This window comes from Budorcas taxicolor, chromosome 1 (assembly GCF_023091745.1).
Source record: "Budorcas taxicolor isolate Tak-1 chromosome 1, Takin1.1, whole genome shotgun sequence".
NCBI classification, from domain to species: domain Eukaryota; kingdom Metazoa; phylum Chordata; class Mammalia; order Artiodactyla; family Bovidae; genus Budorcas; species Budorcas taxicolor.
This window is the reverse complement of record NC_068910.1, coordinates 194,363,965-194,575,721: the sequence shown is the minus strand read 5'-3', so window position 1 is coordinate 194,575,721 and position 211,757 is coordinate 194,363,965. Positions and strand designations below refer to the sequence as shown.

Genomic DNA, 211,757 nt, shown 5'->3' with positions numbered 1-211,757 from the left:
AACAACTGAAAGAGGGGGGGATAGAGCTGTAAAGAAGCAGAATTTTTATACATTATTTAAGTGAAGCTGTGATACATTCAAATTAGTGTTATAATTTTATAATGGTAAATGTAATCCTCATGGTCACCACAAAGAAAACAGTGATAGAATACATAGAAAAAGAAAACATTCTACTACCAAAAAAAAAAAAAATCAACTAAACACAAAAAGACAGTAATATAGGAAATGAGGGGGGGGGTCATAAGATGTTACAAAAAAATAGCAAAATTACAGATAGTAATCCCTTACCTGTCAGTAATCACTCTAAATGTAAAACGGTCAAACTCTTGACAGACTGGTAGAATGAATTTAAGAAAATATAATCCAACTATGTGCCTAAAACAAGACCCATTTTAGAGCCAGAGACACAAAGAGATTGAAAGTGAAAGAATGCTAAAAGGTATTTCATGAAAATAATTTTTTAAAAAAAGAAAGAAAGAAAGTCTAGCTATAGACAAAATAGACTTTATATCAAAAAAGGCTACTAGAGACAAAACAGGACATTACATATGAATAAAAGATTCAATACAGCTAGAATACATAACAAATACTTGTGCACTTAATAACAGACCACTAAAACATGTGAAGTAAAAATTCACAGAATTGAAGAAAGAAATAGTTCTACAATATAGTTGGAGATTTTAACACCTCATTTTCAAGAATACATAGTAATCAGACAAAAGAAAAGTAATGAAACAGACAATGTGACAGAGTAAAACACCCAGATCTAGGAGGTTTATAAAGAACACTCTGGGGAATTCCCTGGTAATTCAGTGGTTTAGGACTCCATGCTTCCACTGAAGGGAGCATGGGTTTGATCCTTGGTCATGGAACTAAGATCCCACAAGCTGATCAAAAAGAGAAAAAGAACAGAACAGAACACCGCTCAACAACAACAGAATACAGTCTTCCAAGTACACATGGGACATTATCAGGATAGACTAGATGTTAAACCACAAATTAAGTCTCCACAAAGAGATGACATTAGAAATCAAAAAATACAACAAAAATTCATAAGTTTATGGAAATTAGACAATACATTTGTAAATAACCAATGGATGAAAGAAGAAATCACAAGAGAAATTAGAAAACTCTTGGAAGATATTAACGAAAACAAACCAGAATATTTCAAAACTTATGGGACACAGTGAAAGCAATCCTAAGGAGGAAATTAAAGAGTTATAAAAATTAACATTAAAAACATGAAAGATCTCAAAATAACAACCTAAGTTTGCAACTTAAGGAACTAGAAAAAGAACAAAGTAAACCCCAAACTAGCAAAAGAAAAAAATAAAGATTACTTAGAGCAGAAACAAAGGAAATAGAGATTAGGAAAGCAATAAGGAAAGTCAATGAAAGACATCTGAAAAGATCAACAAAAATGACAAATTTTACCTGATGAACAGAAAAAAAGAGAAGACGCAAATTACTAAAATCAGAAATGAAAGTGGGAACATTACTACCAATTATACAGAAAAAAGTATTAAACAATATTATGAAGAATTGTATGCCAACAAATTAGATAACCAAAATGAAATGGACAAATTCCTATAAACACAAAACGTACCAAGACTGAATCACAAAGAAATAGAAAATTGCAATACACCTGTCACTATTAATGAGACTAAATCAGTAATCAAAAAACTCTCCCCAAAAGAAAACCCATGGACCGACTGGCTTCACTGAGGAATTCTACCAAAACATCTCAAGAACTACTAATAATTCTTCTCAAACTATTCCAAAAAATTAGACAAGGGAATACTTCCTAACTCATTCTTGGAGGATAGCATCACCTTAATATTAAAAGGTCAGACAATACAAGAAAAATAGTAATATCTCTTACAAGCACTGATGCAAAATACTAGTAAACCAAAGGCTTCCCAGGTGGCTAAATGGTAAAGAATCTGAGTGCCAACGCAAGAGACACAGGAGACGAGGATTTGAACCGTGGGTGGGGAAGATTCCCTGGAGGAGGAACTGGCAACCCACTGCAAGTGTTCTTACCGGGAAAAATCCCATGGACAGAGGAGCCTGGAGGGCTATAGTCCATGAGTTCACAAGGGTCGGACACGACTTAAGCGACTGAGCATGCACACATTAGTAAACCAAATCCAGCAGCATAGTAAAAGGATTATACACCATATTCAAGTGGGATTTATACTTGGAATGTACGAAATAGTTCAACAGATGAAAAGAAATCAGTGTATTACATATTACACTACATTAATGGAATGAACGAAAAAAACTTACGATCATCTCAATGGATGCAGAAAAAGCATTTTACAAAATCAAACACCTTCTGTGATAAACACTCAACAACTAGGAATAGAAGGAAACTAACTCAACAAAACAAAAGATCCCCTGGAGGAAGAAATGGCAACCCACTCCAGTATTCTTGCCTGGAGAATCCCATGGACAGAGGAGCCTGGGGTCTTAAAGTGTAGGATATGATCGAAGCAAACTAGCATGCACACAGCTCAACAAAAGCAATACACAAAAAAGCTACAGCGAACATCATATTCAATGGTAAAAGACTACCAGCTTTCCCTCTAAGATGAGGAACAAGGCAAAGATGTCACATTCACCACTTTTATTCCATATAGAAATGGAAGTTCTCACCAAGCATTTAAGCAAGAAAGAGAAATAAAAGGTATCCAAATTGGGAAAGAAGTCAAATTATCTCTATTTGCACATGATACGATTTTATATACCAAAAACCTTAAAGAATACACACACACACATGCATGCGCACATGTACACACGTTAGAATAAATGAATTCAGCAAAGCAACAGAATATGAAAATCAACATATAAAAACCATTTGCATTTCTATACACTAACAATGAATAACCTAAAATGGAAAATAAAAGAACTTCATTTACAACGACATCAAAGAATAAAAATAGGAGTAAACTTTACCAAGGAGGTGAAAGTCTTGTACAATGAAAACTACAAAACATTGCTCAAAGAAATTAAAAAGACATAAGTAAATGGGATCACATCCAATATTCATGGATCATAAGACTTAATATTAAGACATTGATACTAACCAAAGCAATCTACAGATTCAGTGTAATCCCCATCAAAATCCCAGCGACATTTTTTTCAGAAATAGAAAACCCATCCTAAAATACATATGGAATCTCAAGGGACCGTGAATAGCTTGAATGAAATCACCTGAATGTAACCTTGAAACAGACGAACGAAGCTGGAGGGGTAACAGCATGAAGCTGAAGGAGTAACAGCTTCCTGATTTAAAACTCCTTTGCAAAGCTACATAAATCAAAACAGAGTGGTGTTGGCATAGACCATTTGCATAGAATAAAGAGCCCAGATATAATCCCTCACATTTATGTCAAATGTGAGCACCGAAGATGCTTTTGAACTTTCGTGTTGGAGAAGACTCTTTAGAGTGCCCTGGACTGAGAGGAGATCCAACCAGTCAATCCTAAAGGAAATCAACCCTGAATATTCATTGGAATATGATGCTGAAGCTGAAACTCCAATACTTTGGCCACCTGATGGGAATAACTGACTCATTGGAAAAGATCCTGATGCTAGGAAAGATTGAAGGCAGGAGGAGAAGGGGACGACAGAGGACCAGATGGTTGGATGGCATCACTGACTTGATGGACATGAGTCTGAATAAACTCCGGGAGTCGGTGATGGACAGGGAAGCCTGGCATGCTACAGTCCATGGGGTCTCTAAGAGTTGGATACGACTGAGCGACTGAACTGTCAAATGGTTTTCAGTAGGAGCACCAAAAAGCCTTCAAAAGGATATAGTCAGTCTCTTCCTCTGCTGTGAAAACTGTAAAAAGAATGAAGTTGTACCCTTAAGACCACACAAAAATTAACTCAAAATGGATTAAAGACCTAAATTTAAGAGCTTAAACTGTAAAAATTTAAAAGAAAACACAGGGTAAAAGCTTCACAATCCTGAATTTGACAATGATTTCTTAGATATGACATCAAAGGCATAGGCAACAAAAAGTAAAAACAGACAAATTGGACTTCACAAAAATTTTAAATTTCTGTGCATCAAAAGATACTGTCAACAGAGTAAAAAGGCAATCCATGGAATGGGAGAAAATATTCACAAATCATCTATGTGATAAGGAATTAATATCCAGAATATATGGGGCTTCCAGGGTGGCTCAGTGGTAAAGAATTTCCCTGCCAATTCCGGAGACACAAGGGACACAGGTTTGACCCCTGAGTCGGGAAGATCCCCTGGAGAAAGAAATGGCAACCTACTATGGTATTCTTTCCTAGGAAATCCCACGGACAGAGGAGCCTGGTGGGCTATAGTCCATGGGGTTGCAAGAGTCAGACACAATTAGCAACTAAATAACAATAAACAATCCAGAATACACAGAGAATTCCGGAAACTTAACAACAAAAAAATCTGATTAAAAAATGGGCAAGGAACCTGAACAGACATTTCTCTAAAGAAAATATAAAAAAGGCTATAAACACATGAAAATATTTCAACATTACCCATTAGGGAAATGCAAATCAAACCTACAATGAGATACCACCTCATACCCATCAGGTTGGCTAAAAGAAACAGAAATAACAGATACTGGTGAGGATGTAGAGAAACTGAAACCCTTGTGCACTGTCAGGAATATAAAATGGTATAGCTATGAAAAATAGCATGGTGGTTCTTCAAAAAATTAAATGTAGAAATGCCATTATGATTCAGCAATTTGACAAACTGAAAGCACAGTCTTAAAAAGATATTTGAACATCCATGTTCACAGCAGCATTATTCACAAAATATACCTAAAAGGTGGAAGCAACCCAAGTTCCATCAACAGATGAATAGATAAGTAAAATACGCTATAAACCATACAGTGGAGTATTATTCAGCCTTAAGTAGTAGTGTAGTGTTAGCACATCAGTGGTGTTCAACTCTTTGTGACCCCATGGACTATAGCCCGCCAGGCTCCTCTGTCCATGGAATTCTCCAGACAAGAATACTGGAGTAAGTAGCCGTTTCCTTCCCTAGGGTGTCTCCCTGACCCAGGGATCAAACCTGGGTCTCCTGCATTGCAGGTGGATTCTTTACCATCTGAGTCATGAGGGAAACCCACTCAGCCTTAAACAGGAAGGAAATGTTTACCTAAGTTACAACATGGATGAACCTTAAGTATATTAGCTAGTCACAAACAAATGCTGTATGATTCCACTTATACTGAAAGTAGAATGGTGACTGCCAGGGCAATGGTGAGTTATTTAATGGGTATAGAATTTCACTTTTACAAATGAAAAGTTCTGTGTGTGTTTACAGAGACAGAGCTAGGATAGTTATATCTACCTGTCTACAGAAAAGCCTAAAACCATGATTGACTCAGGATCCCTAGAGTACAGATTATGATCTTGAAATGCTATTTCTTTTTGAAAAAAAAGTTTCTTGAAAAAATTATTTCAGATTTGGGACAGAATTCATTCAAGATATCAGACAACAAGGAAGTTATTAGAGATTAGCAGTGCTGGACTTCCCTGATGGTAAAGTGGTTAAGACTGTTTCCTATGCTGGGGCACAGGTTCAATCCCTGGTCAGGAAATAGCCAAAGGAAAAAAAAAAAAACTAGTAGGGTCATATCAAAAGGATAGGCTCAAGCAGGCTCCTCCCACTCAAAGATGAGAGCACATTAGCTTTGATAATTAAAATAACTGCAATGAACTGAAACCCATAAAATGTTTAAATTTATGACTTCATATTGATATTAGGCTTTTTAAAATAATTATCTTCAGAAGATAAGGAACCAATTCATTTTCTCAAAAATTGGTAAATAAATGGAACAAATTGTTTATGCTGCCTTTCCTAGAGAGATTTTACTGCTACATATTCAACTGAGGGGCTAATATTCTAACAAGTAAAAGAAATGATAAAATTAGAATATCACTATTTTGCAGCCTTCAATGAACAGATACAGGAATCAAGTATCAACAGATGCTGGAAACACAAAGAGAAATGAGACATTCTGCATCTCCTATGATCCTGCCAAACACCACCTTAGAGAATTACCAAAGGAATTGAATCCGAGTCTGATTCAGTCTTTGATCCAGGTACAAATGTGTAGGAATTACCCAGGGCAGAGGAACATAATCAACTGTACATGAGTACGCAAATTGCAAAATTCAGACTGTAGGATATATAGGTCAAATGAGCCAACTTCTTCAAATTATAAGGAAAAGAAAGGAATAGGGGGAAAACCTACAGATTAAGAGATTTTTTTAAATATAATCAGCAAGAGGTACACTATAATGCTGAAGAATACAGATTTAGGAAAAAACTTTTTTTTAACACAAGGAGTAAATTACTGTAAAAGTCAGAAGAATGCTACTAATGGGAACACAGAAGTAGCTGTAATTGGGATAGACCAGTCTTAGCATGGTTTTCTACCCTGACCTGGGTGGTATCATCACCTAACTTGTTAAGGTATACATTCAGTATGTGTGTTCATTTCTCTTTGATTTCATAATAAAAGTTCACTATTTAATTTAAAAAACTTTATTAAATAACAATAAAACCCAAAGTAAAGGAAATACTAACCAAAAGAAGGCTGGTATAGCCAGAATAGCAGGGTTTTAAATCATGGCTTCTGCCATGCAACCAAGAAACAAATAATCTCTGTGCCTCGATTTCCTTATCATAAAATGAGGATAATAAAAGTACTTAGCTCATAGGTTCTTGGGAAGATTAGGAAAGTTAAAATACAAAGGACTAACTGAACAGTGCCTGGCACACAGCAGGATAGAGGTGGTGATGAGAACTGGTGACCGGCTATCTGTGTTATCTTTTTACTTAGTCTCTCTGGGCCTCAGTTTCCTTTATGGAGCTTCAAATACCTGATAGGATTATGAGGAGATCAAAAGGAAATATATGTACAGTTTTCCATAATTAGTAGATCCTTTCTATGGTCTCTCAATTCCCAGAGAGAGTTATCCATCACATCAGACATACCTCAGTCATACCACATTCCTCTTGCACTTTTCACCTTGTCATTCACGTTGATCTCAATGAAATGATCACTCAGTGAGTCTCATGTCTGAAACTGGATCTTCATCTACGTTTCAAAAAGATAAGAGATCCAAATCTTAAAATGCTCATCTCCTAGTAAGAAAGGTCTTGTGTTATTCCCAGAGCAGGCATCTATAGTACTGGTGGTAACCACTAAACAGAAGCTGGAATCACTGAATTAATTGCTAATAGACATCAATGGTCACCACGAGGTGCCTTCACTGGGGTCTTCTTTCCACTTATCTTTCCTCTCCCAGCTGTGCTAAAACATTTAGCTGGGTGTCCAACTCTATCATTGTGTAGCATCAATTCTGATTCTGGCTTCAAAGGCACAATAATTCTCATTGTCAAGAGTACTCTCAGAAGACAAAAACCACCGAATACAGAAAGAAAAGGCAGGGAGAACAACTATCACAATTTCACCTGTGACCCCGCCCTCCTTTTCAGGGGCCCAAGCTGTGAAATTAATGTGCCAATGGTTTGCAGCAGTCTTCTCCCCACTACAAACTGTAACAAGACACAGGTCTGGAACTTTGCCTCAGAAGAAGAGACCCAATGCTTCCCCAAAGCCAAAGAAGAAGCTGCAGCTTGCTTTAATCAGTGTCATATCACACCTAAAGTTAAGACTAGGAATAGCAGTTGCAGGGTAGGAGTTCATTTATACACGGCTAAAGAGACACATGCAGAGAAGCAAAACAAAGTTCTATCTCCTTGCACTGTCCAGGTCCACCAAAAATCCCTTGGTAACTTGCCCTTTATAAGACTGAAGCCCCTATAACATGCACCATACATCAAAATGTATTTATTTCTCACTACTTGGGGGGGGGGGGGACTGGAAATAAAGCATAGGCGGTAGCTGTTCTTTCTCAAGTCAAGTCACATCAAAATCTGTAATTAGCTTTCTCAAAAGTACATATTTCACTTTACTGCAATAAATGGAACATGAAATGCTTTCAAAGTCTCTATTTAACGTTCCTAAGAAGAACTGAATTTACCGCAAATAAATAAACGAAATTAGGGCTGGATCTCCTCTAGACCAAATCATTCTGCCCCAGGAGAGGTTACCTAAAGGGTCAGAACACTCCTCCAAGCAGAAGCTGGGGCATTCCCTTGTCAGCCACCTCCTCCCCAAGGTGGGGTGGGCAAGCCTCAAGTCTGTTTGGCAATACCAAAAGCAAAAAAACAAAACAGAAACCTCATACAGAGGATTGAAACCAACATGGATAATGCGTGCACAGTGTTTAACCTTATGGTTAGAAAATAAAGTGGCACAAAAACACTTCTGTTTGGCCTGCGTGTTACAAGTCTTAGCCTTGTAACTATTTCCAACTCATTGGTCTTAAGAGCCCCGCACTCTGAAATGGGCCTAATAAAACGGAGAAAGAGATAATCATCTACCTACACTTTCACGTATCCCCCACCTTATATTCTTAGCCTTCACTAACCAGGCGACCTCCTCAGACACCTTGACCCTGAAAAGCGGAGCGGGTCGGTCCTGGTGGACTGACTCTTGGGGATGGAGTAACTACCTAGTTATCCAGAATCCAGGGCGCGCCGAAAATCACTCCAAGCTTCACGCTCATTGCCTCATTTAACCTTCTCAATCACCATGTAAGGCAAGAATTATCAGCTGTGTTCCACAAATAAAGAAACTGAGGCGCTGAGTTTTTACAAGCGGAGTCAAAGACACAAAAGGGCGAAGCCAGACTCCAACCAGGTTTATGAGGCTACCCTCCTCCCCTCCGCCTTTATACTGGGATTTTAATTGGCGCCAACCAGTCCCGAGGCGGCTCGTCTGACCACTCTCAAGGCGCAGGTGAGGTCAGTTATCGGGGTTCCTCAGGTAGGGGTTCCTCAGGCGGGGGCTCCGGCCGACCCCTCCGTAAACCTAGAACTCCGCTCACCTTCCTCAGCCGCCGCCTACCTCCCGCAGCGCGCTCAACCCGGCCGGCTCAGCCGCCTCCGGCCCCGCCTCTGCGACCGTTACCCTACCGTGGGAGGTCGGCCAATCGAGCAGGAGCTCATCGAGGAATCTGCCTCTGCACTGGCTGGAACACCGCAGCGATTTGCTCTGACCGCCCGGGGAGGCGGGTGCTGCCTCGCGCCCTCTGGTTGGCTCCGCGACTGGGGGCGGGGCTCACTTTTAGTGTTGACTGCAGTGTGCGGGGGCGGGGGACGGGCTCTGCGCCTGCGCACTTCCATCTCCATCCCTCCCTGGATCTCGGCTGAGTGCTGCAGTGCCTGGCACTTGGAGGACGCAGATAAGTGTGTTGATGACATTTTATCCTCCCGTTAAGCATTTTCCAAATCTCGACGAAGTATCAGGCCAGACATCGAGCTCCCGAAATGCAAAAGTGGCTGACTGGAGATGCTCAAAGTGTACTTAGTGAGATAGGTATACACCCTGCAATTAACGGTGCAGTATGGTGGGCTTGATTAGAGAAAGGTGTGCAGGGCACAGACGGGAAAGAAAGGGAGGGTTACCTGGGTCACTGAACTCTTCCTCCTCCAGTGGATCTCAACCCTGGCTGCCCACTAGAATCACCTGGGGAAATTTGAAACGGATGCTCAGACCCCTGGCCAAGTATATCAGAATCAGACCCATGGGTCAATAGTTTGCTAAAGCTCCCCCAGGTGATTCCAGTGTGTAGCCAAGCCAAGGTAGGGAACTATCACTACAAACCTAGAGAGATGCATAAGAAGAATGGTGAGTTCCCCAACAAAACAGATAGGAAAGACACTGAAACCACAGAAATGTGTTCAAGGGCAGAGGACGGTGGGGTGGGAGGGGGTGGTCAAAGGTTCTGTATGTCTTAATGCAGAAAGAAGTCAGCCAGAGGCAAAGTGATAGACAAGAAGCGATTTATTACAAGCAAGATGGGCAAGGGAGTGCTGCTCAGAGAGCTTAACAGGGCTACAGTTTTATAATCAAAGGAAAAATGGGGAGGGGGAAAATGTCACCTTTTTCCTCATTCTTGAGTAGACATCAGGCTTCCATCATCAGTTCCTCCTCCACATGACACTGGGAGTTATTTTGACCCTACATGGTCGAACTGGGACTGTCATGGCTCAATGGAAATGAGAAAAAAAAGCAGTAATATATTCTAAAATATGGTAAATCATCTCAGCTCTCAGTATAGTGCCATTTTCCCTTATATTTTTGTTTTTAGTGTGTGCAGAGGAGTGTGTCCTGGTAATCGTTAATTTACTGACCTCACTGGGCAGGATGCATCTCACGCCACCATCATTTTATTCTTTGGGGACATGTCTCATGCTTCTGTTACCTGGCTTTGTTGCTAAGCAAGCCAGCTTTCTTGAGTGGTCATTGACTTACAGGAGTCTCCCGTACTTTTCCTTTACCTTCAATCCCCTAGTGGGATTAACTATTTTATCACATACTTTGGCCCTTTACTCTGTTCCTATGGGGATTTAGGGAAAAATTCACATGCAAATTAAGCTAATAACTCCAACAAAACATGTTATTATAATGCCTAGCTCACAAGTGCTCAGTAAACCTTACTCTTTTTTTCTGTAATTAAATCTGGGCTCCTTTGGTACAGCTCATATCCACTCTCCCTAAAAATCTAACTTCCAAAGCATTGGCCAATATAATAGGCTTCCTGAGGAAGCTGAGGAGTGTGTTGTGTCATTGGAGAGTCAGAGGAAGAAGGCCTTAGCAGATGCACTAAGGAGCTTGGACTTTGTCCTGGAGGTGATGGGGAACCATAGATGAGTTTTCAAAAGAAGTATAAAGTGGAAAGGCTTTTGTTTGGGGATTTTCAAGCCTAACTTTCTTGCATCCTGATATAAAGATAAAAACTAAAACAAACAAACAAAAAAATCACTCCACAGGGTACAAATACTGCTTTTTTTTCCATTAAAGGAAATTATCTAAATCCTCTAATGATCACTTTAATAAATTCAGAATCTACAAATAGGGGCCTTGTCCACCCTTTTCAAAAACTCACGGCAGGTTAAGCGACCCCAAAATTCCCAAGGTAAAATTCAGCTGCCATACACCTGAAGGGGAGGTCTGGCAGCCACTGTCATTGCACCTTGTAGCCACACGATGTCACTGTTGACAACCTGTACCTTCCAATTGGTCAAAGGATGCAGGTCAGTAGCGTAACAGGTCCCACAATGGCCAACAGGGATCTCCCATGGAGGGCATCAGTCATAGTGTCTCTCACAAGGAGGTCTCAGGGTCACAGCTTTTAGGGGTCAACTTTCAGGTCCATACTCAGCCTTCTTCCAGGCAGCTGGACCCACTGTGAGTTTGATCTCTATGTCTATCTGCCCATGGAAACATGTCCTCACCTCACCACCACCCCCTGCCCATTCCATACTCAGCTACTTACACTAGCAATGGTTGGCATAGTTTCATCTTCAACACTTAGAACACAAAGAATCTCACTTCTTGACTTTTCCAGGGTAATATGGGAACTTACCCTCTTTTCTGAGCGTCCCTGCTTAATTATAGGTAGGAGGCCAAATATCATTGGTCAATTAGGATTATTTGAGCTATAAATAGAATAGAACACTGAATGAAACTGTCTTCTTAAGCAATAAGAAAATTGTTATCTCATATAACGGTCATCCAGAGGCAACATAGACTTTGGATTAGGTTGATTCAGTGGTTCAACAAGCTATCAAGGACAAGTTATTGGAAAGTAAAGGCTATCAAGTTTATCAAATTATCAAGGAAGAGTTTTCCCTCTGTTCTGCTATAAACATAGTAAGTTTCAAATTCAAATGAAAGTGCTGGTCCAGATGTCTACCAGGAGCACTCAGGACCACATGCTTCCTTTTCCATCTGAAATCTATACTTCTGATTTTTTGAGCCAATTAGGTCACTTAGGCACACACTCTGCCTCCAATCAGGAGCGGCCTGGCAAACGTAAGGATGATTTAAGCCTGAGTTCCAGAAGGGAGAAAGAGTTAGCACAATTGGAATTAGCAGTGGGGTGGGTGCTCCTTGAGTCACATGGGTTGTAAGGTGGAAGCATGGCTACTGGGTAAAACTGGAGTCCTATAAGGATTGAGAGGAAAATGGACACTAGATGGACAATCACCGGTATCCTTCACAATTTTCAAAGCACAAAAAGACTGATTATTTTCTAATTACTAACAATACAACCTCTCTCTGTTCGCTTCTGGATTTTGTATGTAGCAAGTAGAGGGAAGGAAGCTCTATAACATGTGCTCCAAAGGAATTCCTTCTTATGAGCCTGAAGGCCTTTCTAAAAGCTCTTCTGTTTGCTAGCAAAGGAAGGACTCTGCACACAAGTTCAGTCTTTAGCTCAGTGTCCTGCTGTGCTGGTCTCAAGAGTCTTCTATGGGCCTCATCTACCCACCAGGATTCAAATAGCTCGAACACTCATTTAGCATTTGTTCATTTACAGAAACTTATTATGCAACTGTTATGTATCCCAGATTCAGCGTGATACTGTTATGGATATGGTGGTGAGTAAACCAGGTGCAGTTCCTTCCCACGTGGAGCTTACAGTATAGTTGGGAAGAGAAACATGGAACAAATACAAATAAGCATGCTATTATAATATGTGCTATGCAGGAAGAGAATAGGGTTATGTGCAGGAGACCCCTCTGAAGAAGTGACATTTAAGCTGAGATCCAAAGCCTGTCTTCATTTCATCTTACTGCTTTCCTTTGTGCTTTGACCTCCCAGTAGAATTTATAGCCTTATATTAGCAATTAGATCTATTTTCTAAACTTCTAAACTGACTCTCAAATTCTGTCCTGGGTATAGAACTATCAGGTGACTCCCCACAACAAGCAGTATACCACATATGAGTGGCATTTGGTGATGAGTTCTTGAAGATTCTTTGACTTACAAGTCTTTCAGACTTAGAATCCTTTATTACACTAATACGTTTGGTCTGCACTTCCCCATGAGAATTTGAACTCCTGGGGACATGGATCATACCTTACTAAACTTTTTCCAGAACCTGGCTTCGTCCTTGGAACATAGTAGGTGCTCAGTACGGTGCTGAATTATCTTGTTAAATTTGAGTCAGATTTATTCAGCAGCATTCTCCTTCAGTAGCCATTTTCCAGTATGAAAGACAATCAGCAAACAGCTCAGGCAAATATATTAATAACAAATGCTCAAGAATCCATATAGAGCAACGAAGTTGCATGAATTGAGCCCTTAAAATGTTTCAGGCTCTGGGCTAAGCATACTCATTTTTCAACTTGTTGACTCTTCACAACTTTAATGTAAGTACTGTTATTGTGTTTACAAATGATGAAATTCAAAGGAGAATTTTAGGAAAATGACTTGCTACAGTCACACTGCTATTATATGGCAGATCCAGGATCTGAAACCAGCATTCAGGCTCCATTAACCATTTCATTAACCAGTTGACCATACCACTTCTCAGGACGGGCATCTACTCTACCACGAGATTGGTGAATGTGCTTATTCCAACTTGCAATTATTCCATCTGTCTGTTGATGAGTTACCTATTGATGCATAACAAATTACCCCTATTCATAGCAGCTTAAAGCAAACATTCATCTCAAAGTTTCTGTGGGTCAGGAATAAAGGAATAGCTTAACTGGAAGGTCTGGACAGAATCTCTCATGAGATGAAGGTGCTGGCAACACATTGGCCAGGAATACAGTTATCTCAAGATTCAGGTGGACTAAAGGATCCATTTCCAAGCTCACTTGTGTGGTTGTCAGCTGGCCTCAGTTCGATCCTTGTTAAGTGGGCCTCTCCACAGGCTGCCTGAGTGTCCACATACATGACAGCTTCCCACAGAGGAAGTGAGGGAGAGAATACGTGAGCACTTAAGACAGAAGTTGATGTCTTTTCCATAACCTGATCGTGGATGTGACATGCGTCACTCCTGCTGTATGCTACTGATTGCACAAGCCAAACTTGCTGAAACGTGGGTGAGCGCAATACCAGGATGTGGACACTAAGGAGTAGGGGTCTTTGGGAGACATCTTGGAGGAAATCCCTCAGTCCGTTTGCTCATATTTGTGACTGCCTTCTCCTCTAGAACATAAACTTCACGAGTGAGGAAAAGTCATCAGTGCTTCTCATTGCTATATCCCCTCAGATGGTGACCTGCCATATAACACACTGTCAATAAATACTGAATAAATGTAATGATGATGGTGATATTGTTATCAAATTAAGTTGTATGGACCCCACTCAGCCCTAGCCTGGCCTGCACTCTCTGCCTCACCAGAGGGTTCTTTTTCCCTTTGAGTCTGAATGAATAAGAAAACCAAAGCTGAGATGGACATAGCACAAGCTTTATTCAGTGGCCAAAGAACAGAGAAGTAGGAACTAAGTTCACAGGTGAACTTCTTGCCTATGTGGTAAGAGAGATTTAATTTTAAAGAATAAAGACAAAGGGAGGAGAAGTGAGGCTACTGATGGGAAGGCCTACGCGTTGGTCTACCAGGGAAGGGGCAGGGCTTTTTTCCAAGGGAGTGGAGTAACACCCCGTTTTTATCGTTTTAGGTCCTTATTGTCTGCTCATGGCAGCTGATAGGTGTGTCATTTAATACGCTAACTATATGTAGTTAAATCAATGTATACTGAGACTCTGGGTCTCTTGTAGGTCAGATTCGTCATCACCATCTTGGTCCCAGCTGGTTCCATCTGGCTTTTTTTAAGATTTTTCTTTTAATGTGGATCATTTTTAAAATCTTTATTGAATTTGTTACAATACTGCTTGTTTTATGCTTTGGTTTTTTGGTTACAGGCATGTGGGATCTTAGGTCCACAGCCAGGGATTGAACTGGTTCCCCCTGCATTGGAAAGCAAAGATTTAATCACTGGACACCAAGGAAGTCCCCATCTGGTTTTTTCATTTATAGATTCCTTTCTTATCTCTGAACATTTTAACTTGAAGATTTAGACTAACTCCTGCTAAAGGCAAGGGCTGGAGGGTTGAACAAAGACATAGAGCAGCTCTAGCAACAATATGAATGCCAAAGTATGAGCTTCCTATAATCCCGTCTTACTCTCACACAAATTCCCAGTTGGCACTTATGGTACCATGTATATAATTTTTAAAAGCAGGACTCTATCATGGCCAAGAGTATTTACTCATGTATACTTTGTGTTATATACACTGTGGACAGTGACTGAAATCATGAAATTAAAAGACGCTTGCTCCTTGGAAGGCAAGCTATGCCAAGACCAGACTGTGTATTAAAAAGCAAAGACATCAGTTCGCCGACAAGTGTCCCTATAGTCAGAGCTATGGTTTTTCCAGTAGTCATGTACAATGTGACAGTTGGGCCATAAAGAAAGCTGAGTGCTGAAGAATTGATGCTTTCGAATTGTGGTGCTGGAGGAGACTCTTGAGAGTTCTTTGGACTGCAAGGAGATCAAACCAGTCAATCCTAAAGGAAATCAACACTGAATATTGATTGGAAGGTCTGATGCTGAAGATTCAATACTTTGGTCACCTGATATGAAGAGCCAATTTCTTGGAAAAGACCCTGATGCTGGGAAAGACTGAAAGCAAAGGGAGAAGCGGGCAGGAGAGGATGAGATGGTTAGATAACATCACTGTTCATGAATTTGACCAAACTCTGGGAGATAGTGGAGGACAGAGTGATAGAAATAAAATAGGACAGTTATACAGTTAGTTGTAGAAGTTCCAGTAGGGGACTGCAGATACAGAAGGAAACCTGGTAAACTTTGGGAGGCCACTGTAAGTTAATGATCACTCAAGAAAGCAACTGGAACACTGTTCAACAAAGCAGCCTTGTTCGTTGTTGTTTAGTCACGACATTGTGTCTGCCTTTGCCACCCCATGGACTGCAGCAGGCAGTCCTTCCTGCTTCCCTGTGCTTCACTATCTCCCTGAGTTTGCTCAAACTCACGTCCATTGAATTGGTGTTGACATCCTACCATCTCATCCTCTGTCATCCCCTTCTCTTGCCCTCAATTCTTCCTAGCATCAGGGTCTTCTCCAATGAGTCAGCTCTGGAGCTTCAGCTTTAGCAATGGTCCCTCCAATGAATATGCATGATTCATTTCCTTTAAGATTGACAGGTTTGATCTCCTTGCAGTCTAAGGAACTCTCAAGAGTCTTCTCCAGCACCATAATTTGAAGCATCAATTCTTTGGTGCTCAGCCTTGTTTATGGTCCAATTCTCACATCCATCCATGACTACTGGAAAAACCATACCTTTGAATATATGGACCTTTGTAAGCAAAGTGATGGCTCTGCTTTTTAATACATTGTCTAAGGTTTGTCATAGCTTTCCATCCAAGGAGCAGGTGTCTTTTAATTTCATGGCTGCAACCACCTTCCCCAGTGATTTTGAAACACAAGTAAATAAAATTGGCTACTGTTTGCACTTTTCCCCCCATATATTTGCCATGAAGTGATTGGACTGGATGCCATGATCTCAGTTTTATGAATGTTGAGTTTCAAGCCAGCTTTTTCACTCTCCTCTTTCACACTTATCAAGAGGCTCTTTAGTTCCTCTTTGCTTTCTGCCATTAGAGTGGTAACATCTGCATATCTGAGGTTGTTATTTCTCCCGGCAATCTTGATTCCAGCTTGTGATTCATCCAGCCCTGCGTTTCACATGATGTACTCTGCGTGTAAGTTAAATAATCAGGGTGACAATACGCAGCCTTGAAATACTCCTTTACTGCTTTTGAACCAGTCCATTGTCCCATGTCCAGTTCTAACCATTGCTTCTTGACCTGCATACAGGTTTCATAGGAGGCAGGTAAGGTGGTCTGCTATTCCCATTGCTTCTAAGAATTTTCCAGTTTGCTGTGATCCACACAGTCAAAGGATTAGAGTAGTTAATGAAGCAGACGTTATTCTGAAATTCCCTTTCTTTTTCTATGATTCAATACATATTGGCAATTTGACTCACTTAACTATAAAACCACGTCAGTATTCTTGCTTTGAGAACTCCATGAACAGTATGAAAAGGCAAAAAGATAGTACATTGAAAGATGAACTCCCCAGTTTGGTAGGTGCCCAATATGCTACAGGAGATCAGTGGAGAGATAACTCCAGAAAGAATGAAGAGACACAGCCAAAGCGAAAACAACACCTAGTTGTGGATGGGATTGGTGATAGAAGCAAAGTCCAATGCTGTAAAGAGCAATATTGCATAGGAACCTGGAATGTCAGTTCCATGAATCAAGGCAAATAGGAAGTGGTCAAACAGGAAATGGCAAGAGTGAACATCGACATTTTAGGAATCAGTGAACTAAAATGGACTGGAATGGGTGAATTTAACTCAGATGACCATTATATTTACTACTGTGGGCAAGAATTTCTTAGAAGAAATGGAGTACACATCATGGTCAACAAAAGAGCCCGAAAAGCACTACTTGGATGCAATCTCAAAAATGACAGAATGATCTCTGTTCATGTCCAAGGTAAACCATTTAATATGACAGTAATCCAAGTCTATGCCCTGACCAGTAATGCTGAAGAAGCTGAAGTTGAACAGTTCTATGAAGACCTACAAGACCTTCTAGAACTAACACCCAAAAAAGATGCAATTTTAATTATAGGGGTCTGGAATGCAAAAGTAGGAAGTCAAGAAACACCTGGAGTAACAGGCAAATTTGGCCTTGGAGTACAGAATGAAGCAGGGCAAAAGCTAACAGAGTTTTGCTTTATTGACTATGCCAAAGCCTTTGACTGTGTGGATCACAATAAACTGGAAAATTCTGAAAGAGATGGGAATACCAGACCATCTGACCTGCCTCTTGAGAAACCTGTATGCAGGTCAGGAAGCAAAAGTTAGAACTGGACATGGAACAACAGACTGGTTCCAAATAGGAAAAGGAGTCCATTGAGGTTGTACATTGTCACCCTACTTGTTTAACTTATATGCAGAGCACATCATGAGAAACGCTGGACTGGATGAAGCACAAGCTGGAATCAAGATTGCCGGGAGAAATATCAATAACCTCAGATACGCAGATGACACCACCCTTATGGGAGAAACTGAAAAAGAACTAAAGAGCCTCGTGATGAAAGTGAAAGATGAGAGTGAAAAAATTGGCTTAAAGCTCACCATTCAGAAAACGAAGATCATGGCATCTGGTCCCATCACTTCATGGCAAATAGTTGGGGAAACAGTGAAAACAGTGACAGACTTTATTTTCTGCGGCTCCAAAATCAGTGCAGATGGTGACTGCAGCCATGAAATTAAAAGACGCTTGCTCCTTGGAAGAAAAGTTATGACCAACCTAGACAGCATATTAAAGACCAGAGACATTACTTTGCTGACAAAGGTCCAGCTAGTCAAAGGTATGGTTTTTCCAGCAGTCATGTACGGATTTGAGAGTTTGATTATAAAGAAAGCTGAGTGCTGAAGAATTGATGCTTTTGAACTGTGGTGTTGGAGAAGATTCTTGAGAGTCCCTTAGAGTGCAAGGAGATCCAACAAGTCCATCCTAAAGGAAATCAGTCCTGAATATTCATTGGAAGGACTGATGCTGAAGCTGAAACTCCAAAACTTTGGCCACCTCATGAGAAGAAGTGACTCATTTGAAAAGACCCTAAGGCTGGGAAACATCCAAGGCGGGAGGAGAAGGGGACGACAGAGGATGAGATGGTTGGAGGGCATCACCAACTCGAAGGACATGAGTTTGAGTGAACTCTGGGAGTTAGTGATGGACAAGGAGGCCTGGCATGCTACAGTCCATGGGGTCGCAGAGTCCGCAGGACTGCGCGACTGAACTGAACTATAAAACCATAAACAAAACCACAAGATATGCCCCAGGCCATTAGATGGAAGAAAAATGTCACCACCCTTCTAGTAATTTGATAATCCTAGTTTGACCTCATAGCATCAGACACGTCTCTAGCTATTAAGAAGGAGGAGCTAGTGAAGGAGGAGCTCACAATGTATGCCTTACATCTGCATCTATGTCTACTTGAAGAAGATGGTCTTTTCCCCTCCCCACTTTTTTTTCATTATAAAATTGTAGCTCACTCAATCCTCGGGGCAGAACTCCTTTGCCTGTCTGCTTGCATCTCTTATAAGCATCCTATATTAATAAATCTACTTCTTGCCTATCACTTTGCCTCTCGCTGAATTACTGCACTGAGACACAAAGAACTTGAGCCTTAGGAAGTCCAGGCACCAGGTGAATGATTCTAATTAAAAGATTATGGGTTCAAGTCCAAAGTTGGGTTTTGGTGCTGCTTGAGTCCCAGTCATGTGAGTTAGGGTCCTAAACTGGGTTTTGGCTGGGTTTGAGTCCTGGCATCACGGGCTAGAGTCCCAAACTGGGCTTTGGATGGTTTCAAGTCCTGGCTTCATGGGTTCAGTTTCCAAACTACATTTTGGCTGGGATAGAGTTCCAACACGTAGATTCAAGTCCTTATCTGGGATAAATAGATTCAAGAGGAGCCTGACATGCTACAGTCTATGGGGCTGCAAAGAGTTGAACATGATTCAGCAACTGAACAACAACAATAAATATGATTTCTATATATAACTATAGAAGGTGGAGTTGGAAGCAAACAGCAAATTCATGAAAATGTTGGCCTTTGGGGAGGAGAAGAAAGTAAAGGTATTAGGGTTGAAAGTCAAATACCAATTTATTTTCAGTATTTCCTCCTACTAGTGAAACAGGACGGAAGGGGGAAGGGTACAACATTTAAAAAATGACATAGCTATAGGACATGATAAAAACTGGCTAGGACCAACTAACTCCAAGATGGTGGAAGATTCGACTTCCAATAGACCTTAAGCCTCACTATACACTGATTCTATTCATTAGCTAAATGACACACTCAACAGCACCATGAGTTCCAAGCTAATCATAAAACGCCAAAAAGTAGGCAGTGCCCAATTCCTGGAAATCTTCACTCCTTCCCTGAAATAGCTGAAATAATCCTGCCACTCATTAGCCTATGAAATTACCCAGATAATAAAAATTAATCACACCATATTTCGGAGATTCTCATCTTCTGAGATGGCCCACACTCTGTGGAGTGTTTCTGTCCAAATAAATTCACTTATCTATCACTTTGCCTCTCACTCTATTCTTTCTGCATTGAGAATCTGAGCCTCATTACGTCCTGAGACGCAGTATGTGATCTAAATTAAAAATCCATGGGTTCAAGATCCAACCTGAGTTGCACAGTTTCATTGGGATTTTTTATTGAGCCAATATGTAAGAATGGTCAATTATTCTGGTGGGAATAAAAGCATTTTTCTCTGTACTTTCCTGTATTTTTAAAATTTCTCAAAGTAAACTCAGTTCATTTCAGTCGTTCAGTCGTGTCTGACTCTTTGCGACCCCATGAATCACAGCACACCAAGCCTCCCTATCCACCACCAACTCCCAGAGTTCACTCAGACTCACGTCCATTGAGTCAGTGATGCCATCCAGCCATCTCATCCTCTGTCATCCCCTTCTCCTTCTGCCCTCAATCCCTCCCAGCATCAGAGTCTTTTCCAATGAGTCAACTCTTCCCATGAGGTGGCCAAAGTACTGGAGTTACAACTTCAGCATCATTACGTCCAAAGAACACCCAGGACTGATCTCCTTGCAGTCCAAGGGACTCTCAAGAGTCTTCTCCAACACCACAGTTCAAAAGCATCAATTCTCTGGTGCTCAGCTTTCTTCACAGTCCAACTCTCACATCCATATATGACCACTGGAAAAACCATAGCCTTGACTAGACGGACCTTTCTTGGCAAAGTAATGTCTCTGCTTTTCAATATGCTATCTAGGTTGTCATAACCTTCCTTCAAAGGAGTAAGCGTCTTTTAATTTCATGGCTGCAATCACCATCTGCAGTGATTTTGGAGGCCCCCAAAATAAAGTCTGACACTGTTTCCACTGTTTCCCCATCTATTTCCCATGAAGTGATGGGACCAGGTGCCATGATCTTCGTTTTCTGAATGTTGAGCTTTAAGCCAACTTTTTCACTCTCCTCTTTCACTTTCATCAAGAGGCTTTTTAGTTCCTCTTCACTTTCTGCCATAAGGGTGGTGTCATCTGCATATCTGAGGTTATTGATATTTCTCCCGGCAATCTTGATTCCGGCTTCTGCTTCTTCTAGCCCCGCAGAATGCAGATTTTTGTCTTAACCAATTGAAACACAAGCCTCGGAATGCTCCTTAGACACTTTAAAGGTGCCTTCCCTTGGTTCTTTGGTCTAAGTAAGGGTGAACCTATAAACCCCACTCTCCAGATGACTCAGACCAAAATCTATTTTCTCCTGAAACTGTCAAATGTTTCTGGTGTGAAGTTTATAAATTCACCTTGGTCTGATCCTTCTCCACTTTCCATGTTTTGTGTCGGGAGAGCCAGGGGCTCTTTGTGCTGAAGGAGAGAGGCCCAAGCAGCGGCAGCCTGGCTGGAGCAGCAGCCTGGTTACTGGACTCATGCTGACACACAGTCCGCTGAGTCAGAATCCTGGGCTCTTGAACGTCTCTGTGCAGCTTCCATTCACACAGAGCCAACAGTCACGCTGGACCAATACTGGAAGGGCACGTGGGAAGGTTAAACCTGTAGGTATCAGGTGATGTAACTTTTCCCTTTAATTTTGATGTCCATTCTTGCTGTTTAAGAAGTAATTTCAGAAAATCCATTAATTCATTAACAATTCCCTTTTCCAAAGGAGGCCCAATGGAAGCATAGACTACTGTGAATGAAAGCGCTTTTAGGCGCTCTCTTAAATCACTGACGTCTGTGGGTGGGCTGGTGTGAAGTAGTGTGAGAGGCTAGAGCAACAAACATCCAGGCACTTCTCGGGAAACAAGAAAACAATCTGCAAGTGGAAATAAAGTCAAGAGCAGGATCACCAGATGAGTATGTTTCACACTCAGGTCAACACCTTTCACGGTGTTTTGTTCACACTTTCTTTTCCTAACAATCCTCTTTGATAACAAGTGGCCATGCCTACCTCCAGTGTGCTGGGCCCAGGGAATAAGTAGGTAGAAAAGACAGCCTAAACTGGTATGTTCCTTAATTCCAGATACCCCAGAAACTATACCCAAGAAGGAAACATTGGCGCAGAATAAGCCAGCGGCGAAATGAGACTGCCTCACCTATTCAGGGGACAGACTTGAATGCACTTGATGAGTGGGCTGAACCCCTCTGCACTCTGGGGCCCTTAAGCTAGGGGCTCCCCAGACCCCCAAGACAGGATCTATATTCATGCACAATACTTTTCTAACAGCAGACTCTGATAATATGACCTTTTAAAATTCTACAGGCTGGCTTCATGTGCTGGCCCTGCAACTTCTGTAGGGCTTTGAGTCTCTGTAAAATGGGAATAACTACTGGACTGTTGTGAGAACTGCAGGCAATAATATTCAAGGCACAAAGCAAGCATTCAATAAATTATACCTTATTGGTCTTGTAAAAGATATTCTGATTCCCAAAGTTTTACAAGAAAATATGATTCTTCACTAAACAATATTTTTCAGCTGCTGCCCAACCAGGGTTTCCTGGCCCTCACCCAACAATTCACAAGTGTTTCTCAGAAGATCTAAGGACAAGAAAAAGGAATTAGAGATGCATCTTCATCTATTTCTGGAAATTTCCACTCGGGGGCCTTTTGCCTTCTTCCCCATCTCTCTGGTTCATTTTTTCAATCATCATTTATTGAAAAGTCTCTATTCAAGACACTAGTGCAGAAGAAAATGCAAATATGAAAAGTCTTTGTCTCCAGGGAGCTTTCAATACAGGGTAGCAAACAAGAAATCAGTGCTCTCTAAGCAGAATCCCTGTAACATAATTTCCCTAGGAATTCAGTCCATTACTTCGAAGACTAGTTAACCTGATCAATAGATTCTTCTTTATTGTTACTCAACTGCTGTTCTCTCACATACTTGCTCAGCATCCTCACTACCAATCCCAGAGGTGAAACAATCCTTCTTTACCTTAACACCAGGCTGAGGGAAGAAACTATAACTGGGACCTGCATGTCCCTTTGCCCTCCAATCTTGAGAACCCTTTCGCATGTTCGTTTTGCTGCTGAACCCATTTTTCACAGGGACCACTCACTGCTCTTTTCAGATGGCCCACTCACCCATCCCCTCCTCTGCAGTGATTGCTGTCTCTTCCTTAACGAAAATCAAGGCCACCGGAAACATTACTCAGGTCTACTCTTCATTCATTCAACAACACTTATCAGAGCATAGTAGGAGCCTGCACTGTGCAGACGTGGGAGCTGCTACAGTGAGAACCAAGCGGCTGTGGTCCTTGACTTCACAGACCTCGGCCTACTATTAAGCTGCGAGGGAGCCATGCTCAGTTGCTTCAGCCGTGTCCGACTCTTTGCGACCCCATGGGCTGCAGCCCGCCAGGCTCCTCTGTCCATGGGATTCTCCAGGAAAGAATACTGGAGCGGGCTGTGGTGCTTCCTCCAGGGGATCTTCCCAACACAGGTCTCCCTCATTGCTGGCAGATTCTTTACGGCTGAACCACCGAGGAAACCCTATTATGCTGTACATTCAACAAAGATTACACGAATATTTGCACAACTTGAACAGAACTGAGAATTCCAGGTGTTGCAAGCCTTAGGATAGTTTTTCTTAGGAAATGACATTTGGCGAACAATCTCAATCTCAATGGAAGTTAACTAAGGGAAGAGGAAGGGAGGAGCGTCCAGGCAAAGGAAAGAGCATCTGCAGAGGCCTTGGGCTGAAGGACTTCACATCATTCGAGGATCTATCTAAACGAAGCCAGGGGAGACTGGGCCAACATCATACACGGGGCCTCATGCCCATCCTAACGAGTTTTGATCTTCCTAGGAGTAAGCAGAAGCCTTACAGAGTTTCAAGGAGACAATGCTATGATCGTTTTTACCTGCCCCGTGGCTTCAGAGCAGGCAAGGTCTGGTTTTGCCTACCCGGTTCACTCCAGCGTCCAGCCAGCGCCCGCTGTCAGCTGGTTCTTACGGAGGCGTCTCGGGAAGGAGTAAGAGTGCAAAGCCTGCCGCGCGGACCGCGGGCGGGGCTGCTCGCCGCGCGGGGGAGGGGCGGGCGGCGGTCGGCGCTGGGCACCTCGGGGACCTGAAGCGCGACAAACAGTCGGCGCGCCCGGAGCTCTCGCTTCCACGGAGGCTGCGTCTGGTTCTCGGCGAAGGGCCTAGGAGGTCCAGTCGGCGGAACCCACCGGTCTCTGGGCCCAGAGCCCCGAGAGGCCCACGGCGCCCAGGTGAGCCTCGCTGCCCAGGTGGGGCGGCGCGGCCGGCCCGGAAGGCCCTGTGCGCAGCGCCGGGCGCCCCCGCCGCGGTGCGAGCGGCCGCCATCTCCCGGCTGCGGCGACAGCGGCGGCGGCGGCGGCGGGCGTGCTGGGCAGTGGGCGGTGTCCTGGCGGCGGTGCGACCCCGCGGTGAGGCCTAGGCCCGCGCGGGGGGTGGGGAGGGGGCTCCGGGCGTCTCCCAGAGACCCGGCCGAGCGGCCGTTTGCTCCTGCCCGGCCAGGCCCTGGAACCCGCGGCTCCGGCCTCTGCCTGACTATAAATTCACTTTGTCGCAGTCGGAAAAGTGGAGTAGACGTCACCGGGAAGCTCCCGGGGAGCACCGGGTTCGCATTAAGGTGTCTTTCCATCCAGTGCCCTTTTCCCTGCAAAAATGAGCCGGCTGTATTTTTGCAGAACCCGGATCACAAAGTGCTGCAGCCTGGCTTCTTTGTCTTACCAATACATCCCACGCGTCTGCGCGCGGCCGATGTTTGTCTCCATCGTTTTTATTGGCCGCGAACGGGTGCTTTGGTGCCAGGTTTTCCGCGCCTGACCAGGGCTCCAAGCTTGCTGAGTAACAGGACTGTGATTCACTCCACGGATTATCTTCACGATGGTGAACAAACAGGTGGTTTTTGGTTCTTACCTATTATAAAAAACGATTCGTTGAACACTGTTTCGTCTGGTTTTTTGATTGTGTAGAGAGGCTTGCGGTACTCTTTGCAAAATGCTCCTTGGAAAAGTTATTCGCGTTTTTTGTGCCTCACATTTGGGAACACCTGGCTCAGAGAGCTAACTGATAAGACTTTGCCGGAGGTCCCGGTGCTGAGCCTGTGGACACCGTCAACACCTCTTTGTTAAGTTTGTTCGATAGCTGGCCTTACCTAGAGCTTTGCTGAAAAGAAACTGAATGCCTTAGTAATTTTTAAAACCGACTTAGGTTTAGCTTGGATAAACCATTACAGTCCCCAGTACGATTAAACCTAAGTTAAAGCAAAATTCAAGCTGGGATTAGATAAATAGTGGAAACGTTTTAAAGTCCTACTCTGAAACATGGATGTTGAGTTGCTAGGACAGGGATTTAAAATGATTATGCTGAGGGATATGTCACTAGAGCCTCAAGAAACTTGCCCTGAAGACCTGTAAACTTTCAAGTAAGTGACATTGTCCTTATCAGTGAAAATAATTGGAATTTGTTTTTCCATCGGTTTTACTTACATTTTAAAACCTGTGTGCTGAAATAGAGGGAATTTTTCTTTGTAATGATCATTTTCCAGTTTGATCTCATGGTCCTGATAATTAAATGTATGTATAAGTTTAAAATGACAATGGATGAACTCCTTTCTCTCAAGTTTTAAAGGGTGGGCTTCCCTGGTCTTCCCACCCATTTGGCAGGGCTAGGATCCTTTCTCTGGGGGCCTTTTCTGGTTCTTTGTGTTTGTTTAGTCCCTAAGTCGTGTCTGACTCAGTTTTGGGACTTAGCCCGCCAGGCTTCTCTGTCCAAGGATTTTCCAGGCAAGAATACTGGAGTGGGTTGCATTTCCTTCTCCGGGTGATCTTCCTGACCTGGGGATTTGTCGAACAGCACCCCCGCCCAACGCCCCCACCCACACCCCCACACACCTCCATCTCCTGCGTTGGCAGACAGACAGATTCTTTTTCTCTGAGCCACTTGGGTCGCCCTGTTCTGTTCTTTACTGCTTCCCTTTCCAAGGACAGTCCCATGGCTGTGCTGTGATCATCTCTGTCTCTCCAGAGTCTCTCACTCTGAGCTTAGTGCCTGGCACATGAGTGACTGATGACTGCTAGCGTGGTGGATGAATTTAGAATATGACAGTAGCTTAGAGATCTGTGTGACAGGTAAATTTATTATTCAAATGAGTAAGGTAGAAACCCAGGACATGGACAGCTGTGATCATCTCTTGGTCATAACCGAAATCATATTGCAAGAAACGCTACTGGCAGGACACCTGGATTGGTTTTTTTAAAATAGTTTTGCTGAGATATAATTCATATACCATATATTTCACCCATCTAAAGGATACAGTTCAATGGGTTTTTTTGTGTATTACGGTATTAATTTTTAAAAGTTGTGATCAATATATGACATAAAAATTGCCATTTAAAAATGTCCAATTCAGTGACTTAAATGAACCTAAAGTTCATTTATGATGTACAGCCATCACCACTATTTCCAAAACATTTTCAAAACCTTCAACTGATACTTCTTAAATAAATGTGGAATGTATGAATGAATGTTGATAGTAGAGAGAAGAATATTTTATGTGACCTTGATTTCTAACCTCTCTTCTAATTTGTGTTGTCTTTTATGCTTTATATGAAATATAATTAAGAGGGTACTAAGCCTTATCTTAGTGTGGTAATATTTGAAATTCCTTAAAGTGAAAAACTGGGCAGTTCTTTCAAGTTTGTTGAATTTCTGAACATTCTAGAGTGTCTAAAAGTTGTAGAGCAAAATCTGAGTGATATCCCAAACTTTACTCTGATTTACAAAATACACATACCCTAGGTTATATTATGCTATTTAGCTTACTCTATTGCTCTGTGTTCTTTTTACTTTGATAGTTGCAGATACCCTTCACTTTCATAGGAGATATCCTAAGAGGTATTTTTAAGACTAGAAAAATCCACAAATATAGAAGGTGCTAATTTTAAACAGGGATTTATTTTAGGTACAATGTATTTTGAATCTTTAGTTTTTATTCTAAAGCATTTAGCTTTTCTTTGCCTGTTGGGTTGCTTTTATGGGTGCTAAGGTCTTCTTTAATATCTTTTAAAAAGCAATTTGTCACGTTTGGTTATTCCAGACGAAAAAAGATTGGCAATCTCCCATTTTTACAAGGAGAGAGCACCCTTGGACATCTGTATGGAAAAGACTAGACTAGAGTAGGTCTTGGAAGTAAAACAATAGTTGAATTTATTATTCAGTAGGTTTGACAGGGGTACAATTGTTAATCCTAAATCTTCAAATGTGGATGGTTTCCTATGCATGTGAGTATTACATGTACTTCTGATTTTTAGCATTATAGCTCAGATAATTACACAGGTGTTCTGGACTCGATTTGGCTTGGACTCTTCTGGTGACCTGAGCAAACCATATAACTTTTGTGAATTCATTATTGGCACTATTAAATTAAGTGGGTTTGAGTAAGTGGGCAAATTTCTAAGAGCAATTAAGTTTGCTCTTAGAAAGCAAACTAGTACATCCCTAGCTCCTTCTTGCAACTTAACGTTTCTTTGAAGTTATCTTTAAAAATTTTTTTAAATTATGTTTTGTACCATAATACAGCTTTCTAAATTTTAATATGAAGATTGAATTTTAAATTTGTTACTACCATGTAACATGGATGCCTCCAGAGGGTCCATTCTGTTTATCCTGGGGTTTTCTGTATTCCCTGACCTACTGCCTCATACCCTTAGGACTTCTTCTCAGTTTGAGAAGGAAGGGACCCAGAGGACCTCTACATCTCTTGCAACTCTGACGTGGTATGATACTTGAAATAAACTAGAGTTTATTCTCTTAGTTTTAGGAAATTATAAATCCATAACAGGGAAAAATATGACTGACTGGTTTGCATGATTTAACTTATTTCCCTGACAATTAGAGATTGCAATTCTATTATATGTAAAAGCTGTTTCATCAGAAACTGCATGCATTTTAAGAAATGGATTGCAAAGTTAGAAAAACTCTTTGCACGTGTCATCTTTGTTGCTCTCAGTCTTTCTTTGCTGCACTTCTGCTTTTTTCTTTCCTGGCTCCTAATTGGATTAAAGACTGTTTTGCCAACCATGGCATCTGGAGATGACAGTCCTATCTTTGAAGATGACGAAAGGTAAATGTCTTGCATTGTGATAAAACTGGATTATGAAGCTTTAAAGATGGGCTTTATTCATTCAGGAGAGTATCCAGGCTACTTTTTTGGAGAACACATTTTGTAATACTGCAGAATCCATGGTTTTGCTTCTCTTTGATTTCCAGCAAGGGTGAATAACACCTGGCATGGAGGTGGTCACCACTAACGTGGCATCCTTTCCCGTAAAACCTGGACGTGAGGTCTGCAAATCCCTCTCAGCACAAAATTCTTGGCAGTCACTTCCAAAATGATATAAAACCTATTTACTGTTTCTGGTTTAGAGGCTACAAAGGAGATTAGAGTGAAGGAAGAGGAGGATGTGTGTGGTTAAGAGAATAGACTCTGGGACCAGACTCCTAAAATTGTACCCCATCTGCCACTTACTGTCGTGATCTTAGACAAGCCTTTAGCCTCTCTGAGCCTCAGTTTCCTCATCTGTAAATAGAGGAATAATAGTACCCACCTCATGGTGAGGATTCTTTGAGCTAATGTGTGTAAAGCTCTTAGAACAGTGATTGGCACACAGTAAGTACTGAATAACTGTTAGCTATGAACATTACTGCTGTAATGTTACTTACCTCAAAGCTAAAAATCTGTATCAGTATAAAAATATTACTTATATGTTATATATGCATTATATATAATATATATTTTATAGGAAGACATTAATATAAAATACATGTTTAAGTTGTGCCAGAAACGTCACAAAACAGAATCCTTTATATTTTTAATAAGATTTCCTGTAATAATGACAAGATTACTATCTTGCATAACATTTTTGTATCTATTAGAGAACATTTCTTCCATGACTTTTTTCCTCCATCTTAGTATTTTTAAATTAGAACCTTTTTTGTTAAAATGAATCCCTAGTTTTTGGTTCAAATATAAAAGGTTTTAAGAATTCTTGCTTTAGAGTGATAGGATCTGAAATGATAAAACCAAAATTAAATACTGTGCTTTTTAAATGACAGGAGGGAGGAGTAGAAACTTTTTACTGACCTTTCTGTGGCCAAGCTTAGAATACTGTCCTGGATAAACTGATTGATTCTTAATCCTATTACTAATAAGGTGACTTTGGAATTATCTGACTGTATACCCATAGATAGTAATTTCATCTTAAAAGAATGCGTAACAGGGTGAAAATAGTTACATGGATTGTAAGTAGGCTTTCTTAGCTTGTATCACTTTAATATTTTGTAATTTTAGGGCTTTTTACGATCTGATATTTTTATCTTGGAAGGATTAACTGGTTATTCTGTTACTGTTTTTGCCTATTATAATTGCTTAATTTTATTCCCTTAGCCCTCCTTACAGCCTGGAAAAAATGACAGATCTTGTAGCTGTTTGGGAAGTTGCTTTAAGTGATGGAGTCCATAAAATTGAATTTGAACATGGGACCACATCAGGCAAACGAGTGGTATATGTAGATGGGAAGGTAGGAAAAAATGTTACTTTGTGAAATATAGTGTACAGAGAAGCTTGATTTTGCTAATGTATATTCATCCTATGTGAATTTAATGCTTTTCCCTTACAGTGGTTATATATATATTGGCTTTTATCATTTTGCCATACAAAGCAGACTAATAATAGTTGTGGAATTCATAGACTATAACATCTAATATTTAACTTTAAAATGCCTTTATTTTCTAAACTCTTTGTATCATGAAGTAATAAAATCACATCTAAATAGCATTACCATGTATTCCCTTTAATTGTATTATTTCCAAAGTTGAACATTAAAATTTCTCCCATTTATATGTTTTTAACTTTTGTATTTTTTACTTAGGAAGTGATAAGAAAAGAATGGATGTTCAAATTGGTTGGCAAGGAAACCTTCTGCGTTGGAGCTGCAAAGACAAAAGCAACCATCAACATTGATGCTGTCAGTGGTTTTGCTTATGAATATACTCTGGAAATTAATGGGAAAAGTCTCAAGAAGTATATGGAGAACAGATCAAAAACCACCAATACTTGGGTATTACATTTGGATAGTGAGGACTTTAGAGTTGTGTTAGGTAAGTGAAAGCCATTTCTGCAGAATTTATTGGCTTTTTATGACAGCTGTTCACGTTAGTTCCTCTGGCTCTCCAGACCTTTTATGGGAGCTTTGACTAGGAGAGTGTTACGTGCAGGTGTGTTTCTCATGTGTCCTCTGGGAATGAAGAATTTGTTAATTTGACCGATTTATATGGAAAATGTGAGAGTCAGATTTATAGTGGTAGATTTGAAAATTATAAACTTGGGTTTAAAAAAAGAAATATTGATGTAAACATTTAATTTGTCATTATTTGATATTTCTCTTCAAAAGAGTGTCTAAAGGCAGTTGGAAATTTAAGGTTTATCAGAAAGAAGGGAATTTTTCTCTAGGTTTAGGACTATAGCAGATCAAAATAATCAAAGTCCAGGTAAAGTAGATTAAAAAATAAAAGGTAAGCCATTGATCCTTAAGCTAAGTTCTCCTGTTACAGATTGCCATCTGTGTTCTTGGTTTCTACTGGGCCTACAAAACTTGAAAGACAAGTATTTGCTACGTTTGTTCATTACTGCTTACTCCTAGTATTTTCTGCTTCTCATATCACTGAAGGTGAAAGTGTTAGTCACTCAGTGGTGTCCAGCTATTTTGCAAACCTACCAGGCTTCTCTGTCCATGGAATTCTCCAGGCAAGAATCCTGGAATGGGTTGCCATTCGCTTCTCCAGAGGATCGTCCCAGTCCAGGGATTGAACGCAGGTCTCCTGCATTTTAGGTGGATTCTTTACCATATGAACTAGCCTCCTATCACTAAGTTAAGAATTACCAGGGAATCCAAGATTATATAGATCATCTCATTGATTTATTGATTGATTTAGATAATACTGAGAACCTCATAAATGGCAGCTTATGTACCAGGCCTTGAGGATACATAAATGAAGAGACTTTGTCCGTGTCTTTTAAGAGAGTGTAGTTTAATTGAATGCTAGAAAAATTTTTAAGAATGAAAAATACTTATCAAGTAATAAATGCATATGGTTGGAAAAAAGAAACCAAAAAAAAAACCTCCTGTATGGTTTATTTATTAAAGAAATTGGGTCAGATTTTTCTTGAAGAGGATAGGATATGGTCTGAATTTTGTGGATTCCATTCCTGTGATATTTTTCTATTAGTATTTCCTGCAAGTTGGTATTTGAAGAATTGATCAAATTTAAGGTTTTTTTATTTTTCAGGCAAGACCACTTTATATTTATTCTGTCAAGAGGCACATGGTTTTGCTTTGTCTAATTTTTTGATATTGGCACCACTAATACCTAAGTGTCTATATCCATTAATTCATTGGCAGATGAATTCATTAATTCATTGGCAGAAGGATATATTCTGATTCTGTCATTTCTTGTTCATTAGCTGGAGTGCTCATACAGTGAGAAACTTCCTGTGTACAGTGAGAAACTTCCTGTTGTCTACTGTTTAGTTATACAGAGGTACATTTTGTGTAACAAATGTAGGATCACAGCTTGTTTTCCCTTAACTACCAGTTTTCAAGATATTAAATTGACTCCTTTTTCTTTCCTAAAGGTGATCATTTAAGTTTGTTTTTTTTTTTTTTTTTTTTTTTTTAATCATTGGGCTTCCCAGATAACTTGTGGATTTAAACAAATTGTGGTGTTTCAGTACACTGCAGTTATTATCCTTACTGATGCTCAAATTGTCCAATTTTTGGCCAATATGGTGCTCTTTAGATTGGCTCCTATGTCAAGGGAACTGTGTACATGCATAGGTAGATAGATATCAGGAGGAACGGGGAAGAGAGGGAGAGACTTTATAAAAAAAATAAAATAGCTTATGAGTTCATACTGATGCTTATAATTCAAATTCCGGGATACCAGTTCTTTTATTTAATCTCCTCTAATATCTTTATGTTTATTCTTCCACACTGAGAATCCTTCTTCTCAGGGATACAGAGGATGATGCAAATAGAAGATAATTACTCATTTCCTTTGTGCCATAATTATGCACATACTAATCTCAGTTAACAACAGAAATACTCTACCACCATTAATAGTGACTGCCCAAAATTTGTCTTCCTTGGTGGCTCAGTGGTAAAGAATCTGCCTGCAATGCAGAAGCCACTGGAGACACAGGTTTGATCCCTGGGTTGGTAAGATCTCCTGGAGGAGGGCATGACATCCCACTCCAGTATTCTTGCCTGGAGAATCCCATGGACAGAGGAGCCTGGCAGGCTACAGTCCACAGGGTCACTAAGAGTCAGACACGACTGAAGCGACTTAGCAAGTACACTTGCCCACAAATTAAAACAACTTTTTGCATATCATTTTCCAGCTGTACTGTATCTACATTGTCAGAACATACAGCTGTTATATACTATGCCAGGCTGCCATTGGGTGGCCACTCCCATATCTCCTGGGCCCTCTGCCTTTCACTCCGTGCCTCTAGCCCAGCTCAAAGTCCTTTCTCCATTCTCCAAGTGAGGCTTCTGTCTTGAGGTGCAGGGAGAAAAGACTCTGTTCCTGGAGTAGATGGCTTGTCAGATGGCACCTCATCCTTGACTCCCAGGCAGCCTTTGACCCCCAGACTCCATATAAACACACAGGTCCTGCTTCTCTCTAGTCTTTGTTATAACATCCAAAGCTTGTCTTCTGGCTGCTTGATGACTGTAGTCTTCTCTCCTGACACTCCTGGGGACCCTGACATTCACAAGTGGTTCTGGGAGTCCTCCCCAAAATGCACGTATGTCTGTCTGTGCACATGGCACACATATAGCTCAGTTGGTAAAGAACCCACCTGCAATGCAGGAGACCCCGGTTTGATTCCTGGGTCAGGAAGATCCTCTGGAGAAGGGATAGGCTACCCACTCCAGCATTCTTGGGCTTCCCCTGTGGCTCAGCTGGTAAAGAATCCACCTGCAATGCAGGAGACCTGGGTTCAATCCCTGGGTTGGGAAGATCCCCTGGAGAAGGGAAAGGCTACTCATGCCAGTATTCTGGCCTAGAGAATTCCATGGTATAGTCCATGGGATCACAAAGAGTTGGACATGACTGAGTGACTTTCACTTTCACTTTCCTTGGAGTGAACTGTGGCCACTTAGCTAACGCCCAAGTGTATCATGGCAACATTTTGCTCTATTGTGTTGGCACTGTACTCAGCACAGCCCATCAAATACTATATTTTTTATGATGATTCTATTGTACTCTTCAGTATGAAATTTATGGAGAGGGCAATGGCAACCCAACTCCAGTACTCTTGCCTGGAAAATCCCATAGACGGAGGAGCCTGGCAGGCTACAGTCCATGGGGTCACTAAGAGTCGGACACGACTGAGCGACTTCACTTTCACTTTTCACTTTGATGCACTGGGGAAGGAAATAGCAACCCACTCCAGTATTCTTGCCTGGAGAATCCCAGGGATGGTGGAGCCTGGTGGGCTGCCGTCTATGGAGTCGCACAGAGTCAGACACAACTAAAGCGACTTAGCAGCAGCAGCAGTATGAAATTTAAGGCTAAATTGCTGTCTGTCTGTATGAATACTATGCAGCCTGTTTTGTGGTCTCTTTGTGCCTTCGTCCAGGTGGGTCACTATGAGAGGCAGGGAGAATCAACCAGTCTCTTGATGTTAAAGAAAATATGGGGAAGGATAAATTAGGAGTTTGGGATTAACAGACGCACACTGCATATATAAAATACATAACCAACAAGAACCTATTATATAGATCAAGGGACTCTATTCAGTATTTTGTAATAATCTATAAGGGAAAACAACCTGAAAAAGGAAAGCAATATTGGCTACAACCCAAAAAATAAAAATGAAAAATTAAAGGGATAAGGTCAAATATTATATTATTTGAAATATGCAGGTTTTTAAAAAGCCCAAAGCACTCTTTAATTTGCTAAAATATATTGATATCCTAAATGGAAACATTTTGTAATCCTGGGAGTGGGTAAACCCTTCTTTGATTCAATACCAGACCTTAGAAATTTAATTAAGACACTTAAGATGATATTTTTTAAAAAGACATTCTCATATGGAAAGGTCTCTTGTTACATTCATTTGTCTGCATCCTCCTTTATAGATTTTCTGTAACAAATCTTCATCAGTATATATTATATCATGATTTTGTCTTAAAAGAGTGGTTTCATTTTGATTTTGTCTGTGAACAAGAACACAATTTCTTCAAATTTGGAAGAATTTCAAACCCATGTAAAGTTAATGGAGTTTTCAAAATCCAGTGTATCAAACTTTTCTTAAAATAATAAAGAGTTAACTTTATCTTTAGATTCCAGGTTATAATTTGTTGTAATCGGTTACCTTTACAGAGAAAGACACTCTGGATGTATGGTGCAATGGTAAAAAAATGGAGACAGCGGTAAGTTGATCCTTTGATTACTGTCACCATGGGCATGAGTGACCAGTGAAACGTTGCTGTGTTTCCTAACTGTGCAGATTTTTATAATTAATGAAGGTCCTTTTGGTTAAAAACAAAAAAGAGACGAAGTAATCCTGACTCCAGAATCTGAAGCCTGGGGTAGTGAGAGTTTGGAAACAATTCATCTTGTGATTTGGCACCAGCCTTGGACCCTGCTTGTTCTCTCCTGGACCATCGTCTATGCTAAAAAGATCTATCCCACTTTTTAAAAATTCCTCCCTAAAGGTTGCATCCTCCTGTGTTTATCCTCCTTTAAGTGGTGCTTTATACTACTGTTTCTCAAATTTGCATGCACAGAATCATCTCAGATCTTGTTAAAATGCATGTTCTAGCATGTCCTCAGGTGACGCCCAAGTTGCTGGCCCATGGTCACACTCTGAATAGGAAGGCTTTACATCATACACTCAAAACAGATGATACTTTCTAAAAGCAAAGGTTGTGAAAAAGAAACGAAGCACATGGTGTCAGAAGATACAAAGGCAAACAAAAAAGGGCACTGTCACAAACCCCAGAAGACAAGTGGAATTTGTAGACTAGCAGTGCTGAGAGGCTGCCCGGCTCGTTGTAGCCGAGAAGACCCTAGTGTGTTGGACCTTTGCTGCCTTGCAGTTATGGCTGTGGTGGGATGAGTATAGAAGTGAATTTCAAGTAGGGAGGATATAATCGTTGTGTGCACAGCACAAGGAGGAAGTGAAGCAGAGGAGACGGTCCTGGACACAGGGATTGTGGGCCTAGGAACTGGAATCACTGGGGGGAAATATCCACATGTTATGGGATCAGCTGGCAAGTAGGGCGTACCATCCTGGGTGTCCCCTTTCATGCTGACTTCAGTTGTGACACCAGAACTAGAGATGATAAAAAGCACGAGAAGCTCTCTTTGCCGGGCATACTGTAGCTAGCTACCCATTGTGGTTGCTGCTATTACCTTCTTTATCTGTTGTACGTCTGGGAGGGTGAGGAGATGTCCTTGGAGGGAAGGGAATGAATTTATTCAGTAGACAAGCTAGAATCTGCTGGGCCTTGCAACTGCTTCTAAGGAAGTGCACAAGCCAGAAATCAAAAGTTACAAAGTAATGTGTTTCTGTTTCTTAATCCTGATATTAATTCTTGAAGGGAAATGCAACCAGGGTTCACTCAAAATTGAACCTCAGCGTTTCAGCCACCCTCCGGGTTCCATCCACCCATTGAGACTTTTATGCAGAGAGGCTTAGTGAGCTCTTCAGTATTTTAGGGCCTGTTTTGGACCAGATTCAGTTACCGTTAACATGGATTGGGTACCTGCTGTGTGCCTGATGCCATATCTGGTGGTCCTTTCTGTTCTTTCTGTCCTACCATGGAAATTTCTAGATGGAGAGTCAGCAGTTTGGGGTCACATTCCCTCCAACCCTCTAGGAATTCTCCCTTGCAAAAGTAACATTGTTTCAAGAATGTGGTTGTAAATAAGCAAGAAGTTGAAATGATATCCATCCACAATGTCTTTCTTCCTAACTGACAAGAAGCCAGAAGTGTTTGGACAATACCTCTCTCTCACCCAGTTGTCTCCTTGTAACTGCAGCCTAGTTGGCGAAGTAGTTTTGGCAGCTCTGTGTCAGGCAGCCTTCCCCAGCACTATGCACACCTGCTCTCACTGCCTGGGAGCTGCAGCTTTTTTCCTCCATTTCCTTTTCATCTCAAAGCATCATGACCAGATTATGTATCTGTCAAATTGCAAGAAGCAACTTACAAGTATTGTGTCACTCAACCCTTGCTCTCCTCTCTGAATTGATTTTGACAGAAGTATGCCTTAAAGGCTTTTTTCAAAGCTCAATGTGAAAAGGGCTAAAAGAATACATTTGACTCCAGGATCAGCACCCCACCACCAGTCCTTGTGGTGGTCAGTATACATCCGTGTTGGCCAGATTCTCCCCAGAGAAAAAGAAAAAGCTTCCCTCTCTGATGCCTCCTGTGCTTTCTTTGGTTAGATAATGTTAGCAACGGAGCCTTGCTCTGTCTGCTTTGGCTGCCAGGAAGCTCATAGCCAAGTTGTACATCTGATAGTGCTTCTTTTGCTTCTTGGCATAATTCATTTTTATCCTCTAAGCCTCATGCTCTTCCTTTTCTATGCTACTTGGCCCCTATCTTTTTACTCTAAATCAGTGCTGTTCAACAGAAATATAGTATGAGCCACAGATATGAGCTTCATATAACTTTTCGAATAACCACATTTCGAAAGTCTTATGGTGAAGTTCCATCTTAATAAAAATTTAGGTCACTGTATCGAAAATATTATTTAAAATGTAATAAATATATAAAGTTTCCAATGAGTTTTTTTAACCATTCTTTGTTTCATACGAAGTCTTCCAAATCCAGTGTATATTTTCCTCGTTAATAGAGTATCTCATTTCAGACACACTACATTCCATGCTCGATTGCCAACTATGGCCAGGGGCTATTGTACCATATACAGCAAGTCTAGACTCAGTTCAGTTCAGTTGCTCTGTTGTGTCCAACTTTTTGTGACCCCATGCACTGCAGCGCGCCAGGCTTCCCTGTCCATCACCAACTCCCGGAGCTTACTCAAACTCATGTCCATTGAATCGGTGATGCCATCCAACTATCTCATCCTCTGTCATTCCCTTCTCCTGCTTTCAATCTTTCTCAACATGAGGGTCTTTTCCAGTGACTCAGTTCTTTGCATCAGGTGGCCAAAGTATTGGAGTTTCAGCTTCAGCACCAGTTCTTCCAGTGAATATTCAGGACTGATTTCCTTTAGGATTGACTGCTTTGATCTCCTTGCAATCCAAGGGACTCTCAAGAGTCTTCTCCAACACCACAGTTCAAAAGCATCCATTCTTCAGCACTCAGCTTTGTTTCTAGTCCAACTCTCACATCCATACATGACTACTGGAAAAACGATAGCTTTGACTAGATGGACCTTTGTTGGCAAAGTAACGTTTCAGCTTTTTAATATGTTGTCTAGGTTGGTCATAGCTTTTCTTCCAAGGAGCAAGTGTCTTTTAATTTCATGGCTTCAGTCACCATCTGCAGTGATTATTTTGGAACCCAAGAAAATAAAGTCTGTCACTGTTTCCATTGTTTCCCCATCTATTTCCCATGAAGTGATGGAACCGGATGCCATGATCTTACTTTTCTGAATGTTGAGTTTTAAGCCAACTTTTTCATACTCCTCTTTCACTTTCATCAAGAGGCTCTTTAGTTCTTCACTTTCTGTCAAAAGTGTGGTATCATCTGCATATCTGAGGTTATAGATATTTCTCCCAGCAATCTTGATTCCAGCTTGTGCTTCATCTAGCCCAGCATTTCACATGACGTACCCTGCATATAAGTTAAATAAGCAGGGTGACAACATATAGCCTTGACGTACTGCTTTCCCTATTTGAAACCAGTCTGTTGTTCCTTGTCCAGTTCTAACTGTTGCTTCTTGACCTGCATACAGATTTCTCAGGAGGCAGGTCAGGTGGTCTGGTATTCCCATCTCTTTCAGAATTTTCCACAGTTTGTTGTGATCCACACAGTCAAAGGTTTTGGCGTAGTCAGTAAAGCAGATGTTTCTCTGGAACTTTTGCTTTTTCAATGATCCAGTGGATTTTGGCAATTTGATCTCTGGTTCCTCTGGTTTTTCTAAATCCAGCTTGAACATCTGGAAGTTCATGGTTCACCTACTGTTGAAGCCTGACTTGGAAAATTTTGAGCATTACTTTGCTAGCGTGCAAGATGAGAGAAATTTGTGTGGTAGTTTGAACATTCTTTGGCATTGCCTTTCTTTGGGATTGGAGTGAAAACTGATCTTTTCCAGTGCTGTGGCCACTGCTGTTTTCCAAATTTGCTGGCATATTGAGTGCAGCACTTTCACAGCATCATCTTGTAGCTCAACTGGAATTCCATCACCTCCACTAGCTTTGTTTGTACTGATTCTTCGTAAGGCCCACTAGATTTCGCGTTCCAGGATGTCTGGGTCTAGGTGAGTGATCACACCATCGTGGTTATCTGGGTCATGAAGATCTTTTTGTATAGTTCTTCTGTGTATTCTTGCCACCTCTTCTTACAGTAGTGTTAGGTTTTATGTTATTTACATTATGTATATTGTAAGCCACCTATAGCCTGAGGAATCTGATTTTTAGAGCAGCGAAGAACACTCCATCCCTTACTGACTGGGGTCTTAAGCAAGTTATTTATTGACTGTGTGCCTGTTTCCTCATGTATAAAATGTGGATAATAATTATACTCCAATCAGGTTATTGTGAGGATGCCATAAAGCAATGCATGTAACCCATTCTTTGTATAGAAGGAATCACAAATTTCCTATCATTTTTACTTTTGAAAATAGTCTATATTTTCTGCATAGTATATGTTATAGACACATAGCCATGAGATATACTTTTTTTTCCTCTGAAACAAGATTCTTAAAGACTATAGTGGTACAAATAAAAGAGTTTCAGTTTATGACTGAGACCTTAAAACACCTAAAAATAAGCTTCTAATTTTAATTTTGCTAACAGGTACTTTGTCATGCCTCCCTTTCTCAGTGATGTTAATGCTCTGGACAAAGATAAATGTTTCTGGAACACTAATTCCTCCTTCTTTTGTTTGCCTAGGGTGAGTTTGTAGATGATGGGACTGAAACTCACTTCAATATTGGGAATCATGACTGTTACATAAAGGCTGTCAGTAGCGGCAAGCGGAAAGAAGGGATTATTCATAGTCTCATTGTGGATAACAGAGAAATCCCAGAGACTGTTGAATGACTTCATATTAATGAATTTTAATCTTAAGAAGTAAAGATCAGAACTTTTAAATTACTGTGGTAATTAAATATGTTCAGCATGTACTTTTCAGTACATCTAGTCATCCTGTTTTTTAGTTACTTGAAACTAGTGTTTTAAGCATCAGGAAAAAAATATGTATCATGAAAATTGCAATTTATTTTGTAAATAATGTAAAATGTTTTAGAGTCAAATGGAAAATAAGATATGGACCAAAAACTCACTAATGATTCATAGGAGCAACTTTTACTATAATAAACACTATAAAGTAACATCGGTGCTGCCTGATTGTCTTTCTTGAAATGGATGTCTTTGTATATATATATATTTTTTAATGTATTTCTGACCAATGCATTCACTTTAAACTTTTTTTTTTGTTTTTATTTTCTGGCTGCACTGTGTCTTCATTGCTGTGTGTGGGCTTTCTCTAGTTGTGATGAGGAGGGGCTACTCTTCATTGCATCGCACAGGCTTCTCATTGCAGTGGCTTCTCTCGTGGAGCACAGACTCTAGAGCAAGGGTTTGAGGCAGGAGACAGTGGATCTCTGGGCCAGACACATGGTGTTTGTCAAGTGCAGTAAAACTGAGCCTTTGTTCTCACCCAGATACTCCAAGGACAAAGCGAGTGGTAGAAGCTGAGTTCTGCTAAAGCAAAGAGATAAGGTGCCCACTCCCAAGGTCAAGGAAGACTTCTCTGTCTCTACATGCGCAGGAAGTCTTCTTGGGAGTCGAAAAGTGAGGGGACCCCACTCCATAATCAGTGTAGATATGCAGCCATAGGCCTTTACAGTGGGATCCATCTTAGCAAAAAGTTGTGCATACATCTTGGGGAAGGATCTACGGACCACTCAGGTGTGAAAAGAGAAACAATTGGCTAAGAGTAAGCAAAGACCCAGAAGGACTGTCCTAATAAGTGAATGACATCGCCTCAGTACTGTGCTGCTCCTCCTCACTCAGGACACCCGCATTTCTCTCCAGGTGTGTCTCTGCCTAGTGTCTGACGTACTGCACTCCTCCTCACTCAGGATGCCCACACTCCCCTCTGGGTGTGTCTCTGCCTAGTGTCAGATGCACTGCACTCCCCATTAGAGAGGCTGCCCACATCCTTTCTCTTGGGTGTGTATCTCTGCCCTGCTTCTGAGGTGGCTAAACAAACTGGTTTCCTGTGTGCTCTCCTATACATTGTGCTGTGCCTCTAATAATAAACTTTGTACCTGTTTTTACAGTTTTTGCCTCCTTGAAACATTCTTGCTTTCAAATAGGGGCAAAAACCAGGGTCACTTTGCTTCTAGCCCCAAGTCCCTGGTGGTCTAATGGGTAGACTCTTGGTCTTCTTTCAGGCTGCTGCTGCTGCTGCTGCTAAGTCGCTTCAGTCGTGTCCGACTCTGTGCGACCCCATAGACTTGGGTTTAATACTTGGGCAGGGAAATAAGATCTCTCCTCAGGACCATTCACTGCTCTTCCTCCGAGATCAGGCTCAGTAGTTGCGGTGCTTGGGCTTTGTTGCTCGATGGCATGTGGGATCTTCCCGGACCAGGGATCAAAACCATGTCCCCTGCCTTGGCAAGTAGATTCATAACCATTGGACCACCAGGGAAATCCTTTTTGTGTATTTTTAACCTGTGCAGGTAGACTGTCTAGTTTAAAGCAGTTGTTGTTCAATGATATTAATTGGAGAAAATGAGAAATTTCCAGAAACTTAAGGAAATGTCAAATAGAGTCACATAAAAATTTAAGAATCCGTTCACTTTAGTTCAGTTGCTCAGCCGTGTCTGAGTCTTTGTGACCCCATAAACCACAGCACGTCAGGCCTCCCTGTCCATCACCAACTCCCGGAGTCCACCCAAACCCATGTCCATCGAGTCGGTGATGCCATCCAATCATCTCATCCTCTGTTGTCCCCTTCTTCTCCTGCCCTCAATCCTTCCCAGCTTCAGGGTCTTTTAGGTTTCTGAAAATGCAATTATTTTTGTTTCAACACCAGGAGGTCACAAAAAAAAAAAAGGAAGAAGCAAAGCTTCTTTACAGCAGACAGCGTCAGTTGCATCGTCAGGAAGTGTTTAAAAAAGTCAGACTTGAAAGCCTGTGTGGAGGTAGCACCAGTGTTAGCATTTTGTGAAAGAAGCAGGCCCACCCAGGCAGACTCACACAGTCTACTCATCTCTGAAGTACTTTCAAGGCAGGACAGTTTAACAGTAGAGCCTTTTATTAGGGTATTTCATGTCTATTATCACACGGGGATCCTCCATGAGAGGGAGAATACTCCATTTTCTAGACTTGTTCTGTCCACTACAGTAGCCATTAGTCATGTAACTATTCAAGTTAAATAATTGAAATACAATCAAAAACTCAATTCCTCTATCACACTGACCACATTTCAGGTCCTCAGCAGTCACACAAAGCTAGCAGCTACCATGCTGGACAAACAGAACATTTCAATCATCACACCAAGTTCAACTGAACAGCACTGGCCTAGAGACGTTTTCTCAAGTTTAGTGAGCTGTTTTGTACTAGCACAGTCAGGGTTTAAGCCCAGGTGTTTTGAATGCTAAACCCCATTAGCTTTACTACTCTCACTCACTTATTTCTAAGAGATGTGTGGTGGAACAGAGGTACAACCATTTATGCTCTAACATAAAGCAGAGAAACTGAGAACAGTGAGGGAAGGTGGCCTGCCTGGTTCACGCGTTCCCTACTCTGACATTGTTTTATTTGAAGCCTTATGACTGGCAGATCAGCACACCAGCTTTACAAAAACCATCCTCCTGCTTTGCCCATGCCACCCCACACTTTCTTTCACTGCCACTGAAAGACCAGGAGATGAACCAAGAGGGACGATTCTGAGGCTTATTAAACTCATTTTGCATTTGCTTTCAAGTGTTCGGGTGTGGTGGTTTTCAGGTCCCTTGAATAAAGGGAGTCTTTTAATGGCCATATTTTATCTGGTACAAAAAATGTTTTGTGCCACGTCCATAAGTAAACCAGTTATTTTTAGTCACTTTGTTTTAAACTCTGATTGAGTGTTTTGAAGATCAAACCTTGTGAATGTAGTTTGCCTTTGACTTGGTGAACTCGTGTTTTTTGGTTAGTTTTGTAAATTTAAAGCAGTATGTTAATGAGGAAGGGGTACAGCCTGTGTTTGAACTTCAGCACAAAAGGTTAAGTTCTCCTTTTGTTTTAATACTATATTTTATTTAACAGGTATACAAAATTTAATTTCAACATGCAATCAGAATACAAATTATTTGTGAGTTTATATCTCCTATTTTTAAATTCTTGAGCCTCAATTTCCCCATCCCAACAAATAAAGTTTGTTTCGTTTAATGAGATAGTTTAGATGTACAAAAAACAGAAATATGACAAACCCTGGTGTTATTTTGCGGGTGCATCTATCATCTAGTTTAGTAATTAAAGCATTAAAATACAACTGAAGAGCCACATGCCCTTGTTATCCCTATACTTCTCCCTTGCCCAAGTAATCACTATCATGAACTTGATTATTCTTCCCATGCAAGTCTGTATTCTTTATCTGTATAGGTGTACAGCCCTAAAAATATTCAGTATTACTTAAAATTTTAAATGTTAGATTCTATAGATTCTTCCTGCAACTTGCTCTTTTCCCATTCAGTACTGATTTTAAGACAGATCTGGGGTGGTACATGTAACTTCAGTTCCTTTTAACCCTTGCATTCAGCCATATGAATTTGCCATCCACTTGCCTCAGTAGTTTTCAAACGATCACTATACCATCAGAGCTCTAACAAACATCTCTGTGTCTCTGTGTATGTCCCTTGAGGATATGCTTGACTTTCTCTTGGGCTTAGCTATTTAAACTGTGTCCTGGACCAGCGGCAATGACATCACCTAGGAGCTTGCCAGAAATAAGAATCTCAGGAACTGGGAGATTGGGACTGACATATATACACTACTATTTATAAAATAGATAACTAATGAAACCCTACTGTATAGTGGATGGAACTCTACTCAATGCCCTATGGTAACCTAAATGGGAAAGAAATCCAAAAACAGTGGGGATATATGTATGGCTGATTCACTTGGCTGGCTGTACAGCAGAAACTGACCCAGCAATGTAAAGCAACTATACTCCAATTAAAAAGGAAAAGAAAAAAATGAAAAAACAAAAACAAAAAAAACCCAGAATCTCAGATCATCAAAATCTGATACAATCAGGATCTCAGAATTATGCCAATCTTTTTTAAAAATGGTATGTCATTTTAATTTTCTCTGATCAATAATTGTGTCTTACATGTTTATTGACCATTCAGGTATCCTTTCTCAAGAATTACCTTTTTCATTTCTTTTGCCTATTTTTCTGTTGATGCGTAATCCCACGACTGTAGTCTTTCCCTGATAGCAGTACAAAATGTGCAATAGATCAACAAGTCTCCCGGTCATGCTTTCCACTTCACCTACTATTTATATCCTCTAACGAGCTCTGAAGGCAGGGATCATGTACTGCTGTATCCCCTAGGATCTAGCACACCCTTCAAAGATGAAGGGCAGTGAGATTTGTATTACTGTAGCCAGCTCAGAGGAGAGATCTGGAATGGAGATATATAATGAGCATTGTTAGCATATAGAAGAGATTTAATGCAATGGAAATGAGTAACATCAACTAGCAAGGTTGTAGAAAAGTGAAAAAGGAAGATTAAATTCTGAAGGGCTATAGCGTTTAGGCAAGGGAGATCTTCAATGAGGAAGGAAATTTTAAAGCTATCAAGCAAAAGACAAACTTTGATTATCTAGAAATCTAAACGTTGTATAGTAAAGGATACCATAAGCAAAGCCAATATACAAACAATAGACTAGGGGAAGAAACTTGTAATGGAGATGACAAGAGTCAAGATATATATAAAAAGCTCTTAAAAACCGATAAGAAAAGTCGGGCTAACTGTAAAATGGATAAAGGATATTAATAGCCTATTTAAATCCAAATAGCAAATAAATATATTTTTTAATGCTGAAATTAATTTATGATTAGGAGTATTATTTTAAAAATGAAAACAGGAAAAGATTTGAAAGAGCAATGACTGAAATGTGGAAGAAAGTGTACCCCCTCACACTTTGGTGACAAAATTAATAAAATAAGCCTCAATGAAATGAGGCAGAAGCCATATGAAAATGGACAATAATTAGTAGAGGATGGAATAAAAGTGGAAAAGGTAATGGTGACAAATCTCTTGCTAACAACTGAAAAACTGGTCAAAATATATGAATGAGCAGCAACAGAAATAACCAACAATAGAAATAGACCCATATGATTTGTAGATTAAGAATTCATTAGATATAAAGCTCAAAATGATTATGTTTAAAATGTTCAAGGTAATAAAAAGACAACTCTGAAAATTTCACAGAGAACAAAAAAATATTAAAAGGCAAAGGAAAATTTGAAAAGAACCATAGAAACTGTAGAACTGAAAAGTATAATTATGAAATTAATAACTCAAAATCAGAAAAATAATAAATTGGGAAATAGGTGAGAAGAAAATATCTAGGAGAAAAATAAAAAAGGAGATTACAGAGAAGAGTAATTAAAATACAGACTATACAGTTAAAGGTCAAATACATGTAAACAGAGTTCTAAAAAGACAGAGAATTATGAAAAAGTAGATTTGAAGAGAATTTTCCAAATGGAAAAAGGTAGCAAGCAATAGACTGAGGAAGATCTGCAGATACCAAGTAGGAAGAAAACCAGCCCTCGGTATATTATAGGAAAACTGCTAAAAACCAAAGAAAAACATAAAAAATTTTAAAAGTGTCTAGTGGAAAAAAATGCATATTAAAATATAGTTAACTTCTTAACAGAAATGATAGAAATAAGAGAACATTGGAAAAATTCCTCCAAACTGCTGAAATAAATAACTACCAAGCTAAATTTCTGTATCCAGCAAAAGCACCATTTACTAATCAGGCAAATAAAAGCTGAACAAATTAATCAAGTGGAGAACAACTTAGGATTTCCCTGGTAGTGCAGTGAATAAGAATCCTCCTGCCAATGCAGGGCACACAGGTTTGATCTCCAGTCCAGGAAGATCTCACATGTCACAGAGCAACTAGGCCCGTGTGCCACAGCTACTGAGCCCACACTCTAAAGCCTGCTAGTGACAACTACTGAACCCACTTGCTGCAACTACTGAAGCCCAAGTGCCTAGAGCCTGTGCTCCTCAAAAAAGAGAAGCCACCACAATGAGAAGCCCGCACACCACAAGGAAGAGTAGTGCCTACTCACAACTAGAGAAAGCCCATGCAAAGCAATGAAGACCCAGTGCAGCAGGAAAACAAAAGAAGGGTAGAAAAACTTTAAGAACTATGAAAGGGTGTTCTTTGGTCTAAGAGAAAAATCATCCCAGATGAAAACTTGAAAATGCAGAGGAAAAAAAGATAAAAACCAAAGATAATAGTAAAAATATACAGTTGACCCTTGAACAAAATGGGTTGGACTTACAGAGGTCCACTTACAACAAACTTTTTGTTCCCCAATAAATACATCAGTTGACTGAATCCACAGTTGACTGAATCTGTGGATATAGAACCATATATACGGAAAGTGAAAGTGTTAGTCACTCAATCATGTCCAATTCTTGGCGAGCCTGTGGACTATAGCCTGCCAGGCTCCTCTGTCCATGGAATTCTCCAGGCAAGAATACTGGAGTGGGTTGCCATTCCCTTCTCCAGGGGATCTTCCTGACCCACAGACTGAACCCAGGTCTCTTGCATTGCAGGCAGATTCTTTACCAGTTGAGCCATTCTGCCCTCGGACTAAAGTCTACTAAATGATCCAGTTAATTGACTCTGTGGATACAGAACTCTATACAGGGAGGGGTGACTAAAGCTACATTCAGATTTCTGATTGTGTGGGATATTCAGCCTCCATGTGGAGCCCCACAGCCTCCATGTTGTTCAAGGGTTAACTGCATATTTAATGAACAATGGCTGTATAAAATAATATTTTCTTGTGGGATTTAAGACTAATATACGATTAAAATTCAATAACAACAGCATATAGGTTGGTAGAAACTTAAACAGATTTAAAGAGTTCTAAGTTCTTGTGTTGTCTGGAAAGATGATACAAGTACCAGTAAACATTAGACCTGGATAAGTCTATATACTTTCTCATATCCATTGAGCTATGCAAGTTCTTTTTTTCCCTTTCATCCATTAATGTGATCACCTTAACTGATGTTTCTTTCTAAACCAGAACCATCTCTCTTTCCTGGGATAAATCCTACTTAAAATATTTAGCTAGCCTGATATCTCACTTAGGTTTTATACACTAATGATTCAAAGTGATACCTACAACTTATGTCCCCTTGGACTACAAAGAGATCCTACCAGTCCATCCTAAAGGAAATCAGTCCTGAATATTCATTGGCAGGACTGATGTTGAAGCTGATGCTCCAAAACTTTGGCCATCTGATGCGAAGAGTTGACTCACTGGAAAAGACCCTGATGCTTGGAAAGATAGAAGGTAGAAGAAGAACGGGGCAACAGAGGATCAGATGGTTGATAGCATCACTGACTTGACAGACATGAGTTTGAGCAAGTTCCAGAAGATGGTGAAGGACAGGGAAGCCTGGCATACTGTAGTCCACGGGGTAACAAAGAGTAACATATGACCAAGCGACTGAACAACAACAATAAATCATCTCTAAATTTGGATGCATTTAATAATATTGTTTCAAACTATAAAATAAAAATTGACATAACCAGTATAGGCAAATTCAAAATTATAGTAGGATATTTTAACTTACCACTTTTATAAATGCTTGGCAAAAATTCAGTAAACATAAATAAATCTAAACAATAAACTTAATAGCAGAATAGTTCTAATGAACATATATAAAGCAGTTGATCTAATAACTTAAATAGGGATTTTTTTCACGTGCACACTGAACATTTATGAAATTTGACATGTCATAATGACAATATTGTGTCATAAAAAAACTTTCACAATTTTGAAAGAATTTAAACTCATGTTGTATGAATGCCATCCAATCTAGATATCAGTAACAAAATGATAATAATAAAATCCATGTGCATTTGGAAATAAATATACTTCAAAGTAACCTGCAGGTCACAAAGACACCAAAATGATAATTTTGGAAATATTTTCCATTGAATTGTGATGAAAAGTCTTTGTATCAAAATTTATTGGATGCAGATAAAGATTGTTATCATAAAAGCTAAAACTGATCAGCTAAGCAACCTTCTTATAAAGATGTAGAAGAGGAATAATAGCAAAATAAACCTAAACAAACTACAAAGAAGGAAATAATAAGGATAAAAGGAGAGTAGAAAACAAATGTACAACAGAGGCTCAAAAAAAGCCAAAAACTGATTTTTGTAAGAATTGAAAAACTTCTAATGAAAGTAACTGAGAAAACAGAGAAGGCACTAACCAAGACCAAGAATGAAAAGAGGATATCACTATCAATCCTGCAACATTAATAAACTCTTAACATATGGATTATTTTATAAAAATGTTTTAAACGGTAGGTGAAACGGACACATGCCTAGAAAATCACAACTCTTCAAAACATACTTTTATAATCTAAATACTCTTCTAGCTATTAAACTAAATCCGTATCTCAGAGAAACATCAGACATAAGGTCATTACCAAGGTTCTATTAACCATTTAAGAAATAATGCAAACCTTACTTGTGTTGTAAGGTCATCAAAAAGTTAATGACAAAAGCTGAAACAGACCTTAAAAAAAATTTATAGGCCAATACAACTGATAAAAATAGATACAGAAATCTCAAATGAATTATTAGCAAATAAAATCCAGGAATATATATTTTTTTAAATTATACATCACAATCAATTCGGGCTCATTCCAGAAATGTAAGTATTTGGTTAAATATATGAACATCAATCAATATAACTCAGTGTTTCTCAAGTGGCTCAGTCGTAAAAAGTAGGAGATGTGGGTTTGATTTCTGTTGGGAAAATCCTCTGGAGGAGGAAATGGCAACTCACTCCATTATTTGGGTCCGGGGAAATCTCATAGACGGAAGAACATGGCAGGCTACAGTTCTTGGGGTTTCAAAGAATTGGATACAACTGAGCAACTAGCTGGCACACAGTGATATAACTCACCAAATGAGAACAATTATTTAATCATTTTTGTAAAATGTAGAAAAATAACTTCCTAATATTCAGCATTCTTCATGATTTTTGAAACAAGTCCTGTGGGAACTGAAGCATGCTTCCTTAACCTGATAAAAGATCCAGATTCCAAAGTAAACACCATACCTATTGAAGATTTTCCGTTTGAGATCAGCAAAAGGTTAAATACTGCTTCTATTCATCTTTTGTTGGAACTCCTAACCAGTGCAGAAGGGCAAGAAAAAGAAATAAAATGCTGAAGGGAATGGAAAAGAAGAAATAAAGCTACTAATCATCTGCACGATATATACAAAATCAAAATGACTTCTATAAATGGTTAATAAGAATGTTAATGTCTGCTAAATAGAAACATCAGTATCTATTGATTGCTCTGAAACTTTAGTTAAAACTACTAAAACACAGGTTGCTGGATTCCAACTCTCAAATTTCTGATCAAGTTTTGGGGTGGGGGTCAAGAATTTGCATTCTGCTCAGTTCCAAGGTGATGATATTACCTCTAGTCAAATCACTGTGGATAGATACTCCATTGTCATGGACTGTAAGAGTCAATATTCTGAAGATGTCAATTTACCTCAACCTAAGTTAGTGCAACTCCATTTAAAATTTTCATATTTGGGGCATCTCAACAAGTATATTCTGAAATGTATACTGAGGCATCACAGATAACTGTGAGTAAAGGGCACTTAAGACAGACTCCCTGAATTTGAATACTGCTTCCTACTTAGTGACTGTGCATTCTGTCACTTGTAAAATAGGAAAGAATTATCACGTGACTGTTAAAAAGATTAAATATATAACTATATATATAAATATTATATATATATAAATATATATAGTTTAGATGTATGCCCAGCACATATTAAATACCATGCATGAGTTTAATGATAAAGTAAAATAAAATTAGGAAAATGAAATCTACTGGATATCTTCTAGAGTTCAGATGCAGACTCATGCATATGTAGACGGATAGTTTATGACCAACAGGGATATAGAACAGTGGGGAAAGAGGATTATATTTCCAACTGAAAGGTATTAGGAAAAACACCACATTATATGTAAAAAGAAGTTCCAAGTAGATTACAGATCAAAACAGATTAGGAAAAAAATTAAGCTTTCAGAGGATAATCCAGATGAATATCTTCGTGACCTTGAGATGGGGAAAGATTTCTTAAATACTATACAAAGGATATTAACCAGAAGGAAAATAATGATAAATTGGACATTACAATTAAGATTTTGTTATTAGAAGAAACATAACGCTTGTATACAAAATATATACAGAATTTCACATAACAAAAGTTGAAAAAGCAATATTAAAAATATTCTTCCCCCAAACAAAAATCCAAAACGACAAGTAACTAAGTAAATAGATAAAGGACTTATTCCCTTGTGGCTGAGATGGTAAAGAATCCGCCAGCAATGTAGAAGACCTGGGTTCGATCCCTGGGTTGGTAAGATTCCCTGGAGAAGAGAAAGGCTACCCACTCCTGTATTCTGGCCTGGAGAATCCCATGAACTGTAGTCGCAGAGTCAGACATGACTGAGTGACTTTCACAAGCAGGCATTTCACAAAGGAGAAAATCCAAATGGCTAAAAACAGGTATAAAAGAGCAATTTAATTTCATTACTAGTCAGGGAAATGCAAATTAGCTTATGATAAACACAAATGGCTAAAACTCTTTAAACGCTGGTTAAGTGGGTGTTGCAGAGAACAGGGAGCAATAAGAATTACGTACAAGGGGAAAATAAATTGTTACAGACACTCATTTTAGCATTACTTGGTAAAAATAAAGATGTATATAATTCGGTGACCCATCAATTTTAACCTTAAGTATATACATCCAAAGAATACACATGTGAAATAAGAGATGAATTCTAATAATCAGAGCAGCATCATTTGTAATAGCCTCAAACTAGAAACAACCTGTATGTGCCCTAGACAGGGTATATAAATTATAGGGTATCCATAACATGGAATACTATACAGTGATGATAAAGGATGGAGATGCATGCAACTAATGGCTGAATCTTAAAATCACAATGCTGACAGAAAGAATCCTGATTGCCATAAAAGAAGATATGGCGATTACCTTGGCAGAGCCTTTACCAGGAAGGGGAACTTGAATGCTTTCTGAGATTTTTGTCAATGTTGTTTCTTGATCTGTGTGGTGGTGACCTGGATGTTTGCTTGATATGCTAATATTATTTATATGTATTATTGTTTTATGTTCTTTATAGTATGTGCCTTTTCCACAATAAAAATGGTAGAAGAGCAGGTGGAGAAGATCTGAAAGGCCAGACTTGTAAGTATTACACCTGGGTTTTGTAAAAAGTGAAGGGGAATCAGGAGTTCCAAAAATCCATTAGTTATATATTTTCATGTAGTAATAACCCAGAAAGTGATGTCAGTTTTTTCTTCATTGGAAAAGGGAATAAAACCACTACCAATACTGAAAGAGGAGGAGGCTCCAGGATGACATGATCCTACCTGGAAAGAGATGTAGCATTCTGGTGTGCAGGAAGGGGAAGAGGCAGGTAGAAATAAGCAATTGTTGATCCGGTTAATGCCCATGAATCATGCTTTATATACGCTGTACCTCCCTGCCGACTATGCTCTTCCCACTACCCCTTCACCTAGCTCCTGTCTGTCCCTGAAGAACTCAGCTCAGTGGCCCACTTCTCCAGGAAACTGCAGCCCCTGCTCCCTCCCTCCTAAGAGCTGCTTGCCCCCAACAGTCAGGGTAACATGGCACAGCACCTCTCTGCTCTTCACCTTGTGGACCAATCTTTCACCTCTACAGACAAGTGATCCCTGCATTTCAGGCTAAGATCTGGCGCTGACGGTCAGGGCTATAGGCTGGACGGGGCATAACTGAGAAGACACTGGAAGACTGGAGACATGCACAGAGCTCTGGAGCTTTCCATGAGATTCCTCCCTTCAGTGGCCTTCAGGAGGGGGAAGCAGAGAAATAAATGAGATTGCCTCTGAGTTGGGACTCAGCACATGTTTCCATTCAGTCTTAAACTAGCCTGTTCCACAGAGTTGAGTACAGCAGTTATTACCAATCCCACACTACAAACAGGAAGCTCAGACCCTGAGAAAGAAAATAAACACCTTATTACAAGGTCAGAGAGGCAGAGCTGGACTGCAAATACTAGCCTCTGTAGCTCAGGGTCTGACTATAGACATGAGGAGAATACTCAGAAATAACAGTCATCCTTTGTCATCCCAGATGTGGGTAGACACAGACGCTGTCCTCACGTATGGAAATGTATAGGGTTTCCAAGACCTTGTTTTGGGAAAGAACCAAAGGCAGGGAGCCAAGGCGATGACTAATCAGCCGCCAGGCAGGAAACTATTCCTCCAACCCAGACCCCTAGCCCACGACGGACGTTGGCTATCGTTCATCTATCTGACTCAGGAGAAGCCCGAGAATCAGACATGCAAGTCAGCAAGTGTGTATGGAGTACCTGCTCGGAGTGCTCAGCAGCTACAGAGTGCTACCATTGCTATCTATGGGGGCCTATGACAGCGGGCAGGACAGTCAAGAGCCATGCCAGCCTCAGGCCCAGCACTGTCTGGGCAGGTTCATTTCTCTTTCTTACTCATGAAGACATTCACTGATTAAGCATATGTTTACCAAGGAACCCATGGGCTGAGATGTCTTTGGAAACAGTGGTACCCAATTCTACATGGCAATGCTCACCACTTTCTAAACCCCTGACCCATATCCTAGTGTGTGTAACGGTGGATTGCTATAGAACAGAGACTCCCCAAACAAACCTGTCCTTCTTCGGTCCTATTCTTGGCACTCTCATCAAGTCTAGAACAGTCCCTGTTCATCGAGAACTGAACTGAATGGTCAGACAGTTCAGAGCTCCACCCCCACCATCAGCTGAGTTATTTCTGAGAAACTGTGCTCTGAGCTTCTGCCTAATGGAAGAGAGCTATAGAGTGACTAGCCTGGTCTTGGGTACCAAGTTTAACTGAAAGGACATTTTTCCAGACCTCAGGAACCTTCCCAAAGGCATGGGAACTTGGTGAAGACACCTTCATGTCTCAGGCTCCCAAAGTCCAAGAGGCCTCCCCATACTGCGGGAAACAAGGAGAGAAGTCACCAAAGAGATCATGATCCTCAGCTTACTCCTGAGGCTGCTTTGTCTGCTGACTTGACCATTTCTGACGGTTCCAGCACCAAAGTTCAAAGGCCTGTGCTGCCCATAAAGAAGAGGTCCACACATCCCAAGAGCAACCAAAACCAGCTCACCCATTTATTTGACTGAGAACATTAAGGAAGACAACAAAATTAAACAATTTTTAATAAAATTCCTATAGAAAACTCAGTCCCAGGGCAAACATTCAGTTCTCTTTTCCATGTCATTGAGGAATGAGAGCTCCCAATAGTCTTTGGAGAATAAGCAGTAGTTTTGCTGGATGTTGCCAGTACTCAGAAAGAGCCTCCATTTACACATTCAAACCAGTAGTTCCTATTGCACATATTAACATCATCTGCAATCTAGCACCCTAAATATATGGTACCTCAACAAATAAATTAAAGAGTTCCATGTGGCATGAAACATTTCAATTTGAACTAATATTCTTGAAAAATCACATTATTACAAGTTTTAATAAATACAGTAAGAACAGCTGGCATTTTACTAAAACACTGAATTTTAGGTCTGGAGTTTATTCCATAAATAGTTTCCTGTTCATTTTCTTTCTGTCTTGGATACATTTGCTCAAGTATTATGCTCTATGAAGTGAACTCTTTCATAGATACCATGTAAAACCTGTATTAATATGTGCCTCATTATAGAAGCAGCTGGAAGAACTGGATCACACATTAACTAAAAAGTAACTTAGGAAAAAGCTCTGCTTTTGTAAAACTTTAAAACACAGGCTGAAGAAAATCAAAATAATATCTTTTTATATAGAACCCCCACTAGAAATTTTATAAATATATATGCAGCATAAATTATATTTGCCTCACCAAGCAGATTTTCAGCAATTCTGGCTGGGATGATGCTATCATGGTAGATAAATATAAACAAAAGAATTAATGTTTCCACAGGTTTAAAAGATTTCTCTTGAAAAACAATCAATTTCAAATTATATTATAATTTGTAGTTTACACAATTTAAAAAGGGAGGAAAGCAAGCTTTCTTTTAAGCCTCATTTGGAAAGTAAGAACAGCTACTAGTCCCCAGGTATGGATAAGTTGGCTGAGTGATAACACTTGGTCACAATATGAAAAAGAAGTATTTACATCTTTCCAGAAAAGTACCAAATACTTAAAAAAAAAAAAAAGACAAAAAATAACCTCTAGTAGCATTCCTTGGCGTGCAAAGTCAGCAGGAAACGATTATCCATAATGTTGAGTTTTCATGATGAAACTTGGAAGCACTCAAAAAGCAGCAGGTGTTGTCAGGGATTATTTAGATTAGGTTACTGTGGGATGCCCCATTCTTAATTTAACTCTTGGGTTCCAGGATTTCATTCCCTTTGTAACATCTCTGGCAGGGTCATGTTCAATTTAGTGCAAGTGCAAAATGAAAACGAAACGAAACCAACAAACACATTAGGAGCAAAGGCTGATTGTTAAGATCTGTAGTCTTTCCGAACTGTGTGGGCCATCCAATTGACTTTAGTAGTCCAGCTTTCCCTGAGTGCCTCATCAAATTTTTGCTTGAACTGCTTGAGTGCTTCTTCTTCACTCTTCCCTAAGGCAAGAGAGTCCTGGCAATGAAAGAGAAAAATGTGATTGTATATATTCTCCGTAGTGAGGTGCAAACCTCAAAGTCTGTAGAAGGCCAGCTCGGCCATACAGTGTACTCCATGTTCTTATTCAAATACCATTTACAGGAGAGAAAATGAACACCAAGGTATGGTGATAATATGACCTCTGCCAAAGGGTTTTTGTAGATGAAATGAATTTACAATTACTGCAAGACAACTATTTAGCTTCTTGCTGCCACCACTCAAGGGTAAATGATTTATTCCATTTCCTTTGAACGTCTGGATAAAAGAGGTAGATACAGCTGAGCTCTTTGTTTACAAGACCCAAATTACAAAGGAAAGAGGTTTATACCTTAAGATACTGTATATCCTTGACTGAGGTGAGCTCAGGAAGCCCTGCAGTCAACATCAGTGCAAACAGCGTGATGAAGAGATTCCCATGCCGGCGTAAAATCAGATATGCATCCTCACAACACTGGCGGAACCTTAGGTTGATGCAAGCAAATCACAGAAGTATGATATCAGAACGAAAACAGCATATTTCATAAATGAAAATGAGACATATAGCGAAACTTTCCATACAAGCCAGAATTTTTACTTCTTTGAAAATTGTCCCAGGACTAAAATTTACATAAAATAAATCAAGCTCTTTGAAACCATATATATCTTTTCCAGAAACAAAACTAAACAGAAATATATAAAATACAATGTCACACTTAATCTACACTTTTTTTTCTGTGAGACATAAAAAATTAATTGTAAAAAAGTGGCAATTATACTCCATAAGGAACTCTAGCCACATTTCTAGATTCTAGATTTGTGGGCTGATTCCAGAGACTTAATTTCTTTAATGTCCCCCAAATATATTCTGCAGAAGCCCACACAGATCTGGAAATAATACTAGGAATCATTTGTTAAGCCTATTGTATGAGTTGATCACATCATATAACATATCTCTCATTATCAAAATACCCCTGAAGCTTAATTATTTTTGTCACCATTGAAAATAAAGAAACAAAGATGAGATGCTAAGTAATGTGTTTGGAAACATCAAACAGCAAAGAATAGATCCAAGATTACAAAGTCTTTCTGTGAACCCTGACTCTCTTACATACTTCACACTGAATGACAGCAAAATGCCAGTCTCTTTCAGCATTTCAATATCAAAGGTCTTAACAGTTTCAGAGAAGCTTCCAATGCAGGTAAAAGGCAGCATTCGATTGGAATAAAACAGTAATTTATCTCAAATTCCTAGCATTATTTTTCATTCTCTGAATCAGAACATGGATCTCACAGGCAAATTCCCCGAAACCTCCTGTTAGCAGACTATCTCCCCAATTAAATATCTCTCAGCTAAGAAATGCTAGCCTAACTGGTCATTCGAGAAAACAGTAGATGTGTTTACTCTGACACGAGGACAATACTCACCGGCCAAATTTTTCTGTGTTTCCTGTTTTTCCTTGTTGAATCACATGAATGAAATCATAAGTAAGAATAAAAGGCACTCGCTCCCTTTTAATGCCAAATTTAGACTTGAAATTTCCAAGAATATGTCCAAAGTCAATGTGGAAGAGCTGGAAAACAAATGGGATTTAATTTCCACCCCCTCTTTTTTTTCTGGTGGGTTCTGAATAAAAAGGCAAGGTCTCAGCAGTCTTAGACCCTGAAGTACTACATCCAAAGTCATGAGCCCCTTCTCACTTTTCACTGACTCTTGGATCATTTGGGAACAGTGCCTCTGATATTCATAGGTCTTTTATATTTAACAATAACCCTGATATTAAACTGCATATACCCAGTGGGAAAGATGAATCTTTAAAAAGAAAAATATATGCAAATCACAAACATGTCTGATTTTAAAAAGTCAAATAGTTTTATATACAGAGCCAAACCAGAACAGAATGCATCCCTGCCCCACCAGTTCCCTCACCACCTTAAGTGCTACTTAGAGGTAACTTCCTCCCACACTTTCACATGTTTTCCCTGATATTTGCCTCCATTTTCCTAAATAGTATTAATATGTTTATACTTATTTTTTACTTTCTAATTTTGGATTACTGTGAAAGGTAAAGATTTAGTTGTCTTGTGATGATGTAATGCCTCAAATGCAGCACAACTATATCATAATTTATGGTTAAATCACTGTTGTTGTTCCATTGCTAAGTCGTGTCTGACTCTTTCCGACCCCATGGACTGTTGCACACCAGGCTCCTCTGTGCTCCATTATCTGTCTAGTGTTTATATTGTTCAAACCGTGTAAATATATTTCAAAGTTCAGTCATGTGGTAATGGTATATACTATTATTACATTTCCTTTTTTTTTTTTTTTTTACAATTTTATTTATTTATTTTTGGCTGTGCTGGGTCTTTGACGTACAGGCTTTTCTCCAGTTGCAGTGGTGGGCTTCTTTCTCACTGCAGTGGATTCTCTTGTTGCGGAGAACGAGCTCTGGGGCATGCCGGCTTCAGTGGTTATAGCATGTGGGCTCAGTAGTTGCAGCTTCTGAGCTCTAGAGTACTGGCTCAATAGTTGTGGCTCATGGGCTTCACTGCTCCACAGCATGTGTGATCTTCCCGGATCAGGTCAAGCCCATGTCTCCTCCACTGGCAGGCAGATTCTTTACCACTGAGCCACCAGGGAAGCTATACATTTCCTTTTCTGCTCATCTTTTTCCTTGACAAAACTTTTGTTGTTTTCTTAGTGTTTTACGATCCGGTCATTAATTTTTCACAAAATCTTAAAATTCTAAAGATCATTTCAAAACAGCTGTCCACATGGCCAGGTAATCTGTCAGTTCCTGTCTGTGCTTGGCTGTTCTCCCGGCCTGCCCCAGAACCGTCACCCTGTGCTCACCCTTCACTCTCCTCCTATTTGGAGTCCCTGATTCTCAAGTCCCACATCACTGTCTCTTTTGGTATACACCAGATTTTCTCAAGATTGGCACCACATCTGGGCCCTGTAATTCTTGGTTGTGAGGTTCTATCATATACACTATAAGATATCTGGCGGCATCTCTAGCCTCTACCCAGAGATGCCTGAAGAACACCCCTATTTACAGTCAAGACAACCAGAACCATCTTCAGGCACTGACAAATGTTTCCTGAGGCAAAAGCACCCCCTGTTGAGAATTACTAGTTTAGACCTTTGTTCTGACATCTTCCTGAAAAAAAGGCACAGAGGTGACACAGCTTTGGAACCATTTTTCTACTTTTATACTGAAAGTCTGGTATAGAATTCTAGGTTAGAAATCATTTTCACTCAAAATTATGAAGGCTAATTTCCACTGTCCTATAGTTTCCAATGTTGCTATTCAGAAGTCAAATCTTTCTGACTCATGAACCCTAGTATGCAGCCTGCTGTGTCTCTGGGAAGGTTTTAAGATCTTCCCTTTATGCCTGATGCACTGCAGTATCATGGTGGATGGCCTTAGTAAGGGTCTTTTCATCCACTATAAAGGAACTTTTGTGGCCTTTTGGCTGAATATTCATGAACATCAGCTTTGGGAACTGTCTTTATTTTCTGGGTAAGTTCTTTCCCTTCCTCTTATGAGCTACTTCCTTCTGTAACTTTAGGATAAGATGGTAAACCTCCCTGGACTGACTCCCTGTCATTTCTGAATCTTTATTCTACATATTAGGCATTTTGTTCCTTTTGGGGACATTAAAGGGCAATATATACCATGGTGCCTCAAAAACAGAATCGGGGCCAAACTGCCAGGATTTAAATCCTGGTAGTCATTCTCTGTTTTATCAATGTTCTCGCCTGTAAATGAGGATACTACTACTTAATCTGTAAAGTTGTCATCATGATGATTGAAGGAGTTAACATATAAAGAATTTAAAGAACTATGCTTTCTACAAGTAAAAGAGTTCAAGAAATCTTAGTTGATCTTTAATCTATATTATTCTAATTTTATTTGTTCTTCTTAACATCTAAAAATTCTACTTTCTGATTTTTAAAAATAGAATCTTATTACTTCATAGATACAGTGTCTTTTGTTTTTTCACTTTTTAAATCATCCTCTGTTTACTGTAGTTACTCTGTTTTCCCAGAGTTCTTTTCCCCTCATTTCGCTTCTTTTTGGTCTCTATCTCCATCTGTTTCATGGTGGAGGCTTTCTATAAACGTCTAATAATCTTTGGCTGACCATTCATATTTAAGAATGAGTCACTAGAAAGATAAATGAAAAATCTAAGGATGTGGTAGGATTCTTGATCAGTGGGCTTCCCTGTAAAATGACTGGGGAGAGACCTCAACAGTCAGGATCTGTGAGCTTCACTGGAACAGACCAGATTCTCTTGAGATGAACCACCTTGGGACAGTGGGAATATACACCTGGTTGCTATGTTCCTGGAGCAAAGCAAGCAGAAGTGGCTGGGAGTCATACTGTTTATCATGACAACATAATCACTTCATCTCCATTTTTAATATGGCAACTTACTCTTAAGCTTCTGTAGAATCTGTGTGTCCTCGAGTCAGAAGAATTGGTTTCTTTGGAGAACCGTCTAGCCCTTCTTAGAGTCAGGAAGGAGACATGAGTACCTAACTGCTCCATATATACACCACCAGTCAATCCTGTTTTTAGCTTCTTCTCCTCTCCCCTTCTTCAGCAGCACTCACTGCCTCTAATTCCTTAGGGTGACACACCCACCTACAAGTAGCCATTTCCTCAGCTATGCTAAGTCACTGCTATTTCTCCATTTTGCTTTTGCTCATCCCCAAATCTGCTGATGTCTTTCACCCACTGTGGCCTCTTTCCGTATTATCTTTGACATCTTGGATTTACATATTGTTTATTTTTTATTGAAGGATAATTGTTTTATAAAATTGTGCTGTTTTCTGTCAATCCTCAACATGAATCAGCCGTAGGTATACATATATCCCCTCCGTATTGAAACTCCTTCCCCATCTCATCCCTCTAGGTTTATACAGAGCCCTTTCCTGAGCCAAACAGCAAATTCCCATTGGCTATCTATTTTACATATGGTAATGTAAGATTCCATGTTACTCTTTCCATACATCTCACCCTCTCTTCCCCTCTCCCCATGTTCAGAAGTCTATTCTCTGTGTCTGTTACTGCACCGCTGCCCGGTAAATAAATTCTTCAGTACCATTTTTCTAAATTCTGTATATATGTGTTAGAATACGGTATTTATCTTTCTCTTTCTGACTCACTTCACCCTCCATAATAGGTTCTAGGTTCATCCACCTCATTAGAACTGACTCAAATGCGTTCCTTTTTATGGCTGAGTAACGTACCATTGTGTATGTAAACCACAACTTTATCCATTCATCTGTCGATGGACATCTAGGTTGTTTCCATGTTCTAGCTATTGTAAATACTGCTGCAGTGAACAATGGCATACATGTGTCTCTTTCAATTTTGGTTTCCTCAGTGTATATGCCTAGGGGTGGGATTGCTAGGTCATTTGGTGGTTTTATTCCTAGTACTTTTAAGGAATCTCCATACCAACTTCCATAGGAGCTGTATCAATTTACATTCCCACCAACAGTGCAAGAGTGTTCCCTTTTCTCCACAGCCTTTCCAGCATTTATTGTTTGTAGACTTCTGGATGAGGGCCATTCTGACTGGTGTTAGGAGATATCTCATTGTAGTTTTCATTTGCATTTCTCTAATAATGAGCGATGTTGAGCATCTTTTCATGTGTTTGTTAGCCATCTGTATGTCTTATTTGGGGAAATGTCTGTTTAGGTCTTTTCCTCACTTTTTGATGGGGTTGTTTGTTTTTCTGGTATTGAGTTGTTTCAACTGCTTGTATATTTCGGAAATTGTCATTTCTGTATACAGTTAGTTCTTTTGTCTCTTTAGAGCTAAGTTTATACCTAGATATTTCTTTTTGTTGTAATGGTGAATGGGATTGAAACCTTAATTTCTCTTTCAGATTTTTCATTGTTAATATACAGAAATGCAAGTGACTGCTCTGTTTTGATTTCATATCCTCCAATTTTGCTAAATTCACTGATTAGCTCCAGTAATTTTCTTATACTATCTTTAGGGTTCTTTGTACAGTATCATGTCATCTGTAAAAAGTGAGAGCTTTACATCTTCTTTTCCAATCTGGATTCCTTTTATTTCTTTCTCTTCTCTGATTGCTATAGCTAGGACTTCCAGAACTATGTTGAATAATAGTGGTGAAAGTGGACACCCTTGTCTTATTCCTGATCATAGGGGGAATGCTTTCAGTTTTTCACCACTACAAATAACGTTTGCTGTAGGCTTATCATATATGGCCTTTACTATGTTGAGGTAGGTTCCTTCTATGACCATTTCTTGAAGAGTTTTAATAATAAATGGGAGTTGAATTTTGTCAAAGGCTTTTTCTGCATCTACTGAGATGATCATATGGTTTTTATCTTTCAATTTGTTAACATGGTGTATCATACTGATTGATTTGCATACGTTGAAGAATCCTTACATCCCTGCAATAAACCCAACTTGATCACGGTGTATAAGCTTTTTGATGTGTTCCTGAATTCTGTTTTCTAAAAGTTTGTTGAGGATTTTTGCATCTGTGTTCATTAGTGATATTGGTCTGTAGCTTTCTTTTTTTTTTTTGGTCTTTGTCTGCTTTTGGTATCAGAGTGATGGTGTCCTCCTAGAATGAGTTTGAAAGTGTTCCTTCCTGTGCAATTTTTTGAAAGTTTTAGAAGGACAGGCATTAGCGCTTCTCTAAATGTTCGACTGAATTCTGCTATGAAGCCATCGTGTCCTGGGCTTTTGCATTTTGGGAGATTTTTGATCACAGCTTCAATTTCAGTGCTTGTAACTGGGTTCTTCATAATTTCTATTTCTTCCTGGTTCATTCACGGAAAATTGAACTTTTAAGAACCTGTCCATTTCTTCCAGGTTATGTATTTTATTGCCATATGGTTGTTTATAATAGCTTCCTATAATCCTTTGTATTTCTGCATTGTCTGTTGTAACCTCTCCTTTTTCATTTCTAATTTTGTTGATTTGATTCTTCTCTGTTTATTCATGAGTCTGGCTTAGGGTTTGTCAATATTGTTTATCTTCTCAAAGAACCAGCTTTTAGTTTTATTAATCTTAACTATTATTTCTTTCAATTCTATTTCATTTATTTCTGCTCAGATCTTTAAGATTTCTTTCCTTCTACTAATTTGGGGATTTTTCTTCTTCTTTACCCAGTTGTTTTAGGTGTAAAGTTAGGTTTCTCTCTTCGATGTTTTCCTTCTTTCTTGAGGTAGGATAGTATTGCTATAAACTTCCCTCTTATAACTGCTTTTGCTGCTTTGAGTTGTTGTGGTTTCCTTGTCATTTGTTTCTAGAAATTTTCTTATTTCCCTTTTGATTTCTTCAGTAACCTGTTGTTAATTTAGAATTAATAACACTAACCTGTTGTTTAATCTCCATGTCTTTGTGTTTCATCCAGTTTTTTACTTGTAATTGCTATCTAGTCTCATAGCGTTGTAGTTGGGAGAAGATGCTTGATACAATTTCAATTTTCTGAAATTTACTGAGGTTTGATTTGTGACCCTATGTATTTCTTATTCTTCAATATCTTATTAGAAGGGAGTGAAGAAAAAAATGGAGAAAAACTTGTTTTTCAATCTGATTAACGAGTAGTCTAAGGGGATTCTTTTAAGTGTGGACACAAGGTTCATCTCTTTATAATAAATAACCTGGTATAGTTCCTAAGCTACCCCAAAATGATATTACTCACACTCCATTTCTCCTTACTCCCACAGATGATTATATTTGATATTCTAAAAGAAAAAAATAAAGTGGGATTTGTCTCAACTTTTCCGTTTCTTAATCTTTTCTTTCTTTACATCCTACATAATACTGCTTCTTCTATTCACAGGTACATGTGTCCCCCAAATACAATTTTTTATATTGAAGCAATAGGTCACTTATAAATAACCTCAATAACTTTAAGCATTTAAATAAATGTTTATCACCTAACTTTAAGCAAGCAAACCAATAAATGAAGCAGATGGTATATGAAACAAGGGGTGGGAAATAAAAGAAAAGCCAAAGACATGACTCAGAGAATCATAAAGAATCTGAGTTTCATTAAGAGATTGTGCTGCATATAACAGCATCACTGAGGTCCTTCGCAGACTCTGGCAAGCTGCTTACCTGGCCAGTTTTTTTGACCATGATGTTATCACTATGTCTGTCACCAATCCCAAGGACATAAGAAGCTACACAGTAGCCGGCACAGGATAGGGTAAACTCCTCAATGGCTCGGTCCAGGTCATCCCTGAATGAGAGAAAAAAACAGAAGAAAAGATTTTCGTCTCCAAATATCAGATGGAGCCAATCCACATTTCTGTTTCCTTTCAGAGGAGCAGGGCAGGGAGGAGTCAGCAGGCTGGCTCAGATACCAGATAACTAGAAATCAGCTATTCAAACTGCTGTGTCCTGGGGCTCATGTTTCAGTGGGGATGGGGGGCAGTTTCATATGAATAGTAATGAGAGGAGACCACAGCTTTGCTGGGTGATACTGGGCTTTGGAACCATTTGTAGTTTTGAACAAAGACTAAAATCCATATTTAAGAGTTAAGTATTGAGGTTCCAATCATTTAAGTCACTGATTTAAATCAGAAGCAACTAATACAGACCCCTTAGGGACAAGGCCCTAAATCAGAATCTGAAAACTGATTCTCATATACAAGGTTTTGGATTTTGCCAATGATAAACATTTAAGTGTGACTTCAGAGTCTTAAGCCAGTAATACTTTTAGTGTTTTCTTCTCATTGGAAATTCTTTAATTTCCTATGTATTAGGGCTTGTCCAACACAATAACAGAATTGCTGGGCTTCCCTGGTGGCTCGGGTGGTAAAAGCATCTGCCTGCAATGCGGGAAACCTGTGTTTGATCCCAGGGCTGGGAAGATCCCCTGGAATAGGGAATGTCAATTCACTCCAGTATTCTTGCCTGGAGAATCTCATGAACAGAGGACTCTGGCAGTTCTCTGGGGTTAAAAGAGTTGGATATGACTGAACGAATAAGCACACACAGCACAACACAATTCCTAGCACTATATTGTTTAGACTGGAGAGACCACTTGACAAACTCATTTACTGCAACTGTGAAAATCTACTGAAAATTTACTTAGGTTCATACATTCCCATAATTACGGAAGTTCATGCACTTAAAAAGTTACGTTACTTGTTAAATACTTAAACTCTTAGTTTTGTTAAACAACTGCTAGGCTCTGAAATTTGATCTAGATGAAGTAGAATTCAATGCCAATCTGCTGTTAGACTCTAGGAAGGCCTGTTTGTCATTTTGATCTAACCAGGAATAAAGCAATAGATAATATTAATATTTCCTCTAGGACACTGATGAGTCTACCTGAGACAATAGTAATTTGTTTGACAGTTTGTTCAGAAGAATGATAAAGAAAAATACACGAACCCAGAATTGTATTCTTTAAGCCAGTTCAGAAGGGCATCTTTGTTGAAGGCTGCTGCTGCAGCAACATTGCTACTGTTCAGCTGAATGTCAGCAATTGTTTCAGAGGTGCTCACAACTTCAATGAGGCCAGAACGGTCTCCTGTTGCTAAGCAGCCATAAGGTAGCATCCTGAAAAGAAGAAAAGGGATATAGAGAGTCACAGGTCTATGTATCCATAAATTGAGAGATTGACAGTTATTTTTTCTTTGAATTTTAAAAAAAGTTTTATTACTATTGATACCCTTGTCACTATTGTATCAGTCATATAAAAAATATTAGTTCCACTTTCAGTTAGAGTATAAATATCTTGGCCAACAAATAGAGTACTTTATAGAACTCCAAAGTGCCAGCTAAATGTATCATTTATAACCTGATTATTCTGGTGCAATATTCTACTCATTTATGCAGGTAGACAGAAGCATATCAGAGAAAAGAAAAGTCTTTCATCTTTACCCTAAATTTTGGAGAAGAGCGTCTAGGTGTCACACTGCAGGCTAAGCACTTTACACATTACCTTGGTTAACAGCAACCCATCCTTCCACTGTTCAAGCCACAAACGTAACATAATCTATGATTCTTCCTTCTATTCCCAATATTTACCTATCTTGAAATTGCATACAGTCTAAGAAGTTCTTTGTCTCCACCCTTCCTTAACCTACCACCCTAGTTCAGGTCACCACCACCCCTATTCAATTACTCACACTTCCTAACTAGTTTCCCTGCCTCCACAGTATAGTCTGTTCTAAACCCCACAGCAATATGTGCTGTATGCTCAGTCATGTCCAGCTCTTTGCAACCCCATGGACTGTAGCCCACCAGCCTCCTCTGTCAAGGCAAGAATACTGGAGTGGGTTGCTATTTCCTTCCACAGGGGATCTTCCTGACCCAGGGACTGAACCCATGTCTCTTGCATCTCCCTGCATTGGCAGGAGAAATTCTTTACCACTGCGCCTCCATTTAAAATACATCCATAGGACTTCTCTGGCACTCCAGTGGTTAAGACTCCATGCTACCAATGCAGGGGGTGTTGGGTTGATCCCTGGTCAGGGAACCAAGATCCCACATGCTGCACTTTGTGGCCAAAAGATTTTAAACAACAAACAGCCATTCATGTCATTCCCCTGATGCAATTTTCGGCAATCACTACCCACCTGACCTGAGTGTAAGCCAACGTGCTTGTTGGAACTCCCAAGACCTTCAATCTAGTCCTGCTTCCCCTCTCTTAGTATCTTTCCCTTGCTCACTTGTTTTTACTACACGGACTCCCTTGCTACTCCTCATACACATCAGGTACAACACTCTTTCCTTCCTTTATCTGTGTTATTTTCTCTGCCTGGAACATTCTTCCCCAAGACATCTACATGGCTTATTCCCTTGCCACTTTTAAATCTTTCCTGAAATGGCACCGTCTCAGTAAAGAATTCCTAAATCATCTTATATGACAAAAAACTACCTGCTGTCTCTTCCCTGCTTTATTTTCCTCGATAGCCCTCAACACTCCAAAATCCTGTACATTTGTTTATGTGTTTGTTTATTGTCTATCTCTACCATTAGGATGTAAATTTCTCAGACAGGGATAATGTATGCACTGTGTATATTCAGCACCTGACAGTGTGTACAAAGCAGTCACTCAGTAAGTATTTCTGAATGAATTAAACAAAGTTAACAACAAAATTCCTATAACTAAGGTGAGTTGCTTACTTATCAGTTTTACAAGCAAAATGTAAACTTAATTTGCAAAAAAGTCATCCATTAAAGTAGAAGATCCAAGACTTAAAACTAGGTCTAGGTGGCTCTAAAGCTATCTTTTTAATCTAATACAGTCTACAGAGTCACTGACTATATAAGAGATCTCTCAGGCTGCTTCCTGTACAAAATAATTTTAGCTAAATTGGTATGTAGCATTTTGCTTAAATTTGCATTTATATGATCCCTAATAAAAATAAACATTTTCTCAGGTCTCTTTTAGACATTTCAAGTAGAGTTTCTTTTGTGAATTAGTTAATCAGATATTTGGTCTATTTATTATAGTTTTAAACTTTTTTTTAGAGATTTATGTGAATTCTTTATATATTAGTATTATCCTCTCATTTTGGCTGTCAACATTTTCTTTGGTTTTCTAAAAACTGTATTATCACTAGGACAAATACAAAATGGAATAAGATACCTTGTAAATTTCAAATATAAGGCTGGTGTCTACAGAAAATGCAAAGTACATAGAATTCACTGATTCAATACATACAAGCGCACCTATATGTCAATCATTGTATTAGCTGCTGGTGATACAAAAAAGTGAGCAAAAAAAGAGAGTCCCTTTTCTCACTGATCAGATAAACCAGATATGTGTAAAGTGCATGTGACTGTTGGATGAATGAGAAGTGCCACTAGAACATGTCAAGGACTAAGAAAGAGCTCTGTGAGGAGGAAGGACACGAGGGACAGAGGCAAGTACAAGGTAGAGAACAAATGGCATATGAGGAGAGGAAGTGGTCAGTGTTGGAAAGACCAGGTGGAGCTTTATCTGTCATGTAAGAACTTTACCAAAGAGAAACAAATATGTGTGTGTGTTGGGGGAATGAATCAGTGTGTTAGTGTGAGTAATAATCAGATAAAAGAGAGTTTCATTTAAAAGTTTTTGAATTTCCTTCTAACCAGCAATTCAATTTTATGGCTCTTTAAGCTATTTCCTAGTTCTAACAAAATATGGTTGGGAGCAAAATTGTGAAACTACATGCTGACAGCCTGATGATATACAAATAGCCTGCCTTTACATCTGCATTATTGATTGATTTCTCTATTTTAAAGTTTACCCTTCACTAGAAAAGGCAGCTATGGAGCATGACAGTTTTTACCAATCCCCCCATCCTTATCATGACACAGCACATGTGAGGTAAACACGGTCCGGTAAAGTGCACTTTGGCTCACTTTCCGACATCTCTTCCTACCCTACTTGTAGCCAAACTGGGCAAAAGTCCAACAACTTCCTCTTCAAAAGCAGACACTGATGAAAGCATTTAGTGTCTTGAGGATAAAATGCTCACAATGGGTAGGAAAAAACATCCTTGTCATAAAGACAGTTTGACAGAAGTCAAGCTGGGGACAAACTTGGAGCCCTGACCACCTTACAGGGGCCCCCTTTGCACTCAACTTCTCATTAAGGCCATGACAACACTTAGTAAAGTTTATCTTCCTTTCTCAGACTCTCTGACTCAAGGTGCAATTTGTTATCTTTCCATAAAGCAAGAATTGTAAAACGAGACAAATTCTAAAGCAGCAGGGATGGCAGTCCCATCACCCTACTCTGAATGGGTATGTAGAAAGTTTTCTCTGGCCTTGACTCTGACACACTGACCCAAGTCTTGGTGGTACTTTAGCCCACTGCCTCAACTGGCTTGCATTGCTTCCATCTTCTTCCTTCATCCTTCTAACTACCGATACCAGTGTCATTAGAACTGCTGTGTAGCTCTCTGAAAGGGAAGTAAACCCCCATTAGTACGACACAGATATAAAGTCACAATGAAGACAACTCTCCAAAATTCAGTACCTATTTGATGACCAGTGGTCAGAGTTCTAATACTGATGGCTTATTAAAGTTCTAATTCGGCAGGGAAGCTATCAAGAGTATTTTGAGACATCAGAGAAAAATGAAAAATATGTACTTTAATTCATGCTAATGTAGCACTTTTGCAGGAGCTAAAATATTCTGATCAAAATAGTAACGTGTAGAAGGTATCTGAAGATTTGACACTGAACTTAAATGTAACTTCGCCAGAGGCTCAGTGGTAAAGAATCTGCCCGCCAATGCAGGAAACATGGATTCTATCCCTCACTGGGAATGATCCCACATACCACAGAGGAACTAAGCCCATGGGCCACAACTATTGAGCCCTTGCTCTAGAGCCTGCGAGCTGAAACTACTGAACCCATGTGCTGTAACTACTGAAGTCCATGCACCCTAGAGACCATGCTTCACAACAAGAGAAGCCACTGGAATGAGAAGCCCTTTCTGCCACAGCGAGAGAGTAGCCACCTTTTATCGCAACTAAAGAAAAGCCGGAAGAAAAATAGAAAAGAAAAGCTAGCACAGCATGAAGACCCAGCAGAGCCAAAATTAATTAATAAATAAAATTATTTTTAAAAAATAGTGTGTGCTACATGAACCAGTTTAACCTGAACAGCTGGCCAAAAGAAAAAAACACAACACCAACACTGGGGCATGTATATTTATAGAAACTAAAAAAAGAAAAAAAAAAAGTTTGGTGGAAAAAACAGCTATTGGTTTGAAAATGAACTCAAAAGAATTAAAATCCTGCATATTTTTAAAAACATGGGGTCAGAGTACAAAAAGTCAGCAAAGATCTCACTGAACAGACAAGTTCCTTTTTCTTGTCAGACACACACTGTTTCCCCTGAGACAGATACCAGGTTTATTTCTAGCACTCCCACATGTGGCTGCCTCCCTTTGCCTGAGGTCACAATGAACTTCATTTGATGCTAACTGCTTTACAGCTAAATAGAATGGCCAAAACAAAAAAACTAGGAGAAAAGAACTTAGTTTGGATTTCAATTAGTCTGATTAAACTAAGGATAGTCTTTAGGTCAGTCTTTCGTAACTAAAAAGACTCATCAGATGGCTAGAAGCTGCTCAACTTTAGTATAGTAGCCCACTGTGGAGCTTTATGTGCTGACCAAGGAAACAAGTGACAAGTTACCAGCCAAAGCTTGAAAAGTTTTCCCCATTTTTTATGGACAAATCAAGTAAAATCAGTTTCATTGGGGTTTACTTTATAAGAACAATTAATAAACTTTGACTGAACTGAACCAGATAGTAAATATTTTAAGTACTGTAGGTAATTAAATCATTTTGTACCTACAGCATAAATGCGGCCATAAAAAAAAGAAGGAAAAACAAAAAAGGTAGGTCAGACCCCCTGAGTTTGTGTTCCTCAGGAATAATTTCTTACATTCACCCATGCCCCTCTTATCTACATAATATTTCTTATGACTGTTATTGACCAAAAGTTTGCTACCTATTCAAAACTACCTGTTCTATTTTGACACATATGTATTAGAAATTTCTGCTAATTGAAAAGCAAGAATCTTTTAAAATGACAGTAGTCAAAGGTCCTTTTTAGATGTACTATAATCTTACTTCTGTATTCCAATCACACCTACAAGTCCTATTTATGGAAGAAAACCTATGGGAAATTGTTCAATCTACCTCAACAGTATTGGAAAAGTTTACAACGGAAAAATTCAAAGACCGGAGAACTCTTAAAAACAAACAAAACAGTGGACAATTACATACTTGGGTCACCAGAATACTTTTATATACAAAGAGTTATTAGGTAAGTCTTACCATATTTTTTTCTAACTGCCAAATAATAAAACAACTGAAATCAAATTTAGAGTCTGACAGACCGCAATTTGGATCTAGCTCCACCACTAACTATTTCTATAATTTTTGACAAACTGTTTAAAATCCCTTAAACTTTAACTTTCTCATCTGCTGAAAAGGAATTTTCTCATTTTCTTGTAAATTACATGACATTACATATGTGAAGAAACTAATACAATACATTGTTCAATAAATAAATATTTTAGGTTTTAATACATTGAACTTAAACAGAAATAAATAAATACTCCTAACCTTGCAGGGATAAAGTCAAGCGCAAGTGTAACTGTTGCTAGCAACCTTGTGGACAAAGTTGCTGTAGATACTAAAACACATAAAAATAATAAAGTAAAAAAGCTTTTAAAAGTTACAATTAATAAGAAAGAAAAGGAGACTTCTATATTCCAGATATATAGATTATTTACAGTAGTGGCTCAGGAAGTTACTGACCTGGCTGACATTTTAATGTGCATGAGAAAAGAGACATGGCATTGAGCCCCCGAGAGGCAGGATCTGGACTTGAAATCCTACACAAAGCTGGGGCTAGAAAAAGGCTATCAAATGTATGAAGAGAACTAGAAAACGTCTGTCTGCTCATTTATGACAGGATATACAATAAGAGTTTGCCTTAGATCTAACCTGGGCCTGGGGTGGGCAATAAAAAAGGAGAGATTCATGAAACTGCAAAAAACTCAAGCCTTCCCATATCCTTATGAGACTCAAATATAGTCTGAAATATGAGAGCCTGAAGGCAGAGTTAACATAAAAACTGGTTGCTCATGCATGAAGATCTTGGGCAAAAGAACAAACGAAACCAAAACTCATTTTGGGAGGAACTTTCACACCCCAGGTGGCAAAGGACCATCACAGAAAACACTATATTCACCAATAATGATTTCAAAACTAAATATTAGTAACTACACAAGGAAAGGAATAAGATTAAGCATGTAAATCAAAAGGTGATACCCTAAGAGAGAAAAGCGTGAAAGAGATGCTAAGATGATAAAGACATAAAAAAGGAATAGAAAGTCTAAAAAGAGAAAAGTACAGTATTAACGGGAAAAGAGGTATACAAAAATCAAATCAAATACAACAGCTAAAAAACAATTACCAAAACAAACACACTACACTGATACACAAGAGATTAGACAATACTGAACAGATAATTAATGAACTGGAAGATAGAATAAAAGAAACTACAAAAAAGATAAAAAGGAGAGAAATAGCAAAGATATTAAGAAGACATGTAGGAAAAAACAGGAAAAATCAAAATACATCTACTTAACTTTCAAGAGAAAATGAAGGAAACTGCAATGCTGAAAAATGTGGATGCATTCTGCAGAAACTAAAAAATGTGATTTTCTATTAAAAAAAAGATACAAAGAAAACAGGCAAGTAAAAATAAATCAAAAGAAATCCAAACAGACAAATTATAGAAAAACTATAGAAACAAGGACAAAGAAAACTTTTCCTGCAATGGGAATTAAAAAAAAAAAAAAAAGATTGTTTAGATTGACAGAAGACTTTAGAAAATGACAACAGAGGTCAGGATACTATGGAATAACATCTTCTAGATTTCTAAGGAAAGTAGCTATCAATCTGTATTTTCAAATTCTATAACCAGGTAATATAAGCAAAAGGAGTACATCAAGGCTGTATATTGTCACCCTGCTTATTTAACTTATATGCAGAGGACATCATGAGAAACGCTGGACTGGAAGAAGCACAAGCTGGAATCAAGATTGCCTGGAGAAATATCAATAACCTCAGATATGCAGATGACACCACCCTTATGGCAGAAAGTGAAGAGGAACTAAAAAGCCTCTTGATGAAAGTGAAAGAGGAGAGTGAAAAAGTTGGCTTAAAGCTCAACATTCAGAAAACAAAGATCATGGCATCCGGTTCCATCACTTCATGGGAAATAGATGGGAAACAGTGGAAACAGTGTCAGACTTTATTTTTCTGGGCTCCAAAATCACTGCAGATAGGGATTGCAGCCATGAAATTAAAAGACACTTACTCCCTGGAAGAAAAGTTATGACCAACCTAGACAGTATATTCAAAAGCAGAGACATTACTTTGCCCACTAAGGTCCGTCTAGTCAAGGCTATGGTTCTTCCAGTAGTCATGTATGGATATGAGAGTTGGACTGTGAAGAAGGCTGAGTGCCGAAGAATTGATGCTTTTGAACTGTGGTGCTGGAGAAGACTCTTGAGAGTCCCTTGGACTGCAAGGAGATCCAACCAGTCCATTCTGAAGGAGATCAGCCCTGGGATTTCTTTGGAAGGAATGATGCTAAAGCTGAAACTCCAGTACTTTGGCCACCTCATGCGAGGAGTTGACTCATTGGAAAAGACTCTGATGCTGGGAGGGATTGGGGGCAGGAGGAGAAGGGGACGACCCAGGATGAGATTGCTGAATGGCATCACTGACTCGATGGACATGAGTCTGAGTGAACTCCGGGAGTTGGTGATGGACAGGGAGGCCTGGCGAGCTGTGATTCATGGGGTCGCAAAGAGTCAGACATGACTGAGCGACTGAACTGAACTGAACTGAACTGAACTGATAAGCAAAACCAGGAAGTTAAGGACCTTTGAAAACCCCCTCTGCTATAATAACAACACTGGCAAAATATTGTAACAATCAACTATTTCAGTAATACGGAAATATAAAAATGGTTTGCACTGATCTGGGGAGTATTTTTTGGCTGAATCTCAGTTGTGTTTTACTGTTACTTATCCCATCTACTTTCTAGTTCTTCAGTAGACATGGCAACAAATGTCTCATAATCACTGTGGTTACAGCAATCTGGAGCCTCTAGAGGGGACAAAAAAGAGGTTGGAGCACCTTCAAAGCCTCAGTTCTACCTAACTGTCATTCTTTGAACTCTTTTGCAATTTCTAAGAAGATCGCACTAACAATTCTGTGTTTCTTTGACCTGACTGAGACCTTGCCTACTGTGAACTGCCTTTTAGTTAAGGGTGTTTCTCAAAAATAACCAGGAATAAGGTGTTCAACACTGAGGCTGTCTTAAGGGTAAATAATAGTTGGGTCAAACAATAAAGAAAAACTTTAACAAAAGACTTAAAGGAAAAACTGTGGAATGAGATGTTCATAAAGGATATGAAAGACTACAACACATCCAAAGGAATCTAGAAGCTGCATGGTTGTATGCCTTTCTGGGGTTGTGCAAAGGGAGAGAAAAGAATCGAGAAGGCCCTAGCACTCACTTCTTACAAACTGAGGCTTGCACAAATTAGGGGTCACAGCTCTAAATTACCTGGCTGCCTCAAGATATGTCCCAACATGCACAAGAAACCTCAGTAAAGATTGGAAGACTTAAGAAATCCAGGCATTTAAGGAAATCTGTGGTTAACCATTAGCTGACCAATAAACTAACCAAGCAGAGAAATCAGTGACCATGCATGATAAAGAACACAAACTTTACAAAATTAATTGAGAAGTCATGAAATAAACAGCAATAACAAAAAAGTCCTAAACAAGGGAAAGAACCTGATTTTCAAGGTTCACAAGATTAAAACCCTCTATTAAGTATGTTCAAAGAAATAAAAGGAGCCGTATCTAAAGAACAAAAGAGAAGTATAAGAATGATGAATCAGATTTTATTAGTGGTCCAGTGGTTAAGAATCCACCTGCCAATGGAAAGGACATGGGTTCAATCCCTGGTCTGGGAAGATTCCACATGCCGCTCGCCAACTAAGCCTATGTACCTTGGCTTTAGGGCCCTACTGAAGGCCGTGTACCCTGGAGCCCATGCTCCACAGCGAGAAACCACTACAATGAGAAGCCCATGCATCACAACTGGAGAGTGGCTCACACTCACCACAACTGGAGAAAGCCCACATGCAGCAACTGAGACAGCACAGCCAAAAATAAATTTTAAAAGTTAGAGGGAAAAAATGATGAATCACCAGAGACTATATTTAAATAAACAGAAATTATTTAAATGAACCAAATACCATGACATTTTTCAAAGAACCTGAATAATCCTAAATCTTATCACATACCTAGATTTCAGAATGCGCTACAATAATCAAAACATCATGTAACCAGCACAAAAACAGACACATAAATCAATGGTACAGAACAGAGTCCAAAAGTATACTCATTCAATGGATCAATGAGTCTATGACAAGGGAAGCAAAACTATACAACTGAGAAAGGACAGTCCCGTCAATAAGCATCACTGGAAAAACTGGATGGCTACAAATAAAGAATGTAAACAATATCTTCTAACATCATATACAAAAATAAACTCAAAATGGATTAAAGATCTAAATGTAAGACCTGAAACCACAGAACTCCTACAAGGGAATAGAGGCAGACAATTCCCAATTTCAAAACTTACTACAAATTAATCAAGACTATGCATAGAAATAAGATATATAGGTCAATGAAATAGAATTTAGACTCTAGGAAAATTCCCTCACATTTATAGTCAATTCATGTTTCACATAAGCGCCAAGACAATTCAATGAAGAAAGAACAATCTTTTCAACAATGGTGCTGCGACAACTGGATACCAACACACTAAAAAAACGAAACTGGACTCCTACCACGTACCATACAAAAATATTAACTAAAAGTGGATTAATGACCTCCTAGATAAGGGCTAAACTAAAATTTTCAGAAGAAAGCATAGGTGTAAATCTTCCTGACAGTGGACTAGATAATGGTTTTCCAGATCTGACACCAAAACCACAAGAAGCTAAAGGAAAAAACAGATAAACTGAACTTCATCAAAGTAAGTATTTTATGCATCTAAGGACAGTATGATGAAAGTGAACAAACCCACAGAATGGGAGAAAATATTTGCCCATAATGTATTCACTAGGAGTCTAGTATCCAAAATATAAAAGGAACTCATAACTCAATAGATAAATATAATAACCCAATTCTAAAATGAGCAAAAAACTTGAATAGGTATTTCTCCAAATAAGATATATAAATGACTAACAAGCACATGAAAATCTGGCCGACATTATTAGTCATTCAGTTCAGTTCAGTCGCTCAGTGGTGTCCGACTCTTTGCGACCCCATGAAGCTCAGCACGCCAGGACTCCCTGTCCATCACCAACTCCCGGAGTTCACTCAGACTCACGTGGAAAATGCAAATTAAAATCACAATTAGAAGATTAACAAAATTGCAAGCTAGAAACTGACAAATATCTATTATATTGGGAGGTTTTAACATAACTCTGAAGTGACAAGTAAAACTTTAATGAGAAGAGAGATCTGGACATAATCAACAAATTTGATATAACAAACCAGTTTATGACTTTATAGTTATTAACTACAGCATCTGAAATATTTTCAATCAATGAACATCACAATCCATCTGATAGAAAAACTGGGCATATGGTAATGCATAAAAAATCTTAATAAACATGATATTGATCTTACACAGACCACAAAATCTGACAGTAGTCAGGTACAATAAAATTAAGACATCTTAGACTCATCACCAACAAAAAGTTCAATGTAATTTGGGAGTCAAAATAATTTAAACTAGTTCAGGACTTGAAGAAATAAAAATGGAAATAATAAAACATTTAAAAGTAAATTCTATATAGTGTGATGTACTATAAAAAAGGACAAACAAGTACATTTTAAAACTTAAGGGAAAAAAATTTATGGGAAGCAGTTAAGGCAGTTAGAAGAAATATATGTATGGTTTTAAAAACCGGAAATTAATGTCTCTGTAGCACAAATGGTAAAGAATCTGCTTGTGATGCAGGAGACCAGGGTTCGATCCCTGGGTCGGGGACATCCCCTGGAGAAGGGAATGGCAATCCACTCCAGTATTCTTGCCTGGAGAATTCCATGGACAGAGAAGTCTGGCGGGATGCAGTCCATGAGGTCACAAAGAGTCGGACATGACTGAGCAACTATCACACATACACATGCAATGTTCTGTTTCAAAAAATCAGAAACAGAATTAACACAAGTAAAACGAAGGAAACTATAAAGATGAAATCAATGATAAAAAGAGAAAAATTAGAAGCCCGTTCTTTTAAAATACTTAAAGAATTTAAGATGCAATCCTCTGAGACTAATCTAGAGAAGACTAATATGGAAAAAATACTCCATACAAAATAATTTTACAAATGTAAAAGGAGGAAAAAATTAAACACAGCAGAAGTTGACAAGATAATATAAATAGTATGGTAATAAATTAAAAAACAATGAAGAAATAGACAATTTTTAGCCTCAAAAGGGACTCAAGAAGAGTAGTCAAAAAAACCTAAATCCCAAAAAAGTCAATACTAGGACTAAACTTTTGCAGAGATAGAAAAGAAGTCAAGTTTAAAATTCAGAAAAAAAAAAAAAAATACAGCATCTGTAAGGTAACTGTACAGCAAAGGGATTTTTAAAAAAATAATACAAAAAGCATAAACCTTAAAGGAATCTAAGTAATTCACAGCAGAGAGAAAACACATTAATTATAAACACTGAAAAATTATTCAACCAAAGAAATGCCAATTAAAACTCTATGAGATACCATATTACATCCACTAGATTTGCAAAAAACTAGCAAGTCTGATTGGCAAGGAGATATTTCTGGGGAGAAACATAACACTGGTATAAACATTCTGGAAGCCACTTGGGCAACAGTGGTAAGGGTGAAAGTATACAAGCTTTATGACCCAGCAATTCCACTTCTGGCTATATAAACTAAAGAACTCTTCCAAATGTAAGTTAAGAGAAGTGTACAAACAAATAAACACAAACAGCTGCTAATAGGGGAATGGATAAATTTGTGTATTTACTCAAAACATTAATACAGAAGTAAAAATAACAAATTAGAAACTTCACATATTAATCTTGATAAACCTCGAAACATGTAATTAAAGTAAACTGCAAAAAATTACATGTGATATGATAGTTATTTATTAGAAGTTCAAAACATTCAATAGATATATAATATATAGTTTAAGCACAAACATACATGTATTACAGTTTAGAATAATGGTAAATCCTGAGTTGTGAGAAAGGAGAAGATCATAAGAATGCATCAATTTGATCTGCACATTTCTCTTTTAAAAAAGTAAATATGAAAACATGTTAACATCTGTCATTAAACTATTAAATATCTACACAAATCTGGGTTTAACAGCACAAAAATATTGTCAATTATCATCTATATTTCATGTTTAAAATATTTCACAGTTTAGAAAAACAAAGAAGTAAAAGATGAAGTTGGAAAAAATTTTTTTAACTGTATGGTTCTATATTATATCATGAAATATGTTTAATGTTTTTCTCTCCTTAAAAGGAATATACTGTAGAAATCTAGAGAACCAGGTGTACCAAGAGCAGAGGGGATTGTATCATCTTTAATCCTACCACCCATAAGTAATGTCTATTATACCATTTTAGTTTCTGTAAACATTTTAAAATGTGTGTCATTTTTCAGGAAGCTTTTCAAATGGTTGAAATCATTCTATTAAAATATTTTTTGCATCTTACTTGTTTGCACCTCCAAACTGATCGAAATTCTCTATAAACAATACTTTTAAATACCTGAGATGTTTCGTCATACGTGAAAGCACATCATTTTTTAAACCATTATACTACTGAACAAACGTTGAAAAGGGTGGCCCAGTTTTTTTTTAACTGTAAATAAAGCAAGAATGAGTACCTTTGTATATAAATCTCTTTTTACCTTTTTAATTTTAAATTAAATTATGGAAATATTGGATATAGAGTATAAATAAATGATACAGAGCTTTATATTAATTTATAATGGTATACGACAATATTTGTGTTTCTGTTACTGCAACAGTGCTCCAGACTGCATTTCATTTAACAAAATTTTTGGTAAGAAATCAACGGTATCTAATTGTTCTTTTAATTTGAACTGCTGCTGCTGCTGCTAAGTCACTTCAGTCGTGTCCAACTCTGTGCGACCCTATACATGGCAGCCCACCAGGCTCCCCCGTCCCTGGGATTCTCCAGGAAAGAACACTGGAGTGGGTTGCCATTTCCTTCTCCAATGCATGAGAGTGAAAAGTCAAAGTGAAGTCACTCAGTCATGTCTGACTCCTAGCGACCCCATGGACTGCAGCCTACCAGACTCCTCTGTCCATGGGATTTTCCAGGCAAGAGTCCTGGAGTGGGGTGCCATTGCCTTTTCTGATTTGAACTTCTACCTTAGAACAAACGGTATTTGCATAATTATTAGCTTATTTATTTTATAACCTGAATGGCCTTTTCACATCTCCCTATATATTTATTTCTATGAACTTTTTAATATTTAGAATTTTTATCCCTTTGTCCTGTTCATTATGAATCAAATAATGGGGTGAGTCTTGAATTTGCTTTGCTGACATTTGAACCTTATATTTTTATGTAATTAAATATATCAACAGTGTTTCCAATTAAGATTTATAATAATTAATCTTTAAAAATCCATTATGTTTCCTTTTTCTTTGTCACCATAAACCTGTTCTGCTCACTGTCTACTCCTCACAATGGTGGCAAGCAAAAAACCCTTAAAGTCCTAAAGACTTCACTTTCAGGAAGGTTAAAAGAATCCGGGTTACAAGGCTGAAAAAGAAGAGGCACAGGCCCTTCTCTGGCTTATCACTCTTGCAACCACCAGTGCATCTTTCCTGAGACCACCTCCAAAACCGCAGATTGGGATGTGACTCTTGCTGTCATAAGTATAGTTTTACACTTGATGAGATTTCAGTAAGATAATGTATTGAGAGATTGTTGTAAATATAAAGTATTATATGGATATGATTATGAACAACCACCAATAATAATATCAGGAAGAAATCAACAAGAAGTTTTTAAAACTCTTTCGTGGAAGGAATACAACATGAGATAAAAAGAAATTCACTAGAAATCTTACCGGAGGTCCAGACCAGCTTCTTTCCAGAGTAAATCCATCAAGCGCAGCATCTGGAGTGTCAACATATCCTGCCGTAAATCTAAGTGAGAAAAGCCCTTATATAAGTGCTTCCTACTTTATGCTTAATAACATTAATTTAAGATTAACTAATTCAGCCAGAATTAACTGGCTGGAAAATAAACACTGAATTTTTTCCCAGAATTTTAAATTTCTTTTAAAATAGTTGTAAGCACATACACTTAGGTTCACTTAATTCCATTTAACAGACCCAACACAGAGATGATATAATCTTCATGGACAGGGAGAACCTGAAGCTCAATGAATTTCACGTGATTTGCCTGCAATCACAAAACTAATGAATGGTAGCAATCATGACTACCTTCTCCTTGGTGTGATTACTTCAGAGGCATTTCTTTTATAAAATATGGGTAAAATGTTTAATTAAAACATAAAACTATGGCAGCAATATCAAAATTGTTATCATTGAAACAATGTTATGAATGTATTGAAAATATTCTCTTATACTTTATAAGCTTTTAACCAAGGAATACACAGCATCGTATTTTGTAGGAAAAAGGGAAAGTTTATTAGAACAATGCATGTAAGTGAGCTATACAAATCACTTTCCCAAAGGAGAAAAAAAGGGGGTTTATGATAGGTCAAATTCAACTTAATGACCATTAATAGCTACCTATTGGCTGCCATGTGTTTGTTCTACATTTTCACATCATCTTTCAGAGAAAGCAAACAGATGACAAACGAAAAATACTAAGAAATTTGGCACTGTAAATAATTCAATACATACCATCACCATTTTTAAAAATCACTCCAACTGAATCCTCACCAAACACCTTGTTGTTGTATACAAGCCACAAAGGCTTCATTTTGGAATCCATGTATTTACACTTCTCAACACTGAAAGGAAGAAAGGGAAAAATTAGCCCACTTCAGTTAAAACATATGGCAAGATTGTAATGTTGCTATGAAATACTAGGCCTGGGAAAACCCCTCACCTGTTCCATTCAGGTCTACGGAAGTCAAAACTATAACATTTCTTCTTGGCAGAAAAGCAACTGTGACCCTAGCCTTGGTAGGCATGCAGTGATTACAAAGAAGCTGAACTGAAAATCCAGATTTGTCCTTCTCACCCTTCTCACTGCTATATTTAAAACTTCTCCTTTTCTTTCCTTATTCTTCTTTAACTTTTGTTATCATACATGGACAATAACAATAAGAATATAACACTGGATTGTGAGTTTATTCGTGATTTCCTAAGAGGGATCAACTTTGAATCCTGATATACTGAACATAATAATTACTTTCCCATTGTTACTTTTACAGGAAAAGTAAAAATAAGAAATCATTTTCTAAGTTCATTGAAAAATTTCATTTTGATGGAACGTTTAACTAGTAAATAATCTATGATGGCTGCCAACATTTTGCTTACTAAGACTTTCAACTAAGAAACCAGTAATACAGAAAACAAATTTAATTACATACAACTGAATGGAAATTAACTTTCACTAACCCCACTGGTAAATTCAGCTAGAAGGCAAACACCCTACTAACATTAAGAATAACTTTTGAGAACTTTAAGACTTTCCTTCTTTAATTTTATTCCAATTACCAAGAGCTGTCTTCACTGCTCCCCTAAGGCAGTCACCCGGAAATCCCTCTTACAATATTATTTAAAGGGAAGTTCACCAAGCACAGTATAGAAGGTCACTTACTAGAGTTCTGAGAGGATAACACATGGGTTCAGAGGTGACTGCAGGTCACAGAGGGCTTCACGGTAAGCATTCTGTTTTAGACAAGTATGCATTGCTTCTTTCCCTTTGGCTCTATTTAGCTTCACTGCATTCAGTTTGATTAAACTATTTAAAGTTTTTAGTTTATTGAGTGCTTCAACCTGAAAAATAAGTTTCCACACCACCAAAATTCATTTTTGTTAAAAACAGTATCACATGGTACTATTAATCAATAACTTTTCCCTATTAACTCTCCTCGCCACAACATACAGGCAGGATAATCAGCTAAAGTAAAAATAGTACTCGCTTTATGACAAATATATTACATACAAGGAAATAAATTAATTGTGAACACTTGTTACTTAAAGTATGATTTTTCAAATGTTCACAAATCCTTTTCTTAAATAAAATCTTATAAACTAGAGAAAAGTAAAGAGACCTAGATTGCAGGTAAGAAGATAAGTATGAAACTTTACTCAGAACTCTGTAACTAATTGAGTTCAAACAGAATTTGAAACACAATAAATCTGAACCACACTAACTGGGCAACTCTATAGTACGAAAGGAAAATCTGCATTTTCAAGTAACCCAGGATTGACATTACTATCTTTGTTTAACATTTTGTTTAACACTCCTGTTTTACATTTTCTCAGTATATTCTCTTTCCACTAAGGGTGTATCGTAAATGGCTGTTCAATAAAATAAATATGAATACAGACAACAATAGCTATTGTTCAAGGCTAAATTACTGATTTTTATAATGAGTTAAACTCTAGTTATCAAAACTTGAAAGTGAAAGTTACTCAGACGAGTCCAACTCTGTTTGCGACACGATGGACTATACAGTCCTGGAATTCTCCAGGCCAGAATACTGGAGTGGGTAGCCTTTTCCTTCTCCAGGGAATCTTCACAACCCAGGGACTGAACCCAGGTCTCCCGCATTGCAGGCTGATTCTTTACCAGCTGAGCCACAAGGGAAGCCCAACAATACTGGAGTAAGTAGCCTATCCAGTGGATCTTCCTGAGCCAGAAATTGAACTGGGTCAAATCTCTTGCATTGCAGGTGAATTCTTTGACAGCTGAGGTACCAGAGAAGCCTCTATCAAAACTTATGCAAATAAAAAAAAACTTATGCAAGTAGTACAAGGGGAATCAACAAGGGCCAACTGAATCAAAATCATGTGTTTAAAAGTCAATCTTATTTTTACTAACTTAAGGACTATCCAGGTCATATTAGCCAAATTCTTTAAGACCTAGCCTTGGCCAGCCATAAAACATAGAAAGGAATATTTCATTTTATTATTATGTCATTAAAACTGGAAATAATTGATAAATGTTAAATACATACATCAACATGTAAATTGCATATAACAAGCATATAGAATATATATGCAACAAACATGAACTCTATGGTCTGCATTTCCATGAACAGATTTATTTTACACCATGTTTTCATTTCTGAATTTTGCTACTATACAAAGAAACCTCTAAGACTCTATAGGGATGTGAATTCAGCATGCAGTTTCTACAGAAATTCTGAGGGCTTGCTCACAGGAAACTGGAAAGGTTCTATGTAGTTGGAAGATAAAATCAAGATTGCTGAAGCGTGCCAAGTCAGCCATCTGTCAAAACCACATACAGCCCATTTATCAACAATTTCAGGAGCTGTACAAACACTTGTGGGAAGGGAACTAGCTGAAAAGTGGACTATGCAAATAAGAACTTTTTGTAGTATTTCAAATATGAATTTCTTCCAAATTTGTACAGTTGCAAATGTTCAGGGCCTATCCATAATTATGTTGATATCCATTTCCTGGAACAATGTTCTGAATACCCACATGGCCATTAACCAAATACCTTTAAGAGTTTCAACACCTTGTCATACAGTAAGTTTACAGTGATAAGAATTGCCATGTAAAGGGTACAATCTTACCCTGACTGTCCATTAGTCAAGAAAGAGTAAGAATAATGTGATCCGACATATGCCATATTTTTGATGTTATAAAAGGAAAACTGGGGTTCTCAGAGAAACAAGAAAATGCCCAGTGTAGTCTGATCATATGAATGAGTCCAAAGAAGTAGGGACTTTATCAAGGTGCGGGGGATCGTGGTGTCTTAAAATTCAATTATTAGTCATGCAATGAAAATTACTGCAGGGATTTTGACAAGGGAATTATTGTTGTTTAGTTGCTAAGTCATGTTCAACACTTTAGTAACCCCACGGAGTGTAGCATGCCAGACTACTCTGTCCACAGGATATCCCAGGCAACAATACTGGAATCGGTTGCCATTTCCTTCTCCAGGGGATCTTCTGCACCCAGGGATTGAACCAATATCTCCTGTACTGACACGTGTATTCTAAACCTCTGAGCCAGCAGAGAAACCCTGAACAGAAGAGAAGGTTAGGAGTTGGGAAACAAATGGCGTTCAAGTGAGAGAATATAGAAAAGGTAAAAAGGGAGAGGAGTCTTTACCACAAAGAAAACACAATGTAGTATCAAAAAACACAGTCTGGGAGAGCATATTTAATACTACATAAAATGTCAGTTACATGAGTTTAATATACTACTTTCAGTTTACATCAGCTAGATGAAACTTGGACTGCAAGGAGATCCAACCTGTCCATCCTAAAGGAAATCAGTCTTGAGTGTTCACTGGAAGGACTGATGTTGAAGATGAAACTCCAATACTTTGGCCACCTGATGAGAAGAGCTGACTCATTTGAAAAGACCCTGATGCTGGGAAAGACTGAGGGCAGGAGGAGAAGGGGACAACAGAGGATGAAATGGTTGGATGGCATCACCAACTCAATGGACATGAGTTTGAGTAAACTCTGGGAGCTGGTGATGGAAAGGGAGGCCCGGCATACTGTGGTTCATGGGGTCGCAAAGAGTCGGACACGACTGAGCGACTGAAGTGAACTGAGATGAAACTACCCTGCTAATACTTACAGCTTACATACTGTAATGATTACAATCACATACAGCTTATGGTCTAAATTTATCAGCATTAATAAACACCTAAGTAGTAAACCTTCAGGACTCATTTTTCTAACACGTACTCATATATGTAGAAAAACTGAGTTGATAAAACCCCCGATACTTTCATCAACATCAAATGACACCTGCAAACTCTACAGTATCAACCAGACTGAAACTGACTTTACCCTGGCTTCCCAAAGAGTCTCTGGCCTTTTGCCACAGTAACTCCACACTGGGAGAAAGGAAATAATCAGGCTTTTCAGGGATTTTTGGACACCGTCTCTAAAATGGCACTAACGCAAAGTGACTCAAAAGGTCACTGACAAATCACCAAACCAAGGAGGGGCTTATGGAGGTCAAGTTAACAAGAGAGTTTTAGCATAGATCTTCCTTGCAGTGGGCACAGTTGGTTCCAAATACATCTTGTGGTTATTTCTGTAGTTCAGGAATGTATAACTGAAACAGATAATACTCAGAAGGTGGCAGAATTCCCGTGTTGGTTCCCTGATTTCTGGAGTGAGGGCTACTATGGTCAGAAAGGCTGGGTGGAAGTTATTACAACTGTTTCCACCTAGTGTTAGTCGCTCAGTCCTGCCCGACTCTTTGTGAATCCATGGACTGCAGTCCACCAGGCTCCTCTGTCCATGACATTTTCCAGGCAAGGGTACTGGAGTGGCTTGCCATTTCCTTCTCCAAGGGATCTTCCCAACCCAGAGATTGAACCCGGGTCTCCTGCACTGCAGGCAGATTCTTTACCAACTGAGCTACAAGGGAAGCCCGTTTCTACCTAAGAAAATAGTAAATACATTCCTGGAATAACTGTACAGATTAGTGTTATCATCAAGGACTTGAAAGATGCAAGGTGGTGATTCCCATCACATCCTCATTCATCCTGCCTACTTGGCTTATGCAAAAGATAGATGACTCTTAGAGAATTACAGGGAATTGTTATAGCCTTAACCAGGTGGTATATATCAGAGGCAGTTTCACTGCGTAAATAAAGTAATTTATCTCCTGGTATCTGGTATGCAACTACTGATTAGACAAATGCTTTATTTTCCATACGTGTCAATAAGGACCACCATAAGCAATCTGCTTAAGTTAGCAATGCCAGCAATACACTTCCATTGTCCTAACTTAGGAGTATATTAATTCTCCAGCTCTATGTCATAGTTCGTTTGAAGGAATCCTGATTGACTTTCCCTTTAATAAGATACCATGCTGTTCCATTACAGTGATAACATTATGCTGACTGAACCCAGTGAGTAACACACAGCAACTTCTCCGGACTTAAATTTGTATTTCAGAAAGTAGGAAATAAATCCAGCAAAAAATCTGAGGCCTTCAAACTCAGTGAATTTCTAGAGCTCAAGGAGTGTGGAACATGTCAAGATATCCCTTCTAAGGTAAAAATTAATTTGGTGCTCAGAACCCTCTTTACAAGCAAAGTAAGGCACAACCCAGTGAGCCTTTTTGGATTTTGGAAACAACATATTTCTCTTGTACCTTGGCCTATGTACTGGTTTTGAATGAAGTCCAGAACAAGAGAAGGCTCTGCAGCAGGCCCAAACTGCCACACACGTTGTGGCCGCATGATCCAACAGACCTAATGGAGCTTGAACTGCCTTTGGCAGGCTCCTAGAGCTGAATCATAGCACAAGTCCTTAGGATTTGGCAGAGAAACAAAAAATCTACCATCCCCTGCTGATAGCTACTCTCTTTTTGAGAAATAGCTGTTCGAGTTTGCTTCTAGGTTTTAGTAGAGAGTGAATGTAATCATGCAACCTGAGCTGCCTGTCAAAAACCAGATTTTATCTAACCCAGCACACATAAAGATGGGCGAGCACAGCGGCACTTCATGATCAAGTGAAAGTGGTTATATGTAAGACTGTGCCCAATCTGGCCCTGAAGGCTCAAGTTACATGAAGAAGCAGCCCACATATCCACGATTTCCCACTCCTGTTACACTATCTTCTTTCTCCTAACCTACACCATGGCCTCATGTGGAGTTCTTTATGATGAGTAGATACAGAAAGAGAAGACTTAATCATGGTTTACAGATGACTGGATTATAATACATAGGCAGCATATAGCATACAACTGTGGTACGACAGCCACTTTCAAGAATATATCTAAAGGACAGCAGTGAAGGGAAATACTCCCAGTGTGCAGGACTTCGAAAAGTGTACCTGAATGTTCATTTTACTCTGAAGGTGAAATGGCCATGTGTGTAATTATATACCAATTCAGGAGCTGTGACCAAATTTCCAAATTTGCTGGCATATTGAGTTGCAGCACTTTCACAGCATCATCTTTTATGATTTCAAATAGCTCAGCTGGAATTCCATCACATGCATTAGCTCTGTTCATAGTGATGCTTCCTACCTATTCTATGGAATATAAAATCCTTGATGGCAGCGACATAGCTAACGTGGCTTCACATCACCAATACCTAACAGAAATCCTGGCATATAGCAGGTTCTGAATAAGTATATATTAAGTCATTTTTTAAAAACCTTCTAGTGGTAGGTTAGATAACATTCAATTCAGGAAAAATTACTGCTAAAGAACAGGAGCATGTCACTGCTATTTGTTAATGAAGAATTTCAGCAGGAAGAAGCTAATACAGGGTTGCTTTCCTTGATGGCAGAAATGCTCTCATTTCATCCTTTAGGGCACCAAAAAAGCCACCAACAATCAAGCCTGGGCCATGGTTATGCATCTCATTTGGAAGAAAGCGCTTGAAAAACCATTGCTATTTGCAATGACTTAGCTGTATGAGTCAAGACTATCTCCAAAACAAAAATACGAAAATAACTGGATACTGAGACAACTGTCAACAATAACCCTTGATGGAATTCTGTGTTGAGTAAAACAGCATCTGTTTATTGGCTTATGTTTTACTTTAGCTTCAAAGATACATTTATAATGAAACAATGAAATTGTTGTCTATTTTATTTTGATTTAAAAAAGAGAAGTGTTGCTAAAAAGTGTGAAAACTCCCAGTATAATAATAAAAAAAAAGACTTAGTTTTATAGTTGGACAGAACTAAGTCTGATTATTCTTTTACTTAAAAACTGAGCTTTTAGCTAACTTACTTAATCTCTTAGAACCTTGTTTTTTACCTTGTCAAATCCAGGCAGTATCAGTAACTACTGTGGCACATTATTAGGAGAGTAAAATAGCATACTTAAAACACTTATTATGGTTCCTGGCATACAGTAAGCATTTAATATCTGATCTATAAAAATGACTAATACCTCATTATCTGCAATGATTAGAAAATGAAGACCTAGGAAGAAAATGACGGAATATGAGAGAGATATATCATACCTGAAATATCACAGTTTCAGGCACATATACAGTTGGAAAAAGCAGCTTGAGTATATTGAATTCTAGAAGTTATAACACCTACGAACTCAGGTGTCAAAATATCTCAATATAAAACAAATGACAAATGACAGAGCATATGAATCATATATACTATTCTTATAAGAAAGAGTTATCTCAGAGGTATGAAAAAAACAGGGTCTAAAGATTTCACAACAGTTGTTACCATCAAACCCATTGTTGCTGCTGCTACTGCTGCTGCGTCACTTCAGTCGTGTCCAACTCTCACCCTATAGACGGCAGGCCACCAGGCTCCCCCGTCCCTGGGATTCTCCAGGCAAGAACACTGAAGTGGGTTGCCATTTCCTTCTCCATTGCAGGAAAATGAAAAGTGAAAGTGAAGCCGCTTAGTCATTGCTGCTGCTGCTGTTGCGTCGCTTCAGTCGTGTCCGACTCCATGCGACCCCAAAGACAGCAGCCCACCAGGCTCCCCCGGCCCTGGGATTCTCCAGGCAAGAACACTGGAGTGGGTTACCATTTCCTTCTCCAATGCATGAGAGTGAAAAGTGAAAGTGAGGTCCCTCAGTCATTGTTCAGTCAGTTCAGTTCAGTTCAGTTGCTCAGTCGTGCCCGACTCTTTGCGACCGCATGAATCGCAGCACGCCAGGCCTCCCTGTCCATCACCAACTCCCAGAGTTCACTCAGACTCACATCCATCGAGTTCGTGATGCCATCCAGCCATCTCATCCTGGGTCGTCCCCTTCTCCTCCTGCCCCCAATCCCTCCCAGGATCAGAATCTTTTCCAATGAGTCAACTCTGCGCATGAGGTGGCCAAAGTACTGGAGTTTCAGCTTTAGCATCAGTCCTTCCAAAGAAATCCCAGGGCTGATCTCCTTCAGAATGGACTGGTTGGATCTCCTTGCAGTCCAAGGGACTCTCAAGAGTCTTCTCCAACACCACAGGTCAAAAGCATCAATTCTTCGGTGCTCAGTCTTCTTCACAGTCCAACTCTCACATCCATACATGACCACAGGAAAAACCATAGCCTTGACTAGACGGACCTTAGTCGGCAAAGTAATATCTCTGCTTTTGAATATGCTATCTAGGTTGGTTATAACTTTTCTTTCAAGGAGTAAGCGTCTTTCAATTTCATGGCTGCAGTCACCATCTGCAGTGATTTTGGAGCCCCCAAAATAAAGTCTGACACTGTTTCCACTGTTTCCTCATCTATTTCCCATGAAGTGATGGGACTGGATGCCATGATTTTCGTTTTCTGAATGTTGAGCTTTAGGCCAACTTTTTCACTCTCCGCTTTCACTTTCATCAAGAGGCTTTTTAGTTCCTCTTCACTTTCTGCATAAGGGTGGTGTCATCTGCATATCTGAGGTTATTGATATTTCTCCCGGCACTCTTGATTCCAGCTTGTGTTTCTTCCAGTCCAGCGTTTCTCATGATGTACTCTGCATAGAAGTTAAATAAGCAGGGTGACAATATACAGCCTTGACATACTCCTTTTCCTGTTTGAAACCAGTCTGTTGTTCCATGTCCAGTTAGTTATAACTGCTGCTTCCTGAACTGCATACAGATTTCTCAAGAGGCAGGTCAGGTGCTCTGGTATTCCCATCTCTTGAAGAATTTTCCACAGTTTATTGTGATCCACACAGTCAAAGGCTTTGGCAGAGTCAATAAGGCAGAAATAGATGTTTTTCTGGAACTTTCTTGCTTTTTCCATGATCCAACGGATGTTGGCAATTTGATCTCTGGTTCCTCTGCCTTTTCTAAAACCAGGTTGAACATCAGGAAGTTCACGGTTCATGTATTGTTGAAGCCTGGCTTGGAGAATTTTGAGCATTACTTTACTAGCGTGTGAGATGAGTGCAATTGTACGGCAGTTTGAGCATTCTTTGGCATTGCCTTTCTTTGGTATTGGAATGAAAACTGACCTTTTCCAGTCCATGTCTAAATAGGTATTTGGTACTAAAATTTAAGTCGTGGTACTAATACTATGAGGAATCCTAATTTTTCAAATCGCATTCAATAACATTCTGCTAAATTTGCCAAAACTTCATTTCTAAGCTTACATTTTTTTATTAAAAAATGTATTAACTGAATTTAGTTATGGAAATCTCTTATGAAACAATGTGTTGGGAGAAATAGCACAATTTATCAAATATCATGTGGCAAAGTGAACATGAAGATTAAAGCAAGCAAGCTGATACCTGCTTAGAAAGCGCTTTCATGTGACCTACGCTTCCCCGGCAGTACGCTTCAAGGATAACACCAAATTGTACTGAAACAGCAGGAATGTGTACTTCAGATCTGCAAAAAGGTAACAGTAAAGAAGATTTATCAAACACTTCAGATCCCCAGATGAAAATACTTTTTTTATGAAATTAACTAATCATGCTTATCAAAGAAAGGAAGATCATATCATGTATACAGTCACTGGTTGGATGCTAAACTTTTAATTCTTTAAACACTGTAGTTCAAAAAGAAATGTGATATTAACATTAGTTAATGGTTTATTCCATGAAATCTGAAGTTTTTACATTTTGTTTTTTGTAGTGAAATGATACTACCAATTTACAGACAATTAAGATGAAATAGATCTGATTCATATCACACAACTAACAAATCCCTCAATTGACTTCTATTTGATTTATTTCTCATTTGAAGAATGGTAAACACACTTGAAAAAGGAAGGAATATCTTATTCTGTTATTCCTTTGAGGATTTAAAAATAAGATTGAACTAGATGAGAAAGAAAATAAGTTAAAAAGTTAATAATAAAGAAATCAAGATTCAGAACTACAACCCCTAAAATTACATCAAAATACTATACAGCTTATTTTCTTTAAGGAGCTAAGCCAAAGAGGAGAAAAGTTATCTTTCTCTGTTACTGATTAGCTTCAAAAATATGAAGTCCAGGTCGAAAAAAAGTCACAAATGTCTGAGTAGAGTCAGAAACAAAGAATTGACAATTTTCCTAGGAAACAAAAGATCTTTAGTTCTCTTTCTCAATTTTACTCCCATATAAGCTTGGTTTACTAAGACAGATATATTTCTGAAAATGACCTTGTCAATAAAGAAGCTAAAAATAAAGTTGCTGTTATAGGAAAACCTAAAATCTTTTATGTGTGTATGTGTGTGTGTGTATACATAATTTTATTTATTTATTTTTTGGCTGCCTTGGGTCTCTGTTGCTGGGTGGGCTCTTCTCCAGTTGTGGTGACTTGGCTTCTCATTGTGGTGGCTTCTTTTGTTTCAGAGCCTGAGCGCTAAGGCGCATGCCCTTCAGTAGCTGCTACTCCCAGGCTCTACAGCGCAGGCTCAATAACTGCAGTGAACGGGTTTAGATGCTCCATGGTGTGTCGGATCTTCTTCTATCAGGGACTGAACCTGTGTCTCTTTCGTTGGCAGGTGGATTCTTTACCTGTGAGCCACCAGGGAATCCCTAAAATCTTTACTTACACAATAGTAGCAATGATGATACAACTATCTACGATCTTTGGGAGGCATAAGTAAGTCTATTTCTTAATCCAAATATGTTAACACAATAAGTATACTTTACTGGAAAACAGCAATACTTATAACCTATAACCATCAGTAGTAGTAATAAAAATTACTATGATGAAAAGTTATTAATTACAGTTAAAAATTAAGGAGGCATAGAGGGACATTTATCTGAGTTACATTGCCAAATCATGAAAATTGAGAATCTGGGTATTGAGAAATAGAAGACACCAGGAAAGCATAAATGTTATGGATGACTCAAACAAAGCAGCTGGACTGTTTTGCTAAATGTCCTATATTATGTTGATTAATACTCACAAAAGCATATCATGGACTCAATTTGAAATATAAAAGACTTACCTGAGGTGCCAAAATAAAAACTGCCCTATCCTCCGATTAGCAAGTGCTCTTTCTAGTAGGAATCTAGACAAGGCACAATCAAGAAAAGGCTCATATTTTAAAACTTGCACCAACTGTAAAAGATATTGAGAGAGTTCTTCATCACTGAAAGAAACAAAACACAGAGTAAGTCACTTAATAATCAGAGCTGGAAAAAGACCACTTCTTACTTACCAAACTTCAAATACTAACTTTGAAACAATGGTTCTTGTGGGTCAAGCTTGTTGCATGCCTATATTCAGCTTCATGACTATAATAACACAAAATAAGCTGAGGACTTCTGGTGGGCAAAAGAGTGTATGAAAAGGAGCAAAGAACAGCTAATACGGAGCACTTTCAGTAAGTTAACGAGGTTGATACAACTGATGACTGTATTTACAATGACCCCAGAGTTGTAATAAAAATAGTTTTCTGATCATGCTGAAGAAGTTTACATATTCATTCAACCAGTTTTTTAAAATACAAATTCCATCAGTATTTCAGCAACTTAGTTTTCCTTTCCTACCAAAAGGTTAAGTAATTTTTGCTCCCTGATAATGAATGAACAATTAAAATCTTCAAATACTTTGAAGAATAAAGAGTGCATTTATAAGCTGGAAAGACTCAAAGAATTAACAAAACACTATAATTAAGAGAGCTAAATTAATTAAGATTGTGGCTCTCTATTTTGTATCTATCTCCAAACCATTCACATGTAAACAGTCTCATTAGAGGCAATTCCTGTAGTCAGGTTAAGATTCGTTATCTCAAGTCCTCTACTTGGTGACTAATCTTGGACAATAAACGGTTAAGAAAGTAGTCTAAATCAGATGTGGAACCTAAATCTAGGACATTATTCATCTAAAAAAAAAAAACTGATACGCAGAAAATTTAACAGAGGAAGATGCATTAGAATTACCTATATGGAACATGAGATCACAGCAATCTCTGCCTACGGGTCAATATATTTGAAAAAAAAACAATTAGCTCATTCCAAGGAGGTGGCCAGGTAGCCCCTCCCCATCAGGTATCCAATGCAAACTTAGGGAAGCTGAGGAACAATGGGGAGCCTCATTTTTAAAAACTATCTATGTAACAATTTTAAGCTTACTGTAAAATCCATGCCCATTATAAAATCTATAAATAGTGTAAATGATAGTATAGAAGAGGCTTCCTCTTTCCTAATACTTAAAAAGACGTCTCATAGACATACCTGAAAAAATATTTTGTATAATTTGCTTTGAATATCACACAATTTAAAACATGATGATTTATTTAAAAAAGAAAAAAAAAATCACTGTATCCTTCATTTGCTGAGAAGTTTTGCTTTTTAAATAATCATACAGAGACTTCCCTGGTGGTCCAACGGTTAAGATTCTAGACTGCCAATGCAGGGGGTGCAGGTCTGACCCCTGGTCTGAGAACTAAGACCCCACATGCTGTGCGTCACAGCCAAAAGAAAAAAAAAAAAAAACCATACAGTATAACCGCTCCTTTTGAGGCTAGAAGGAAAATGGAAAAAAATTTAAATGCTCATTGTCTGAGATTGTCTCCATAACAATATTTTATCAAATAAATCCCACAGATTCTCACACATGTATTACCCTAAAGGGACTATACAAACATGTTCACTGCATTGTTAATAATGGGAAATTTTGAGAAAATCTAAAATGTTCTTCAATAGAGAAATGGAGAAATACAATAAATCTCTATGACAAAATATTACACACTAGTGGAAGGAATAAACTACATTTATACGTAACAGGAGAAGACTGTCCTCAAAAACATAATGTTTGATAAAGGAAAAAAAAATATGTAAAACAATATATATATGACAAGACACATTTATGTAATTTTTAAATGTACAATATTATTTCATACCTATACTGTATAGATATATAAAACTGATAAAAACAGTAAAATGATGTATAGTAGAATACACACCAAATTTGTGTTAACAGTTGTCTCTGGGAAGTGAAAGTAATCAGGACTGAATAAGCAAACTATGAAGACTAACTGTAATGTTAATTGCTTAAAAAATACAAACTTAAAAGTAAAAACTTTAAAAATACAAATTAAGAAATTAACATTTCTTAGTTCTGGGTAGTGGATGGAAAAGAGTTAATAGAATAGCAAGCCAGATTGCTATCCTTTGAAAAAGTAAGCGTAGAAGGTTAGCCCTTAGCTGACATCTGGGAATGTAGACGGGGAAGGCTTCTCACCACCCTAACAGATAAGACTGGGTCACTGCTTAAACTGTTTTTGCAAACAGTACAGCTTATGCCCAACACCCATTTTCATTCTGGGAGTCTAGGATTTGGGAATATGCTAAACAGAAGTACTTAAGTGACTAGGTCTTAATAAAAATCAAACTAACGAACAAACAAACTACAAGTCTCTAACAAGCTTTCTGGTAGACAGTATTCAGGCATGCTGTCACAAATTGTTGCTGGGGGAATTAAGTGTAGTCAGTGCGACATCTTTTGGAAAGAACTCTTTGAAGCATCTCTCTGGTTTCCTCTGGATTCTGCCCCATGAATTTTTCCTTTGCCAATTCTGCTCTGTACTCTTCTGCTATAATAAATCTTAGCCAAGAGTCATGGAACTGGAGAGTGATCTTGGGGACAACCAGAAGCAGTTTTTGTTTTTTTGTTATAGAGACGGGACTGCCCTGATGGTTCAGGGGTTAAGATACCGTGTTTCCACTGCAGGGGTGTAGGTTTAATCCTAGGTCAGGGATCTAAGATACAGCCATGTGGTGTGGCCAAGAAGAAAAACATCTGTATCGTGTGTGTGTGTGTCTGTGTGTGTGTGTGTCTCTGTGTGTTTGTGTGTGTGTGTGTGTGTGTGTGTTTTGGATAGGAGAGACTTGAGAGTATGAGAGAATAACAGAGACGAAGGGAACAAATGCTTTGAACTGAATCATTCCTAGCCTTTTCCTTTCTTACAGAACATCCAAGCAGATCTCAACTTTTCTTCTCACCCACAAGTTATTCCTTGACCCCAAAAAGCCTCCTGCAGGAGATACCTCATCTGTTGCAGGCAGCCCACAGCATATTCTCGCACATACTGATCTGGATAGTTGAAATCTAGAAGCTCAAGGGCCTCCCGGGGGGGCAGTTTAGGCCAAATCTGAAGCAGTGCTTGAAGCTGTTTAAAAATTGAAAGGAAAAAAGATTAGTTTTCTCTCCTATAACTTCTGAACCACTTATGTTTTTTCTCGGTACACAGGAACAGAGATGGGTCAAAAGAAAGGAAAAGTATACGTGCAATTACTAAGGCCTCAAAAATCCATTATTGCTAATATAGGTTAATAAAGATGGTCTCTGCTGACATATTCTACAGGTAAGCAGGCAAAAAAGCAATTATGTACTTAGCTGGAAGTAGAATGATACACTGAATATATGAACTCTACAATCATTAACCATTAAAAATTTTTTTTAAAGGAAATAAAGGAGGGACAAGAGGAGAGAAGAAGGTGAGAGGAAGGGGAGGAGAGAGAAATGACTAAGAAATACTTAAAGGCCTTTGAGGGAGGCTAAAGAGGGAAGGATATATGTATACTTATAGCTGATTCACCTTGTTGTACAACAGAAATCAACACAACACTGTAAAGCAAGTATCCTCCAATTAAAAATAAAATTTTTTAAAAAGAAATACTTAAAGGTAAAATTCAAAGTACAAATATAAGCTGAAAAAGTACATTAATAAATAAACATAAAACTATCTTGAGAGTTTAAGAGAATTTATATCTCTCACTTTATAAAACTTTATTGACTAGAATACATTTAAATCCTTTAAATCATAGTAAGTTACCCACAGGAAATAAAGAGTACCTAGTTTATTAAATACAGCCAGTTTCCCATTTACAGATGCCACTTAGAAATTTACGAGACATAGGATAAAAAAGCATCCCATGGGGGAATGACCTGGGATTACCAGTGAAGGCTGGGTTCAGATGGACATGGAAACCTAAGTTCCAGAAAACCCAAATTTCTAGAAAGGATTTCATCTGCCTCCCATAAGAATGAGTGAGACTCATCAGAGTTGATTTCCTTTTATGAAGGGTTGATATTGGAAAGAGTCCCTTCCTCTTCATGATTTTGATATCTTTATAGCTTGCATTCTTATTTCTGAAGGGAAGTGTGAGGAAAAGTGGTTATGAAGGAGAGTGAAACACTTTTTTGATAATTATGAGTTGTGGCTGTCCAAAGCGCAACCCTATCTGACAGAGTCTTATTCCTTAATTTCTGATTTATGTCGCTGGGTTTTTTTGGGTATTACTTAAACAGCACTGACATCAAGACCAAGGAAGAAGCACAAAATGTATGCAAGACCAGAGTTACAAGAATATGGCAAATAGATGGCAATGGCTGAAGGCTTCTCTCAATTGCATGTTCAACCTCAAAGTCATGTTGCAGGAGGTGGCCTGTGAAACCTGCTGCCTGCCTTGTCATTTGTCATTTCAGCATTTGTGAGAAACTTGGGCTTTGACAATTTCATAAAAATAACTTAAATTTGTTGTTTTAATTATGAAAATTATAAAACTTCTCATTAGTTTCTCAAGTGTCCAAAAAAAGCCAACATCTAAATGAGTAACTAGTTTCATAAATTTAAGTTCTCTAATGATAATTTATAAAAAAATCAACTTTAAATTGCTTTACATTAGCAGAAAAAATAACCCTCTTGAGTAATTTTTAGAGATTGATTACATTACTATTATTAGTATACATTTACATAAATTACTAACTTGGATATGAAATGTGATACTTTGCAATTTACATAATAGATATCAAAGTTATTCAACAAATACAGTGAAATGTTACTTTTTACATTTTAACTTTTACCTTAAATCTTGATTCAATTATTCTTAAACTACTAAAGGAAAAGATTACCTCTTATACTAGTTCTTTTAATGTATACAGTACTTGCATGCATACAGGACACAGGCAGACATACATACACTTACCTATGGTATCAAAATCCCACGGGGATAGGGCTGTTAGGGGAAAATTACGTAAAAATGCTCCTCAGGAGTGTAATAATGAAAAAAGACAGAGGAATACTGGTTTAAAGATATGAAACACCTACCTAATCCCAGGTTTTACCACACAATTCCTCTAAAACTCTAATGGACCAGTAGTCCTTATATAGATAAGGAAGACTGTTCCCTAAGGAACTGAAACAATAGTTTAAAAAACACTCCTAGCATCCCCAGTTAACACATGGAATACACTGCTCCACAAAAACAATACTGGGATAGATAATGTTATATAATACCAGAGGTTCAACTATGTTATGGGTTAAAAATAGCCCTACTACTGAGAAGTAATTCTTTCAGTATGTTATTTATAATTTTTAAATTGAAATACAAACATTAAATTACAAACACTCATCACTTCAGTTTGATGAAAACTATGGAAGCAAATAGGAAAGGCAAATCTGACTTAGCCAAATAAATAGTGAAATAAGTTTCACTATTTTAACTATTTTTCACTATAAATAGTGAAATTAACATGTAATTAATTGCTCATCTCCTACAGAGGACTGAATTAATTTCACTATCTATATGGCTATTGGAATCCCTTCTGCAGTAAGCTAAAAGAATACTTTCCTGTGGATTAATGGGAGGCTAATCTTTTTTATAGGATTTTCACCCATGGCTTATACCTTCAGAATCACAGTACAAATTTGCACCAGGTTCTGACTCGCCACTTCTCTTAGGCAGTCAATTTTTAAAAAATTTTTATTTATTCATTTATTTATTTTTGACTGCACTGGGTATTAGTTCCTGCACAAGTGCTTTCTCTAGTTTCAGCGAGCGGGGGCTACTCTCTAGTTGTAGGGCATGGACTCTAGGGCATGTGAGTTTCAGTACTTAATGGCTCACAGGCTCTAGAGAGCACAGGCTCAGGAGCTGTAATGGGCTCAGCTGACCCATGGCATGTAGAATCTTCCTGGCCCAGGGATCAAACCCATGTCCCCTACATCATCAGGTGGATTCTTAACCACCTGACCACTAGGGAAGTCTAGTAGTCAATTTATTGAAAATATGGTTTATATTCTCTTTTGCCAGTTCAGTGTAACTGGCAATGGTACAGGACTGGGGAGAAGCCAAAACACAATTTTTTATTCTGTTGCTCTTCCTTTCTAGACTACTAAAAGGGTGGCTTAGGATCATGAAATTCATGTCTTCCTGTACTTGCTTATACATGTTTAGGTTTTTCTATTAGAGTATTAAGTTATACTACTGACTTTTTCTACACAATGGAGGAAATTAACTTGTATCTGAAAACAGTAGATTTCAGATTCACTCATGGAAATGAGACAAGTATACTAAACTCCTCAGTATAAAAATCTGTGTCCCGGGGTTTCAAATAAAAAAATACTAAGCTTGAACTCTCTTACTCTATTTTCTGACAGATAAAATACAAAAGCTCTTTTTCAGATATCTTAAAGAGTATAGTAAGAATTTTTTTTCTATTCTAATTCTATACAAAATAATAAAATGGTGCATTTCTTGGATAGGCACTTAGAAACGAATGCTATTCATGAGAAGTAGGCAAATGTGCCAACTAAAAAATTCTTATATCTTACATTCAACCATTACGGGGGTTCACAGAAAACTAACCTTGAATTTAAAGAAATAACTGGTTAGATGACAACTATATCGGAACAATTAAAATCTAGCTTTAAAAAAAAGATATCCTGACAAAAATAGCTTCTTTTCAAAATAAGTAATGGTCATGTGGGCTAACTGTATAAACAGTTCAAATAAGGCACATCATATAATTTTGTAACATGATTCCAAAAAAAACTGTTAGACACTAGGAATAAACTCAAAAGAAATGCTTTCTAAACTTAATTTGAGAAATAAAACAATAAAGCAAAGATTTTAAAAATACAAGATTAAAAGAAATATGTATTTCTCAACTAAATTTAACTCATTATAGATTTAACAAAACAAGAAAAAAATTTAAAGACCAATTGAATTTAAGTAACTAAGGTGAATAAATGTGGTTCTCTTAATATACCAAATGTATTCATTCTGATTAAAAAATCATTTCAAGAATCTTTCTGGAGAACGTTGATAACCAAATGAATTTAATAACGCCACTGTTTTTTCATAGGTTCTTGAAAATAAAATCAAGGAGCTAAAATTTGGTGGCTTGTTCTGGATGCAAAATTTTTTTTCCTTTTCTCTATACTGCCTAAAGGTTCATCAACACTGCCCAACTTTAAATAAATAGTAAAAGTGATGTCTTAGATCATTTAATTTATGATCTAGAATGTTAACTTCTAAAAACAGAGGTTACTTTCAAACAATACATATGCATTTTAGACAATTCATTGCAAAGGGTCTTAAAATGAAAACCTAGGAGTTCATTGACAAAGCTGGTAAAAGTAACCCAGGATCTACCATATGCTGACAGAAATTATGGATGATTATTCCAAGACCTAAGTTTTAGTCACCTCTAGTAAAGGACATAGAAAACTTACTCAGAATTTGGGATTTTGAAATCTTAAAACTTTCTGGTCTACCATTTAGATCAGAAGGTCTGAGAGTTTAAAACCTGAAAACTTTTCCTGCAGAAAATTATCCTACCTATGGAAACATACCTTTGTAGGAAAAGACAATTTACATGAAATCAATAAAGTAATATAACGACCAAATGGAGTTACAAAAACAATCTCTTGTTACCTGAGCAACATCCTCAAGTTTATTCCACTTGATCGACAGCAGCAATTTCGGCAATGCGTGTGGGAAATTCTCTCTGCAGTCTTGTCGCAAAGTCCAAATAAGATCCATTTCATTCTCACACAGTTGAGACAATGGATCCCTGTCCAAGATTTCTTTCAGTACAGCAAGAAACTTCTTTCCACCTCGACTCTAAGAGAGCAAAATTACTCGTTACAAAACTAAATCGTGTAAACATAACTGGTAAACCTTGAACACAGGGGATAGGGGCACCAACTCCCAAGCAGTAGAAAATCCTTAAATTCGTGCATTTAACGAAACCACGAATCATGTGGTAGTGTAGAATATGTATATTTTTTAAAACTTCACTTGATCTGCACAGCTCAAACCTGTGATACTCAAGGGTTAATTATACCATGAATTTTTAAAATAATTAATGAACTTTAAAATGTGAGATACTAACAATCTAATTCATTAAAAACTTGGAGCTTCCTTTAAAAGTTTTATTAACCTGAGTATTAAATTTGTAAACTAATGATGAAGGAAAAATTATTCTTAGTTTTTTAAAAGAATAAAAAAGAATCCTCTTTTAAAGTCCACATACAAACACTAGGTGGCAGAATTGCAATTTGGATGAAAAAGAAGTCATATTTGAACTGAGTTTCTCATCTTTTGATATTTTTAATTGCTATAAAGAAAAAAATCAAAGATGTACCAAACATATGAAGTTTTTTTTAGAAAAAAGTAATAGGTGCCTTCTCAGCTCTGAGGCACTAAACCATTTAGATTCAGAACTGAATCTTGGCTAAAATCAAACATTAAAAAAAAAGTTATCCCATTTTCTTTCCTAATCCTTATAAGAATATATTAAAATAAAGAAAATGGACCATACTGTTTATTCAATCCAGACTCTGAATTAAGACTAACATGAAAGAAAGAGATACAAAATTTCCCAAATATAAAGAAAAACTATAGCATTTAGGCAAAAATGTATCTCCGTTACCCCACCCCCTCAAAAAATCTCCAGAACTATCTGATAAGATTGTGTAAGGAGTTATTAACATATTCTATTACTATGCTATTTGGTACTTGAAATTACTTTAGCTGGGATTTCATATCAACAATAAACTGAATAAATCAAACCACTAACTTTCTAAAGTAGTGAGATTCAAAACAGTATATGCATATGTTAAAAAGAATTAGGATAACATAGAGAAAATCTGAAACAGTCAATGAAAACACCATTGTAATCAATAAGCAATTACACAAGTGTAGAATACAAGGTTAATATATAAAAGTAAATCATATTCTTATGTATTAGCAATACACAAGTGGAATTTGAAATTAAACAACACAATACCATTTACATTACTACCACAAAATAAGGAAACAGGCATAAAGTTAACAAAATAAATATAAGATCTATATGCGGAAAACTATAGAACTCTGATGAAAGTAATCAAAGAATTAAATAAATGGAGCTATATTTCATGTTCATGGATAAGAAGACTCAAAAATACTGCCAGCTTTCCTCAACTTAATATCAACAGATTCAATTCAAACCCAATAAAAATCTCAGTAAGTTGTTATGTGGCTATCAAAAAACTGATTCTAAAGTTTATATGGAAAGGCAAAAGACTCAGAAGAGTCAACACATTATCAAAGAAGAAAGAACAAGGTTAAGGTCAACATGACCCTTTGGGTCAACATGACTTAGGTAAAAATAAATATGAAATACAAAACTATAAAACTCCTAGAAGAAAACAGGAGAAAATCTAAATGACCTTGGGTTTGGTGATAACTTTTAACATATAACACCAGATGCATGATCCACCACTGAAAGAACTAATAAGCTAAACTTCCATGAAATTTTAAATTATCTGCTCTGCAAAAGAAGCTGTCAATGGAATGAAAACAAAATCCACAGACTGGGGGAAAATATGTGCACATATTTTATAATAAAGGGCGGGTATCCAAAATATACACAGAACTCTTAAAACTCAACAGCAAGAAAACAAACAATAGACAAATATACAGATCAAAGACCTGAACAGATACCTCATCAAATAATAAATACAGATGGTAAAATACATACATATATAGAAGGAAATCAGTCCTGAATATTTATTGGAAGGACTGATGCTGAAGTTGAAACCCCAATACTTTGTCCACCTGATGCAAAGAACTGACTCATTGGAAAAGACTCTGATGCTGGGAAAGATTGAAGGCAGGAGGAGAAGGGGACGACAGAGAATGAGATGGTTGGATGGCATCACCAACTCGATAGATATGAGTTTCAGCAAGCTCTGGGAGTTGGTGATGGACCAGGAAGCCCAGTGTGCTGCAGTCCATGGGGTCACGAAGAGTCAAACACGACTGAGCAACTGAACTGAACTGATATATGAAAAGATGTTTAACATCACATGTCAGCAGGGAAATGAAAATTAAAGCAAAAATGAAATATGACTACATACCTATTAGAATGGCCCAAATCCAAAACATTGAACATACCAAAAGCTGCTAAGGATGTGGAGCTACTCTTATTCAATGCTGATGGGAAGGCAAAATACTACAGTCACGTAGGAAGACAGTTAGGTAACAAACAATATCATGCTCCTTGGTTATTTATATGTACCAAAAGGAGTCAAAAGCTTATGTCCACACAAAAACCTGCACATGGATGTTTACAGCAGCTTTATTTAAAGTTGGCAAAACTTGTAAACAACCAATATGTTTTTCAGTAGGTGAATGGGTAACTGAATGGATAAACTGGAATACACAGAAAGGAAAACTATTTAGCACTGAAACAATTGAGCTATCAAGTCACAAAAAGACAGAGAAACGTTAAATGTATATGACTAATAGAAAGAAGACAATCTGAAAAGGCTATATGTGAAATGGTTCCAACTACAACATTCTGGAAAAAGCAAAACTATGGAGACATTAAAAAGATCAGTGGTTGCCAGGGACAGATATGTCATTATGCATGTGTGCATGCATGCTCAGTGTGTCTGACTCTGCTACCACATAGATTGTAGCCACCAGGCTCTGTCCATGGAATTTTCTAGGCAAGAATACTGGAGTGGGTTGCCACTTCCTCCTCCAGAGAATCTTCCTGTCCCAGGGATGCAACCCACGTCTCCTGAGTCTCTTGCATTGACAGGTGTTTTCTTTATGACTATACTACCTTGGAAGTCCTATATGTCATTATACATTTGTCCAAACCCACAGAATACACAACAGCAGGAAGGAAATCTAAGGCAAACTATGGCTGTTGAGTGATTATGATATATTAACGTAGATTCTTCCCTAGTAATAATGTACCATTCTGGTGAGTGATGCTGATAAAGAGGAGGCATATATATGTGATATGTGCAGGGGCAGGGATATATGGAAAATCTCTGTACAGTCCTCCTAAATCTGTTTTGAGCCTAAAACTTCTCTTAGCAAAAATAAACTCTTTTTATACACATGTATCCAAACACACAAACTCTCTCTCTCCTCCCATGTATGAATTATAGTGGGTTTATATTCAGAGCTTCAATCTAAAAAAGGTATGCTTTATTTCACGAAAGTGACTAAGTTTCTTTGAAAAATGATCATGATACATAATCAGAATTTGAAAATGAAACTCCTACACTTACATATAAAAGTGAAAGCTTATACTGCAAACAATGAAGAATATAAATTGTTCGTGCGAGAGAAACGCAGACTGCTATTGAGTTAAATAGTGAAAAAAGCTAGCAGACCTACTATAATCTCATGGACCAAAATAAGACTTCACAGACTTGCTACAGGTAAATATTCTGAAGACACAGTAGTGAAGGAAGAGGGAAGAGCAATGAGTTAGCTGTGTAATTGCACTGTGATTGTTTACTGAGCTATGAAAAGCACAGTACTGAATAAGTCCAAGATAAAAACAAACAACTACCAGAAATGTTGCAGGAAGCAAAAAAACCTAAGAACCTTACGTTCTTTTACAAAACAATCAGCAATGAAAAATTATATTTCAGTGCAACTGAAGAACTTACACTCATGCTAAAATGCTGGAATTTAAGTAATGATGGAAAAAAATTAAAATTAACACCAATATTCTCTACTTTGTTTTTATGTTTATATTTTTCAACTTATATACATACTATGAATTATTGACCAAAATAAAACACATCATATGTATCCTGCCATGAGCATATGAAAAAAGACTATGGCTCTTTCCCCTTGCACACTGGAGGTAGGGGGTCAGGGGTCTGGAAAATTCATCTGTCATATTCAGAGAGGCTACAAACTCAAAATGTGTTAGCAATAAGCTATCAAAGGACAGAATTAACCATGCATTGGCCAGACTGGGGACCTGACAAACACACAGCTGAGGATGAGACAGCCCATGCAGTCATGCCTGGTGGGACAGAGAGTGAGAAGACAGTTAAATGATTGGGAGATTAATTACAAACAGAGGACTGAGCAAATAAATATGTTAAGGTTGACAGGAATCCAGATTACGCACTGTCAGAAAAGGTAAATCAAAATACATTAAGGCAGAGACTAAAAAGAAATACTTTGGTAGCGAATCCAAATAAGAGACAGAGATAAGAACTCGTGGTTTTCAGTAGATAGACAAAGCAAAGAAACTTCGTTGTCGTTTAGTCACTAAGTCATGTCTGATTCTTTTGCGACCCCATGCAGTGTAGCCCGTCAGGCTCCTTTCTCCACGGGATTTCCCAGGCAAGAATACTGGAGTGCACTGTCATTTAGTTCTCCAGGGGATCTTCCTGATGCAGGAATGAAACTTGCATCTTCTATATTGGCAGGTGAGTTTTTCACCACTGAGTCACCAGGGATGGTTAAATATGCAGCTAGGTGATAAAGATACCACCTAGCTCTGTTTCATGAAAAGACCTAACGCTATTGCATGCAAAGGACAATGAGAATACCGAGTGCCCAAAATTTGGAATCGAAATACTTTCGACAAACAAAAGGAATCAGGACTCCCAGGAGGAATGACTGAAACCAAAGTTCAGTTCAGATCAGTTCAGTTCAGTTCAGTCGCTCAGTCGTGTCCGACTCTTTCTGACCCCATAAATTGTAGCACGCCAGGCCTCCCTGTCCATCACCAACTCCCGGAGTTCACTCAAACTCAGGTCCATTGAGTTGGTGATGCCATCCAGCCATCTCATCCTCGGTCGTCCCCTTCTCCTCCTGCCCCCAATCCCTCCCAGCATCAGAGTCTTTTCCAATGAGTCAACTCTTTGCATGAGGTGGCCAAAGTACTGGAGTTTCAGCTTTAGCATCATTCCTTCCAAAGAACACCCACGACTGATCTCCTTTAGAATGGACTAGTTGGATCTCCTTGCAGTCCAAGGGACTCTCAAGAGTCTTCTCCAACACCACAGTTCAAAAGCATCAATTCTTCGGGGCTCAGCTTTCTTCACAGTCCAACTCTCACAACCGTACACGACCACTGGAAAAACCACAGCCTTGGCTAGATGGACCTTTGTTGGCAAAGTAATGTCTCTGCTTTTGAATATGCTGTCTAGGTTGGTCATAACTTTTATTCCAAGGAGTAAGCGTCTTTTAATTTCATGGCTGCAGTCACCATCTGCAGTGATTTTGGAGCCCAGAAAAATAAAGTCTGACACTGTTTCCACTGTTTCCCCATCTACTTGCATGAAGTGATGGGACTAGATGTCATGATCTTCGTTTTCTGAATGTTGAGCTTTAAGCCAACTTTTTCACTCTCCTCTTTCACTTTCATCAAGAGATTGCATCAAGTGACTGCATTTAGTTCCTCTTCACTTTTTGCCATAAGGGTGGTGTCATCTGCATATCTAAGGTTTTTGATATTTCTCCTGGCAATCTTGATTCCAGCTTGTGCTTCATTCAGCCCAGCATTTCTCATGATGTACTCTGCATAGAAGTTAAATAAGCAGGGTGACAATATACAGCCTTGACGTACTCCTTTTCCTATTTGGAACCAGTCTGTTGTTCCATGTCCAGTTCTAACTGTTGCTTCCCTGACCTGCATAGGTTTCCCAAGAGGCAGCTCAGGTGGTCTGGTATTCCCATCGCTTTCAGAATTTTCCACAGTTTATTGTGATCCACAGTCAAAGGCTTTGGCATAGTCAATAAAGCAAAAATAGATGTTATTCTGGAACTCTCTTGCTTATGCGATGATCCAGCCGATGTTGGCAATTTGATCTCTGTCTGCTCTGTCTTTTCTAAAACCAGCTTGAACACCTGGAAGTTCACAGTTCACGTACTGCTGAAGCCTGGCTTGGAGAATTTTGAGCATTACTTTACTAGCCCGTGAGATGAATGCAATTGTGCGGTAGTTTGACCATTCTTTGGCATTGCCTTTCTTTGGGATCGGAATGAGAACTGACCTTTTCCAGTCCTGAGGCCACTGCTGAGTTTTCCAAATTTGCTGGCATATTGAGAGCAGCACTTTCACAGCATCATCTTCCAGGATGTGAAACAGCACAACTGGAATTCCATCACCTCCACTAGTTTCGTTCGTAGTGATGCTTTCTAAGGCCCACTTGACTTTACATTCCAGGATGTATGGCTCTCGGTGAGTGATCACACCATCATGATTATCTGGGTCATGAAGATCTTTTTTGTACAGTTCTTCTGTGTATTCTTGCCATCTCTTCTTAATATCTTCTGCTTCTGTTAGGTCCATACCATTTCTGTCCTTTATCGAGCCCATCTTTGCATGAAATGTTCCCTTGGTATCTCTCATTTTCTTGAAGAGATCTCTAGTCTTTCCCATTCTGTTCTTTTCCTCTATTTCTTTGCATTGATCGCTGAGGAAGGCTTTCTTATCTCTTCTTGCTATTCTTTGGAACTCTGCATTCAGATGCTTATATCTTTCCTTTTCTCCTTTGCTTTTCGCTTCTCTTCTTTTCACAGCTATTTGTAAGGCCTCCCCAGACAGCCATTTGGCTTTTTTGCATTCCTTTTCCATGGGGATGGTCTTGATCCCTGTCTCCTGTACAACGTCACAAACCTCAGTCTATAGTTCATCAGGCACTCTATCTATCAGATCTAGGCCCTTAAATCTATTTCTCACTTCCACTATATAGTCATAAGGGATTTGATTCAGGTCATACCTGAATGGTCTAGCAGTTTTCCCTACTTTCTTCTTCAATTTAAGTCTGAATTTGGCAATAAGGAGCTCATGATCTGAGCCACAGTCAGCTCCTGGTCTTGTTTTTGTTGACTGTATAGAGCTTCTCCATCTTTGGCTGCAGAGAATATAATCAATCTGATTTCGATGTTGACCATCTGGTGATGTCCATGTGTAGAGTCTTCTCTTGTGTTGTTGGAAGAGGGTGTTTGCTATGACCAGTGCCTTCTCTTGGCAAAACTCTATTAGTCTTTGCCCTTCTTCATTCCACATTCCAAGGCCAAATTTGCCTGTTACTCCAGGTGTTTCTTGACTTCCTACTTTTGCATTCCAGTCCCCTATAATGAAAAGGACATCTTTTCTGGATGTTAGTTCTAAAAGATCTTGTTGGTCTTCATAGAACCGTTCAACTTCAGCTTCTTCAGCGTTACTGGTTGGGGCCTAGGCTTGGATTACCATGATATTGAACGGTTTGCCTTGGAAACGAACAGAGATCATTCTGTCATTTTTGAGACTGCATCCAAGTACGGCATTTTGGACTCTTTTGGTGACCATGATGGCTACTCCATTTCTTCTGAGGGATTCCTGCCCGCAGTAGTAGATATAATGGTCATCTGAGTTAAATTCACCCATTTCAGTCCATTTTAGTTCGCTGATTCCTAGAATGTCGACATGCACCCTTGCCATCTCTTGTTTGACCACTTCCAATTTGCCTTGATTCATGGACCTGACATTCCAGGTTCCTATGCAATATTGCTCTTTACAGCATCGGACCTTGCTTCTATCACCAGTCACATCCACAGCTGGGTACTGCTTTTGCTTTGGCTCCATCCCTTCATTCTTTCTGGACTTATTTCTCCACTGATCTCCAGCAGCATATTGGGCACCCAGCTGATTACAGAGTTCCTCTTTCAGTATCCTATCATTTTGCCTTTTGATACTGCTCATGGGGTTCTCAAGGCAAGAATACTGAAGTGGTTTGCCATTCCCTTCTTCAGTGGACAACATTCTGTCAGAGAAACCAAAGCGGGGGTAAAGAAATCACCAGGTTAGCCTGGAACACTTTCTTGTACCAGAGAGAAGCAGATGCTCAAAGAATTATGTCGACAGGTCAAACAGACACAAGATAGAACTTGAGTTGCCACAGCCAAAATCTGGGTCAAATCTGCACATCAAAATTAACTATGTCATTAAATAAAAAAGCAATCACAAATTCAAACTACTATAATTTTTTAAGTAAATAAATGGGGGGTGGGGATGTGAGAAAAACATCTACGCTACAGTATAAGTCAACTAACAAACCCAAAAGGAAAATAAATTTGAAAATCACACTTTGGAAACCACTGTAATTAATACTGGTTCAGACAATCTGTATTAATAAATACTAAAACAAGTGGGTGAAAGTTAGCTGTGAAACAGTATGTTTCCTAAGTCGCAAAATAAGTCCACAAACTTCTTAGTTATTAACTTCGTAGTAGAAGAACCTAGTGGACACTATCCTAACCAAGTCATAACAATTAATATCATCAGTAATGGAACAACAACAACCAAAAAACAAAACAAAACAGCCAAAATGACAAATTGACATTGTTTGCCTGTAAACAATGAGTAAAATGTAGTAAGGACACATCACCACTTAAATGTGCTCAGTTGTGTCCGACTCTTTGCAACCCCATGGACTGCAGCCCACCAGGCTCCTCTGTCCATGGGATTATCCCAACAAGAATACTGTATCAGGTTGCCATTTCCTCCTCCAGAGGATCCTCCCAACCCAGGGATCAAACTGACCTCTTGTGCGTCTCCTACACTGGCAGCAGATTCTTTACCACTGAGTCATCAGGGAAGCCCCCAACACTTCAATGTATTCATGCTAAAAATGCATAGCTAGAATCCAATCATGACAAAACATTAGGCAAATCCAAACTGAATGACATTCCACAAAGTAACTGATCTGTATCCTTAAAAAAAAAAATCAGTCATTAAAAGACAAGGAAAGACTGAGGAACTGTTCTAGAATGAAGGAAACTAAAGACACATGTCAAAGAAATACAACAAGTAATCCTGGGTTGAATCCTGCGCCTAAAGAACACTCCTGAGACAACTGGCTAAATACGAATGGAATGTGGGGAATAGACAATAGAAGTGTATCAACATTATTTTCCTGATTTTCATGGATTGATTCTGGTTAACTATGAGAATGTCCTCATTTTTAAGAAATATATACTGAAGAATTAAAGGATAAATGGCATAATGTATGCCACTTCATCTCAAATGATTCTGAAAGAAATGCATACACACACATGGAATGATAGAACAAATATGGCAAAGTGTTAACAGTTGGGGAAGTTGGAGAAAGCTGTATGGGAATTCTTCATACTCTTCTCTCTGGTTTTCAGAATGTCTGAGATTTTTTTTTTTAATGTTTGCTCTTTTCTTCCATCAAATGGAGGGCATTAAAGATTCCAAATCATTCTATTAAGAAAACATTCTAGATAGATCCCCAGAACCTCTGAACTAAAGGCTGAGTCACTATCTGCATTCACAAAAGCCAGTCGTTAAGATTTTGTGCCTGAGATTCAGCAATAAGAAAATAAAACTTTTTAACACACATGTTTTAGATGATTGCAGGGTTTCTAACCCCCATGCTATCTCATAGGAGGATGGTCCTGTGCATTGTAGGAAGTTGAGTAGCATCTGAACTTCATTCACTACCTATCAGAAACAACCTCCAGTGAGTTGAGACAAATAAGAAAACTTTTAGACATACTAAATGCCCCACTTGAGGCAAAAAAAGAAGCCACAGGTTGAGAACTACTGGCTAGGAAGATGAAAAGCTGCCAATTCAAGAATCATAATTCACAAAGATCCCATTTTTTTCTATTTTTCAGATATCCCACAATCTTTGGCAACTACATATTTTTTAAAATGCCAATAGCTATTAGGCTTAACACTTTTAAAAGAACAGAAGTGCTGTTGAGAAGGATATGAAAAAACTAGAATCCTTTCGCAGTTGGATTTTGCAGGTGGGAATGTGATATGGAACAGTTATTTTAGAAAACAATGGTAGTTCCTCAAAAGATAAAAAACAGAATTAACGTATGATCTAATAATTCTACTTATGGGTACACAGCCAAAAGAATTGACAGCAACATCTCAAAACTATATTTGCACACTCATGTTCATAGCAGTGTTATTCACAATAGCTAAAATGTGGAAGCAAACAAGTGGATAAACAAAATGTAGTACATAAACTGGGTATTAGTGGCGCTAGTGGTAAAGAATTTGCTTGCCAATGCAAGAGACGTAGGTTAGATCCCTGGATGGGAAGATCCTCTGGAGGAGGAAATGGCACCCTACTCCAGTGCTCTTGCCTGGAAAATTCCATGGGCAGAGGAGCCTGGCGGGCTACAATACATGGGGTCCCTAAGAGTCAGACATGATGGAATGACTGAACACACACACACAAATACACACACACACAGTTCAGCAAGCGAACTTACCATGATCTTATTAAAGAATGTAACATGCTCTTGATATATACACGAAGAGAGGATTAAAACAGTGAAACGAGAACATAGTTCTCTCTATTCCTTTCATTCAAAAAGATGAAGTATTTTAAGTATTTAAAAATACTCACCAGTAACAGTTCTGGGATACAAGAGAAAGTGCCTAACATAGGAATCCTTTACTGAGAGAAAGCAGATAGGATCAGGGATCAGATCTGCTAAGATTCAAGCAGTAGTGACACAGTTCCAGGATGCATTCCAGCTTAGAATCAGAGGATTCAGGGAATGAGAGGTGGCCAGGGGGAATCATCAGGGAAGTTAGTAGTAACGGATCTGCAGGTGGAGCAGCTGCTGTGGTCACACATGCCCCTTGCTCTGTTTGTGCTGAGCTGAAACAGCAATGGGATTAGCCCAAAACTGAGATGAGGAGCAGGGTACTAAGTACTTGGGAGACACTTGATCTCAGAAGGGAGGAAATCTTCACATATAGGTAACTCATTTTCAGCACAGCCTACCCCAAATCCTACAGACACTGAATGCAGGTTACAGTGAAAAAGCAAACAACCAGGGAGCCACAAGTACAAAAGAGCTAAACTAAGAATCACCAAACATTGAGAAACGCTGAAATAAGAAGAAAAGACAGATGCCAAAAGAAGAAGCAAGACCACTTCAAAGATAAGATTGTTTTATTCCTCAGAGAGAATTAATGTGACAGAATAGCCATGAAAAAGGAATAAACAGAAATCTTTTAAAAGATAATGAAACAAAGTCCAACCTGACTAATCACAAGAAACTGCAAGTTAAAATAATGTGACATCAGTTTATGTTCACTGAATCAATAAATTAAAAGGGTTAGCAGATGCAAAAGGACTGAAACTCTCCCACAGTGTGTTTTAACCCTTTTAGGGTATGCAACTTGAATTTAGAATTCTTACTAAAAGGGGACAAACCTTTCAATCTATAATTTTATTTATAGGAATTTATCCTACAAAACACAAACATGTATAAAGACATACAAAACATTCACTGCAACAAAGCTTTAGTAGAGAATAAGTGGAAATAAGCAAACATACACCAGTGGAGGTATGAATATTTAATAACTAATGGTATCAGTAATTAATCTCATGAAATATTAACAATGCTTTCATAAAGAGAGAAGTGGAACTCTTCCTACAAACATTACAAGATCCATAAAATTCATTGCATGAAAAAGGAACAAAGTAAAAAGATCTCAAACTTTTCAAAAAATGTACAGATATATACACACAGTTAAACTGTTTATACACTTATCTCTAGGAGAGAAAGGTAAGTAGCAGTTAGCAAAAAAACTTACATTTTTGGTTCCATATAGTTTATTCATTGTACTATGACAAACCTAGATAGTGTATTAAAAAGCAGAGACATTACCTTGCCTACAATGGTCTGTATAGTCAAAGCTCTGGTTTTTCCAGTAGTCATGTTATGGATGTGAGAGCTAGACAATAAAAAGGGCTAAGTGCTAAAGAATTGATGCCTTTGAATTGTGGTGCGGGAGAAGACTTCCGAATGTCTCTTGGACAGCAAGGAGGTCAAACCAGTCATTCCTAAAGGAAACTGACCCTGAATATTCATTGACAGACTGATGCTGAAGCTAAAGTTCCACTACTTTGGCCACCTAATGCAAAGAGCTGACTCACTGGAAAAGACCCTAATGCTGGGAACAACTGAAGGCAGGAGGAGAAGGGGAGGACAGAGGATGAGATGGTTGGATGGCATCACTGACTCGATGGACATGAATTTTGAGCAAACCCCAAGAGATGGTGAAGAATAGGGAAGCCTGACATGCTACAGTCCATGGGGTTGCAAAGCGTCAACATGACTGAGTGACTGAACAACTATGTGCCCACTAAAAACAAAACAATACAGCAAACCTGGACAAGAATATTGCATCCTCATTAAGGAAAGAACCTCTGATTTATGTAAGATAGCAGTAGATCATAGGAGAAATAACACAAATTAATTTAGCCTTCTGATATCCAAAGAGCAATATTAAGATTAATAAAGGGTAACTAAAAACAGGTGTGAGAATAAACACAGGAGTATATACATAAACGTATATACATGTCTTAGACTGCAATTGTATGCTTCCATAATTTCCAGACAAGCTGATAAGTGTATACTTGTGATAAAATTATTTTATTTCACTAAAGAGAACTACAGTTGACCCTTACACAACATGAGGATTAGGGATGCAGACTCTCGGAACAGTCAAAAACCATGTATAATTTTACAGTTGATACTCTGAGGTTCTGTATCCACAAATTCAATCAGCTTGCAGATTACGTGGTACTGTAGTATGCATTTAATGAGAAATCTGAGTGTAAAAGGACCTATGCAGTAACTGTGTTCTTCAAGGGTCAACTGTACTCTGAAGTATTTGTAGTAGGAGTTACTTGCACTGCAGGGCTATGGACATTTTTGAGAACTCTATAAAAAGCAGAAGACAGCCTGGGAAATATCTGAAACAATCTTAAGAAAGAAGAACAAGCAATCATACTCCCTGACTTCAGACTATACTACAAAGCTACAGTAATCACACAGTATGGTACCTGCACAAAAACAGACACACAGATCAATGGAAATGAACAGAAAGCCTGGGAATATATCCATACACTTATTGTCAACTAACCTACAAGAAAGGAGGCAAGAATATACAATAGAGAAAAGACAGTCTCTTCAATAAGTAGCCTTGAGAAAACATGGACAGCTACATGTAAAAGAATGAAATCAGAACATTCTCTAACACTACATACAAAAATAAACTCAAAATGGTACTATAAAACTCCTAGAGGAAAACATCAGCAAAACACTCTTTGACATAAATTGCAGCAATATTTTTTTATGTCTCCTACAGTAATGGAAACAAAAGCAAAATTAAACAAATGGGAGCCAGTTAAACTTAACAGCTTATGCACAGTAAAGGAAATCATAAACAAAATGAAAAGACAATTTACAGAATGGGAGAAAATATTTATAAACAATGCAACCAACAAGAGATTAATTTCCAAAATATACAAACAGCTTATACAGCTCAATAATAAAAAATACATACCAAAAAAATTTTAAATGTATAGAACATCTAAATATTAATAGCTGTTTCTCCAAAGAAGACATACAGATAGCCAATAGGCACAAGAAAAGATTCTCAACATTTCTAATTATTAGAGAAATACAAATCAAGACAAAAATGAGGTACCACTTCACACCAGTCAAAATGGCAATCATCAAAAAGCCTTCAATTCATAAATGCTGGAAAGGGTGTAAGGAAAAAAGAACCCTACTACACTGTTGGTGGGAATGTAAACTGCTGCAACCACTATAAAAGACAGTATGGGGCTTCCTTAAAAGACCTAAAAATAGAGTGGCTATATGATCCAACTATTCCACTCCTGGACATATATCCAGACAAGATGAAAACTCTAACTTAAAAAGATCCCTGCACACCAGTGTTCACAGCAGCACTATTTACAATAGCCAAGACATGAAAGCAATGTAAACGTTCACTGACTGACGAATGGATAAAGAAGACGTGGTATGTATACACACATATATACACATCTTACAATGGAATATTAGTCATAAAAGAATGAAGTATTTCCTACTGTATAGCACATGGAACAATATTCAATATCCTGTGATAAAACATAATGGAAAAGAATATGTACATATATGCATAACTGAATCACTTTGCTATACAGTAGAAATTACCACAAAATTATAAATCAACTAAACTTCAATAAAATAAAATTTAAAAACAGAATGAAACATTGCCACTTACAGCAAAAGGAATGAACCTAGAGATTATCACACTAACTGAAGTATAATTCACTTAGATTATCACACTAAGTGAAGTTTTATCTACAAAACAGAAATAGATAAAAACACCAAAAAAACTCTACAGTTATCAAAGAATAAAGTTAAGGGGAATAAATTGGGAGTTTGGAATTAACAGATACACACAACTATATATAAAACAGATAATAAAGATCTACTGTATAGCAAAGGAAACTATATTCAGCATCTTGTAATAATCGATAATGGAAAGAATCTGAAACAGATATATAAACTGAATCACTCTGCTGTACACCTGAAACACTGTAAAGCAATTGTACCTCAATCTAAAAAGGGCTCCCTTGGTAGTCCAGTGGTTAACAATATGCCTGCCCATACAGGCGACACGGGTTCCAATCCCTGGTCTAGGGAGATTCCACATGGCACGGAGCAACTAAGCCCATGCATCATCACTACTGAGCCCAGGCTCTAGAGCCCACAAGTAGAACTACTGAAACCCATACGCCCTGTAGCCCCTGTTCTGCAACAGTGAGAAACCCATGCGCTGCAACTACAGAGTAGCCCCTGCTCATTGCAACTAGAGAAAGGCAGTGCACAGAAAGGAAGACCCAGGGCAACCAAAATTTTAAAAGCAATTTAAAAAAATTTTTTAATTAAGAAAAAAAAAAAAAAAGAAGGAAAAGAAATGAAGAAGACAGCCTGGGCCAGACGTTTCTCTAACTACCACATTAAATATTGCATTCATTCTGTACAAATAATAAAACCATATACATTATCTCCATTTGTCTCCTGGCTTCTAACTAATGACCATTCTATATAGAGTGGCATCACTACAGTCACTTGAAAATTATAAACTGATGACGTGGAAAGAAAATATCAGATTAAAACTCAGAAAAGTCTTAAGGTAAAGCAGGAAAAATTATTATTTAAAAATACAGATGGTAGAAATATTACATATATTGTAAACAAAATAATTTATTTTGAAGTCCTTGGGCAGAAACAATGGGAATGGTGTGTGTAGCAGGGACTATCTGTCTGTCATTATGCACTGCCCCCTTCTAGCTTTATTAACTATAATCTGTTACTCTTAGCCAAGTACATGACTGCCGGCCAAGGACTATATTTCTCAGTCTCACTTATTGTTAGGTATGGCCTCTAGTCTAACTTTTCCTGTTCCTGCGGCCTGGAAGGTAGTAATGTAGAAAGTTGAAGCACCAATATTAAATGAAATAAAAACGACATACCACGGTGAAAGATTACCAAGATGCAAGAAACCTGGGTCCCCAGCAGTGCAAAACCTGCCTTAAATATATCTGCTCTATTCTGTCAGAGAAGTTAAGAAAATATAACCTCCTCATTCAACTGAATAACATTCAAAAGATGGTATCGTGAATTTATCAAGTGTCAGAGCATCCCTCACAGACCACCTTCTGAACCTGTGCTTGAACCAGAAAAGTGCTTACTAACTAAACACAGATCAACCTGACACAGCTTCCATTTAACAAAACATTAGCATGTACATACTCACGCACACTCAGACTATTCTTGCATATGAGGATGGTCTTCCATAAGTTCATTACCATAAATGACATGAAAGTGACTAATAATAAGCACAACTTTGTAACATAAGGCTATTTTAAAACCTTGATACTTACTGATACATTAGCACTATCACTGCTTGCAATCTCAGCTGCTTTTTCAATAATCTGTTTAAAAAAACAGAAAAAATTAAAATTTGGCTCTTGTATTTGTAAAATTGTAAGTGTAAATGTCTAGACTTGTACATAGACTTATACATCCACATGTACAGGAGCTACATATGATATGACATTTCTATGGTTTATAACGTTAAGTGAGAATTTTAAATGCAAAGTGGTATTATCTTCAAACACTTGACAAACTCTTTCCTATAAAGGACTACTGACTCCCAGACTATGCTAGGATTCTCTATAGATAAAATAAGCAGTGACTAGTATATATGAACAAATTTTTAATATAGGTAAATATTTTCTGGTTAAGAAAATGCAAAAGTATGTAATAGCTGGGAAATAGCAACCCACTCCAGTATTCTTGCCTGGAGATTTCGATGAATGCAGAACCTGGTGGGCTACCGTCCATGGTGTCTCAAAGAGTTGGGCACGATTTAGCAACTAAACGATGTAATATTTACCAAACACAGAATAAGTTTTTATTATTTCTCACATTTTATTCTGAATTAGCAGATAACAAAGCAGAAGTAATGTCAAGAGAAAACATAAAAATATTTTCTGAATTTAGTAAGTTCAAAAGAGGTTCTGATTCTTGAAAAGATGGGGAACCCACTACTCTACAGGAAAGGCTCAGCAGGTAAAAAAACCCTGACAATCCATATCCAGTTACTGAGTTAACTAATTCTCTGGAAATAACTTAATTGTATCCATATGCATGAAGTATACTGGTAATTTCCATCCTATTTCATAAGGTTATGTGATAAAATTATATCACAGTTATTAATATTAAGCAATAATCATAAAACTAATTTGAAAACTAAAATGTATACAAGTGGGTAAAGCAGAAAACATTAAATAAAAACATACAAAATTTTCCCTTTTTATATCTGCATTATGTTTTTTAAATGATCATATATGCAATTGGACAATTAAAAGAAACTAAAAAATATAAATATATTATACACATTTAAAGACTAAACTTTCCATCCTACGTAGACCTTCAAAGACAGACTCTCCAAGGGATCAAAAAGGCAAAAGTAAAGTTTAATGATCAGGTGTAGACGATTCTGTTGACAACAATGCTGAAATAGAACATTTCAAAAAACTGGACTGCTCTTAAAATATTAGATTAAAATTCTTAAAATTGCACAAGATGTTACATTTGTAAAACCACCTCAAAAAGCATTTCTTTTGATCCAAAAGAAATTACAAGTGACTGCTGAACACATACAATAACTGAAGACAAAAAAAGTCTGAGCTTGGACTATTAACTGTATCACAAGTAGTTATAGCTTATGTATAAATTCCTAATCTAAAGAATAAAGCCACAGGATAAATGTAATGGATGCATCAAAACGTACCTTTCACCCAGTGTGCACTAAAGTATACGGTTCTTGACATATTTGAGATTTCTACTTAATAATCACAAATTTTAATTTGGTTCTATATTACTGAACAGAAAAAGATTCTAGAAGAAAATGAAAAATTACATCTACGTGGATAAAATTCAATTAAAATGAAAGTAAAGGAAGAAATATTTGGTGGTACAGAATGTTAAAATACAATTAAGTGTACAATATATTAACTGAAATTGTACTATAGCATAAATGTTTAAAGGCAGCTTGGACTCAAATGACTTAATACTATAAACTTCTTATTTATTATCTGAGAATTTGCTCAAAGATTTCTTCACAAAAATCAGCATCAATCATACCTGAAACAAAGATGCCAAACCTGAAGATAAAACATATGACAGCTTAACTCTCTTAGCATGTAAATGATGATAGCCTAATTTTCAACCTCCACCACTCTCCATATCCCGAAGACATGCAGCTTATACACTAAAAAGTTATGTTTAGAAACAGAAGCCCTTGCTGTAGCTTTTACAAAAGTAAGTCTGACTAACACCATATTCAACACAAATAATCTGTTCTTTGCATACCAACTCTAATCACACTAGTGATTATCTTCAAACTGAAATGACACACTGGCACGTTTCACTGAATATTTCACATGTTTAGAGCTATAAATGAATGCATTTATAGCCCTTTTAAATTGGAAAGAACCTCAGAGAACAATTATGATTTCCTCATTTTACAAATAAGGAATCTGAACTCCAGAGATGCCATGTCTCACTTGCTCACTGATAAAGCCAGTACTAAACAGAGCTGGCTTCTGGCTCAGTGGTCTTTCCACTGAACCAAGTTGTAAATGTATATACCATCTTCAAAGAGAAACAGACATATCTAGCTTAAGTGATAAAGATACAGAGCTGAGAACTAATAACTGAATTATTTCATACATAGTGCCCCTTTAATTAGCTTACCTTATCGAAGGGAGGATAGTAATAAGGTTGTTTTTTATTCTCTGGGAATTTTATGTGCAAAGCTGTTGCATTTTCTGTATATGGATTTGTTTGAACAGTTCCCATTGGATTCAACATTTCTTCAAGTTCATCTAAAATATGCAAATAATTTTGATTCTTAAGAAAATGTTTTTAAAACTAAAACAAAACCTTAATGGATTTCTATCATGAAAATTACCTTAAAAGTGCGTCACCAGGACCACTCTGGTGGTCCAGTGGCTAAGACTCCCCGCTCCCAGTGCAGAGGGCCCCAGTCTGATCCCTGGTCAGGGAACTAGACCCCGCATGCTGCAACTAAAAATCCTTTATGCCACAACTAAGACCCAGCACAGTCAAATAAATAAACATCTGGAGGTGCGGGGGTGGGGAGGAAACGACTGCATCACCTATGGAAGTTTGATAGACAATATCACTAAGCCTCTAATCTTCTTCATACTTGGCACAAAATTTGACTGTAAGTTTATATAACATCTTTAAAATGAAAAAAAATTATAAAAATTAATAGCTACCTCACATCTTTCTTCAAATTTAAGTATATTCAATCTACAAATAAAAACAGTTGGAACTATTCTTAATTGCTCAAAATTAGGTGGTGCATAGGAATATTTATTATTTCAACAACATTAATCTCTGAGTCACATATGTTCTAGATTTTCACAGTCATTACAGTACCCAAACTGGTACTTTGAGTGTCATCGATGATATTCCTTTTGACAAACCTAATGTTGGTAATATTTCTCTGTGATCTCAAAGCTGCTGATATAAACACCTTCTCTGGTAGTTTCTGAAACATTCCATCTAAGTGGTTCTTCTTCAAGACACGCCTTCATTTTCTCTATCATTCTAAGTATAGTCCATTCACAGATAATGCATAGTAATCAGAAAGTCAACATTATCTTAAACTCTGGAGATCATATAACTTTCTCACTTCACAGAGAAGTAAACTGTTGAAGAGACATTAAACTCTGAGGAAACAGAGTTAGCAGTACAAACTAAAGTCTCCCCTCTTCAAACTATTTCTCTCATAAAAGATTTTTCGCACATTCTTTTGCACTTTAGTAAGGAAATAAAAGATTAAACTACATTCTGTCCAGACCTGATGTCTAGGTAGTATGCAAATTCAGAACTGTGTCTCAAAGCTAGAAAATCTTTACAAAATATTTAAGTTTCAGCTCTTTAATCAGTCCTTTGCTTATCATGCTTAATACTCTCAAATCTCACAGATTCCATTTTGACCTAGATTAAAGGAATTCTCATAATTTCCACACTTCTAAAGCTGACTTCTCAGCAAATTAATAATATCCTCTATTTGTGTTATCTACATAGTAGTGTTATTTTGTCCTATCAGTTGCATCCTATCTAAAGTCCAGTGTAGCATTTTAGTATTATCAGCCCCAAACATATGGAGAAGAGAACACTGCACAAAATATGCTATTTTGCTTTAAAATAGGGAGAAAACTAGAAACTGGTGCTTGTATTTCCTGCTATATATATAAATAATTAATGTGATTATAAACCTTCTAATGAGAAGCTATGAACTCATTAGAGTATTTATAGTTCCTGTGTTTCTAGCTTGTACCTACTAGGATAAATGTGAATTCTAGAAACAAAACAAGCAGAAAAAATATCTCTAACATTTTGTTAGAGATAAATTCAGGTCCATGGGATGACAAGTTAACTGCAAAAATTGTCAATTTTTCCAAAAATGTCAGTCAAGTAACTTACTGATTTTGGAGAACATGTGTGAGTCTAAATTAAAATTTTCAGAAAAGTATACTGCTGAACGGAATAATTTTTACTCTGAAACTACAGCTCCTCTTAAGAAACGTGTAAATGCACACCACTCGCCTATATTTAGGGAATAACGTGGTTAGTGAAAATTAATAGAGGTGTATGGAGGAAAGGGTGGAGAAGGCAATGGCACCCCACTCCAGTACTCTTGCCTGGAAAATCCCATGGACGGAGCAGCCTGGTAGGCTGCAGTCCATGGGGTCGCTAAGAGTCGGACACGACTGAGCGGCTTCCCTTTCACTTTCATGCACTGGAGAAGGAAACGGCAACCCACTCCAGTGTTCTTGCCTGGAGAATCCCAGGGACGGGGAAGCCTGGTGAGAGGCCGTCTATGGGGTCGCACAGAGTCGGACACGACTGAAGCGACTTAGGAGCAGCATGCAGGAAAGGGTAGGAATAAAAGAACATACACAAATAAAATACTAGGATGTGAGCAGTTTATAAATATGTCTGTGGGTAACTGATTATCCAAAAACAGTTTCTCAGGTAGGAACTACTAAGATAGAACATTTAAAAATGTTTGTCACCCACAAAATAAACTTTTTAAAGCAAGAAGGTTCACAATGTTATGAAACAGATTAACCAACAATGAAGACGGGGAAAAAAAGCCAGTATTTTAACACAAAATAAAATTTCCTACATTTGTGAAAGCTATGAGAACAATGGAAACAATCAAGTAATCTTTTGCACAAATCCTAGGTTTGAGCCAATTACTTAAGACTGACTGACTTATCAGTGACTTTCCCTTTTTCATCCATAAAAAGCCATCTCATCTCTTAACATGAGAATGTAAGCATTTCCTCTAGTTATTATCATATAGTTTTTAAAAATGAATATTATTGTTTAAAAGTCAGATAAGAATTATTTCCTAGGTATTTTTTCCCTCCACTGATACATAATTTTAGGAGTACTATTTAAGCCATCTCACAGGAGTACTATATATGAAATACAGGCATATGGAAGATGCTCCTCTCCTAACTCAAGTTTCAGGCTAAAGCCAACTAAGGAATAAGTGATTTTACTATCCTTCCAATGTTAGTTAATGTTTCTTCTAGGGTAGAAGTTTAAAACAACTAGCAATAACAGAGGTTGTTAAAAAAAGACATTCTTCTTGAGAATTTCTCAGAAACCTATAAAAAATAAAACAGTTAATGTGAGAAAATACTCATCAAAGTAAATATATTCAGATACAAACCACTTGTAAATATATTAATATAATCTTTCAGAAAATCTGTTTTAGAATAAACAATAAAAATATGAAAAGATGGTTTCTTAACTGGACTGAAAAAAGAGTGAGTCATAAAAACATGGTAACTAGTCCCCACATGCCAAAAATTACTCTTTAACACTAAGGATTAGAATGTAAATCTTACCAGGAAATGAAGACCAGCTGTGTAATATTATATCTCCAGATCTCAACTGTCCTTTAAAGTCAAAAACCATCGTATTTACCCAGGCTACAGGATAATGCTGTTGAAAAAGATACCATTGCATAAACATGCTAAGAATGAACTGTAAGGTATGAACAGGCACATGCCTTTTGCTTCAGTATTGGTTCTAGAGTTCTAGATGATTTCCCCCCAAATCAACCAATATAAAAACAAGATGTACATGCAAAGATGTTCAACATCTTTATAATGGTTTAAGAAAATTCTAAAAGCTAATTAATGTCTCTCACAATAGAGTATGCAAAAAACAGAACATTTATTGTGCATCCGTTGCAAGTGATGAGGAATTTTTAATAATTCAAGAAACTATGTCTGATATAATGTCAGATTATATGTCTTAAGAGCTTTCAGTCTACATAAATCTCAATTTGGCAAAAGGCAATGTCTCTAGGTATTGCAGAGTTTATTCACATTTCTAAAAAGGAAATACCAAGCTAACAGAACTTTTATGTACACAATTAGACTAATTAACCTAGTCCCAGGAAATGGCAACCCACTGCAGTACTCTTGCCTGGAGAATCCCGGGGCAGAGGAGCCTGGCGGGCCACAGTCTATGGGGTCGCAAGTGTCAGACACGACTAAGCACATACGGTGCAGCACAGTACAGTAGAGAAAAGGCTATAAAAGCTTGGACACTTTGACTGAAATTATGTATCCGTGGAGGAAAAAAACACTGAGGAAATAACGCTTATCTGACTTTTAAACAATAATATTCCTTTTTAAAAACTACATGATAATAACTAGAGGAAATGCTTACATTCTCAGGTTAAGAATAAAAAGATACTAATTCTTGTAGATAAATATAGTAACCACATTTTTTAATGTATAAAATTCATATACCCATCCTCAAAAAAAACCCTTTCCTTAAAGTAAGAAGAAAACAAAAAAGACTTGAAAATGTGAAATCGAAGATGAGCTATGAGAACAGGTTCACCATCCTTTATCCACAATTTCAAAGTCTAAGAAACTCTTGAAAAGCAAAAGTTCATTTACTACTCATTTGACAATAAAACATGACCAGAAATGACATGAAGCTAACTGACAGCCTTCATTTGTCTCATTTAGTGTGAATACTCATATATTTCACGTCTAGAAACAGATGTGTTTGATTACTGAGTTGTCCCAGACCCTACATGGGGTGTTCAGTGATGTACGATCTTTCTAAAATACATAAAACTTTACATTCTTAAATACATCTGACACCAGAAGTTTCAGTTAACCTGTAATATTTTAACTCCTTTCATTCTTAACTATATTTTCTAAAAAGCAAACATTTATAATAGAACACTTAATATTAATGATATTTACTAAATTTGCCAAAAGAAAAATGAAAAAAACATAAGGGAGACTTACTGTCTTTTTAAAAATCAATTCTTAGGGACCAAAGTTATATGATATAATTTCATTTATATTAATCCATTATTTTAAATTTTAAAATTATTCCATTATGTTATTATTATTCCATTATAAAACTTTTTCAGAAATTAGTATATAACTACCACTTTTCCAGATTTCCTGATGGTCTGATACTTAGAGGGATTCATGGTTTTAGTTGATTTCTTAGTTTTCACTTTATCCAAAACTGCATAAACAGCAAAACATAATCGAGTCATTCGTGGCAGGTCACAAGTATTGATATCAAATTCCAGTGGTTCATTCCAAATATGATCATTCTTCCCTGATATCTCTGAGCTTACAACAGTTTTACACAGGAGTTCGGTACCATGAAAAAGGCCGGCCCTGACATGAACCTGTAATGATGGAGACAAAAACAGAGAGTCATGAATACTGCACCAGTAGAACATCTTTGTAGTGAAGAATGGAGAAGCGCATACTGGCAGAAGAAGCAGACAAACTCTAGGACAGTCTATTAGTCCACAGAACCATTACATGATAATTAATCACCATGTAATTCACAAAACTGTTAGTTAAAACCTATTTTCACGTACTAAGCAGACTAGCTAAAAAGTGTCTCAATGGTGTAAATGGATCTAAAGAAACCAAGACCATAAGTATAAAAACTACTACTATATGCTTACTTCCAATCAATTCATTTACTAAGGGCCTTGTCTTAGTCTTTTGTACAGCTGGGAAGGAAAGGGTGGATAAAACGTCTCCAAAATCTCTACTTACAAATAATTTATGAATCAGTCATTATAAAGGTCAACTTGAAGATATTCTATCCATATTTACGGTTATCCTACACACCACTATCTTTCATTTGTGAAAGACTCAGGTTCAGAGTGATACAGGACATGTGCAACATGTCCCAGGAAATTTTATTTAGTCATTTACATTATTTATAAAACAACATGACATGATTATCTTCAATTTAAAAGTGAGTGGTAAAAGTAGCATGAGTACTAAAACATAGAGCCTGGGACTTTCCTGATGGTCTAGTGATTACCATTCTTTACCTCTACTGCAGGGAGCAAGGGTTCAATTTCTGGTTGGAGAACTAAGATTCAACATGTCACACTGCTCGGCCAAAAAAAGAATTTATACAAAACCCAGTTTTGAGTAAAAATACACATATGGAACTTCCAGAAAGTCTTTGACTTTGGAAAGTCCAAATATTACTATTCAATTAAATACTCACATGGCCAAATATACTACAGACTGAAATATACAGAATGACTTTTTCTGAATTGCACTGTCAACACTGTAAGTCTATCCAGTGAAAGACAGTATAAAGAATATATATATGTAACATTATTTTACCGACTACAATGATGCTGGCAGGGGTTTTGGTGTGCATCACCCACTGTGTCTCCTTCATAAGAAACTGCTAAACATCTCTCCATTAAAATAAAACGATGAACTACAACCACAAGACTAACAAGACTGTTTTTACCTTAAAGAGATTCTGGGCATTATAACTGAGCATGTTTGCCTTGCTATGGATGCAGTCTATATTGCAGGCAGAGAGCAAATCCTGCAGTATACATCAAGTAGTTATATAGGATCTTACTATATAAATATCTACTACAAATCTTGCTCCTGGCTTTTTAAACTATTAAACATCTGAATTATTTTTTAAGAAGTCATATTTTATATATTCTTTGTTTATATATGAGACTGTGTGTGAGTGCATGTGCATGTGTGGGGTGGGGGGAGGCGTGCTTACCTCAAACCATTTGTGAAATGAGATTAGGGAAATTATAAACAAAACAAAATATAAATAAACCATATTTTGCATCTTTTGTATGACAGAATGGAAGATAGGAATTTCAGGAAAAAAATGATATTCAGTTCTTACTCTCAGTGACATTAAAGGCTTATGAACCTATCACCTTTTGTATACAGAATATATAGTTTATTCAGAAAAATCACAAGTTTAAAAATAAATATTCTTTCATGTTTTTGTGATAAAGACAAGATACTAAAAATAAACTGCTAAGCTTAAAAACATTTGCATCTCTTAGTTTTTGACAATTTTTGAGAAATAAAAATAAATTAGCCCACTATACAAAAAGTACTCAAAAAATGTTAATACTTTAAAAACAAAAACAAAAAAAATGTTGGTTATCATTGAATCAACCAATTATTAGCAAAATGCAGATATATGGAAAAAGTGAAAGTGTCAGTCTCTCAGTCAAGCCCAACTCTTTGCAACCCTGTGGACTGTAACTCCATGGGCACCTCTGTCCATGGAATTCAGAGAGAATACAGGATAGAACACTGGAGAGGAATGCCTGGGTCAGTAGAATATAAAACTCAAAAAAGAACTCAAGTAGAATGAACTAGAAAAGTTCACTCAGTTACGCTAGCTGTAAACAGCAACAGCCAAGGCTGTTGTACGTAAAAGAATAACTATAAAGAATGACTCTAACTTGGGTGTGGTAACAATAAACAAAAAGAGACCCAGCACATTCTGAAGAAAACTGCTGAAATACCAATCATTATCTAAGAGTCAAACTGTGATCATTTAAGACCAAGTCACTAGAACTAAGTCTGATTGAGAAATCTCCTCGTAATCCACCAATATAACTCAATTTCATACATGGTTAAAAATAAACAAGAGGAGAAAAACTTGTCTACATTTAAAATGAAATGAAAAATTTGTGCTTTCTGAACTTAGAATCTCCTGTAGAAGACATTAACATGGTTTTTGTTTTCAGAAAAAGCAGTAAGAAAAATTATTCTCTACATTTACATCATGTGAAATTTTGTCAAAATCGCCATATTTCCTGATGCTTTGTCTGAATCACCATCAGGCTCTGAAAAGTTGAGAATTTTAAAACAGCATCTTGTTTAATTACAATCACACATTTTTTTGGCCAACTCAGTAAACTTCCAGACACATTTTCACAAATCCCAAATATCTGGAGATCAAGAGAAGGCAGGCTTTGTCATGGAAATGACTTTCCACTGTGCTACAGCCAGGATGTGTCAAGCCTACACATAGCCTACATTCCTGAACTCACAAATAAAGAATACTGCGCTGGGTAAGAAACGAAACTTTTTCCAAACATCAACACCTAACTTCGTTTTTGTTCCACTATATATTCCCTTTTAGACAACTAAATAACGATCAGTAGTCTGAACAGAGCCAAAGCCTTTGACGGTGTGGATTACAACAAACTGTGGAAAATTCTGAGAGATGGGAATACCAGACCACCTGACCTGCCTCTTGAGAAACCTGTATGCAGGTCAGGAAGCAACAGTTCGAACTGGACATGGAACAACAGACTGGTTCCAAACAGGAAAAGGTGTATGTCAGGGCAGTATATTGTCACCCTGCTTATTTAATTTATATGCACAGTACATCATGAGAAACACTGGGCTGGAGGAGGCACAAGCTAGAATCAAGACTGCCTGGAGAAATACCAATAACCTCAGATATGCAAATGACACCACCCTTATGGCAGAAAGTGAAGAAGAACTAAAGAGCCTCTTGAAGAAAGTGAAAGAGGAGACTAGAAAAAGTTGGCTTAATGCTCAACATTCAGAAAATGAAGATCACGGCATCTGGTCCCATCACTTCATGCAAATAGATGGGGAAACAGTGGAAACAGTGTCAGACTTTATTTTTCTGGGCTCCAAAATCACTGCAGATGGTGACTGCAGCCATGAAATTAAAAGACGCTTACTCCTTGGAAGGAAAGTTATAACCAACCTAGACAGCATATTAAAAAGCAGAGATATTACTTTGGCAACAATGGTCCATCTAGTCAAGGCTATGGTTTTTCCAGTGGTCATGTATGGATGTGAAAGTTGGACTATAAAGAAAGCTGAGCGCCAAAGAATTGATGCTTTTGAACTGTGGTGTTGGAGAAGACTCTTGAGAGTCTCTTGGATTGCAAGGAGATCCAACCAGTCCATCCTAAAGGAGACCAGTCCTGGGTGTTCACTGGAAGGACTGATGTTGAAGGTGAAACTCCAAAACTTTGGCCACCTGATGTGAAGAGCTGAGTCATTTGAAAAGCCCCTAATGCTGGGAAAGATTGAGGGCAGGAGGAAAAGGGGATGATGGAGGATGAGTTTGTTTGATGGCATCACTGACTCGATGGACATGGGTTTGGGTGGACTCCGGGAATTGGTGATGGACAAGGAGGCCTGGCGTTCTGCGTGCGGTCCATGGGATCGCAAAGAGTTGGACACGACTGAGCAACTGCAGTGAGCTGAACGGAACTGAGTCCGAACAGGCTGAAATTCCCATGGTTTCATGAAATACGAGTGTACGTACGAATGCGCAGTTGGGTCTGACTCTTTGCAACCCCATGGACCGCACACAGCACGCCAGGCCTCCCTGTCCACCAGGTTCCTGTGTCCATGGAATTTTATAGGCAAGAGTACTGGAACGGGTTGCCATCTTTCTGACCCAGGAATCGAACCCACGACTCCTGTGTCTCTTGCATTGTCAGGTGGATTTTTTACCACTAAGGCAGCTGGGAAATCTTCAAGAAGTATGGGTGTGTGTTCAGTCACTTTAGTTGTGTCCAACTCTTTGTGACCCCATGGACTTGTAGCCTGCCAGGCTCCTCTGTCCATGGAATTTTCCAGGCAAGAATTCTGGAGTGGGTTGCCATTTCCTCCTCCAAGGGATCATCCCAACTCAAGGATCAAACCCTCATCTCTTACAATGCAGAGGATTCTTTACCACTTAGCCACTGGAGAAACACTTAATAAAAAGGCATGGTTGCTCTGACTTAGTGGGAGAAGGCCTGTCTTACATTTAATTAAGGATTTACAGATGTCAGAGGCAGCTACATTAAAATGTATTAATTCATTGCACAAATATTTATCTAGTGTTACAGGTACTGAAATAAGAAGATAAAAAGATTAAGATAGTTTTTTCTTTCCTGAGGTAATACCTATTTTAACATGATAGGAATGCTGATAGCCACAAAATTAGGCTTATGAGGTGTTAAGATTTTTGACTAATAAGAATCAAATTATGATTTTGAAAGAGAAAGTATCTGGCCTTGGAACTGTCTGAGTTTATCATGTTTAGGGTTCACTGAGTTTCTTAAATGTTATATTTATGTCTTTTGCCAACTTTGGAAAGTTCCCAGTAATAATTACTTTAGTTTTTCTCAGCCACACTCTTTCTCTTTTCTTTCAGAGACTCAGATTAGACAAGTGTTAGACCTTCTGATATTGTTACTCAGGTATCTGAGGCTCTATAGAGTTTTTTCTCCTCCATTTTCTTTCAAATTGTTGTTCAAAATGGAAAATTTTATTGATTACTCTTCAAGTTCACTCTTTCTTTTCACACTATTTCCATTATGGAGTCCATTCAGAGTTTTTTAATTCATTATTTGTTTTTCACTTACTTCATCCTTTATTCCCCCTCCATATACTCAGACTAAACCAATCAAATATGAAAAGTATTTTGGAAAAAATTCCAAAAAGTTATAATAAGCACATTTGAATTTGCTGTGATCCAGTAACAATTTATATAGCATTTACATTTTATTAGTTATTTTAAGTAATTAAGACTTCCCTGGTGGCTCAGATGGTAAAGTGTCTGGCTACAATGTGGAAGACCCAGGTTCAATCCCTGGGTTGGGAAGATCTCCTGGAGAAGGAAATGGCAACCCACTCCAGTATTCTTGCCTGGAAAATCCCATGGACGGAGGAACCTATTAGGCTACAATCCATGGGGCTGCAACAAGTAATTAAAGGAGGATTTAAAGTATAGGTTATGCATAGGTTTTATAAAACTACCATGCCATTTTATATAGTAATTTGAACTTCCTCTGAGAATCCTGGAAGCAAACCCCTCCAGATACTGAAGTACAACTGTGTATTGTGGCTAAGACTTTCTCATTTTTTCCCATTATTTTCCATTGTGTTTGCTTTGCCGTTAGTTGCTGGAGCATTTTTATAACAATTTCTTTAACATGTTTGTGAAGACTTCCAACATTCATGTCATCTCAGCATTGCTGTCTGTTGATTCTCATAGTCCATAGGGCTTGAGATTTTCCTGGTTCTTTTTATGCCAATTAATTCTGAATAGTACCCTGCAAATTTTTTAAATTTATTTATTTTTGGCAGCACTGGGTCTTCGTTGCTGCTCAGGGACTTTTTCTAGTTGTGGCGCAGGAGCTTCTCATTATGGTGGCTTCTCTTGTTGTGGAGCACAGGCTATAGGGGGCTGGGCTCAGTAGTTGTGGTGTACTGGCTTAGCTGCCTGTGGAATTTTCCCAGACCAGGGACTGAACCCATATCCCTGCATTGGCAGGCAGATTCTTATCCACTGCACCACCTAGGAAGTCTAGGATAGGACTTCCTATACATTTTGACTATTATAAGTCTCTGGGTTTTATTTTTATTCTATAGAGACTGCTGATGATTTGTTTTAGGAGATAATAGTTTCAAGCTGCAAGTTTCAACAAACCTTCTGTGAGTTGTGGTTCCAATACCAGTTCAGTTTTCAAATTCTTTGTAGGGCTATTTGGAACTATCCAGTATGTGCACCAAAATACAGTGACTAGTTTGAGATGCTGGTTATGGTTTATGTCACAATTCTCAAAGTATATAGGCAGTTGTAACTCTGATCCATATACGTACAGCTCAGGAATAAACCTAGAAGTTTTGTGAGCTCATCCCACTCTGAAATCATCCAAGTATATTTTGTGGCTGCCTAGGGCCCCCCTTTTATTGTCACCCAGCAAGAAAACTGAGGCTTCATTCACTCATATTTCCTACAACAATGCCGAACAGAGAAGGCAGGGGCAGGGGAAGTGGGCGAGTGGGTATCAGGATATTCACCATTTCCCTTAGGACGAACGACAACTCCTCTAATCAAACAGGGATGTTCAACTCTGCATTTTTAGCAACCACTGCTGTTCTGCTACCACTAGCGCTCTGCTACTGCTGCCTCAGGACTTCTAGGGAGACTGGGGCAAATGAAAATAGAAAACAAAGAAGAAAGGCCAAAAATGGGGAGATCCCTACTGTCTTTTCTGAGTCAGAAGAAACGATTTCAAATAGTGGTATAACTAGAGGGCAATCTGAGCTCTCTCTCTACACAAATACCATCTTCTAGATTTTGAGCAGCATTGACTTCAAGATTCTGCTGAATATCAAGCTGGACATATGAAAAGGCAAATGCCACAAGGCAGGTAAAAGATCCACCAGAAAGCTCTATGCTACAATATTCTAAGCACTTTCACAGTGAAAGCCATTCAAGTGCCAACCAGGCAGAGTAATGAATCTTTATTGAACACCTAGGATTTCATTACAGACTCCATAGAATCATGTGATCTTACTCCAGTAAGATCTCCGGGACTGTGATTACAATGGATTTCACTCCCATGATTAGGTTTTACTATAAAACACAGGTGACTTTAAGGAAGGGACTTCTCTGGCAATCCTATGGTTAAAGCTCTATGCTTCCACTGCAGGGAGTGCAGATTCAATCCCTGGTTGGGGAACTAAGGCTGCACATGCCACATAGCATGCCCAAACAAAACAAAAAGGGAGGGAGATTATCCTTCATGGGCCTGACCTATTGATGAGCCCTTAAAGGGACCAGATTCTTCTGGCAGGAGATTCAAAGCCAGAAAAAGATTTAATGCTTGAGAAATACTCTGTTTCAAGAATTGAAAATACAGCCAAGAACAAGAACCTGAAAGATTCTGAGAGCAATTCTCCGGCAAAAGCCATCAAGGAAATAAGAACCTCAGTCCTATAACTGTAAGGAACTGAGTTTGGCCTATAATTTGAATCATCTTGGAAGCAGATTCTTCCCAAGAGCTTCAGTAAGTAATGTAGCCCAATTAACATCTGGATTTCAACCGTGTAAGATTATAAGCAGAAAACCCAGCCACACCATGCCTAGACTTCTGAATAACAGAAATATGAACTAACAAATATGTGTTGTTTTAAGCTGCTAGGTTTGTGTTAGTTTGTTATACAGCAAGAAAAAAACTAATTTAAGGGGCTGTAATGAACTTAATGCCAATAAATTTAAATAAATTTTAAATTCTTCAAAAGACGAAAATAATCAGAGTTGACACAAAAGAAATAGAAATTATGACTGTCTATCTATCCAGTAAAGAAATTAAATTTCTAATTAAAAACATTCCCACTTAAAAAACCCTACATTCAGGTGCTTGGAGTAAATTCTACCAAATATTTACGGAAGAAACAATACCAATCCTACTTAAACTTGTTCAGAAAACTGAGGAGGAAAAGGCTTCTTACCTCAATTTATAAGGTCAACATTATCCCAATTCTAAAATCAGAGAAAGATATTATATGGAAAGTACAGATGAATATTCCCCATGAGCACAGACATAAAAATGCATACCAAAATATTAGTCAATATCAGCAATAGATAAAAAGGCTACTGTATCTTCAACGTGTAGTACATAAAACTTATGAAAATCAATCAAACTGGGGCTTCCCTGGTGGCTCAGTGGTAAAGAATCTGCTTGCCAATGCAGGAGACACAGGTTTACTCCATGATCTGAAAAGATCCCACTTGCCAGGGAGCAACAAAGCCCTTGTGCCACAACTATTCAGCCTGTACTCTAGAGCCGGAGAGCCACAGCTACTGAGTCCACAGGCTGCTGCTACAGAAGCCTGTGTGCCCTAGAGCCAGTGCTCTGTAACAAGGGAAGTCAAGGCAATGAGAAGCCAGCACGCCGCAATTGGGAGCCCCCACGTACAATTAAAGAAAAGCCCATGCAGCAGGGAAGACTGCACACAGTCAAAAAAAAGTAATTACATTATAAAAATGAAAAGGAAATCCAATTAACAGACTAAAATATAAAAGCTACAAAATCATCTCAATAAATACAGAAACCTATATGCAGGTCAGGAAGCAACAGTTAGAACTGGACATGGAACAACAGACTGGTTCCAAATGGGAAAAGGAGTACGTCAAGGCTGTATATTGTCACCCTGTTTATTTAACTTCTATGCAGAGTACATCATGAGAAATGCTGGACTGGAAGAAACACAAGCTGGAATCCAGATTGCCAGGTGAAATATCAATAACCTCAGATATGCAGATGACACCACCCTTATGGCAGAAAGTGAAGAGGAGCTAAAAAGCCTGTTGATGAAAGTGAAAGAGGAGAGTGAAAAAGCTGGCTTAAAGCTCAACATTCAGAAAACAAAGATCATGGCATCTGGTCCCATCACTTCATGCAAATAGATGGGGAAACAGTGGAAACAGTGTCAGACTTTATTTTTCTGGGCTCCAAAATCACTGCAGATGGTGACTGCAGCCGTGAAATTGAAAGACGCTTGGAAGAAAAGTTGTGACCAACCTAGATAGCATATTCAAAAGCAGAGACATTACTTTGCCGACTAAGGTCTGTCTAGTCAAGGCTATGGTTTTTCCTGTGGTCATGTATGGATGTGAGAGTTGGACTGTGAAGAAGGCTGAGTGCCAAAGAATTGATGCTTTTGAACTGTGGTGTTGGAGAAGACTCTTGAGAGTCCCTCGGACTGCAAGGAGATCCAACCAGTCCATTCTAAAGGAGATCAGCCCTGGGATTTCTCTGGAAGGAATGATGCTAAAGCTGAAACTCCAGTACTTTGGCCACCTCATGCGAGGAGTTGACTCATTGGAAAAGAGTCTGATGCTGGGAGGGATTGGGGGCAGGAGGAGTAGGGGACGACAAAGGATGAGATAGATGGCTGGATAGCATCACTGACTCAATGGACGTGAGTCTGAGTGAACTCCAGGAGTTGGTGATGGACAGGGAGGCCCGGCGTGCTGCGATTCATGGGGTCGCAAAGAGTGGGACACGACTACGCAACTGAACTGAACTGAACTGAAATACAGAAAAAGCACTGGACAAAGTGAAACTTTTTCTATCCCTTTTAGTATAAAAACTCTCAGCTAAGTAAAAAGAGAAGAAAAATTCTTGAATAAAGGGCATGTGTGAAAAACCTACAGGTAATATTGTACTTAAAGCTAAAAGACTAAATGCTTTTCTTTACAATAAAGAACAAAACAGAAACATCTACTGTGATGGTTAATTTCATTTATCCATTGACTGGATCTTGTGGTGTCCAGATATTCTGGTTATTTCTGTGACAGTGTTTTCTTTTTGATAAGATTAACATTTAAATGGTAGGCTAATTAAAGCAGATTACCTTCCTTTGAGTAGGTGGCTCTAATCCACTCAGTGAAAGAAATCAACAGAACAAAAAGATTGGCCCTCCTGAGTGTAAGAGAATTCTTGCCTGACTAACATTAAGCTCTTCCTGGGCCTTGAGCATACAGAACTTCCAGAGGAACTACACCATAGGTGCCTCCTGTTTCTCAGGCATTCCAGGTGGCACTAGTGGTAAAGAACCAACCTGCCAATGGGGGGAGGCAAGATATGCCAGTTCAATGCCTTGGCCTGGAAGATCCACTAGAGTCGGAAATGGCAACGTGCTCCAGTACTGTGGCTTGGGAAATCCCATTGACAGAAGAGCCTGGCGGGCTATAGAGTCAGACACGACTGAGCGACTAAATACAAACAGACTCAGAGTGGAACTAAACCATCAGGTCTTCTGGTTTTCCAGCTTGCAAACAAACTTCACAGACTGTGGAACTTAAACACCTCCATAATTATATGAGCTGACTCCTTAAATAAATCTATGTGTGGTGGACTTTCTTGGTGGTTCAGTGGTTAAGAATCTGCCTGCAAATTCAGGGCACATGGGTTCTATCCCTGGCCCAGGAAGATTCCACATGTGCCACTATTACAGAAGCCCGCAGGCCCTAGAATCTGTGCACTGCAACAGAAGAAGCCTGCAAAGCATAACTAGAGAACAGTCCCTACTTGAAGCAACTAGAGAAAGCCCATGCAGCAACAAAGACCAAGCACAGACAAAAATTAAAAATCAATAAATCTGTGTGTATGCATATATATATACACACACACATACACATACACAAACACCCTATTATTATTTTTCTTGGGAGAAACCTGACTGATATGTTTGCTCTCATCATTTTTATTCAGTATCACACCAAGGTCCTAGTCAGTACATCAAGAAAAGAAAAGTTTAGAAAGAAAGAAGTAAAGTTCCCTGCTCCTCATCTACCCCTAATCTTTTTTTTCCCCTCCAGATTTCTCTTCAACATTATACTGGAACTCCTAATCTGAACAGCAATTAAAAAAAAGAAAGAGGGATGTACGTACAAGAAAGTGATGCCATAATTGCATTAACTTACTTCAATTCATCTATGTAACCTCTCTGAAAAGAGAAAAAGGGTAAAGGAGGGAGAACCAGAGAAGCAGATGGAGTGGGGAGGGAGAGGGTACTTTAAATACTATATTAAGCCTACTAGTCCTAAAAATATATGACCACAAACAATAAAATCAATCCAGCTTAGAATAGCTGATGGAAGTTGGTAAAACCTATAGAAATAAAATGTTACTCATAAGTAATCTGTCAAAGACAAAAATAAAGCATAATGCTCAAGAAAAATAAAGGCATATAGTAAATGCTTCTTTGGTCTTCTTTAGGAATAAACTGAGTAAGGATGAAAGGCTTCAGAGAAACAATAGCTAGAAAAGAATTAAATAGCTAATAAATAACAATAACCTAACAAATGGGAAGAATAGGTAGTAATTCCCATTTTTAGAGTGCAAATTACACATGGATTCATACAAACCACTAAGCAAAATGATACATATATGTTTAAAAAAAAACACCCCATATGTAAAGGTAGGTATATTGAGGGTATATTTGCCAATATATGACTTCTGCCCTTAGAAAAGTAATATCCAAGGAACTCTACTGAATATTTAAGAATCCAGAGAATCATCTAAGATATAAAATCAACAAATCAAATTATAGATTAATATATATATAACATCATCCCTTTTCTTTAACAAACCAACCAATCAATAAAATAAACACAACCATAAGTTTATATATATTTGTATAAACATGGAGGTCACTCAAGGCTTATTGACCTTGAATCCCATGTGATGGTAAAGAGATGAGGAGAGATCGACAACTTCTTTCTTAAATCATATTTGGACTTTTTTTAACTGCTGCAACAATCATGTTATACTTTTACAACTGGAAAAGATTAAGAAAGAAAATTTAAATTCAAGGGAAAAATTAAATTACCATTAAAATAGAAAAGAATGCTAGTTGGTCTTAAAAATTAAAATCTAGCTAAGAATATAAGAGAGAACACCCTTATTTTAATGACAGCTACCCAAAGAATCTTTAATGTCCACTTAGAAAAACAAGGCATTGGTAATCTTTGGCAAGGTACTCCTGAATATATCCTCATGCCAGCAAACATCTCAAACTAACTGAATCTCTTTCTTGGATCACAAAACTATTCACTTCATTTCCTGCCAAGCAAAATAGAGGAAAATGCATGCTTTACACTTTGAAGCAAAATGCCTTGTTAAGTCTTTACTTAATTGTAGGGGTGGTGCAATAAATCCCCATGTGTTAACAAGTTGTGGTCTACAATGTAGTCATCTATTTTATTTCAGGAATGGTATTACATTTTCTGTCTGTTCAGCAAGTTTAAAAGGAAAAGAAAAAGGCAGGGGGGTGGCGCCTAAAAGAGGCTGAGGGAAGCTCTGACCAAAGCTGAAAAAGAAGAATAAGCCTGCACAGAAACATGTGACCTACAGTTTTGGCTTAAATTTCACTTGCTGAATTCTTGATCTAAACCAATTTCTTTTCCATAACATACACTGGGGAAATGTCAATCTATCCAGTACATCTCCAACTATGCAAAGAATATTTTAAAACAAAGATTTATAATTTTTCTACAATAAACTGCCATATTCTATATCCTGTAACTGACCAAAATGGATAACATGTAGTCTCCCATCTGTCCTTAACTGAGCATATTAGTGAATTCAAATAACAGAGCAGAAGACAAATTCAAATCTAAACAAGTACTTACTTTTACAGTTTCTTCTGTGTTAAGTTTATTTCCTTTAACCAAGACAATTTGGAAAGGATTGTTATTTTCCCAAACATGCTGGTAAAAAATGAAAAAATACAGGGTATTAATGTTTAATTTTAATTAAGAATTCATTTAATTACTCATTTCTTAATATTTAATTAAGAAATGAATATTTGAGGCCAACAATGAAACTGCCTTGTCAGTTCGCATGTGCACCGGTAAAATAATGAAAATACAACTCTGAACTAACAACTGAAAACCACATATATTAACTTAAGCATCACAACCACTAGCCCTTAGTTCTCAAGGTAAAACAATACTGCTACAAAATTCACTAGACATGATAAACAAATGGTATTAAAAGCTTTGGATAAATAAAGAATTGACAATATAAATTAATATACAGGTAATATATTAATTATCAAGGAATGGTTTTTCTTAAGACGGAAGAACTATTTAAAAACTGTTAAGTACTCCAATGAACACAAATTTAAAGGTCTGCTTTATAAAAATATTATATGCTAGAAGAAATGTCTTTGTTACATTTAAAGTCTAAAAGTTCAATAAGAAGAAAACGGACAAATTACACCAAAACACTATTATAAGCTAATACAAATGAGATATACCAGAAAATCAACTATCTCAGCACACCTAACTTTTCTACTGGAATGCCTCAACTTGCTCTCTGAAGTCTCACATTTAGCTCTAATCTCAAAATATACTCAATTTGAGGGCATTTTTATTTAGCACCTAAAGATAATCAAAAACATAAATGACCTATTTAGAATCATATGTAGCTTGGGTATGGAAAAATAATAGTAGCATTAAAAATTACTATTAATAAATGGTGATGGATCTTTAGCAAAACATGAATTAGTTTCCATAGGAGAACTGAGCAAAGAATATGTGTGGGAGGATTAAGCATACAAGCTAACAACAGCAACAAGAAAAAAAATCACATGGCTTTTAAGGTCACCAAAAGTTCATATGTGAAACTTACAGAAATAATTCGAGTTTTCTTTGGTGGTAAAGGAAGAGGAAGGTTAGATGAATTTCGATTTATGGCAGCCTCTATGGCAACCATTTCCTGTTCATACAGCTTCTTGATCTTGCAACATTCCACAAGTATAAAATGGGGCAATGTTCTGTTCATCACACAGTTCCGGATATACTACAGTGGCAAGGGAGAGTAAGGCAAGGATTTTCAAACAAAACTTAAATCAAGAGAAAAATAAAATTAAGCTGAACAACATTAGAACAATGTTGAAAGTCTATATTAACAATTCAATGTCAAAGATATGAGAAATTAAAATCAAAACATAAAATAGCTATCATTAAGTGAACACCTAAGTATCTAAGAACTAGATACTTCTATGTCAGAGCTAATCTTCTTAACTCTGGAAGACAGATTTTCCCCCTTTAATAGATTATAGAACTAAAAACCCAAAGGCTAAGTTACACATCTAGTATCTCTAAGACCTGGATTTAAATCCACGTGATTGAATTTTTTTGTTTGCTAAACCTTACAGAAATATGTGTCACAGTATATATGTTGTTTTGTTTTTTTTCCTCTTTTCTGCACTCCATACTTGACAGGATGACCAACTGGCATACTTTTCCAGGGGCAGAACTTGATCATAGATTGTGATGCTACAGTGCAAGCTCTGGCCAGTAAGTGAAAAAAGGTGAATATGCAGTACATGAGTAGCCATTTTTTTAAAGTCCTGAGGTGGCCAGCTTTCCATGGATCCCTGACGTAGACATGGTACCTTATTAGCACAGACCTCAAGGCAACCATTAGTGTCTTTACATCAAAAACCTACTGGCTATCCAAGTGTGATGCTCCGTTTCATTTCCATGAAACCAAAATAACTCTCCAGAGGCATATAAAGAAAAGGGTGATTGTTTACGATACCAATGATTCTAACAAAATGAATAAAAAGACAATGTATTCCTCACCAGAATAAATTTCCTATACAGATATAAAGTGTGATTCACTTTAGATAGTATAAAGTATACAGTATACTGCATTCAATTTAGAACCTCTGAAAATACATTTCTGATATTAAAAAAAAAAATTTCAAGAATGGCCTATATGTGGGAGTTAACATGATACTATGATAAATATATTCATGCAAAAACTTTTCACTATGAAAGATGCATCATTCCATTTCTTTCAAAGTCCTTCGCCTACATTCTACATTTTCTTTCTCACAAAACCTTGCACACAAAAAAAAAACATAACAAAACGCACACATGCTTTTAGTTTTCTTTGTAATAACAAATTCCAGTTTGGGCAAAACAATATACTTTCCCCTTGCTAAGGTTTTTTTAAAAAAGTATTAAAGAAGCAGAAGGCTACTTAAAAGATGGCAGAACATGAATGGAAGAAGTCAATACTTTTATGTTACCACCAAGCACTTTTCATCTTCTTCCTCTCAGGGTTAGAGTTCAAACTGTCAGAATGCCACAGATCCCAAAGCTTTGCATGAAGGTTATAACTGCCAGAAGATTTTCTACCTACTAAACCAAGAACTAAAGGCTACACTAAATACCTGAAAAAAAGAGAAGGGAGATATAAAATTCCCTGTTACCTGGCTAATAAAGCAGAGCTCCTTGTCAAAAGAGACATCACTTCATAATTGGCAGGTCATTATCCCTCTTGCTTCATACAAACACCAAAAATCACAAATAAAAGTAATCAAATACGTTTCTAAAATTCAGTTATTATTTACCTCTAACGTGTCACTTAGTCTATTATTCTTTATGCAACAACTATTTTCAGTCTCCAAATGTAATTTCAACAAAAATATCTTCAAGTTCCTTGAAGGCAAAATCAGGATTCTCCTCTTTAAATAGCGTACCTTATGGTTGGGAAAGGCATCTCTCACTACATGTATCTTAAACTCCACTATACTCCAAAAATAATCTCAGGCACTTGAATGCTCTGCATAAGACATCTACTCAAAGAATTCATAAATGGTAAATTGACAGTTAAAACACATACCTGGAACTGAATTAGTGAGTGATCACCAAACACATATTCTACTCTCCCACTGACTTGCAACACACAGTCATAAGGGCTAACTTCATCTTCTTTCCCATGAATAGTTAGACGTTTTTGGATTGCCAATTCATTTATTTTGATAGGATTCATATTAGGAGATACCTGAAAACTAAACACATCCTAAAAAGGAGGGTAGAAAAAAGAAAGCAATTTTATATTTACAGTGAAAATATCACTCTTTACATTTGTACTTATTAGTAGTATTATTTATACAACATTGTATCCAACGAGACACAATGCTTACACATATACACCCTTTACATTTAATGTTTCAGTACATTTTCTTTACTCCTACCAATTTTGGAAAATCATTTTTTAACCTAAATGAATACTTTGTTACAATTCATCTCATGTTTACTATAGTGTCCCCACATGCTGGTTCCCAATGCTGGTCATCAGCAGTGATGCTGAAATGGCCAAATAAGGATTCTACAGAACCGGGCAGGGAGGGAATACATGCGTGATGGTTACCAAACGTACTTTACTCTGAAATTTTGCCATTCCTAACATGAATGTTTATTCAATTACAAAATAGTGTTGGTAATGAATCATGGTATAGGGTATTTTTAAAGGAATAACAGCCTTAAAAAAAGCTATAAGCTCTATGTGACCTGCCAAATTGATTTAATAACTTTAAATTTTACTATTCTACATGATCCAAAACTCTTTTGGTTTAGCCTCTGGGAAATAGGTAGCCAGAAGAAAAGGAGACTAAGGAGAGATATAGATATATTTCAATTAGCTGAATACATGGCATGTACAATAAAGGGAGACTGAACGGATACTTATTCAAATAAGAAAGTATAACCAGAATACCAGAAATCACAGAAAGCCACTATGAATTTCTTTTAATTTTTTAAATACAATATTTAAATGTGTTCTTGCTCCCAATGAAAATATGCTATCAATATTTTATAAGCAGAACACTCCCCATAGCTAATGGATATATCAGGTTAGGGACACAGGCTATAAAGAATGGTGAAAGAATTATTATATAAAGAGCCTGCCAAGATGATCTCTAAACTCCTTTTACTGTTAAGTTCTATGACTGCTTGGAATCCAGTAAGATTTCACAATGAAATCTTTTTTTCATTTTTTCTGACTTTAGAACACTTCTTTTCACATATAATCAATCTGTTACAATGATGATCACGGGGCTTCCCTGGTACCTCAGACAGTAAAGAATCTGCCTGCAATGTAGGAGATTCGATCCCTGGGCTGGGAAGATCCCCTGGAGAATGCAATGGCTACCCACTCCAGTAATCTTGCCTGGAGAATTCCACAGACAGACAGACAGGAGCCTGGAAGGCTACAGTTAGTTCACGGCCTTGCAGTCAGACACCACTGAGTGACTAACACATGTACACATAATAATGATCATATTAAAATTTATATATCTAGTAGAGATTTGACCCATATGTGATGAAATTCAGACTGACCTAGATTTCACAAATAGCCCACAGTCAGTATTTTCATGCTGGATTCTAATTACCTTCTAACAGTGAAATTCCTATTTCAGCTCTTTCAACAATGCACGATTCTTTACCACTGAGTCACCTGGAAAGCCCTCAATATAGAACAGTTACTGATAAAGGTTTTGTCATTTTTATCATAGTAACTGAAGGACAAAACAAAAGATCCCTGCTCTCATACCCTAATTCTAAGGCCAGAGCCTAAATGATAAAATGAGTATACTTGAAACAAAAGGAGAAACAGAATTTAGCTTGTGAAATGCTATGAACATTCAGATACAGATTAACTGTATATATTCTCTATTACAATGCCCAATTCCATATCAGCACTTAAATCACATATTCATAGAATGCAAAATTAAGAAAATAGAAAAAAGCGCTCTTTTGATCAAATCTTTCATTTTATAAACAAGAGAAAAACATGAGAAAATAAATTATATCTACATTAAATTATATCTACATTATTTACAACCAGGATTGGCAAACTTTTTCTCTAAAGAACTAGACTTTACTGACAAAAAATGAGTCTCTATTGCATATTCTTCCTTTCTTTCTTTTTAACATCCCTTCAAAATTGTTTGAGTTTTCTACATAACCTTGAAAAACATTCAGAAACACTGCAGTTTCTAGACCCTGATATAGACAAAAGTGCATCAAAAAACTGTATGTGTACAAAGGATATGTCACTTTAGATTGTCATACCTAATCCTAAAATATATTTCCATCTTAAGTCTAAAATGATCTTCAACAGTGTTTACTAGGTGAGCACCAGCCTCCTCTAAGATTGGTGCTGCATTCTGGGAAAATTCACAAGTTTATTATAAAGTATTTCTTAATATAATACTACCTGACAATTTTCAAAATGAACAGCCACAATGAGCTTTCCTCCATAAAGTTTATCTTCTAAATTTTCAGGGATGGATGGTTCAAGTTCAGGTGGATAGGTATGCTTTAGCCAATCCATCCAAGATAATCCCACAAGCGACTGAATCTTTTCCTCACTGAATCTGCGCATTTTTATTCGGAATTCATTCACTTCAGGATCCTTCAAGGCATCAAATTCATGCAGACCTAAACAAAAATTTTAAAGGTGTCATTTTGAGTACCTAACAATAAAGAGAATACAAAATATACTTAAGGAAAGCTAATTTGGATGCTCGATTTTTATGAAATTAAAAAAAAAAACTAGGCAGGAAAATATTATGAAACATAAGAATACTCAAGATAAAATAATGAATTTCATGTATAGAAGATGAACATACAATTAAGATTTCAAAAGAGTACAAACTTGAAACCGCTTAAAGAAATATAGTTGGTTACCAATTAAAAAAAGATAATCACTGAAACTCACACTACCATTTTAAAACTACACCTGAAAAGAGCTGCATGTTTTCTTTACAAATCAAAATACAGTAAAAATATCTAACAAAGGCTAAGAATCTGAAAATGTTACAAATAAGCCTAAAAGTCAAGCTATTACTGAAAACTCAGTAAACTTAAATTTTATAAACTTTTAGTTTACTGTGACTTTCCAACAATCGTTACAGTATATCAATTAGTAAAAAATCTCATAAATATAAAATTCTTTGTTGTATGTAATTATGAGTTACTTCTGCCATGAAGTGACATATAACAGCTTTTTCATAGCTTATACTTATTCTAATAAATAATTCTAGAAATTTAAAATAAACTGAACATGTACACATTTTTATATGTACATTAATTTTTACGTATCAGACTGGCAAACACTTTGATAAAACCTTGAGCTGTAAGGGGTAGAAGAGAAATGAGCATATTTAATAATTTATTAAAAATTACACATACAAACACACATTTTGACCTGGAATTCCAACAGGAGACTTAGGACAAACCAGTGAAAGTCAAATATGCTCCCAAAACCAATCACGGAAGATGCCTAGCTTCTTCTGGGCCTACCTCCAGCTTCCCACTGCCAACAACTTCTAATCAGGCAAACAGGAAAGTCAACCACTTTCTCCAGAATGAAACTAAACGACTCCCCTGCCTGACTCTGAGTGACTGCCAAACACAAAGTTTCTTTATTTTGGCAAGCTGTGATTAAATATTATGTTCTCAAATTTGAGTGGTTATTTTCCACACACCTATGGAAATAATTTTTCCATAGTAATGTATGGTTTTTCCAGTAGTCATGTATGGATATGAGAGTTGGACTTTAAAGAAAGCTAACGGTCAAAGAATTGATGTTTCTGAACTGTGGTGTTAGAGAAGACTCTTGAGAGTCACTTGGGCTGCAAGGAGATCCAACCAGTCCATCCTAAAGGAAATCAGTACTAAATATTCATTGGAAGGACTGACGCTGAAGCTGAAACTCCAATACTCTGGCCACCTAATGTGAAGAACTGACTCACCTGAAAAGACCCTGATGCTGGGAAAGATCGAAGGTGGGAGGAGAAGGGGATGACAGAGGATGAGATGGTTGGATGGCATCACCAACTTCATGGACATGAGTTTGAGCAAGCTCTGGGACTTGGTGATGGACAGGGAAGCCTGGCGTGCTGCAGCCAAGAGTCGGACACAACTGAGCGACTGAACTGAACTGAACTGAACTGATGGAAATAATTGTTCAAATAACATGATAGAAGTACAAAAATGTTCACTGTTGCTTTCTTTATTATAAATAAGAAGTTGGAAATAACCTAAAGATAATCATTAAGACATGGTTTAAAAAGTTAAGGTATACCCATACAGCAATGCCACAATGGTACAAGTGATAAAATGAATAAAATGTTCTGTTATTAGGGGGAAAGGTCACAGATATATTAAATTTACAAAGCAGGGACAGAATGGGTCTCACAAGATTCCTTTTATGCAAATTCAAAAGAAAGAATATAGAATATGTATACATTTTTGCCTTGGAAAGAAACTTGAGATAATATTAACAACATTTTATAGTGTTGAAGAGGGAAGCACAGTAAAGCAAGTTGTTACTGTTGATTCCACAAAACACAACCAATATCATATTAAAAAAAAATATTGTATCATTTGAATATATATATATATGTCAATGAGTATTACCTTGATAGCACACTTATCAGCATTGTCTACTGACATTAAAAGTTATCATTTTTAAAATATTAGCATTGATTTGTGATATTAAATATAAAAAATGTTTTAAGTTGCATAATACAACAAAGGTAAAATCCTGAGAGTAAAATGTAATTTCATGGATACTTTAACAAATTACTCTAAATCAGTTATGAAGGAACCATAATTTAAGTTAATGGCTACAGGATCTATAAGAAGTAGGTAGAGACATTTATAAAGTAGATTTGACATGACTTTTTTTTTTAGTAGATAAAGGGTAGATCATTTGATTTTCGTTAGATCTCCTCACAATCCATTTCCATTCCCCAATGTGAATAATTTTTCTAAACTGAAAATGTAATGCTGTAATGCCCCTATTTAAATCCTTTCAATAGCTTCGCAAGTGCTCATATGAGTTCTCTACTTTTTATATGACTTGGATAGGCCTGCATACTCTGAAACTGATTGCCTTTCTGAACTTCCTGCTTATCCTGGCGGTCCCCGTCAACAAATCATAGTCAATTTCTTTTATTCCTTAAATAGACTATCTTTCACATATGCCATTCTCATTTGCTTTTCCTTCTTCCAACCCCATTCACCTGGTCAACTCCTAATGAGCACTGAAATCCCAGTTTAAGAGCATCTTCCTGTCTTACCTAGCTGAGAGAGGTGACCCTCCTCGACTCAGAGCAGCAAAGTCCACATCACCTAAGTTCACTGCTATGGTTCTCAAGTAAAAACACGCAAAATAAACTGCTGAATTGCAATGCTATCATTTTGGTCATTTTTTTCAATATATTACAAATATAGAACTCTTTCCATAAAACTATGAGAGTCAACTGAAAAGTACACATTTCTTTCATTTATTTCAGACTCACTAAATCCCAATCTCTGAGAATGCGTATTTTAAGAAACTGATGAATGGGCACCTAATCTGTGACAAAGGAGATGAGAATATTCGATGGAGAAAAGACAGACTCTTTCATAAGTGGGAAAACTGGACAGCTATATGTAAAGGAATGAAATTACAGATGTAGAAACAAGCTTATGGTAATGGTCACTGGGGGATGGGCAGGGGGGAAGGAATTGAGAGGTTAAGATTGACATATACACACTGCTACATATAAAATGTATAAGCAACTAGAACCTGCTATATAACACAGGAAACACTACTCAGTAATGTGTAATGGTCTATATGGGAAAAAAATCTAAAATAAGAGTGGCTATATGTGTATGTATAATTGAGTCACTTTACTGTACACCTGAAACTAACACAACATTGTAAATCAACTATGCTCTAATAAACTTTTTTTTAAAAAGAAGAAACTGTAGAAGCCTGAATTTGGGAACTCCTACAAAGATTTCTTAAAAATAGAATCTTTTTCAAAAATAAAAAAGTTAGGCTGAGTAATTTTAAACCTAGTTAATTCCCTGTGTCTTGTGTACGAAAATTTGATAGCAAAGCTTAAATCTTAAGAGTACTGTATAGTTTACAATCAAATAGAATTTTTTATATTAAAAAGCATTGAATGAACAATTTCTACATACTACAGATACCTTTAAAATCCTTGGACTATATATTTCCGTCATTTTAAGGAATATTAAGGGGAAAAAGGAAGTGTTCAGATACCTTTATCAGAATGCTGACAAAATTCTCTGATCAAGATTTACTGCTGGGTGTTTGAAGAAATTAAGGAAAGAGTGACAAGTACCTTCACTACAGAGAATAATCAGAGCCCCAGCATCACTGCTGTAAATAATTATTTAGAATACAGAGAAAATACAATGATTAGTCATATCATTTTTCAGGAAAAGGTATTTATAGACCCATCAGGGCAGTTATGTCTGTAAAGGGTCTATTCTTTTCTTTGAGGAGGAAGAGGCAGCAAACTCTCGCTCCTCAAGTTAAACTGAAAGAATTGTTTATTGTTTTCCCAGGAGGCATGACCTCACCAAGTCCCGGTTGTAGTCATCACATACAAATCAGCAACTGCAAAACTTGACTTGTTGAGTATTTAGTGGAAATTCACTCTAAAACATCAAAACAGATTTATTCAACTTCGTAAATGAACGTTAGTGTTTGAATTTTTGTATACAATCATAATGCTAGCTATCCTAAAGTATTGAGGATCTGAAGTATTTATCATTCAAGTTGCAAAACATACTGAATAAAACTTTTGTACAATAAGCTTTATACCAGATAAAATATGATGCATTGTTTAAAGAAAGAAAAATTCAATTCTAATATATATTAGATCCCTGTGCTAAAGTTAGAATTGTCAAATTTTTTTAAAAAAGTATGTCCTTTCTATTTGAATTTTAGATAGTGAATCACTTTTTAGCAATAAGAGTATAACATGAATCTCCTGTATTTTTATATGATAAATCTGACAAGCACAGATCAACATAATGGTGGCTCATGAATCCATATGCTTTGGAGATCAAAATCCAAATAGAACACAATGATCTAAGTTTTCAAAAGATGGTCAGTCTCAAAATGGCACCTATATGTTAACTGATAAATGTTAACTCTATCTGTGACGTGAACCTCTTGAATTATCAAATATTTCAGCTTGTCTAAAAATCAGCAGAAAAATACAGACAAACAGTATTTCATAAACAACTATAAAACCCTTAAAAATCACTGTATCAAAATATTATCAGGGGATATTCTTATTCTGGATAAGACGATAAGTGATTTTTTATTCTTTCTACTTTTATATATACTCTTCAACTCAAAGGAAAAACTTCTAATGGAGACTACAGTTTTTAAAAAATCTTTGAAGCTCTAGAAAATAGGAATGCTTTCTACTGAAGCTATCAATATATTTTTAAAAGATCTGTAAGGTATACAATTACAAAGCTACTTAATGGGGAAAAAAGTTACTGCCAAAGCAAACTAGTTATAATCTGAAATAATCAAACGTTTTTAAAAAACAGAGTGTCACATATAAATCAATAAGCTTCTGTTCTAAGCACTCAGAGAATTTAGTCCCCCAATGTAATCATCAGAATTTTAACTACAGGGTGAGATCAAAGAAAAGTATCTTACAGAGAATTGTACTATAGTATCCTGAATTTGGACTAAGATCATGGCATCTGGTCCCATCACTTCATGGGAAATAGATGGGGAAACAGTGGAAACAGTGTCAGACTTTATTTTGGGGGGCTCCAAAATCACTGCAGATGGTGATTGCAGGCATAAAATTAAAAGACGCTTACTCCTTGGAAGGAAAGATATGACCAACCTAGATAGCATATTCAAAAGCAGAGACATTACTTTGCCAACAAAGGTCCGTCTAGTTACGGCTATGGTTTTTCCATTGGTCATGTATGGATGTGAGAGTTGGACTGTGAAGAAGGCTGAGCGCTGAAGAATTGATGCTTTTGAACTGTGGTGTTGGAGAAGACTCTTGAGAGTCCCTTGGACTGCAAGGAGATCCAACCAGTCCATCCTAAAGGAGACCAGTCTGGGTGTTCACTGGAAGGACTGATGCTGAATCTGAAACTCCAATACTTTGGCCACCTCATGCAAAGAGTTGACTCACTGAAAAAGACCCTGATGCTGGGAAAGATTGAAGGGAGGAGGAGAAGGGGACGACAGAGGATGAGATGGCTGGATGGCATCACTGATTCGATGCACACTGAGTTTGGGTGAACTCTGTGAGTTGGTGATGGACAGGGAGGCCTGGCGTGCTGCGGTCCATGGGGTCGCAAACAGTCGGACACGACTGAGCGACTGAACTGAAATGACCCTGAATTTGATCAATATAGGCAGCCAATCCAGATCCAACAAATTGGATTACCTCAGTTACAAATTGGATTATCCAACAAAATTACCTCAGTAATCCCTTGTAGTATGTAATTCAAGTTAATATCTTGTCTAAGGCAGAATACCACTGGTCCAGTAAACACCTAAGATTACTAGAGCAAGAGTGACTGCTCCACGTTGTGTTATTCACAATTTTCCCTGGATTTAATATGCAAAGAATATGGACTTGACTTGCTATAAAAATAACTTCTACTTAAAAGATAATTTTACTTATGAAGTAAAACTTATGGAAACTTATCACCTTAAAGTCTCAATTATCACAGAGAGCTGCGTATAAATTATGTTCATACTTCAGGGGGTAGTTCACAAGAAACTGAGGATGCATCTCTTAGAAAAGGGCTTCTCAAACTAACTGAGGCAAAGGAACAACTTTTTGATTTCCAATCTGACAAAAACCAATACTTTTATAAAATAAAAAGAAGTCAAAGATATATAGATGGCCAAAAGGCACATGACAAGATGTTCAACATCTCTAATTACTAGAGAAACACAAATGAAGAGTACAATGAGGTATCACCTCACATCAGTCAGAATGGCCTTCATTAAGAAGTCAACAAATAATAAATGCTGGAGAAGACGTGGAGAAAATGGACCCCTCCTACACTGTTGGTGGCTATGTAAATTGGTGTGGCCACTGTGAAAAAAATAGAATACAAGTTCCTCAGAACAATAAAAACAGAGTTGGCCCATGATGCAGCAATCCCACACCTGGGCATGAACCCAAAGCTGTAATTCAAAAATATAGATGGTTCCCTATGTATTCAGAGCAGCACGATTCACAAAGAAACAGCCTAAATGACCATCAACAATAAATGGATAAAGAAAATGAGGTATATATACACAGTGGAACACTCAGCCATGAAAAAGAATAATGCCACTTGCAACAACATGGATGGACCAAAAGGCTATCAACTAAATGAAGTAGAAAGAAAAAGACAATACCATATGTTATCATTTATATGCGGAATCCAAAATATGAGACAAATGAACTTATATACAAAAAAGAAATAGATTCATAGAGAAGACACTTATGGTTGCCAAGGAGGATGGGGGTGGAGGACAGATGAACTGGAAGGTTGGGGTTAGCAAATGCAAACTATTATATCTGGAATGAATACACAACAAAGCCTACTTACTGTGTAGCACAGGGAACTACATAAAATATCCTATGATAAATCATAATGGGAAAGAATATGCAAATGAATGTATGTATTATATGTATGTGTATATAAAACTGAATCATTCTTTGTACAGCAGAAATTAATGCAACATTGTAAATCAACTATACTTCAATAAAATAAATTAAAAAAATAAGTCACTGGAAAAGAAAAAGACAGAAACTTTAAAAGCCCTTTTTGTGGCAATATCACATTGTTAGAGAAGTTTCTAAAGATTTATTTTTGATTTCTGTTTTTACTCTATCTAACACTGGTAACAAATACCATAGACCACTCCTTGCAAAGCAATGTTATAGAGAGTACTTATTACATGTTTATAGATTTATCTGGCAACAAACATTAAATTCATACTAAGAATTGTTTAAATTACCTCTTCCTATAAGGACTCCAATTTTTGAGTCTAATTTTTCCCCTGGGTCACAACTTCTTGTCACTAATTTGAGAACTGGAAGAAAAGGTCTGACATCACAGAGTCTTCGTGTTTCATCTTCGAGTTCCTCATATACAGCAGTTTGATTCACACATGCAAACATATAGGAGTCGATTTCCATAAGGAGGTTAAACATTGGGTAATTGGTAACTTGTTTCCATAACATCTGCAGAAAAAAAAATCAGACATTTTATGAAATGGAAATACTTGTTCAAATGTACAAAGACATATCTACAAGGATGCTCACTGTAGAACTTGTTGGAAAACTCAAAAACTGAGGACAAGCCAAATGTTTAGCAATACTGGTTTGGTTAAATGAACTACAGAATATTATAGAACTATGAAAATAAGATAGACAAACAGGGTAATGCATAAAGTATACAAGGTATATCACAGTTGATTTCTATTAAAACAGCAAATTGGAAGAAAATAAGAATAGTACTAACCCCCTCTTTTAAAATAACATAATGATATAATTTTTAAAATACATTTTAAGAAACTAAAGTATTAAAAGTTAAGTATCTATGAAGAGCAAGAATCAATGAAGACTTTCACATTCAGCATTCTTGTAAACATAAATAACTTCTAATAAAAAAAGAACATTTAAAGTATGTATCATCTATCACTTTCACACAAAATTTACATTATTTCTGTCCTGAATTCGTTTCTGTTCACCAGAGTTATCTCCATTAACTAGGATTGCCCTGTCAGGACGACCACAATCAATCTCTCATCATCTCTGAATTCTCCTAACTGATCCTATAAAAGAAGGTCACTATACAAACACAAGGTGGATTACATATTTTAATTGCAACCAGGACAAAAGCGAACAGCTGAAAAATGAAAATCATGGCCAAACCTCAGATTCAGTTACATAAAACAGAAAAAATCAATGTTAGGCAAAAAAGAAGGAAAGAAAATATAGGTAAATTTGATTTCATCAAAATTTAAAACTTTTCTGTATAAAAGGACACTATTTTGAGAGTAAAAAGGCAACCCACAGAATAGAAGAAAATATTTTCAAAATATGTATTTCACAAGAGATTACCATCCAGAATACATGAAGAACTCTTACGACTCAACAACAAAAAAACAACTGAATTAGAAAATGGGCAATGGTCTTGAACAAAAAATTCTAAAAAAAGTCCACAAGAACATGAAGAGAACGTGATATTATTAGCCATTAGGGAAATGCAAATAAAAATTAAAATGAGGTATCACTTCACAACCAGAAGAATGGTTATTTTTTTTAAAAAAAAAAGAAAATAAGTTCTGGCCAGCATTTTGAGAAACTGGAACCCTTGTGCATTTCTGCTGGGAACGTAAAATGGTATAGCCACTATAAAAAAAAAGGTTGGCAGTTTCTTAAAAAGTTAAAACCGAATTACCATATGATCCAACATATGGAGAACAAGGATTCATACTGAAACTTAAACATTAATGTTTAGAACAGCATTGTTCTCAATAGCTAAAAGTTGAATATAACCAAAATGACCAACAAAAGATGAATGAATAAACAAAATGTGGTATATCCATACAATACAATAATATTCAATCTTAAAAAGGAAAGAAATTTGGACACATATTACAACATGAATGAAATTAAAAATACTATGGCTAAGTGAAAAAAGCAAGACCCAAGGCTGACTGTTGTGTGATTCCACTTACATGAGGTAGCTAGAATCAATACTAGAATGGAGATTACCAGGGGTTAGGGGAGCAGAAGTTTATTATTTAGTAAGTACACAGTCTGTCTTTAGATGATGAAAAGTGTTAGAAATGGATAGTGGTAATGAATTGGGGCTTCCCTGGTGGCTCAGAGGTTAAAGGGTCTGCTTCTAATACAGGAGATCTGGGTTCGATCCCTGGGTCAGGAAGATCCCCTGTAGAAGGAAATGGCAACCCACTCCAGTATTCTTGTCTGGAGAATCCCACGGACGGAGGAGCCTGGTGGGCTATACACCATGGGGTCGCAAAGAGTCGGACATGACTGAGCAACTTAACTTAATGAGTTGGACAACATTGTGAATATACTTAATACCAAAAATTATGTGCCTAAAAATCACTCTGATTAATTTTAATTTTATTTTGCTACTGATAAGTCACTCCCAGAGGAGACACCCACGACTGAGGTCAGGGGCGGCCGGGAGAAGCCACCTCGCGCCCGAGGCCAGGGGCGGTAACCCTGAAGAGTCACCCCGAGCCCGAGGCCAGGGGCAGCAGCTGGGAGGAGCCACCCATGCTCGAGGCCAGGGACAGTGGCCGGGAAGAGCAACCTGAGGATCAGTGGCTGAGCAGGCACAAGAGGGCCTAGAGAAGCTATCCCATGTTAAAGGTCGCGAACGGTGGCAGTAAGGAGATACCCCTGGTCCAAGGTAAGGAGAAGCAGCTATGCTCTGCTGGAGCAGCCGAGAAGAGATACTCCATGCCCAAGGAAAAAGAAACCCAAGTAAGATGGTAGGTGTTGCAAGAGGGCATCAGAGGGCAGACACACTGAAACCATACTCACAGAAAACTAGTCAGTCTAATCACACTAGGACAACAGCCTTGTCTAACTCAATGAAACCAAGCCATGCCTGCGGGGCAACCCAAGACGGGTGGGTCATGGGGGACAGGTCTGACAGAATGTGGTCCATTGGAGAAGGTAATGGCAAGCCACTTCAGTATTCTTGCCTTGAGAACCCCATGAACAGTATCAAAAGGCAAAATGATAGGATACCAAAAGAGGAACTCCCCAAGTCATTAGGTGCCTAATATGCTACTGGAGATCAGTGGAGAAGTAACTCCAGAAAGAATGAAGGGATGGAGCCAAAGCAAAAACAATACCCAGTTGTGGATGTGACTGGTGATAGAAGCAAGATCCGATGCCTGTAAAGAGCAATATTGCATAGGAACCTGGAATGTCAGGTCCATGAATCAAGGCAAATTGGAAGTGGTCAAACAAGAGATGGCAAGAGTGAACGTCGACATTCTAGGAATCAGCAAACTAAAATGGACTGAAATGGGTGAATTTAACTCAGATGACCATTATATCTACTACTGCGGGCAGGAATCCCTCAGAAGAAATGGAGTAGCCATCATGGTCAACAAAAGAGTCCTAAATGCAGTATTTGGATGCAATCTCAAAAACGACAGAATGATCTCTGTTCATCTCTAAGGCAAACCAATCAATATCACAGTTATCCAAGTCTATGCCCCAACCAGTAACGCTGAAGAATCTGAAGTTGAATGGTTTTATGAAGACCTATAAGACCTTTTAGAACTAACACCCAAAAAAGATGTCCTTTTCATTATAGGGGATTGGAATGCAAAACTAGGGAGTCAAGAAACACCTGGAGTAACAGGCAAATTTGGCCTTGGAATGCAGAATGAAGCAGGGCAAAGACTAACAGAGGTTTGCCAAGAAAATGCACTGGTCATAGCAAACACCCTCTTCCAACAACACAAGAGAAGACTCTACACATGGACATTACCAGATGGTCAACACCAAAATCAGACTGATTATATTCTCTGCAGCCAAAGATAGAGAAGCTCTATACAGTCAGCAAAAACAAGACCAGGAGCTGACTGTGGCTCAGATCATGAACTCCTTATTGCCAAATTCAGACTTAAATTGAAGAAGAAAGTAGGGAAAACCGCTAGACCATTCAGGTATGACCTAAATCAAATCTCTTATGATTATACTGTGGAAGTGAGAAATACATTTAAGGGCCTAAATCTGATAGAGTGCCTGATGAACTATGGAATGAGGTTCGTGACATTGTACAGGAGAAAGGGATCAAGACTATCCCCATGGAAAAGGAATGCAAAAAAGCAAAATGGCTGGCTGGGGAGGGCTTGCAAATAGCTCTGAAAAGAAGAGAGGCAAAAAGCAAAGGAGAAAAGGAAAGATATAAGCATCTGAATGCAGAGTTCCAAAGAATAGCAAGAAGAGATAAGAAAGCCTTCTTTAATGATCAGTGCAAAGAAACAGAGGAAAACAACAGAATGGGAAAGACTAGAGATCTCTTCAAGAAAATGAGAGATACCAAGGGAACATTTCATGCAAAGATGGGCTCAATAAAGGACAGAAATGGTATGGACCTAACAGAAGCAGAAGATATTAAGAAGAGGTGACAAGAATACACGGAAGAACTGTACAAAAAAGATCTTCACGACCCAGATAATCATGATGATATGATCACTAATCTAGAGCCAGACATCTTGGAATGTGAAGTCAAGTGGGCCTTAGAAAGCATCACTACGAACAAAGCTAGTGGAGGTGATGGAATTCCAGTGGAGCTATTTCAAATCCTGAAAGATGATGCTGTGAAAGTACTGCACTCAATATGCCAGCAAATTTGGAAAACTCAGCAGGGGCCACAGGACTGGAAAAGGTCAGTTTTCATTCCAATTCCAAAGAAAGGCAATGCAAAAGAATGCTCAAACTACCGCACAATTGCACTCATCTCACATGCTAGTAAAGTACTGCTCAAAATTCTCCAAGCCAGGCTTCAGCAATACGTGAACCGTGAACTCCCTGATGTTCAAGCTGGTTTTAGAAAAGGCAGAGGAACCAGAGATCAAATTGCCAACATCTGCTGGATCATGGAAAAAGCAAGAGAGTTCCAGAAAAACATCTATTTCTGCCTTATTGACTATGCCAAAGCCTTTGACTGTGTGGATCACAATAAACTGTGGAAAATTCTGAAAGTGATGGGAATACCAGACCACCTGACTTGCCTCTTGAGAAATCTGTATGCAGGTCAGGAAGCAGCAGTTAGAACTGGACATGGAACAACAGACTGGTTCCAAATAGGAAAAGGAGTACGTCAAGGCTGTATATTGTCACCCTGCTTATTTAACTAATATGCAGAATACATCATGAGAAACGCTAGACTGGAAGAAACACAAGCTGGAATCCAGATTGCCAGGAGAAATATCAATAACCTCAGATATGCAGATGACACCACCCTTATGGCAGAAAGTGAAGAGGAACTAAAAAGTCTCTTGATGAAAGTGAAAGAGGAGAGGGAAAAGTTGGCTTAAAGCTCAACATTCAGAAAACGAAGATCATGGCATCTGGTCCCATCACTTCATGGCAAATAGATGGGGAAACAGTGGAAACAGTGTCAGACTTTATTTTTTGGGGCTCCAAAATCACTGCAGATGGTGACTGCAGCCATGAAATTAAAAGATGCTTAATCCTTGGAAGAAAAGTTACGACCAACCTAGATAGTATATTCAAAAGCGGAGACATTACTTTGCCGACTAAGGTCCGTCTAGTCAAGGCTATGGTTTTTCCTGTGGTCATGTATGGATGTGAGAGTTGGACTGTGAAGAAGGCTGAGCACTGAAGAATTGATGCTTTTGAACTGTGGCGTTGGAGAAGACTCTTGAGAGTCCCTTGGACTGCAAGGAGATCCAACCAGTCCATTCTGAAGGAGATCAACCCTGGGGTTTCTTTGGAAGGAATGATGCTAAAGCTGAAGCTCCTGTACTTTGGCCACCTCATGCTAAGAGTTGACTCATTGGAAAAGACTCTGATGCTGGGAGGGATTGGGGGCAGGAGGAGAAGGGGACGACCGAGGATGAGATGGCTGGACGGCATCACGGACTCGATGGACGTGAGTCTGAGTGAACTCCGGGTGATGGTGATAGACAGGGAGGCCTGGCGTGCTGCGATTCATGGGGTCGCAAAGAGTGGGACATGACTGAGCAACTGAACTGAACTGAAGTCACTTCAGTTGTGTCCGACTCTGGGCAACCCACATACGGCAGCTCACCAGGCTCTCTCGTCCCTGGGATTCTCCAGGCAAGAACACGGGAGAGGGTTGCCATTTCCTTCTCTAATGCATGAAAGTGAAAAGTGGAAGTGAAGTCGCTCTGTCGTGTCCGACCTGCAGCGACCCCATGGACTGCAGACTTCCAGGCTCCTCCGTCCATGGGATTTTCCAGGCAAGAGTACTGGAGTGGGGTGCCACTGCCTTCTCCAAATTTTATTTGACAACAATATATTTTTAAAAAATTTTTTTAGATGAGTTTCAATAGTTAATTAAGCTTCAGCTATAGACACAGTCATCCATACCTGTCACTGGTGACTAGAAAAACAAATGTACTCTCTGCACCTGTCAGGTGCCTAAAACAATTCTGAATTTTTTTTCACTTCAGGGATCATACAGTTCTAGAATTTTTATGGCTCCCCAATGAAGCAGCTTGGAAAACAGTTGAGAGGCTGTTCCAACTCTAGTACTTTGTCATAAATTTTTTCTCTTAAAAAGATCACAGTCCTATACTGGGCTTCCATATTGGGTTCAGCTATTTGAAATACATTTAAGAGAGAGTTAGAAAAATAATTTCACTTAAAAGTCACAGCCTTTACAAATCAAACAGCACTCATCAATTCAGCTGAAAAAAAATAGCCAACAAACAGGCAAGCCTTGTTATATGAAAGAATTTGCTTTCAAGTGAGGACATACCATTCATATGGGGGTGGGGAGGCAGAATCTAGTAAACAGCAGAAAACCTCTTCTTCCCCGAGAGTGACCATGAAAACTAGTGCGGATGGGACAGAAGAAGGGGAACAGAAAAGGAACGAAAAGGAGAAAAGAAACGACAAACCAAAAGTCACATTTATTTTTAAAAAAGAGTGACAAATTCAAAGACAATAAGTACAAAGACCTTACCTTAAAACTTTCTCTGACAATGTCAAATTCCTTTTGATAATCTGAACAAATCTTTCAAACTAGCCGACATAAGCTAGTGTGTCTTAATTCAGGTATCACACGTGGATTTTTTTTTAATTAAAAGTGAGTAGGAGTGAGAATGAATTTGTTTATTTATATATATATATACACATACCCATACAGAAACACACACACACACACGAAATTCAAAGTGACTCAGCCATGTCCGACTCTTTGCGACCCCATGGACTATACAGTCCATGGAATTCTTTAGGCCAGAATACTGGAGTATGCAGCCTTTCCCTTCTCAAAGCGATTTTCCCAACCTAGCGATTGAACCCTTCTGCATTGCAGGTGGATTCTTTACCCACTAAGCCACAAAGAAAGCCCAAGAATACTGGAGTGGGTAGCCTATCCCTTCTCCAGTGGATGTTCCCGACCCAGGTATCGAACCATTGCATTTGTTACCAACTGAGCTATCAGGGAAGCCATATGTGTGTGTGTGTGTGTGTCTGTGTGTCTATACACATATAAACCAAAAAGAAGATCCAAGACAAAATGTGGATTGAAATCTTTAAAATATAGTAACTTACAAACTTCTCTTAAATTTGTCATACGATTTACATGAATACCATTCTAAAACGGAGGAATATATCCTCCAAGTGATAAAGTAAGTAAGCTAGGTTTATAGAAAGCTCACCTAGTAACATACCTGCTTAATACAAGAAATGGTAGCTTCACGAGGCACCTCCAACTGGATATAAATCCCAGTGGGCAAAAGAAAATCCACGGGTATGGAGCCATCAGACGCTATCTGTGAGTCCACTGCCCAGATGTCAAGGACGTCTGCCATAGCAGGAGGCATCATGAAGTAGAAGCACATTCATAACCACGGGGCTCTAGAAATCAGTAGGTAAAACTCAGTGAATTAATAAACCAGATTTTATACTAAAACGTGATAAAGCCCACCAACCCATAATCAGTCCTTGGATTTCAATACAACCAATAATATAACAGGAGGCCAATTAAATTAAGCAAGACTAAGCCACATTACTTAAAATACTTTTGGGTATCACTACATGAATTATGTATATATACCATACTGACTCAAATTCAACATAACTATATGACATGTAAAAGATGAAAGGTTTAAGAAGTACAGGGTCCTGAGAAATTCAGTTAATGACCACTCAACAGAGGATTCTCTCCAGAGAATCCTAGAGGATTGATATTGGATTCTTCAGCCAAGTTTTTCTTGGCAAACTCCATGAAAAGTGGGACTCAGGAGAGCTTTCTTTCAAAAATAATTTTCTATCAATCGATGTGAGAAACAAATTGTCATGAACTTCAATCCATGACCCATCATCAAAGTATTAAAAAAATCAAATCCCACAAACCAGCTGGCAAGGCCTTTTGCCCTATGACTCTAGCCTGTTTTCCTTTGCTTCTCCAACAATTCCACAGTCCAGGCTCTTATGCCACAAGTTTTGCCTCCTGCTGGCTAGACTTGTGTTCACAGATATGTTGAGATTCCCCTTACCAAACCAGTTTTCCAACAAATGCACCCTCCAAGTGGGCCATTTAAGTCTCAGCTGTTTTAAGCGTTTCCTTCAAGAAAGCACAACAATAATCCTAAGAAGAACATGGGCACTAAAGTTAAAAAAGAAAAAAAAGAAAAAGAAAAAGGCTCAAATCTCATTTATTCAAAAAATCCAAATCTTGTGTCAAAAGAGACAAGATCCAATTTAAAGCATTTAGGTCATCAAAAACAATAATGACATCTGTGGACTGAAACACATCAAATATATACAACTGTGAGACAATAATAATAGAGAAAGGCCCTTTACTGGTCAACTTTAAAGGCTGCTTTGAAACAATCTGGGAAATTAAAATATGAATTAAATATTAGATGATTTTAAGGAACCTTCATTGTGTGAGGTATAATAATAGAATGCTTGTTATGTTCCTAAAAATCAGTCTTTATCAGTCAGATGAATAATAAATATACATCGGGATAAAATGTAATTATCCTTGGCATGTGCTTTAGATTATTCCATTTTTTAAAACGTGAAAGGGCAGCTGATTTCAACAAAGACATAAAGGTAATTTCATGATAAACAAATTGAACAAATGGTGTTTCAACTAGTTATTCTAGTTTGGAATACCTAGACATCCATAAGCTAAGAAAATGAAGCTCAATTCATACCTCATACCACTAATAATGGATTGTAGGTCTAAATGTAAAAACTGAAACTGTAAAACCTCTAGAAGAAAACATAGAGAAAATATTGTGCTCTTGGATTAGGCAAACAGTTCTTAAATATGATACCATAGGCACAATTCACAAAACAAAAAATTGATAAAATGAACATCACCAAAACTAAAACCTTCTGCCCTTAAGGATGACACTGTTTATAATATAAAAAGATAAGCCACAGAAGGGAGATAGTGCTTGCAAACCATATAAAGATCTGGTATCCAGAATACATAAAGAACTCTCAATATACAATCATAAGAGAAAAACTCAGTTTACTTGAATTGGCAAAAGATTTAAACAGAAACTATCAAAGGAGATAGACTGATGGCAAAAAGGCTTAATAACAGTCATGTAAACTAAAATTACAATACGATACACACATCTTACAGGGGCTAAAATTAAAAACACCAACCATGCCAAGGGCAGACAGGGAGAGGAGCTGGAACTTCATACACTGCTGATGGGAATGTTAAACAACAGAGCTACTTTGTAAATAGTTTGGCAGTTTCTTAACATATATTTAACATATGATCCAGTCATCCCACTTCTAAATATACACCTAATGATATGAAGGTATCAGTTCAGTTCAGTGGTTCAGTCGTGTCTGATTCATTGCAACCCCATGAATCGCAGCAGGCCAGGCCACCCTGTCCATTATCAACTCCCAGAGTTTACCCAAACTCATGTCTATCAAGTCGCTGATGCCATCCAGCCATCTCATCCTCTGTCGTCCCCTTCTCCTCCTGCCCCCAAATCCCTCCCAGCATCAGGGTCTTTTCCAATGAGTCAACTATTTGCATGAGGTGGCAGGAAGCAGGAAGAGGTAAAAGAGGATTACCAAGGGACACAAGGAAACTCTTGGGAGTAATAATGGATATGCTCATGATCTTGTCAGATGATCGTTTCAGGGATATGTACATATGTCAAATTACACATTTTCAATATGTGTAGTTTAAGTCAATTATCCTTCAGTAAATGTTAGTCCCGTGTCCAACTTTGTGCTCTCATGGACTGTAATTCACCAGGCTCCTCTGTCCATCGAATTTTCCAGGCAAGAATACTGGAGTGGGTTGAAATTTCCTTCTCTAAAGGATCTTCTTGATCCAGGGATTGAACCCGGGTCTCCTGACTTGTGCAGGCAGATTCTTTATCATCTGAGCCACCAGGGAAGCCTATACCTCAATAAAGCCGTTTTTAAAAATGAGAGAAATAGATAAAATGAGAGGCAAAACATTGGTATTGACTGAGGTTGGGACATGAGGAGTACACTGTATTACTTCTCTGATTTTGTATATGTTTGCTATTTTTCATAACAAAAAGGTTTTGTCAAATTCCATCTACACCACTTATCAGTTATTTGATATTTTATAAGTCACTTAAACATCTTGAGGCTTCAATAACTAAAAAAAAAAAAAAAATTCATACTAAAATATTTCTCCTGGGAACACTGTGACAATGAAGGAGCTAAAACAGAGTGCCTGACACACTGCAAGGACAGCTTTCTCCCTCCCCTCAACATCCTAGCCATTACTGATCCCTCCTTCTTAACTCTTACACGTCATAGCCTAGATCCAGCACACTGCCACTGTGATAAAGGTTTTGAATCTTTCAGACATGCCAGCCTTATTTCTGTAGACAGAACAGACAATAATTATAGATTGTGTTTTCAGAGTCTAACACCTGAGTTGTAAACCTGGCTCCATCACTCAATAATGAAGATGTCTTGGGCAAATCACATTATCTTCTTCCTAATTAAGTTCCCTTACCTGTGAAATGATGAAAACAGCAGTAACTACATTATATCATGGTTATGAAAACTGAGTAAAGAATGCCCAACCATAATAGGCCCAAGATTTGTTTTGAATAAAAAAACCAAAAGTTCTTTTGAGCTCTGAGTTATATATATTCAACTACTTTGTTTCTCCAAAAGTGATTACACATAGTAGCCATTTGTAATTGTTTAATGAATTTAAGACCAAATACTATTGTTGCTACTCCTACAGTAATTTTTTAAAAAGCTCAAGGGATAATGGAATTTATAACACTAAAGGTAAGTACTTACTATGTATCAGGATTCTACTAAAATCTTTACATGCATTACTATATCTTATCCCGACTACTACCCTGTGGTAATACTACTACTCCTTAAGGAAGTACCTAAGACTTAGATAATTTGAGATCTCATTCATGGATAAAAAGTAGCGGTCTTGGGATATCAACTTGGGTCTAACTCTGGAGAGGGAGCCCAACTCTACACTGTACATAATGACTGCTAAAGCACCAGAAAAGGAGTCTGAGACATTTGTTGTTGTTGTTCAGTCACTAATCATGTCCGACTATTTGCAACCCCATGAACTGCAGCACGCCAGGCTTCCCTGTCCTTCACTGTCTCCTAGAGTTTGCTCAAACTCACGTCCATTGAGTCAGTGATGCCATCCAACCATCTCATCCTCTGTCACCCCCTTCTCTTGCCCTGAATCTTTCCCAGCATTAACGTCTTTTCCAATCAGTCCAAACTTGGGTCCAACTCTGGAGGATGAGCCCAACTCTACACTCTACATAATAACTGCTGCTGGTGGTTTGGTCGCTAAGTTGTATCCAACTCTTGCCACCCCAAGGACTGCAGCCTGCCAGGCTCCTGTCTATGGGATTCTCCAGGCCTGCCAGGCTCCTCTGTCCAGGGGATTCTCCAGGCAAGAATACTTAGTGGGTTGTCGTTTCCTTCTCCAGGGGATCTTCCTAACTCAGGAATTGAACCTGGGTCTCCTGCATTGCAGGCAGAGTCTTCACCGACTGAGCTATGATACTATAATATACCATAATAACTGCTAAAGCACCAGAAAGTGTGAGACATTTCACCATATTAAACCACATTACCTGACTGTTAAGCTCCTTGACATCTTGTGCCAAGCTTTTTAAAAGACTGTCTCTCACCACAGCATATAGTGAAATCACTATATTTAGTAATTTTAAACTGATAACTTTCACAGACAAGAACAAAACCACACAAAGTTACTACAAGATGCCATTAACAGACATGATCCTGGAAATGCTTTACGCAGATCAATGCAGAACAGCCTTAGAAACTGTTTTCAGTGGAGGTGCTTCTCAACTTTGCAAGTATTAGATATTCAAGAAACATCTGCATAATGAAAACATTCTACATCAAATTTTAAAGACCATGCTTTGCTTATATTCAAATAACACCATGCAAAGACAAACAGGAAAAAGCTATCTCCTGAACACCAAGAGCCAGGATACATATGAGAGTCAGGAGTTGTCAATAAAAACTGAGAAGACAAACTCAAGTTAGCATTTAAAATTGAGATGGGTTTATAAAACAACAGAATTATAATCAAGATAAACCTGTATAGTCCCCTGGTTGCTTTAGCATAGATTTTTGGCAAGATTCTCACAATTGAAACCAAATCACCTGAGGAATATCAATAGTAATATAGGAGCACAAAACTATAAAAACAAAAACTCTGAAACCTCACCCTTACCAGCAACTAGAAATGATGAGGATTCCTGAGCCTCCCCAACAGCATCAACTCCCCAGATTCAAAATTCTAAACTTCTCAGTTATTAAAGGGAAAATCACCATGGTAGATTTAAGAATTTCTTGATGAAGTAGTCACATCTAAAATGAATTACAGGAATGAATTCTTGGGCCCCTGCCTTCCCTTCTTTCTAGATCTGTCATTCAACTCCCACACATACTATCCTTAATCCTGCCCTGCAGAACTGCTGACACTTACCACCAGGTCTCATACTCTTTCCTGCCTTCTACCTTAAATCTATCATTCCTCTCCCTAGCATGTCATCCCGACCAACTCTCACACTTCTAGGCTCTCGGAATCTGTCCCTAATACTCCTCTGTGCACCCGAGTACCAGGGCATATCCGTGTCAGCGAAGGAGTACACTATACTAAAATTCATTGCTATGGGATAGTTTCCCAGTTTATTGCTATTTCCAATTCAATAAACACTTACTTCTGGCTGAATGAATTAATGAATTCAAATTCTATGGAAATCACTAGTAGACCAAATATATTTTATCATTAAAAATGTGATTTTTTGTTTGTTTGTTTTTCTTTACCCCAAAGCACGGCATGCAGAAACTTATTTCCCTGAGCAGGGATGGAACCCACTACCCCTGCAGTGGAAGCACTGAATCTTACTCAGTGAACTGCCAGGGAAGTCCCATTAAAAATGCAATTTATATTATGCTTGACAGGAAAAAAGGAACTATGTGGCCATCAGTGTGGTCTTTCAGTGCCTAGTATAATGAATACCATAAACAGCTTCGAAATAGATCTCACTTTTTCACCAGGGCTGGGCAGGGGATGGGGGTGGTGGGACTGGGCAGGTATTTCCTGGGTCTTTCATGCACTACATACGCTCTTTGTTGAGGCACACAGGCTTCTCTTGTTGTGGAGCACTGGCTTTGGAGCACATGGGCTCAGTAACTTGTGGCCTGTGGGCTTATTTGCTCTACCGCATGTGAGATCTTAGTTCCACAACCAGGAATCAAACCTGGGTGCCATGCATTACAAGGTAGATTCTCAACCACCAGACCACCTGGGAAGTCCCAACATACAGAATTTCGATTGCTTAATACCATCTGTCTCCAATCCATAAATGCCTGTCATGTGAAGAGAAACATGAAATAGGTCTTACCAAGTACTGTATTCCCTCTGTGCCACACTTCTAATAATGTTACAGCTATTACCAAAAATTATGTATTTTCAACCAATGTGTGACTATAGAACTGTTTATTCCATAAAATGGCATCTTCTATTAAATTTAGATTGGGGAACTCCCAACCTGGTGTCAACCAACAACCACTGTTTTTAATATAGAGGAAAAGAAAGCAGAATTTTACTTCAGAATATGCTATATTTAACAATCATAATGCCTTAAATATTTAAAAACTGGCAAAATATTATAAATTGCAATGATGAAATATTTTTTCCTGCCATCTCAAAATGCATTATAAAGTTTAATCCTTTAGCTTTACAGTTCACCATGGTCCTTGCTTACTAAAGCAACATCACACCAGTCTCCAAAATCAATTTCCCTATCTTCAATTTCTTATTCTAAAAATACATCTTAAAAAAAAATAAAAAAAATAAAAATACATCTTACTGAAGTATAGTTGATTTATACTGTTGTGCAAAATTCTGCCATTCAACAAAATGATTCAGTTATACATATAAATATACACACACACACACACACACACACATTCTTTTACATACGCTTTTCCTTTATGGTTTATCATACAACATTGAATATAGTATGAGGGCAGATTTTGATATTTGTGAGGCTCCTGGAATCAAACCTCTGCAGGTAATGAAGGTGAACCCTAATGAAAAGTTACATCCAGGTATATAAATTTCTACCTTGATATTTTCATATTAATCATTTACTAATAACTAAGCTAGAATGCTTGTCACACTTTGTAAATATTCCAGAGAAACCTACAGTATGTAATTACAGCCTAACACTGTACTTGTGTGTCACTTTAATAAAAGTACTTTTATTAAACCAGTTCTCAAGGTTTTCAAAGTACTTCAAGCTAAATACTATCTAAGAGAATGGTTTTCAGTCCTCATGTTCAGTATTTTTTAAGTAATTTACAAATACTTTAAAAACCTGAAATGAAATTATTAATATGATTTACATACATATATACTTGATTTCAAAATAAACCCATATGATCTTCTAATTATAATACAAAGAAGAAATAAAACAAAATAAAAATGTGTATTTCACTATGTAAAAAACTGGACATAACCATTATGTGCACAATAGAATCGTCAGAGGTTTGAATCTCTACATATAATCACCATGGATGTGACAACTACAAATGCAGACTGATTAAATGCCACAAAAGCCACTGGTGCCAGAGATTTTCAAAATCTCTATCTTCGGAAATTAATGTAATAAAATCATGAAAAACTACTTTGTATTATTTCTTAATGTAAATAAAGTTGAGATCTAGGATCAGATAATAATAAGACTTTTAACCATTACGTAATAGTAGTACCTTCCCCAATCACTGTAATAACAGGAATAACAAAATCACCATCCACAAATTTCAGAAGCATCTTATAGGAGGCATTTCACACTGCCCAGTTTGAGAATCACTGCTCTAGAATAATTCCTACTGTTTCTCAAAGGATTAATGGGATCTCCACAATTTATCTAGTCTGTACAAAAGAACTTTACAAAAAAGATCTTCATGACCCAGTAAATCACAATGTTGCAATCACTCACCTAGAGCCAGACATCTTGGAATGTGAAGTCAAGTGGGCTTTAGGAAGCATCACTACAAACAAAGCTAGTGGAGATGATAGAATCCCAGTTGAGCTATTTCAAATCCTAAAAGAAGATGCTGTGAAGTGCTGTGCTCAATATGCCAGCAAATTTGGAAAACTCAGCAGTGGCCACAGGACTGGAAAAGGTCAGTTTTCATTTCAATCCCAAAGAAAGGCAATGCCAAAGAATGCTCAAACTACCGCACAACTGCACTCATCTCACACGCTAGTGAAATAATGCTCAAAATTCTCCAAGCTAGCCTTCAACAATACGTGAACAGTGAACTTCCAGATGTTCAAGCTGGTTTTAAAAAAGCCAGAGGAACCAGGGGTCAAATTGCCAACATCCACTGGATCGTAGAAAAAGCAACAGAGTTCCAGAAAACCATCTATTTCTACTTTATTGAGTATGCCAAAGCCTTTGACTGTGTGGATCACAATAAACTGTGGAAAATTCTGAAAGAGATGGGAATACCAGAGCACCTGACCTGCCTCTTGAGAAACCTGTATGCAGGTCAGGAAGCAACAGTTCGCACTGGACATGGAACAACAGACTGGTTCCAAACAGGAAAAGGAGTACGTCAAGGCTGTATATCGTCACCCTGCTTATTTAACTTATATGCAGAGTATATCATGAGAAACGCTCGGCTGGAAGAAACACAAGCTGGAATAAAAATTGCTGGCACCTGGACCCATCACTTCATGCAGATAGATGGGGAAACAGTGGAAACAATGGCTGACTATTTTTCTGGGCTTCAAAATCACTGCAGATGGTAACTGCAGCCATGAATTTAAAAACCACTTACTCCTTGGAAGGAAAGTTATGACCAACCTAGACAGCATATTCAAAAGCAAAGACATTACTTTGCCAACAAAGGCCCATCCAGTCAAGGCTATGGTTTTTCCAGTAGTCATGTATGGATGTGAGAGTTGAACTAGTAAAGAAAGCTGAACACCAAAGGATTGATGCTTTTGAATTGTGGAACTGGAGAAGGCTCTTGAGGGTCCCTTGAACTGCAAGATCATCCAACCAGTCTATCCTAAAGGAGATCAGTCCTGGGTGTTCATTGGAAGGACTGATGGTGAAGCTGAAACTCCAATACTTTGGCCACCTGATGTGAAGAGCTGACTCATTTTAAAAACCTCTGATGCTAGGAAAGATTGAGGGCAGGAAGAAAAGGGGACGACAGAGGATGAGATGGTTGGATGGCATCACTGACTCAATGGACATGAGTTTGGGTAAGCTCCAGAAGTTGTGATGGACAGGGAAGCCCAGCATGCTGCGGTCCATGAGGTCACAGAGTCAGACAAGACTGAGCGACTGAACTGAACTGAATGAACAGTAATGAACAAAATTTCTCATACATTTCTACTTGTCAATTAATAGTGTTTCTTATACTTGGCCATTTTCTTTTCAGCTAATTCTTGAAGGGCAAAAGAAGCTCTTAAGTCAATAAGACTTTAGCCCCTTATTTGATGAGAGTAATGTGAGGTGAGTATAAGTGGCTCTTAGTTTTCAAGACCCTCAGTAAACATACTGATGGGGTAAGTCTACCTAAAATCACAGGGTAACTTGCAGCACTTTCACAACACTTTTAAGCTAAGTACTGAGAGAGGGGGGTATACTCTCAAAATGTGATGTGCTGAAATTAAAAATAGTATGTCCTTTATCTGATCTAAAACAAATAAGGTAACAAACCAACTGATATCAGATAAATCTTTTATAAAGATATTCTGAAGAAAATTAAATTACTGCTACATAATTGTATAAAAATAAATGTGTTTTGGTTCCTATTCCCCTAAGGCACCCTTATCTTATAAGGAGCATCACACCCGAGTGTCCAACCTGAGAAGTAACTCATGGTTTCAGGTTGGGCAGTACCTTAGGAGTGGCAGGCTCTTCTTATTTTAAAAATTAGGAAACTAAGGCCCAGAGAAATTACGTAAATTATCTAGGCAACACAGAGACACAGCCAAGACCAAAGTCAGATTTTTTTTCCAAGCAATTAACATACTTTATAATGATTTTTTCTTTACCTTTACCCTTTTTCCCTCTCCCTCCTTAAAGGAAATGTCTTTCACAGGGTTGCCCTAGCACAACAACCCTTCACAGGGTTACTGTAGCACAGGCTTACCCTGGCTCAGCAAGCACAAGACCCTACCTCAGTCAGGTATGGCTCTTTAGTTTGAGCATAAAGCAAATGATCAAAGGCTGAAGACAAGCATGAAACTACTTATGAAAACAACTTTTCAAGGAAGCTATCAGAGGGCAAAGGAACTTCAGCAGTGACAATTAGCTCAACTAAGCCCTTAGACTATAATTACAAACCCATATCCTGTCAATTGTTCACTGGCAGAAAGAGAGGAAGGGGTTTAAACATTCTCAGTTTCCCTAGCAATGTGCCAGCAGAACTACTGGATTTTACTTCTTTCAATAAAGTGATAAGCAGAAACCAACATCGACCTCATACAGATGAACAAGTTCAGACAAAAACTTCTTAGAAAATCATGGGGAAAAAATTTGGTAGAAATTGAAAGGGAATTTTAAAAAATATTAAATGGAATAGCATTTACTCAATATTTATTTCTTTACTATTATAGGATATAGCTAGAAGACTAGTTAATGATCATTAAAAAAAACTGGAAGGGGCAGTGCACTTATCATGAACACATTTACTATCTAAACCTGCAGGTTCTAATCACAGACAAGTGACAGGATTTTGATTTATCTGGGTTTCTGTACCCCCATGTCTATCAGCCTTACTTATTGACTGATTTACAATAAAGTATCCATTATACTGAACACTGAAAAACTGAACAGTATAGCACTCCATTTATTAAACATGGTTATTTTATCTGAATCATTATCATTTCATGTAAAAGATCTCTCTAAAGTAATTCTAAAAATTACTAAAGAATAACTGCTAAATCATTTAGCAGTTATTTCAATATAATCTTATCATTTGTATTGAAATATTAAAATTTATCATCTAAAAACAGAAGCTGGGAGGCTTCCCTGGTGGTCCAGCAGCTAAGAATCAGAGCTTCCACTGCAGAGGATGCAGGTTCCACCCTTGTCGGGAACCAAGCTCCTGAATTCCATTTGGTTGGGGAAGAAAAAAAAAACATGGCACTCTAAAGAGCTTTTAGAAAATATCTGCAAATATGCATTGAGTCTTGAAAATTTTTAAACCTACTCACTCATTAATTATCTATTTAAAAACCTGAATTTAGAAAAACTGTCATACACAAAGCAAAATACACAAATGACAAACTTGCAAATAAACCAATGGTCCAATCATGAAGATATAGAAAAACAATGATATACCCCCATCTGATGGCATATTAAGCAGCTTTATTTACACTGGTTTGTCAAATGTGTATATTAGAAATGTTTATGGATGATATATAGAGTAAAATATAAAGCAGTACAGTAAGTACAATTAGAATTCTGTTCACTGCAAAAAGGAAAAAATCGTGAGTACAACCTAATGCATGGAAATTTAGGCTGGAAAACCAGAGTCTCGGAGGGGGAGAGAGAGGCAGCAGGTATAAGATGAAGGTCGTAAAATGGTACCAAAATCCCAGTTACAAGATGAATATGTACTAGAAATGTAATGTATAACATGATACAAATAACTAATACTACTGTTCTCATCATAAGGAAAAAATATATATTTTTTCGATTTCTTTAAGGTTGTATCAATATGAGATAACAGATATTCATTAACCCTACTGTGGTAATCATTTCATGATGTATGTAACTCAAATCATTATGTTGTACACCTTAAACTTATACAGTGCTGTATGTCAATTATATCTCAACAAAACTAGAAGACAAAAATGAAAGGAACAAATTAAGGCTGGAAGGAAATATATAAATTTGGTTCTAAAGTAACTATAAATAAATATTTGCTATTTTCAATATTTCATCAATGAGAACATACAGATTATATACTTTTTTAAAAGTTTTACTATTCAGGACACTTAGAATAGTCTAAAGGAAGAACTCACGTCAGAGCTGCTGCTGCTAAGTCACTTCAGTTGTGTCCGACTCTGTGAGACCCCAGAGAGGGCAGCCCACCAGGCTCCCCCGTCCCTGGGATTCTCCAGGCAAGAACACTGGAGTGGGCTGCCATTTCCTTCTCCAATGCGTGAAAGTGAAAAGTGAACGTGAAGTTGCTCAGTCGTGTCCAACTCTTCGTGACCCCATAGACGGCAACCCACCAGGCTCCTCCGTCCACAGGATTTTCCAGGCAAGAGTACTGGAGTGGGTTGCCATTGCCTTCTCCAATAGAGCTAGGCTATCTCTACTTAATGTCTGTGTTCATCAGTATCTCTAAACTGCAGATTTTCAAGTGGCATACAACATGACAGAGTAATTTCTACCTTGTGTGTACATTAGTGGAAATTGTGCTTCATGAAGCCCCAAACCCCTGAAGTGTCTGTTACAATTCCTAAGGGAGCGGTGTTCAGTGACATTTGGCTCTGTATACAAATGAAAAGCCATGCAACCAGAGTAATGGTTTTTTCCTTTTGGTCTGTTATTTTGTGGTCCATGATACAGATTCAAAAGTAGCAGCTACATGTACTATTCATGGAATTTAAGTTACCAACACAAAATCTCAGTGTCAGTCTTTACTTGTCGTCAATATGTTCACAAGTGATCAAACTACCCATATAAGCATCTGACTATCAGGCTACCGATCACAGGGTCACAAAGAGTTGGACACGACTGAACCAACTTACCACCTATGCATGGTCTACTACTGGAGAAGGAAATAGCAACCCACTCCAGTATTCTTGCCTAGAGAATCCTGTGGTCAGAGGAGCCTAGTGGGCTGCTGTCCATAGGATCTCACAGAATCAGACACGACTGAAGCAACTTGGCATGCATGCATGCATTGGAGAAGGAAATGGCAACCCTCTCCAGTATTCTTGCCTGGAGAATCCCAGGGACAGAGGAGCCTGGTAGGCTGCAGCCCATGGGGTGGCACAGAGTCAGACATGACTGAAGTGACTTAGCAGCAGCAGCAGCATGGTCTACTCCATGGGCTTCCCTGGTGGCTCAGACAGTAAAGAGTCTGCCTGCAGTGCAGGAGACCAGGGTTCAATCCTTGGTTCGGGAAGATCCCTGGAGAAAGAAATCGCTACCCACTCCAGTATACTTGCCAGGAAATCCCATGGACAGAGGAGCATGGTGGGCTACAGCTCGTTAGGTTGCATACAGCAGTTAGTTGCTCATGATTGACCAACTAACACTGATCTACTGCAATTGTACCTGAGTGTCTTTAGCATGTAAATAGCACACTGTTTTTAGCACATAAATAGCACAATATTTTTTATCACAACTGACCGTTCTTTTAATTAAATCACATTTTTCTTAATGTACGTAAGCAGATATTACCTATAAATTTGTTATTTAATACAGCAAAATAAGTATTATAAAACATACCACAATGACTTCCCTGATGGTCCAATGGTTAAGAATTCACCTTGCAATGCAGGGGACACAGGTTTGATCCCTTGTTGAGGAACTAAGATCCCACCTGCCGCAGAGCAACTAAGCCCACGTGCCATGTAGAAGGCCGAGTGCCACAACTACTAACCCCATGGACTTCAATGAAAGATCTCACATGATGCAATCAAGACCTGATGCAGCCAAATACATTTTAAAATAAATAGAACATGCTACCAAAAGGGGGGTTGGCTCTGACAGGGTTTAGAATCTTTATTATAAACTTCTTTAAGATTCTTTATATATATTGCAAAACAAACTAGAAAGGTATTTTCAAGAAAGGATTTGGGACTTCCATGGTAGTCCAGAGGCAAAGACTTCGCACTGCCAATCCAATGGACCAGGATTCAATCCCCTGTCCTGGAACTAGATGCCACATGTGACAATGAAGATAAAGATCTCGCGTGCCACAACTAAGACCCAGAGCATGAAATGGTTGGATGGCATCACCATCTCACTGAACATGAGTCTGAGCAAACTCCAGGAGATGGTGGTGCACAGGGAAATCTGGCATGCTGCAGTGTATGGGGTCGCAAAGAATGGCTGAACAACATCAGTTTATCCAATAATGTAATGCCCTAAGCGAACTTCACAAAATACTGATATATCTACTTATCACTCACGTTATATTAAAAATTATTAGGGATTATATGTCTGTTTTAATTGAATCAGTTAATTTTTCTTTAAAAAACTCCATTCTTGGGACTTCCTTGGTGGTCCAGTAATTAAGAATCTATCTTACAGAGGAGGAGACGTGGGTTCAATCCCTGATCTGAGAACTAAGATCCCACGCGGCTCAGAGCTACTGAGTTTGTGCGCCTCAACTAGAGATCAGCCTGTGCAATGCAACTATTGAGTTGAGCCTATGTGCCGCAACTAAGACCCAGCGCAGCCAAAAACTTTTTTTTTATTGTATTCTCAGCATACTCTGTGTACTAACATAATGTATTCAGCATTCAAATAAAACATATTCAGTTCTTAAAATAAATTAAACCAACTGTTGTCATCCACTGCCCATTTCAGAGTGTCAGTGTTCTTCATTTCTAACTGGTATGGTATCTTTCTCTATTAAGGATCTTTATGTGGTAAGAATTTGGGCCTCTCCAAAATCAGAAATAGTCAAAGCTAATCCCAGAGGCATAAGGTCTGAGAAATACAATCCTGAAGATCACATAGAGCAGCAGAATCTCAGCAGTAGTCTACACTTTAGGACACAGGGTATAGCACAGTGGTATAAAATTCACCTCCCAGTGTAGGAGATGCAAGAGACACAGGTTAGATCCCTGGGTCGGGAAGATCCCCCGAAGAAGGAAACTGAAACCCACTCCAGTATTCTTGCCTGGAAAACTCCATGCACAGAGGAGCCTGGCAGGCTACTCCATGGGTTGCAAAAACCAAGCAAACACACATAGAGCAATGCAAAGCATCTCAGAATGCCAGGGGATCATCAGACCACAGGGTAGCTCCACGATTCACACTTTCACCTTAATTTTTATTTGCTCCTTCCACTGATAATCTCTGAACACTTGATAAGGTTTGAAACAAGCCATATAAATCAGCACTGTTTATTTAAAGGCAGTAGAAAATTTTAAGTAACTCCCACATTCCCAACAACTTTGTAAAAGTCATTACTGTCAGATAAAAGTATCAACAGAAATTTAGATACCTAATCCGTAACAATGGTACTCCCATGGGGAGTGGGGACAGTACATTATTGGTATTATTTCTTCACACTCAATAGGCTAATGAAAAATTTAGTTCAGCACACTACCAGGTCTACAGAATGTTAATCTTCTTACAAAAATTAAAAAAATAAAAACCACATCATTCCATTATTCCAAAATATTGCAAACAGTTAGCTTCTTAAGATACTCAATTTAAAATTATTTAAACATTTTTCATTCAAATATTTAATTTTTTGTTTTGCTTTAAATACTTTTAAATTTATTTTGGTTGTGTTGGGTCTTAGTCACAGCACTGGGGATCTTTACTGGTGATGCACAGATTCTTCAGCTGTGGAGAGCTCGAGGGCACACCCAAGATCTCAGTTCCTTGAACAAGGATCAAACCTGGATTCCCCCAAATGGCCAGGCAGGGGAAGTCCCAAAATAGTTCCATTTTTTATTAAATAATGCTATTTATTTTTTCCAGTGTTCCTAATTTTCAGTCTGCTCTCCTGGCTTTCAATCTAAATGTTCAATCATAATAAAAAGATAATAAGAAAAAAATAAGAAATAAGAAAAAAATAATAAATTATCTTAATTGGATATTTATTACCAAGAAGATGTATTTCATCCCCACAGTGTTCTCCCTTCACCTTGTCCCTTCTCTTCTACTTCCAATGAATAGTATTAGGGTCACAAGAAAGTGAAAGTGAAGTTGCTCAGTCGTGTCCGACTCTTTGCAACCTTGACTGTAGCCCGCCAGGCTCCTCTGTCCGAGGGATTCTCCAGGCAAGAATACTGGAGTGGGTTGCCATTTCCTTCTCCAGAGGATCTTCCTGACCCAGGGACTGAACCCGGGTCTCCTGTATTGCAGGCAGACGCTTTATCCTCTGAGCCACCAGGGAAGCCCAGTGGCACGGGAACTAACCATTAAAATTGCTTCAGTCACTGGTGGACCATTACCATGATTTAGAGTACATGTGATTATTTTTCTAAATATATCAAATTAATCAAAGACTCACTGCCAATTCCTAATATATGGGGATCTTCTCCAACCATTAAAAATAAAGCTGATGGAATTCTCCAACACGATGTACAAGTATTTTCTATTTCAAAATGTTTTTTTGCTTAAAATAACACATAAACAGAAAAGGACTTTACAAATTACTATTAAAAAAACACACCATCTATATCAAAAATTAGAACACTGCCAGCATCCCAGAGACTCCTTAGATATTCCGTCCAAATATCAACCGCCTCCCTCATCTCTCAGCACAACTCTGTGGTAAGCCTTTCTCTGCATTTACTCATTTTACGTAATAGTACAAACTGCAAAGTAAAGCAAATATTATAATCCTGGCTTAGTGGATATATTTTGTACCTATTATGGGATACATACTTTAGACAAAAGTTTCATAGTCTGGACAACTACTGCTTCTGTTTTTCAGTCTAGTAGCAATGGAACCAACAGATTAACTAGGGTGGGTTTTCTTTTCTTTTTACATGACAACAAATCTTGATTTCAGAAGTCCTAATCAAGTATGGTACTTGTTTATAACAACTGACATCAAACAATCAAAAATTACTGTACAGCAAAGGGTATCCACATATAAGTGCTGTGAGGGTGAGTCATGAACCAGATTGTACAAGTGAGTAGGGAGGCTGGTGAGTAACTACCCAACAGCCCTTGCATCTAGGAACTGATTCAGTGCCAGAAAGCCAACTGAATGGCAAACAGTAACACGAGAAGAATTTTAAATAGCTTACAGCTGTAGAAAAAGCACTATTACAGGCTCTGAACCTTTTAGTTATTTCCGTCTGCTGTCATTTTGAATGTTAAATTGTAGGATGTAAAAATTAAATGAGAATCCTAAAAAGCTAGCATTTCTCCCAAACCATTTCAGGATTACCCTTCTGCACACTGGTCTAAGTTTGGTCTATGCAAGAATTTGTCTGTTTTAAAACTTTTCCTTGGGCTTCTCTGGTGGCTCAGTGGTCAAGAATCCACCTGCCAGAGCAAGAGATACAGATTTGATCGCCAGTCCGGGAAGATGCCACATGCCGCAGAGGAACTAAGCCTGTGCACCACAACTACTGAGCCTGTGCTCTAGAGCCCAGGGGCCCCAACTACTGAAGCCTGTGCTCTCCAGCAAGGGAAGCCACCGAATTAAGAAGCCCGCACACCGCAACTAGAGATGCCCCTGCTCATCACAACTAGAGAAAAGCCCACACAGCAACAAAGAGCCAGCAAAGCCAAAAACAATAAATAAAATTACCCAAAGAATTCCTTAATTAAAACAAACAAAAATAAATAAAACTTCCCTGTCGACCAATTTTCCTCATAAACTATCCAACAATGAATGACAAAACGCTTCTGTGGATAGTTTCATAGCCCCTTCATGCTGCAACTAAAGATCTTGGATGCCGCAACTAAGACCCAGTGCAGCCAAATAAATACATATTTTTAAAAAAGCGGTTAGGACTCCATGCTTTTACTGCCAAGGCTCCAGATTCAACCCCTGGTCAGGGAACTAAGATCCCACGAGCCATGCAGCGTGGCCAAAACACAAAACAAAACAGTATGGTACCAGCACAAAAACAGACACACAGATCAAAGGAACCTAACAGAACTCAGAAATGAACTCACACTTACATGTCAACTAATCTATGACAAAGGAGGTGGAGGTAAGGACAAACAATGAAGAAAAGACAGCCTCTTCAATAAATGGTGAGCAAAAAACTGGAAAGCTACATGAAAAAGAATCAAACTGAATTACTTTCTCATATAGAATACAAAAATTAATTCATAATGTTGATTGAAGACTTAAATGTCTGAAACCATAAAACTCATACAAGAAAACACTCTTAGACATTGGCCTTAGCAATATTTGGGGGGTATGTCTCCTCAAACAAAGGGAACAAAACCAAAAATAAACATCAAACTAAAAAGGTCCTGCACCACAAAGGAAACTATCAACAAAATGAAAAGGCAGCCCACTGAATCGGAAAAAATATCTGAAAACAATATCCATTAAGGGGTTAACACCCAAAGCATAAACTCATACAACTCAACATCAAAAAACAGCACAATTACAAAATGGGCAGAGAACATGAACAGACATTTTTCCAAAGACATACTGACGGCCAACAGATACATTGAAAAGATGCTCAACATCACTAACCATCAGAGAAATGTAAATCAAAACAATAATGAGATACCACCTCCACCTGTCAGAATGTCTGCTGTCAAAAAACCAAGTAACAAGTGTTGGCAAGGACGTGGAAAAATGGAAACCCTTGTGCACTGTTGGTGGGACTGTATACTGGAGCAGCCATTATTGAAACACAGTATGGAGGTTCCTCAAAAAGTTAAAAATAGAACCGCCAGTAATTTCACTTCCGGGCATTTGCCTGAAACAAACCAAAATTCTAATTCAAAAAGATATATGCACCCCAATGTCCACTGCAGCATTACTTAAAACAGTCAAGATATGGAAGCAACCTAAGCATCCATCAATAGACAACTGGATAAAGATGTAATATCTGTATCTATAATGGAATATTACTTAGCCATAAAGGGGGGAGGCGATCTTGCCATTTTTTACAACACGGATCTAGAGGGTATTATGCTAAATAAAATAAGTCAGACAGAAAAAGACAAATGTATCATCTCACTCACATGTGCAGTGTAAAAATTAAATAAACAAAATGAAAACAGATTCATATATAGAAAACCAACAGGTGAGGAGTGAGCAAAACAGATGAAGGGAAGTAAAAGGTGCAAAGCTCCAGTTACCTAATTTAAAAAAAAAAAGCCACAAGTATCTAATATACAGTGTAAGGAACAGGGTCAGTAATAAGTTGTAATAGCTTTGTATAGGGATAGATGGGTACTAGACCAATCGTGGTGATCATCTCATAATGGATGTGTGTGTGCTAAGTCGCTTCAGGCATGTCCGACTCTGTGCAACCCTATGGACTGTAGCCTGCCAGGCTCCTCTGTTCATGTGATTCTCCAACCAAGAATACTGGAATGGGTAGCCATTCCCTTCTCCGAGGGATCTTTCCCAATCCAAAGGTCAAACCTAGTCTCCTGTATAGCAGGTGGATTCCTTACCATCTAAGCCACCAGGGAAGCCCTATTCATAATGTATGCATAATGCAGTCCACCTGAAACTAACATAATATTGTACATCAACTGTTTCAGTTTATTTAAAAAAAAAACCCTCACATGTGCTCCCTGACTTACATTCAGTCCTATGCTGTGTACTCTACCACTGTGTTCTTTGCATCAACCTTCTCCATTCAAATAGAAAACAGAACTATGAAGAGGAGTCGGGGGCACCGATGAGGCTACCATCATGATGTTCGAAAATCATTCATCATTTAGCTTTCATCCTTGTTTATGACTCTGCACTTTTTAATCCCCTCGTAGAAATGGACATGTTGACAGCTTTCTTTCGCCTCTTGACTAATCATCTGACTAAAACTACACTATTTTTCCTAAGTATAGAGACACAAAGTATGTGAATTTGAGGCAGGTATAGACAAGAGTACTTTCCAAGAGTAAGGGACATTTGAACAGTCTTGAAGAGAGGAAATTGGCTAGCCAAAACGAAAAAGAACATATGCAAAGGCCTAAGAAACCTTAATTATCTGAGGAATTCAAGACTATCCTTTGGAACAGAGAGAAGTGGAAAACAGAGGCAGAATGGTAGTGGAGGGGCTGGCCAAATCCACATTCCGGTAGGCCACATTAAGGTTCTATGCTTTATGCAAAAAACAACAGGAGACTCAACGATGAAAGTTAAACAAGTGAATAAAAATTGATCAAATAAACAAATTTTATATATCACAGTGAGAAAATGAATATACAAAGAACACAAACCCAATAGAAAAATGGGCAAAATAATTAAATAGAAATTTTCACAGGAGCCAAAAGTCCCATTAGCGTATTGGGAGCATATACCATAAATATCATTAGTCACCAAGGAAAGTGAATTAAAATCACAATGAGATACCATTTCATAGATCTGGAGGGACAGTAAACTGATTCAACCTCTTCCAAGAATTTTGGCATCAAAAATTCCTTTACTAGGCATCCATGCCAGGAAACCCCTTATCCAAGCTGTCACATGTACATGGGTGTGCAATGTGAAATTTTTCATAATATCCAAAACTAGACACAAACTAAATGTGCATTAATAGAATGGATCAGGACTTCCCTGGTGGCACACTGGATGAGAGTCCCCCTGCCAATGCAGGGGACACAGGTTTGATCCCTACATCAGGAGGATTCCACATACTGCGTAGTAACCAAGCCTGTTTGCCACAACTACTGAACATGTGCTCTAGAGCCCGTGGGCCACAACTACTAAAGCCTGCACACCTACAGCCTGTGGTCCTCAACTAGAGAAGCTACTGCAATGAGAAGCCTTCACATTGCAGTGAAGAGTTGCCCCCACTCACTGCAGCTAGAGAAAGCCCACGCACAGCAATAAACACCTAGAGCAACCAAAACAACTAAAATTTCAAAGAACAGAATGGTTCAATAAATTATACATTTTAAAATATAGGAAATTATTGAAGCTATACACACTACCATAAATGAATCATAAAATAATATTAAGAGAAATAAAGAATATATACAATATGATTCCATTTAGTCAAAGCCTTATATCGTTCAGAGATAGAGATGAACAGAGATAGTAAGGTTAGAAAGAAAAGCAAGAAAATAACAAAAACTCAATAAAGAAGAGCTTGGGGAGAGGAAGGGAGATTGATAGAAGAAAGCACCTATGATTACTCTGGCTGTTATGCAGAGCTGTTCACTTTTCATCATTCTTTAAATTATAAATTTAGGTTCTCATGTACTCTTCTGCATAGATGCTAAATTTCACACTCTTTTAAAATGGATTAACAGCAATAACAGATGTAAAGCTCCTCAGCAGCACCTAGCCTGAAGAATCCATTTGATGGGAACCCATTCCCCATTTTACTGTGCCTATGACCTCAGGGTTAATGACAATCAAACCCAAGCTCTAGATTTTTTCTATCACCGGCACTTGCTTCTTTTCCAGCATTATTCCTACCTAAGAATCCTAACTATCCTCATGGCCCTAACTACTACTCCTCATCACCTTTGTCTTTATCTCTAGATTCCAGGAGGGAAGTAGCATTAGCATCTGCAGCAAGGAGTTGTGATCCTGCTCAGCTCTACTCCTGTCTCCTTTGCTGAAATCTAAATGGTGAGTTCCTGAATGACAGGGACAGGTTCTGTCATCTTTGCGGTTCGCTGTGCACCATGTCTGATGCAGGACCTCAGTAACTATTTCCTAAATGATGAATAAATAAATACATTACAGAGCTAAGCTACTAGTGGAAAATAAGATTAAAGTTTAAAATCAAGTTGGTGCTTTCTCAGGTTCCCTAGACCCTTTCACAGTTCTAAAAAAGAATCTTAAAGAACAAGAGAAACACAATTCCAAAGTTGCTTTAAAATCTTTGCCACAGAATAATCTCCATTAATTAATAATTCTTAAAACTCTGAAAAAAAAGTTAGACCTTTCTTCAAAGTAACATAAATGATTTCCCATTTCAATTTTTACTACTGTAATTTACTATTATTTTCTTTTAAAAATTACACTTAAGGGGGAGGGATAAATTGGGACATGAAGACTGACATATACACACTACTTCATTAGTTACCTGTATACCTATATTAACTATTTTGCATGAAATAGGTAACTAATAAGAACCGATCTACTCAATAGTCTGTGATGGCATGTATGGGAAAAGAATGTTTAAAAAAAAAAAACGAGTGGATATATGTATAACTGATTTAATTGTACATATGAAACTAACACAGCACTGTATTGCAAATCAACTATACTCTAATAAAAAAATTTTTTTAAACTTACACTTAAAATGTACTCTATGTATAATGCATAAAACTAGTTCATCCCCAACATAAACGAGATCAACAAGGCAGTCATTTATATCGCCTTATATATACTACTTCCTCTGTCATGTGGCAGTCAAAAGGCTAAGTGAGATGTTTGCAGCAAAGAAAACAGTTTTGAAAGGTCATGCTATGCAGACAGCAGAATTTCTATCACAATATCCTTACTGTCTGTGGCAGACTATATGACAATCTAACCACAGTTATTTTCTGAGTTAAAGCAAAAAGCATGTTATCAAAGAACCAGAAACAGTAGACACAAACAATACAATCTTTATGAACACTTTTCTAATGCATAAACAAAAAGAATCCTGAGGCAACGAACTGGGAGAAGAGGAACTAGTAAAAACTAGAAGACAAGTTTAAACCACTCAGTTTATTCACAACATTCATATAACATGATAAGAAGCTTCTAAAATAAACTTTTTCAAGTTTATTATTACCCTATGATCCAGTTAAAACATAAGATTTACCTAGGAAAAGCAAAATTATAACAATATTGAAGCCAATGAATATGATCTATTTCAATATTTCCAAATCTTAATGACAACTGCAAACGAGGTACAAAGTTTCAAAAACTGCAGAAACTATAATCCCATCAGCACTTTTTTTTTGCTTAATAACTTTGATTGGTCTTCTATCCACCTGAGCAATTAATGTCTTTCCCAGCTATTAAACAGACAGTGTGTCAGTCAACAGCACAATGAAAATCTCTCCACCAACTTACAAAATTTCCCATTTCCAAGCACATCTGTTGGAGGAGGGGAAGTATTCTAACCCATTTAATCATCCTGTCCAGTCCTTGGAAATCATAGTTATTCCTGCTCAGAAATTAAAACACATAGCTTTCTCTTAAGCCAAGTGAAGGTCCTTACTACAGTAAACATCACAGTCAGATTACACAGAATAACTAAGCTTTTGGCAATGCATTCTTTTCAAAGCCCAATAATTTTCATTTTTGTGAGGATCTGTCACTAAAATTTATTAATAACTAGGTGTTCTTGCCTGGAGAATCCCAGGCACAGGGGAGCCTGGTGGGCTGCTGTCTATGGGGTCACACAGAGTCGAACACGACTGAAGTGACGCAGCAGCAGCAGCAGGTGACAACTTTCTTTACGAGTTCTGACTTGGCAACAAAGCATGAAGATTTGTGTTTCTACTAAGACTACTAGAAAACAACCTATGATAACCTTCTTTTAAGGAAATATACTTAAAATGTTCCACTGCTTAAAATCAAAAACACACTATAAACCAAATTCAGGCAAAGATGTGAAGAAACTGTAAACCCTTGTATATTACTGGTGGGAATGAAAAATGGTGCAAATACTGTGAAAGAGTATGGTAGTTCCTAAAATATTTAAACAGAATTACCATATGATACAGGGCTTCCCTTGTGGCTCAGCTGGTAAAGAATTTGCCTGCAATGCAGGAGACCTGGGTTCGATCCCTGGGTTGGGAAAATCCCCTGGAGAAGGGAAAGACTACCCACTCTTAGTATTCTGGCCTGGAGAATTCCATGGACTGTATAGTCCATGGGGTCGCAAAGAGTCGAACACGGCAGAGTGACTTTCACTTCACTTCACCATATGATCCAGCAGTTCTACTTTTCTTGGTATATAACCCAACCAGTCCATTCTGAAGGAGATCAGCCCTGGGTGTTCTTTGGAGGGTATGATGCTGAAGCTGAAACTCCAGTACTTTGGCCACCTCATGCGAAGAGTGGACTCACTGGAAAAGACTCTGATGCTGGGAGGGATTGGGGACAGGAGGAGAAGGGGACAACCGAGGATGAGATGGCTGGATGGCATCACTGACTCAATGGACGTGAGTCTGAGTGAACTCCAGGAGTTGGTGATAGACAGGGAGGCCTGGCGTCCTGCGATTCATGGGGTCGCAAAGAGTTGGACACGACTGAGCGACTGAACTGAACTGAACTGAACCCAAAAGAATGAAACGAAAGCAGTCACATAGATATTTGTATACCCATGTTTATAGCAGTATTTTTAACAATAGCCAAAGGTGGAAACAAGTCAAATTTGACTCAATAGATGGGTGGATAAACAAAATATGGTACATATTCATACATACAATGGAATATTTAGTCAGCCTTAAAAGAGACGTTGTGATACATGCTAAACAGAGATGAACCTCGAAGACACCTATACTAAGTGAAACAACCCAACCATGAAAGGACAAACACTGTATGGCTGCACTTATAAGCCCTAAACAGAATAGGCAAATTCTCAGAGACAGACAACTTCACAGAATAAGGGATATCTGGGTTTAGGGGTGATACAATAAGTTGTGGAAATGGACAGTGTTGATGGGTGCACAACACTATGAATATATTTATGTCAGGAAATTGTACACTTAAAAAACAGTTAAAATGGCCAACGTTTAGGAGAACGTGTTGCGCTCTTTCCAAATGTCCACATTTGCACATACCCCAAATTTAAGGATTCCTTCATCTATAAAATGTGGATAACTTCCACTTTAGAGGGAAGTTGTTGATAGGATAAAATACGATGATAAAGTAACAACAATAAAGTCACATAGAGTTGTGGATGGCTTAACATTTATTTAAGCTCATTTATCTGAAAATGTGGCCCACTGGAGAAGGGAATGGCAAACCACTACAACATTCCTGCCTTGAGAACCCCATGAACAGTATAAAAAGGTAAAAATGGGAACGGGCTTCCCTTGTGGGTCAGACAGTAAAGCATCTGCCTACAATATGGGAGACCCGGGTTCGATACCTGGGTCAGGAAGTTCCCCTAGAGAAGGAAATGGCAACCCACTCCAGTATTCTTGCCTGGAAAATCCCATGGGCAGAGGAGCCCAGTAGGCTACAGTCCATGGGGTCGCAAACAGTTGGACATGAGCGAGTAACTTCACTTCAATGTATTTTTATACTTCATTAGCTTTAGGAGCTAAGAAGCACAGGATTTAGAGACAATCTGGGGTCCTACAGCTGTGTTTTTTTCTTAGTATTCAATGTCAATGAGCAAAGCAACCAGACTCTTTCTTCAATTTAGAGGGAAATTTTGTTTGTGTTATTTTTTCTTAATTTTTTTTATTTTTGGCCTCACCTTGCAGCTTACAGGATCTTAGTTCCCAGACCAGGTATTCAATCTGGGCCCATAGCAATGAAAGTGCGGAGTCCTAACCACTGGACTGCCAAGAAACCCAGGAAAAAAAAGACCTTTTCGTTGCTTCTGTACTCTACCACCATCTGTTAAGTCAATCACGATGTGGTTTGGAAATCTCCTTTTTATTAGTTTTTAAAAAGGCAGTACTCTTGGGTATTTCATTTCTCAATTTATAGATAGAAGCAACAGCAAGAGAAGAGACCCTTGACAATATAAAATGAAACGATTAATTCTTTCAATATTTCTCAGTCCCTATATCTGCTGTAAGTATAGAAAAGCGAACACTGTACAGATGAAACTGAACATTCAGATGCTTTGTACACATGAAGAAGCATACCTAATTCATATATAGCAAATGTTAACTTACCATAAAAAATGAAAATAATAGTCAAATGGTCAATTTTGTTATGCACATTTTACAATTTAAACAGGGACTTCCCTGGTGGTCCAGTGGTTAAGAATGTATCTTGCAATGCAAGGGACACAGGTTCAATTCCCGTTCAGAGAACTAAGATTCCACATGCCATGGAGCAGCTAAACCTGTGAGCCACAACTACTAAGTCTATACACTCCAGAGCCCATACCACAACTTGAGAGCCGTGTGCCGCATCTACCGAAACCCCCATGCTCTGGGGCCCACACTCCCCAAGTAGAGAATGTCTGTGCGCCACAACGAAAGGCCTTGTGTGCCACAACTAGGACTCAACATAGCCAAATAAATAAATATTTTAAAAATAAAATAAAATAAATCCAAATAAATTTATCCATCAGGAATTACAAGCCCTCCGTGTATCTAATTCACCTTTTTCTATACTTCCTTCTTTCCTGTGGTATTAAAAAATCTTTTTTTGTATTAAATTCATCTCCTGGAGTAGGAAATAGCAACTCACTCCAGTGTTCCTGCCTGGAAAATTCCATGGACAGAGGAGCCTGGTGGGCTACAGTCCATGGGGTCAGAGAGTGGGACATGACTGAGCGCACGCGCGCGCACACACACACACACACATACACACACACACACACACACACAATGCTAAAATATCTTCCATTTGGCTAACTTTCCCAATGATTGCTGTCTTATTTCCTGCACAAACTTCTTCAAAAACATTCTGTTTTATTCTTCATGCTTCTTTGTAAAACCATTTGCTTAACCTCTTATAATTCATCTTGGTCTATTCAATCTGTTCTCACAGGTCAAGAATCTCATACTAATTACTATGTTACTTTATTATATAATTAACCTAATTATTAGTTATTAGGTTATGTTTATACCTTAGAGAGGTTATTGAATTTAATTAAACTTAATTCCCTTCTAGGGTATTAAAATCCTTTCTAATCATCTCATCCCTCTTCATACTTTTCTTATTTTTCCTTTATCGATTCTTTTTGACACCAATATTTACAATAGGCATTTCTAAAAGTTCTGTGCTTTACCTTTTCCTCTATGCTAGGATACTAGAAATGTTACCTACTTCCACAGCTTAAACTCCATGTGAATTACTCCAAAGTTTGTATCTTTGGGCCCTAAATTATCATTTTTCTAAATTTTAGTCTCATATTTCCATCTTTAGGGAAAAACACTGAAATTCTACCTGTACTTTCAAAATCAAAATAGGTCTAACAGAATTCATGTTACAGTCCCATCCGCTTGCCCCCTAATAACCAGTCTTTCTTTGTGGTTTCCTTACTTTTCTTCTGCTACTATCACACTTTTAGCCACTCAAAATCCTACATTCATATACATGATTTCTCTCTTCCATATGCCCTGCCAAACCTGCCTTTAAATCTATCCTGCTCAATGAACTCACAAACCACCAACTTCCACTCCCACCTGCCACTCAGGTAGTCATTATTTCACTTTTGTAGCACTTATCACAGTGACCAGTGCTGTTAAACACCAAACTTGCCTGCTAGACTACCAGCCCCGTATAGCAAACAAGTTATACCCAGGCTGGGAATATCTGTCCCTGTTAACGGTATAACTAGGATGGACCATGTAATTTATCACACAAAACAGTAAAAAAAAGGCATAAAAATAGTTCAGCAAATACACAATGTTGTATGTCAATTATATCTAAATAAAGCTGGGGGGAAATATTTGTGCATTAAATCATCTATAAGAAGCTTGAACCAAGATACATACATATATATATATGTATGTTAATACTTACACACTGTAACTACAGTGCTTAGAGAAATGATTGCTACATACTAAGTACATCTCTTCACTCTTTACTGCAAACTTACTTTTAGCAACAAACATAGACAGAAAATGGCCTCTAACCGGCCAGCAATGACCTCGTAACTGCTAAATCCAAAAAGCTCTGTTTTTAATTAACCTCTCTGAAATCTTTAAATACCACTGACCCCTCCTCTCTCCTTCATGAAGTTGTGTTAAAATATGTGGTAAACATAATCCTAAGTATCTATCTTAAAACAATGCTTACAATTTCCTTCCTATGTCCACCCTAGAAGAACTAAAAGATTTTAAATGTAACCAATATTCAGATCTTCCTTCTATATTTAACTACTGAAAAAATAATGTGATGAAGATGTGAAATTGATACTTACCTTGAAATAAGAGCCCCCATTTCACTGTTTTAGAAAAATAGACGGCATTACTTGTTTTTTTGAAAGTGAAGTTTTCATGGAAGACTTTTTCAGATTAGAAGATACACTACAGAAAAAAGGGTAAAGATAAAAGATATTAACACCTAAATGGCCTAAATTAAAAATAATTAAATCACTTATATAACATAACTGCTTATAACTCTGTAATTTTGAATATCGGAAAAACACAGAAAACACATAAACCACAATATTTAAATCATAAAATGTTAGAGCTGAAAGGGAATTAACTTCATATCCTATTCAACTATCTGATCTCTTATGTAGATCACCTCCTTTTCCTTGAAACCTCTTTTCTGTAATAATGCTAGCTATCTTTCTACTTTCCAAGCCACCCCTCCATCTACGTCATAAGTGGCTAACCATAAGTAGCTTTCCCGTTACTTCTTTAATGTAATGTTTGACACACACAAAATATATGGAAAGATGAATGTAAGCAAGCATAAAATAAACAGTTAATTGTAAATCTCCACATCACATAAGAACACCAATAACATAATCTAAGTGCTTCTGTCCTCCTAACCTTCATCCTAATTATGTCTTATCCCATCATTTTTTAAAATATAACACTGTCACATATATATATGTCCTTAAATAATATTTTGTTTAGGTATGTGTCCTCCCCCAACCCATCATCATTTTTTCAGCTTGATAAACTGATATGTTGAATGAAATATTTGGGGATGTGAACTTTTTCATGTAATATTTTTCTATGTTTTATCCATGTTACATTTTCACTGCCTTATATGATATTCCATAATATAAATGTGCCACAATCTATTTATCTATTTGTTCTGTTGACAAACATTTGTATGGCTTACTTTTTTGCTTTTATCAACATTACTATTCAAGTCGCCAGGTATACTTTACAAGCATGTCTTTGGGATATGCAAAGTGGGAAACTGGTGGGTCACAAGGCATCCAAATTCTCAAATCTATCAAAAATGCCCAAGTGCCTTCAACTGGATCACCTTTCCAACTCACCAGTAGCATATGAACACATTTTCTCCAATACTAGGTAAAATCAAATTTTATAATTTGTAGCAGTCAGTCAGTCAGTTCAGTCACTCAGTCGTCTCCAGCTCTTTCTGACCCCATGAACCACAGCACGCCATGCCTCCCTGTCCATCACCAGCTCCCAGAGTCCACCCAAACCCATGTCCATCGGGTCGGTAATACCATCCAACCATCTCATCCTCTGTCGTCCCCTTCTCCTCCTGCCCTCAAACATTCCTAGCATGAGTCAGCTCTTCGCATCAAGTAGCCAAAGTATTACACTTTCACCTTCAACATCAGTCCTTCCAACGAACACCCAGGACTGATCTTCTTTAGAATGGACTGGTTGGATCTCCTTGCAGTCCAAGGGACTCTCAAGAGTCTTCTCCAACACCACAGTTCAAAAGCATCAATTCTTGGGTGCTCAGCTTTCTTTATAGTCCAACTCTCACATCCATGCATGACCACTGGAAAAACCATAGCCTTGACTAGATGGACCTTTGTTAACAAAGTAATGTCTCTGCTTTTCAATATGCTATCTAGGTTGGTCATAAATAATTTTCCTTCCAAAGAGCAACCGTCTTTTAATTTCATGGCTGCAGTCACCATCTGCAGTGATTTTGGAGCCCAGAAAAATAAAGTCTGACACTGTTTCCACTGTTTCCCCATCTATTTGCCATGAAGTGATGGGACCAGATGCCATGATCTTCGTTTTCTGAATGTTGAGCTTTAAGCCAACTTTTTCACTCTCCTCTTTTGCTTTCATCAAGAGGCTCTTTAGTTCTTCTTCACTCTCTGCCATAAGGGTGGTGTCATTTGCATATCTGAGGTTATTGATATTTCTCCCAGCAATCTTGATTCCAGCTTGTGCTTCTGCCAGCCCAGCATTTCTTATGATGTATTCTGCATATAAATTAAATAAGCAGGGTGACAATACACAGCATTGATGTACTCGTTTTCCTATTTGGAACCAGTCTGTAGTTCCATGTCCAGTTCTAACTGTTGCTTCCTGACCTGCATACAAGTTGCTCAAGAGGCAGGTCAGGTGGTCTGGTATTCCCATCTCTTTCAGGATTTTCCACAGTTTATTGTGATCCATGCAGTCAAAGGCTTTGGCATAGTCAATAAAGCAGAAATAGATGTTTTTCTGGAACTCGCTTGCTTTTTTCGATAATCCAGCAGATGTTGGCAATTTGATCTCTGGTTCCTCTGCCTTTTCGAAAACCAGCTTGGACATCTGGAAGTTCATGGTTCACGTATTGCTGAAGGCTGGCTTGGAGAATTTTGAGCATTACTGTACTACTGTGTGAGATGAGTGCAACTGTGCAGTAGTTTCAGCATTCTTTGGCACTGCCTTTTTTTGGGATTGAAATGAAAACACCTTTTCCAGTCCTGTGGCCACTGCTGAGTTTTCCAAATTGGCTGGCATATTGAGTACAGCACTTTCTCAGCATCATCTTTCAGGATTTGAAATAGCTCCACTGGAATTCCATCACCTCCACTAGCTTTTTCATAGTGATGCTTTCTAAGGCCCACTTGATTTCTCATTACAGGATGTCTGGCTCTAAGTGAGTGATCGCAGCTTCGTGATTTACTGGGTCATGAAGATCTTTTTTGTACAGTTCTTCTATGTATTCTTGCCACCTCTTCCTAATATCTTCTGCTTCTGTTAGGTCCCTACCATTTCTGTCCTTTATTGAGCCCATCTCTACATGAAAGTTTCCTTGGTATCTCTTTTCTTGAAAAGATCTCTAGTCTTTCCCATTCTGTTGTCTTCCTCTATTTCTCTGCATTGATCGCTGAAGGCTTTCTTATCTCTCCTTGCTATTCTTTGGAACTCTGCATTCAGATGCTTATATCTTTCCTTTTCTCCTTGATTTTCGCTTCTCTTCTTTTCGCAGATATTTGTAAGGCCTCCCCAGACAGCCATTTTGCTTTTCTGCATTTCTTTTTCTTGGGGATGGTCTTGATTCCTATATCCTGTATGATGCCACGAACCTCTGTCCAAAGTTCCTCAGGCACTCTGTCTATCAGATCTAGTCCCTTAAATCTATTTCTCACTTCCAGTGTAGTCTTAAGGGATTTGACTTAGGTCATACCTGAATGGTCTAGTGGTTTTCTCCACTTTCTTCAATTTCAGTCTGAATTTGGCAATAAGGAGTTCATGATCTGAGCCACAGTCAGCTCCAGGTCTTGTTTTTGCTGACTGCATAGAGCTTCTCCATTTTTTGCTGCAAAGAATATAATCAATTTTATTTTATGTATCGACCATCTGGTGACGTCCATGTGTAGAGTCTTCTCTTGTGTTGTTGGAAGAGGGTGTTTGCTATGACCAGGGTGTTCTCTTGGCAGAACTCTATTAGCCTTTGCCCTGCTTCATTCTGTACTCCAAGGCCAAATCTGCCTGTTACTCCAGGTGTTTCTTGACTTCCTACTTTTGCATTCCAGTTCCCTAAAATGAAAAGGACATCTCTAGAAGGTTTTGTAGGTCTTCATAGAACCATTCAACTTCAGCTTCTTTAGCGTTATTGGTCTGGGTATAGACTTGGATTACCATGATATTGAATGGCTTGCTTTGGAAACGACTGAGATCATTCTGTCATTTTTGAGACTGCATCCAAGTACTTACTGCATTTTGGACTCTTTCTCTTCCCAAGTTTATTCATGATTCATGTTCCTTTCTGCATCCCTTTGTTCAGAATCTTTGACATTTTTATTGGATTGTCTCTTTCTTATTAAATAATACTCCTTGTTTTTCAGGACCAGGACTGGTTAAGTAATTTGTAGTCCCAGTTACAATATAAAAAAGCAAAGCCACTTATTCAAAAATTAAGAATTTCAGGGACTTCCTTGGTGGTCCAGTGGTTAAAAATCTACTGTGGTTTTAATCCCTAGGAAGGGAACTAAAATCACACATGCCCTGAAGCAACTAAGCCAGAGAGCCACAACTACGGAGTCCCCATAGCACAACTAGAGAGTTTATGAGCTGCAACAAAAGATTCTCCCATGGCATAATAAGGTCCCACATGCCACAACTAAGACCCAACATAGCCAAATAAATAAAATAAATTTTATAAAATTAAGAATTTCAAGACTCTTGACAGCTTCGCATTAAAATAGACATAGGGGGATTTCCCTGTTGGTCCAGTGGTTCAGAATCCCCTTCTAACGCAGGGAACACGGGTTGGATCCCTGATTCAGGAAGTTTCAAGATGCTGAGGGACAACTAAGGCCATGTACCACAACTACTGAGCCCACATTCTAGAGCCTGCACTCTGAAACAAGAGAAGCCACTGTGATGAGAAGCCCATGCACCACAACTAGCATTTTACCTTTATGACAGCAGCATCCTAATCATTAACTCATTTCTGGACTAGCCCATTCAAACTAAATTGGAACTTGTACCCCATGGTAGGTCTGGAATCATCTATCTATATTTCTCAGTAGTACTACAAGCCAGAATTTTTTTTTTTTTAATATTTATTTATTTGGCTGCGCCTGGTCTTAGTTGCAGTACTCCGGATCTTTGATCTTTGCTGGAGCATGTGGAACCTTTAGTTGTGGCATGTGGCATCTAGTTTCCCGACCAGGAATCAAACCCAGCTTCCCTGCATTGGGAGCACACAGTCTTAGCCACTGGATCAGCAGGGAAGTCCCCAAATCAGAAACTGTAATAAAAATTTCATACATGCGGTTTGAATGTTTTACATTTAAAAGAAAGGAGAAAAGGCTGAAAAATCTTCAAGTTTCAATAAATTCAGTTCAATTCAGTTGCTCAGTCATGTCTGACTCTTTGCGACCCCATGAATCACAGCACACCAGGCCTCCCTGTTCATCACCAACTCCCAGAGTTCACTCAAACTCTCGTCCATTCAGTCAGTGATGCCATCCAGCCATCTCATCCTCTGTCGTCCCCTTTTCCTCCTGCCCCCAATCCCTCCCAACATCAGAGTCTTTTTCAATGAGTCAATTCTTCGCATGAGGTGGCCAAAGTACTGGAGTTTCAGCTTTAGCATCATTCCTTCCAAAGAACACCCAGGGCGGATCCCCTTTAGAATGGACTGGTTGGATCTCCTTGCAGTCCAAGAAACTCTCAAGAGTCTTCTCCAACACCACAGTTCAAAAGCATCAATTCTTCAGTGCTCAGCTTTCTTCACAGTCCAACTGTCACATCCATACATGACCACCGGAAAAACCATAACCTTGACTAGACGGACCTTTGTTGGCAAAGTAATGTCTCTGCTTTTGAATATACTATCTAGGTTGGTCATAACTTTTCTTCCAAGGAGTAAGCGTCTTTCAATTTCATGGCTGCAGTCACCATCTGCAGTGATTTTGGAGCCCCAAAAAATAAAGTCTGACACTGTTTCCCCATCTATTTGCCATGAAGTGATGGGACCAGATGCCATGATCTTCATTTTCTAAATGTTAGCAGGAATCAAAGGAGAGCATAACTGTTGCTATTAAAGTTGAAAATCTTCATTTGGAAACTTCAAAATAAAATTTGGCTAGGAAGCAAATAATTTAATTCCAGTCTTGGTTTCTTTGCTTTTGAAATAAGGTCAATAATATGCTTTCTAAAATGAAAAGAATGTTATAATTTTAGAGTAATGTCAACATATATCAAACTGCTTACTTTCCCAAAAGTAAGGGAATTAGTCAAGTCAAAAATTACCAACATGCTGGTGCAGGATGTTGACAGTGAGGGAGGCCATGTGGTGGGCAGGGGCACGGGGAGGGTAGAGGTTGCATATATGGGAACTATGCAGTTCTCATTCAATTTTACTATAAAACTAAAACAGCTCTTTAAAACAAACCCAAAAAAAAAAATTCCATTTAAAAGGGAAAAGAGAAAAGGAAAGCAAAAAGTAATAACAAATTTAATTCAGGCTATAAATGAATGTACGTATAGTGCTTACTCTTGTTCAACAGTCAACTACTCTGACTTACTCAAACACAGAATTAAATACAATTTATTCTTAAAGTTCCTAGTATCCTTTAGATTAAAACAATGATATTAATAACCTAACACATGAAGATCCACTCAGAACTTTATTGTCAAAAGAAAACAGAACATATTAAGAGAACTTCTGGACAAATATTCATTAAATTTTAAAGGGGTGGGGGTCGGGGGAGGGGGGATTTCAAAAACTCATCCAAGCACTGAGAATGGCACATGATGATACCAAAACCCCCACACAAAGCACCACAACTAGAGAAGCCTGCAAGACCCAATGAACACCCAGCAGTCAAAATTTAAAAGAAAAAAAAAATTCTAAATTCCAACATAAAAAAGAAACAAACTCACAGATACAAACTAACGATTGTGGGGGCAGAGTGGGGGCGTGTGACTGCGGTAGGGGATAAAGAAATACAAACTACTGGTAGGTGGAAGATCCCCAGAAGGGGAAAGATCCCCAGGAGAAGGTAATGGCAACCCACTCCCCCATATTCTTGCCTGGAGAATTCCATGGACAAAGGAGCACGGAGATCTACAGTCCATAGGGTTGCAAAGAACCGAACACAACTGAGTCACACACACACACACACACACACACACAGGAAATTAGGCATGAGCAACAGAGGGGTAGCCTATTGAAAAGGATGCAAGCTGATTTCTCAACCCCACCCAAGACACGCCCAGGAGAGCTCAAGGATATGCTACAAAAAATAACCACAGAGATCTTCCAAGTCCTGCCCAGCACCCTAGCCACAATGTGGATACAAACTAGCCATAGGGGCTTCTCCAACTCCGACACAAGAGCCACTGATGCAAAGCTGTGTCCTCAAGTAACCTTAGGCAGCCAGGAGCCCATTATGGGTTCATAAATATTCTATACATACATACAACTGATTATAACAGACTGAATTATCAGAAAGACACACACTAGAGCTTGTTGTTACGTCACGTGCAATTGTCAATCAAAACAGTCCACGCCCACCTAATGAACATGTAACAGCCCAATTTTGCAGGGTCCCAGACATACCCCCTTCCCTGATTGGCCTTGAACGTACACCCAATTTGCATTCCCTTTCCTGATTGGTGGCGGGTACAAGCCCTATTTTGCAGAATCAAGAGGAAGTACAAAAAGGAAAGCCAAGAGGGATTGCTGCTTCTCCTTCAGGGTTGCCTGCTCCTAAGTTCGGGTGTCCTCTATCCACTGTCTCCTTAATAAAATTCTGTCTGCCTGAGCTGTAACCAGTCTGTTGTTTCAAATTCTTGCTACAAGACAAGAGCTGAGAAATCCTGCTTGCTTGAGCTATAGTAATTATAATTAGTCTGTCATGCAAAATCTTTGTTATGATGACACAAGAACTCAGGGAAAGAAATAAACTGACCTGTTGTTATTATATATAAAATAAATAAGCTACAAGGATATACTGTACAGCACAGGCAGTTTAGTCAATATTTTACAAGAAGTATAAATGGAGTGTAAAGGATAAAATGTTTGAATCATTATGTTGTACATATACCTCCAAGCTAATATAAACTAATATTTTAGATTGACTATCTCAATAAAATAAACCAATAAACAATGTTGATATTTTTAAAATAGCAATTCTTAAAATTTTATTTATTTTTGGCTGCGCTGGCTCTTCATTGCTGTGTGCATGCTTTCTCTAGTTGTGGAGAGCTGGGACTACTCTTTGCTGCAATGCACAGGCTCCTCATTGCACTGGCTTCTCCTGTTGAGGAGCAGAGGCTCTAGGCACTCAGGCTTCAGTAGTTGTGGCTTAGTGGCTCTTTGACATGGGTAATCTTCCTGGACCTGTGATCAAACCTGTGTCCCCCACATTAGCAGGGGGATTCTTAATCACAAGATCACCAGGCAAGTCCATAAAAATGATATAATTAAAAATTAAATTCTAAAAATCACTTCATGGTGGAGGTGCTAATCTCTCTCCTTTTCCTACTGGACCAAGAGTATTCCTCACATACTACCAAAAAGTCCTGGCCCTACATCAAAGGAATGTAATCTCTACTCTAACATTTATTTTTATAAAATGCATTAGAACACTCAGAATATTCTTTGAAGGAATTCCCTGATGATCCAGTGGTTGCTGCTGCTGCTAGGTCACTTCAGTCATGTCCGACTCTGTGCGACCCCATAAACGGCAGCCCACGAAGCTCCCCCGTCCCTGGGATTCTCCAGGCAAGAACTTAGGACTCTGCATTTCCACTGCAAAAGGCACGGAATCAATTCTAGTGAGAGAGCATGTGGGAGCTAGTATCCCACATGCTGACCGGTCCAGCTCTCCTCTCAAAAAAAGTTTCTTTGATACCCATGAAATCAAATACTTCTTGATTATCCAAGAAATAACCAGATTAAGACTACTAGTACATGAGTTTGTTAGTCTTTCTTTTTACAGATGGAAATTATATATTTTGGCTTTTTTAAAAATACAGTTTCTGAAAGGACCAATACAGTCAGTAAATAAAGGGGGAAACTGGCAATCTTCTTAATAATCTGAGTGAGTGAGTGAAGTCGCTCAGTCGTGTCCGACTCTTTGCGACCCCATGGACTGTAGCCCACCAGGCTCCTCCCCGATGGGATTCTCCAAGCAAGAGTACTGGAGTGGGTTGCCATTTCCCTCCCCAGGGGATGTTCCCGACTCAGGGATCGAACCCGGGTCTCCTGCATTCCAGGAAGACACTATAACCTGTGAGCCACCAGGGAAGCCCATTAATACTCTGGAAAATAAAAATTAAAACCACAATAAGATACCACATGTGTACTCATCAGAATGGGTAAAAATTAAAGAAACTATTAATACCCAGGCTTGTTGAAAATGTACAGCAACGGAAATCTACACTGTTTATGACACAGAAATTCCACCCTAGATATAAATCCAAAAGAAATGTGTATATATTTCACCAAAAGATATTTACTAGAATGCTCACTGCAGCATTATTTCAGACTAGCCAAAAAGTATAAATGTAAAACAGAATGGATAAATGATATATTAGCATAATACTATATTGCAATGAAAATGCAATTAAGTACCTTAGAGATAATTAAATATGGTCTGATATATTAAAAATATGCAAGATGCTAAGCAAAAGAAAAAGTACAGATAGTTGTTGTAATGTGTTTTGGACAGAGGGATAAAGATGTAATCTATATTCATATTCTCTTTGGGCTTCCCTGGTGGCTCAGATGGTAAAGAATTTGCCTGCAGTGCAGGAGACCTGGGTTCAATCCCTGGGTAAGGAAGATCCCCTGGAGAAGGGAATGACAACCCACTCCAGTACAGAGGAGCCTGGCAGCCTAAAGTCCATGGAGCTGCAAAGAGTCAGACACGACTGAGTGTCACAACTGAGCAATTAACACTACCACCACAATAAAAGACATTGGAAGATTACACAGAAACTAGTAATATTAGTTTCCTAGGCAGAGTCAGATGTTAGGCAATTGGGGTAGACATGAACTGGATAGTTGTAGAAGTGGGAGACTCTACTTTTTTTATACTTTTTAATCTTTGAACCACAGGAATCTATTACATATTACAAATATAAATAATTCAGAAAAAGGATTCAAAGACCACAGATATATATGTTTTAAATCTATTCAGATATAAGTATCTGAATTACAAAAAGATATTTCAGCAATAAAAATGATTTGCAAACTCTTCAATAAAACAAAAATCATAAGTGATTCAAACATACACAAATAATGGGAATCACTCTTACACACTGTAAGAATGAGAACATATTTTTGTTCATTTTATTAAGCCACATGGAACAACTCACAATGACACTTAATAAGGATAAATGTTACGAATATATTGGCGTTTTCTTTTTTTGAAGGGGGAGATCAACTTAAACAAAAAATATCAGTTCCAGAAGCTGGAAATCTGAAATTAGGCTGCCATCATGGTCAGGTTCTTGCTGAGGGACCTCTTCATGGTTTATAGATCACCATCTTCTCACTGTATCTTCATATGGTGCACAAGAGAAGAGAGAGGTGGCAAGCTCTCTCAACTCTCCTTTTATAAGGACACTAATGCCATAATGGAGCTTCCTGGTAGCTCAGATGGTCATGAATCTGCCTGCAACTTGGGAGACCCGGGTTCAATCCCTGGATCAGGAAGATTCCCTGGAGAAGGAAATGGCAATCCACTCCAGTATTCTTGCCTGGAGAATTCCATGGACAGAGGAACCTCGCAGGCTACAGTCCATGGGGTCCATAGAGAGTCAGATCTGATTGACAGGCTAACACACACTTTTAATGCCATAATGAGAGCTCTAACTTATGATCTGATTATCTTCTAAAGGCCCCCACCTTTTAATACCATCACAATGGGAATTAAAGTAACAATATCACCATTGTTTCACTGTTGAGCATTTTCACATGTATTATTTCAGAGAATCCTCACAGAAAGCCTCTCATATACCTGGAGTAGGGATCATTATAGTCACTGAGTTCATGTGATCTCAAAGTCATCCAGCTGGGGCAAGGCAGTAAGAGAATCCTAATTTGGGCTCCTGGTTTCTGACCATTGCCCTCCCCATCCTAATGGCCGCGATCATGAAAAAAAGTGTTTCCTTTTGAAAATAATGCTATTCTCAAATGTAAAGTATTTCCGTTTTTTCCTCCCCTGGTGGCACTGACATATTGGTTTGTTTACAGTACTAGTTTCGGGTGTCACCAGGATATTGTTAAATAAAAGACATCAGATACAAAGATTCATGTACATAACATTCAAAAAATGGGCAAAACTGATTCTACGGTGTTAGCTTTCAGAATAGTGACTTCTTTGGGAAAGAAACACGCAGAAGTGAGTGGGGTGGGAGGTGGCACACAGGTGGACTCTTGGCAATGTTCTACTTCTTGGTGCTGGTTACATGGATCTATTTACTTTGAGATAAAATCATGATATTATACACTGATGATTTTTTGCCATTTACTGTATGAGTTAGACTTCACTGAAAAAAAAAAATTAAAAGGAGGAAAAAAACAGTGAACTACTATATTACATGTGAGACTGACAAAAAGATCTGACAGTATCAACTATTTGAGAATGTGAAACAACCAAAACATTTTACCTTCCTGTTGACAATGTAAATTAGTATGAACTCTAAGGAAAACAATCTGACATTATCTAACATATTCCATCATTTTTAAGATGAAGTGTTTTCTGCATTTGAACACCTCTGACATAGAAATGCATCTTACAGTCACTAACAGGCAACAGCAATGCCTCATGTACACCTGGTTTTTCTTCCTCATGGCCCAATGAGACAACTACAGCCCTTTAACATTTCAGTACACAAATCACGTAAGGACCATCCGAAAAGAAAAAAAACCATCTTGGCTGTTGTCTGAAACTTTTGTTGACATCTTTTGGTAAAAAAATCACCAAAAAAATCCAGATTGAGTGTCAGAGGCTTATAAAAATCAAACCTTACTATATCCTTAAGATTTATACACTCTGCTGTACCTGTTAAACTTGAATTAGGGAAAAAAATGTATAACTAAGGATAACAATTTCTGCTTCAAAACCCCTAAAATAGTTAAGTTCACAGAAAAAAGCAGGGGGAAAGGGGAAGAGTCTTGAAACTATGGAAAGACTCTTAACCTCACTCATTAGAAAAATGCAAATTGAGATTATACTAGACCCAATTTTCAACCTCTTTGCCATGGTACATTGTTGGCAAGGCTGTAAGGAAATACACATCACCCACCTTAAGAACAGAACAGTAAGTATATAAATTATGTGACGGATATTTTAAAGAACCTTATTGTGGTAAATCTTTTGCAATATATACCTGTATCAAATTATCACACTGCACACCTTGAATTCAAACATGTTATACGTCAATTAAATCTCAATAAAGCTGGGAAGGAGAAGAGAAACACAAATTATCCCTTTTCACTGGTGGGAGAGTCAGGGTGCAAACATAAGGGCAACCTAGCAATATCTATAAAAATTACAAATGTATATGGCCTTTTATTAGTTATACCACATCTGGATTTATTCCATAATTATTTACTTGCATACAGGCAAATGCCAGATGTACAAGGTACTTCATTGCAACACTGTTACAATAATGAAAAGACAGAAACAAGTCAACAGAACTGGTTAAATAAATTATCAAAGGAAAATCATACAAAACAAAAACTGGAAAATGAAACAAAACTACTCTACAAGAAGATCTTCTGTAAAGATCTCCACTGTTAAGTAAAAAACACAACATACAAAGGGGAGGGTCGATTGTTAAGTAAAAATCACAATGTACAAAGGAAAGGGTAAGAAGACCAACCTGCAGATCAACAGGTATAATACCGAACTTTTGGAGTTGGTGACCTTTTTGGATAAAGACAGGAAAAAATGTCTGTATTTTTATTGCCTTTATTTATATATATAAACTCTAGAACACTATATCAAAGGCTAATAAACAGTTCCCTGGAAAGGAGTTTTGGAGGAATGACATAAATAGGAACAGGGTGGTTGAGGGCTAGGGGCAGAATAGTTTCTATATTGGAAATGTTTTTTAAGACCATGGGAAAACCAATATATATAGATGGTGGTGGTGGTGGTGTGGTCAATAAGCTATGTCCAACTCTGTGACCCCCATGGACCACAGCCTGCCAGGCTCCTCTGTCCATGCGAATTTCCAGGCAAGAATACTGGAGTGGGTTGCTATTTCCTTCTCCAGGGCATTTTCGTGACTCAGGGATAGAAACTGAGTCTTGTGTATCTCCTGCATTGACAGGCAATTCTTCATCTGCGGGGCCAGTCTATACACAGATTAGTAAATTAATAAACCAAATTAGGGTCCAAATACTACCAGCATACACATATGATGACAGAAACTATTCTTTTACAGTCTCTGTAACTGAGGCAACAGCAGTATCCATCTCACTGAAGTCTTGTAGTGTGAACACATCCACCTGGCTTGTCATCATCTCTAACAATAGCCTCCTTAAGAAAGTACATTTTCTCCCAAAATTCCATTTGCTTCTCTCAGTCGGGTCAACCTCCTCTCCTCTAGTTACAGAAAACCTCAAGACTCTTCTGAACAAAAGACTCCCCGAAAGGTTCTCACACTCCCACTGGTATGTCCAAGGGCTAGTTGTTTCTACTCACCACTAATTCACCCTAACAACTAAATCATGGTCTAATAAATAAGGGGACATACAAAAGGGAGCATTTAGAGTTTTATTTTCCAGGAAGTAGAGTGGTAAAGAATCCACCTGTCCATGCAGTCAACTCAAGGGACTCAGGTTTAATCCCCAAGTCAGGAAGATCCACTGGAGTCTGCTGTTACAGTGTAACCCACTCCAGTATTCTTGCTTGGAAAATTCCATGGAGAGAGAAGCCGGGGGGGCTACAGTTCCTGGGGTTTCAGAGTCAAACATGACTGAACACACACACACACAAACACACCAATGTGAGGTAGCTGGAATATAAAAAGGAGTCCAAGATGGGCATGGCTAGAAGAACCACTGAGAGGGCACACAAAAGACCAAAAAAAAAAAAAAAAGCCCAGGAAAGAGGAGGCTGAGTGAGGACCAGAGTGAGAGCCTCTGGCAGGGAAACATGCCCCCTTCCCTGATTGGCCTTGAGTGTATGCCCATTTTGTTGGCAGGTACAAGCCTATTTTGCATAGGGCTGAACCAATCAGGCTTCAGGGGGAGGAGACAGTATAGAAAGGAAAGCCAGGAGGGACTGGGACACTCCTTCAGAGGTCTGCCTGTGCTCACATTTCCAGGGTTCACTGCCTGTACCCTGCTTGAGCTGTGACAGAGCTGTAACTAGTCTGTCCTTACAAAAACTGCCTGCTTAATAAAATCCTGCCTGTTTGAGCTGTAAGCGTTGTTGTTCCAAATCTTTGCTACGATGAGATAAGAACTAAGCAACACCAAAAATATCTCCTACTTAAACTAAAACAATGAGATAACCCCTATTTTGAACTGTCCTCCATAGTGAATTATATCATGCATCTCTCATTTATCTAAAATACAAGACATTATTTGACTAAATTCTGGTAACAAAAAGATTAAGTATGAGAGTTTGCTGTATAAACCTCTTGTGCCGATACAGACAGTGCCCATTCCATCACCCTGTCCATCAGGTCAGATCCTATGCACCCACCCCAGATCAGCGACATTCTCTCTAGAGCCCTTTCTGAGCCCCCAAGGCTCACTACCATGGGATCCTGCTGTGGCTTCTATCTCATTTATCACAGTAGGCATTATAAATAATAGTTTGCTTATATCCTTTGCAGGACAAGTAGAGAATAACATTCAAATTTACAATCCAAGTACCTGTAAAATAACTCTGAGTACATCAGGTAATAAAAAATGTTCACTTAGAGAATTAAAGAAACTGCACATGTGGCTAAACTCCCACTTAATGTTCTGCTTCACTCCTAAGGCATTTTACTTCATCCAATCCCTGTTTTGAGGAAAACAGCAACTCCAATAATACTTTTTCTTACTGAAATATTATCAGTATCTTCGATATAAGGCTTCTATAGATATAAAGCTGATAAAAATATTTAGAAAACATGTCACTCACTTCAGAAGTGTTACATAAAACTATGTAAAAAGTAAGTATGTCTATTAAATGGTAATAAAATAAAGAGACTTCCCCAGCAGTCCAGTGGTTAATAATCTGAGCTTCCGCTACTTGGGGGTAGGGGAGAGCGTATTCATTTGATTTCTGGTCAGGGAACTAAGATCCTGCGTGCCCCATGGCCAAAATAATAAAAATAATAATTATTAGTAGTAGTATCCCACATGCTCTGCAGAGTGGCAAAAAAATATAATGAAGTAAAAAATAGCTGATGTTACAGTGCTAAATTTTCACGACCTTTTGTTCTTCTCTTGTTTTAAAGAAATTATAATACATGATAACAAAAAACAAGTACATACAACATTTTGCAAGAAGGTAAGAGAGGGTTATAGGAACCAAGCATTTCTCCCAGAGTCCCGAACACTAACTTACACAAACATTCCCACATGGGCTATTCCATGTGATCCAAGGAAAAGAAACAGAGAACAGAACAATTCACTACTCACATACACCAAAGAACTGTGTGACAAGTGTTTACAATTCAAGATGGGATTTCAAATTTTATCAAACACTGGTAAAAACTGGGAAACAAGGAGAAATGCAAACTTGAAAGATGCCTTTTAAACACATCTTAGTTAACCAAGTTAACATAAAAATAGTCATTCCTCCGCACTTGGTTTTTTGGCTTTTTTTCCTTTAGCAATAGATCCTGTAAATCACATTATATCAGTTCATGGGCATATTCCTCATTCGTTTTTTCAACATCTGGATATACCAATGGTATAAACATTCTGTGGATATACATATGTTAGGTGGCTCAGTGGTAAAGAATCTGCCTGCCAATGCAGTAGACACGGGTTCAACCCATGGGTCGGGAAGATCTCCTGGTGTAGGAATGGCAATCCACTCCAGCGTTCTTGCCTGGAGAATTCCATGGGCAGGGGAGCCTGGCAGGCTTCACTCCATGAGGTCACAAAAGAGTTGGACATGACTTAGCGACTAAACAACAACAACAGATTGTTTCCGATACTTTCACAATGTAAACTACTGATATCCTCCTGTCTGCTCCCGTCAAACAACATCTCAGATGAAAGGACAACAAAAAAACGGGCTTTGAGCTCAAAACATACCAAATTCAACCAACACTTACACTGTCCCTGACCCAGCCTCAGTCTAACCCATTATCAGCATTTATGCGCTATTCTGCTTTGCTGGAGCAGCTCTGAAGAGATACCCTACGTCCAAGGTAAGAGAAACCCAAGTAAGACGGTAGGCACTGAGAGAGGGCATCAGAGGGCAAACAGACAGAAACCACAATCACAGACAACAGGCCAATCTGATCACACGGACCACAGCCTTGTGTAACTCAATGAAACTAAGCCATGCCATGTGGGGCCACTCAAGACGGATGGGTCATGGTGGAGAGGTCTGACAGAATGTGGTCCACTGGAGAAGGGAATGGCAAATCACTTTAGTATTCTTGCCTTGAGAATCCCATGAACAGTATAAAAAGGCAAAAGGATAGAACACTGAAAGATGAACTCCCCACTTGCCCAATATGATACTGGAGATTAGTGGAGAAATAACTCCAGAAAGAATGAAGGGATGGAGCCAAAGCAAAAACACCACTCAGTTGTGGATAGGACTAGTGATAGAAGCAAGGTCTGATGCTGGAAAGAGCAATATTGCATAGGAACCTGGAATGTTAGGTCCATGAATCAAGGCAAATTGCAAGTGGTCACACAGGAGATGGCAAGAGTGAACGTCAACATTCTAGGAATCAGTGAACGAAGATGGACTGAAATGGGTGAATTTAACTCAGATGACCATTATATCTACTACTGTGGACAGGAATCCCTTAGAAGAAATGGAGCAGCCATCATAGTCGACATAGTCGACAAAAGAGTCCGAAATGCAGTACTTGGAGGCAATCTCAAAAACAACACAATGATCTCTGTTTCTAGGGCAAACCATTCAATATCACAGTAATCCACATCTCTGTCCCAACCAGTAATGCTGAAGAAGCTGAAGTTGAACAGTTCTATGAAGACCTACAAGACCTTCTAGAACTAACTCCCAAAAAACATGTCCTTTTCATTATAAGGGGCTGGAATGCAAAAGTAGGAAGTCAAGAAACACCTGGAGTTAACAGGCAAATTTGGCCTTGGAATGCAGAATGAAGCACAGCAAAGGCTAATTTAGAGTTCTGCCAAGAGAACACACTGGTCATGGCAAACACCCTCTTCCAACAACACAAGAGAAGACTCTATACATGGACATCACCAGATGGTCAACACCGAAATCAGACTGATTATATTCTTTGCAGCCAAAGATGGAGAAGCTCTATACAGTCAGCAAAACAAGATCAGGAGCTGACTGTGGCTCAGATCATGAACTCCTTATTGCCAAATTCAGACTGAAATTGAAGAAAGTGGAGAAAACCAATAGACCATTCAGGAATGACCTAAATCAAATCCCTTATGACTATACACTGGAAGTGAGAAATAGATTTAAGGGACTAGATCTGATACATAGAGTGCCTGGTGAACTATGGATGGAGGTTCGTGACATCGCACAGGAGACAGGGATCAAGACCATCCCCATGGAAAAGAAATGCAAAAATGCAAAATGGCTGTCTGGGGAGGCCTTACAAATAGCTGTGAAAAGAAGAGAGGTGAAAAGCAAAGGAGAAAAGATATTATCATCTGAATGCAGAGTTCCAAAGAACAGCAAGGAGAGATAAGAAAGCCATCCTGAACGATCAATGCAAGGAAATACAGGATAACAACAGAATGGGAAAGACTAGAGATATCTTCAAGAATATTAGAGATACCAAGGGAACATTTCATGCAAAGATGGGCTCAATAAAGGACAGAAATGGTAAGGACCTAACAGAAGCAGAAGATATTAAGAAGAGGTGGCAAGAATACACAGAAGAACTGTACAAAACAGATTTCCACGACCCAGATAATCATGATGGTTTGATCACTCACCTAGAGCCAGACATCCTGGAATGTGAAGTCAAGTGGGCCTTAGAAAGCATCACTACGAACAAAGTGAGTGGAGGTGATGGAATTCCAGTGGAGCTATTTCAAATCCTGGAAGACGATGCTGTGAAAGTGCCGCACTCAATATACCAGCAAATTCGGAAAACTCAGCAGTGGCCACAGGACTGGAAAAGGTCAGTTTTCAATCCCAAAGAAAGGCAATGCCAAAGAATGCTCAAACTACCGCACAACTGCACTCATCTCACACGCTAGTAAAGTAATGCTCAAAACTCTCCAAGCAAGGCTTCAGCAATATGTGAACCGTGAACTCCCTGATGTTCAAGCTGGTTTTAGAAAAGGCAGAGGAACCAGAGATCAAATTGCCAACATCCGCTGGATCATGGAAAACGCAAGAGAGTTCCAGAAAAAAATCTATTTCTGCTTTATTGACTATGCCAAAGCCTTTGACTGTGTGGTTCACAATAAACTGGAAAATTCTGAAAGAGATGGGAATACCAGACCACCTGACCTGTCTCTTTGGAAACCTATATGCAGGTCAGGAAGCAACAGTTAGAACTGGACATGGAACAACAGACTGGTTCAAATAGGAAAAGGAGTACGTCAAGGCTGTATATTGTCATTTATTTAACTTCTATGCAGAGTACATCATGAGAAACACTGGGCTGGAAAAAGCACAAGCTGGAATCAAGATTGCCGGGAGAAATATCAATAACCTTAGATATGCAGATGACACCATCCTTATGGCAGACAGTGAAGAGGAACTAAAAAGCCTCTTGATGAAAGTGAAAGCGGAGAGTGAAAAAGTTGGCTTGAAGCTCAACATTCAGAAAACAAAGATCATGGCATCTGGTCCCATCACTTCATGCAAATAGATAGGGAAACAGTGGAATAAGTGTCAGACTTTATTTGTTTGGGCTCCAAAATCACTGCAGATGGTGACTGCAGCCATGAAATTAAAAGATGCTTACTCCTTGGAAGGAAAGTTATGATCAACCTAGACAGCATATCAAAAAGCAGAGATATTACTTTGCCAACGAAGGTCCGTCTAGTTGAGGCTATGGTTTTTCCAGTGGTCATGTATGAATGTGAGAGTTGAACTGTGAAAAAAGCTCAGCGCTGAAGAATTGATGCTTTTGGACTGTGGTGTTGGAGAAGACTTTTCAGAATCCCTTGGACTGCAAGGAGATCCAACCAGTCCATCCTAAATTAGGAGATCAGTTCTGCGTGTTCATTGGAAGGACTGATGCTAAAGCTGAAACTCCAATACTTTGGCCACCTCATGCGAAGAGTTGACTCACTGGAAAAGACCATGATGCTGGGAGGGATTGGGGGCAAGAGAAGGGGACGACAGAAGATGAGATGGCTGGATCGCATCATTGACTCAATGGACATGAGTTTGGGTAAACTCCAGGAGATGGTGATGCACAGGGAGGTTTGGTGTGCTGCGATTCATGGGGTCACAAAGAGTCGGACACGACTGAGTGACTGAACTGAACTGAACTGAAATTGGCAATTCAGCAAACAACACAAAATCAAAACCACAATCTTTCTAACCCCCTTAGATTTAAAACTACATCTACAGTAAAATAGCTTCCAATATCTGATATCTGAAGAAGTACCTGTGCCAGAGAGAAATTCTTTTGCAGTAAAGCCAGGAAAGGGGTTAGGGTAGATGTCAGGCTAACCAAGATAATTTAAAAAGCTCTTGGAACAATTCTCAGACGTGAAGGGTAAATTCAGTGAAGAGCTTCCCTATGTGCCCTAGGGAATCCATTTCAGCCTGCACACCCTAGAGCTGGTAGCCTCCTTCTCCAAGTTCCTATTACTCAACTAAAATAAAGCTCTAAAATGCAGAGGTTATCTGCCACAGTTTTCATGAAATCTCTAACCTGTGTGCGTAGGAAATCCCGAACCTCTCCAAAGAATAATCTGGCACTCCCAAGGTCTGAATTTTAACCAGAGTCAGCTCATTAGTATTCCACATTGTATTAGCAAAGCATTCAATTACTGTTAGATCACTTAACAACAAATGGGTTATCACTGTTATCACATTTTCTAGATAAAGAAATAACAGAAATAACCTGACAAATTATTTGACCTCTTGAAACAGCGCCGTGAATATTTCAGAAACAGCCATTAAAATAATTTTCCAGTTCCTATTATGTTTTATAAAAGCAGATTACTTAAACTTTTAGTAGTTAAAATCACAACATATTTTTCATTGGCATCATAACCTGTAAATATGGCCACTACACAAAGACATTCACTTTGGCATACCCTTAGAACAAGGTTCACAGAGCTATATTAATGGCATAGTTTAAAAAACAGGCTTTTCTGGGAATTCCCCAGCAGTCCAGTGGTTAGGACTCAGCATATTCACTCCCAGGGCCGGGGTTCAATCCCTGGTCTGGGAACCAGGATCCTGAAAGCCATGGTTGTGATTAAACAAAAAAAAACAAACAGGCTTTTCTTCTACAGGGTAGAGATGTTCACTAAAATTATCCATAATGTTCACTTAAATTTTACTATATTCTCATTTTTGTTTATGTTAACTATTCAAAAAGCCTTATGTGGTCTTTAAGTGGATACAAAAATGTTTATTACTCTCACCAACTTTTAAGAACATCTCTAAAAAATCAGCTAAAGTCTGGTCATTGAATGCATGATATATAAGTCCGTAAGAATTCTTACATTCTGCAATTTCTTTCCCAGCATACTTTGAGCATCAGCCTTTAGAAAACTCAGTTAAGTATTAAAATCAGCAATAGGAAGTCAACTTTCCATTTCAAAAGGATTCTTCCCCTTATAAACAGAACCAGAATTTCCTTAACATAGGCAGGGCAATAGTTTCTATATAGACTAAGAGACAAGTATGTTAACAAACACACAATTATAAGCACATCAATGGTTTGTTTATAAAATCTTCAGTAATTTTTCAGACTTGAAAAAAAACATTCAGAAGAAACATCACTATTACATTCATTAAGTCAGTCACATGATACCTTATGTTATGTGGTCAGCAGAATGAAGCATCCCAGGAATGACTGAGTTGACATATTACATTAAGCAGAGGTACACTGGCAGGGGTTGGGGGAGCAGAAGGGGGGTGGCATTCCTTAAATCCTTTTCCTCCTTCCCTTATCAGGTAAGATTATCTCCACTTGTCAGAAAGGAGGCAGTAGCTCCCTTTCTGCCTAACAATCTAGATTTTGTCCCATCCCTCAATTAAGAAAATTTAATCACCAAATCCTTCAAGACTTAATTCAAGTCTGACTTCCAGGATGCCTTCTCTTACTAGTCCAGCTCACATTGACTTTGGTCTCCTCAGAATTTTAGGGTTTTTTAAAACACAATTACATACATTACACTGTATATTGCTGGCATGCTGAGTGCAGCACTTTAATGGCGTCATCTTTCAGGACTTGAAATAGCTCAGCTGGAATTCCGTCACCTCCACTAGCTTTGTTCATAGTCATGCTTCTAAGGCCCCCTTGAGTTCACACTCCAGGATGCCTGGCTCTAGGAGAGTGATCACACCATCGTGGTTATCTGGGTCATTAAGATCTTTTTTGTAAGTTCTTCTCTGTATTCCTGCCACCTCTTCCTCGTATCTTCTGCTTCTATTAGGTCCATACCATTTCTGTCCTTTATTGTGCCCATTTTTGCATGAAATGTTCCCTTTTATCTCTAATTTTCTTGAAGAGATCTCTAGTCTTTCCCTTTCTATTGCTTTCCTCTATTTTTTGCATTGAGCACTTAAGTAGGCTTTCTTATCTCTCCTTGCTATTTTTTGGAACTTTGCATTCAGATGGATATATTTCTCCTTTTCTTATGAATATATTTTCCTTTGCCTTTTGCTTCTCTTCTTTTCCTAGCTATTTGCAAGGCCTCTTCGGACAACCATTTTGCCTTTTTGCATTTCTTTTTATTGGGGATGGTTTTGATCACCGCCTCCTGTACAATGTTCCATAGTTCTTCAGGCACTCTATCAAATCTAATCCTTTGAACCTGTTTGTCCTTTACACTGTCTAATCATAAGGGATTTAATTTAGGTATTGAATGGTGGAGTAGAAGGATGTGTGCTCATCTTCTGCAAACTCCAAAACTGCAACTAACCACTGAACAACCATCTACAGGAAAACACTGGATCCCATCAAAAAAAGATGCCCCAGCTCCAAGGGCAAAGGAGAAGCCCCAACAAGATGGTAGGAGGGGTAAAATCATGTTTAGAATCAAATCCCAAACCCACCAGACACTGGGAGGGTTCAAACAAAACCTTGTCTGCACCAGGACCCCACAAGAGACTGAGGCAGATCTGCCTTTGAGTGTTTGAGTGTCTCCTGCAGATGCACGGGTCAGCTGTGACCTGCCATGGGGACAGGGGCTCTGGCTACAGCAGACCTGGGAGGTATGGTGTGTGGCATAAGTCCTTTTGAAGGAGGCAGCCATTGTCACCACTACCCTACAGGGAGGGAACACAGCCCCACCCATCAACAGAAAATTGGATTAAAGATTACTGAACTCTGCCCATCAAAGCAAGACCCAGATTCCCTTCACAGCCAGTCCCTCCCATCAGGAAGCTTCCAGAAGCCTCTTATCTATCAGAGGACAGACAGAATGAAAACCACAATCACAGAAAACTACCCAAACTGATCACATGGATCATCACCTTGTCTAACTCAGTGAAACAATGTGCCATGCCATGCAGGGCCACCCAAGACAGACGGGTCACAGTGGAGTTCTGATGAAACATAGTCCACTGGAGAAGGAAATGGCAAACCGCTTTGGTATTCTTGCCATGAGAATCCATGAACAGTATGAAAAGGCAAAAAGATATGACACTGAAAGACTGCTAAGAAAACCAAAAGCCAGATTTCTAACCACCACAGTGGGGCAGCTAAGCAACAAGAAGCTAGAATGATTTAGAGTTGGAAACATCAGTAAAAACTCATGTTTTGTTTAATAATGGGTTGAGACAGTTAAAAATAGAAACACTTATTTAAAAAATTTTTAATAAAGAAATAAATAAAAAATACAGGACTTCCCTGGTGGTGCAGACTCCACACTTCCAATGCAGGAGGCAAGGGTTTGATCCCTGGTTGGGAAACTAAGATCCTGCATGCTTCATAGCACAACCAAAATTTTTTAAAAATCAAGAACAAAATAAAAGAAATATCTATTTATAAATTATTTATTCACAGGTTCATATACTTGAGTATTTCCTTGCTCTGTCAGTCAAGAAGGCCTAGAGGCAGTGATAACCAGTAATAATAAGTACACTTAATAGGCACATCTTAGTTTCTAAATACCAGCCTCCAATAAAAGGAACCAAGGTCCCTTGGAGAAATGACTGATCCTAGGAGTGTAGCAGAAAATAAACAAGATAAGCCCTGAGCTTATCTTTTAAGAAAGTGCTAAAACAACAACAACGTCAAAAGGAAACAGGAGTCAACCAAGAAATTCCCAGTAGCCAAGTGGAACATCTTCAACAACACAATAAAGCAAGCAGTACCGGATTATAACCTCAAGTATAAAATAAATATCCACAAATCCATAATAATATAAATGACCAAATAAATGGGGGTGGGGAAGGAGACATATATACCATGAGGAAGAATTTATGTACAATCTCCCGACTCCTCAAAGAGATGGAGCACAGCTCCCCTCTCCTTAACAGTGGGCCGCACCCAGTTCTTTCAATCAAAGAGTATACGCTTTCATTCAAAGCGTATACTCTTTCAAAGAGTATAACATGAAAAGAGGAAGAAAACAACTTTACAAGGGAGAAACCTGACAGGCACCTTCTCAGCCAGGTGATCACCAGCAACATCAAGTCATGCTGAGTGACAGCGCACAGCAGGCGGAGAGGACACGCGCGCCCTCTCTCCTTCCTCTCCTGACTCCATCTTCGGGGTAGTGGCAGTGCTGTCCACAATCTAGTCACCAACATGCTCACAGCCAGGAGCTACACACTCTCAAGGTGACCGGCCAGGAGACAGTCACCCAGATCAAGGCTCATGTAGCCTCGCTGGAGGGCAACGCTCCCTCCAGAAGACCAAGTCCTGCTCCTGGCAGACACACCCCTAGAGGATGAGGTTACCCTGGGCCAGTGTGGGGTGGAGGCTCTGAGCACTCTGGAAGTAGCTGGCCACATGCCTGGAGGTAAAGTCCATGGTTCCCTGGACTGTGCTGGGAAAGTAATAGGTCAGACTCCCAAGGTGGACAAACAAGAGAAAAAGAAGAAGATGGGGCCAGGCCAAGACGTGTACTTAATACAACCCGTGCTTTGTCAAAGTTGTGCCCACCTTTGGCAAGAAGAGCCCCAGTGCCAACTCTAAGTCCTCTGTAATCTTGGCTTTCTCTAATAAAGCTATTTTGCCTAATCAAAAAAACAAACAAACAAAACAAAACAACGCAAACAATGCATGGTGACAGCATGTGATGAAAATGGCACTTCTCTGTAGTCTTCCTCCCAAAATTTCATAACACTAATCATAAAAAATCAGAGAAATCCAATTGAAGGATACCATGGCAAAAATACCTGATCCGTATTCCTCCGAACTATCAACGTTTTCAAATACAAAGAACATCTGAGAAACTGTCAGCTAAAAGAAAGGAAAGGAAAAGGAAAGTGAAGTCATTCAGTTGTATACAACTCTCTGCAACCCCCATGGACTGTAACCTACAAGGCTCCTCTGTCCATGGGATTTTCCAGGCAAGAGCACTGGAGTAGGTTGCCATTTCCTTCTCCAGGGGATCTTCCCAACCCAGGGATCAAACCCAGGTCTCCCGCACTGCAGGCAGGCGCTTTACCGTCTGAGCCATCAGGGAAGCAAAAGGACCTTTCAGGAAATACAGCAACTAAATGCAATGTGGTATTTTGGGTGGAATTCAAAAACAGAAAAAAATACATTAAAGTCCAAAGAAATCTGAATATAACATGGACTTCAGTTAATAACAATTTATCAACACTGGTTTATCAATGTAACAAATGTACCACGGTAATGTTAATAAGAGTATATAGGAACTCTGGGCAATCTTTGTAAATTTTTGGAAATCTAACACTGTCCTAAAAAAATTTTTTAAACCACCTCTACCTTCAGATATTCAAACAAGCTTTTACAATTTTGTAATTCACCATCAAATCTTAACTTCTCAAGAATTACTCCTTACTGCAACATTTTTCTCTTACAAATTATACTTTTGGAGAGGGTCTAAATTTATTATCCTTTTCGATACAATTTAACTCTTTCCTTTTTAGGCTTGCCTTTATATTATTAACATATATATAAGAATTGTTCTTTCTACTTGTTAACTGGACGCTGAAGTATAAGTCAGCTTTGCCTTTTCACTGATCTTTAAAAGTTTATCACCATTTTGCAACCTTGATAATAATTCAGGGAAAAACAAACCCTCAAGGGATGCTAAAATTGGTGACAGTTTAATAAGAAACATGATCGTTACTTGGACTCCCACAAAAATATTTATTAACAACCAAAGCAAAAATTAACAACTTTAAACGGAGAAATCAGGCCAACATCACTTTAATCACGTAATCAAACATGGTGCTCCTGCCAAAAACCCATAATCCATAATATGGATCTAATCATGATGAACAATCAAACCAAATGAGCAACATTCTACAATATAAACTGACCTATACTTTCCAAATATATCAGTTATTAAAGGAGAAAAAAAAAGTTCCATATTTGAGGGAACTACTGAGACCTGATAATCATAATGTGACAGTGGCTTTGGCAACGGCAGAGACAATATAAAGTGAAAGAAGTAAAAGTGTCAGTCAGTTGTATCCGATCTTTGCAACCACATGGACAGTAGCTTGCCAGGCTCCTCCGTCCATGGAATTCTCTAGGCAAGAATACTGGAAGTAGATAGTCATTCCCTTCTCCAGGGATCTTCCCAACCCAGGGACCAAACCCAGGCCTCACTCATTGCAGGCAGATTCTTTACCGTCTGAGCCACTAGGGAAAAAATATACTTAATACAACTGGTGTAAGTGGAATATGGATTATAGACAATAATATTTTATCAATGTTAAATTCCTAACTCTGATAACTGTACTACAGCTATACAAGAGAATGTCTACTGATAGGTGCAATACCTTGGATGGATCTTCAAGGAATTATGCTGAATGAAAAAAGCCAATCTCAAGGGTTACAAACTAGAGAATTTACATAGCATTCTTTTGTGTGTTTGGCAGGGAGGGACATGTCACACAGCTTGTGGGATCTTAGTTCCCTGACTAGGAATCTAAATTGGGCTCCCAGCAGTGACGGTGCTATGTCCTAACCACTGGATGCCAGGGACTTCCCTATACAGCACTCTTTTTTTTTTAACACTTATTTACTTATTTTTAATTTCTGGCTGCACTGGGTCTCTGTTGCTGCACTCAGGCTTTCTCTCGTTGTGGCAAACAGAGGTTTACTCTCTAGTTGTAGTGCTCAGGCTTCTCACCGCGGTGGCTTCTCTTGTTTGCAGAGCATGGGCTATAGAGCTTGGAATCAGTAGTTGTGACACAGGGGCTTGGTTGCCCCAAGGCATGTGCAGTCTTCTCCAACCAGGGTTCAAATCTCTGTTCCCTACACCGGCAGGTAGATTCTTAACCACTGGGCCACCACAGAAGTCCACAGAAGTCACTTTAAGAAGCAGCATTCCTGGAGTGGGAAATGGCAACCCACTCCAGTATTCTTGCCTGGAAAACGCCACAGTCAGACGCGCCTGATGGGCTACAGTCCGTGGGGTCGCAAAGTCAGACACCACTGAATGACTGAGCACACAATACAAACATGGTTCTCACCTTAAAGGCTTTGAGAATTTAACGCAGTGAAAGTAATCCCTTATTAAAATTAAAGTCACCCATTTTAAAAAAAAAAGCAAAATTCTTAAAGTGACAAAAATCATTGAGAAGGAGAACATAGAGTAGTTGTCAGAGGTTAAAAGGATGGGAGGGAAAGAGGTAGCATGCAAGATTGTGATGTAACTGTTGTTATCTTAACTGTAGTGATCACACAAATCTATACATGTGATGAAAATGTACAGAAATAAATACAAAAATTACACAAAAAACTGATGGCTTTTGAATAAGGTAGATGGATTGTATCAATTTCCTAGTTCAGATGTTTTTTCTATAGTTACGCAAGATGTTACTACTAGGGAAATATGAGTAAAAGGTAGCCAGGATTCTTTTGCATTATTCTTATAGCTACATGTGAGTATACAATTCTCAAAATTTTAAAAAAAAAATTAAATGGTGCCTCTCATTACTTTCAAGATGTTAAAATTTTTTTACAAGGCTTCTTTGTTGGACAGAAAAAACATGCTCTTATAATCTCACTGTAATTAGACAGTTGACTCACCAATCACAGCTACTGATACTACAGCAGGAGTCTTGTGTGAAAACCTAACAATGCTTACAATTTTATATGGGTGAAGTGTGCACAGAATCAAACATCATTCTTTTGGGGGATGACTACAATGTGCATAACAATGTTTAGAGTATGATACTGTTTTAATTTTAAAGAGGGGGCGATATATAAATATGTACATATATATGTATTTGTTTATATAAACCAAGGAAAACCACATTTTCAACCACTAGTTGCTTCAGGATTGAAAACTGGGTGACTGGGGAAAGGGTGGAAAGATTAGCATTTCTCTAGGTTCAATGTTCCTAAGGCCCATGGCTTTCTTCAGTTTGAGACAAATATTATCAATGCCTACTATATGCTAGTGAGTGGGTGAATAATGGTCACTCAGGCGTGTCTGACTTTTTGAGACCCCATGGACTGTAGCCTAGCAGGCTCCTCTGTCTATGGAATTCTCCAGGGAAGGCTGGAGTGGGCTGCCACTTCCTCCTCCATACTATATGCTAGACACTGTGCTAAGAAGTATTTTAGTGGTGGTTGCAGGGTAAAACTTAATTATACAAAACAGTAAAAAAGATGGTCCTCCACCCTCAGATAGGGGTAAATAATTAGATATGGGAATTTCAAAGGAATGAGGTGACATCTAAGACAAAGGTATAGGACGCAGAAGTGGGGCTCTTAGTGTAATCAAGATGGTTTGGGGGAGAAGTACACCTGAGCTGTAAAGACTGAAAAATAGCAAAGCGGGGGTGGGTCAGGGAACAGAAAGCTTTCTCAATGTGGATGGATGCTGTACCAACAGTTTTACAGCAACATATGATGAGGTGTTATTATCCCATTTTGCAGATGAGGAAATGAACGCACAGAGAGAACAGGCAACTTGCCCAAGATTACATGGTTAACAACTTGGAACAGTCTGGCACCAAGACAGTAGTTTTAGTACCTGCCTTGGAAACATCCGGTTTATTTCACCCCTATCCTTTAATCCTGCCTCCTTCAATTGTTTGCTCTCTCCCTTCATTCTCCTACCTCTCCAGATTTTCTCCTGCTATCTTCCTCCCTTGTCTCAAACATTAGAATGGCCTTTTTCTCTTTCTCAGTCTCCACACGTAGCTTGCAAATCTTGAATTCAAATCTGGCCACATCAAAACTATCAAAACTAGAAACAAGGTAAATGTTAATTCATATACAAATAGAGAAAATTTATGTTACATTGACACAACAGAATACTAAGAAGCCATGAAAAATAATAAAGCAGTTCTGTGACTCTAGATACATAATATCAAATATCTTGCTAAGTAATAAGAAAAGACACAAAGAAAAATGCATATGCCAGCTACCATTTCTGAGGGTGGGCTTTTACCTCTGTGTATATTCATTAATTAATAATAATAATAATAGGCTTCCCAGGTGGTTCAGTGGTAAAAAATCCATCTCCCAATGCAGAAGACGTTAAGATCCCCTGGAGAAGAAATGGCAGCCACCAGTATTCTTGCCTGGGAAATCCCATGGACAGAGAAGTCTGGCAGGCTACAGTCCATGGGGTCACAAAAAAGTCAAGCACAACTCAGCTACTAAGAAACAACATATTCATTAATACATAGGTTGGGAATTCCCAGGTGGTCCCATGGTTAGGACTACACGCTTTCACTGCCAAGGGCCCAGGTTCAATTCCTAGTAGGGGAACTAAGACCCCACAGGCTGAGTGGCACAGTCAAAAAAATAAATAAAATAAAATAAATACATGGGTTATCTAAAGAACAAAAAAACTTAAGAGAATAATTATCTCCTCACAGAGAATTAGGAGAGGCATAAGACTTACATTTCACTGTATTCTTTTTAAATTTTAAATGATAGGCATGTACCTACTATTAGAAATAAATATATCCAAGAATTTCCCTGGTGGTCAAGTGATTAAGAATCCACCTGCCACAGCAGGGGACACAGGTTCCATCCCAGGTCCAGGAAGATTTCACATGCCTTGGGGCAACTAAAGCAATGTACCAAATGACTGAAGCCTACCCTTTACAGCCTGTGTTCTACAAGAGAAGCCACTACACTGAGAAACCCAAGCACTGCAACCAGACAATAAGCCCCCTTTCCACCACTAGAGAAAGCTCGTTCAAAGAAACAAAGATCTAGTGCAGCCAAAAATAAATTAAATTTTTAAAGAAACAAACTCAGATACAGAGAAAAAACTACTGGTTACCAGTGAGAGGGGAAGGGAAGGGGCAAAACAGGGGTAAGGCATTAAGAAGTACAAACTACCATGTAAAAATAAGCTACAAGAGTATATTGTAGAATCAAATCAACAAAATTAGAAATGAAAAAGAGGTTACAACAGACCATGCAGAAATACAAAGGATTATAAGAGACTATTATGAACTATATGGCAACAAAATGGAAAACCTGGAAGAAATGGACAGATTCTTAGAAAAGTTCAATCTTTTAAGACTGAACCAGGAAGACATAGAAATTATGAACAATCCAATTACAAGCACTGAAATTGAAGCTGTGATCAAAAATCTCCCAAAAAATCAAAAGCCCAGGACCAGCTGGCTTCACAAGAGAATTCTTTCAAATATTTAAAGAGCTAATGCCTATCCTTCTAAAATGCTTAAAAAAAGTTACAGAGGAAGGAACACTTCCAAACTCATTCTACAAGGCCAGTGTCACCCTGATACCAAAACCAAAGACAACACAAAAGAAAACTACAGACCAATATCACTGATGAACATAGATGCAAAAATCATCAAAAAATTTTAGCAACCAGAATTCAGCAACACATCAAAAAGCTCATACACCATGATCAAGCTGGGTTTATCCCAGGAATGCAAGAATTCTCTAATATAAGCAAGTCAATCAATGTGATACACCATATTAACAAATTGAAAGACAAAAACCATATGATCATCTCAATAGATGCAGAAAAA

At 38.2% G+C, this 211,757-nt stretch overlaps 2 protein-coding genes across 2 annotated transcripts; one reads left to right on the top strand and one right to left on the bottom strand.

Moving 5' to 3' along the window:
• Positions 1-27,949: 27,949 nt before the first annotated feature.
• FAIM (Fas apoptotic inhibitory molecule) lies at positions 27,950-39,544 on the top strand. The gene is given in 6 exon segments (XM_052640430.1): positions 27,950-27,967; positions 27,969-28,117; positions 29,441-29,573; positions 29,925-30,153; positions 34,444-34,493; positions 39,149-39,544. Coding segments are annotated over 6 exon segments (729 nt in total). The 3' UTR covers positions 39,299-39,544.
• Positions 39,545-53,874: 14,330 nt separating this feature from the next.
• PIK3CB (phosphatidylinositol-4,5-bisphosphate 3-kinase catalytic subunit beta) lies at positions 53,875-181,961 on the bottom strand. The gene is made up of 23 exons (XM_052638271.1): positions 181,854-181,961; positions 154,123-154,309; positions 146,686-146,911; positions 139,090-139,313; positions 136,711-136,890; positions 134,704-134,874; positions 133,701-133,778; positions 120,853-121,104; positions 119,279-119,375; positions 116,076-116,206; positions 113,696-113,746; positions 97,581-97,769; positions 92,907-93,028; positions 89,861-90,004; positions 88,207-88,306; positions 79,657-79,835; positions 78,732-78,841; positions 77,927-78,005; positions 63,612-63,779; positions 62,328-62,451; positions 55,633-55,778; positions 54,557-54,689; positions 53,875-54,204 (listed from the first exon to the last, which is right to left on the bottom strand). Exons 2-23 carry the CDS (start codon positions 154,291-154,293, stop codon positions 54,067-54,069), a joined length of 3,213 nt encoding a protein of 1,070 aa, XP_052494231.1. The 5' UTR covers positions 154,294-154,309; positions 181,854-181,961; the 3' UTR covers positions 53,875-54,066.
• Between the last annotated feature and the right edge of the window lie 29,796 nt (positions 181,962-211,757).

Excerpts from the sequence above, each read along its gene's own strand:
- PIK3CB (XM_052638271.1), bottom strand. The coding sequence starts at position 154,293 with ATGTGCTTCTACTTCATGATGCCTCCTGCTATGGCAGACGTCCTTGAC. Across the intron at positions 113,747-116,075 it reads ACTATCCTCCCTTCGATAAG|ATTATTGAAAAAGCAGCTGA; the intron begins GTAAGCTAATTA and ends TTTTTTAAACAG. Across the intron at positions 79,836-88,206 it reads TGAAAGCGCTTTCTAAGCAG|GTTGAAGCACTCAATAAACT; the intron begins GTATCAGCTTGC and ends CTTATTTTTCAG.